This window comes from Drosophila willistoni, unplaced genomic scaffold (genome assembly GCF_018902025.1).
Source record: "Drosophila willistoni isolate 14030-0811.24 unplaced genomic scaffold, UCI_dwil_1.1 Seg526, whole genome shotgun sequence".
NCBI classification, from domain to species: Eukaryota; Metazoa; Arthropoda; class Insecta; order Diptera; family Drosophilidae; genus Drosophila; species Drosophila willistoni.
The window spans coordinates 152,129-406,710 of NW_025814453.1; the positions used below are offsets into that span (position 1 = coordinate 152,129).

The 254,582-nt window shown below is 39.9% G+C and overlaps 2 protein-coding genes across 3 annotated transcripts; one reads left to right on the plus strand and one right to left on the minus strand.

The window, feature by feature from the left end:
• Positions 1-55,932: 55,932 nt before the first annotated feature.
• Positions 55,933-57,745, minus strand: LOC124461524 (uncharacterized protein K02A2.6-like). Its single transcript, XM_047013023.1, has 2 exons — positions 57,427-57,745; positions 55,933-56,678 (listed from the first exon to the last, which is right to left on the minus strand). The coding sequence occupies exons 1-2, from the start codon at positions 57,743-57,745 to the stop codon at positions 55,933-55,935; spliced, it is 1,065 nt and encodes a 354-aa protein (XP_046868979.1).
• A 40,342-nt stretch (positions 57,746-98,087) lies between these two features.
• Positions 98,088-243,225, plus strand: LOC6646392 (lachesin). 2 transcript variants are annotated; one of them, XM_023178047.2, is made up of 4 exons: positions 98,088-98,200; positions 121,006-121,151; positions 171,911-172,121; positions 243,095-243,225. In XM_023178047.2, the coding sequence occupies exons 1-4, from the start codon at positions 98,134-98,136 to the stop codon at positions 243,208-243,210; spliced, it is 540 nt and encodes a 179-aa protein (XP_023033815.1). In that variant the 5' UTR covers positions 98,088-98,133; the 3' UTR covers positions 243,211-243,225. The 2 variants fall into 2 exon arrangements, with proteins under 2 accessions (XP_023033815.1, XP_023033816.1); XM_023178048.2 differs by lacking the exon at positions 243,095-243,225 and adding an exon at positions 172,227-172,346.
• The last annotated feature ends 11,357 nt before the right edge of the window (positions 243,226-254,582 follow it).

Consider the following 254,582-nt stretch of genomic DNA (forward strand, 5'->3'; position numbering starts at 1 on the left):
GAAAAGCTCATGCAAGAGAAGGGCCCAAAACTTGAGCTTGATTAGTGTGCGGAGAGTCTAGAATGGTCTGAGCTAGAGTGCAGTTGTGCGAATAAGAGGAGGGAGTGACGTAACACTCCGGTACCCTCATGGACATACATAAGTCCACGCCACTTTTTTTTCGAGTTCCAATTTTAAGTAAGGAACGAAAATAAAACGCCACTGCCAGCGCTGTTTTGCCTCCGTTAAAGGCAAGCGCGTAGCCATTGTGTTAGCCACCATAAGGCCAGTAGACCCCATCCATGGTTTCATGTCGGACTTTTGGGACTACGACCAAATAAATGTCGGCCCGGTCCATGAACTGACCATAGGATAAATTGTTGGAGAGCGATTTGGCCCTAAGTGCGCACACATATTGTGGTGTGGAGTGTACCCAGCCAGCCTAATTGAAGAATTCTGCTGAGAAGACGTTGCCGCAGATTCAAAACCCAGCATTGACGACCCCAAGAAAACAGCCGTTTTTCTTTTTCTTTAAGTATCTTACAAACATGTGTTCAAATTTATAAGTATAATATTTATAATGAAATTTCTATATAGCAGGTTCTGAAAATCATAACGTTGGTAACGAGAAGCAAGTTATATTTTTGTGCCCTTCTTAATAATTTTAACAGCCTCTAGTGCTCCACCCATCATCAGGCCTGCTGACTGGATTGGACTCTACAAACTGTAAGTACGGCATAGCCGCATAAAATCTATTGGCGAAATATAACCGCTTGCCGCGACCACAGAGTTAGATTTTTTATTTTTCAAAGTGAAATAAATGCTTAACGTAAAATTTAGTTTAGATCAAATTTATACTTATAAAACAACCCACATTTTTGTACGATTCCTCTCACCGAATTAGTTAGGAATTATCTATATTTGAAATTATTGTTAATGCTCCTATTATATAAGTGGGATACGAAATCCGATGTTATCTTTTTATCTTAAGGGCATATGCCAATTTTTTCTTTGAATTTGAATATATGTATGAAATGATGAATTGCTGAGTTAGTTTATTTGGGCACCTGACGTAAGAGATTTAACAGCCACAATATGGGTAATACTGAGTTTCCTTAGGTATTACAAGGTTGGGTGGGTAAAGAGAAGGCAATGACATCTAGGTCCTTCGAATAACACCCATCACCTCTGCATAAAAATCCCTATTTAGGTGTAGTCCTTTATTCCTTATCTCTGTCTTCATTTTACTTATGTTGCGCATGTTTTGGGAGAGCACAAGAACTACCCCATTTTCCCTGAGCTCAGCCGAGCCACTTGTTAGTAAGACAGAGAGTGCACTCCGACACCCGCGTGTTCGTTACATAAGAAATGGCGCCCACCGTGAGGCACGAAGAAGCAAGGATTTTTTTTTGCCCTACGTGTCCTTAATCCACTCCTTTACTTCCCACAACACCTTCTACCGTGCAATATGATGGTCAAATATATCACTTTGGAGATGCCAGCGTATGAGTATCAGATTATAGCTGGACCAAGTGAAATTGTTTACCCTTTCAATAATGTTTTCTTAATTTTGAACCAATCATTTTAAATAAATAGAACAGACAAAGTATGGAAAATTATGTAGCTTAGGAATATGTGTATGGATACAGTTCGGATACCTACCACGCCATAAAGTTTCATAGATCTCAAATAAAATTGTTGTATTGAGGTGAAATTGAGAACTGTTCTTGCTGGAATCGTTACTGGCAGGTCCCTCTTTCAACGAATTACATTCAAATACATCTTATGCAAATAAAGTGCAGAGTGGTGGGGGTATTAATGCTGTTAAACTTTTATTGAAGGAGAAGTCAAAAATTTGTAAGGAAATTATTTTGATTTTTTAAAATTTGAATCCATAATTCGTGTTTACGAAATAGAATCGTCAAATTATCTTTAGTTGTCTTGTATCTTTCGTGATTACGAAAATTGATACTTACCTTTAGTTTTCCAAAGTTTTTTTGTTTTAGTTTTAGTTTGTAAAGTATGGCCGTAAGACGAAATATAGACAACTTGGCTTCTGCTATGCCAAGTGAAAAAGCACTCGTATGCGTAATTTGCAATGATACCAGTGGACAGACAGAGATTGTAGAGACCCCATCGGCACACGTTTCATAAACATTGTCTCAAGATTTGTCTCGAGACCAATGAATCATGTCCAAATTGTAGGCAACCTTGTTTGAAAAGTCTATTAGTTAGCGATGATAGATTGACTACTAATGTTCAACCTCCACGAGCTTCTCTTGGAGCCGACAACTCTGCAGCCTCAGGAGCAATACCAATGAAGTAAGTAAGTCGTCTCGCCGACTTAGGTATACCATACACCAGTAAAGCAAATATTTCAACTTTGTTAAACAAATGCATTTTCACATGCTTCTTACAAGCATATCTTAGTATCTCGCTCACTCAATCATACGAGCACCCTAGCGCCCCCACCAGCCAACGGCCAACTCCGGCCTTATGGAAAAACGTTTATATGCATAACTCGACTGTTTTTTGTCCGATTTTGATCAAATTTGGTATTTTGCTAGAGATTAGTATTAAATTTAAGTGTGCCAAATTTGATTGCATAAGGTAAAAAAATACGGGAGATAATCAAGTTTTTCAAATTACGGGGGCGGAAAAGGGCGTGGCTAAATTTTATACGTACAAAATATGTGCATTTACCAAGCAAATACATACCAAATATGGTGTCTCTAGCTGGAATAGTTTTTGAGATAAACGCTTTTTTTAAATTGCGGGGGCGGAAAGGGGCGTGGCAAAAATTTTAAATAAACTTGATCACTCTACATACTACACGAGTCTACATACCAAATTTGGTGGCTCTAGCTCTTACAGTCTCCGAGATCTAGGTGTTCATACGGACAGACGGACGGACGGACAGGCGGACAGGAGGACAGGCGGACAGACGGACGGACAGACGGACATGGCTAGATCGACTCGGTTGTTGATCCTGATCAAGAATATATATACTTTGTGGGGTCGGAGATGCTTCCTTCTGCCTGTTACATACATTTTGGCGACTTTAATATACCATTTCACCCTATGGGTGTATGGTATAAAAACAGTTAAGTTTGCGAACATGCCGGTGTAGAAATGCCGTCAGGTCTATCACCGAGCCATAGCCCGCGCAGTTGAAGGTATTTCTACCGCCACTGATTAGCAGGGTTATGTCCAGTTGGGCGAACGCTTCCAGAACCGCTCTTCCCCTGGAGTTGGTATAAGTGCTGCCCCAATCCACTGCCCAGGCGTTGAAGTAAGGCAGGGTCTGTGCAACCGGGCGTCAGCTGCTAGCTCGTCGACGGTCCCGCAGAATTCATCAAAAGAAAGACTCGGGGGAAAGTAGCAACTGTATACAAATATCTTGCCTATGCAGCGACGTATGTAATGCCTCGCAGCCTCCATTTTCGTGGGGAGGGGGGACGTGAGTGCTGCAAACGATGATGGCGGCCTTGCTTGATCCGCTGCACACGCTGTTTCCGCTGGGTTTTATCCTATATGGTTCGCTAACAAGGGCCACATCGCTGTTCTGTTCCACTAGAGTCTGCAGCAGAAGGTCCTGGGCTGCCTCGCAGTGGTTTAGATTGCTGTAGGAATCTAATCATGCTGCTTCCGAGGAAGCAGCACATTTGGTCCGCTCTTGGAAGCCGATGGGCAACGCTGGCTGCCGGCTACATGCGCTCTATTGGTTATGCCTTGGGCCTCGCATAAGCAGTAATTATACCCATTTCTGCAATCCTTCGCTTTATGGTCCTTACCTCCACACCTTAAGCACCAATTTGTCCTGTCGACTGGGTCTGAGCATTCAGCGGCAACGGGACCAGAACCAAGACATCTGTAGAACCTGACAGTCGCCGAGTTCAGGCGAGTGCGGCACACAGAATACCCAATCTTGAGGTTGCCAGCCTTCAAGACGGCATCGGCCACATCTGCAGGGACACGAAGCGTAGCCTTTTGGTAACCGTCGAAGGCCGGACGCAGGCTTTTGATGTCCTCTTCCGTTACCTTCAGACCCAGCTGATTCGAAAGAGCCTGTATGATCTCCGCTCTAGTAGTTTTCCCGTCCAGATCCAGGACATCCACTCTCACCATATTCGTCAGGGCTCGGGCCTCCACCTGTCCGGCTAGAGCTAAATCAATGTCCTGCCTCAAATCGCCTACCTTTTTTGCACCAGCTGGGTTCAGTTCTAATAGCAGGTCCCCTTTTGCTGTGCGTCTAACAGTGCGAACGTTTTCGTTTCCCACTGCTATCAATTTCTCGTTCTGGCTACGTGTGACCAGTTTGAACATGTCGCTATAGGACAGATTTTCTCGTCCTTGCACCAAAATAGCAGGTGGGCGTTTCCTTGACAGAGACTGTTTAACTGTTCTCGCTGTCCTTGGCAGTACAGTCTGCCATGCCGGCTCTGACTGTGGCGCTATCGTCTCGTTTTCATGAGGCAAAAAAGTTGACGGCCGACGGTTCTCTACTGGCAAAGAAGTTTTCGGAGTGTTGGTCACTAATCTTTGGCGGGGCATTCTTGGCTGTTGTAACCTTCTCCTCTGGTGACGAAGGATTTGTGGCATTCCACTGCTGGTACCGGGTCGCTATTGTCGTTGCACAGAATGATGCTCAAAGCCTGCTGCAATTCCTTTAATCTGTCTACTTTATCTCTAAGCGCGTTCGTAATGGCTCTCTTGCCCCCCTCCTTTTCTGGCTTGATGCGTTCGGCTCTTTCTTCTAGAATTACTCCCATTTCTGCCACCTCGCTCTTGCCCCTAGGTTGTTGCAACTTAGATTTTTTTGAATGCACCGCACTGCCTGCTGGTGGACTCATAGAGCCTTCGCGCAGTCTCTTTGGCGTTTCGGTTGCACCAAACAACTCCTCCACACCTACCACTCGCCCATGGCCAAACACCGCCTCAATCTTCTGTTGACTAACTGGGCTGCCGTCCCAAACAGATTCCGACCAGGAAAACGACGCTGAAGCCGCGCCAATGATTGACGCCTCCCGCTTGATCCCGCCATCGAGCCAGCAGATCTCAAGCCCTCCATTGCTTGCAACCAGGTATTTCCCCCTGGGACTTTTTGGGAGTTATGCCGAAGGAGTTTAGCAGTGTATCCGCAGTGATCCGATTACGTGGAATCCTCTTGGTTACTGCGAAATCAATCAAGTCAGGAACTTTCTATAGATCTGTGGGCCAATAAGTAGGCCTATCCGGTGAGACGCAATCCATCTTATTGAGAGGGTTGACTATGTTGTTGTACAACTGCTTGCCTTTAGGATTTACCAGGCGAGATCCCCAGTGCGTATGTTTGGCGTTATAGTCCCCTGCTGCAATGAAGCGATCTCCGAGTGTGTTAAAGAAATCGGTAAATTCCTTTTCAGAGATTGAGAAGCGTGGTGGGCAGTACAGGGCAACCAATGTAGTGTTGCCGCAGCTGGTTTGGACGGTTATAGCAGTTTCTTGTAGGTGCTGTGTTTCAAATCTTTTGAGGAACGAGTGTTTTATACGGTTTTTGATTAGGATACCAGTCCCGCCATGAGCTTTTCCGTCTGGATGGTTTGTTGCGTAGAAGGTATATTTTGGTATTTGAAAATTATTTTTTGATGTTAAATGTGTTTCCGAACTCAGCAAAACGTCGATTTCACTTGAGTCTAGGAATAGTTGCAGTTCATTTTTGTGCTTAGAGATGCCGTTAGCATTCCAAAGACATAGACGTAGGGAAGCCATTATTTATTCTCGATAAGGTTCTGGATAAGCAGGTTTTGATTCCGCATCAGTTCGTGCATACAGTTTTGCATGAACGTCATAAAAGTGGTCATGTTTTGATTGAGTGAGATCAATAGGGCCTCTAAACCACTTGGAGTTTGCTGGCCAAGCTCTGGTGCGCTAGGTTGCGGATTCTGTAGATGGTGGTGTGACGGGGTCTCTTTCGCGGGCTCCGTCTGTCCAGTTCGGAGCACACTAGCGAAAGATACACTAGAACTGGTTGTAGCAGTCATGTTGGATGATCTAACAGCCTTCGCGAAGAATACCTCCGGTGTAGTTTTGGAGGCGTTGAAAGTGATTTTTGGTCCAGCTGGGGGTTTGCGCCCGTTTAGGTGTGATTTAAGATCCTTGAAGACTGGACATCCTCTGTAGTTGGATGTGTGGTTCCCTCCACAGTTGCTGCATAGTCGTTGTACGACGTTATTTCTGTCCTTGGTGCAAATGCCATCTTTATGATGTTCGCCGCAGCCAACACACACTGACCTAAGATTGCAATTGTTAGAGGTGTGGTTGTATTCCTGGCAGTTTTTACACTGCGGTGGTTGGCGTCTCTTATGGGGCTCCTCTACGGTGATTCTTATTTGCAATAGGAGCTGTAGGTTGTAGATTGGGTGCACTTCATTTGGCTTTAACCGCTTTGCATTTGGGTGGAGCTCGATTTTAAAGAGCGGCTGTGCGACTTTGTTCCTGTTGATGATGTTGACAATGGACTTGACCGCAAACCCTTTTTCGACCAATGCGTGTGCTCTTTCTTGAGTAGGGACCGATGGCTCAATCCCCTTTAACACAACCTGGAGACCTTTACTGATTTTTAGTTGGTAGGTATAGAAGTTGATGTTAGCATTACTGAGGTACTTTTCGATGATGCGGAAATTGTCCTCAGTTTGGGTTTGACATTTAATTTCTTTAATGTTACCCCTATTGAGTGGGGTTACAACAAAGTTATTTGCCCCTACTGTTTCTACTAGCTTCGAAATCAGAGCGCTGCAGTTGGCTCCACGGATGTATAAAAGGGGTGGTCTAGCCGAACTTTATATACAGGGCCGGCTTGATCGTCTTGCTGATCGGCAAGAATTTTAAAACGATTCCCGCTAAGGGGTGCTACTCGTTCATTTGGTTTGGTTATTTTCGGCGTATTGCCCTTTTTTTTCTTTTGCGGGCTTAGCTTCCGCTTAGTTATTTTAATATATCTATCCATTCGAGTTTGGACAGAGGTCGTTGGGTTTACTATTGTGGCTGACTCTGGGCGACTTGTCGTTGACGGCTTGAGGCAGGTCAATACTTCGGCAGACGTTGCAGAAGTTGCTGTCAACGAGCTGACGGTGCTAGTTGGTGCAATCGGTGACCGAGAGTCGACGCTCACGTTGTTGTTGTACAATTAGTTCTTATAGCTGTTGCTGGTGGGGATCGAGAGAGCTTGGGCCCGAATTGGTGGACATGGCTTTTGTAAAAATTACCCACTTTGTTGTTGCAACTTAGTATTTATTGCTATTAGAGCAATCTAGCAAGGACAAATGAGTAACGCGGCTGGAATGCAGCATGGACCTGGAAGCACACTGCCGTCTACCGGACACCCGACTTTAAGCCCTGGAGTTCACTCTATTGATTTAGGACACAAGAAAACTTTATTGTTATCGGAACAGATAGCGGCACGCCGTGTACTGAACAAAGACGTACCCGTGTTTTCCGGTAAGCCAGAAGAGTGGTTGTTGTTTATAAGCTACTACGAACAATCTACTGAAAGATGTGGAATTAGTAACGAAGAGAATCTTATTCGACTGCAAAAAGTGCTTAAAAGGAGCAGCTTGGGATGCCGTTCGAGGAAATCTAATGACGGCGCCGTATGCAATCGGTACGTTACGGATGCTATACGGAAGAACGGAGATTATTCACTCGAGCCTACAAAGGAAACTAAGAGAAATGAGAAATGAGCATAAAGCAGAGAAAGGAGTTCGTGCGTCAAATGAGGCTCTGCTATTATTCTTTTGATCAGCACGTGATAAGGAATTGCAAATGTAAAAAAAGTTATATGGTCGATGGGTGCAGGTATCTAGCAACCTTGGCATACTCGGTAGTACTGTTTGCTGTGCTTTGCCCCATTCTTGTGGGTTCAATTGTTTGTCTTCTTCGGTTATTTTTCCCTTCGGTTTTGTCCAGCGCTCCTTCACTTCCCCATCTTGGTGGTACGAATAGGGGAATCATCATAGTAGCCATGTTCATTTTATGGAACGCCTCGGCCTCCTTGTTCTCACCGTTCTCGCCTGTCTGTGCTGCGCTCGTTCCTGGTTTTGGTTTGAAAATTTTTGTGAACTTGTCTTCTAATCTGCTAATCTCTTCCTTCCATTCTGGGTCAGACTCGTTGTTGTCTACCCATTCGCCTAGCTGTTTTCTCATCTCCTCTACCGTGCCGTTCATGCTGACTCCGATTCTTTGGCCTGTCTGTAGCAGATCCTCCTTCTTCATGTGATAAATCCAACTTTTACCCATTTTAATCTCAGTATTCACCCTTTATTTCGTTTGAATTTCACCAGTATAGCACGTTGGGCGCCAGTTGTAACGATCCTTTTTCGTCCTTCAGAATAATTTCAATTTTTAGGGCGAGGTTCGGCACAACAAATTTTATTTTCGATTTTATTTTATTTTTTTTTTTTATTATTTATTTTATTATTTTATTTTTATTATCGATAATTATCTTTGTGCTGTGTATTTAAATTTTTCTATTTATTCTTATATATATTAATTTATTTTTTTTTTTTTGTTGCCTTGTGTTTCTTTTGGCTTTATAATGGCTTGTTGTCTACCTACTTGCAAGCATTCTGATCGGTTTGATGATCAGTATAGAGCAATATCTTGTTGGCTTTGCGATAATCTTATTCACTTAAAATGTGCTGGCCTCAATGGCCGGGACTACGACAAATTTTCTGGTTTGTCTGTGTCTAAGCCTGAGCTTGGCTTAATGCGCTGGACTTGCCCATCTTGTGCCAGCCAGCAGCTTGATTTTAGCCGTATGTATAGGGATATTCGTTCAAAGTTTCTTTCATTAAACAAACTGGCCAAACAGCTGTCTAACGAGTGTGACTCTAGCGTACATTCCACCTTCTGAGAAGTCGCCCAAGAAATGTACCCTTGAGTTGCCTCGCAAGCAGTCGCCAGCACTCTCTATTATATCGTCTCCCATTTTACTTTCGCCTACACCATCTTCTTGTTTCTCTTTATGCTCTTCTTTTTAGATTGAAGTACCCATTACAAGTCCTGGTGTACCTCATTCTATCCCTCACGGGAACTCTGATCAATCACAGGATCATGCTGGCTCTCAATCACTTGCGGATCCCAATGCTCCTCCGCCTCCACTAACTATAGTGCCTCATCGCAAACAATTATATATCTCTAGGCTTGCTCCTGATACTTCTGAGTCGTCTGTGGCAGCTTACATTAGTAATATATGCCCTGCTAAAGTTTTAATTCAAAAGTTTAAGTTTTCTAGGCCTCGCGAAATCTCCTCTTTTAAAATTACAGTACCCAATGAGTATTTCTCAGCTATGGTTGACACTAATTTCTGGCCAGAGGGCCTACTTGTACATGAGTTTGCGCCCAATAAGCGCTCCATTCCGTTGCCTGTCTACCTTCCTAATTTATCTTCTGCTTAAAAAAACTAATAACGTCTAGTCTTTGCATTCATTATCAAAATGTAAGAGGACTTCTTACCAAGCTCTCAAACCTGTTCTGCGATAGCCAAACCTTTTCGGCTGACATATTAGCTTTCTCTGAAACTTGGCTTAACTCCTCTGTTTTGGATAATGAAACTCTTTCTAATAACTTTATTTCTTATAGGCTTGATCGTGTTGGTCGTCGTGGCTGTGGAGTACTCATTGCTGTTCACTCGAATCTGTGTTCAAGTGATGTGCCGCTTGATCTGCCCTTAGGTGTTGAGTTTATTTGCGTCGAAATTACATGTTCCAACCTTAGCTTATATATTTCTTGTTCATATATTCCTCCAGCTTCTGATATAACGACCTATATGCACCATGCTGAAGCTTTGCAAACTATTTTTAATCGTCTTAAAGATCGCGATTTCTTTATAGTTTTAGGTGATTTCAACTTCCCTAATATTTCTTGGCTTGTTGATGATAATCTATGTTTCTTATTTCCTTCATCTCAACATGTTTTTCTTGATAGCCTACTTGAATGTCCGCTATATCAGTTGAATTCTTTCCTTAACTCTTCTAAAAGAATCATGGATCTTGTTTTTGTCTCTGATCCCACTGTTAGTGCTGTATCCCGAACACAGCCCCTAGTGAAACCTGAAGATCCCTATCACCCTACCATTGAAGTTACTATTTCTTACAATTCCGTTACTAATTCATTTAAAAACAACGCAAATTCTCGTCGCAGATGTTTTCGTAAAACAAATTTCAATCTCCTTAATAGCCTTATTTTCTCTTTTGATTGGTCATTTCTATTTGAGTGCTGCGATATAGATCGTGCAGTGAAGTTTTTCTACTCTTCTCTTAATTCTCTAATTGATAAATGCGTTCCTTATGTGAATGTCTCTACCGTCTCCAGCGCTCTCTAACTTCAGTAACATTAAATCGAGATATTTTAAAAGATTTAAAAAAACTGGTTCGCGACATGACTATGCAAATTACTGTATAGCCAAATCTCAATTTTGTCTTTTAAACACTCAATGCTACAATAATTATATCGTTCGCTGTTATTTGTATACTTTGGGCTTTGGTGGAATATTTATATATTATTTTACACTGATTTGTGTTGCTGTTTATACTGGCTGCGTAATTATTTATTTTACATTCAGATTTGTTGCTGCTTGTGGAGTCTATAAGGTTACTCGTAAGGCCTTATAACTCGATGAATTGCTCGTACTTGTAGATTTCTAGGCGCCGAATACTCTTAAGGTTACTCGTAAGGCCAAAAGAGATTTGTTGCTTCGCTTCTTGCTGATCAGGACTCGATGACTTGATACCTTGATCTTGACTCGACGACTTGATCATGTCCTGACTCGCTACTCGCCTTATATAGGCATCCTGGGCCTCTAGAATCACTTGGTGTGATACCGCTATACAGCCGGTGAATTTCCATCGGCCCGTCGCTTTCATCCACGCTGTTGCCATGTGTGGTAAAAGTCCCGTCCAAGTACTTCGCGCAACCGCATCCACTTTCTGGCCTGCTGTGCGTCCATTGAATTCTTGTCCTTGTTTCTCTGCTCTGCCCAAATAGCGCCTCTGTTGCTATGCGGCTTCCATCCTTTTCTCTCCAATTCTTGATTTCTCTGCTCTGGTCGCATGTCCTCTCTGGTTGCTAGGCGACGCTGCTTTTTCAAATGTCCTTCTCCATTTCGCTCGTTCTCTCAACTTTTGGGAATTGTTGCTCTTCTCCCAATGCATGGATATTTAATTTCATCTGAATAATATATTGATTTTCGTTTGTTTCGTTATAGTTAATTCAAGTCAAAATTAAATTCGTTCGTCTACGTCATCAATATATTATTCGCCTCATATACAGTGTTTCCCCAAGACTCAATTCAACCCTTCTTCGGCTTGCACATACCCCCCTTTGCCCATCATACTTAATCGACGATACTTGTTTGACTTGGTATGCACACAGCCCCCACTACCCCCCGTTCGACATGTATAGCCCTCACTTTGGCTTTTTCGTTTCTCTGCTTGTTGTCGGCCTCTCCCGAGATACTTTCCGCCGTCCAGCATTATAGAGCGCGCTCGCATAATCCACCGTTACCCGCGCTCAATCTCCACACGCAAAGTGTAGGTGTGATGTGCCTGTGTTGCTGGATTCCATATACACACGCATAATTTCATGCCCTACTGTGATTGGAGCACAGCAGCCCTCTCCCTTGCGTGTATGCTCTCCAGCCGTTTGGTTCTTTCGCTCTCTGCCTCCCACGCATCTTCCCGCTGTGACGAAATTCGCTGTTGGTCGTATGCGGTCCAATCGAACATGTTGTGTCGTATCGTAATGTTGCGTGTTTTAATCGCAGCAACATGTTGCGAAGAGTGATCTTTGGCAACATGTTGCCGGGCACCATGAATCATTGGTTTGACATATGTGTTGCTTCTTGTTAATTGTGTGGAACATTATTGTGGAATATTATGTTCCTCACACTTCCCCCCTTCTTCTGGAGCGATTTGCCCGCCCCCGTTCTTAGTGACTTTTTATTTTTTTTCGTTGGTTTTGGTTTTCATTGGACTCAGGTCGCATCTTTTTGTTGGCCTTTTGGCATCTTTTTTTTATGTTGGCGATTACTGAGTATCTTTTCTATGGTTTCTGGCGAATTAGGGCATCTTTTCTTCCTTGGTTTATGTTTATGGCCCGTTCCGCATCTTATTAATTTACTCGTTTAATTTACCCGTTTCCTTTTTTTTTTTTTATTTTGGTCTCGCCGAATCTGTTTGTTGTTTGAGCTGGCTAATGTGTGCTTGTCTGCTCTTTCCTGTGACTTCATGTCGTAGCTTGCATATGACTGGGGATGTGAATCCTAGTACCGTGTAAGGCCCTCCAAATTTGGGTGCTAGTCTTGCAGCAAATCCTTTTGCTGCGTTCGACAGATGATGCTCCTTTGCCCATACCGCAGATCCAATCGCCGGCCTCCATTCTCGCCGTCTCAAATTATAATGACGTGCCTGATCTTGCGCCGCAGTCTCCATGTTCCTTCTGATGAGTTCGAAAAGTTCTTTCATCTGGTTGGCTTTTTCCTCTGGTGTTGCTTGTTTTTTTCCTGTGCCTTTTGTGACGCTGTCACATATGGTTCCCGGCATTCTTGGTTCTCGGCCTTGCACCACATATGCTGGCGTGAATCCAGTTGCTTGCGATTGGCTTGTGTTTATTGCCAATGTAATTTCTGGCCAGCACTCGTCCCAATTCCGCTGGTTGTCTCCTGCATATTGGGCAATCATTGTCTTGACAGTTCTATTTACTCGTTAAGTCTGATTTTCCTGAGGCGTATATGGCGCTGTTAATTGGTGGCTGCTTCCCATCCTTCTAGCATCTTCTTGAAGATCCTGTTCGTGAATTGGACTCCATTATGCGTTATGACTACTTTTGGTGTCCCGAATCTTGACAAAGTCCTTTCTCTGAAGGCCTTCACCGAGTTCTCTGCAGTTGCCTTGCGCATGGGTATGATCTCTGTCCATTTCGAGAAACGGTCCATAATTACCAGCAGCATTGAATTTCCGTGTTTTGATCTGGGCAACGGCCCAACAAAGTCCACGCATATTGTTGTCCATGGCTCCTCAGGCACCTGTGTTAACAATTTTATTGCCGCTTGTTGTTGATTAGGTTTGAATTGTAAATTCTGATGTCTCTTTGCATTCCCAGCCAGTAGTATCTAGCGGCGGTCCTAGCAATTGTTCGCCGGTTGCCCGTATGACCGGCCGTCGCTGATGTGTCGTAGACTCTTTGGCACACACATTTTCCATGCCACCACTTCTATAACGTTTCCATATAATTGGCTATTCTCCACCACATAGTCTGTTTATTTCTGTGGCTGTTGCTTGATTTTTTTCATCATATCCTGAATCCATCCAAACTCTTTATTGGCTTGTCGTAGCCTAGCACCGTTGTCTGTTATGCGATTGCATATTTCCATTGGTTGCCTCGACAGGGCGTCCGCTACTATGTTCAGCTTGCCTTTCCGATACGATATTTCAAAGTCGTACTGTTGTAGTTCTAATGCCCATCTTGCTGTTCGACCTGTGGGACTGTCTATACTGTTTAACCATTTTAGTGTAATGTGATCAGTCAATACTTTGAAATGGTATCCTTCTAGGTATGGCCTCAGTTTTCGTACAGCCCATACTATCGCCAGACACTCTTTTTCAGTTGCAGAATAATTTTTCTCCGACGAATTTAGTTCTCTAGATAGATATGATAGGACCCTCTCGCCATCTTCAGTGTTCTGTAGGAGCATTGCTCCTAGTCCCATGTTGCTTGCGTCTGTCTGTAGCACAAACAGTTTCGTGAAGTCCGGGCAAGCTAACACTGGTCCATTTGTTAGTTTTTCTTTCACTGCGTCGAATACTGCCTGATGGTCTTCATTCCAGTGACACCTTGTTTTTTTCTTAAGTAGCGCGTTTAGTGGATGCGTTAGACTTGCAAGTCCTGGTACGAATCTTCTGTACCATGAAGCTACCCCTATATATTGTCGTAATTCCTTCACACATGTTGGCGGTTTTAGCTGGGCTATTGCTGCTACTTTGTCCTACGTGTTACTACGTGTCCTAGAAACTTTAATTCCTTTCTGAAGAACTGGCACTTCTCTGAGTTGATCCGGCGTTTGTCCCCACCCTTTTTTTTGTGGGTTCAATTGTTTGTCTTCTTTGGTTATTTTTCCCATCGGTTTTGTCCAGCGCTCCTTCACTTCCCCATCTTGGTGGTACGAATGGGGGAATCGTCAGAGTAGCCATGTTCATTTTATGGAACGCCTCGGCCTCCTTGTGCTCACCGTTCTCGCCTGTCTGTGCTGCGCTCGTTCCTGGTTTTGGTTTAAACATTTTTGTGAACTTGTCGTCTAATCTGCTTATCTCTTCCTTCCATTCTGGGTCAGACTCGTTGTTGTCTACCCATTCGCCTAGCTGTTTTCTCATCTTCTCTGCCGTGCCGTTCATGCTGACTCCGATTCTTTGGCCTGTCTGTAGCAGATCCTCCTTCTTCATGTGATAAATCCAACTTTTATCCATTTTAATCTCAGTATTAACCCTTTATTTCGTTTGAATTTCACCAGTATAGCTCGTTGGGCGCCAGTTTTAACGATCCTTTTCGTCCTTCAGAATAATTTCAATTTTTAGGGCGAGGTTCGGCACAACAAATTTTATTTTGTGCCCCGTGAAATTATGACACAATGATTTATATGTATAAATTATGTTGGTGTTTATTTGTATACTTTGGGTTTTTGGTGGAATATTTATATATTATTTTACACTGATTTGGGTTGCTGTTTATACTGGCTGCGTAATTATTTATTTTACATTCAGATTTGTTGCTGCTTGTGGAGTCTATAAGGTTACTCGTAAGGCCTTATAACTCGATGATTTGCTCGTACTTGTAGATTGCTAGGCGCCGAATACTCTTAAGGTTACTCGTAAGGCCAAAAGAGATTTGTTGCTTCGCTTCTTGCTGATCAGGACTCGATGACTTGATACCTTGATCTTGACTCGACGACTTGATCATGTCTTGACTCGCTGCTCGCCTTATATAGGCATCCTGGGCTTCTAGAATCACTTGGTGTGATACCTCTATACAGCCGGTGAATTTCCATCGGCCCGTCGCTTTCATCCACGCTGTTGCCATGTGTGGTAAAAGTCCCGTACAAGTCCTTGGCGCAGTCGCATCCACTTTCTGGCCTGCTGTGCGCCCATTGAATTCTTGTCCTTGTTCCTTTGCTCTGCCCATATAGCGCCTCTGTTGCTATGCGGCTTCCATCCTTTTCTCTCCAATTCTTGATTTCTCTGCTCTGGTCGCATGTCCTCTCTGGTTGCTAGCCGACGCTGCTTTTTCAAATGTCCTTCTCCATTTCGCTCGTTCTCTCAACTTTTGGGAATTGTTGCTCTTCTCCCAATGCATGGATATTTAATTTCATCTGAATAATATATTGATTTTCGTTTGTTTCGTTATAGTTAATTCAAGTCAAAATTAGCTAAATTCGTTCATCTACGTCATTAATATATTATCCGCCGTCCAGCATTATAGAGCGCGCTCGCATCATCCACCGTTACCCGCGCTCAATCTCCACACGCAAAGTGTAGGTGTGATGTGCCTGTGTTGCTCGATTCCATATACTCATGCATAATTTCACGCCCTACTGTGATTGGAGCACAGCAGACCTCTCCCTTGCGTGTATGCTCTCCAGCCGTTTGGTTCTTTCGCTCTCTGCCTCCCACGCATCTTCCCGCTGTGACGCAATTCGCCCTTGGTCGTATGCGGTCCAATCGAACATGTTGTGTCGTATCGTAATGTTGCGTGTTTTAATTGCAGCAACATGTTGCGAAGAGTGATCTTTGGCAACATGTTGCCGGGCACCATGAATCATTGGTTTTACATATGTGTTGCTTCTTGTTAATTACATGTTTGTTGTGTGGAACATTATTGTGGAATATTATGTTCCTCACACTTCCCCCCTTCTTCTGGAGCGATTTGCCCGCCCCCGTTCTTAGTGACTTTTTGTCTGCTCTTTCCTGTGACTTCATGTCGTAGCTTGCATATGACTGGGGATGTGAATCCCAGTACCGTGTAAGGCCCTCCAAATTTGGGTGCTAGTTTTGCAGCAAATCCTTTTGCTGCATTCGACAGATGATGCTCCTTTGCCCATACCGCAGATCCAATCGCCGGCCTCCATTCTCGCCGTCTCAAATTATAATGACGTGCCTGATCTTGCGCCGCAGTCTCCATGTTCCTTCTGATGAGTTCGAAAAGTTCTTTCATCTGGTTGGCTTTTACCTCTGGTGTTGCTTGTTTTTTTCCTGTGCCTTTTGTGACGCTGTCATATATGGCTCCCGGCATTCTTGGTTCTCGGCCTTGCACCACATATGCTGGCGTGAATCCAGTTGCTTGCGATTGGCTTGTGTTTATTGCCAATGTCTGGCCAGCACTCGTCCCAATTCCGCTGGTTGTCTCCTCCATATTAGGCAATCATTGTCTTGACAGTTCTATTTACTCGTTAAGTCTGATTTTCCTGAGGCGTATATGGCGCTGTTAATTGGTGGCTGCTTCCCTATCCTTCTAGCACTTTCTTGAAGATCCTGCTCTTGAATTGGACTCCATTATGCGTTATGACTACTTTTGGTGTCCCGAATCTTGACAAAATCCTTTCTCTGAAGGACTTCACCGAGTTCTCTGCAGGTGCCTTGCGCATGGGTATGATCTCTGTCCATTTCGAGAAACGGTCCATAATTACCAGCAGCATTGAATTTCCGTGTTTTGATCTGGGCAACGGCCCAACAAAGTCCGCGCATATTGTTGCCCATGGCTCCTCAGGCACCTGTGTTAACAATTTTATTGCCGCTTGTTGTTGATTAGGTTTGAATTGTAGACATGTCATGCATTTCCCGACGAAAATTGTGATGTCTCTTTGCATTCCCGGCCAGTAGTATCTAGCGGCGGTCCTAGCAATTGTTCGCCGGTTGCCCGTATGACCGGCCGCTGATGTGTGGTTTTCCTCCATTATTTGGTGTCGTAGACTCTTTGGCACACACATCCATGCCACCACTTCTATAACATTTCCATATAATTGGCTATTCTCCACCACATACTCTGTATATTTCTGTGGCTGTTGCTTGATTTTTTTCATCATATCCTGAGTCCATCCAAACTCCTTATTGGCTTGTCGTAGCCTAGCACCGTTGTGTATTATGCGATTGCATATTTGGTTGGCTGCCTCGACAGGGCGTCCGCTACTATGTTCAGCTTGCCTTTCCGATACGATATTTCAAAGTCGTACTGTTGTAGTTCTAATGCCCATCTTGCTATTCGACCTGTGGGACTGTCTATACTGTTTAACCATTTTAGTGCCATGTGATCGGTCACTACTTTGAAATGGTATCCTTCTAGGTATGGCCTCAGTTTTCGTACAGCCCATACTATCGCCAGACACTCTTTTTCAGTTGCAGAATAATTTTTCTCCGACGAATTTAGTTCTCTAGATAGATATGATAGGACCCTCTCGCCATCTTCTGTGTTGTGTAGGAGGATTGCTCCTAGTCCCATGTTGCTTGCGTCTGTCTGTAGCACAAACAGTTTCGTGAAGTCCGGGCAAGCTAACACTTGTCCATTTGTTAGTTTTTCTTTCACTGCGTCGAATACTGCCTGATGGTCTTCATTCCAGTGCCACCTTGTTTTTTTCTTAAGTAGCGCGTTTAGTGGATGCGTTAGACTTGCAAATCCTGGTACGAATCTTCTGTACCATGAAGCTACCCTTATATATTGTCGTAATTCCTTCACACATGTTGGCGGTTTTAGCTGGGCTATTGCTGCTACTTTGTCCTACGTGTTACTACGTGTCCTAGAAACTTTAATTCCTTTCTGAAGAACTGGCACTTCTCTGAGTTGATCCGGTGTATCCCCACTTTTGACGGTTTGTCCACACCCTTTTTTTTGTGGGTTCAATTGTTTGTCTTCTTTGGTTATTTTTCCCATCGGTTTTGTCCAGCGCTCCTTCACTTCCCCATCTTGGTGGTACGAATGGGGGAATCGTCAGAGTAGCCATATTTATTTTATGGAACGCCTCGGCCTCCTTGTGCACACCGTTCTCGCCTGTCTGTGCTGCGCTCGTTCCTGGCTTTGGTTTGAACATTTTTGTGAACTTGTCGTCTAATCTGCTTATCTCTTCCTTTCATTCTGGGTCAGACTCGTTGTTGTCTACCCATTCGCCTAGCTGTTTTCTCATCTTCTCTGCCGTGCCGTTCATGCTGACTCCGATTCTTTGGCCTGTCTGTAGCAGATCCTCCTTCTTCATGTGATAAATCCAACTTTTACCCATTTTAATCTCAGTATTCACCCTTTATTTCGTTTGAATTTTACCAGTATAGCACGTTGGGCGCCAGTTGTAACGATCCTTTTCGTCCTTCAGAATAATTTCAATTTTTAGGGCGAGGTTCGGCACAACAAATTTTATTTTGTGCCCCGTGAAACTATGACACAATGATTTATATGTATAAATTATGTTGGTGTTTATTTGTATACTTTGGGTTTTGGTGGAATATTTATATATTATTTTACACTGATTTGGGTTGCTGTTTATACTGGCTGCGTAATTATTTATTTTACATTCAGATTTGTTGCTGCTTGTGGAGTCTATAAGGTTACTCGTAAGGCCTTATAACTCGATGATTTGCTCGTACTTGTAGATTGCTAGGCGCCGAATACTCTTAAGGTTACTCGTAACCTTAAGAGAGTAAGGCCAAAAGAGATTTGTTGCTTCGCTTCTTGCTGATCAGGACTCGATGACTTGATACCTTGATCTTGACTCGACGACTTGATCATGTCTTGACTCGCTGCTCGCCTTATATAGGCATCCTGGGCCTCTAGAATCACTTGGTGTGATACCTCTATACAGCCGGTGAATTTCCATCGGCCCGTCGCTTTCATCCACGCTGTTGCCATGTGTGGTAAAAGTCCCGTACAAGTCCTTGGCGCAGTCGCATCCACTTTCTGGCCTGCTGTGCGCCCATTGAATTCTTGTCCTTGTTCCTTTGCTCTGCCCATATAGCGCATCTGTTGCTATGCGGCTTCCATCCTTTTCTCTCCAATTCTTGATTTCTCTGCTCTGGTCGCATGTCCTCTCTGGTTGCTAGGCGACGCTGCTTTTTCAAATGTCCTTCTCCATTTCGCTCGTTCTCTCAACTTTTGGGAATTGTTGCTCTTCTCCCAATGCATGGATATTTAATTTCATCTGAATAATATATTGATTTTCGTTTGTTTCGTTATAGTTAATTCAAGTCAAAATTAGCTAAATTCGTTCATCTACGTCGTCAATATATTATCCGCCGTCCAGCATTATAGAGCGCGCTCGCATCATCCACCGTTACCCGCGCTCAAACTCCACACGCAAAGTGTAGGTGTGATGTGCCTGTGTTGCTGGATTCCATATACTCATGCATAATTTCACGCCCTACTGTGATTGGAGCACAGCAGCCCTCTCCCTTGCGTGTATGCTCTCCAGCCGTTTGGTTCTTTCGCTCTCTGCCTCCCACGAATCTTCCCGCTGTAACGCAATTCGCTGTTGGTCGTATGTGGTCCAATCGAACATGTTGTGTCGTATCGTAATGTTGCGTGTTTTAATTGCAGCAACATGTTGCGAAGAGTGATATTTGGCAACATGTTGCCGGGCACCATGAATCATTGGTTTTACATATGTGTTGCTTCTTGTTAATTACATGTTTGTTGTGTGGAACATTATTGTGGAATATTATGTTCCTCACACTTCCTCCCTTCTTCTGGATCGATTTGCCCGCCTCCGTTCTTAGTGACTTTTTGTTTTTTCGTTGGTTTTGGTTTTCATTGGACTCAGGTCGCATCTTTTTGTTGGCCTTTTGGCATCTTTTTTTATGTTGGTTTCTGGTTTTTTATCTTTTCTATGGTTTCTGTCGGATTAGGGCATCTTTTCTTCCTTGATATATGTTTATGGCCCGTTCCGCATCTTATTACTTTACTCGTTTAATTTACCTGTTTCCTTTTTTTTTTTTTTATTTTGATCTCGCCGAATCTGGTTCCACCGCATCACATGTTGCTTGTTGTTCTGTGTCTATATCCTCTGTTTGTTGTTTGAGCTGGCTAATGTGTGCTTGTCTGCTCTTTCCTGTGACTTCATGTCGTAGCTTGCATATGACTGGGGATGTGAATCCCAGTACCGTGTAAGGCCCTCCAAATTTGGGTGCTAGTTTTGCAGCAAATCCTTTTGCTGCATTCGACAGATGATGCTCCTTTGCCCATACCGCAGATCCAATCGCCGGCCTCCATTCTCCATTCTCAAATTATAATGACGTGCCTGATCTTGCGCCGCAGTCTCCATGTTCCTTCTGATGAGTTCGAAAAGTTCTTTCATCTGGTTGGCTTTTTCCTCTGGTGTTGCTTGTTTTTTTCCTGTGCCTTTTGTGACGCTGTCATATATGGCTCCCGGCATTCTTGGTTCTCGGCCTTGCACCACATATGCTGGCGTGAGTCCAGTTGGCTTGTGTTTATTGCCAGCACTCGTCCCAATTCCGCTGGTTGTCTCCTGCATATTGGGCAATCATTGTCTTGACAGTTCTATTTACTCTTCTGGCCAGCACTCGTCCCAATTCCGCTGGTTGTCTCCTGCATATTGGGCAATCATTGTCTTGACAGTTCTATTTACTCGTTAAGTCTGATTTTCCTGAGGCGTATATGGCGCTGTTAATTGGTGGCTGCTTTTCCATCCTTCTAGCATCTTCTTGAAGATCCTGCTCTTGAATTGGACTCCATTATGCGTTATGACTACTTTTGGTGTCCCGAATCTTGACAAAATCCTTTCTCTGAAGGCCTTCACCGAGTTCTCTGCGGGTGCCTTGAGCATGGGTATGATCTCTGTCCATTTCGAGAAACGGTCCATAATTACCAGCAGCATTGAATTTCCGTGTTTTGATCTGGGCAACGGCCCAACAAAGTCCGCGCATATTGTTGCCCATGGCTCCTCAGGCACCTGTGTTAACAATTTTATTGCCGCTTGTTGTTGATTAGGTTTAAATTGTAGACATGTCATGCATTTCCCGACGAAAATTGTGATGTCTCTTTGCATTCCCGGCCAGTAGTATCTAGCGGCGGTCCTAGCAATTGTTCGCCGGTTGCCCGTATGACCGGCCGCTGATGTGTGGTTTTCCTCCATTATTTGGTGTCGTAGACTCTTTGGCACACACATTTTCCATGCCACCACTTCTATAACATTTCTATATAATTGGCTATTCTCCACCACATACTCTATATATTTCTGTGGCTGATGCTTGATTTTTTTCATCATATCCTGAATCCATCCAAACTCCTTATTGGCTTGTCGTAGCCTAGCACCGTTGTCTATTATGCGATTGCATATTTGGTTGGCTGCCTCGACAGGGCGTCCGCTACTATGTTCAGCTTGCCTTTCCAATACGATATTTCAAAGTCGTACTGTTGTAGTTCTAATGCCCATCTTGCTATTCGACCTGTGGGACTGTCTATACTGTTTAACCATTTTAGTGCCATCACTACTTTGATTGGTATCCTTCTAGGTATGGCCTCAGTTTTCGTACAGCCCATACTATCGCCAGACACTCTTTTTCAGTTGCAGAATAATTTTTCTCCGACGAATTTAGTTCTCTAGATAGATATGATAGGACCCTCTCGCCATCTTCTGTGTTCTGTAGGAGCATTGCTCCTAGTCCCATGTTGCTTGCGTCTGTCTGTAGCACAAACAGTTTCGTGAAGTCCGGGCAAGCTAACACTTGTCCATTTGTTAGTTTTTCTTTCACTGCGTCGAATACTGCCTGATGGTCTTCATTCCAGTGACACCTTGTTTTTTTCTTAAGTAGCGCGTTTAGTGGATGCGTTAGACTTGCAAATCCTGGTACGAATCTTCTGTACCATGAAGCTACCCCTATATATTGTCGTAATTCCTTCACACATGTTGGCGGTTTTAGCTGGGCTATTGCTGCTACTTTGTCCTACGTGTTACTACGTGTCCTAGAAACTTTAATTCCTTTCTGAAGAACTGGCACTTCTCTGAGTTGATCCGGTGTATCCCCACTTTTGACGGTTTGTCCCCACCCTTTTTTTTGTGGGTTCAATTGTTTGTCTTCTTTGGTTATTTTTCCCATCGGTTTTGTCCAGCGCTCCTTCACTTCCCCATCTTGGTGGTACGAATGGGGGAATCGTCAGAGTAGCCATGTTCATTTTATGGAACGCCTCGGCCTCCTTGTGCTCACCGTTCTCGCCTGTCTGTGCTGCGCTCGTTCCTGGTTTTGGTTTGAACATTTTTGTGAACTTGTCGTCTAATCTGCTTATCTCTTCCTTCCATTCTGGGTCAGACTCGTTGTTGTCTACCCATTCGCCTAGCTGTTTTCTCATCTTCTCTGCCGTGCCGTTCATGCTGACTCCGATTCTTTGGCCTGTCTGTAGCAGATCCTCCTTCTTCATGTGATAAATCCAACTTTTACCCATTTTAATCTCAGTATTCACCCTTTATTTCGTTTGAATTTCACCAGTATAGCACGTTGGGCGCCAGTTGTAACGATCCTTTTCGTCCTTCAGAATAATTTCAATTTTTAGGGCGAGGTTCGGCACAACAAATTTTATTTTGTGCCCCGTGAAATTATGACACAATGATTTATATGTATAAATTATGTTGGTGTTTATTTGTATACTTTGGGTTTTTGGTGGAATATTTATATATTATTTTACACTGATTTGGGTTGCTGTTTATACTGGCTGCGTAATTATTTATTTTACATTCAGATTTGTTGCTGCTTGTGGAGTCTATAAGGTTACTCGTAAGGCCTTATAACTCAATGATTTGCTCGTACTTGTAGATTGCTAGGCGCCGAATACTCTTAAGGTTACTCGTAAGGCCAAAAGAGATTTGTTGCTTCGCTTCTTGCTGATCAGGACTCGATGACTTGATACCTTGAACTTGACTCGACGACTTGATCATGTCTTGACTCGCTGCTCGCCTTATATAGGCATCCTGGGCCTCTAGAATCACTTGGTGTGATACCGCTATACAGCCGGTGAATTTCCATCGGCCCGTCGCTTTCATCCACGCTGTTGCCATGTGTGGTAAAAGTCCCGTACAAGTCCTTGGCGCAGTCGCATCCACTTTCTGGCCTGCTGTGCGCCCATTGAATTCTTGTCCTTGTTCCTTTGCTCTGCCCATATAGCGCCTCTGTTGCTATGCGGCTTCCATCCTTTTCTCTCCAATTCTTGATTTCTCTGCTCTGGTCGCATGTCCTCTCTGGTTGCTAGGCGACGCTGCTTTTTCAAATGTCCTTCTCCATTTCGCTCGTTCTCTCAACTTTTGGGAATTGTTGCTCTTCTCCCAATGCATGGATATTTAATTTCATCTGAATAATATATTGATTTTCGTTTGTTTCGTTATAGTTAATTCAAGTCAAAATTAGCTAAATTCGTTCATCTACGTCATCAATATATTATCCGCCGTCCAGCATTATAGAGCGCGCTCGCATCATCCACCGTTACCCGCGCTCAAACTCCACACGCAAAGTGTAGGTGTGATGTGCCTGTGTTGCTCGATTCCATATACTCATGCATAATTTCACGCCCTACTGTGATTGGAGCACAGCAGCCCTCTCCCTTGCGTGTATGCTCTCCAGCCGTTTGGTTCTTTCGCTCTCTGCCTCCCACGAATCTTCCCGCTGTAACGCAATTCGCTGTTGGTCGTATGCGGTCCAATCGAACATGTTGTGTCGTATCGTAATGTTGCGTGTTTTAATTGCAGCAACATGTTGCGAAGAGTGATCTTTGGCAACATGTTGCCGGGCACCATGAATCATTGGTTTTACATATGTGTTGCTTCTTGTTAATTACATGTTTGTTGTGTGGAATATTATGTTCCTCACACTTCCCCCTTCTTCTGGAGCAATTTGCCCGCCCCCGTTCTTAGTGACTTTTTGTTTTTTCGTTGGTTTTGGTTTTCATTGGACTCAGGTCGCATCTTTTTGTTGACCTTTTGGCATCTTTTTTTATGTTGGTTTCTGGTTTTTTATCTTTTCGATGGTTTCTGTCGGATTAGGGCATCTTGTCTTCCTTGATTTATGTTTATGGCCCGTTCCGCATCTTATTACTTTACTCGTTTAATTTACCTGTTTCCTTTTTTTTTTTTGAAGTGAAAACTTCTTTAGAATCGTTGGGAGTGATTTGAGACTCGATGAAACGAAAAAGCGACACTAAAAAGAGACACATATAGATCTTATAGTATTTAGCCTGCGAGAGAATGAGATGCAAATATATAAAATGCATTATGAATAAAAAGCATTATGAAAAACTTCGACCAAGCTGGGAGTCGAACCACGGCCGCCCGATCGCCAAGCGAGCACACTAACAACAGAGCCACGTCGAAACTTTGTAAATTGCCGTCGAGTTCTGTAGTTAGTGTGCTCGCTGCGAGAGAATGAAATGCAAATATATAAAAAGCATTACGAAAAACTTCGACCAAGCTGGGAGGCGAACCCCGTCCGCCCGATCGCCAAGCGAGCACACTAACAACAGAGCCACGTCGACACTTTGTAAATTGCCGTCGAGTTCTGTAGTTAGTGTGCTCGCTTGGCGATCGGGCGGCCGGGGTTCGACTCCCAGCTTGGTCGAAGTTTTTCATAATGCTTTTTATTCATAATGCTTTTTATATATTTATATATTTTTTTGTGATACATTTTTATTTACTTTTTATTTACTTTTTATACCCTTGCAGCGGGTATTGTAAAATTGGTCAGATGTTCGTAACGCACAGAAGGAGGCGTTTACGACCCCATAAAGTATATAAATTCTTGAACAGCATGAGAAGCTGAGTTGATATAGCCATGTCCTCAAAATGTTTTCTTCTAGACCTATATGATATAGTGGTCCGATCCTAAGGATTTTCATACTTTATCTTACCCGGGTAATAAAAAACACCAAAAAAAGATTTCATCCCGATAGCTCTTAAGACGGCTGAGTAAAACGCATACGCACAGACGGACGGACAGATGGACATGGCTATATCAACTCAGCTTCTCAGGTCGTAAACGCCTCCTTCTGTGCGTTACGAACATCTGACCAATTTTACAATACCCTCTGCAAGGGTATAAAAAGTAAATAAAAATGTATCACAAAATATATAATGAATGAATGCACAGCAACTAGAATCACTGTCTGTTCAGCTCTCTAAAGTGGGAGAAATATGTGCATGCGAAACCAGATTGAGCAATGGAAAAACAGTTTTAATTGTGGCAATTTATATTTCACCCAATCAATCAATAAATAGCATCACGGAATTCATTCTTGAAAATTTAATAAAGTATACACCAGAAGTATCGCGGATACTTAGAAAAGATTACGATAAAGTTCCACTGATTTTAAGTGGCGATTTTAACGTAAATTTTGCAGCGGTTCCTTTAATTGACTTTCTCAATACAACATTCAGTTTAAAAATGTGTAACAATCGCACTGAATCAACAACACGATCAAAAACAACAATTGACGCGGTATTTCAAAGATATGTTGACAACATCGAAACCAAAGCATTTGTATCATATTTTAGCTATCATAAGCCACTCGTACCATTTGTTGAAATTGAAAACATTGGGGATGAATAATAATAAAATAAAGAAAATAAAACATGACCTTTATAATAGCAATATTATAATGAACCTATAATTATCCCCCTCCTAATGCTGCTTTCGTCTCATTCTCTCTCAGTTTGTTTTACGGAAGGTTTCACTTCTATCGTGTCTAACCGTTAGACGCCCTTTTTTTTTTTTTTATTTTGGTCTCGCCGAATCTGGTTCCACCGCATCACATGTTGCTTGTTGTTCTGTGTCTATATCCTCTGTTTGTTGTTTGAGCTGGCTAATGTGTGCTTGTCTGCTCTTTCCTGTGACTTCATGCAGCCCAGCTTGCATATGACTGGGGATGTGAATCCCAGTACCGTGTAAGGCCCTCCAAATTGGGTGCTAGTTTTGCAGCAAATCCTTTTGCTGCATTCGACAGATGATGCTCCTTTGCCCATACCGCAGATCCAATCGCCGGCCTCCATTCTCGCCGTCTCAAATTATAATGACGTGCCTGATCTTGCGCCGCAGTCTCCATGTTCCTTCTGATGAGTTCGAAAAGTTCTTTCATCTGGTTGGCTTTTTCCTCTGGTGTTGCTTGTTTTTTTCCTGTGCCTTTTGTGACGCTGTCATATACGGCTCCCGGCATTCTTGGTTCTCGGCCTTGCACCACATATGCTGGCGTGAATCCAGTTGCTTGCGATTGGCTTGTGTTTATTGCCAATGTAATTTCTGGCCAGCACTCGTCCCAATTCCGCTGGTTGTCTCCTGCATATTGGGCAATCATTGTCTTGACAGTTCTATTTACTCGTTAAGTCTGATTTTCCTGAGGCGTATATGGCGCTGTTAATTGGTGGCTGCTCCCCATCCTTCTAGCATCTTCTTGAAGATCCTGCTCTTGAATTGGACTCCATTATGCGTTATGACTACTTTTGGTGTCCCGAATCTTGACAAAGTCCTTTCTCTGAAGGCCTTCACCGAGTTCTCTGCAGTTGCCTTGCGCATGGGTATGATCTCTGTCCATTTCGAGAAACGGTCCATAATTACCAGCAGCATTGAATTTCCGTGTTTTGATCTGGGCAACGGCCCAACAAAGTCCACGCATATTGTTGTCCATGGCTCCTCAGGCACCTGTGTTAACAATTTTATTGCCGCTTGTTGTTGATTAGGTTTGAATTGTAAATTCTGATGTCTCTTTGCATTCCCAGCCAGTAGTATCTAGCGGCGGTCCTAGCAATTGTTCGCCGGTTGCCCGTATGACCGGCCGTCGCTGATGTGTCGTAGACTCTTTGGCACACACATTTTCCATGCCACCACTTCTATAACGTTTCCATATAATTGGCTATTCTCCACCACATAGTCTGTTTATTTCTGTGGCTGTTGCTTGATTTTTTTCATCATATCCTGAATCCATCCAAACTCTTTATTGGCTTGTCGTAGCCTAGCACCGTTGTCTATTATGCGATTGCATATTTCCATTGGTTGCCTCGACAGGGCGTCCGCTACTATGTTCAGCTTGCCTTTCCGATACGATATTTCAAAGTCGTACTGTTGTAGTTCTAATGCCCATCTTGCTGTTCGACCTGTGGGACTGTCTATACTGTTAAACCATTTTAGTGTAATGTGATCAGTCAATACTTTGAAATGGTATCCTTCTAGGTATGGCCTCAGTTTTCGTACAGCCCATACTATCGCCAGACACTCTTTTTCAGTTGCAGAATAATTTTTCTCCGACGAATTTAGTTCTCTAGATAGATATGATAGGACCCTCTCGCCATCTTCTGTGTTCTGTAGGAGCATTGCTCCTAGTCCCATGTTGCTTGCGTCTGTCTGTAGCACAAACAGTTTCGTGAAGTCCGGGCAAGCTAACACTTGTCCATTTGTTAGTTTTTCTTTCACTGCGTCGAATACTGCCTGATGGTCTTCATTCCAGTGACACCTTGTTTTTTTCTTAAGTAGCGCGTTTAGTGGATGCGTTAGACTTGCAAATCCTGGTACGAATCTTCTGTACCATGAAGCTACCCCTATATATTGTCGTAATTCCTTCACACATGTTGGCGGTTTTAGCTGGGCTATTGCTGCTACTTTGTCCTACGTGTTACTACGTGTCCTAGAAACTTTAATTCCTTTCTGAAGAACTGGCACTTCTCTGAGTTGATCCGGTGTATCCCCACTTTTGACGGTTTGTCCCCACCCTTTTTTTTGTGGGTTCAATTGTTTGTCTTCTTTGGTTATTTTTCCCATCGGTTTTGTCCAGCGCTCCTTCACTTCCCCATCTTGGTGGTACGAATGGGGGAATCGTCAGAGTAGCCATGTTCATTTTATGGAACGCCTCGGCCTCCTTGTGCTCACCGTTCTCGCCTGTCTGTGCTGCGCTCGTTCCTGGTTTTGGTTTGAACATTTTTGTGAACTTGTCGTCTAATCTGCTTATCTCTTCCTTCCATTCTGGGTCAGACTCGTTGTTGTCTACCCATTCGCCTAGCTGTTTTCTCATCTTCTCTGCCGTGCCGTTCATGCTGACTCCGATTCTTTGGCCTGTCTGTAGCAGATCCTCCTTCTTCATGTGATAAATCCAACTTTTACCCATTTTAATCTCAGTATTCACCCTTTATTTCGTTTGAATTTCACCAGTATAGCACGTTGGGCGCCAGTTGTAACGATCCTTTTCGTCCTTCAGAATAATTTCAATTTTTAGGGCGAGGTTCGGCACAACAAATTTTATTTTGTGCCCCGTGAAATTATGACACAATGATTTATATGTATAAATTATGTTGGTGTTTATTTGTATACTTTGGGTTTTTGGTGGAATATTTATATATTATTTTACACTGATTTGGGTTGCTGTTTATACTGGCTGCGTAATTATTTATTTTACATTCAGATTTGTTGCTGCTTGTGGAGTCTATAAGGTTACTCGTAAGGCCTTATAACTCAATGATTTGCTCGTACTTGTAGATTGCTAGGCGCCGAATACTCTTAAGGTTACTCGTAAGGCCAAAAGAGATTTGTTGCTTCGCTTCTTGCTGATCAGGACTCGATGACTTGATACCTTGAACTTGACTCGACGACTTGATCATGTCTTGACTCGCTGCTCGCCTTATATAGGCATCCTGGGCCTCTAGAATCACTTGGTGTGATACCGCTATACAGCCGGTGAATTTCCATCGGCCCGTCGCTTTCATCCACGCTGTTGCCATGTGTGGTAAAAGTCCCGTACAAGTCCTTGGCGCAGTCGCATCCACTTTCTGGCCTGCTGTGCGCCCATTGAATTCTTGTCCTTGTTCCTTTGCTCTGCCCATATAGCGCCTCTGTTGCTATGCGGCTTCCATCCTTTTCTCTCCAATTCTTGATTTCTCTGCTCTGGTCGCATGTCCTCTCTGGTTGCTAGGCGACGCTGCTTTTTCAAATGTCCTTCTCCATTTCGCTCGTTCTCTCAACTTTTGGGAATTGTTGCTCTTCTCCCAATGCATGGATATTTAATTTCATCTGAATAATATATTGATTTTCGTTTGTTTCGTTATAGTTAATTCAAGTCAAAATTAGCTAAATTCGTTCATCTACGTCATCAATATATTATCCGCCGTCCAGCATTATAGAGCGCGCTCGCATCATCCACCGTTACCCGCGCTCAAACTCCACACGCAAAGTGTAGGTGTGATGTGCCTGTGTTGCTCGATTCCATATACTCATGCATAATTTCACGCCCTACTGTGATTGGAGCACAGCAGCCCTCTCCCTTGCGTGTATGCTCTCCAGCCGTTTGGTTCTTTCGCTCTCTGCCTCCCACGAATCTTCCCGCTGTAACGCAATTCGCTGTTGGTCGTATGCGGTCCAATCGAACATGTTGTGTCGTATCGTAATGTTGCGTGTTTTAATTGCAGCAACATGTTGCGAAGAGTGATCTTTGGCAACATGTTGCCGGGCACCATGAATCATTGGTTTTACATATGTGTTGCTTCTTGTTAATTACATGTTTGTTGTGTGGAATATTATGTTCCTCACACTTCCCCCTTCTTCTGGAGCAATTTGCCCGCCCCCGTTCTTAGTGACTTTTTGTTTTTTCGTTGGTTTTGGTTTTCATTGGACTCAGGTCGCATCTTTTTGTTGACCTTTTGGCATCTTTTTTTATGTTGGTTTCTGGTTTTTTATCTTTTCTATGGTTTCTGTCGGATTAGGGCATCTTTTCTTCCTTGATATATGTTTATGGCCCGTTCCGCATCTTATTACTTTACTCGTTTAATTTACCTGTTTCCTTTTTTTTTTTTTTATTTTGATCTCGCCGAATCTGGTTCCACCGCATCACATGTTGCTTGTTGTTCTGTGTCTATATCCTCTGTTTGTTGTTTGAGCTGGCTAATGTGTGCTTGTCTGCTCTTTCCTGTGACTTCATGTCGTAGCTTGCATATGACTGGGGATGTGAATCCCAGTACTGTGTAAGGCCCTCCAAATTTGGGTGCTAGTTTTGCAGCAAATCCTTTTGCTGCATTCGACAGATGATGCTCCTTTGCCCATACCGCAGATCCAATCGCCGGCCTCCATTCTCCATTCTCAAATTATAATGACGTGCCTGATCTTGCGCCGCAGTCTCCATGTTCCTTCTGATGAGTTCGAAAAGTTCTTTCATCTGGTTGGCTTTTTCCTCTGGTGTTGCTTGTTTTTTTCCTGTGCCTTTTGTGACGCTGTCATATATGGCTCCCGGCATTCTTGGTTCTCGGCCTTGCACCACATATGCTGGCGTGAGTCCAGTTGGCTTGTGTTTATTGCCAGCACTCGTCCCAATTCCGCTGGTTGTCTCCTGCATATTGGGCAATCATTGTCTTGACAGTTCTATTTACTCTTCTGGCCAGCACTCGTCCCAATTCCGCTGGTTGTCTCCTGCATATTGGGCAATCATTGTCTTGACAGTTCTATTTACTCGTTAAGTCTGATTTTCCTGAGGCGTATATGGCGCTGTTAATTGGTGGCTGCTTTTCCATCCTTCTAGCATCTTCTTGAAGATCCTGCTCTTGAATTGGACTCCATTATGCGTTATGACTACTTTTGGTGTCCCGAATCTTGACAAAATCCTTTCTCTGAAGGCCTTCACCGAGTTCTCTGCGGGTGCCTTGAGCATGGGTATGATCTCTGTCCATTTCGAGAAACGGTCCATAATTACCAGCAGCATTGAATTTCCGTGTTTTGATCTGGGCAACGGCCCAACAAAGTCCGCGCATATTGTTGCCCATGGCTCCTCAGGCACCTGTGTTAACAATTTTATTGCCGCTTGTTGTTGATTAGGTTTAAATTGTAGACATGTCATGCATTTCCCGACGAAAATTGTGATGTCTCTTTGCATTCCCGGCCAGTAGTATCTAGCGGCGGTCCTAGCAATTGTTCGCCGGTTGCCCGTATGACCGGCCGCTGATGTGTGGTTTTCCTCCATTATTTGGTGTCGTAGACTCTTTGGCACACACATTTTCCATGCCACCACTTCTATAACATTTCTATATAATTGGCTATTCTCCACCACATACTCTATATATTTCTGTGGCTGATGCTTGATTTTTTTCATCATATCCTGAATCCATCCAAACTCCTTATTGGCTTGTCGTAGCCTAGCACCGTTGTCTATTATGCGATTGCATATTTGGTTGGCTGCCTCGACAGGGCGTCCGCTACTATGTTCAGCTTGCCTTTCCGATACGATATTTCAAAGTCGTACTGTTGTAGTTCTAATGCCCATCTTGCTATTCGACCTGTGGGACTGTCTATACTGTTTAACCATTTTAGTGCCATGTGATCGGTCACTACTTTGAAATGGTATCCTTCTAGGTATGGCCTCAGTTTTCGTACAGCCCATACTATCGCCAGACACTCTTTTTCAGTTGCAGAATAATTTTTCTCCGACGAATTTAGTTCTCTAGATAGATATGATAGGACCCTCTCGCCATCTTCTGTGTTGTGTAGGAGGATTGCTCCTAGTCCCATGTTGCTTGCGTCTGTCTGTAGCACAAACAGTTTCGTGAAGTCCGGGCAAGCTAACACTTGTCCATTTGTTAGTTTTTCTTTCACTGCGTCGAATACTGCCTGATGGTCTTCATTCCAGTGCCACCTTGTTTTTTTCTTAAGTAGCGCGTTTAGTGGATGCGTTAGACTTGCAAATCCTGGTACGAATCTTCTGTACCATGAAGCTACCCCTATATATTGTCGTAATTCCTTCACACATGTTGGCGGTTTTAGCTGGGCTATTGCTGCTACTTTGTCCTACGTGTTACTACGTGTCCTAGAAACTTTAATTCCTTTCTGAAGAACTGGCACTTCTCTGAGTTGATCCGGTGTATCCCCACTTTTGACGGTTTGTCCCCACCCTTTTTTTTGTGGGTTCAATTGTTTGTCTTCTTTGGTTATTTTTCCCATCGGTTTTGTCCAGCGCTCCTTCACTTCCCCATCTTGGTGGTACAAATGGGGGAATCGTCAGAGTAGCCATGTTCATTTTATGGAACGCCTCGGCCTCCTTGTGCTCACCGTTTTCGCCTGTCTGTGCTGCGCTCGTTCCTGGTTTTGGTTTAAACATTTTTGTGAACTTGTCGTCTAATCTGCTTATCTCTTCCTTCCATTCTGGGTCAGACTCGTTGTTGTCTACCCATTCGCCTAGCTGTTTTCTCATCTTCTCTGCCGTGCCGTTCATGCTGACTCCGATTCTTTGGCCTGTCTGTAGCAGATCCTCCTTCTTCATGTGATAAATCCAACTTTTACCCATTTTAATCTCAGTATTCACCCTTTATTTCGTTTGAATTTCACCAGTATAGCACGTTGGGCGCCAGTTGTAACGATCCTTTTCGTCCTTCAGAATAATTTCAATTTTTAGGGCGACGTTCGGCACAACAAATTTTATTTTGTGCTCCGTGAAATTATGACACAATGATTTATATGTATAAATTATGTTGGTGTTTATTTGTATACTTTGGGTTTTGGTGGAATATTTATATATTATTTTACACTGATTTGGGTTGCTGTTTATACTGGCTGCGTAATTATTTATTTTACATTCAGATTTGTTGCTGCTTGTGGAGTCTATAAGGTTACTCGTAAGGCCTTATAACTCGATGATTTATTTATTTATTTATTTATTTATTTATTTATTTATTTATTTATTTACGTCAACTAACACAGCAGTCGACGAAAAAGCTTAAGCTAAAGACAGAAAGTAATTAATTGAAAAAGATAGCTTAGCTATATACACAACTAAACATCCCCGACCCGGTGGAGGTGTTTTATTTGCATAAGGTGCCAGCTATGCCCCGATTCACAGCCAATGTGGCCAGGGATGAGTTGCAGCCAATCCAAGTCCAGAATATTTTCATTGGTTTCGCTGTAGATGATTAAAAAGTATAGCGCGAAGAGAAGTGACAGAAAGATGAGGAGAGATAAGGTGAGAAAGGTTGTTAAAAGATTGGCAAAGAACACGAAGAGGTTCGTGAAGAGAGTAGTTAGTCAGACATCTACTAAGGTGAATAGGAAAAAAGTTTCTGGTCCGACGTGAGGGAACACAAAAATACAGCGTATCTAGTAAATTGGTAGAAATGACTTCGCCGTTGACTAGTTTATGGAGAAAGAGAATGCCAAAAACAAGCCTACGGTTATAAAGTGAAGGAAGATTAATAAGAAGAAGTCTATCAGAATAAGAAGGTAGGCGAAGACCCGGGTCCCAATTTAGACCGCGTAGCGCAAACTTTAGGAATTGCTTCTGTACCGATTCAATACTACGCTGGTGAACATCATATTGCGGGTTCCACACTGGCGAGCAATATTCTAGAGTAGGGCGAACTAACGAAGTGTATAAAACCTTTGTTACATAGGGATCATCAAATTCTTTGGCCCAACGTTTAATGAAGCCGAGAAGGCAGCTTGCTCTGTTGACAATTGAAGAAATATGAACATTAAATGAAAGTTTAGGGTCAAACATAACGCCTAAGTCTTTGAATGATGGAACACAATCTAACAGAACAGACTTAATAGAGTAATGAGCTAGGAGCGGAGACAAACGACTGAAAGTCATAAAAGAACACTTAGAGGCATTAAGGTGTAATTTATTAACGTGGCACCAATCACAGAACGCATCGAAATCTGATTGCAAGTACTGTTGGAAAGAAGGATCATTATAGGAATAACAAATCTTGACGTCATCCGCAAACATTAGCACGCGTGAATGCGCCAAGGCCAAAGGCAAATCATTTATAAACAATGTAAATAATAGTGGGCCCAGATGACTGCCTTGGGGTACACCTGACGTAACTCGAACAGTTTTAGATATCGAGGAACGAAAAGACACCTTTTGGGTTCTGCCAATAAGATACGACTTTAACCAACCCAATAATTTTGGTGAAAAACCCATGATGTTAAGTTTCGCGAGAAGCAAAGAATGATCAACCGTATCAAAAGCCTTACTGAAGTCAGTATAAATAACATCAGTTTGACACTTTTTACGGAAGCCATGGTGTACAGGGTAGTCAATTCTAAAAGGTTGGTAAGCGACGAACGACCTTTTATGAAACCATGCTGACAAGGAGAAATAGTGGATCTGGATAGATGTTGAAGAGAAGACGTAATAATTTTCTCAAACAGTTTAGGTATTGCCGAAAGTTTGGCAATGCCACGGTAGTTGGAAACATCCGATTTGCTACCCTTTTTAAAAAGCGGAATAATAAATGACTCCTTCCAAATATCAGGAAATCTACAAGTCTCACTCGATATAAAGAATAACCGAGCTAAAGGCTTAGATAGGGAAATAGAACACATTTTAAGGATGCAACTAGGTATATCATCAGGCCCGGGAACGAAGGAAGACTTCATAGATGACAAGCTAGAGAGAATACAGTCTTCAGTAATACTGGGAAAAAACATACAATTTAAATGTGGGATTGAAAAGGGATAGGGTGTGGGATCCGAAACAGTAGTAGAATATGTCGACTGAAAAAATTTAGCAAACAGATCTGCAATATCTAAATCATTATTAGCAGACTGGTCGTTAAGTCTGAAGGTGGAAGGTAGGACATTAGAGCGTCTTTTGGAATTGACAAAGTTGTAAAATCTTTTGGGGTTATTATAAAATTCAGCCTTACAGCGAACGAGATAATTGTTGTAGCATTGAGTATTTAAGAGACAAAATTGAGATTTGGCTATACAATAATTTGCATAGTCAAGTCGCGAACCAGTTTTTTTAAATCTTTTAAAATATCTCGATTTAATGTTACGAAGATTAGAGAGCCTACGTGTGAACCAGACTGGCGAGCTGGAGACGGTAGAGACATTCACATAAGGAACGCATTTATCAATTAGAGAATTAAGAGCAGAATAGAAAAACTTCACTGCACAATCTATATCGCAGCACTCAAATAGAAACGACCAATCAAAAGAGAAAATAAGGCTGTTAAGAAGATTGAAATTTGTTTTACGAAAACATCTACGACGAGAATTTGAGATGTTTTTAAATAAATTAGTAACGGAATTGTAAGAAATAGTAACTTCAATGGTAGGATGATAAGGATCTTCAGGTTTCACTAGTGGCTGTGTTTGCGATACAGCACTAACAGTGGGATCAGAGACAAAAACAAGATCAAGGATTCTTTTAGAACAGTTAAGGAAAGAATTCAACTGATATAGTGGACATTCAAGTAGGCTATCAAGAAAAACATGTTGAGATGAAGGAATTAAGAAAGATAGATTATCATTAACAAGCCAAGAAATATTAGGCAAGTTAAAATCACCTAAAACTATAAGAACATCCCGATCTTTAAGTCGACCAAAAATAGTTCGTAAAGCATCAGCATGGTGCACGTAGATCATGGTATCAGAAGCTGGAGGAATATAAGAACAAGAGATATATAGGCTAAAGTTAGAACATGTAACTTCGACGCAAATAAACTCAACACCTAAGGGGAGATCAATCGGCACCACACTTGAAGACAGATTAGAGTTTACAGCAATGAGTACTCCACCGCCACGACGACCAACACGATCAAGCCTATAAGAAATAAAATTATTAGAAAGAATTTCATTATCTAGAACAGAGGAGTTAAGCCAAGTTTCAGAGAAAGCTAATATGTCAGCTGAAAAGGTTTGGCTATCACAGAAAAGGTTCGACAGCTTGGTAAGAAGTCCTCTTACATTTTGATAATGAATGCAAAGACTAGACGTTATTAGTTTTTTGAAGCAGAAGATAAAGTAGGAAGGTGGACAGGCAACGGACGAGAGCGCTTATTGGGCGCAAACTCGTGTACAACTAGGCCCTCTGGCCAAAAATTAGGGTCAACCATAGCTGAGAAGTACTCATTTGGTACTGTAATTTTAAAAGAGGAGATTTCGCGAGGCCTAGAAAACTTAAACTTTTGAATTAAAACCTTAGCAGGGCAAATATTACCAATGTAAGCTGCCACAGACGACTCAGAAGTATCTGGAGCAAGCCTAGAAATAAATAATTGTTTGCGATGGGGCACTACAGTTAGTGGAGGAGGAGGAGCATTGGGATCCGCAAGTGATTGAGAGCCGGCATGATCCTGAGATTGATCAGAGTTCCCGTGAGGGATAGATTGAGGTACACCAGGGCTTGTAATGGGTACTTCAATCTGAAAAGAAGAGCATAAAGAGGGACAAGAAGATGGTGTAGGCGAAAGTAAAATCGGAGAAGAAGTAATAGAGAGAGCTGGCGACTGCTTACGAGGCAACTCAAGGGTACATATCTTGTGCAATTTCTCAGAAGGTGGAACAAATTTGAATTGCGACAATAATTGAACGCTAGAGTCACACTCGTTTGACAGCTGTTTGGCCAGTTTGTTTAAAGAAAGAAACCTTAAACGAAGATCCCTATACATACGGCTAAAATCAAGCTGCTGGCTGGCACAAGATGGGCAAGTCCATCGCATTAAGCCAAGCTCAGGCTTAGACACAGACAAACCAGAAAATTTGTCGTAGTCGCGGCCATTGAGGCCAGCACATTTTAAGTGAATAAGATTATCGCAGAGCCAACAAGATATTGCTCTATACTGATCATCAAAACGATCAGAATGTTTGCAATTAGGTAGACAACAAGCCATTGAAAAGCCGAAAGAAAGGCAAAAAATTATATATATATAAGAATATATAGAAAAATTAAATTCACAGCACAAAGATAATTATTGATAAATAATCAATAATTACAAATAAAACAAAGAGACAGCTAGAGTGCACAGCACAACAGAGAGTGCAAGAACAGTTATAAGCCGAGCTTTGAGAGGCGGCCTTACAAAAGTGATTACGCGGGAGAGAAGCTAAGCACAAGCACAAAGCAGAGAGAACAACAAAGCCACTAGCACTGATGGTATGATGGGGGCGATGAGGGGAGCAACTGCAGAAGCAATGACGAAAGAGAAAAAAAAAAAGAAAAAAAAATATGTAATTGCACCAAACACTAATCACGAAAAAGAAAAAACTGTTTAAACTGATTAATTTGGCGAATTATGGAAATAAACCACAAGGGAGTCAAGCGAACAACACCAGCGGAAGTGTAAACAAATTAAGCACAATTAAAAATTGAGAAAAAACAATAAATATTAATAAAAACTCAGGAGCTATGCAAAAACACGACCGTCACGTCAGAGAGCAGAAAGCTTTCGATGATTTGCTCGTACTTGTAGATTGCTAGGCGCCGAATACTCTTAAGGTTACTCGTAAGGCCAAAAGAGATTTGTTGCTTCGCTTCTTGCTGATCAGGACTCGATGACTTGATACCTTGATCTTGACTCGACGACTTGATCATGTCTTGACTCGCTGCTCGCCTTATATAGGCATCCTGGGCCTCTAGAATCACTTGGTGTGATACCTCTATACAGCCGGTGAATTTCCATCGGCCCGTCGCTTTCATCCACGCTGTTGCCATGTGTGGTAAAAGTCCCGTACAAGTCCTTGGCGCAGTCGCATCCACTTTCTGGCCTGCTGTGCGCCCATTGAATTCTTGTCCTTGTTCCTTTGCTCTGCCCATATAGCGCCTCTGTTGCTATGCGGCTTCCATCCTTTTCTCTCCAATTCTTGATTTCTCTGCTCTGGTCGCATGTCCTCTCTGGTTGCTAGCCGACGCTGCTTTTTCAAATGTCCTTCTCCATTTCGCTCGTTCTCTCAACTTTTGGGAATTGTTGCTCTTCTCCCAATGCATGGATATTTAATTTCATCTGAATAATATATTGATTTTCGTTTGTTTCGTTATAGTTAATTCAAGTCAAAATTAGCTAAATTCGTTCATCTACGTCATCAATATATTATCCGCCGTCCAGCATTATAGAGCGCGCTCGCATCATCCACCGTTACCCGCGATCAATCTCCACACGCAAAGTGTAGGTGTGATGTGCCTGTGTTGCTCGATTCCATATACTCATGCATAATTTCACGCCCTACTGTGATTGGAGCACAGCAGACCTCTCCCTTGCGTGTATGCTCTCCAGCCGTTTGGTTCTTTCGCTCTCTGCCTCCCACGCATCTTCCCGCTGTGACGCAATTCGCCCTTGGTCGTATGCGGTCCAATCGAACATGTTGTGTCGTATCGTAATGTTGCGTGTTTTAATTGCAGCAACATGTTGCGAAGAGTGATCTTTGGCAACATGTTGCCGGGCACCATGAATCATTGGTTTTACATATGTGCTGCTTCTTGTTAATTACATGTTTGTTGTGTGGAACATTATTGTGGAATATTATGTTCCTCACACTTCCCCCCTTCTTCTGGAGCGATTTGCCCGCCCCCGTTCTTAGTGACTTTTTGTCTGCTCTTTCCTGTGACTTCATGTCGTAGCTTGCATATGACTGGGGATGTGAATCCCAGTACCGTGTAAGGCCCTCCAAATTTGGGTGCTAGTTTTGCAGCAAATCCTTTTGCTGCATTCGACAGATGATGCTCCTTTGCCCATACCGCAGATCCAATCGCCGGCCTCCATTCTCGCCGTCTCAAATTATAATGACGTGCCTGATCTTGCGCCGCAGTCTCCATGTTCCTTCTGATGAGTTCGAAAAGTTCTTTCATCTGGTTGGCTTTTACCTCTGGTGTTGCTTGTTTTTTTCCTGTGCCTTTTGTGACGCTGTCATATATGGCTCCCGGCATTCTTGGTTCTCGGCCTTGCACCACATATGCTGGCGTGAGTCCAGTTGGCTTGTGTTTATTGCCAGCACTCGTCCCAATTCCGCTGGTTGTCTCCTGCATATTGGGCAATCATTGTCTTGACAGTTCTATTTACTCTTCTGGCCAGAACTCGTCCCAATTCCGCTGGTTGTCTCCTGCATATTGGGCAATCATTGTCTTGACAGTTCTATTTACTCGTTAAGTCTGATTTTCCTGAGGCGTATATGGCGCTGTTAATTGGTGGCTGCTTTCCCATCCTTCTAGCATCTTCTTGAAGATCCTGCTCTTGAATTGGACTCCATTATGCGTTATGACTACTTTTGGTGTCCCGAATCTTGACAAAATCCTTTCTCTGAAGGCCTTCACCGAGTTCTCTGCGGGTGCCTTGAGCATAGGTATGATCTCTGTCCATTTCGAGAAACGGTCCATAATTACCAGCAGCATTGAATTTCCGTGTTTTGATCTGGGCAACGGCCCAACAAAGTCCGCGCATATTGTTGCCCATGGCTCCTCAGGCACCTGTGTTAACAATTTTATTGCCGCTTGTTGTTGATTAGGTTTGAATTGTAGACATGTCATGCATTTCCCGACGAAAATTGTGATGTCTCTTTGCATTCCCGGCCAGTAGTATCTAGCGGCGGTCCTAGCAATTGTTCGCCGGTTGCCCGTATGACCGGCCGCTGATGTGTGGTTTTCCTCCATTATTTGGTGTCGTAGACTCTTTGGCACACACATTTTCCATGCCACCACTTCTATAACGTTTCTATATAATTGGCTATTCTCCACCACATACTCTGTATATTTCTGTGGCTGTTGCTTGATTTTTTTCATCATATCCTGAATCCATCCAAACTCCTTATTGGCTTGTCGTAGCCTAGCACCGTTGTCTATTATGCGATTGCATATTTGGTTGGCTGCCTCGACAGGGCGTCCGCTACTATGTTCAGCTTGCCTTTCCGATACGATATTTCAAAGTCGTACTGTTGTAGTTCTAATGCCCATCTTGCTATTCGACCTGTGGGACTGTCTATACTGTTTAACCATTTTAGTGCCATGTGATCGGTCACTACTTTGAAATGGTATCCTTCTAGGTATGGCCTCAGTTTTCGTACAGCCCATACTATCGCCAGACACTCTTTTTCAGTTGCAGAATAATTTTTCTCCGACGAATTTAGTTCTCTAGATAGATATGATAGGACCCTCTCGCCATCTTCTGTGTTGTGTAGGAGGATTGCTCCTAGTCCCATGTTGCTTGCGTCTGTCTGTAGCACAAACAGTTTCGTGAAGTCCGGGCAAGCTAACACTTGTCCATTTGTTAGTTTTTCTTTCACTGCGTCGAATACTGCCTGACGGTCTTCATTCCAGTGCCACCTTGTTTTTTTCTTAAGTAGCGCGTTTAATGGATGCGTTAGACTTGCAAATCCTGGTACGAATCTTCTGTACCATGAAGCTACCCTTATATATTGTCGTAATTCCTTCACACATGTTGGCGGTTTTAGCTGGGCTATTGCTGCTACTTTGTCCTAAGTGTTACTACGTGTCCTAGAAACTTTAATTCCTTTCTGAAGAACTGGCACTTCTCTGAGTTGATCCGGTGTATCCCCACTTTTGACGGTTTGTCCACACCCTTTTTTTTGTGGGTTCAATTGTTTGTCTTCTTTGGTTATTTTTCCCATCGGTTTTGTCCAGCGCTCCTTCACTTCCCCATCTTGGTGGTACGAATGGGGGAATCGTCAGAGTAGCCATATTTATTTTATGGAACGCCTCGGCCTCCTTGTGCACACCGTTCTCGCCTGTCTGTGCTGCGCTCGTTCCTGGTTTTGGTTTGAACATTTTTGTGAACTTGTCGTCTAATCTGCTTATCTCTTCCTTTCATTCTGGGTAAGACTCGTTGTTGTCTACCCATTCGCCTAGCTGTTTTCTCATCTTCTCTGCCGTGCCGTTCATGCTGACTCCGATTCTTTGGCCTGTCTGTAGCAGATCCTCCTTCTTCATGTGATAAATCCAACTTTTACCCATTTTAATCTCAGTATTCACCCTTTATTTCGTTTGAATTTCACCAGTATAGCACGTTGGGCGCCAGTTGTAACGATCCTTTTCGTCCTTCAGAATAATTTCAATTTTTAGGGCGAGGTTCGGCACAACAAATTTTATTTTGTGCCCCGTGAAACTATGACACAATGATTTATATGTATAAATTATGTTGGTGTTTATTTGTATACTTTGGGTTTTGGTGGAATATTTATATATTATTTTACACTGATTTGGGTTGCTGTTTATACTGGCTGCGTAATTATTTATTTTACATTCAGATTTGTTGCTGCTTGTGGAGTCTATAAGGTTACTCGTAAGGCCTTATAACTCGATGATTTGCTCGTACTTGTAGATTGCTAGGCGCCGAATACTCTTAAGGTTACTCGTAAGGCCAAAAGAGATTTGTTGCTTCGCTTCTTGCTGATCAGGACTCGATGACTTGATACCTTGATCTTGACTCGACGACTTGATCATGTCTTGACTCGCTGCTCGCCTTATATAGGCATCCTGGGCCTCTAGAATCACTTGGTGTGATACCTCTATACAGCCGGTGAATTTCCATCGGCCCGTCGCTTTCATCCACGCTGTTGCCATGTGTGGTAAAAGTCCCGTACAAGTCCTTGGCGCAGTCGCATCCACTTTCTGGCCTGCTGTGCGCCCATTGAATTCTTGTCCTTGTTCCTTTGCTCTGCCCATATAGCGCCTCTGTTGCTATGCGGCTTCCATCCTTTTCTCTCCAATTCTTGATTTCTCTGCTCTGGTCGCATGTCCTCTCTGGTTGCTAGGCGACGCTGCTTTTTCAAATGTCCTTCTCCATTTCGCTCGTTCTCTCAACTTTTGGGAATTGTTGCTCTTCTCCCAATGCATGGATATTTAATTTCATCTGAATAATATATTGATTTTCGTTTGTTTCGTTATAGTTAATTCAAGTCAAAATTAGCTAAATTCGTTCATCTACGTCATCAATATATTATCCGCCGTCCAGCATTATAGAGCGCGCTCGCATCATCCACCGTTACCCGCGCTCAAACTCCACACGCAAAGTGTAGGTGTGATGTGCCTGTGTTGCTGGATTCCATATACTCATGCATAATTTCACGCCCTACTGTGATTGGAGGACAGCAGCCCTCTCCCTTGCGTGTATGCTCTCCAGCCGTTTGGTTCTTTCGCTCTCTGCCTCCCACGAATCTTCCCGCTGTAACGCAATTCGCTGTTGGTCGTATGCGGTCCAATCGAACATGTTGTGTCGTATCGTAATGTTGCGTGTTTTAATTGCAGCAACATGTTGCGAATAGTGATCTTTGGCAACATGTTGCCGGGCACCATGAATCATTGGTTTTACATATGTGTTGCTTCTTGTTAATTACATGTTTGTTGTGTGGAATATTATGTTCCTCACACTTCCCCCTTCTTCTGGAGCAATTTGCCCGCCCCCGTTCTTAGTGACTTTTTGTTTTTTCGTTGGTTTTGGTTTTCATTGGACTCAGGTCGCATCTTTTTGTTGACCTTTTGGCATCTTTTTTATGTTGGTTTCTGGTTTTTTATCTTTTCGATGGTTTCTGTCGGATTAGGGCATCTTGTCTTCCTTGATTTATGTTTATGGCCCGTTCCGCATCTTATTACTTTACTCGTTTAATTTACCTGTTTCCTTTTTTTTTTTTGAAGTGAAAACTTCTTTAGAATCGTTGGGAGTGATTTGAGACTCGATGAAACGAAAAAGCGACACTAAAAAGAGACACATATAGATCTTATAGTATTTAGCCTGCGAGAGAATGAGATGCAAATATATAAAATGCATTATGAATAAAAAGCATTATGAAAAACTTCGACCAAGCTGGGAGTCGAACCACGGCCGCCCGATCGCCAAGCGAGCACACTAACAACAGAGCCACGTCGACACTTTGTAAATTGCCGTCGAGTTCTGTAGTTAGTGTGCTCGCTTGGCGATCGGGCGGCCGGGGTTCGACTCCCAGCTTGGTCGAAGTTTTTCATAATGCTTTTTATTCATAATGCTTTTTATATATTTATATATTTTTTTGTGATACATTTTTATTTACTTTTTATTTACTTTTTATACCCTTGCAGCGGGTATTGTAAAATTGGTCAGATGTTCGTAACGCACAGAAGGAGGCGTTTACGACCCCATAAAGTATATAAATTCTTGATCAGCATGAGAAGCTGAGTTGATATAGCCATGTCCGCAAAATGTTTTCTTCTAGACCTATATGATATAGTGGTCCGATCCTAAGGATTTTCATACTTTATCTTACCCGGGTAATAAAAAACCCCAAAAAAAGATTTCATCCCGATAGCTCTTAAGACGGCTGAGTAAAACGCATACGCACAGACGGACGGACAGATGGACATGGCTATATCAACTCAGCTTCTCAGGTCGTAAACGCCTCCTTCTGTGCGTTACGAACATCTGACCAATTTTACAATACCCTCTGCAAGGGTATAAAAAGTAAATAAAAATGTATCACAAAATATATAATGAATGAATGCACAGCAACTAGAATCACTGTCTGTTCAGCTCTCTAAAGTGGGAGAAATATGTGCATGCGAAACCAGATTGAGCAATGGAAAAACAGTTTTAATTGTGGCAATTTATATTTCACCCAATCAATCAATAAATAACATCACGGAATTCATTCATGAAAATTTAATAAAGTATACACCAGAAGTATCGCGGATACTTAGAAAAGATTACGATAAAGTTCCACTGATTTTAAGTGGCGATTTTAACGTAAATTTTGCAGCGGTTCCTTTAATTGACTTTCTCAATACAACATTCAGTTTAAAAATGTGTAACAATCGCACTGAATCAACAACACGATCAAAAACAACAATTGACGCGGTATTTCAAAGATATGTTGACAACATCGAAACCAAAGCATTTGTATCATATTTTAGCTATCATAAGCCACTCGTACCATTTGTTGAAATTGAAAACATTGGGGATGAATAATAATAAAATAAAGAAAATAAAACATGACCTTTATAATAGCAATATTATAATGAACCTATAATTATCCCCCTCCTAATGCTGCTTTCGTCTCATTCTCTCTCAGTTTGTTTTACGGAAGGTTTCACTTCTATCGTGTCTAACCGTTAGACGCCCTCTTTTTTTTTTTATTTTGGTCTCGCCGAATCTGGTTCCACCGCATCACATGTTGCTTGTTGTTCTGTGTCTATATCCTCTGTTTGTTGTTTGAGCTGGCTAATGTGTGCTTGTCTGCTCTTTCCTGTGACTTCATGCAGCCCAGCTTGCATATGACTGGGGATGTGAATCCCAGTACCGTGTAAGGCCCTCCAAATTGGGTGCTAGTTTTGCAGCAAATCCTTTTGCTGCATTCGACAGATGATGCTCCTTTGCCCATACCGCAGATCCAATCGCCGGCCTCCATTCTCGCCGTCTCAAATTATAATGACGTGCCTGATCTTGCGCCGCAGTCTCCATGTTCCTTCTGATGAGTTCGAAAAGTTCTTTCATCTGGTTGGCTTTTTCCTCTGGTGTTGCTTGTTTTTTTCCTGTGCCTTTTGTGACGCTGTCATATACGGCTCCCGGCATTCTTGGTTCTCGGCCTTGCACCACATATGCTGGCGTGAATCCAGTTGCTTGCGATTGGCTTGTGTTTATTGCCAATGTCTGGCCAGCACTCGTCCCAATTCCGCTGGTTGTCTCCTCCATATTGGGCAATCATTGTCTTGACAGCTGAGGCGTATATGGCGCTGTTAATTGGTGGCTGCTTCCCCATCCTTCTAGCATCTTCTTGAAGATCCTGCTCTTGAATTGGACTCCATTATGTGTTATGACTACTTTTGGTGTCCCGAATCTTGACAAAATCCTTTCTCTGAAGGCCTTCACCGAGTTCTCTGCAGGTGCCTTGCGCATGGGTATGATCTCTGTCCATTTCGAGAAACGGTCCATAATTACCAGCAGCATTGAATTTCCGTGTTTTGATCTGGGCAACGGCCCAACAAAGTCCGCGCATATTGTTGCCCATGGCTCCTCAGGCACCTGTGTTAACAATTTTATTGCCGCTTGTTGTTGATTAGGTTTGAATTGTAGACATGTCATGCATTTCCCGACGAAAATTCTGATGTCTCTTTGCATTCCCGGCCAGTAGTATCTAGCGGCGGTCCTAGCAATTGTTCGCCGGTTGCCCGTATGACCGGCCGCTGATGTGTGGTTTTCCTCCATTATTTGGTGTCGTAGACTCTTTGGCACACACATTTTCCATGCCACCACTTCTATAACGTTTCTATATAATTGGCTATTCTCCACCACATACTCTGTATATTTCTGTGGCTGTTGCTTGATTTTTTTCATCATATCCTGAATCCATCCAAACTCCTTATTGGCTTGTCGTAGCCTAGCACCGTTGTCTGTTATGCAATTGCATATTTCCATTGGTTGCCTCGACAGGGCGTCCGCTACTATGTTCAGCTTGCCTTTCCAATACGATATTTCAAAGTCGTACTGTTGTAGTTCTAATGCCCATCTTGCTATTCGACCTGTGGGACTGTCTATACTGTTTAACCATTTTAGTGCCATGTGATCGGTCACTTCTTTGAAATGGTATCCTTCTAGGTATGGCCTCAGTTTTCGTACAGCCCATACTATCGCCAGACACTCTTTTTCAGTTGCAGAATAATTTTTCTCCGACGAATTTAGTTCTCTAGATAGATATGATAGGACCCTCTCGCCATCTTCTGTGTTGTGTAGGAGGATTGCTCCTAGTCCCATGTTGCTTGCGTCTGTCTGTAGCACAAACAGTTTCGTGAAGTCCGGTCATGCTAACACTTGTCCATTTGTTAGTTTTTCTTTCACTGCGTCGAATACTTCCTGATGGTCTTCATTCCATGGTCACCTTGATTTTTTTCTTAAGTAGCGCGTTTAGTGGATGCGTTAGACTTGCAAATCCTGGTACGAATCTTCTGTACCATGAAGCTACCCCTATATATTGTCCTAATTCCTTCACACATGTTGGCGGTTTTAGCTGGGCTATTGCTGCTACTTTGTCCTACGTGTTACTACGTGTCCTAGAAACTTTAATTCCTTTCTGACGAACTGGCACTTCTCTGAGTTGATCCGGTGTATCCCCACTTTTGACGGTTTGTCCCCACCCTTTTTTTTGTGGGTTCAATTGTTTGTCTTCTTTGGTTATTTTTCCCATCGGTTTTGTCCAGCGCTCCTTCACTTCCCCATCTTGGTGGTACGAATGGGGGAATCGTCAGAGTAGCCATGTTCATTTTATGGAACGCCTCGGCCTCCTTGTGCTCACCGTTCTCGCCTGTCTGTGCTGCGCTCGTTCCTGGTTTTGGTTTGAACATTTTTGTGAACTTGTCGTCTAATCTCATCTTCTCTGCCGTGTCGTTCATGCTGACTCCGATTCTTTGGCCTGTCTGTAGCAGATCCTCCTTCTTCATGTGATAAATCCAACTTTTACCCATTTTAATCTCAGTATTCACCCTTTATTTCGTTTGAATTTCACCAGTATAGCACGTTGGGCGCCAGTTGTTGCAATTGTTCGCCGGTTGCCCGTATGACCGGCCGCTGATGTGTGGTTTTCCTCCATTATTTGGTGTCGTAGACTCTTTGGCACACACATTTTCCATGCCACCACTTCTATAACGTTTCTATATAATTGGCTATTTTCCACCACATACTCTGTATATTTCTGTGGCTGTTGCTTGATTTTTTTCATCATATCCTGAATCCATCCAAACTCCTTATTGGCTTGTCGTAGCCTAGCACCGTTGTCTATTATGCGATTGCATATTTGGTTGGCTGCCTCGACAGGGCGTCCTCTACTATGTTCAGCTTGCCTTTCCAATACGATATTTCAAAGTCGTACTGTTATAGTTCTAATGCCCATCTTGCTATTCGACCTGTGGGACTGTCTATACTGTTTAACCATTTTAGTGCCATGTGATCGGTCACTACTTTGAAATGGTATCCTTCTAGGTATGGCCTCAGTTTTCGTACAGCCCATACTATCGCCAGACACTCTTTTTCAGTTGCAGAATAATTTTTCTCCGACGAATTTAGTTCTCTAGATAGATATGATAGGACCCTCTCGCCATCTTCTGTGTTGTGTAGGAGGATTGCTCCTAGTCCCATGTTGCTTGCGTCTGTCTGTAGCACCAACAGTTTCGTGAAGTCCGGGCATGCTAACACTTGTCCATTTGTTAGTTTTTCTTTCACTGCGTCGAATACTTCCTGATGGTCTTCATTCCAGTGCCACCTTGTTTTTTTTTCTTAAGTAGCGCGTTTAGTGGATGCGTTAGACTTGCAAATCCTGGTACGAATCTTCTGTACCATGAAGCTACCCTTATATATTGTCGTAATTCCTTCACACATGTTGGCGGTTTTAGCTGGGCTATTGCTGCTACTTTGTCCTACGTATTACTACGTGTCCTAGAAACTTTAATTCCTTTCTGAAGAACTGGCACTTCTCTGAGTTGATCCGGTGTATCCCCACTTTTGACGGTTTGTCCGCACCCTTTTTTTTGTGGGTTCAATTGTTTGTCTTCTTCGGTTATTTTTCCCATCGGTTTTGTCCAGCGATCCTTCACTTCCCCATCTTGGTGGTACGAATGGGGGAATCGTCAGCGTAGCCATATTTATTTTATGGAACGTTGTTTATTTGTATACTTTGGGTTTTGGTGGAATATTTATATATTATTTTACACTGATTTGGGTTGCTGTTTATACTGGCTGCGTAATTATTTATTTTACATTCAGATTTGTTGCTGCTTGTGGAGTCTATAAGGTTACTCGTAAGGCCTTATAACTCGATGATTTGCTCGTACTTGTAGATTGCTAGGCGCCGAATACTCTTAAGGTTACTCGTAAGGCCAAAAGAGATTTGTTGCTTCGCTTCTTGCTGATCAAGACTCGATGACTTGATACCTTGATCTTGACTCGACGACTTGATCATGTCTTGACTCGCTGCTCGCCTTATATAGGCTTCCTGGGCCTCTAGAATCACTTGGTGTGATACCGCTATACAGCCGGTGAATTTCCATCGGCCCGTCGCTTTCATCCACGCTGTTGCCATGTGTGGTAAAAGTCCCGTCAAGTACTTGGCGCAACCGCATCCACTTTCTGGCCTGCTGTGCGTCCATTGAATTCTTGTCCTTGTTCCTTTGCTCTGCCCATAAAGCGCCTCTGTTGCTATGCGGCTTCCATCCTTTTCTCTCCAATTCTTGATTTCTCTGCTCTGGTCGCATGTCCTCTCTGGTTGCTAGGCGACGCTGCTTTTTCAAATGTCCTTCTCCATTTCGCTCGTTCTCTCAACTTTTGGGAATTGTTGCTCTTCTCCCAATGCATGGATATTTAATTTCATCTGAATAATATATTGATTTTCGTTTGTTTCGTTATAGTTAATTCAAGTCAAAATTAGCTAAATTCGTTCATCTACGTCATCAATATATTATCCGCCGTCCAGCATTATAGAGCGCGCTCGCATCATCCACCGTTACCCGCGCTCAAACTCCACACGCAAAGTGTAGGTGTGATGTGCCTGTGTTGCTGGATTCCATATACTCATGCATAATTTCACGCCCTACTGTGTTTGGAGGACAGCAGCCCTCTCCCTTGCGTGTATGCTCTCCAGCCGTTTGGTTCTTTCGCTCTCTGCCTCCCACGAATCTTCCCGCTGTAACGCAATTCGCTGTTGGTCGTATGCGGTCCAATCGAACATGTTGTGTCGTATCGTAATGTTGCGTGTTTTAATTGCAGCAACATGTTGCGAATAGTGATCTTTGGCAACATGTTGCCGGGCACCATGAATCATTGGTTTTACATATGTGTTGCTTCTTGTTAATTACATGTTTGTTGTGTGGAACATTATTGTGGAATATTATGTTCCTCACACTTCCCCCCTTCTTCTGGAGCGATTTGCCCGCCCCCGTTCTTAGTGACTTTTTGTTTTTTCGTTGGTTTTGGTTTTCATTGGACTCAGGTCGCATCTTTTTGTTGACCTTTTGGCATCTTTTTTTATGTTGGTTTCTGGTTTTTTATCTTTTCTATGGTTTCTGTCGGATTAGGGCATCTTTTCTTCCTTGATTTATGTTTATGGCCCGTTCCGGATCTTATTACTTTACTCGTTTAATTTACCTGTTTTTTTTTTTTTTTGAAGTGAAAACTTCTTTAGAATCGTTGGGAGTGATTTGAGACTCGATGAAACGAAAAAGCGACACTAAAAAGAGACACATATGGATCTTATAGTATTTAGCCTGCGAGAGAATGAGATGCAAATATATAAAATGCATTATGAATAAAAAGCATTATGAAAAACTTCGACCAAGCTGGGAGTCGAACCACGGCCGCCCGATCGCCAAGCGAGCACACTAACAACAGAGCCACGTCGACACTTTGTAAATTGCCGTCGAGTTCTGTAGTTAGTGTGCTCGCTTGGCGATCGGGCGGCCGGGGTTCGACTCCTTCTGTGCGTTACGAACATCTGACCAATTTTACAATACCCTCTGCAAGGGTATAAAAAGTAAATAAAAATGTATCACAAAATATATAATGAATGAATGCACAGCAACTAGAATCACTGTCTGTTCAGCTCTCTAAAGTGGGAGAAATATGTGCATGCGAAACCAGATTGAGCAATGGAAAAACAGTTTTAATTGTGGCAATTTATATTTCACCCAATCAATCAATAAATAACATCACGGAATTCATTCATGAAAATTTAATAAAGTATACACCAGAAGTATCGCGGATACTTAGAAAAGATTACGATAAAGTTCCACTGATTTTAAGTGGCGATTTTAACGTAAATTTTGCAGCGGTTCCTTTAATTGACTTTCTCAATACAACATTCAGTTTAAAAATGTGTAACAATCGCACTGAATCAACAACACGATCAAAAACAACAATTGACGCGGTATTTCAAAGATATGTTGACAACATCGAAACCAAAGCATTTGTATCATATTTTAGCTATCATAAGCCACTCGTACCATTTGTTGAAATTGAAAACATTGGGGATGAATAATAATAAAATAAAGAAAATAAAACATGACCTTTATAATAGCAATATATGATATGAATGAACCTATAATTATCCCCCTCCTAATGCTGCTTTCGTCTCATTCTCTCTCAGTTTGTTTTACGGAAGGTTTCACTTCTATCGTGTCTAACCGTTAGACGCCCTCTTTTTTTTTTATTTTGGTCTCGCCGAATCTGGTTCCACCGCATCACATGTTGCTTGTTCTGTGTCTATATCCTCTGTTTGTTGTTTGAGCTGGCTAATGTGTGCTTGTCTGCTCTTTCCTGTGACTTCATGCAGCCCAGCTTGCATATGACTGGGGATGTGAATCCCAGTACCGTGTAAGGCCCTCCAAATTGGGTGCTAGTTTTGCAGCAAATCCTTTTGCTGCATTCGACAGATGATGCTCCTTTGCCCATACCGCAGATCCAATCGCCGGCCTCCATTCTCGCCGTCTCAAATTATAATGACGTGCCTGATTTTGCGCCGCAGTCTCCATGTTCCTTCTGATGAGTTCGAAAAGTTCTTTCATCTGGTTGGCTTTTTCCCCTGGTGTTGCTTGTTTTTTTCCTGTGCCTTTTGTGACGCTGTCATATACGGCTCCCGGCATTCTTGGTTCTCGGCCTTGCACCACATATGCTGGCGTGAATCCAGTTGCTTGCGATTGGCTTGTGTTTATTGCCAATGTCTGGCCAGCACTCGTCCCAATTCCGCTGGTTGTCTCCTCCATATTGGGCAATCATTGTCTTGACAGCTGAGGCGTATATGGCGCTGTTAATTGGTGGCTGCTTCCCCATCCTTCTAGCATCTTCTTGAAGATCCTGCTCTTGAATTGGACTCCATTATGTGTTATGACTACTTTTGGTGTCCCGAATCTTGACAAAATCCTTTCTCTGAAGGCCTTCACCGAGTTCTCTGCAGGTGCCTTGCGCATGGGTATGATCTCTGTCCATTTCGAGAAACGGTCCATAATTACCAGCAGCATTGAATTTCCGTGTTTTGATCTGGGCAACGGCCCAACAAAGTCCGCGCATATTGTTGCCCATGGCTCCTCAGGCACCTGTGTTAACAATTTTATTGCCGCTTGTTGTTGATTAGGTTTGAATTGTAGACATGTCATGCATTTCCCGACGAAAATTCTGATGTCTCTTTGCATTCCCGGCCAGTAGTATCTAGCGGCGGTCCTAGCAATTGTTCGCCGGTTGCCCGTATGACCGGCCGCTGATGTGTGGTTTTCCTCCATTATTTGGTGTCGTAGACTCTTTGGCACACACATTTTCCATGCCACCACTTCTATAACGTTTCTATATAATTGGCTATTCTCCACCACATACTCTGTATTTTTCTGTGGCTGTTGCTTGATTTTTTTCATCATATGCTGAATCCATCCAAACTCCTTATTGGCTTGTCGTAGCCTAGCACCGTTGTCTGTTATGCAATTGCATATTTCCATTGGTTGCCTCGACAGGGCGTCCGCTACTATGTTCAGCTTGCCTTTCCAATACGATATTTCAAAGTCGTACTGTTGTAGTTCTAATGCCCATCTTGCTATTCGACCTGTGGGACTGTCTATACTGTTTAACCATTTTAGTGCCATGTGATCGGTCACTTCTTTGAAATGGTATCCTTCTAGGTATGGCCTCAGTTTTCGTACAGCCCATACTATCGCCAGACACTCTTTTTCAGTTGCAGAATAATTTTTCTCCGACGAATTTAGTTCTCTAGATAGATATGATAGGACCCTCTCGCCATCTTCTGTGTTGTGTAGGAGGATTGCTCCTAGTCCCATGTTGCTTGCGTCTGTCTGTAGCACAAACAGTTTCGTGAAGTCCGGTCATGCTAACACTTGTCCATTTGTTAGTTTTTCTTTCACTGCGTCGAATACTTCCTGATGGTCTTCATTCCATGGTCACCTTGATTTTTTTCTTAAGTAGCGCGTTTAGTGGATGCGTTAGACTTGCAAATCCTGGTACGAATCTTCTGTACCATGAAGCTACCCCTATATATTGTCCTAATTCCTTCACACATGTTGGCGGTTTTAGCTGGGCTATTGCTGCTACTTTGTCCTACGTGTTACTACGTGTCCTAGAAACTTTAATTCCTTTCTGACGAACTGGCACTTCTCTGAGTTGATCCGGTGTATCCCCACTTTTGACGGTTTGTCCCCACCCTTTTTTTTGTGGGTTCAATTGTTTGTCTTCTTTGGTTATTTTTCCCATCGGTTTTGTCCAGCGCTCCTTCACTTCCCCATCTTGGTGGTACGAATGGGGGAATCGTCAGAGTAGCCATGTTCATTTTATGGAACGCCTCGGCCTCCTTGTGCTCACCGTTCTCGCCTGTCTGTGCTGCGCTCGTTCCTGGTTTTGGTTTGAACATTTTTGTGAACTTGTCGTCTAATCTCATCTTCTCTGCCGTGTCGTTCATGCTGACTCCGATTCTTTGGCCTGTCTGTAGCAGATCCTCCTTCTTCATGTGATAAATCCAACTTTTACCCATTTTAATCTCAGTATTCACCCTTTATTTCGTTTGAATTTCACCAGTATAGCACGTTGGGCGCCAGTTGTTGCAATTGTTCGCCGGTTGCCCGTATGACCGGCCGCTGATGTGTGGTTTTCCTCCATTATTTGGTGTCGTAGACTCTTTGGCACACACATTTTCCATGCCACCACTTCTATAACGTTTCTATATAATTGGCTATTCTCCACCACATACTCTGTATATTTCAGTGGCTGTTGCTTGATTTTTTTCATCATATCCTGAATCCATCCAAACTCCTTATTGGCTTGTCGTAGCCTAGCACCGTTGTCTATTATGCGATTGCATATTTGGTTGGCTGCCTCGACAGGGCGTCCTCTACTATGTTCAGCTTGCCTTTCCAATACGATATTTCAAAGTCGTACTGTTGTAGTTCTAATGCCCATCTTGCTATTCGACCTGTGGGACTGTCTATACTGTTTAACCATTTTAGTGCCATGTGATCGGTCACTACTTTGAAATGGTATCCTTCTAGGTATGGCCTCAGTTTTCGTACAGCCCATACTATCGCCAGACACTCTTTTTCAGTTGCAGAATAATTTTTCTCCGACGAATTTAGTTCTCTAGATAGATATGATAGGACCCTCTCGCCATCTTCTGTGTTGTGTAGGAGGATTGCTCCTAGTCCCATGTTGCTTGCGTCTGTCTGTAGCACAAACAGTTTCGTGAAGTCTGGGCATGCTAACACTTGTCCATTTGTTAGTTTTTCTTTCACTGCGTCGAATACTTCCTGATGGTCTTCATTCCAGTGCCACCTTGTTTTTTTCTTAAGTAGCGCGTTTAGTGGATGCGTTAGACTTGCAAATCCTGGTACGAATCTTCTGTACCATGAAGCTACCCTTATATATTGTCGTAATTCCTTCACACATGTTGGCGGTTTTAGCTGGGCTATTGCTGCTACTTTGTCCTACGTATTACTACGTGTCCTAGAAACTTTAATTCCTTTCTGAAGAACTGGCACTTCTCTGAGTTGATCCGGTGTATCCCCACTTTTGACGGTTTGTCCGCACCCTTTTTTTTGTGGGTTCAATTGTTTGTCTTCTTCGGTTATTTTTCCCATCGGTTTTGTCCAGCGATCCTTCACTTCCCCATCTTGGTGGTACGAATGGGGGAATCGTCAGAGTAGCCATATTTATTTTATGGAACGCCTCGGCCTCCTTGTGCACACCGTTCTCGCCTGTCTGTGCTGCGCTCGTTCCTGGTTTTGGTTTGAACATTTTTGTGAACTTGTCGTCTAATCTACTTATCTCTTCCTTTTATTCTGGGTCAGACTCGTTGTTGTCTACCCATTCGCCTAGCTGTTTTCTCATCTTCTCTGCCGTGCCGTTCATGCTGACTCCGATTCTTTGGCCTGTCTGTAGCAGATCCTCCTTCTTCATGTGATAAATCCAACTTTTACCCATTTTAATCTCAGTATTCACCCTTTATTTCGTTTGAATTTCACCAGTATAGCACGTTGGGCGCCAGTTGTAACGATCCTTTTCGTCCTTCAGAATAATTTCAATTTGTAGGGCGAGGTTCGGCACAACAAATTTTATTTTGTGCCCCGTGAAATTATGACACAATGATTTATATGTATTAATTATGTTGGTGTTTATTTGTATACTTTGGGTTTTGGTGGAATATTTATATATTATTTTACACTGATTTGGGTTGCTGTTCATACTGGCTGCGTAATTATTTATTTTACATTCAGATTTGTTGCTGCTCGTGGAGTCTATAAGGTTACTCGTAAGGCCTTATAACTCGATGATTTGCTCGTACTTGTAGATTGCTAGGCGCCGAATACTCTTAAGGTTACTCGTAAGGCCAAAAGAGATTTGTTGCTTCGCTTCTTGCTGAACAGGACTCGATGACTTGATACCTTGATCTTGACTCGACGACTTGATCATGTCTTGACTCGCTGCTCGCCTTATATAGGCATCCTGGGCCTCTAGAATCACTTGGTGTGATACCTCTATACAGCCGGTGAATTTCCATCGGCTCGTCGCTTTCATCCACGCTGTTGCCATGTGTGGTAAAAGTCCCGTACAAGTCCTTGGCGCAGTCGCATCCACTTTCTGGCCTGCTGTGCGCCCATTGAATTCTTGTCCTTGTTCCTTTGCTCTGCCCATATAGCGCCTATGTTGCTATGCGGCTTCCATCCTTTTCTCTCAAATTCTTGATTTCTCTGCTCTGGTCGCATGTCCTCTCTGGTTGCTAGGCGACGCTGCTTTTTCAAATGTCCTTCTCCATTTCGCTCGTTCTCTCAACTTTTGGGAATTGTTGCTCTTCTCCCAATGCATGGATATTTAATTTCATCTGAATAATATATTGATTTTCGTTTGTTTCGTTATAATTAATTCAAGTCAAAATTAGCTAAATTCGTTCATCTACGTCATCAATATATTATCCGCCGTCCAGCATTATAGAGCGCGCTCGCATCATCCACCGTTACCCGCGCTCAAACTCCACACGCAAAGTGTAGGTGTGATGTGCCTGTGTTGCTGGATTCCATATACTCATGCATAATTTCACGCCCTACTGTGATTGGAGCACAGCAGCCCTCTCCCTTGCGTGTATGCTCTCCAGCCGTTTGGTTCTTTCGCTCTCTGCCTCCCACGAATCTTCCCGCTGTAACGCAATTCGCTGTTGGTCGTATGCGGTCCAATCGAACATGTTGTGTCGTATCGTAATGTTGCGTGTTTTAATTGCAGCAACATGTTGCGAAGAGTGATCTTTGGCAACATGTTGCCGGGCACCATGAATCATTGGTTTTACATATGTGTTGCTTCTTGTTTATTACATGTTTGTTGTGTGGAACATTATTGTGGAATATTATGTTCCTCACACTTCCCCCCTTCTTCTGGAGCGATTTGCCCGCCCCCGTTCTTAGTGACTTTTTGTTTTTTCGTTGGTTTTGGTTTTCATTGGACTCAGGTCGCATCTTTTTGTTGGCCTTTTGGCATCTTTTTTTATGTTGGTTTCTGGTTTTTTATCTTTTCTATGGTTTCTGTCGGATTAGGGCATCTTTTCTTCCTTGATTTATGTTTATGGCCCGTTCCTCATCTTATTACTTTACTCGTTTAATTTACCTGTTTCCTTTTTTTTTTTATTTTGGTCTCGCCGAATCTGGTTCCACCGCATCACATGTTACTTGTTGTTCTGTGTCTATATCCTCTGTTTGTTGTTTGAGCTGGCTAATGTGTGCTTGTCTGCTCTTTCCTGTGACTTCATGCAGCCCAGCTTGCATATGACTGGGGATGTGAATCCCAGTACCGTGTAAGGCCCTCCAAATTTGGGTGCTAGTTTTGCAGCAAATCCTTTTGCTGCATTCGACAGATGATGCTCCTTTGCCCATACCGCAGATCCAATCGCCGGCCTCCATTCTCGCCGTCTCAAATTATAATGACGTGCCTGATCTTGCGCCGCAGTCTCCATGTTCCTTCTGATGAGTTCGAAAAGTTCTTTCATCTGGTTGGCTTTTTCCTCTGGTGTTGCTTGTTTTTTTCCTGTGCCTTTTGTGACGCTGTCATATATGGCTCCCGGCATTCTTGGTTCTCGGCCTTGCACCACATATGCTGGCGTGAATCCAGTTGCTTGCGATTGGCTTGTGTTTGTTGCCAATGTCTGGCCAGCACTCGTCCCAATTCCGCTGGTTGTCTCCTCCATATTGGGCAATCATTGTCTTGACAGTTCTATTTACTCGTTAAGTCTGATTTTCCTGAGGCGTATATGGCGCTGTTAATTGGTGGCTGCTTCCCCATCCTTCTAGCACTTTCTTGAAGATCCTGCTCTTGAATTGGACTCCATTATGCGATATGACTACTTTTGGTGTCCCGAATCTTGACAAAATCCTTTTTCTGAAGGCCTTCACCGAGTTCTCTGCAGGTGCCTTGCGCATGGGTATGATCTCTGTCCATTTCGAGAAACGGTCCATAATTACCAGCAGCATTGAATTTCCGTGTTTTGATCTGGGCAACGGCCCAACAAAGTCCGCGCATATTGTTGCCCATGGCTCCTCAGGCACCTTTGTTAACAATTTTATTGCCGCTTGTTGTTGATTAGGTTTGAATTGTGGACATGTCATGCATTTCCCGACGAAAATTCTGATGTCTCTTTGCATTCCCGGCCAGTAGTAGGTCCTAGCAATTGTTCGCCGGTTGCCCGTATGACCGGCCGCTGATGTGTGGTTTTCCTTCATTATTTGGTGTCGTAGACTCTTTGGCACACACATTTTCCATGCCACCACTTCTATAACGTTTCTATATAATTGGCTATTCTCCACCACATACTCTGTATATTTCTGTGGCTGTTGCTTGATTTTTTTCATCATATCCTGAATCCATCCAAACTCCTTATTGGCTTGTCGTAGCCTAGCACCGTTGTCTGTTATGCGATTGCATATTTCCATTGGTTGCCTCGACAGGGCGTCCGCTACTATGTTCAGCTTGCCTTTCCAATACGATATTTCAAAGTCGTACTGTTGTAGTTCTAATGCTCATCTTGCTATTCGACCTGTGGGACTGTCTATACTGTTTAACCATTTTAGTGCCATGTGATCGGTCACTACTTTGAAATGGTATCCTTCTAGGTATGGCCTCAGTTTTCGTACAGCCCATACTAGCGCCAGACACTCTTTTTCAGTTGCAGAATAATTTTTCTCCGACGAATTTAGTTCTCTAGATAGATATGATAGGACCCTCTCGCCATCTTCTGTGTTGTGTAGGAGGATTGCTCCTAGTCCCATGTTGCTTGCGTCTGTCTGTAGCACAAACAGTTCCGTGAAGTCCGGTCATGCTAATACTTGTCCATTTGTTAGTTTTTCTTTCACTGCGTCGAATACTTCCTGATGGTCTTCATTCCATGGCCACCTTGTTTTTTTCTTAAGTAGCGCGTTTAGTGGATGCGTTAGACTTGCAAATCCTGGTACGAATCTTCTGTACCATGAAGCTACCCCTATATATTGTCGTAATTCCTTCACACATGTTGGCGGTTTTAGCTGGGCTATTGCTGCTACTTTGTCCTACGTGTTACTACGTGTCCTAGAAACTTTAATTCCTTTCTGAAGAACTGGCACTTCTCTGAGTTGATCCGGTGTATCCCCACTTTTGACGGTTTGTCCCCACCCTTTTTTTTGTGGGTTCAATTGTTTGTCTTCTTTGGTTATTTTTCCCATCGGTTTTGTCCAGCGCTCCTTCACTTCCCCATCTTGGTGGTACGAATGCGGGAATCGTCAGAGTAGCCATGTTCATTTTATGGAACGCCTCGGCCTCCTTGTGCTCACCGTTCTCGCCTGTCTGTGCTGCGCTCGTTCCTGGTTTTGGTTTGAACATTTTTGTGAACTTGTCGTCTAATCTGCTTATCTCTTCCTTCCATTCTGGGTCAGACTCGTTGTTGTCTACCCATTCGCCTAGCTGTTTTCTCATCTTCTCTGCCGTGCCGTTCATGCTGACTCCGATTCTTTGGCCTGTCTGTAGCAGATCCTCCTTCTTCATGTGATAAATCCAACTTTTACCCATTTTAATCTCAGTATTCACCCTTTATTTCGTTTGAATTTTACCAGTATAGCACGTTGGGCGCCAGTTGTAACGATCCTTTTCGTCCTTCAGAATAATTTCAATTTTTAGGGCGAGGTTCGGCACAACAAATTTTATTTTGTGCTCCGTGAAATTATGACACAATGATTTATATGTATAAATTATGTTGGTGTTTATTTGTATACTTTTTTTATTTTTTTTTTTCATTTTTTTGTCCAATTCAACTGCCGCCGTGTGCAGACGTGTTTTTTAATGCACTCCGCAAAAATTGATTGTAAAAAAAAAAAAAAAAGTCTGCGTTTGCAAAAAGTTGTGTAGGGCTCTCAGTCGCCTCAGAGACGCCTATTTACAATCATATGCTCTAATAGCAATCTAATAGCAATAAATACTAAGTTGCAACAACAAAGTGCGTAATTTTTACAAAAGCCATGTCCACCAATTCGGGCCCAAGCTCTCTCGATCCCCACCAACAACAGCTACAAGAACTAATTGTACAACAACAACGTGAGCGTCGACTCTCAGTCCAACGCAACAACGCGTACTTTTCGGTGGTGTCGCCGACCCCACCGAATGCTAACGTAAGCAATAACACCGAAAGTGCCAGTCACTCAGCAATTAACAGCAACTTACCGTGGAGAGAGCAGTGTGCTTCTCCATCAATATCGATAACTGGGTCACCGATTGCACCAACCAGCACCGTCAGCTCGTTGACAGCAACTACTGCAACGTCTGCCGAAGTATTGACCTGCCTCAAGCCGTCAACGACAAGTCGCCCAGAGTCAGCCACAATAGTAAACCCAACGACTTCTGTCCAAACTGGAATGGACAGATATATTAAAATAACTAAGCGGAAGCTAAGCCCGCAAAAGAAAAAAAGTGGCAATACGCCGAAAATAACCAAACCAAATGAACGAGTAGCACCCCTTAGCGGGAATCGTTTTAAAATTCTTGCCGATCAGCAAGACGATCAAGCCGGCGCTGTAGATAAAGTTAAATCGGCTAGACCACCCCCTTTATACATCCGTGGAGCCAACTGCAGCGCCCTGATTTCGAAGCTAGTAGAAACAGTAGGGGCAAATAACTTTGTTGTAACCCCTCTCAATAGGGGTAATATTAAAGAAATTAAATGTCAAGCCCAAACTGAGGACAATTTCCGCATCATCGAAAAGTACCTCCGTAATGCTAACATCAACTTCTATACCTACCAACTAAAAAGCAGTAAAGGGCTCCAGGTTGTGTTAAAGGGGATTGAGCCATCGGTCCCTACTCAAGAAATAGCAGACGCGTTGGTCGAAAAAGGGTTTGCGGTCAAGTCCGTTGTCAACATCATCAACAGGAACAAAGTCGCACAGCCGCTCTTTAAAATCGAGCTCCAACCAGATGCAAAGCGGTCGAAGCCAAATGAAGTGCACCCGATCTACAACCTACAGCTTCTATTGCACAGAAGAATCACCGTAGAGGAGCCCCATAAGAGACGCCAACCACCGCAGTGTAAAAACTGTGGAGGGAACCACACGGCCAACTACAGAGGATCCTGTCTTTAAGGATCTTAAATCACACCTTAACGGGCGGAAACCCCCAGCTGGACCAAAAATCATCTTCAACGCCTCCAAAACTACACCGGAGGTCTTCTTCGCCAAGGCTGCTAGATCATCCAACATGACTGCTACAACCAGTCCTAGTGTATCCTTCGCTAGTGTGCTCCGAACTGGACAGACGGAGCCCGCGAAAGAGACCCCGTCACTCCGCCATCTACAGAATCCGCAACCTAGCGCACCAGAGCTTGGCCAGCAAACTCCAAGTGGTCTAGAGGCCCTATTGATCTCACTCAATCAAAACATGACCACTTTTATGACGTTCATGCAAAACTGTATGCACGAACTGATGCGGAATCAAAACCTGCTTATCCAGAAGCTTATCGAGAATAAATAATGGCTTCCCTACGTCTATGTCTTTGGAATGCTAACGGCATCTCCAAGCACAAAAATGAACTGCAACTATTCCTAGACTCATGTGAAATCGACGTTTTGCTGATTTCGGAAACACATTTAACATCAAAAAATAATTTTCAAATACCAAAATATACCTTCTACGCAACAAACCATCCAGACGGAAAAGCTCATGGCGGGACCGGTATCCTAATCAAAAACCGTATAAAACACTCGTTCCTCAACAGATTTGAAACACAGCACCTACAAGCAACTGCTATAACCGTCCAAACCAGCTGCGGCAACACTACATTGGTCGCCCTTTACTGTCCACCACGCTTCTCAATCTCTGAAAAGGAATTTACCGATTTCTTTAACACACTCGGAGATCGCTTCATTGCAGCAGGGGACTATAACGCCAAACATACGCACTGGGGATCTCGCCTGGTAAATCCTAAAGGAAAGCAGTTGTACAACACAATAGTCAACCCTCTCAATAAGATGGATTGCGTCTCACCGGGTAGGCCTACTTATTGGCCCACAGATCCACAGAAAGTGCCCGACTTGATTGATTTCGCAGTAACCAAGAGGATTCCACGTAATCGGATCACTGCGGAAACACTGCTAGATTTAACTTCCGATCACTCTCCAGTGCTATTCACATTATTAACAAGACCTCAAGTACTTGATCGCCCATATAGGCTTACAAACAACAAAACAAATTGGCTTAAATTTAAAATGTACATGAGTGCCCACATTGACTGTTCGCCGAAACTGGATGCTGCAGAGGACATTGATATGTGCGTCTCTGCACTTGAGTCGATGATGGGAGCTGCAGCAAGAGTATCTACTCCACATGCCTCTTCTTACACCAAACCTGTTGACAGGCCTACGAACCGGCGGATAGAACAATTAGTAACGGAAAAACGACGTCTAAGAAGAGAATGGCAGATTACTCGATCACCAGCAGCAAAACTTCGCCTAAGGCAAGCTCATCGCAACCTCTCCAAGGCGTTAAGACAAGAGGAAAGCTGGGCTCAAAGGAAATACATAGAAAAGCTCAGTCCAACCAGCACTAAACATCCTCTGTGGAAAGCCCACCCAACTTTAAGCGCTCCTACAGAGACAATTTCACCGATAAGGAGTCCAACCGGTGGATGGGCCCGCAGTGACGAAGAGAGGGCATCCGTATTTGCCACACATCTTAAAATGGTTTTCCAGCCAAATCCAACATCAAACTCATCTGTACTTCCCCCTTCGAACACATTAACGGATAGTGAGTACTCGGAACTCCAATCGGACGAGATCACTGCAGTTATTAAAAACCACATAAAGCCGAAAAAAGCCCCTGGCCATGACCTAATCACACCGAAAATGATCCTAGAACTCCCTATCATTGCAATACAATATATCTGCAAACTGTTCAACGCTATAATAAAAATTGGCTACTTCCCAAGAACATGGAAAAAGTCCACTATCATCATGATTCCTAAAGTGGGAAAGGACAAAACCCAGCCATCATCCTATAGGCCAATTAGTTTGCTGCCATGTCTTTCGAAGCTTTTTGAAAAGGTCCTGCAGATCCGCCTAAACTCATTTCTGGCATCGGAGAACACAATCCCTTCACACCAGTTTGGCTTCCGCGAAAAACATGATACAATTGAACAAGTCAAGTCATAACATCCGAAATACGAACAGCATTCGAACTAAAAGAATACTGTGCGGCTGTCTTTCTCGACGTTGCCCAGGCTTTCGATAGAGTTTGGCTGGAGGGTCTGATGTTCAAAATCCGGCAAAAACTGCCACAGTACACACACAAACTCATGGAATCTTACCTTTACAATAGGAAATTCGCTGTAAGATGTAATGGCTCCGTCTCCGCTGATTTTGAAATCAAAGCTGGTGTACCGCAAGGCAGTGTACTCGGCCCATTGCTCTACCTGCTGTACACTGCAGACCTACCAACGAGTTTAGGACTTACAACGTCCACTTTTGCCGATGACATGGCAATCCTTAGCAGATCCAAATGCCCAATACAAGCCTCTGCAAAACTAGAGGAACACCTTAAGGTGGTAGAGGAATGGCTAGCAACCTGGCGTATCCGGGTCAACAAGCAGAAATGCAAACATGTTACATTTACGCTTAACAGAAGAAACTGCCCAGCTCTAATGCTAAACAACGTACCAGTTCCTCAAGCCGTGGATGTCACTTACCTTGGCATCCACCTAGACAGAAGACTAACTTGGCGCAAGCACATCGAAGCAAAAAAGTCACAGCTTAAACTGAAAGCGAGTAGCCTACATTGGATCATCAATGCTCGGTCCCCTCTACGTCTGGAGTATAAAGTCCTCCTATACAACTCCGTACTGAAACCCATCTGGACTTACGGAGCCGTACTATGGGGAAATGCAAGTACCAGCAATGTCGATATTATACAAAGAGCGCAGTCGAAGATTTTAAGATCAATCACGGGGGCACGAACTAATAATAGAACTCGTCTTAAAAGAAATGACAGACCAACCCTATAACAAGTGATTAGGGCCGCCTGCACTATCCCCAGGATTTATCTTAAGTACTAGTCTAAGAAAAATATCTCAAACTTGTTGTTAGGCTCTAATTTAAGAGTAGATTCAACAAATATATATTAAACGTTAAAAAAAAAAAAAAAAAAAAAAAAAAAAAAAATTGTATACTTTGGGTTTTGGTGGAATATTTATATATTATTTTACACTGATTTGGGTTGCTGTTTATACTGGCTGCGTAATTATTTATTTTACATTCAGATTTGTTGCTGCTTGTGGAGTCTATAAGGTTACTCGTAAGGCCTTATAACTCGATGATTTGCTCGTACTAGTAGATTGCTAGGCGCCGAATACTCTTAAGGTTACTCGTAAGGCCAAAAGAGATTTGGTGCTTCGCTTCTTGCTGATCAGGACTCGATGACTTGATACCTTGATCTTGACTCGACGACTTGATGATGTCCTGACTCGCTGCTCGCCTTATATAGGCATCTTGGGCCTCTAGAATCACTTGGTGTGATACCGCTATACAGCCGGTGAATTTCCATCGGCCCGTCGCTTTCATCCACGCTGTTGCCATGTGTGGTGAATGTCCCGAACAAGTCCTTGGCGCAACCGCATCCACTTTCTGGCCTGCTGTGCGCCCATTGAATTCTTGTCCTTGTTTCTCTACTCTGCCCAAATAGCGCCTCTGTTGCTATGCGGCTTCCATCCTTTTCTCTCCAATTCTTGATTTCTCTGCTCTGGTCGCATGTCCTCTCTGGTTGCTAGGCGACGCTGCTTTTTCAAATGTCCTTCTCCATTTCGCTCGTTCTCTCAACTTTTGGGAATTGTTGCTTTTCTCCCAATGCATGGATATTTAATTTCATCTGAATAATATATTGATTTTCGTTTGTTTCGTTATAGTTAATTCAAGTCAAAATTAGCTAAATTCGTTCATCTACGTCATCAATATATTATCCGCCGTCCAGCATTATAGAGCGCGCTCGCATCATCCACCGTTACCCGCGCTCAATCTCCACACGCAAAGTGTAGGTGTGATGTGCCTGTGTTGCTGGATTCCATATACTCATGCATAATTTCACGCTTTACTGTGATTGGAGCACAGCAGCCCTCTCCCTTGCGTGTATGCTCTCCAGCCGTTTGGTTCTTTCGCTCTCTGCCTCCCAACGCAATTCGCTGTTGGTCGTATGCGGTCCAATCGAACATGTTGTGTCGTATCGTAATGTTGCGTGTTTTAATTGCAGCAACATGCTGCGAAGAGTGATCTTTGGCAACATGTTGCCGGGCACCATGAATCATTGGTTTTACATATGTGTTGCTTCTTGTTAATTACATGTTTGTTGTGTGGAACATTATTGTGGAATATTATGTTCCTCACACTTCCCCCCTTCTTCTGGAGCGATTTGCCCGCCCCCGTTCTTAGTGACTTTTTGTTTTTTCGTTGGTTTTGGTTTTCATTGGACTCAGGTCGCATCTTTTTGTTGACCTTTTGGCATCTTTTTTTATGTTGGTTTCTGGTTTTTTATCTTTTCTATGGTTTCTGTCGGATTAGGGCATCTTTTCTTCCTTGATTTATGTTTATGGCCCGTTCCGGATCTTATTACTTTACTCGTTTAATTTACCTGTTTTTTTTTTTTTTTTGAAGTGAAAACTTCTTTAGAATCGTTGGGAGTGATTTGAGACTCGATGAAACGAAAAAGCGACACTAAAAAGAGACACATATAGATCTTATAGTATTTAGCCTGCGAGAGAATGAGATGCAAATATATAAAATGCATTATGAATAAAAAGCATTATGAAAAACTTCGACCAAGCTGGGAGTCGAACCACGGCCGCCCGATCGCCAAGCGAGCACACTAACAACAGAGCCACGTCGAAACTTTGTAAATTGCCGTCGAGTTCTGTAGTTAGTGTGCTCGCTGCGAGAGAATGAAATGCAAATATATAAAAAGCATTACGAAAAACTTCGACCAAGCTGGGAGGCGAACCCCGTCCGCCCGATCGCCAAGCGAGCACACTAACAACAGAGCCACGTCGACACTTTGTAAATTGCCGTCGAGTTCTGTAGTTAGTGTGCTCGCTTGGCGATCGGGCGGCCGGGGTTCGACTCCCAGCTTGGTCGAAGTTTTTCATAATGCTTTTTATTCATAATGCTTTTTATATATTTATATATTTTTTTGTGATACATTTTTATTTACTTTTTATTTACTTTTTATACCCTTGCAGCGGGTATTGCAAAATTGGTCAGATGTTCGTAACGCACAGAAGGAGGCGTTTACGACCCCATAAAGTATATAAATTCTTGATCAGCATGAGAAGCTGAGTTGATATAGTCATGTCCGCAAAATGTTTTCTTCTAGACCTATATGATATAGTGGTCCGATCCTAAGGATTTTCATACTTTATCTTACCCGGGTAATAAAAAACCCCAAAAAAGATTTCATCCCGATAGCTCTTAAGACGGCTGAGTAAAACGCATACGCGCAGACGGACGGACAGATGGACATGGCTATATCAACTCAGCTTCTCAGGTCGTAAACGCCTCCTTCTGTGCGTTACGAGCATCTGACCAATTTTACAATACCCTCTGCAAGGGTATAAAAAGTAAATAAAAATGTATCACAAAATATATAATGAATGAATGCACAGCAACTAGAATCACTGTCTGTTCAGCTCTCTAAAGTGGGAGAAATATGTGCATGCGAAACCAGATTGAGCAATGGAAAAACAGTTTTAATTGTGGCAATTTATATTTCACCCAATCAATCAATAAATAGCATCACGGAATTCATTCATGAAAATTTAATAAAGTATACACCAGAAGTATCGCGGATACTTAGAAAAGATTACGATAAAGTTCCAATGATTTTAAGTGGCGATTTTAACGTAAATTTTGCATTGGACACAGCGGTTCCTTTAATTGACTTTCTCAATACAACATTCAGTTTAAAAATGTGTAACAATCGCACTGAATCAACAACACGATCAAAAACAACAATTGACGCGGTATTTCAAAGATATGTTGACAACATCGAAACCAAAGCATTTGTATCATATTTTAGCTATCATAAGCCACTCGTATCATTTGTTAAAATTGAAAACATTGGGGATGAATAATAATAAAATAAAGAAAATAAATCATGACCTTTATAATAGCAATATTATAATGAACCTATAATTATCCCGCTCCTAATGCTGCTTTCGTCTCATTCTCTCTCAGTTTGTTTTACGGAAGGCTTCACTTCTATCGTGTCTAACCGTTAGACGCCCTCTTTTTTTTTTATTTTGGTCTCGCCGAATCTGGTTCCACCGCATCACATGTTGCTTGTAGTTCTGTGTCTATATCCTCTGTTTGTTGTTTGAGCTGGCTAATGTGTGCTTGTCTGCTCTTTCCTGTGACTTCATGTCGTAGCTTGCATATGACTGGGGATGTGAATCCCAGTACCGTGTAAGGCCCTCCAAATTTGGGTGCTAGTTTTGCAGCAAATCCTTTTGCTGCATTCGACAGATGATGCTCCTTTGCCCATACCGCAGATCCAATCGCCGGCCTCCATTCTCGCCGTCTCAAATTATAATGACGTGCCTGATCTTGCGCCGCAGTCTCCATGTTCCTTCTGATGAGTTCGAAAAGTTCTTTCATCTGGTTAGCTTTTTCCTCTGGTGTTGCTTGTTTTTTTCCTGTGCCTTTTGTGACGCTGTCATATATGGCTCCCGGCATTCTTGGTTCTCGGCCTTGCACCACATATGCTGGCGTGAATCCAGTTGCTTGCGATTGTCTTGTGTTTATTGCCAATGTCTGGCCAGCACTCGTCCCAATTCCGCTGGTTGTCTCCTGCATATTGGGCAATCATTGTCTTGACAGTTCTATTTACTCTTCTGGCCAGCACTCGTCCCAATTCCGCTGGTTGTCTCCTGCATATTGGGCAATAATTGTCTTGACAGTTCTATTTACTCGTTAAGTCTGATTTTCCTGAGGCGTATATGGCGCTGTTAATTGGTGGCTGCTTTCCCATCCTTCTAGCATCTTCTTGAAAATCCTGCTCTTGAATTGGACTCCATTATGCGTTATGACTACTTTTGGTGTCCCGAATCTTGACAAAATCCTTTCTCTGAAGGCCTTCACCGAGTTCTCTGCAGGTGCCTTGCGCATGGGTATGATCTCTGTCCATTTCGAGAAACGGTCCATAATTACCAGCAGCATTGAATTTCCGTGTTTTGATCTGGGCAACGGCCCAACAAAGTCCGCGCATATTGTTGCCCATGGCTTCTCAGGCACCTGTGTTAACAATTTTATTGCCGCTTGTTGTTGATTAGGTTTGAATTGTGGACATGTCATGCATTTCCCGACGAAAATTCTGATGTCTCTTTGCATTCCCGGCCAGTAGTAGGTCCTAGCAATTGTTCGCCGGTTATTTGGTGTTCCTCCATTATTTGGTGTCGTAGACTCTTTGGCACACACATTTTCCATGCCACCACTTCTATAACGTTTCTATATAATTGGCTATTCTCCACCACATACTCTGTATATTTCTGTGGCTGTTGCTTGATTTTTTTCATCATATCCTGAATCCATCCAAACTCCTTATTGGCTTGTCGTAGCCTAGCACCGTTGTCTGTTATGCGATTGCATATTTCCATTGGTTGCCTCGACAGGGCGTCCGCTACTATGTTCAGCTTGCCTTTCCAATACGATATTTCAAAGTCGTACTGTTGTAGTTCTAATGCCCATCTTGCTATTCGACCTGTGGGACTGTCTATACTGTTTAACCATTTTAGTGCCATGTGATCGGTCACTACTTTGAAATGGTATCCTTCTAGGTATGGCCTCAGTTTTCGTACAGCCCATACTATCGCCAGACACTCTTTTTCAGTTGCAGAATAATTTTTCTCCGACGAATTTAGTTCTCTAGATAGATATGATAGGACCCTCTCGCCATCTTCTGTGTTGTGAAGGAGGATTGCTCCTAGTCCCATGTTGCTTCTTTGCATGTTGCTTCGTTTGCGTCTGTCTGTAGCACAAACAGTTTCGTGAAGTCCGGGCATGCTAACACTTGTCCATTTGTTAGTTTTTCTTTCACTGCGTCGAATACTTCCTGATGGTCTTCATTCCATGGTCACCTTGTTTTTTTCTTAAGTAGCGCGTTTAGTGGATGCGTTAGACTTGCAAATCCTGGTACGAATCTTCTGTACCATGAAGCTACCCCTATATATTGTCGTAATTCCTTCACACATGTTGGCGGTTTTAGCTGGGCTATTGCTGCTACTTTGTCCTACGTGTTACTACGTGTCCTAGAAACTTTAATTCCTTTCTGAAGAACTGGCACTTCTCTGAGTTGATCCGGTGTATCCCCACTTTTGACGGTTTGTCCCCACCCTATTTTTTGTGGGTTCAATTGTTTGTCTTCTTTGGTTATTTTTTCCATCGGTTTTGTCCAGCGCTCCTTCACTTCCCCATCTTGGTGGTACGAATGGGGGAATCGTCAGAGTAGCCATGTTCATTTTATGGAACGCCTCGGCCTCCTTGTGCACACCGTTCTCGCCTGTCTGTGTTGCGCTCGTTCCTGGTTTTGTTTTGAACATTTTTGTGAACTTGTCGTCTAATCTGCTTATCTCTTCCTTTTATTCTGGGTCAGACTCGTTGTTGTCTACCCATTCGCCTAGCTGTTTTCTCATCTTCTCTGCCGTGCCGTTCATGCTGACTCCGATTCTTTGGCCTGTCTGTAGCAGATCCTCCTTCTTCATGTGATAAGTCCAACTTTTACCCATTTTAATCTCAGTATTCACCCTTTATTTCGTTTGAATTTCACCAGTATAGCACGTTGGGCGCCAGTTGTAACGATCCTTTTTCGTCCTTCAGAATAATTTCAATTTTTAGGGCGAGGTTCAGCACAACAAATTTTATTTTGTGCCCCGTGAAATTATGACACAATGATTTATATGTATAAATTATGTTGGTGTTTATTTGTATACTTTGGGTTTTGGTGGAATATTTATATATTATTTTACACTGATTTGGGTTGCTGTTTATACTGGCTGCGTAATTATTTATTTTACATTCAGATTTGTTGCTGCTTGTGGAGTCTATAAGGTTACTCGTAAGGCCTTATAACTCGATGATTTGCTCGTACTTGTAGATTGCTAGGCGCCGAATACTCTTAAGGTTACTCGTAAGGCCAAAAGAGATTTGTTGCTTCGCTTCTTGCTGATCAAGACTCGATGACTTGATACCTTGATCTTGACTCGACGACTTGATCATGTCTTGACTCGCTGCTCGCCTTATATAGGCTTCCTGGGCCTCTAGAATCACTTGGTGTGATACCGCTATACAGCCGGTGAATTTCCATCGGCCCGTCGCTTTCATCCACGCTGTTGCCATGTGTGGTAAAAGTCCCGTACAAGTACTTCGCGCAACCGCATCCACTTTCTGGCCTGCTGTGCGTCCATTGAATTCTTGTCCTTGTTTCTCTGCTCTGCCCAAATAGCGCCTCTGTTGCTATGCGGCTTCCATCCTTTTCTCTCCAATTCTTGATTTCTCTGCTCTGGTCGCATGTCCTCTCTGTTTGCTAGGCGACGCTGCTTTTTCAAATGTCCTTCTCCATTTCGCTCGTTCTCTCAACTTTTGGGAATTGTTGCTTTTCTCCCAATGCATGGATATTTAATTTCATCTGAATAATATATTGATTTTCGTTTGTTTCGTTATAGTTAATTCAAGTCAAAATTAGCTAAATTCGTTCATCTACGTCATCAATATATTATCCGCCGTCCAGCATTATAGAGCGCGCTCGCATCATCCACCGTTACCCGCGCTCAATCTCCACACGCAAAGTGTAGGTGTGATGTGCCTGTGTTGCTGGATTCCATATACTCATGCATAATTTCACGCTTTACTGTGATTGGAGCACAGCAGCCCTCTCCCTTGCGTGTATGCTCTCCAGCCGTTTGGTTCTTTCGCTCTCTGCCTCCCAACGCAATTCGCTGTTGGTCGTATGCGGTCCAATCGAACATGTTGTGTCGTATCGTAATGTTGCGTGTTTTAATTGCAGCAACATGCTGCGAAGAGTGATCTTTGGCAACATGTTGCCGGGCACCATGAATCATTGGTTTTACATATGTGTTGCTTCTTGTTAATTACATGTTTGTTGTGTGGAACATTATTGTGGAATATTATGTTCCTCACACTTCCCCCTTCTTCTGGAGCGATTTGCCCGCCCCCGTTCTTAGTGACTTTTTGTTTTTTCGTTGGTTTTGGTTTTCATTGGACTCAGGTCGCATCTTTTTGTTGACCTTTTGGCATCTTTTTTTATGTTGGTTTCTGGTTTTTTATCTTTTCTATGGTTTCTGTCGGATTAGGGCATCTTTTCTTCCTTGATTTATGTTTATGGCCCGTTCCGGATCTTATTACTTTACTCGTTTAATTTACCTGTTTTTTTTTTTTTTTTGAAGTGAAAACTTCTTTAGAATCGTTGGGAGTGATTTGAGACTCGATGAAACGAAAAAGCGACACTAAAAAGAGACACATATAGATCTTATAGTATTTAGCCTGCGAGAGAATGAGATGCAAATATATAAAATGCATTATGAATAAAAAGCATTATGAAAAACTTCGACCAAGCTGGGAGTCGAACCACGGCCGCCCGATCGCCAAGCGAGCACACTAACAACAGAGCCACGTCGAAACTTTGTAAATTGCCGTCGAGTTCTGTAGTTAGTGTGCTCGCTGCGAGAGAATGAAATGCAAATATATAAAAAGCATTACGAAAAACTTCGACCAAGCTGGGAGGCGAACCCCGTCCGCCCGATCGCCAAGCGAGCACACTAACAACAGAGCCACGTCGACACTTTGTAAATTGCCGTCGAGTTCTGTAGTTAGTGTGCTCGCTTGGCGATCGGGCGGCCGGGGTTCGACTCCCAGCTTGGTCGAAGTTTTTCATAATGCTTTTTATTCATAATGCTTTTTATATATTTATATATTTTTTTGTGATACATTTTTATTTACTTTTTATTTACTTTTTATACCCTTGCAGCGGGTATTGCAAAATTGGTCAGATGTTCGTAACGCACAGAAGGAGGCGTTTACGACCCCATAAAGTATATAAATTCTTGATCAGCATGAGAAGCTGAGTTGATATAGTCATGTCCGCAAAATGTTTTCTTCTAGACCTATATGATATAGTGGTCCGATCCTAAGGATTTTCATACTTTATCTTACCCGGGTAATAAAAAACCCCAAAAAAAGATTTCATCCCGATAGCTCTTAAGACGGCTGAGTAAAACGCATACGCGCAGACGGACGGACAGATGGACATGGCTATATCAACTCAGCTTCTCAGGTCGTAAACGCCTCCTTCTGTGCGTTACGAGCATCTGACCAATTTTACAATACCCTCTGCAAGGGTATAAAAAGTAAATAAAAATGTATCACAAAATATATAATGAATGAATGCACAGCAACTAGAATCACTGTCTGTTCAGCTCTCTAAAGTGGGAGAAATATGTGCATGCGAAACCAGATTGAGCAATGGAAAAACAGTTTTAATTGTGGCAATTTATATTTCACCCAATCAATCAATAAATAGCATCACGGAATTCATTCATGAAAATTTAATAAAGTATACACCAGAAGTATCGCGGATACTTAGAAAAGATTACGATAAAGTTCCAATGATTTTAAGTGGCGATTTTAACGTAAATTTTGCATTGGACACAGCGGTTCCTTTAATTGACTTTCTCAATACAACATTCAGTTTAAAAATGTGTAACAATCGCACTGAATCAACAACACGATCAAAAACAACAATTGACGCGGTATTTCAAAGATATGTTGACAACATCGAAACCAAAGCATTTGTATCATATTTTAGCTATCATAAGCCACTCGTATCATTTGTTAAAATTGAAAACATTGGGGATGAATAATAATAAAATAAAGAAAATAAATCATGACCTTTATAATAGCAATATTATAATGAACCTATAATTATCCCGCTCCTAATGCTGCTTTCGTCTCATTCTCTCTCAGTTTGTTTTACGGAAGGCTTCACTTCTATCGTGTCTAACCGTTAGACGCCCTCTTTTTTTTTTATTTTGGTCTCGCCGAATCTGGTTCCACCGCATCACATGTTGCTTGTAGTTCTGTGTCTATATCCTCTGTTTGTTGTTTGAGCTGGCTAATGTGTGCTTGTCTGCTCTTTCCTGTGACTTCATGTCGTAGCTTGCATATGACTGGGGATGTGAATCCCAGTACCGTGTAAGGCCCTCCAAATTTGGGTGCTAGTTTTGCAGCAAATCCTTTTGCTGCATTCGACAGATGATGCTCCTTTGCCCATACCGCAGATCCAATCGCCGGCCTCCATTCTCGCCGTCTCAAATTATAATGACGTGCCTGATCTTGCGCCGCAGTCTCCATGTTCCTTCTGATGAGTTCGAAAAGTTCTTTCATCTGGTTAGCTTTTTCCTCTGGTGTTGCTTGTTTTTTTCCTGTGCCTTTTGTGACGCTGTCATATATGGCTCCCGGCATTCTTGGTTCTCGGCCTTGCACCACATATGCTGGCGTGAATCCAGTTGCTTGCGATTGTCTTGTGTTTATTGCCAATGTCTGGCCAGCACTCGTCCCAATTCCGCTGGTTGTCTCCTGCATATTGGGCAATCATTGTCTTGACAGTTCTATTTACTCTTCTGGCCAGCACTCGTCCCAATTCCGCTGGTTGTCTCCTGCATATTGGGCAATAATTGTCTTGACAGTTCTATTTACTCGTTAAGTCTGATTTTCCTGAGGCGTATATGGCGCTGTTAATTGGTGGCTGCTTTCCCATCCTTCTAGCATCTTCTTGAAAATCCTGCTCTTGAATTGGACTCCATTATGCGTTATGACTACTTTTGGTGTCCCGAATCTTGACAAAATCCTTTCTCTGAAGGCCTTCACCGAGTTCTCTGCAGGTGCCTTGCGCATGGGTATGATCTCTGTCCATTTCGAGAAACGGTCCATAATTACCAGCAGCATTGAATTTCCGTGTTTTGATCTGGGCAACGGCCCAACAAAGTCCGCGCATATTGTTGCCCATGGCTTCTCAGGCACCTGTGTTAACAATTTTATTGCCGCTTGTTGTTGATTAGGTTTGAATTGTGGACATGTCATGCATTTCCCGACGAAAATTCTGATGTCTCTTTGCATTCCCGGCCAGTAGTAGGTCCTAGCAATTGTTCGCCGGTTATTTGGTGTTCCTCCATTATTTGGTGTCGTAGACTCTTTGGCACACACATTTTCCATGCCACCACTTCTATAACGTTTCTATATAATTGGCTATTCTCCACCACATACTCTGTATATTTCTGTGGCTGTTGCTTGATTTTTTTCATCATATCCTGAATCCATCCAAACTCCTTATTGGCTTGTCGTAGCCTAGCACCGTTGTCTGTTATGCGATTGCATATTTCCATTGGTTGCCTCGACAGGGCGTCCGCTACTATGTTCAGCTTGCCTTTCCAATACGATATTTCAAAGTCGTACTGTTGTAGTTCTAATGCCCATCTTGCTATTCGACCTGTGGGACTGTCTATACTGTTTAACCATTTTAGTGCCATGTGATCGGTCACTACTTTGAAATGGTATCCTTCTAGGTATGGCCTCAGTTTTCGTACAGCCCATACTATCGCCAGACACTCTTTTTCAGTTGCAGAATAATTTTTCTCCGACGAATTTAGTTCTCTAGATAGATATGATAGGACCCTCTCGCCATCTTCTGTGTTGTGAAGGAGGATTGCTCCTAGTCCCATGTTGCTTCTTTGCATGTTGCTTCGTTTGCGTCTGTCTGTAGCACAAACAGTTTCGTGAAGTCCGGGCATGCTAACACTTGTCCATTTGTTAGTTTTTCTTTCACTGCGTCGAATACTTCCTGATGGTCTTCATTCCATGGTCACCTTGTTTTTTTCTTAAGTAGCGCGTTTAGTGGATGCGTTAGACTTGCAAATCCTGGTACGAATCTTCTGTACCATGAAGCTACCCCTATATATTGTCGTAATTCCTTCACACATGTTGGCGGTTTTAGCTGGGCTATTGCTGCTACTTTGTCCTACGTGTTACTACGTGTCCTAGAAACTTTAATTCCTTTCTGAAGAACTGGCACTTCTCTGAGTTGATCCGGTGTATCCCCACTTTTGACGGTTTGTCCCCACCCTTTTTTTTGTGGGTTCAATTGTTTGTCTTCTTTGGTTATTTTTTCCATCGGTTTTGTCCAGCGCTCCTTCACTTCCCCATCTTGGTGGTACGAATGGGGGAATCGTCAGAGTAGCCATGTTCATTTTATGGAACGCCTCGGCCTCCTTGTGCACACCGTTCTCGCCTGTCTGTGTTGCGCTCGTTCCTGGTTTTGTTTTGAACATTTTTGTGAACTTGTCGTCTAATCTGCTTATCTCTTCGTTTTATTCTGGGTCAGACTCGTTGTTGTCTACCCATTCGCCTAGCTGTTTTCTCATCTTCTCTGCCGTGCCGTTCATGCTGACTCCGATTCTTTGGCCTGTCTGTAGCAGATCCTCCTTCTTCATGTGATAAGTCCAACTTTTACCCATTTTAATCTCAGTATTCACCCTTTATTTCGTTTGAATTTCACCAGTATAGCACGTTGGGCGCCAGTTGTAACGATCCTTTTTCGTCCTTCAGAATAATTTCAATTTTTAGGGCGAGGTTCAGCACAACAAATTTTATTTTGTGCCCCGTGAAATTATGACACAATGATTTATATGTATAAATTATGTTGGTGTTTATTTGTATACTTTGGGTTTTGGTGGAATATTTATATATTATTTTACACTGATTTGGGTTGCTGTTTATACTGGCTGCGTAATTATTTATTTTACATTCAGATTTGTTGCTGCTTGTGGAGTCTATAAGGTTACTCGTAAGGCCTTATAACTCGATGATTTGCTCGTACTTGTAGATTGCTAGGCGCCGAATACTCTTAAGGTTACTCGTAAGGCCAAAAGAGATTTGTTGCTTCGCTTCTTGCTGATCAAGACTCGATGACTTGATACCTTGATCTTGACTCGACGACTTGATCATGTCTTGACTCGCTGCTCGCCTTATATAGGCTTCCTGGGCCTCTAGAATCACTTGGTGTGATACCGCTATACAGCCGGTGAATTTCCATCGGCCCGTCGCTTTCATCCACGCTGTTGCCATGTGTGGTAAAAGTCCCGTACAAGTACTTCGCGCAACCGCATCCACTTTCTGGCCTGCTGTGCGTCCATTGAATTCTTGTCCTTGTTTCTCTGCTCTGCCCAAATAGCGCCTCTGTTGCTATGCGGCTTCCATCCTTTTCTCTCCAATTCTTGATTTCTCTGCTCTGGTCGCATGTCCTCTCTGTTTGCTAGGCGACGCTGCTTTTTCAAATGTCCTTCTCCATTTCGCTCGTTCTCTCAACTTTTGGGAATTGTTGCTTTTCTCCCAATGCATGGATATTTAATTTCATCTGAATAATATATTGATTTTCGTTTGTTTCGTTATAGTTAATTCAAGTCAAAATTAGCTAAATTCGTTCATCTACGTCATCAATATATTATCCGCCGTCCAGCATTATAGAGCGCGCTCGCATCATCCACCGTTACCCGCGCTCAATCTCCACACGCAAAGTGTAGGTGTGATGTGCCTGTGTTGCTGGATTCCATATACTCATGCATAATTTCACGCCCTACTGTGATTGGAGCACAGCAGCCCTCTCCCTTGCGTGTATGCTCTCCAGCCGTTTGGTTCTTTCGCTCTCTGCCTCCCACGAATCTTCCCGCTGTAACGCAATTCGCTTTGTTGGTCGTATGCGGTCCAATCGAACATGTTGTGTCGTATCCTAATGTTGCGTGTTTTAATTGCAGCAACATGTTGCGAAGAGTGATCTTTGGCAACATGTTGCCGGGCACCATGAATCATTGGTTTTACATATGTGTTGCTTCTTGTTAATTACATGTTTGTTGTGTGGAACATTATTGTGGAATATTATGTTCCTCACACTTCCCCCCTTCTTCTGGAGCGATTTGCCCGCCCCCGTTCTTAGTGACTTTTTGTTTTTTCGTTGGTTTTGGTTTTCATTGGACTCAGGTCGCATCTTTTTGTTGACCTTTTGGCATCTTTTTTTATGTTGGTATCTGGTTTTTTATCTTTTCTATGGTTTCTGTCGGATTAGGGCATCTTTTCTTCCTTGATTTATGTTTATGGCCCGTTCCGCATCTTATTACTTTACTCGTTTAATTTACCTGTTTCCTTTTTTTTTTTGAAGTGAAAACTTCTTTAGAATCGTTGGGAGTGATTTGAGACTCGATGAAACGAAAAAGCGACACTAAAAAGAGACACATATAGATCTTATAGTATTTAGCCTGCGAGAGAATGAGATGCAAATATATAAAATGCATTATGAATAAAAAGCATTATGAAAAACTTCGACCAAGCTGGGAGTCGAACCACGGCCGCCCGATCGCCAAGCGAGCACACTAACAACAGAGCCACGTCGACACTTTGTAAATTGCCGTCGAGTTCTGTAGTTAGTGTGCTCGCTTGGCGATCGGGCGGCCGGGGTTCGACTCCCAGCTTGGTCGAAGTTTTTCATAATGCTTTTTATTCATAATGCTTTTTATATATTTATATATTTTTTTGTGATACATTTTTATTTACTTTTTATTTACTTTTTATACCCTTGCAGCGGGTATTGCAAAATTGGTCAGATGTTCGTAACGCACAGAAGGAGGCGTTTACGACCCCATAAAGTATATAAATTCTTGATCAGCATGAGAAGCTGAGTTGATATAGCCATGTCCGCAAAATGTTTTCTTCTAGACCTATATGATATAGTGGTCCGATCCTAAGAATTTTCATATTTTATCTTACCCGGGTAATAAAAAACCCCAAAAAAAGATTTCATCCCGATAGCTCTTAAGACGGCTGAGTAAAACGCATACGCACAGACGGACGGACAGATGGACATGGCTATACCAACACAGCTTCTCAGGTCGTAAACGCCTCCTTCTGTGCGTTACGAGCATCTGACCAATTTTACAATACCCTCTGCAAGGGTATAAAAAGTAAATAAAAATGTATCACAAAATATATAATGAATGAATGCACAGCAACTAGAATCACTGTCTGTTCAGCTCTCTAAAGTGGGAGAAATATGTGCATGCGAAACCAGATTGAGCAATGGAAAAACAGTTTTAATTGTGGCAATTTATATTTCACCCAATCAATCAATAAATAGCATCACGGAATTCATTCATGAAAATTTAATAAAGTATACACCAGAAGTATCGCGGATACTAAGAAAAGATTACGATAAAGTTCCAATGATTTTAAGTGGCGATTTTAACGTAAATTTTGCATTGGACACAGCGGTTCCTTTAATTGACTTTCTCAATACAACATTCAGTTTAAAAATGTGTAACAATCGCACTGAATCAACAACACGATCAAAAACAACAATTGACGCGGTATTTCAAAGATATGTTGACAACATCGAAACCAAAGCATTTGTATCATATTTTAGCTATCATAAGCCACTCGTATCATTTGTTAAAATTGAAAACATTGGGGATGAATAATAGTAAAATAAAGAAAATAAATCATGACCTTTATAATAGCAATATTATAATGAACCTATAATTATCCCGCTCCTAATGCTGCTTTCGTCTCATTCTCTCTCAGTTTGTTTTACGGAAGGCTTCACTTCTATCGTGTCTAACCGTTAGACGCCCTCTTTTTTTTTTTATTTTGGTCTCGCCGAATCTGGTTCCACCGCATCACATGTTGCTTGTTGTTCTGTGTCTATATCCTCTGTTTGTTGTTTGAGCTGGCTAATGTGTGCTTGTCTGCTCTTTCCTGTGACTTCATGCAGCCCAGCTTGCATATGACTGGGGATGTGAATCCCAGTACCGTGTAAGGCCCTCCAAATTTGGGTGCTAGTTTTGCAGCAAATCCTTTTGCTGCATTCGACAGATGATGCTCCTTTGCCCATACCGCAGATCCAATCGCCGGCCTCCATTCTCGCCGTCTCAAATTATAATGACGTGCCTGATCTTGCGCCGCAGTCTCCATGTTCCTTCTGATAAGTTCGAAAAGTTCTTTCATCTGGTTGGCTTTTTCCTCTGGTGTTGATTGTTTATTTCCTGTGCCTTTTGTGACGCTGTCATATATGGCTCCCGGCATTCTTGGTTCTCGGCCTTGCACCACATATGCTGGCGTGAATCCAGTTGCTTGCGATTGGCTTGTGTTTATTGCCAGCACTCGTCCCAATTCCGCTGGATGTCTCCTGCATATTGGGCAATCATTGTCTTGACAGTTCTATTTACTCGTTAAGTCTGATTTTCCTGAGGCGTATATGGCGCTGTTAATTGGTGGCTGCTTTCCCATCCTTCTAGCATCTTCTTGAAAATCCTGCTCTTGAATTGGACTCCATTATGCGTTATGACTACTTTTGGTGTCCCGAATCTTGACAAAATCCTTTCTCTGAAGGCCTTCACCGAGTTCTCTGCAGGTGCCTTGCGCATGGGTATGATCTCTGTCCATTTCGAGAAACGGTCCATAATTACCAGCAGCATTGAATTTCCGTGTTTTGATCTGGGCAACGGCCCAACAAAGTCCGCGCATATTGTTGCCCATGGCTCCTCAGGCACCTGTGTTAACAATTTTATTGCCGCTTGTTGTTGATTAGGTTTGAATTGTAGACATGTCATGCATTTCCCGACGAAAATTGTGATGTCTCTTTGCATTCCCGGCCAGTAGTATCTAGCGGCGGTCCTAGCAATTGTTCGCCGGTTGCCCGTATGACCGGCCGCTGATGTGTGGTTTTCCTCCATTATTTGGTGTCGTAGACTCTTTGGCACACACATTTTCCATGCCACCACTTCTATAACGTTTCTATATAATTGGCTATTCTCCACCACATACTCTGTATATTTCTGTGGCTGTTGCTTGATTTTTTTCATCATATCCTGAATCCATCCAAACTCCTTATTGGCTTGTCGTAGCCTAGCACCGTTGTCTATTATGCGATTGCATATTTGGTTGGCTGCCTCGACAGGGCGTCCGCTACTATGTTCAGCTTGCCTTTCCAATACGATATTTCAAAGTCGTACTGTTGTAGTTCTAATGCCCATCTTGCTATTCGACCTGTGGGACTGTCTATACTGTTTAACCATTTTAGTGCCATGTGATCGGTCACTACTTTGAAATGGTATCCTTCTAGGTATGGCCTCAGTTTTCGTACAGCCCATACTATCGCCAGACACTCTTTTTCAGTTGCAGAATAATTTTTCTCCGACGAATTTAGTTCTCTAGACAGATATGATAGGACCCTCTCGCCTTCTTCTGTGTTGTGTAGGAGGATTGCTCCTAGTCCCATGTTGCTTGCGTCTGTCTGTAGCACAAACAGTTTCGTGAAGTCCGGGCATGCTAACACTTGTCCATTTGTTAGTTTTTCTTTCACTGCGTCGAATACTTCCTGATGGTCTTCATTCCAGTGCCACCTTGTTTTTTTCTTAAGTAGCGCGTTTAGTGGATGCGTTAGACTTGCAAATCCTGGTACGAATCTTCTGTACCATGAAGCTACCCCTATATATTGTCGTAATTCCTTCACACATGTTGGCGGTTTTAGCTGGGCTATTGCTGCTACTTTGTCCTACGTGTTACTACGTGTCCTAGAAACTTTAATTCCTTTCTGAAGAACTGGCACTTCTCTGAGTTGATCCGGTGTATCCCCACTTTTGACGGTTTGTCCCCACCCTTTTTTTGTGGGTTCAATTGTTTGTCTTCTTTGGTTATTTTTCCCATCGGTTTTGTCCAGCGCTCCTTCACTTCCCCATCTTGGTGGTACGAATGGGGGAATCGTCAGAGTAGCCATGTTCATTTTATGGAACGCCTCGGCCTCCTTGTGCACACCGTTCTCGCCTGTCTGTGCTGCGCTCGTTCCTGGTTTTGGTTTGAACATTTTTGTGAACTTGTCGTCTAATCTGCTTATCTCTTCCTTTTATTCTGGGTCAGACTCGTTGTTGTCTACCCATTCGCCTAGCTGTTTTCTCATCTTCTCTGCCGTGCCGTTCATGCTGACTCCGATTCTTTGGCCTGTCTGTAGCAGATCCTCCTTCTTCATGTGATAAGTCCAACTTTTACCCATTTTAATCTCAGTATTCACCCTTTATTTCGTTTGAATTTCACCAGTATAGCACGTTGGGCGCCAGTTGTAACGATCCTTTTTCGTCCTTCAGAATAATTTCAATTTTTAGGGCGAGGTTCAGCACAACAAATTTTATTTTGTGCCCCGTGAAATTATGACACAATGATTTATATGTATAAATTATGTTGGTGTTTATTTGTATACTTTGGGTTTTGGTGGAATATTTATATATTATTTTACACTGATTTGGGTTGCTGTTTATACTGGCTGCGTAATTATTTATTTTACATTCAGATTTGTTGCTGCTTGTGGAGTCTATAAGGTTACTCGTAAGGCCTTATAACTCGATGTTTTGCTCGTACTTGTAGATTGCTAGGCGCCGAATACTCTTAAGGTTTTTGATTGTTGATTCGATTTGTTGCTTCGCTTCTTGCTGATCAGGACTCGATGACTTGATACCTTGATCTTGACTCGACGACTTGATGATGTCCTGACTCGCTGCTCGCCTTATATAGGCATCTTGGGCCTCTAGAATCACTTGGTGTGATACCGCTATACAGCCGGTGAATTTCCATCGGCCCGTCGCTTTCATCCACGCTGTTGCCATGTGTGGTGAAAGTCCCGAACAAGTCCTTGGCGCAACCGCATCCACTTTGAATTCTTGTCCTTGTTTCTCTGCTCTGCCCAAATAGCGCCTCTGTTGCTATGCGGCTTCCATCCTTTTCTCTCCAATTCTTGATTTCTCTGCTCTGGTCGCATATCCTCTCTGGTTGCTAGGCGACGCTGCTTTTTCAAATGTCCTTCTCCATTTCGCTCGTTCTCTCAACTTTTGGGAATTGTTGCTCTTCTCCCAATGCATAGATATTTACTTTCATCTGAATAATATATTGATTTTCGTTTGTTTCATTATAGTTAATTCAAGTCAAAATTAGCTAAATTCTTCGTCTACGTCATCAATATATTTTTCGCCTCATATACAGGGTTTCCCCAAGACTCAATTGAACCCTTCTTCGGCTTGCACATACCCCCCTTTGCCCATCATACTTAATCGACGATATTTGTTTGACTTGGTATGCACACAGCCCCCACTACCCCCCGTTCGACATGTATAGCCCTCACTTTGGCTTTTTCGTTTCTCTGCTTGTTGTCGGCCTCTCCCGAGATACTTTCCGCCGTCCAGCATTATAGAGCGCGCTCGCATCATCCACCGTTACCCGCGCTCAATCTCCACACACAAAGTGTAGGTGTGATGTGCCTGTGTTGCTGGATTCCATATACTCATGCATAATTTCATGCCCTACTGTGATTGGAGCACAGCAGCCCTCTCCCTTGCGTGTATGATCTCCAGCCGTTTGGTTCTTTCGCTCTCTGCCTCCCACGCATCTTCCCGCTGTGACAAAATTCGCTGTTGGTCGTATGAGGTCCAATCGAACGTGTTGTGTCGTATCGTAATGTTGCGTGTTTTAATTGCAGCAACATGTTGCGAAGAGTGATCTTTGGCAAAATGTTGCCGGGCACCATGAATCATTGGTTTTACATATGTGTTGCTTCTTGTTAATTACATGTTTGTTGTGTGGAACATTATTGTGGAATATTATGTTCCTCACAAGGGATACAGCCGGAGATTAACAGAAAGTGAGCTAAATAAGGGTAAAAGTTCATGGTTTCTTCCTATATTTATAGTCACTAACCCAAACAAGAACAAGACGAGGCTGGTCTGGGATGCAGCTGCGAAAGTCAAAGGCACGTCATTGAACGACGTCTTGCTAAAAGGCCCGAACATACTGGCATCTCTAGTTGGCGTGCTAATACGTTTACGGGAGCGATCAGTAGCAGTGGCTGGCAACGCAGAGCGGTTCAGAAAAGAATCTCCAAGAGCTGTCGCGGCCATTTGTAGAAACACGTTTGTTGACGACTGGCTCGAGACGAGATGACAGAGTTGGCAATGGAGGTGCAGAGAATTCACTTGGAGGGTGTATTCAACATGATGCGCTGGACCTCGAATTCTGCGAGCGTAGTGAGAGCGCTTAAGAACCAGGAAGAAGACGTGCCTTGGGAGATGGGATTCCTTAAAAACGCAAGATAAGGTTTTAGGCATGTGGTGGCAGATCAACTTACGTATGTAGTCAAGCCAGATTTGCTAGAAAGAGCACCGAAAGACTATACGACCAAAAGAACTGTGTTAAGTGTGGTTATGACAATGGTTGACCCACTTGGATTGGGTTGAGTCTCATCAGGAAAAGGACCAAGAAGACTGGAAAATTTGGGTGAAGCTGTTACCCAAAATCAACGAAGTGAGGATTTTAAGGTGCATGCCGAAGGTTTGTTGTGCAAGACGAGATACAACTTAACACGTTTGTGGACGACCAATGGTTGGAATAGTCCACTGTTCCCTGGGAGCGTCTAAGACACGAGTGGCCCCTTTGAAGCCAGTCTCAATACCACGGATGGAACTGATGGCTGCTGTTTTAGGTTTACGGCTGACGAAATTCATCGAACCAGAACTCTCATTAGCAGTATCTCAGCGTATTTTCTGGACGGATTTAAAGGACGTTTTATGCTGGATTAGATCAGATTAGCAAATACAATCAATTTGTGGCATTGCGTGTTGGAGAAATTCTGGAAGACTCTGACGTACTATCTTTGCGGTGGGTACCCACCCAGCATAACGTTGCAGACGATGGCACGAAATGTACAAAGTATCAAAGGACGAATCGACAGAATTGAAGGCGTAGATATGGACACTAAACGACCCATTATACTACCGCAAAAGCATAGAGTAACGTTTCTGATTGTGAAGTACTATCACAGGAAGAATTACCATTTGCACAATGAAATTGTCGTTAACGAGGTACAACAGCGGTACTGGATAACCGGCTTACGCGCTTTAGTGAGAAAAGTCGCGAACGCCTGTGTAGCGTGCCGTATACGAGTGGCCCGACCAGTGCCACCAAAGATGGGCGATTTACCAAAGGAGAGGTTATCGCCGCACACACAACCATTCACCTTTACTGGAGTGGACTGCTTCGGCCCATTTGAAGTCTTAGTGTGCCGCAGGCACGAGAAGAGATGGGGCGTGTTATTCAAATGACTTACGACCCGAGGGGTACACCTAGAAATCACTGTCAACCGACTCATTTCTCTGCGTATTGAAGGCGTTTGTAGCCAGAAGAGGGGTGCCGCGTAGCACACTATCAGACAATGGTAGAAATTTTAGAGGAGCCAGCCGCGTATTGAAGGAGCACATAGAACCGATATCAATTTCAGCTGTGGAGCAACAGTACCCAACGTTGGAGTTCAAGTTTAACCCTCCAGGTTCACCGCACATGGGCGGCGTTTGGGAACCACTGGTACGTTCAACTAAATCTATACTTTCAGAAATACTGCCAAAGGCCGGCCTCAAGGAAGAGGTGCTAAGAGGAGCGTTTGCTGACGTAGAGCAAATTTTGAATTCAAGGCCTCTGACCTCTGACCGAATCGGAAGCATTAACGCCGAACCATTTTCTAAAAGGCAGTTCTAGTGGCCTACGTGAGAGCGGTTCACTGGAACAGTCTGGTCCGCAACTCGCAAAAGGGTATCGTGTTGCCAGCCAAATTGCCGACCGTTTCTGGAAGTGGTGGCTAAGAGAATATCTACCTACAATCACAAGGCGCACGAAATGGTTCCAACCACAGCTCAAGCCGGTAGCAGTAGGTGACGTGGTGATAATTGTAGACGATGCCGCTAAACGTAATACTTGGCCAAAGGGAAGAGTGATCGACGTTCATCGTGGAAAAGACGGACAGGTGACGCGACCAGCAGTGAAGCTGGCCGTACTGAATTTGGAGAGTAATCCACCGCAGGAAGACGCTGGTCAATTACGGGGTGGGGAATGTTGGGGAATTAATTGCCGCCCCGCGCATTCTCTCTTATTCGAAGAAGAACTGTTAGAATTTACTTTGTCTTTGCTTGCACTGGTGACAAAGCGGCGGCCCGCTATGACGGCGCGCTAGTCACAGAAAATTAGGCCAGCAGGAAAGACGTGAAAAGGAGAGAAAACACAAATGTAAGATAAAATAAAAACATGTGCGAAATTTGAATTAACATTGAAATAAAGATTTCAGCCAACCGATCTAACCGATCGATTTGCCCCAGAAATTGTGCAACAAATATAGCGCAATACAACACAAAACCGGCGTTTAATTGTTTGGTTAGAGGGCTCGGGATATATGTTTGTCTCGCGAACTTTTTTGGAGCTGGCCCACGTCACAACCTGAACATTTTCTACAAAGCCAATACCATTCCTATGATCTTCCGGTTAGCAGTAGGTGAAAATTTCTGCATTCCGGTGTAAAGTCACTCTGAAAGTTGTCTACGGTTAATGGTTTAATTCTCTATGAAAACTCTAATACTGTAGAACCTTTAGGAGACGCATGAAATCGAATAGCCCAACTTTGTACTAATTAAGCGGCTTTCACAGGATTTATGTAATCGTGAGATGTTGAATCCGATCTTCCGATTGGAACGCGATGCTGATCGTGGTTGCTACATTGTCCAACTGAATTATTTAAATTCAAGCTTCCCAATCTTTGATCAATTAAATATTCCATCCTTTCAAAAATTGCATCCACATTTATCTCAGCTGGTCGATTTGAAGTTGATTGTTCTGATCATGAATATACTTTATGGGGTCGGAAAAGCCTCCTTATGCCTGCTATATACATTTTGGCGACTTTAATATACCATTTCAGCCTTTGGATGTATGGTATATTTAATATATTTGATAGCGAAGAATAAATGAAAAGAATAAGAGATAAATAAAAAGAATAGAGAAGAAAAAAAAGGGACTTTTTGATTTTTACACAATTACTCAATTCAAAGAAATGAATTAGAAGGATAGAGAAAAAGGTTATATTAGTATCCCACGATTAGGGAAGCTATCAGGATGTTATTATAGCTTCGCATCTAATCAATGATTTTCCTGTCGCAAGATTCTGGAAAATCCCAATACAATTTTAGCACACCGCTCACATTTCGCCACAAGGAAGATCACACAACTTTTACTCAAACATTATTATTTTTTTTTTTTTTGTTAAGTATATTTAAAATCTATCCAAATTTGATTAAATTCAATGAAAACATGGCGTGGGTCTTTAATCGTCATCTGCTGAGACCGTGGAAACTAGCCCTACCACTAAGGATCAGGCCTGAAAGACAAATCAAAAGGGTGCAATCTGGAGATCTGCTGCCAGCCGGTTGGGGTGATTGGTGAAGTCTGCCGAGGTGGCGAACTCCGAGCCTCAGGACCTTCTTTCGGACTGACGGGACTCAAACATTATAAATGATATTTATTCATGAGGTTTACTGAATACCAAAATACTTCAATAAATCGGAAGCATAATCCGAGTTGTATTTACTAAAGTGATGATTCTTATAGAAAACGGTAATCAAATTAAATAATTGGATCATGGGGCATCCAAAGTCCGAATTGGGGTTAATATTGTTTTGTTTTGGTGAATCTTAATTTTAAGTGTATATATATAAACCTATACATAGGTATTCAAAATAAAAATGCCCGGCAACATGTTGCCAAACATCACGCTTCCCAACATGCTGCAATTAATACACGCAACATGTCGTTACAATACAACAAGTTCGATCGGACCACATACGAACAAACCAGCAATTTCGTCACAGCGGGAAGATGCGTGGGAGGCAGAGAACGAAAGAACCAACGGCTGGATAGCATACGCACAAGAGAGAGGGCTGCGGTGCTCCAATCACAAGACGGCATGGACCGATTAAGAGAGGGTATGCATGGACAGTTGAGAATTCAGCAATACAGGCGCAGCACACCGACACTATGCGTGTGCCAATTGAGAGCGGGTACCGGTGGATGGAGCGCGCTCTATGAGGCTGAACAAGCAGAGAGACAAAGAAGAGCCAAAGTGAGGGCGAAGCATGTCCAACGGGGGGTAGTGGGGGGGCTGTGTGCATATCAAGTAAAGCCAATATCGTCGATCAAGTTCGATGGGCAAAGGGGGGTATGTGCAAGCCGAAGAAATGGCGGAATTAAGTATTGGGGAAGCCCTGTCTACGAGGCGAATACCGTATTGATGACGTAGACAAATGATTTTAGTTAATGTTGAAATGAATTAACTAAAACCAAATAAAATAAACGGCCATATAGAAAAGCAAACATGCCCAAAACTGAGAGAACGAGCCCACAAGGTGAAGGACATCGGAGAAAACAGCGTCGCCTAGCAACGAGAGGGGACATGCGACCAGAGCAGAGAAATAAACTAGAAAAGGATGGAAGCCCGCATAGCAACAGAGGCGCTATTTGGGCAGAGCGGAGGAACAAGGACAGGAATTTAATGGGCGCACAGCAGGCCAGAAAGTGGATGCGGCTGCGCAAAGGACTTGTACGGGACTTTCACCACGCATATCAACAGCGTGGATGAAAGCGATGGGCCGATAGAAATTCACCGGCTGTATAGCGGTATCACACCAAGTGATTCTGGAGGCCCATGAGGCCTATATAAGGCGAGCAGCAATTCAGGACATTTATCAAGTCGTCGAGTCAAGATCAAGCAATCAAGTCATCGAGTCCTGATCAGCAAGCGAAGCAAAAAATCTCTTTTGGCCTTACGAGTAACCTTAAGAATATTTGGCGCGTAGCAATCTACAAGTGCGAGCAAGTCATCGAGTTATAAGGCCTTACGAGTAACCTTATAGACTCATTAAACAACAACAAAATCTAAATATAATTACAACAAGTACACAGCCAATACAAACATCAACCCGAATCAGTGTAAAATCATATCTAAACATTTAACCAAAAGTCTAAAGCAGTTATATACATGAATTATTGTGTCGTGATTTATATAAACATTTAACCAAAAACCCAAAACATACAAGTAAACTCCAACATACATTTATATATACATAAATTATTGTGTCGTGATTTCACTGGGGCACAAATTAAAATTTGTTGTGCCGAACCTCGCCACAAAGATTAAAATTATCCTCAAGGACGAAAAAGGATCGTTACAACTGGCGCCCAACGTGATATACTGGTGAAAATTAAAACGCTATAAAAATAAAAAGTGTATACTAAAATCAAAAATGGGTAGAAATTGGATCTATCACATGAAGAAAGGAGGATCTGCTACAGACAGGCCAAAGAATCGGAGTCAGCATGAACGGCACGGTAGAGGAGATGGTGAGAGCAAGGAGGCCGAGGCGTTCCATAAAATAAACATGGCTACTCTGACGATTCCCCCATTCGTACCACCATAATGGGGAAGTGAAGGAGCGCTGGACAAAACCGATGGGAAAAATAACCAAAAAGAGACACAATTGAACCCACAAAAATGGCGCAAAACACTTGCTCGCAGGACTAGCGAGTATGCCAAGGTGGCTAAACAAGTAAGAGAGTGGACGTTTAAGTTCGATGGCAACTCAAAACCGCTAGAATTTCTGGAACAAATAGAGCGGTCAGCGGACATGTACGGCATAGAACTGGATATGATACCAAGGGCGATGCCAGAATTGCTAAAAAACAGAGCTCTAAAATGGTATGTGGCGAACAATAAACAATGGCCGTCATGGAAAGAATTTGCAGAATGCTTCAAGAGATATTTTTTGCCAAAGGGATTTTTTACCAAACTGGCCGATCAGGTCAAGGCACGCAAACAAGGTAACAATGAATGCTTTAAGGACTACGTGGTAGAAATGCAGACAATGATGAGGCCTCTAAAAATCCCACAATTTGAGAAACTAGAAGTAATTCTGGAAAATTGCACACCAGACTTGAGAATATTTGTTCGGCCACACAACATCACAAATCTGGAGGCGCTGATGCAACTAGCGGAGGAACATGAAATGCTGGAGCAGGAAAGAGCCGAATTTCACCACAGAAATAACTCACCTAGAGATCACAGCAGACAAGTAAATCACAGGGGGATAAACAACTACGGACCCCAAGAAACACAATGCAGAAGATTTCAGGATACCAGTACGCAAAACCAGAATCGAGCACATAACAACATACGAGAAGGAAGAGTCATGAATCCGAACCAGGCATGCCGCAGGTGCGGTGAGGCAGGACACTGTGCCGGCGAATGCAACCCTAACCAGCTAATTTTCTGCTGGCAATGCGGAAAAATCGGAACAAGAACGAAAGAATGGTGTTGGAGATCGGGAAACGGGCGTCGGTTGCAGCCTATGAGGTCAGAGCAGGAACCAGGACAACCAGCACCTCAAAATTGATAGGACAGCTAATAGAGGAGGAGGACCAACTGTCAGCAATGATAGAAGTAGCAGGAATAAAAATCAAGGCGACAATAGACTCTGGAGCCACAAGCAACTTCATGAGCCGACAGATGGCGGAAACTCTAAAAAACAAAGGAGACCGAGAGACCACTAACAAGCAAGTATACATGGCAGACGGGAAGGTCAGAAATATCAACGAGCAGTGGACAGGATACGTTCGATTCGGAAACAAAGAAATGAACATAACATTTCTCATCATGCCAGACGGAATAGATGCCTTAATCTTAGGATGGAATTTCTTAAGGGTGATAAACACCGAAATAGCATGCGGAGGCCACAGAAAAAAAATTCCAAATCAATTGCGTGAGGCAAGGTTCATAAGCAACTTGGATCTAAAAGACGGGTAATGGCAGATACTACTAATGACAGCATTTACAGTCCCAGGGAAAGGACTATTCCAATGGAAGTTAATACCATTCGGTCTACACTCAGCGTCAGCAACGTTTCAACGAGCACTAGACCAAGTGATTGGCCCAGAGATGATGCCGAACGCAATTGCATACCAAGACGACATAGTAATCGTGAGCAAAACACGGTGAATCTTAGTTTTAAGTGTATATATATAAACCTATACATAGGTATTCAAAATAAAAATGCCCGGCAACATGTTGCCAAACATCACGCTTCCCAACATGCTGCAATTAATACACGCAACATGTCGTTACAATACAACAAGTTCGATCGGACCACATACGAACAAACCAGCAATTTCGTCACAGCGGGAAGATGCGTGGGAGGCAGAGAACGAAAGAATCAACGGCTGGATAGCATACGCACAAGAGAGAGGGCTGCGGTGCTCCAATCACAAGACGGCATGGACCGATTAAGAGAGGGTATGCATGGACAGTTGAGAATTCAGCAATACAGGCGCAGCACACCGACACTATGCGTGTGCCAATTGAGAGCGGGTACCGGTGGATGGAGCGCGCTCTATGAGGCTGAACAAGCAGAGAGACAAAGAAGAGCCAAAGTGAGGGCGAAGCATGTCCAACGGGGGGTAGTGGGGGGGCTGTGTGCATATCAAGTAAAGCCAATATCGTCGATCAAGTTCGATGGGCAAAGGGGGGTATGTGCAAGCCGAAGAAATGGCGGAATTGGGTATTGGGGAAGCCCTGTCTACGAGGCGAATACCGTATTGATGACGTAGACAAATGATTTTAGTTAATGTTGAAATGAATTAACTAAAACCAAATAAAATAAACGGCCATATAGAAAAGCAAACATGCCCAAAACTGAGAGAACGAGCCCACAAGGTGAAGGACATCGGAGAAAACAGCGTCGCCTAGCAACGAGAGGGGACATGCGACCAGAGCAGAGAAATAAACTAGAAAAGGATGGAAGCCCGCATAGCAACAGAGGCGCTATTTGGGCAGAGCGGAGGAACAAGGACAGGAATTTAATGGGCGCACAGCAGGCCAGAAAGTGGATGCGGCTGCGCAAAGGACTTGTACGGGACTTTCACCACGCGTATCAACAGCGTGGATGAAAGCGATGGGCCGATAGAAATTCACCGGCTGTATAGCGGTATCACACCAAGTGATTCTGGAGGCCCATGAGGCCTATATAAGGCGAGCAGCAATTCAGGACATTTATCAAGTCGTCGAGTCAAGATCAAGCAATCAAGTCATCGAGTCCTGATCAGCAAGCGAAGCAAAAAATCTCTTTTGGCCTTACGAGTAACCTTAAGAATATTTGGCGCGTAGCAATCTACAAGTGCGAGCAAGTCATCGAGTTATAAGGCCTTACGAGTAACCTTATAGACTCATTAAACAACAACAAAATCTAAATATAATTACAACAAGTACACAGCCAATACAAACATCAACCCGAATCAGTGTAAAATCATATCTAAACATTTAACCAAAAGTCTAAAGCAGTTATATACATGAATTATTGTGTCGTGATTTATATAAACATTTAACCAAAAACCCAAAACATACAAGTAAACTCCAACATACATTTATATATACATAAATTATTGTGTCGTGATTTCACTGGGGCACAAATTAAAATTTGTTGTGCCGAACCTCGCCACAAAGATTAAAATTATCCTGAAGGACGAAAAAGGATCGTTACAACTGGCGCCCAACGTGATATACTGGTGAAAATTAAAACGCTATAAAAATAAAAAGTGTATACTAAAATCAAAAATGGGTAGAAATTGGATCTATCACATGAAGAAAGGAGGATCTGCTACAGACAGGCCAAAGAATCGGAGTCAGCATGAACGGCACGGTAGAGGAGATGAGAAAACAACTAGTCGAATGGGTAAACAACAACGAGTCTGATCCAGAATGGAAAGAAGAGATAAGCCGATTAGAAGACAAGTACACAAAAATGTCCAAGCAAAAACCAGGAACAAGCGCAGCACAGACAGGCGAGAATGGTGAGAGCAAGGAGGCCGAGGCGTTCCATAAAATAAACATGGCTACTCTGACGATTCCCCCATTCGTACCACCATAATGGGGAAGTGAAGGAGCGCTGGACAAAACCGATGGGAAAAATAACCAAAAAGAGACACAATTGAACCCACAAAAATGGCGCAAAACACTTGCTCGCAGGACTAGCGAGTATGCCAAGGTGGCTAAACAAGTAAGAGAGTGGACGTTTAAGTTCGATGGCAACTCAAAACCGCTAGAATTTCTGGAACAAATAGAGCGGTCAGCGGACATGTACGGCATAGAACTGGATATGATACCAAGGGCGATGCCAGAATTGCTAAAAAACAGAGCTCTAAAATGGTATGTGGCGAACAATAAACAATGGCCGTCATGGAAAGAATTTGCAGAATGCTTCAAGAGATATTTTTTGCCAAAGGGATTTTTTACCAAACTGGCCGATCAGGTCAAGGCACGCAAACAAGGTAACAATGAATGCTTTAAGGACTACGTGGTAGAAATGCAGACAATGATGAGGCCTCTAAAAATCCCACAATTTGAGAAACTAGAAGTAATTCTGGAAAATTGCACACCAGACTTGAGAATATTTGTTCGGCCACACAACATCACAAATCTGGAGGCGCTGATGCAACTAGCGGAGGAACATGAAATGCTGGAGCAGGAAAGAGCCGAATTTCACCACAGAAATAACTCACCTAGAGATCACAGCAGAGAAGTAAATCACAGGGGGATAAACAACTACGGACCCCAAGAAACACAATGCAGAAGATTTCAGGATACCAGTACGCAAAACCAGAATCGAGCACATAACAACATACGAGAAGGAAGAGTCATGAATCCGAACCAGGCATGCCGGAGGTGCGGTGAGGCAGGACACTGGGCCGGCGAATGCAACCCTAGCCAGCTAATTTTCTGCTGGCAATGCGGAAAAATCGGAACAAGAACGAAAGAATGGTGTTGGAGATCGGGAAACGGGCGTCGGTTGCAGCCTATGAGGTCAGAGCAGGAACCAGGACAACCAGCACCTCAAAATTGATAGGACAGCTAATAGAGGAGGAGGACCAACTGTCAGCAATGATAGAAGTAGCAGGAATAAAAATCAAGGCGACAATAGACTCTGGAGCCACAAGCAACTTCATGAGCCGACAGATGGCGGAAACTCTAAAAAACAAAGGAGACCGAGAGACCACTAACAAGCAAGTATACATGGCAGACGGGAAGGTCAGAAATATCAACGAGCAGTGGACAGGATACGTTCGATTCGGAAACAAAGAAATGAACATAACATTTCTCATCATGCCAGACGGAATAGATGCCTTAATCTTAGGATGGAATTTCTTAAGGCTGATAAACACCGAAATAGCATGCGGAGGCCACAGAAAAAAAATTCCAAATCAATTGCGTGAGGCAAAGTTCATAAGCAACTTGAATCTAAAAGACGGGTAATGGCAGATACTACTAATGACAGCATTTACAGTCCCAGGGAAAGGACTATTCCAATGGAAGTTAATACCATTCGGTCTACACTCAGCGTCAGCAACGTTTCAACGAGCACTAGACCAAGTGATTGGCCCAGAGATGATGCCGAACGCAATTGCATACCAAGACGACATAGTAATCGTGAGCAAAACAATAGAAGATTACAAACAACACCTGCAAGAAGTATTCAGAAGACTAAAAGAGGCAAACCTAAGAATCAACTCAGAGAAGTGCCAGTTCTTCCGAAAGGAATTAAAGTTTCTGGGGCACGTAGTGACAGAAAATGGTATAGCCACGGACCCGGACAAAGTAGCAGCAATAGCCCAGCTAAAACCGCCAACATGCGTGAAAGAACTACGCCAATATCTAGGTGTAGCTTCATGGTACAGAAGATTCGTACCAGGATTTGCAACTCTAACGCACCCACTGAACGCACTACTGAAGAAAAAAACAAGGTGGCACTGGAATGAAGACCATCAGGAAGCATTCAACGCAGTAAAAGAAAAGCCAACGAATGGACCAGTGTTAGCATGCCCGGACTTCACGAAACTGTTTGTTCTACAGACAGACGCAAGCAACATGGGACTAGGAGCAATCCTCATACAGAACACCGAAGAAGGCGAGAGGGTCCTATCATATCTGTCTAGAGAACTAAATTCGTCGGAAGTAAAATTATTCGGCAACCGAAAAAGAGTGTCTGGCGATAGTATGGGCCATACGAAAACTGAGACCATACCTGGAAGGATATCATTTCAACCGATCACATGGCACTAAAATGGCTGAACAGCATAGATAGTCCCACAGGCAGAATAGCAAGATGGGCATTGGAACTACAGCAGTACGACTTTGAAATATCATATCGGAAAGGCAAGCTGAACATAGTACCAGACGCCCTGTCGAGGCAACCAATGGAGAGATGCAATCGCATAACAGACAACGGCGCTAGACTACGACAAGCCAATAAGGAGTGTAAATGGATTCAGGATATGATGGAAAAAATCAAGCAACAGCCACAGAAATATCCAGACTATGTGATGGAAAACAGCCAACTATACAGAAACATACCACACAGAGCAGGACAAGAGAAAGTGGTGACCTGGAAAATGTGTGTGCCAAAAAATCTACGACAACAAATAATGGAAGAAAACCACACGTCAGCGACGGCCGGGCATACAGCCAGTCGGCGAACAATTGCTAGGACCGCCGCAAGATACTACTGGCCGGGAATGCAAAGAGACATCAGAATTTTCGTCGGGAAATGCGTGACATGTCTACAATTCAAACCTAATCAACAACAAGCGGCAGGAAAATTGCTAACGCAAGTACCGGAGGAACCATGGGCAACAATATGCGCGGACTTCGTTGGGCCATTGCCCAGATCAAAACACGGAAATTCGATGCTGCTGGTGATTATAGACCGTTTCTCGAAATGGACAGAAATCATACCCATGCGCAAGGCAGCTGCGGAGAACTTAGTAAAGGCAACAATATGCGCGGACTTTGTTGGGCCATTGCCCAGATCAAAACACGGAAATTCGATGCTGCTGGTGATTATAGACCGTTTCTCGAAATGGACAGAAATCATACCCATGCGCAAGGCAGCTGCGGAGAACTTAGTAAAGGCCTTCAGAGAAAGGATTTTATCAAGATTCGGGACACCAAAAATAGTGATAACGGATAATGGAGTCCAATTCACGAGCAGGATCTTCAAGAAAATGCTAGAAGGATGGGGAAGCAACACAATGCAGAAGATGTCAGGATACCAGTACGCAAAACCAGAATCGAGCACATAACAACATACGAGAAGGAAGAGTCATGAATCCGAACCAGGCATGCCGGAGGTGCGGTGAGGCAGGACACTGGGGGGGGCGAATGCAACCCTAACCAGCTAATTTTCTGCTGGAAATGCGGAAAAATCGGAACAAAAACGAAAGAATGCTGTTGGAGATCGGGAAACTGGCGTCGGTTCCAGCCTATGAGGTCAGAGCAGGAACCAGGACAACCAGCACCTCAAAATTGATAGGACACCAAATAGAGGAGGAGGACCAACTGTCAGCAATGACAGAAGTAGCAGGAATAAAAATCAAGGCGACAATAGACTCTGGAGCCACATGCAAACAAAATGAACATAACATTTCTCATCATGCCAGACGGAATAGATGCCTTAATCTTAGGATGGAATTTCTTAAGGCTGATGAACACCGAAATAGCATGCGGAGGCCACAGGAAAAAAATTCCAACGGTAAAGAGGATGCAGGACAGGATAATCGAACGGATATCAATCATGGTGACACAGAAGGAAGAGCAAGCAGAAATACACACGTTTCTAGAACATGAACTGATAGAGTTGCTCACAACGCAGTAAAAGAAAAGCCAACGAATGGACCAGTGTTAGCATGCCCGGACTTCACGAAACTGTTTGTTCTACAGACAGACGCAAGCAACATGGGACTAGGAGCAATCCTCATACAGAACACCGAAGAAGGCGAGAGGGTCCTATCATATCTGTCTAGAGAACTAAATTCGTCGGAAAAAAATTATTCGGCAACCGAAAAAGAGTGTCTGGCGATAGTATGGGCCGTACGAAAACTGAGACCATACCTGGAAGGATATCATTTCAACCGATCACATGGCACTAAAATGGCTGAACAGCATAGATAGTCCCACAGGCAGAATAGCAAGATGGGCATTGGAACTACAGCAGTACGACTTTGAAATATCATATCGGAAAGGCAAGCTGAACATAGTACCAGACGCCCTGTCGAGGCAACCAATGGAGAGATGCAATCGCATAACAGACAACGGCGCTAGACTACGACAAGCCAATAAGGAGTGTAAATGGATTCAGGATATGATGGAAAAAATCAAGCAACAGCCACAGAAATATCCAGACTATGTGATGGAAAACAGCCAACTATACAGAAACATACCACACAGAGCAGGACAAGAGAAAGTGGTGGCCTGGAAAATGTGTGTGCCAAAAAATCTATGACAACAAATAATGGAAGAAAACCACACGTCAGCGACGGCCGGGCATACGGCCAGTCGGCGAACAATTGCTAGGACCGCCGCAAGATACTACTGGCCGGGAATGCAAAGAGACATCAGAATTTTCGTCGGGAAATGCGTGACATGTCTACAATTCAAACCTAATCAACAACAAGCGGAAGGAAAATTGCTAACGCAAGTACCGGAGGAACCATGGGCAACAATATGCGCGGACTTCGTTGGGCCATTGCCCAGATCAAAATACGGAAATTCGATGCTGCTGGTGATTATAGACCGTTTCTCGAAATGGACAGAAATCATACCCATGCGCAAGGCAGCTGCGGAGAACTTAGTAAAGGCAACAATATGCGCGGACTTTGTTGGGCCATTGCCCAGATCAAAACACGGAAATTCGATGCTGCTGGTGATTATAGACCGTTTCTCGAAATGGACAGAAATCATACCCATGCGCAAGGCAGCTGCGGAGAACTTAGTAAAGGCCTTCAGAGAAAGGATTTTATCAAGATTCGGGACACCAAAAATAGTGATAACGGATAATGGAGTCCAATTCACGAGCAGGATCTTCAAGAAAATGCTAGAAGGATGGGGAAGCAGCCACCAATTAACAGCACCATATACGCCTCAGGAAAACCCAACCGAACGAGTAAATAGAACTGTCAAAACAATGATTGCCCAATATGCAGGAGACAACCAACGGAATTGGGACGAGTGCTGGCCAGAAATTACATTGGCGATAAACACAAGCCAATCTCAAGCAACTGGATTCACGCCAGCATATGTGGTGCAAGGCCGAGAACCTAGAATGCCGGGAGCCATATATGACAGCGTCACAAATGGCACAGGAAAAGAGCATGCAACAACAGAGGAAAAAGCTAACCAGATCAAAGAACTTTTCGAACTCATCAGAAGGAACATAAATAAATCAGGCACAAGATCAGGCACGTCATTATAACTTGAGACGGCGCGAATGGAGACCGGCGATTGGATCTACGGTATGGGCAAAGGAGCATCACCTGTCAAACGCAGCAGAAGGATTTGCTGCAAAATTAGCACCCAAATTTGGAGGGCCATACACGGTTCAAGGGTTCATATCCCCATATGCAAGCTACGACATGAAGTCACAGGAAAAATAAGACAAGCACACATTAGCCAGCTAAAACAACAAACAGAGGATTTAAATACAGAACAGCAGGCAACAGGTGTCCAGCAACGAGAAACATATCCAAGCAACAATGTACCAAACACCAAGCAACATGTACCCAACAACGAGAACGGAGCCAAGCAACAATGGTGCAAACAACACGCAACATAGAATGCCGACCAAACACAATATCGTAAACAACGATATTCAATCAACATATCGTTTTTGTTAAAGGAAACAAATTGACAACATGATAGTGGTAGTGAGTTGACCACCAAGACTCTCTCTCTGCCGAACACAAAGAGCAATACATGGAAGCAAGCGGGGAAATCAGAAATCAGAGCCAGGATAACGGTACTGGGAAAGTGCACCAAAAATACGAGGTTCCCATGGGCTTAAACAGCGCCGGAGTACACTTCCCGTAAATACAAAAATCCTAATAAATATTAAAATAAGCAAAATGAACCAGCTGGACGTCTAGCCAGGGCGGAAGCTCCTCAGGAAAGAGTGTGACCAAAGCATGTGAATCTTAAATTTAAAAAAAAACTAACGGCAGAAACTGGGCATTACAAAACCATCTATGAAACAATGTGCCCAGGAGGGCAACAGGTAAATTCAAATCTCCTAGAACAATTAGGAAGTCTTTGTCGGAGGGATATGAGGAAACAAGTTGAATGGCTTCCAAATGGGGAATGTATAATGCCAAGCCGAACTATGGTAGAATATACGTACAAGTAATATAGGCAGAGAAAGAATTTAATGAAATTTTAACACAAACAAATTCAATCAATTGGAAGACTTGGCAATTTCGGACGAATACGACGAATCAACAATGATCAAAACACCGCCACCGCCAACGCCATATTACAGATAGTTCGATCAAATTATAATAAGGTGTACCGGACAAAAATCTCTATGACATATCTGGCCAATAAGATTTTAGGAAACACTTATTTTATAAACAAAATGTTCCGAGTATAAGAAAAACGGACTGTTTTAACACAAAGTTTGGGGCTTGAACTTTGCCCTGGATGTAGGCTATGACTACTTCAGAAGTAGAATAAGGATCAAGAATCGCAACAATGTTTTGCTTCTTAGGTGGAACTACAATTAGGAACCAGGGCCATATTTATAGAGGCATATACAAACCAAAGTAAAAACTAACTGCAATATGCAAAAATAAGAGAAAGAAAGATAGAGAATATTGTTAATATTAAAACACAAACAACAACATTTTTCGGCATTTGATCGTTTTGCAATCTGCGTGCATCCCGATTTCAACACGAAGTGCACTTGAGAGCGTAAAAACAGAATTTGCCTGTTGCAGCATTTCGACGCGAGCGTGTCTATGTCGCTTTGCTGGAAAGATGCACATGAAAAAAATAATTATGGGATTGTTTTCCCTATTTATTTTCTTCGGGTTCACTCGTTTAAGCGATTGAGGCTAATATTGTTCACTTTTTATTTTGCGAAGTGTAAAGCACACACATACATTGATAATTTTCGTTGCCTCTACCCTTAGTGTAGACTTTCGGCAGAGCGACGCAGATTGCGAAATTGAGCTCTTCTCTATTGTCGTTCCCTCTTTCCTCTTTTGAACCCTAATGGGTCAATACTCAAATTCTTAGTCTAATTTAACATTTACGTTTTTACATTTACGTATGTAAATATGTATTTCATGTTCATTTTGTCATCCACATAGGAAGAAATTCAATAAGATGCGAATTTATGGGGATATTAACATTCTCTTCAATCCCAGGACATTTTCTCTTAAGCTTTATATCTACAAATGTAAATGCTACAAATGTGTGTGTATAAATACACATACATACATAAGCAGATGAACATGTATGTATGTATACCTAATTGTAGAACTACGAATTTCGAGAAGTCAAATGCGATTGCGTGAGTTACGTGAAGGAAATATGTACATATGTATGTATTTATATACGTATGGGTGTACATACATATGTATATTTGTTGTCAACTTCAATTTAGTCTTCGTTGGGCACTTCGAAGAAGAAGTCTTTTTACTGCTAAAAAATTGTATCGGTATCTGTGCAATGGTGTGCATATCCTTTACTCCAAAAAATCTTTGGAATAAACAAAACGTTTCAGGCCATTGTTTAAAATTTTGTGTTGTTATGTAGATACATACATATGTAGATATTATGATTCAAACTAATTTACATACATACATGCATATGTTCTTATGAATGTAGAAATGTATGCTTGTTTATGAATTTACAAGCAAGAGATTTGCAAAAATATCTATGTACATATGTATGTATGTACAAACATACATGTACATATGTAAGTAAAAACATATTTTGTAATAATTTTGGGCGTGTCGCAACAAGAAAAAGTAAATATGCATAAAGAGAGAGATTAAACAAAAACATTTTACAAGACCAAAATTGGAATAATAATAATGGAACTGAAAAAATGGAATTTACATGTACCTTGGTTTTTACTGTTGCTCAGCTCAACACATTCAGGTATGTATGTACACGCATACAGACTAATGTATATACATACATATGTATAAATATATATGTACATACATATTTTAAGAAATTTCGAATGATATGCAAAACTGGTATTCCAAATATATTTATGACGCAAGGTGTACACCTACATATGTACATACATTGACATTCATTAATTTTAAAAATAATAAGGAAAATAAGTCACATTTGTACATACATACATACATACAATTCGGCCATACATAAATTCATCCATATACACATACATACATATGTATGTACATACATACAATCATACATATGTATGCAGCTGAAATACCATAATGAGTATAAATTTTTATACCAACCTTGCTTGTGCAAAAAATTGTTTGACTTACTGTACTCGTTTTTAATTTTAATTGTTTTTGTAATACATACATATGTAGGTACATACATATGAACATACTATGTGTTATTTATGTATTATTGTATAAAAGGTAGCTTTTTCTGTTGTCGTCTTCAGTATTTTGATTGCAAGTTAGAAGGTCAGCGTCTGCGGACTATTGGATCAGAATACATCACGCAATGTAAATCCGTTAATTATTATTTATGGAAATATTTAGTAACGTCATTCGATTCTAACGAATCACTTGACAAAACAAAAAAAACAGTTTATGCAAATACATATGTACATATATGTATGTATGTACATTAAATTATAAAACAACTTTTAAATTCCCTGACTGAATGAATGCGATGTTAAAAATATTGCCCAAGTTTTTTTAAGGCAAGCGAAGAGACAGAAAGATAAGACATTTTCTGTGGTGAATAAAAAAGAAGCTTCCGGTCCGACCTTAAAAGTCAATAATATCTATTAAATCAGATAGGATAACTTCAGATAGGAAAATGAATACAAGCAATTTTCACGCCCAGGTATAAAGGAAGACATAATATTAAGTATACAACTTCTAATTATTGAAGGCTAAACACACAATTAAATTGTGAGATAATAAAAACTGCTTTTACGACAACTTGCTTGTTCAGTTGTGTCGCCGATTCCACAAAATTCCATCAAATGCTTCGCAATTTGAACACAACCCGGATGTGCAACGGTACGATTAGTCATTCAAAAATTAATGAAAAACGTGATTGAAAATACAAGGTGGCGCAAAAGAAGTCATCCGGGCCAAAATAAGTTACCCGATGTTGCTTGGCTCTAATTTTTTTTTATAAAAAACTTTGATTCTGTTTTTAAATTATGTTTATTTAAACACTGACAAACTTATTGGCCAAATAAACATAAGTTTTTTTTATTTAGAAAAAAATGAGAACCAAACCACATCGGATGACTTCTTTTGGCCCGGATGACTTCTTTTGCGCCACCTTGTATATATATACCACAGATACCTATTATACCTACAGATGTGCCAATTCCATTTAAACGTATTTCTATTAGATTGGTATTTGCAATGTCTATCAACAAATCCCAAGGCCAAACGATATTTATTTGTGGCTTAGATTTAACAATAACATATTTTTCACACGTAAGATTACACGAGGTATGCTCTCGAGTACGTAACCCATCCAGTTTATTTATACAAAAAATATTGTTCACGATATTGCATTAAGAGATTGATAAGCTAACTCTCCTCAAACACTAACAATAAACTTATTCGTATGATTTACATATGTATATGTTATTGACTCAAGAAAATTAAACAGTATTGATTTTGAGATCAGTATACAAATCAGGACCTATAGTGTAGCTAATAATACTGGGGTTAGTACGTTAATGGCGTGATTGACGCAGATTACCTTGAATTTAGATCTGATCTTTGTCCATCTTTCGCTCTAAGGATAATAATCTGGAGTAAGCATTAGCTTTTAAGTAGTTGTATATTATAGTTATTCTAAAAAAAACCAGATTCAAATCTATCTTGTTTTCTTTTAAGCACTAAGACCGAAGTCCCAAGCCCATTCGCCAACAGTTCAACGTAGAGTGCGCAAGTCATTTCTCTAACAATATTATTATCTGGGTTACGGTTTGCATCGAACAGCACTGTCAGCTCGTTGCCAATCACAACTACCAAGACAGCAACAAAAACTACCATGTCGACAGCAACTTCAGAAACGTTTGAAGACGTGTTGACCTGCCTCAACACCAACAAGCATTGCTTACTACGATTAAAACCCCATCGCAATCTGTCCAAATTGAGAGCGACAGTTACATTAAAATAAACAACCGGAAAACATGCCCACAAAAGAGAAAAAGAACCAATACGTCTAGAATACCTATGCCAAATGCAAGCGCCTCTCGCTTAAACAGGAATCGGTTTAAAATTCCTGCCGAGCAGAAGACGAAATGGTGCCATCGCAGAAAAGGCTAAACCGGCTAAACCACCGCCACTATAGATCCGTGGATAGACATTGTTTGGTATGCTAACGGCATCTCCAAGCCCATGCTGCCGTGTTGATTTAGCAGCTTAGAAGAAAATACTCGTTTCACAACAGATTTGAAATGCAGTTCCTGCAATATCTAAACTAGTTGTACAGTACTGCCCACCATGATTCCCCATTTGCGAAAAGGAATTCACCGAATCCTACAACACACTGACAAAGCGTAAGGGCAAACAGTTGTAAAACACATTACTCGACTCACTCAATAAGACCGATTGAGTACTGATTACATACTGGCTTGAAGACCCACGCAAAGTGCCTGACTTAATTGATTCTACAGTAACCAATAGAATTCTGCGATGGATTCTCAAACACTGTGGCAAAACTGATGTAATTAACATCCAACCACTCACCAGTACCATTTATGGTACTAAACAACCACCACACTTACACACAACCTAATGGCATTCTTACAAACCGGCACGTAGAACAACTACTAACGGGACAAAGACGTCTCAAAATAGAAAGTCAGAGTACTTGTATATCAAACCAACCGCAACCTCTCTTAGGCGTTATGACAAAAATAAACAGTGCTCATACATCGAAAAGCTCATGCCGATTAGCGCCAAACATCCTTTGTGTCGAATCGAACATGGGTTTGTTTACCACTGTTATTGTGTTTACATATGTACTTGCCGTTAACTATCCCTTCAGAATCTAAAATACACATTTGTGTATTTTACTTCTTGACCGATGCGCATATAAAACAATTTGAAAGTCCATAGACATGTTCTATTAACTTATGGTTTAAAATTAATTTTCAAAGTCCGGACCCCACCTAATACTTTAAATCTTGGAATCGACATTGGGTTAAGAGGAGATACTCGCGATTTCGATAAATCAGTACGGACTCCACATGGTCTTGATAATCAAATCCAAAGCAATCTTTTTAGTCTGCGAGGATAGTTTTCATTTGGCAGATCTGCTGCCAGCCGGTTGGGGTGATTGGTGAGTCTGCCGAGGTGGCGAACTTTGAATCTCAGTACCTCTTTTTGGACGGAGAAGATTCGTAAGTCCCTGTGTAGAACAGACTAATGGACATACAAGGGGGCACCGACCAATCTACGTAGCAGCTAGTTTTGGAACTTTGTAGTATTTCCACGTTGAAGTGACACGCTGTACACAACTGAATGCCGTATGTCCATATGGGCTTTATCGCTGAGCTTCGATTTGCGATAAGCCAGTGAATCTGTCTTGTTTTTAGGTTCAGTTGCATCGACTTGCAGTGAGCCCCCCAATTAGGTCTTCGGTTAAGCGTCTGCTCTCTGACGTGACGGTCGTGTTTTTGCATAGCTCCTGAGTTTTATTAATATTTATTGTTTTCTCTCAATTTTAATTTGTGCTTAGTTTGTTTATGCTTTCGTTGGTGTTGGTTGATTGACACCCTTGAGTTTTATTTCCATAATTCGCCAAATTAAACAGTTTTTTCTTTTTCGTGATTAGTGTCTGGTGCATTTCATTTTTTATTATTCTCTCTCGTCATTGCTTCTGCAGTTGCTCCCCTCATCGCCCCCATCATACGATTAGTGCTAGTGGTTTTGTTGTTCTCTCTGTTTTGTGCTTGTGCTCAGCTTCTCTCCCGCGTAATCACTTTTGTAAGGCCGCCTCTCAAAGCTCGGCTTATAACTGTTCTTGTACTCTCTCTTGTGCTGTGCACTCTAGCTTGATTTTTCATCGATAATTATCTTTGTGATAATAATTTTTTGTCTTGTGTTTCTTTTGGCTTTGCAATGGGTTGTTGTCTACCTGCTTGCATCCATTCTGATCGTATTGATGATCAGTATAGAGCAATATCTTGTTGGCTCTGCGATAATTTTATTCACTTAAAATGTGCTGGCCTCAACGGCCGCGACTACCACAAATTTTCTGGTTTGTCTGTGCTTCGTTTAAAGTTTCTTTCTTTAAACAAACTGGCCAAACGAGTGTGACTCTAGCGTTCATTGATTGTCGCAATTCGATTTTGTTCCACCTTCTGAAAAGTTGCCCAAGAAATTAACCCTTGAGTTGCCTCATAAGCAGTCGCCTGCACTCTCTATTACATATTCTCCCATTTTACTTTCACTTACTTTTATGGTTGACCCTAATTTTTGGCCAGAGGGCCTACTTGTACATGAGTTTGCGCCCAATAAGCGCTCCATTCCGTTGCCTGTCTACCTTCCTAATTTATCTTCTGCTTCAAAAAACTAATAACGTCTAGTCTTTGCATTCATTATCAAAATGTAAGAGGACTTCTTACCAAGCTGTCGAAACTGTTCTGTGATAGCCAAACCGTTTCGGCTGGCATATTAGCTTTTTCTGAAAGTTGGTTAACTCCTCTCTTTTGGATAATGAAATTCTTTCTAATAACTTTATTTCTTATAGGCTTGATCGTGTTGGTCGTCGTGGCGGTGGAGTGCTCATTGCTGTCAACTCGAATCTGTGTTCAAGTGTTGTGCCGATTGATCTGCCCTTAGGTGTTGAGTTTATTTACGTTGAAGTTAGATGTTCCAACTTTAGCTTATATATCTCTTGTTCACATATTGCTCCAGCTTCTGATATCATGACCTACATGCACCATGCTGATGCTTTGCAAACTATTTTAGTCGTCTTAAACATCGTGATTTCTTTATAGTTTTAGTTGACTTTAACTTGCCTAATATTTCTTGGCTGGTTGATGACAATCTATCTTTTTTTTCTTTTTTTTCAACATGTTTTTTTTTATAGCCTACTTAAATGTCCGCTATCTCAGTTGAATTCTTTACTTAACTCTTCTAAAAGAATCCTCGATCTTGTTTTTGCTTCGGATCCTACTTCAAACACAGCCCGTTGTGAAGCCTGAAGCATTGAAGTTATTATTTCTTACAATTCCGTTACTAATTCATTTAACAACATCTCAGTTTCATCGTGGATGTTTTTGTAAAACAAATTTTAATCTTTTTAACAGCTTTATTTTCTCTTTTGTGAGAGAACTTGTAGCTTTCCTGATATTTGAAAGGAGTCTTTTATTATTCCGCTTTTTAAAAAGGGTAGCAAATCGGATATTTCGATCATTCTATGTTGCTCGCGAAACTTAACCTTATTGGTTTTTCCCCGAAACTATTGGCTTGGTTAAAGTCGTATCTTATTGGCAGAACCCAAAAGGTGTCTTTTCGTTCCTCGATATCTAAAACTGTTCAAGTTACGTCAGGTGTACCCCAAGGCAGTTATCTGGGCCCACTGTTATTTACTTTGTTTATAAATGATTTGCCTTTCGCCTTGGCTCATTCACGCGTGTTCATGTTTGCGGATGACGACAAGATTTGTTATTCCTATAATGATCACTCTTTCCAACAGTACTTGCAATCAGATCTCGATGCCTTCTGTGATTGGTGCCACGTTAATAAATTACACCTTAATGCCTCTAAGTGCTCTTTTATGACTTTCAGTCGTTTGTCTCCGTTCCTAGCTCATTACTCTATTAAGTCTGTTCTGTTAGATTGTGTAACATCATTCAAAGACTTAGGCGTTATGTTTGATCCAAAACTCTCATTTAATGTTCATATTGCTTCTATTGGCTTGGCTTCATTAAACGTTGGGCCAAAGAATTTGATGATCCCTATGTAACAAACGTTTTATACACTTTGTTAGTTCGCCCTACTCTCGAATATTGCTCGTCAGTGTGGAACCCGCAATATGATGTTCACCAGCGTAGTATTGAATCGGTACAGAAGCAATTCCTTAAGTTTGCGTTACGCGGTCTTAATTGGGACCCGAGTCTTCGCCTACCTTCTTATTCTGACAGACTTCTTATTAATCTTCCTTCACTTTACAACCCTAGGCTCGTATTTGGCATTCTCTTTCTCCATAAACTAGTCAACGGTGAAGTCATTTCTACTAAATTACTAGATACGCTATATTTTTGTGTTCCCTGACGTCGGACCAGAAACCATTTTCCTATTCACCTTAGTAGATGTCTGACTTACTACTCTCTTCACGAACCTTTTCGTGTTCTTTGCCAATCTTTTAACAACCTTTCTCACCTAATTTTTCCTCATCTTTCTGTCACTTCTCTTCGCGCTATACTTTTTAATTTGGACTTGGATTGGCTGCAACTCATCCCTGACCACATTGGCTGTGAATCGGGGCATAGCTGGCACCTTATGCAAATAAAACACCTCCACCGGGTCGTGGATGTTTAGTTGTGTATATAGCTAAGCTACCTTTTTCAATTAATTACTATCTGTCTTTAGCTTTAGATTTTTGTTGACGTAAATAAATAAATAAAAAAATAAGAGTTAAGCCGACATAGTTCACCTTGTCTGCTTTGGGAGGCTTAACCATATCGAGCTGCCTATGGACGATTTCTAAAGCAGGCGTTTAACAGAGTTTGGCATGAGACACTCCTCTTGAAGTTCATGTCCTATGCTACCGGCCCCTCTATTCCTTATGTTCAAATCATATCTAGCAGATAAAACATTCTACATTAGATGTGACTTCGCTGTGTCCAGCATTGAAAAGGTCATGGCAGTTGTCCCTAGTGCAGCGTCCTCGGAATTAATGGAAGTGAATATTTTAAACAAAAACACTAATGGGTCATAGATTGACATGATCATCTTATAAAAGTCTCGTTTTGTCGGGCGTCTTTTTAATAATAATAATAAATGGTATGTTGAGCAATTCTTGGGACGCATTCCGCTCCACAAATTGAACTAACTAAAATACGTTGCCCATGGCGGTCTTGCTCACAAATTTGTATCTATAAGAACATTTCATATTATCTAACGCAAAAATCACCATGGTTTACGCGGGGCCTGTCAAAAGGTATTAAGTCACGGGTCTATCATCGGATCTTTCTCGTTACTTGGTTGCTAAATCGAATTTTATTGTTTCTAATTCGGAATGCTATAATAATTACTTACATTATTGCATTTTGGAATGCTCCGAAAATTCCAAGGAGTTCTATAGTTTCGATAACTCAAATCAAAATTCTATCTCCCTTTCATCGCTTGCAGTTTTTAATAATGTTTCAGCCTCTTCTGATCAATCTATTCCAAACGTATTAGCTAACTTCTTCTAGACTACGTACATATCCACTAAGTACAACTCTAGTCAGATATAGGTATCCATATCCTATAACGAAATCCAATTGCATTCTTAATTCTATTATAGCGAAAAGTTTTGTAGCCAAGGTGTTTCCGCTTGTGTCCTGAGGTACTGTGGGGAGTCTGTTACACTGTCCGAGTTGCCAACTATATGAAAGGATTCGTTTATTATCACAAATGGTGCAATAAATCTGACGTCACTAATTGCAGAGGAATTTCTGTTCAGTTTGAAAGTACTTCGTAAACTATCATCGTTGTCAATGAGAGTGCAACACAATACGAAAACATAGAGAAACACGAAAATGTAAAGTGTGTTGGTCGAATCGACAAACGTTAGTGTTCTAGGAATAAAAAAAATTAGATTGTTTCAAAAGCTACAGTATTTGAATGTTAGTTAAGAGCTTAGCTTGTGGCGTAGATTGTGGGAATAAAATTATTCCGACACTACACAAATCTGTCAAAATTTCGAGTAGATTATCATGTGCGACATCTTCTGTGGAATTTTCCATCATAACATCAATGCTCCCGAGGAGGACGGACGTGTTTTTTCTTAGCTTCCGCGTTTTTATGTTTGTGTTAACATTTTTAACAACTTTAATTACTGTTTATGTTTCGTTTTTTCTTCTCTTCCTCTCCCTCCTTAATATCATATTTCTTCCTTGTAAATCCCAAGCAACGCGCATTTGTTGTTGTCTTGCAATTTCTTTGAGTTCTTGTTGCAGTGTTGATGTTATTGTGATTTCTAGCTCCAGCGCTCGCGCTTTTTAATATTACGTTTTTTTTTCGTTTTCGTTTCGCTCGTCGCCGTTAATTGCGCTCATATTGCACTTCTGTTTTGTACATACAAAAATATATATAAATATCTCTCTATTTCTTTTAACGCTTGTGCACCCTCAATATCTCTCTTTCTTATTATTTCTGGACCTCTGAGTGAGTTATATATTTTATTACCAAAAAAAATTCTTATACGCTTCTAATTATATTCCTTACCTTACCTCATAATGACTGTCTTCTGTTAAAAAATGTTTGCAGCCCGCCCCACCCCTGAATAGATTTATTTATTGTTGGCTGTGTGGATGAATATTGCCGATAGGGATCCCTCCACCACTGTGCCACCTAAAGAACACAATTTTGTGTCGAGACTTCTCGCCGATGCTGCATCTGATGATATCATGGCCTACATTCGGGCTAAACTAAATGTCTCCAATATATCGGTAGAAAAATTTTAATTTTCATATTCGAGAGAAATTTTATCTCTGAAAATCAGTGTTCGAATTGATTTCTTTGACAGTATCTCCAGTTCTAGATCCAATTCCGATTTGTCTGGGCAAGAAAATACAACCATGGATATTGTCTGGACGTTGTCTCGTACAATGCGAAGTATGTGGCCCATACGACACCAGGACATAGCGTGTTTCGCGCGAGCCCAAGGAAAGAGCTGTCCACCTCCCGCCCGACCGACCGTGGAGTGCAGCCGTATATCGGACAGCACGATCGCGCGGACAAATACAAATAAAACGGACAAACAATTCAAAATATGATTAATTACAGCTAATAACTAGCTAAGTGTGAGGTTTTCATAAGAGAAAGAGGCTTCTGATCTGTTTACGGGATACAGAAGATTGTAATCAGAACATAGCACTCGAAAAGTTTCATGCAAAGAATAGTTTGAAATACAGTGTTTTAAGGATAGAGGAATACAATTTTCCAGTAGGCTTACGGGGTACGGGTAACTTATATAAAAGCAGAGTATGATTAACAGAGTCAAAGGCATTGCTGAAGTCAGTATAAATGACGTCAGTTTGCACGGCAGTCTTGAACCCTTTGATTGAGTGAGATGTAAATTCTAATAGTAATTAGTAGTTGTGGATCTACGTTTTTTTATTGGGATGACGAAATAATAGAGCTACAAAAATGCTGCAATTGAGATGTTATTATTTTCTCAAATGCTATGGGTATGACACACAATTTAGAAATACCCTAATAGTTGGAGGATTCGGACTTTTTCCCCTTTTCATGAAGAGAAATAATATATGATCTATCCCGTCTATCCAGATAGACGGGAAGGCGGAAGATGTGACGGACAGTTTGAACAACTTAAGTATTGGCTTACATAGGGCCTATGCACATACCCTTAATACGCAGCCTTGTATTCCGTCAGGGCCATGTGCATATACTGGTTTGACGGAACTGAGCACGCTTAGAACCGAACTTTCATCAAACACAGGGTCTAAAATGCAGTTAGACGATTGCTAGTGATGAGGATAAGGATGATATGCTTGATAAATCGAAGAGGAATAAGTTGTTTTGAAAAAATCAGCAAACATATCGGCAATTGCCTGATCAGTGTCAGCTTTATTGTTTTCGAAAGACAAGTAAGACGGGTGCACTGATGTCTTACGCTTTACAGTGACAAAGTTATAAAATTGCTTAGGATCCCGAGAAAACCTATGTTTATAGCATTTTTTATTTTTTATAGCATTGTGAATTTAGCACCATAAAATTTGATCGAGAGACTACATAAAGGGAAAAATCCGATGCTTCACCGGATTTTTAAAATCTTTTATAGCATCTTGATTTTACGTTCTTCAAGTTGCATAACTCACGTGAGAACCATGGAGGTCTATCAGACCATCCTTGAGTCACACGCGGGACACAAACATCAAAGAACCACTGAAGAGTTTTATAGAAGACAGAAATGACAGAGTCCATATCCGTGCAAGTATACAGATATGACCAATCGTTTTTTAACAAGAGTTTTTTAAGTTTAGTAAAGTTTGTCTTGCGAAAACATCGGGTTGGAGGCATCGAGTTATTATGTCGAGACATAACACCAAAAGGAAGGTCAATGGTTACATCCAGAGTTGGATGAAAGTTGTCTTCGGGGATAACTAAGGGATCAGTCCTGGAAACATCGCAGTTGGAAGAATCCAACACAAATACCAGATCTAGTGATCTGTTACGACTATGCCGGACAGGATTTATTTGAGTTAGGGACAACTCAAGCAGACCATATATGAAACAATGTGACAAGGAGGGCAACAGTAATAAAGAATCAAATGAGAGGGTCCAGGCAATCTCAGGTAAATTAAAATCTCCCAGAACAACGAGCAAGTCTTTGTCAGAGAGATATGAAGAAATAAGTTGAATAGCTTCCAAATGGTGAGTGTATACTGCCAAGTCAGACTGTGGTGGAATATACGAACAAGTAATATAGGCAGAAAAAGAATTAAACGAAATTCTAATTCAAACAAATTCAATCTCCTGATTGGAGGACTGGACAATTTCAGACGAGAACGCCGAGTCAACAGCAATCAAAACGCCAACACCATTACGGATAGTCCGATCATGTCTGTATATTAAATATTTTGAGGGGAAAATTGAAGCATCGAAACAAGGTGACAAGGAGGGCAACAGTAATAAAGAATCAAATGAGAGGGTCCAGGCAATCTCAGGTAAATTAAAATCTCCCAGATCAACGAGCAAGTCTTTGTCAGAGAGATATGAGGAAATAAGTTGAATAGCTTCCCAATGGTGAGTGTTTACTGCCAAGTCGGACTGTGGTGGAATATACGAACAAGTAATATAGGCAGAAAAAGAATTAAACGAAATTTTAACACAAACAAATTCAATCTCCTGATTGGAGGACTGGACAATTTCAGACGAGAACGCCGAGTCAACAGCAATCAAAACGCCACCACCATTACGGATAGTCCGATCATGTCTATATATTAAATATTTTGAGTAAAAAATTGAAGCATCCACAATATCAGGTTTCAGGCAAGTTTCAGTAAAGGCAAGAATATGAAAGTCAAAAGTTAATCTATCTATATAGAGTCTAGAAAGTTTAGATGGTTCAGAGTTAGGGACGAAATTAGTTGTTTGACTCGCCAACAGGTTCCGACGAGCCGGAAGGAACGTTATTCACTGAGGCAGGTAGCAGGCTAATTGGAGGCCGATTCTTCTTTTATATTGTATACTCTTTTACGATAAGGTGTTCGGGTTAAAAATCTTTATGACATATTTGGACAAAATGATCTGGGGAGACACTTATTTTAAAGGACGAAGTGTCCCGAGTATATGCCGGTTCGGAAACTACAACAGATATCGTGTTAGTAGGTAGGATACTGTCTCCGGGAGAAATGGGAAGAAACTCCACACCTGCCAAAACTGGACTCCTAAACGATATTAGCTGCTAAACATTTGGTGACATAGGGTCATTGTCGGAAGCCGGAACTTGTAGAGATCGTTGTGCCGACGGACGCGCCCTGAAACCTGGCCCTCTTTCGCGTCGGAGATTCAATCATAAGTTTAGGTTCAATTCAGACCTCCATCGCCAAAAGCTCCTCTTGAAGTTTATGAACACCAGCTGACAGGGGTTTAAATGCATCCCCAGTCCGTTTCATAAAACTTCGCATCTCGAGCTCCAAGCCACGACACGAACCACAGCCCCATTTAAGGCCGCCACCCTGTGCAATACTATCACGCACCTTGACTGTATAACCAGCACACTTAAAGTGCATTACATTATCACACAGCCAACAGTAAAGAAATTCTTCACTGGTCTTGCTGGGATTATTGCAATTATATTTGCAACAGACAGACATTATTTAAATAAATTGATTTATCAAAAACAAATTTTAAATCAATATGTATGTAAATAAAAAGGGAAAAATGTGAATACATGTTAAGCGAGACGTATACAAACCAAAGCAAAAGCTAACTGCAATATGCAAATAAAAAGAGACAACAAAAAAAAGAGGGCGTCTAACGGCTAGACACGGTAGAAGTGAAACCTTCCGTAAAACAAACTGAGAGAGAATGAGACGAAAGCAGCATTAGGAGCGGGATAATTATAGGTTCAATATAATATTGCTATAAAGGTCATATTTTTTATTTTCTTCATTTTATTATTTTCTTCATTTTATTATTATTATTCATCCTCAATGTTTTCAATTTCAACAAATGATACGAGTGGCTTATGATAGCTAAAATATGATACAAATGCTTTGGTTTCGATGTTGTCAACATATCTTTGAAATACCGCGTCAATTGTTGTTTTTGATCGTGTTGTTGATTCAGTGCGATTGTTACACATTTTTAAACTGAATGTTGTATTGAGAAAGTCAATTAAAGGAACCGCTGTGTCCAATGCAAAATTTACGTTAAAATCGCCACTTAAAATCATTGGAACTTTATCGTAATCTTTTCTAAGTATCCGCGATACTTCTGGTGTATACTTTATTAAATTTTCATGAATGAATTCCGTGATGCTATTTATTGATTGATTCGGTGAAATATAAATTGCCACAATTAAAACTGTTTTTCCATTGCTCAATCTGGTTTCGCATGCACATATTTCTCCCACTTTAGAGAGCTGAACAGACAGTGATTCTAGTTGCTGTGCATTCATTCATTATATATTTTGTGATACATTTTTATTTACTTTTTACTTTTTATACCCTTGCAGAGGGTATTGTAAAATTGGTCAGAAGTTCGTAACGCACAGAAGGAGGCGTTTACGACCTGAGAAGCTGAGTTGATATAGCCATGTCCATCTGTCCGTCCGTCTGTGCGTATGCGTTTTACTCAGCCGTCTTAAGAGCTATCGGGATGAAATCTTTTTTTGGGGTTTTTTATTACCCGGGTAAGATAAAGTATGAAAATCTTTAGGATCGGACCACTATATCATATAGGTCTAGAAGAAAACATTTTGCGGACATGGCTATATCAACTCAGCTTCTCATGCTGATCAAGAATTTATATACTTTATGGGGTCGTAAACGCCTCCTTCTGTGCGTTACGAACATCTGACCAATTTTACAATACCCTCTGCAAGGGTATAAAAAGTAAATAAAAAGTAAATAAAAATGTATCACAAAAAAATATATAAATATATAAAAAGCATTATGAAAAAAACTTCGACCAAGCTAACAACAGAGCCACGTCGACACTTTCTAAATTGCCTTCGAGTTCTGTAGTTAAGCACGCATCTCATTTTCGCATTGTCGTTATGTCTCTTTTTAGAGACACGCGAGCACACTAAGTACACAACTCGACGACAATTTACAAAGTGTCGACGTGGCTCTGTTGTTAGTGTGCTCGCTTGGCGATCGGGCGGCCGGGGTTCGACTCCCAGCTTGGTCGAAGTTTTTCATAATGCTTTTTATTTATTTATAATGCTTTTTATATATTTGCATCTCATTCTCTCGCAGGCTAAATACTATAAGATCTATATGTGTCTCTGTTTAGTGGTCGGTTTTTCGTTTCATCGAGTCTGAAATCACTCCCAACGATTCTAAAGAAGTTTTCAGTTCAAAAAGAGATTTTTGGTATTAAAACACACAACATTAAGAACTTGTCGCAAGCTCGAAGTTAAGGGCCGCGAGCGCTATCTAAAGAGCACCAACCAACACCACACAAACAAAATCAAAATGTGAACTGTAAACTGAGAGCGCGGGTGGGAGCAAAAAATAGAAACAAATTAAAAACGGCGCAACAACAAAATAATAAGTGCGTTTGTTAATGTTTTGTTAATAATGAAAATGTAAATTTAACTTTTAACTTCGCGATTATTATAGCGATGATAAAAGTTGGGTTAGATAATTTAATGTAAGAAAGAATGAAAAAATTAGTTGAGCGAGAGCGCAAAACAAAAAACATGACCGACTTCGACGAGTGACAATATGTTACCCGATTTTACTCGATATCGATTACATATCGATACTCGAGAACTCGATAACAATTTTTTGGTAGTATGACACTGCAATTCGATAATAATCTTACTTCACTAACAATATGGAATATAATTCATACTTCCTACATGCTAACAATAATAATGCATTTCGTTCAGAAACATGCACAAAAGTGCAACTTGCGAATTACTAACTCTTTTATAGGCTTTTTACTGACAATGTGGTTGATTTTTTAACATTTTTTTTTTTGTATAAGTATCTGAATTGTGAGCCAGCCACATACTCTAACAACAATTTTTTCTACGTCTCTGGCTCTCTGTGCAAGACACAGTTGAGATTAATTTTTTTTCTCTTCTGAAAAAAAAAAATAAATTAAAATCCATGAATCCATAAATATTTTAAATAATATTCCTTTGCATATTCATTCATTCATTCGTTCATTTATTCACTAATATTGATATATACATTTAATGTGTGGGAGTAATATTCTAAGGGTTACGAGTTCAGGCTGCATTGGCATTTTCTACTTAAATATGTAACAATTTACTAGACATTTATGCTAAACGATAATACATATATTTTGGGATAAGTTGGGGAAAAATTTTATTAAAACTCCTTGAAAATCCATTTAGATAAAACTAAATGCCAACATTTATTATCATACATATAAATATGACCACACTTGATAGGTATTTTGAAAAAATAATAAAGCATAAAGCAAATAAGACATAGTCCTGGACTTCATTGAGGGTTTTAAGAGCGAGCAAAGCCACTCACCTCAACGCTTAATTAGCTTGGTGCACATAAGGTTAGCATACCTTGATATAAAAGGAGAAAATTTCCCAATTCAAGGAATCATTAGGGTACAAATCAGTTTTATCCTCACAGTACCATATGTATGCTGGTACGCAAACGCAGCAGGTATACTTTGTTTCTACCTAATGGATGAAACACAGGAATAGAAAAAATGTTTTTTTTATTTATTCAAAACAGGTCAAAACGACCAAAGAAAATTTTTTTTAGCAAGATGGGTTCTTAAGAATCTAAAATAGATAACCCAACGACTAATGTCGTAAATAGCGTAAAAATTATAGATCATAGATAAAACTTAGAAGACATAGGAATACTATTGTAAGCTGCAGTCCTCGGTAGATGTGTTGTCTAAGTGGCCCAGTCATTTAGTCAACTGAACAAGGACGATCCGGGTTCGAATCCCAGGCTAGTGTATGGATGTAGTTTTCGTCTAAGCCGAAGGCCTTAGATGCCAGTGCTTGTAAAATATAGTTAGGTTGATAGTTTATAACTATATCCTATACTTTAATAATAATAATAATACTATTGTAAATTATATTAATTCTAGTAGCCATAAAGCTGGCTTTGAAATTGTATGCACTGCATAACAAAATAATTAAAAAGATATTAAAGTACCAAATCAGTTAATGGCTGATGAAGGCATACCAGAAATAGATGAAAAAGAAGAACCATCAGTGAGATCAGATCAATCTAACATAATCTTTAAGAAACCAGCCAATCTCAAGTGGTCCAAAGAAAATACCAAAATGACTCAATACCGTGACATAAATGAACTGACAACAAAGTTTGTAGACTGTTGCACATCGGAAATAGGACAGACAAACTCAGTCCTGCACTAACGTCAGCAACAATACAACAGATATGGACAAAATAATTACCGTGGCAGAGGTAATTACCAAAATAACGGATATACAAATAACAATAATACAAGTGGATAGGTAACCAAGGTGATTCCAACCGAGGTAATTCTAGTAATAGAAATGGTAATGTACGAATTACCCAAAGTAAGATTTTGTTTGCTCTGAAGGATGACAACAAAAATTTGAGTATCTAAAACAAGCTTTAATAAAACCCACACTGCTACAGTATTCAGATTTTAGCAAAGAATTTTGCATAATAACAGATGCTAGCAAATATGCATGTGGAGCAGCATTGACTCAAACTTATGGTGATAAGCAGTTACCAGTATCATACGTTTCTCGCTCATTCACTATGGGTGAAAGTAATAATAGCACTACTGAACACGAACTAGCTGCGATACACTGGGCTATTACACTCTTCCGCCCATATACATATGGCAAACACTTTGGAGTCAAATTTTGTTGCAGATGCATTATCCCGCATTACGATACATGATCTAAGCAACACAAACGTACATGTCCTGAAAGTCACATCACAAAAAAGTTATAGAAAGAATTGAGATTGGAGATCTGTACACCAATGGAAATCTCGACATATGTTAGTTTTTTCAAAGGCTTGAAAAACAAGCCTGTATACTTGAGATCAAACAACTCAAATTGGCACCGAGTGAAAAGATCTTTGAAACCTTTTCAATAGAATCTTTAAAAGAAATAGGCAATAAAATTTTGAAATCATTAAGAGTAGCGCTACTCCGACCGGTGACCATTGTAGAAAAAGATAAAGATAAAGAAGCAATATTGTCTACATATCATGATGATGCTATACAGGGTGGCCATACAAATTGGTACTTTGGCCAAAGTAAAAAGACCATATTATTAGAAAAACATGACACGTCATGTAAAACACTGCATTAATAAATGTGAAAAATGCCTAAAGTCAAAAACAACGAACACCCTTAATCATTACTGAAACCCCCATACATGCTTTTGACAGAATAATAGTGGATACTATTGATCCACTACCAAAATCTGAAAATGGTAATGTTTACGCAGTCACTTTAATAAGTGACGTGATGAAATATGTAGTAGCCATACCAGTTCCAAACAAAAGCGAACCACAATTGCAAAAGCTATATTTGTATCCTTCATTCTGAAGTACGGTCCAATGAAGACGTTCATTACGGACATGCCAACAGAATACAAAAATTCAATAATAAATGACTTGTGCAAATATTTAACAATAGACAACATTACGTCTACTGCACACCACCACCAGACCTTGGGTACCGTTGAAAGAAGTCATAGGACATTCAATGAGTACATTCGATCATATATATCAGTAGATAAAACTGATTGGGACATATGGTTACAATATTTTGTGTACTGTTCTAATTAGACAGCTGCATGACTTCATTCACTTAATAAGTAAAATAGAGTATACTCGGATAGAATTGAATAGAGTGAGTGACAGACGCACAATGAGTGAGTGTGTATGAGTATTAGTATATTTTGGTACTCATAAAAAGCAAATTGAATGACACTGAGTACTGACTGAGTACTGAGTAAAACGGAGTGACAAATTTGACACATCTAAAAACATTCGAGTTATTCAAGTATCAGGGTAAATATTTTGTTTATTTATTTTCTTTGCATCGTTGAAACACAGCAGTCGCAAAAATGGAAGGAGGAAAAACTATCCAAAGTGAGAAAGTATGTAATTTAAAGCGTATTTTGTTGTTTTTGTTTTCGTTTGTTTTGTTATTGCTGTAGTCAAATATTGCATATATCTTTCTGCTTAGCTTGTGACCTGTCCATAAATGTTTTTTGTGTAATTTCTTTCAAATTTAATTTAGTTCAATTCAATGATATTGTCATTATTCAAGCTCTAAAGTCCGCATTGTATACTCAAATTTTATCAACAATTGAACCAAATTTATCAAAATATCACAAAATAGCCCTATTTCTATTTCCACCCACAAACAAATCTTTACAATTTTCTCCGCATGAAAAGGAAACCGTAATTGACGAGTGCAAACTAATTATGGAACGTTTTTTAAAAAACAGTGGGTCTAACACTTTACAAATACCAATAGCAAATGACGAATTTGATGATTTTGTAGAGGTTCAACAAGTTGACCCGAATAATAACCAAATTGACCAAGAAATAAAAGGGTACTCCAATATAAATGTACCGTACAGCACAAGTACAGATTCTGTACGCACAACGAAAAAACAACAAAAATGCTGTGTCGGCACCTGTCATTCGGATACATTCGAAACATACTCACTTATACTATCTGTTTTAACATTGTGCGGCCGAGTATAAAGCAAGCCTATCCACTCACTCATACTTATTCCGTTTCGCTCTCATATTCACTCAACTCAATTTGAGAGAAGTATATCCGAATGTCACTTTTATGACATTCATGCAGATGTCTAGTTCTAACACAACTCCATCAGTAACACATAAATACTGTATCTATTAATTTGTATTTGGTAAACAAAACAATTTACCAATTCATTTTAATAAATAGAATATAACCTTTATATAACGTAGATGATTATGCTAAGGAAGTTCAGTTAAGATTAGAACTACTATATAAAAGAGCTAGAACAAAGTTACAAGAACATAAGGAAAGGTGTGAACGCTGACCAAACACTTCGATGCAAGCGCCCCAAATTATATGTATGTATGTAGGAAATGAAGTGTCAGGCTAGTGAGCGAGACAGAGCGACACGCAGCGGCCGTACCTATCTGGTCGACTCACTCATTGGCAAATAAAAAGAAGCGTTGATTCAAAAAGCACTCGAAATTGTACTCTCGACTCGATCACATTGCGCACCCAAATTTATCACTAAGGCCATTATAAAAATAATAAATATATGTTTTCTTAACACAAAGAAACATTGTTAATAAATAAGACTAAATAAGGAAATCCCATCCTTAAATAATATCGAAATAAATAATAAGGGAAATTTGTGTGTGTGTAAAGTTCGCAAGTGAACAGAAAATTGTTAAAATTACATGCATTAACGTGTAATACGTATACAAAATCAAGGTTGTTGGCGAACGAATTTCACAACAAGCAACCAATACAAGTTCAAAAAGTAGTGGAAATTGGTGTGACTGTACGAGAGCCTATGACTGGATGGCGAGACGGTGAGAGGAAAAGAGAGAGCAGACAGCGGTCTCGAAATTGATGATTTTTAGTGTTTACTGTGGAAGCAGACAGCAGACACGAAGTTGATGATAACCAGTGTTTACTGTGGAAGCAGACAGACCGAGAGAGCAGACAGCAGACACGAAGTTGATGATAACTAGAGTTCACTGTGGAAGCGGAAAACCAAAAAGCCGAGTAAGTTGCGACAGCAGAGTGAGTGGCAACAAAGAGCGAACCGAACATCTACAAGAAGACTGAGTGAGTTGCTACAACGAGAGTTGCTACATAGAGCAAGACGACTATAGTTGGGTGAGCTGTTTAATTATTGTCTTGAGTGTAAGTTAATTGGCTTGCACGACAAAACCAGTCCGGCAGAAATATTGACGAAGTGGATGCGAACTGCAGAGAGCACATTTCTAAGCATAGTCCGAACTAATCCCGAACACAGATGGGCAAAGGTCATGGTGCACACTAAAAGATGTGAAGGGAATGTGCGCTTTAACCGTACAGTGGAGTCAGTTACAGCTTTTTGTGTATGCAAAACACGTGTTAAAAGGAGCTGCATTGTCGTTTATACGTAGTAGGAGACATATTTGTAGTTGGGAGTCCCTGAAGGTTGTTTTGAAAAACGACTCCAGACTAAAGGTTTCATCAGCAGAAGTTCACAGAAGACTAGGCAATCGACAAATAAAGAGAGGTGAAAATTTGTACGAATTCTTGTATTTGTTAATGGAAATTCCAAAGCCGATCGATTTGGATAATGAAAGTTTAATCGAGTATTTCGTAGAAGGTATACCAGATATGAGAGCAAATAAAGCATTATTGTATCAGGCCAGAACAGTGGATGCGTTGAAAATTCAAATAGAGACATATTTAAAATCCTATGATCCTAGGAAGTCGTCAAAGAAACCAACATTCTTTTCACAAGCAAAGCAGAGATCATAGAGAGAAAAATTCGATAACAAAAGGAGAACGCAAATGTTTTAAGTGTGGTGATCCTTCGCACATGATGAGAGACTGTAAGAAGAAACGTTTACTTTTTATACCCTTGTGATAATTGTATATTAATTTTGATCAGAAGTGTGCAACGCATAGAAGGAAGTATTTCCGACCATATAAAGTATATATATTCTTGATCAGCATGACGAGACGAGTTCAAATAGCCATGTCCGTCCGTCGTCCGTCCCGGATCAACGCAAACTCCTCCTAGACCGTTGGAGCTACAGAGTTGAAATTTTGCATGTAGGCTTGTGTACTGCAGGGGTTATATATCTCGGATTCAGCGTCTGGATAAACGCAAACTCCTCCTAGACCGTTGGAGCTCCAGAGTTGAAATTTTGCATGTAGGCTTGTATATACTGCAGGGGTTGTATATCTCGGTATATGCCGGATCGGACCACTATATCATATAGCTCCCATACAAACCGCAAAGTCACAAACAGTGACTTTTCTCAACAACTTCGTTATTTTCTGATTTATTTTCGTAAAATTTAACATTGGTGAGTTTTTTACACTAATAAACAACTGTGCCAATTTTGATCAAGATCGGGTGATTATATCACATATCTCCCAAAGGAATGATCTTTCGAAAACAGTGACTTTTGTCAATTACTTCGTTACTTTTAACGCGATTGCTTTCAAATTAAACATTTGTTAGTTTAATACATCTGTTAATGACTGTGTCAAATTTGATAAGGATCGGGTAACTATATCATATAGCTCCCATAGGAACGATAGGATGACTTTTGTAAATAACTTCGTTATTTCCTATGCTAAGATTGCAGGCCATTCTTTCGCAAACTTTAGCCTTTTTAGCAGTGTTTGCGTTTGCTGCTACATAGCAGCAATTACAATAAAAATATTGCTCTGCTCCTGCTACTGCTCTGATTTTGAAGGGCTACGTAGCATAGCAGAGAGCACAAACGGAAAACGATTGCTCTTCTGCTCTGCTCCGTAGCATACATCGTCGGAGCACAGAGCAATAGCGAGAGCAAAAAATTTTCGATACGCTATTTGTAGTTGTAGCAATAGCACAAGCATTAAAAGCGAGATGAGAGCGGAGCAAACAAAATAAATTTTTGTGCTACTGCTACGGAGCATTTCCTTTTCTGTTGCTCTCGCTCTAGCAATTTCGTAGTTGCTCTCGTAGCAACTTCGTAGTCGCTCTCATAGTAGATCTGTACTAGAGGTGGGCATGGGCCGAAATGTTACATCCAACCCAACCCAGCCCATGGGCTAAAAATTTCATCCGCACCCGAAAGCTAAACAAAATTTGGACATTAAGGCCAAGTTTTTCCGAATATGCTTCGCCTGTTGTACTTGTAACAAAAAAGAATGGGAAAAAGCGTCTGTGCTGCGATTACAAAAAGTTAAATGAGAAAGAGGTCCAAGATAATTTTCCTGATTGAATAGTCACGGTCGATACGACGTTGAGAAAATTGGCGGTGGTGAAGGACCTTGTAAGACCTCAACAGTGGCTGAGTTCATGAAGCCTTGGCTAGGATCATTCGGGTCGAATGACTTGTCAGGACAGCCGATTGTAGGAAATGAAGTGTCAGGCGGGCATAATCATGGCAATCGGGCATAAATAATAAGGGAAATTATAATCCCACATGTATGTACTAACACTCTCCCTCTCTTTTGTAGCTGTCGCGGAAGCGGAAGCATAAGAATATATGTATATGTAAACAAAGGTTAAGCAAAAGAATAATTATTGAATAAAAATCAATCTTAAAACTGCAATCAAATGACACTGACATGTTCGTCTCTTCATTATTTTAATTAAACTAGAACCCGGTCATTACAAGACTCTCTTTCTGGAAGCAGACCTAAATGCTTTTCAGGGGTGGTTTAGGGCTAGCTTGCTATTGCAAAACTGTTCTAAGTGCAAAATAATGTATTTTTATGAGAGGTTGGTGAGATTGACTCTTCCGAGCTGTTGAGCCAAATTAATATTTCTGTTCCATTTAGAAGGACCTGCAATTACACATCGCTTATACTTCCTACCTGCACAACTAACTTTGCTCTGCATAAACCTTTTCGTATACTACGTAGCGACTTCAACAGACTTTGCCACATTATCGGTTCGGAAACATCGCTTTAGGTAATTAATTGTAGTCATCTTTATTTTATTTTAATATTTTTTATTTCTTTAGTTTAGGTCGGAGTGGGTAGAGGTTCATTCATTCAGAGTTTCATTAGTAACAGGCCGGGCCTGGTGTCATATGGGCGACTTGTTCGTACTGAGCGTTGTTTGACTACGTCTATATATCTTGACAGATTGCAAACATGGCACTATAGCAGTCGAAGAGAAAAAGGTTTTATATTAAAACTCTAACTCGCAGAAAAACAGACTTCAAGGTTAGATCTGTAGCTCCAACATTTGATCCAGACGGACGGACAGATATGGCTGTATGAATTCGTCTCGTCGTGCTGATCAAGATAATACTTATACACTTTATATAGTCGAAGATGCTTCTCTCTATGTGTTGCACATTTTTGGCCAAATTTTATATACCCTTTTTTCAATTAATATATCCTATTCAAATATAATTATTACACAATACTGGCAGTCATTACGTAATACTGTGATCATTTTATAGACTGCTCACACTTACTTCTTAACTTTCTCTTTTGTGTGAAATTTTGATCGATGTGCATGTGGTCCAGGTGTTGCAGAGGAAAATAATCAAAAATTAAACTTAAACTATAAAAAACTTTTATTCAATACTAGAATCATAAATTCAATAGTAAAAATATTAAAGATATTTTAATTTTTTCTTATTTCAGACGTCGGAAAAAAAACATCATTCCAAAATCATTTTGGAAGTCCTTTGCAAAATCAGTTCAATACCAAAAACAACACACGAGTTATTGCCCAAAAAGGTGGGCTTGCTATATTACCCTGTGTCGTTAAAATTAATTCGCCAGCAACGGTAAGAATACTTTATGAAACTTGAGTATCTTATATACATATGTGCATATAATAATAACCTATGAAAAAAAATTATTTCATTAAACAAGTGCAAATGAATAATTTTAGTACATTTTTGCGTATATCATTCGAAAGAAAATGTAATTTATAATTTTTTGTTACTTTGGTTCTATCTATCTGTCTGAAATAATGCTGCGTCGAAATCAGAAAACCGAACTTCCTCAGTCTAAGAGCTATTGTGATTAACCTCTACATATAAACTGTGAATAAGTTTGTAGTGTTGAAAACACAATATACTAGTGCCATGAAAACAATCGTTTAAATAGTTTTAAGTATTTTAAATTTAATTATTTTAAATGAAATTCACAAGATTTAACTAGATTAGCTAAACAGCTTTACAATTTGTCAAGTCTTATTTTCCTGTAACGCTCTTATTAACGCGGATAATTGCACTCGGACCTTTTAGAGCTGCTTAGTGATTAGACCTTAAAAAAGTTCATCTGCTTCAGCAGATTCCGGCTAAAGGTAATTTTCAATGATTGGTTCGGATTTGAACTACGTTATAAATGAGCTTGGGACAACCAAATTTTCTTGTTGGCACTTTCCTTAGAATTCCAGGTCCACGCCTTTGTAGTACTGGCTCTTCTTGAAAAACCTCTTCCTGACTACGTTTCTCTTGGTAGTCCTCTTTTTGACCCTTCAGGCTTTGACTCCCTGTTCTTAGGATATTTCGCCGCCTTGTGCACACATTTCCACAGTTACAACATTTGTATTTGAAACTAGATGCCTGGGACCGACTAGGTCAAATCTCTTATTTATTATCAGTGCCCCTTTGTTTCTATTTCACGTTTCTTTTTTACCTATAATGCTTAAGGTGTCCTGCGACTCAATTGCTATTTGAAATGTTTCATTCTCTTCTTAAATGCTAACAATAGCAAGATTGAAATCAGATAAATTATGTCCATTATTTCAGTTTCATTTATTTTGTCTGCAATGTCAAAAAACTTGTCGACGTGATCTTTCATGTCGTCGCCGGTGTTCAATATCAGCAAAACCAAAGACTTCAGTCTTACCATCTTCTTGCACCAATTTCTCAGCATTTTCTTTGTTTCATTCTTCATCAAGATAGATTTCACTCGATTTTTCCAAGTATCAAACTTTTTTCCCTAATGAATCTATAAGGACACTTGCGATACTTATTTTTCAGTTTTTTCTTTATGCCGAAAAACTACACAAGCACCGTAAAAAAAACAGCAGTTTTGTGCCACACAGGCGAGACACAAAAAGGAAAATTCCTTCTAGAATTTATTTCACTTATTGGCGCAGTGGAAGTGTTGCTGGGCCCATAACCTATTGAGATTTATCTAGTTTACAGAGGTATATAGATATATTTGCGATGAATAGGTTATTACATAGAACATAGAAGGATGGTCTGGCAGAGACAATGCTATTTGGGGAGGTGAACTTATACCAATGTATACCTATCCTTATTAGACATCTGCACGAGTACATCCACATAATACTAAAATGTAGTGCACTCGAAAAGAATAAAAGTGACTGAGTGAGAGGCTCATAGTGAAAAAATTATTCGTTATCCACAATCGTTTCCATTATCCCCGACGGAACTATGTACCTGCACAGTTACATTCACATAATACTAAAATGTAGTACACTCGAATAGAATAAAAGTGAGTGAGTGAAAGAAACTACCTTTTAGTATTGCTTCATCAGAGGGAAACTCCACCTACGTCGGGGTTCGAACTTGAGAACAACCGAATTGTAGAGGTATATACATGAACGTAGTGTGAGGTAGTGTGTGTATGAGTATTGTATGGTTTCGGTACTAATACAAAGATAATTGAGTGAGAATGAATACTGCTTAAAAAAAAAAGAGTAATTAGGCAAAAGTGGAAGCATTAGGATAAATCAAGTATCCGTCGTCACATTTTGTGAATTTCTTTTCTTTCTATTGCCAAAACGGTGTAGTCGCAAAAATGAAAGGAGAAAAAAAAATATCCCAAACGACAATGTACATAAGTGATTCCAAGAGTATTGATGAACAATAAACCACTGTGTTTAATATCTCATAAGAACTTAACTTTATTTTTCCTTCAATGTTACTGAACTGTGTCTGCCACTGCCAGAACACGTCTTGATCGTTCGTTTGCTTGCTTGTTACTAAATTTTCAATTCTTACGCAACTACGTAGGTCATATAGGTTTATAAAGAGTGACAGAGCATACCAGATTGGCGCCAGTATATTCTAGAAAACTTAAGAGAAAATACAAAAACAAAAGAATTGTGAGATGTGCAAGATCATTCATGAGTCTTTTCCTTGCTTGCGTATAGCAATGTAAGTTAAATGACAATTGGTTCCTCAACATACCGCCCCCCCCCCTGAAACTCCGTTTCTGAACCCGGTAGGGCTGCAATCTTTGTGATAGGGCGAGTGACTTCTCCTGATTTGGTGAGAACCTGAACCGCTCTGACGAGGCCATCATCTCCTGTGAACACTTGAGTTACCCGTCCTAAGAGCCATGCCGATGGAGGCGCGTTAGAGTCCTTGATCAGTACAAGATTACCGATCGCAATGTTTGGTAACTTGGTGGTCCATTTCGGGCGCTGTTGTAGCGATGTCAAGTATTCTTGATGCCAACGTTTCCAAAATCCTTGAAGCATTGCTTGAACATGCTGCCAGTAGCTCAATCGATTAGTCGGAATCTGCAAATAGCTGTCTTCAGGAACTGATGTATATGTTCTGCCAATTAAGAAATGTGCCGGTGACAGGTAGGCAATTTCAGTATCCGATGCTGTGCACAATGGTCGCGAATTAACGACAGATTCTATTTGCGAGAGCGGTGTTTGCATCTGCTCAAAGGTGAGGACGTTCGTGGAGGACCGAGCGTACTGCCGACTCCCACTTACCATCCCAGTGTGGTGAATATGGAGGAATAAAATTCCATTTGATGCCTTGATCCGCAAGGGCTTTCGAAACGACGTCATTGTGCTCGCGTGAAGCGAGAAGCTGTACCATTTCGTCTAGTGCACGTTTTGCGCCAACAAAGTTACGCCCGTTATCGCTATACATTTGGGAGCATTTCCCACGACGAGCCATAAAACGTTTTAATGCCGCCAAGAATGTGTCGGTGCTGAGATCAGTGGCCAGCTCCAGATGAAGAGCTGAAGTAACCATACATACAAACAGGCAAATGTAGCCCTTTTCCTTCCTGGGGTTTCGTCCCTTGTAAACCTTCAACAAGATAGGTCCAGCATAATCGCATCCAGTATGCTTAAATGGAAAGGCTTGTCGCACTCGAACAGCCGGTAAATTGGCCATAAACTGATTTGCTGTGTGATGGCGCTCTCTAAAACAGTTTAAACACTCATGTATGATACGTCGAATAAGATTTCGTGCGCCAATGATCCAATATTTCTGGCGAATTATTACAAACATTGCTGAAACTCCTGGATGAAGATTGACTTTATGCTCATGTTTCAGCAGCAATTCCACAAGGCGATGTTGTTTCGGCAAAACTACTGGATGCTTGGCATCTGCAGGCAATTGCGACCTTTCCAAACGTCCACCCACACGTATAATTCCATCTTCGTCAACGGAGGGAGATAGTTTGCTTAAAATTGATCGTCGCTCCAAAGATTGCTTCCTCAAAGGCAGCTGTCTATCGTCATTGAATTGATTTTGTGCCTGTCGTAGGCAAAACTTCCTTGCTCTGGTAACTTCATCGAACTTTAGAGGTCCTGAATATTTAGACTTGCTTGATTTGATTCGATGAACGAAGCGGAATACATATGCGACCACTCAAACCAGTCTGATCCAAGATGATGTCCTTCCGAGTAGTACCTCAAATGGGGAATCCTCAATATCCTTGGAAATGGTTGTCAAGATTTTGGTTTTGAACTCAAGTTCTGCTGCTGCCTTGAGAATTGAGCAGCAAGTTGTTGGTCTATTCATTGTCTCTGAGTATAGTGTACAGTCGTGCAGCCAAGATGGTCCCTTCCACCATAGATCAAAGTTAATTAAATCACTCGCTAGCATGCCTCGTGATGCACAATCCGCAGGATTCTCTTTAGTGCTGACATGTCTCTAAGCGCTACGTGGTATGGTCTCTAGTATTTCTGCCGTTCGGTTGGCAACAAATGTTTTAGGTTTACAGGGTTGATGCGAAAGCCATGACAAAACGATTGTAGAATCGGTCCATGCGTGTATCTTAACATCCTTCTGGCGCAGACCAGACCTTACTGCTTGAAATAAACGAGCTAATAGTAGAGCTCCGCAAAGTTCCAATCGTGGCAACGACTTCTGTTTTAATGGTGACACTCTTGTTTTAGCTGCAATGAGTGCCACTCTGATGCTTCCATCTAGGTGTGTCACACGTTTTTAAATGACAGCAGAGTAAGCCTTTAACGAAGCATCTGAAAATCCATGCAGTTCGATGTCATCGGGTTGATTGTCTACAAATCGAGGTATCTTCAGGTTCCTTAACGTGAAAATGTCCTTTCTGAATGTTTGCCATAAGTGCGCTTGCTTCGTTGGCAGTTCCGAGTCCCAATCCAGATTAAGCAGCCATAATTCTTGGAGCAGAATTTTAAACTTGATCACCACTGGCGCCAAAATGCCGAGTGGGTCAAAGATGCGTGCCGTGTCAGACAGCACTTGTCGCTTCGTACAAGTCATATGTTCCGATAATGAAACCTTATATGTTAGGACGTCTTCTCCAGGAAGCCAATGCAGCCCAAGCACCTTTGCTGCCATCTTTGAGAAATCGATTTCATTTCCCTCGTTGCTGGCAATTCGTTTACTATTCGAGACCCATTTGCTTAGCTCCAATTGTGCCCGGGACATAAGGAGTATCAGCTCTTCCTTAATGTCGAGCAGTTCTTGTTCGTTCATGGCTCCTGTCAGTACGTCATCGACGTAGAAATCATCCAAAAGTATCCTAGCCGCCCTTGGAAACTCGTATTCGTGATCAGTTGCCAGTTGTTCCAGCACTCTAACTGCCAGAAACGGTGCACATGCTGTGCCATAGGTGACTGTGGTCAACTTGTAATGCTTCAATGGTACCTCAGGGTTTTCTCTCCAAAGGATTCGTTGAAAATTCTGATGTTCAGGGGCCACTAAAATCTGTCTGAACATTTTGACGATGTCCGCAGAAAATACGAATCTGTGCATTCGAAAACGCAGACAAACGTTGAAGAGGTTGCGTTGTATACATGGGCCAATGTGAAGTGCGTCGTTAAGAGATCGTCCATCCCGATCTTGAAATGATCCATCGAACACCACCCGCAGCTTGGCGCCTATGACTGGATGGTGTGGCAAATAGAATGACTTCTTACATACGTTTGTGTCTTCGTCTGCAGCTACTTCCTTCATGTGACCCAGCTGGATATACTCTCTCATAAATTGAGTATATTTTAACTTCAAGCTGGCATCCTTCATTAGACGACGATCGACTGCGAGAAAGCGCGATCTCGCTCCTTGAAATGTATCCGCAAATTGTGGGTTTTGTTCCTTGAAGGGCAAATCGACTATGTATCTTCCATTCGAGTTGCGGCTATGGGTGCACCGGAAGTGCGTTTCGACCTTTTCATCCTCTTCGTTTACAGTTGTATGTGATTGAACTTCCTCTTGTTCCCAAAATCTTTGCAGTAGTCCATCTATATTAGCCGTAGTCAGCAATGACGTAGATGATGTTTGCAATCTTGAAGTGTATACCGATGTGATTACCCATCCAAATATTGTGTTAACTGCAATAGGGTGCCCTTGACCATCGCATAACTTCTCTCCGGTGAGAACTAACCAAATGCAATCATTGCCCAGCAAAATGTCGATTGAAGCGTTAGTTCTGAAGTCACGGTCAGCCATTTGGTATCCATTAAATACCGACAGTGATGAAGCATCAATGTTTTTACGTGCCAATGGTGAGGTGATCTTTCCCAAAATGTGAGCTTTAATATCGATGCAATGACTCGACACACGAGACATCATCTGGAGAGAGCAGAAACCTCTGGTTATTCCTGCCTTGACGTCTGAGATGCCCGATGTGGCAACTCGAAATGGCGAACGTGCAAGCCCCAACGTCTGTACGCACCGTTCCGAAATGAATGACAAGTCTGAGGCGCTATCCAATAAAATACGGCACTTCAGCAAGGCTCCTTGAGCCTATTCTAGTCAAAAATATATTATATGTACTGCAATTAATAACTTGTTTTTTCATACTTTGTTAAAAGTCTCTGTTTTTGTGTTCTATTTATAAATGTTGTGTAATTTTTTCAGCTTTAATTTAGTTTAATTAATTGAAAAAAAGGCTTTCACGATTGATGTAAAATCAGAAACAATGCAAGAGGGCTTTGTTGTTGTTACTGAACGAGTTATTCAGAACTGCCGTCCATTTAAAATTATAGCAGATTTGAAAGAAGAAATTTACATTATTTTAAGTTATTGTTTTTGCCATTTATGGTCCAATGTTGACGTAAGAATATTGTTACCACATCCAACAACAATTTGGCCCATAAAAGAGGAAATTGTTAAAAATAAAGCTTTTGGATGTGTCATCTTTAGCAACATATGGACAGATAACTTTTTGAAAGCATCATATTTGTCCTACCCTGTGCATTATGTTAAACAAGGAGTACTCGTTGATCGGCTCATGGCGATGAAGTCATGAAGAAAATGTCTTGTTCAGGTACTTTAACTTAATGTACAAGTATATAATTTTGATTGCAATAACTAATTGCAAACATTCGGGCAAAAAAAGAAGAAATCTTAAAACGCTTTCAATACAAGCTCTCAGTGGACAATTCCATAATCAACACTGATCGTGGATCAAATATGAAAAAAGCCTTTCTAGATGTGGAAAAAATCCATCGCGTTAATCATCTCTGTTGAGAAAGGTATTAATGCCGCACCTGAAATGGTTATATTATTTATTATCTTCATAAACTGACATTTGCGGCTTTCTTCCAGGAGACGTATGTCCACCTTTCCCATCAAAATCAACGGTGAAGTCACTTTAACTAATCTACAATATACTCTACATTTTTGTATTCCCTCACGTCAGACCTGAAGATATTTTTCCTGTTCACCTTAGTATATGTCGCATTAACTACTCTATACATTAACCTTTTCGAGTTCTTTGCCAATCTTTTAGGAACCTTTCTCACCTTATCTCACCTTACCTTTCTGTCACTTCACTTCGCTCTATACTTTTCAATAATCTGCAACGAAACCCATGAATATATTTTGGATATTGCATTGCTTGCAACTCTTAACTTTCTTAACATTGGCTGTGAATCAGGGCATAGCTGGCACCTTGTGCAAATAAAACACCTCCTCCGGGTCGGGGATGTTTATTTGCGTATAAAGCTAAGCTTAAGCTTTTTCGTCGACTGCTGTGTTAGTTGACTTAATTAAATAAATAAAATAGATGAACTGGCGAACACCGTGCTTGCGTCATTTAATACCCCACGGAATTTCAGTGCAATAGTTTACAGACTAGATTTCACATACGCTAACAAAAGATCAGAGTATCTTATTGAGCAAGAATTGTCCACCCTTTGGCAGGCAAACATGACGCACATGCAGTGTTAAGACGAAGTTAAAAAAAAACTGACTTTACTTACAACACGCTTGTGTCTTGTGATGGACCATTGGCCGCTTCACTTTACGAAAAGTATAGGCGAGACGTGCTAACATTACAGACCATAGAATCTTCCTTTAGCTTTAGCTCAGGAGGTCGACCAAAATCACGAAAGATTTCAGTTTGCAGACAGCTATCCACTGGTTAAAGAACACAGAATTCAAAAAATCTACAAAACCAGAATGCAAGTTTTTTTCAGTAGTGCCACCAGTAAAAAAAAATTTGCATTATAATAAACGACAGGCTCCTGTATACAGAACTCTAATAGCGCGAGCCCGGGTGCGACCAATAGTCGCAGACTCCACACTACGTTTCAAACAACAACCACATGAATCGAGCACACAGCTACAAGTCAAAAAGCGCAGTAAATGATTTATCTGTGAAAGATCACGAGCAAACTAGCTCGAAATATAGCCAGGAAGGAGAAAAGCTCGTAGAAGATTTTAAACTGTATATGCAGGTAGAGGACCAAATACACTTTTTAGACGCGATCTCTTGCTACCGTACTGCAGTGCACAGTGCACCACTGCAGTGGTGGCCCCAACAAACCACAAATAAACCAAAAGAAAGATAAAATTATCGCTAAAATATCAAAGAAGCTAACATCGGCTATGCCGAAGTTTATATACCCTTGCAGTCCTTGGTAATAATAATTTTACATGTTCAAAATTTGTTTTCGGCAACTTAATTCATCAATATACAAACAAAACTATTTTCCTCTTTTATTCTTTATACTACAATTTGTTCTTCTTCTTCCCTCATTCCCAAAGCAAAGCAACGCACGCATACACATACAGTTCATGTAGCGTTTCGTCTGTGTGTGTATGCATGTACTCTGTTGATGACGAAAGACGTAGTAGACAGCAAGCAGCGCTGCCGGCAGAGCTGGGAGCAGAGCCGATTATTATATTGACTTATATTGTTATATTTATCCGATCACATTCAAATTTTGGGATCTGGAGTTTTATATCCAATATAATCACATATGTAAATTTCATAGCATACTCCAATTTTTATGAAAATGTTTCTTCTAGTTCTTCTAGACCTATATGTAGTAGTAGTAGTGGTCCGATCCTGATGGTTTTCATACTTTATTTTTCCCGGGTAATAAAAAACCCCGAAAACAAATTTCAGCCCGATAGCTTTTAAGACGGCTGAGTAAAACACATACGCACAGACGGACGGACGGACGGACGGACGGACGGACAGACGGACATGGCTATATCAACTCAGATTCTCATGCTGATCAAGAATATATATACTTTATGGGGTCGGAAACGTCTCCTTCTGTGCGTTACAAACATCTGACCAATTTTATAATACCATCTGCAAGGGTATAAAAAGTGTCTACATTAGTTCATCACACATCAAACTTTTTAATCAGCTGTTTTTGCTGTGCTCTCTAAGAATAACGGATAAAAACTTTACTTCTCACTGCAGCGTGAGCATCTTGAAAGTGATACTGGAAACAAAAATTATAACAATTTAAAATATCAAAGAAGCTAACTTCGACTATGCTTATTATATACACTTGCAGTCCTTGGCTATAATATTTTTACTTGTTCCAAACTCATTTTCTGTAACTCAATTCATCACTGCACAGACAGAACATTCCAAATATCATTTTCATTTCACGCTGTGATTGGCACGCATACACACACAGTAGCGTTATAGCGTTGCGTCTGTGTGTGTATGGGTGTGCTCAGCTGCTCTGTGGATTTTAAGCAATCACGTAGTAGATTGGCTGACCAATTTTATATTACATTCCGCAAGGGTAGTAAAAAGCGTAATGATTTGAATATTGAATAATAGCGGGTCTAATTAAATCGGTTTGTAACTTTAGGCTACTCTTCGGCTAGGTGAATATAGCCATACATCGTTGACGGGTCAGAATTCCTGAGGGTGTGACCGTAGGTCGTAGAGGATTTTGTTAGTCTGGACGGCCGTTAGCAGTTGGCAGTTGTAAGGCAGCCTAAGTTTTCTTCCAAAAGTTATCATTGAGGGCGAATAACTGGAGCTCTCGTCAATCGCTGACCTGTAACTCCACCCAATCATGCTGGCTGGTAGATACAAACTTCGCCAAGTAATCTAGCAACGTGCGATTAAAGCATCATGCCGTCTGATTGTGGATGCAGCGGCGGGGTACTTGTCTTTTCAAGAGTCATCACCCGCATTCAGGCTTCGAAGACCCCTGCCTCAAAATTGTGTCCTTGATCATAGCCTAGGACTAATGGAACGCCAAATCGACGTTAGACTTTTTGTACCAATACTCGAGGTACAGTTTCAGCTATCTGGTCCGGAATGGCTGCACATTCATTGCACAAAAGGCGTAGTTGGTCCTAGATTGGCAATCGTTAGACGATCAAAAGGGGAGCCCATTAGGCTTGGTTGTAGGCGACAAACGGTTCTTCGAGGTGGTCTTTTTCGTGCGTTGCGGATGGTGCAGCGTCATCTACCAATGAGCGGGGCATAAGGGCTACCGGTATGTTCTCTGAGTTTTTTATGTTAATCACCCCTATTTCATGAACAGCTTATCGGTCGCAGAGATGCCACAAGGCTCTTATTTCCAGGCTCAGGCCCCACAATGTAGTATTAGGCGGTCGTTCGGCCTTGTTCATCCAATCGAACACCTTAGCGAGGGCCTCGTCGGCCTCTTGCTCCTTACGAAGGTCGGGTAATAGGACTTTGGTAAACAGCACGGCAACTCCATTTTTTCTTTCGACTCTCTAGCATGTGGGACAGTCGCTTCATGGTCAGCGAGAGATGCCGTCAGAGTTACCATGTTGTGTACCACTTCGATAATGAATCTTAAGTGCATCTTATCAAAGCCGATCACGACTTTGTGTTCTAGCCAAAGTCAGTACTCAGCAGTGTACGCGTCGAGTCGTTTACCAGGACAAATCGATGAATCAGGGTCTTGCGCAGCACATGCAACTCTACCATAGGTTCTTGTGTGGAGGTGAGCGTTGACGACGCTTTACTATACATGGTTACCTGGTATGGTGAGGTTCGTATTGGCTGCTGAACATCTCGCCAACTCAATACCGAGACTGCCGCGCCGGTATCCACCAATATTGACAGTCGTTTACCAGGACAAATCGATGAATCAGGGGCTTGCGTGTAAATGTAAAGTGTCTTAAGCATTTCGTACGGGCGAATACGTAGCTTGGATAGGTTTCCAGTTACATGACGGCCATTTAAAATAGCAGCAGTTTTCCGGTTTACTTCTGTAGGACATTTAGCGCATATATTTGTTGGGACGGCAACCATAGTTACATGTGTGTTCAAGCTGGGCTTGCACTCGCATGGCTATGTCTAATGCCTCTTGTAGCTAACTCGGCCGACTGGAGATTACTACTCCCTGTAGCGGAGTTTCGCGCATACCGCCAATAAATTGTTGCACCAGAATCTGGTCATACATAGGCCCCAGAATAGCGCTAAAAGCGAGTACGTGAGTGTAGGTTGCGTAAGCAAGGTGCAATAAAATGTTGAAGAGCGGCCGCGCAGATTTTACACCAGTGCCAAATATTTCTCAACCTCTGCCTACTGATAGTAATTCGCCTCCATGTCTACCAGTCGCTGAAATTCGCCCCAAGATCTACTTCCATCGAAAAACGGCAACAAACTTGTGTTAAATTGTGGGACAAAAGGCGATCGCGTCCGTAGGTGGTGGAAGCGTCCCATAGCAGCGCGTCCTGCTTTCGTTGGGGTGACCCGTTCCAAACGGTGTGTTCCGGCGGCGAAACAGACCCGACACCGCTGTAGGCTGTGCACTTATAAAGGAGCGTTGCAAGGCCTCGCACATTCGGTCTATCTTTTTTTCACAGCCTCCACTAATTGTGCTATAGCAATAATGGAATCGCTGCTGTCTTCAGCCTTTCAGCTGTTCCGAGCCTGTGTCATTTTCTTAAGCATTTTTCACGTAACTCCACAGCTGACACGAATGTAACGTGTCTTGCCTTTATGCGACCAAATAGCGCCACCCGGGTCTGAGCGGTTGGTTTACGGTCTGCCGTCCGATCCTCAGGCGGCATTCAAATCGGCAGAATCACCAAAAAAAAAACCGAGTTTTATTCAATTCTCGTCTTTTTTTGCTGCTTCTTTCTTTTTTTCTTCTCTTCTCAGTTTGTATGTATTTATATTTTAAATATAAATATTTTAAATATATTATATATTTATATTATTATTCATTTTTTGTATAGTAGCTTCATACGAATGCGAATTTAGCCGTATTCATATACATATATAATAAGTGGCGATCCGAGACAGGTGAAAGTTCAATCAAGATTAAAGAATTTACAAATTTTTGAAAAAATAGAAAAATAGAAAAAAGAAAATGATGGCTATAGAGTGGCAACTGAATATTTTGATCAATTGGAAAGACGCGTTACTTAATACTGCAAGAGAATTGCCGCATTTTGGCGTGACTGCAAACAAAATAAAACATTTGTTTTAAAAAAGTATTTGCATTGGCTCTCAAAAAACGTAGTGTTTTCATTTAAGTCCAATGTACATACCTAAAAAATATAATATTGTGAGTGTTCAAGCCGGACAAAGAAAAGACGGATGTCTTGGATAAGTCTGCTGCTCAATATTTACGCGCTGATGCTGCTCGAGAAACAATTTCCCCTGCAAGCGCTAATGAAGTTATTTCGCTTATCTTGGAAGCGAATTTAGCACTGCATCAATATTTGCTCATAAGAGAGTTTGTCAATAGTAAACTTTCTAGAGAGCTTTTTCTAGCTATGATAATATTTAGAAAGAGAAAACGAAATGTTATCCGGAAAATAGTACTATTAGTGAATCAAGGAATTTTTAAGTTTATTGAACCTTACAGAAAAGCGCATTATAGAGTTGTAGTTGCCGATCCTGTTTGTAACCTTAAACTCATAGGAAGTTCATAAAATTTTGATTTATTGACCATCCATTATTAAATATGGTGTGGTATTGATTGTTGAGTTGTCTGAGGAAGCTGCTGAATCGAGAAAAACCGACATACAAAAATTTCTCAAATAGCAACAAATAAAGCCTTAATCGTTTACTACTTTCATCCGATCCTTTCATAACATTCAATGAAAGTTACTACCTAAATACAAGTCAATTTTTAATAAATATGTTAACTCTCCCTAGAATAAGTAAAAGAGGGGGTCTAACTTTAAGATAGGGATGACTGTGAACGATTTTTTTTTTATTCCTTTTTTTTTGCACATTAAAACATTTTTTATATTTTTATTTTCACTATAAGCATTTTTGGCCGCTCGCTCCATACGAGCCCAACCACTATGCGTACGTATAGAGCACGAGAGCAGGAATACAAGAATTGTCTTAAATTCTATGTCAAATCACTTCATGGTCATAAAATCAAAGGGTGTTTTAGAAATCATTAATACAACGACGACTGTCAGATTTTGGAGCAATAGTTGATTTTAGGGAAAAGAAATTAATAATTAACGGAGAAGCAGAAAATATGAATTTCCTAGAATGTACCACAGTGAACTTTACAACTACAGCGCCTCTTCCCTACAAATCTAATATCAGCGCTACCATCCAAACTTTAAACAAAACCTATTTAATCAAATTATATCCCTATCCAATGGGTGTAGCAGGAACACACACGGCACACAGCTCTAGTCTAGGCATTGTTTTGGTCTTGAGGGGAGCTACAATGAAGTATATCTATGAATTTATATTTTTGATTAATGTTCTGTGTGGATGAATCGTGGAATTTTCATTTTCTTGCCATTCACTTTAGTTTTTTTTATTTCATTCAACGCTGTCTTTAAATTCATTGGAGTTGATTTGTCCCATTCAAATCCTTTAAGCAATAGGTCTTGCATTAAGATTTTTACTCTAATAATACATCAACGCTCTCGAGGAAGATGGACGTGTTTTTTTTAAGCTCCCGCGTTTTAACTGATTTTATAATTTTTTTTTATTTTGTGTTATCGGCATCGCGATCGAAAATTATAATTATAATATTAAATCTAACTTGCACCATATCACTCGTTTGCGTTTTTGTGTGTTTGTGTTAATAATTTTTAACAACCTTAATTCTGTTAAAACCTTTGTTGGTTTTTTTCTTTTCTTTCTCTCTTTCCCACCTTTTTTTTCTTTCTTGTAAATCACAAGCAACGCTCATTTGTTGTTGTGTTGAAATTTCTGTGAGTTCTTGTTGCAGTGTTTTTGTTTTTGTGATTTCTAGCTCCCGCGCTCGCGCTCTTTAACTTTTTTTTTTTTTCTCTCGTTTTCGTTTCACTTGTCGCCGTTATTTGCGCTCATACTGCAGTCTGTTGTGTGTCTGTAATTTAGACTCTATAGTGCTCTCTTTATCTTTTAACCCTTGTACACCCTCAATATCTCGCTTTCTTATTATTTCTGGACCTCAGAGTGAGTTATATATTTTAATACCAATACATATCTCATTTTTATTTGTTTGGTTACTAATTCATCCAATTAACTCATAATGCCTGTCTGTTCGGTTAAAAATTGCTTGCAGCCCGCCCCACCCCTAAATAGTTTTATTTACTGTTGGTTGTGTAAAACTACAGTACATGTTAAGTGCGCCGGCTTTACATGCAGGGTAAAAGATCTTTTAGATCAAAACCAGAGGGCCGGGGCTAACTTCGACCGCGTCAAAGTTTGTATACCCTTGCAACTTTTTTGGTAACTCTTTCCTTACCTAAAGCCATCAAAGTGGAAAAACGTTTAAGCCAAAAAGGCTAATGTTGACGAAAGAACGGCCTACAATCTTAGCATAGGAAATAACGAAGATATTGATCAAAGTCACTGTTTTCCACCGATCGTTCCTATGGGAGCTATATGATATAGTAACCCGATATTTATCAAATTCGGCACAGTCATTAACAGATACACTAAACTAACAAATATTTAATTTGAAAGCAATCGCGTTAAAAGTAACGAAGTTATTGAAGAATTTCACTGTTTACGACCGATCGTTCCTATGGGAGCTATATGATATAGTCAGCCGATCTTGATCAAATTTGGCACAATCGTTTATATGTATAATAAACTCACCAATATTAAATTTCACGACAATAGCTCAGAAAATAACGAAGTTATTGAGAAAAGTCACTGTTCGTGACTTTGCGGTTTGTATGGGAGCTATATGATATAGTGGACCGATCCGGCTGAATCCGAGATATACAACGCCTGCAGTATATACAAGCCTACATGCAAAACTTCAGCTCTGTAGCTCCAACGGTCTAGGAGGAGTTTGCGTTGATCCAGACGGACGGACAGACGGTCAGACGGACAGACGGACGGACGGACGGACATGGCTATATGAACTCGTCTCGTCATGCTGATCAAGAATATATATACTTTATATGGTCGGAGATGCTTCCTTCTATGCGTTGCACACTTCTGACCAAAATTAATATACCCTTTTTGCAAGGGTATAAAAAGGGTCTCAAATGGGGATGTGAGTCTTGCCGTATTGTGGAAGATGAAATGGAACTTTTCATGCGGCAAACAAAGGATAACCTGATAAGTCTGTCCGCCAGTTTTCTTAAACTCTCGCAAGAGTTTAAAGCTGTCGAGTCTCAGTTTAGTAGTTTAACGCTACTGACTGAGTCTCGAAAGCGTAAGAAGGCAGGAGAACAGACTTCTGATTTGTCCTTGTGTTTGCCGGTCTCCACATCTATATCGGTTCCGACCCCTTCTCAACCAATGCAAACTCCAATTCAGCAGACGATGTCTGTAGTGTCCGTTTTGTCTGGGCAAGAATCTACACCCATGGATTTTGCCGATAGGGATTCTAGTGATAGTAGTGCCGGAATGCCACTTGTTGCAACTGATGCTACAATTAATGCGGTAGCTGATGCAATAGCTGCAATGCCGAAACCATTGGTGGGAGTGCCACCTAAAAAACACATTTTTGTTTCGAGACTTCTCCCTGATGCTACATCGGATGATGTCATGGCCCACATTCGGGCTAAGCTGAATGTCTCCAATATATCAATAGAAAAGTTCAAATTTTCATATTCTAGAGAAATTTCATCTTTTAAAATCAGTGTTCCAATTGAGTTCTTTGACTGTATCTGCAGTTCTAGCTTCTGGCCGAAAAGCTTAATTGTGAAGGAGTTTACATCCAGAAAAAAGAAGACACGGGGCCAAACAAGGATTCCTTCACCATCTATTCCTCTTTCTTCCTCATCTATTCCCACTCCTTCCTTATCTATTCCTTCTTCTACTCTATCACAAAACTAACAACTTCCTTCTCTGTCGGCTATCAGAATGTCAGAGGCCTTAATACCAAACTTACTAAACTCTTTGTAGATAGTCTGTCTTTTGATTTTGACCTAATTGTCTTTACTGAGACTTGGTTAAAACCTGACGTTTTTGACGCCACAGTTCTACCCTCTAATTTCAATATTTTTAGACGTGATCGTACTGATCGTACGGGTGGTGGAGTTCTTATTGCTGTAGATTCCGCCCTATCATCGGGTCTGATAACAATACCTGTCTCAAGTACTATCGAATTTATATGCGTTAAGGTATCTTTTACTCGTTTTTCCATTTTTGTTACCTGTTGTTACCGCCATTAAATTTATAGTTGAACTACTTTCTGACAGAGACTTATTAATTGTCCTAGGGGACTTTAACCTGCCCACTATGACTTGGTCAACGGTTAATGGTAGCAAAACGTTGCTGCGCTCTGGGTGTCATAATTTTATTGATGGTCTGCTTGAGCTTTCGTTGGCCCAGCTGAATTCGATTTCTTATACGTCTGGCAGATTTCTGGATCTGATTTTTACTTCTGATCCTAGCTTTTGTGAAGTATCTAAAACTAGTCCAATGGTGTTACCAGAGGATAGCTATCATCCAACTTTAGAGTTATCTATTGAGTTTCCCAGCCGCGAGCCCATCTCCGAGTGTGATCCTACGGTAAGCACCCGATGTTTTCGGAAGACTGACTTTGTCGCACTAAACAATGCCTTTCTTAATACCGATTGGACTAATTTATACACTTGTACGGATATGAATTCCGCCATTTCTTTATTTTATACCATATTATATAATGACTGTGTACCCCTAGTGTCTCCTGTGGTGACGCATAAATCACCATGGTTTACGCAGGGGCTGTCAAAAATGAAGAATCTTAAGTCTAGGTATTACAAAAAGTATAAAATCACGGGTCTATCATCGGATCTTTCTCGTTACTTGGTTGCTAAATCGAATTTTATTGTTTCATATTCTAAATGCTATAATTACAACGTTGCAAGTTACAATACTCCGAAAATCCTAAAGAGTTCTATAGTTTCGTTAACTCAAAGCGAAATTCTATCTCCGTTCCATCGTTTGCAATTTTTAATAATGTTTTGGCCTCTTCTGATCAATCTATTTCTAATTTATTTGCTAACTTCTTCTCGACTACGTACATATCCACTAAGTACAAATCTAGTCAGATATATCCATATCCTATAACGAAATCCAACTGTATTCTTAATCCTATTATACCGCAAAGTTCGGTAGCTAAGGAACTAATGACGATTAAGCCGGTATACTCACCGGGGCCAGAAGGTATTCCCGCTTGTGTCCTGAGGTTTTGTGCGGAGTCATTGTGTTCGCCTTTACTTAAGCTTTTTGAGTTGTCCGTTACACTGTCCGAGTTTCCAACTATATGGAAGGATTCGTTTATTTTACCTCTTCACAAATGTGGCAATAAATCCGACGTCACTAATTACAGAGGAATTTCTAAATTGTCAGCGATACCTAAACTGTTTGAGAAAATTATGACGTCTCAAATACAGCATTTATGTAAATCTATTTTTTCGCCATACCAGCATGGATTTGTCAAGAATAGGTCTACCACAACTAACCTTTTACAGTTTACATCTTTTGTAATCCAAGGTTTTAAGAAACAAAAGCAAACTGATGTTATATATACGGATTTCAGTAAGGCTTTCGATTCGGTAAACCATGCCTTACTATTACATAAGCTGAATTTAGTTGGCTTTCCGGATGCTCTGCTTGCTTGGATTTCACAATATCTAAGCAATAGGAGGCAGAGGGTTCTTTTTAGGTCCTCTCTTTCTAAGATCATTTGTGTTGAATCGGGAGTCCCACAGGGCAGTCACCTTGGCCCATTATTATTTACCATTTTTATTAATGATCTCCCCACCGTTCTTTTAAATTCCAGAGTTCTTATGTATGCCGATGATGTAAAAATCGCTAATCGCATCGTAGACTCTCTCTCATGTCATACCTTGCAAGCTGACCTGAATACTTTTCAGGGTTGGTGTAGGACTAACTTGTTGTCTCTAAACTGTTCTAAGTGCAAAGTTATGTCTTTTTATAGAGGTTCTCCCCAATTAACGAGTTACTTTTTAAATAATTTCCCGTTAGAAAAAATTAATAATACTTCCTTGGTTGTAAAAGATTTGGGGATCTTAATCGACCACAAACTTAGTTTTAATCAGCATATATCGACTACAGTTAGTAGGGCTAAGAGTGTTCTTGGCTTTATAAAGCGCTGGTCGAAGGAGTTCAAAGATTTACATACTACCAAAATACTTTAAACTTCTTTAGTCCGACCCATACTGGAGTATGGATCTTGTGTTTGGTCTCCTCAATATGAGTTTAATCAAAACAAATTAGAATCTGTACAAAAACAGTTTTTACTCTTTGCACTTCGTGATTTGCGCTGGGATCCAACTGTACAACTTCCATCTTATTGTAGTCGACTTCAGTTAATTAACCTTCCTTCTTTAACTAATCGTAGAACAATGCTTGGTGTAACTTTTCTTTACAAACTTTTGAATGGTGAGATTGACTCTTCCGAGCTGTTGAGCCAAATTAACATTTCTGTTCCATCTAGAAGGACCCGCAATTTCACACCGCTTATACTTCCCACTTGCACAACTAACTATTCTCTGCATGAACCTTTTCGTATACTATGTAGTGACTACAACAGACTTTGGCACGTTATCGGTTCCGAAACATCGCTTCCGGGTATAAAAACTGCGATCTTGTCCTTCCTCTCTCGTAATTAGTTGTAATCATCTTTATTTAAACCTATCCTGTTTTCTTTTTATATGTAACCTATTATCTCATTACATTTAATATTTTCTATTTATTTAGTTTAATTTATATTTATATATGTAATACGCCTATGCCCTTAGGTCGGAGTGGGTAGAGTTTGTAACATTAACTTTACTTAGGGTCATTCGTAACAGGCCCGGGCCTGGTGTCATATGGGCCACTTGTTCGTACTGAGCGTTGTACGACTACGTCTATAATAATTAAGGGACCTTAAACGGATCAAATAGCGAGTGTTATCGAGAGAATGTTCCGTTTTGTCGCTCGGAGTCTTCCCAAGGTAACCAAAAGACCTCAAGTGCCTTGGTTGAATCTAAATCTCAAAGTGTTATCGGCGTTGCTATGCTAAGGGAAGCGGAGACTTTAGAGCTGTCTTAAACCCGCTTGGTCAACTCAAAACAATGCCTGTGATTTTTAGAAGATCCTCAATGCGACCAGCACCAATCAACATTTCATTAACATAAATAGTTAACCTTATAACTTTAGCAGTTTTTAGATGTGACATTTCAATCATCTCTTCCAGCTTTGTCAAACACCGTTTTACCAGAAGCGGAGCTGGCGATTGTGTTTAACCAGAACACTTTCAAAGAATCATCTGGGTTTTTTCTCCACAATACGAGCTGGAAGTCTCGATCTGTTTCATGTACCATAACTTGACGATACATTTTCTTGACGTCAGCAAGAGCAAAGAGTACAGCTCCTCTTGAATGGTGGGACTCGCCATCATGAAGTCATTGAACGATACTTGAGACGAAGCTTTGCATGATGCATCGAATACAACACGAAGTTTCGTCGACGTGCTTTGAAGTCTTAAGACGACCTGATGTGGAATGAATTAGTGTGGATGATTGGGAATTTTTTTTGTCAGTTTCTGACACAAAGTGATTTTAGTTCTGATTTTCTCGGCTTCTAAGTAGCTTAATTAAATAATTTTTTGTGTAATTTTGTTATTATTGTTTTCAGACGATGTACCGTAAAAATTAACTTCTTAGTTAATTCCGTTTACACAGGTGCGATTGAACAATGAACTCATGTTTTGAATGGGCATACATATATTTAAGACGGTTTAGCTAAAATCTGAAATATTACAGATTGAAGAAGTTTTTGATCTAACAAAATTATACACGACACTTTTTTGCTTTGCACTTAGCGACCCTTCCGAAGATAGTAAATACAAAACGGGGCTTAATTTGCGAAACCAAATTATCTGGACACTTATCTTCAACTTGCCACAAAACACGAAAATGTGCTACGATTATGCCTAGTTGAAACAGATCTTTAATCAGACTTAACAACGTCTACCGAATGCTTTGCTCATTCTTCTGCCGACATATGTTGATGACGCCGGGATTGTCGCATAATCAATCTGGTTTTCCCACTTGCGCTTGGTTTGTGAATCCACCTTGTTCATAACTAAGTAAATTAAAACTGCATTTAAGGTCACTTTCGTCTTCAATTGACAAAAGAGAGTCATAAATGGCAGAGACAGTGTTAACTAGACTCCTCAGCGCTGCAGCTGATGGATGTATCATCTTAGGAAGGCTGAACAGCGCGAAAAAAACAAAAATGGGGCAGTCGTTATTATAAACTTTTTTAGAGCTTAAGATCGCCTTATCGTAATTGTCCTCGGTGACTTGGAAATCAATAGAGGACAATCGGAAATCGTAGAGACACGAAATCAAACAATTAAATTGTTTCTATTTTAAGAATTGACATGTTATTATGAACAAGGGTTTCGAACAACGGAATAAAATTTAAGTACTTCCCAATAATCTGTGGTAGTTGGTTTCTGGTATCGGACGAATTAGCTAATTCTGATTTAAGTTGTGCTTTCGCCGAAATGCACAGAGCTCTTCGAGCTCTGACCTGTACTCATCTTCGGAGTCAAATGTCTCCCCTCGAGTTTGATATCTCAGCGCAATCTCGAAATTAGTATTCAACATTTCTAATCTACATTCCAACTCTACGGCTTGAAACGAAATACTTCTATCTTTTAATTGATCACTGACGCGTTTGATACATTTACCTACTCTGTGGGGATAGTCCCAGTTGGAGGAGCCATTCTTGGAAGATGAATAATTTAATAAAGTCAGACTAATTTTAATTTTATTGACTTGTTCAGCTGAATCGAACCTAACGAACTGCTGTTTTTATACCCTTGCAAAAAGGGTATATTAATTTTGGTCAGAAGTGTGCAACGCATAGAAGGAAGCATTTCCTTGTTCAGCTAAATCGAACCTAACGAACTGCTGTTTTTATACCCTTGCAAAAAGGGTATATTAATTTTGGTCAGAAGTGTGCAACGCATAGAAGGAAGCATCTCCGACCATATAAAGTATATATATTCTTGATCAGCATGACGAGACGAGTTCATATAGCCATGTCCGTCCGTCCGTCCGTCCGTCCGTCTGTCCGTCTGACCGTCTGTCCGTCCGTCTGGATCAACGCAAACTCCTCCTAGACCGTTGGAGCTACAGAGCTGAAATTTTGCATGTACAAACGGCAAAGTCACGAACAGTGACTTTTCTCAATAACTTTATTTTCTTAGCTATTGTCGTGAAATTTAATATTGGTGAGTCTATTACACATATAAACGACTATGCCAAATTTGATCAAGATCGGGTGGCTATATCATATAGCTCTCAAAGGAACGATCGGTGGAAAACAGTGACTTTGATCAATATCTTTCCTATGCTAAGATTGTAGGTTGTTCTTTCGCAAACTTTAGCCTTTGTAGAAAAAAAGTCTTTCCATTTTGATGGCTATAGGTAAGGAAAGAGTTTCCAACGAAGTTAGCCCCGGACCTCTGGTTATTTATATGTTTATACCCTTGCAGAGGGTATTATACAATTGGTCAGATGTTTGTAATGCACAGAAGCAGACATTACCGACCACATATTGTGTATATATTCTTGATCAGCACGAGAAACTGAGTGGATATAGCCATGTCCGTTCGTCCGTAGGTGCGTATGCGTTTTACTCAGCCATCTTAAGAGCTATTGTGATGAAACTTAATATTTGAGCTACTTATAACCCGGGAAAGATAAAGTAAGAAAATTGTTAGGACCACTATATAATATACTTATAGAAGAATAATAGGTGAAGAAAAAACAAATATTTTCATAGGAATACTCCAATTTAGTTTTTTATAAAAAACATCAGATCCCGAAACTTTAATCAGATCGAATAAATAGATCACAAGTTACAGGCAATATATGTAGATCGGTTCTGCTCAAACGCTGCCGGCAGCGATGCCAGTAGCTAACTACGTGATTGCTCGAATCATCAGATCACACGGAAACACACACAGACGTAGCGCTACATAAACTATATGTGTATACGTGCCAATCGCAGCAAGCATGTAAGAGGGGGTAGGGAAGAAGAAGAAGAAGAAATGGAAATGATATTTTGTCTGTGCATTGATGAATTGAGTTGCAGAAAAAGAGTTGTACACGTAAAATACTATGATAAAAAACCTTCTTTGATATTTTTTATTTTATTTATTTTTTGTTTTGTTTTATAATTATTTGTTTATTAGGTGTTGCTTTATTGATGTTGAGATTTGTTGCAACTTTCAAATTTTCTACATCAATTATTTGTTTCAATACAGTAGTTTACTCAAATTTTAAGATCTAAAGCATTATTTTTAATTGATTTAAATAAGAGTATATATTTTTCAGCGAACATAACCGCGAAAATATATAGATTATTTATGATCAACGGTACAAAGAATTTATATACCCTACCAAGTTTGCTGAAATCTAGGATAGCAAACAAGAACAACACAACTACGAACGGAAGATTAAAATCTCTGTTTGAATGTATGTATGTACATATGTGTGTATTTGCAATGCGGACAAACTAAACGGCAAGCATGTACCAGATTGCGAGCGAGGGGGATTGGGGTGACAATACCGAATTTTTTGGGCTTGGCAACAAGAAAGAAATTTTAATTTGTTTTCTTTTTTTTTTGGCTGCAAACACCGACGAATAATTTTTATGGTAATATCTTAACTAAAAAATTGGAATCTCACTATTCGAAAATTATCTGCTTAACAATGCAAAGGTAAAAGTAGACCACAAATTAGGTAAAGCGGTTCATTTGTTAGTAATTATTTATACAAAATATGCGCAGGCATTTGTTATTGTAAAGGTCTACTATGTATGTATATACATTGACAGCCTTTGCTCAAGATGGTGAGCACAATTACCAAAGACAATATATCGTTTTGAGCTCCTTCAATTTTTAGCACTTTTTTTGTGCTTGGCAACAAGAAATGAAATTTAGATTACTTGCTACCAAACACCGACGAATAATTTTTATGGTAGTAGCTTGTAATATCTGTGCTAGAAATTAAAAGCCTGTGTTCAAGATGGTCAGCACAATTACCAAAAAGAATTTCTCGTATTGGGCTCTTTCAATTTTTAGCACTTTACCTAATACTTGATCTCCGGTTTGGTATCATCTTTCCTAATCTTCTTGTTCGACATCTACTCTTTCGTCGAATTAAACCAAAGGCGAATTCTTTCCCTTTTTTAAATTAAAGGATTTTTATAAGTAAAACTTCAATAAGGAAATCTGCATTCAAATTTTGCTGATTAAGGTAATAGAAAAAAAGGTGTGCTAATCTAAATTCAATAAAGTTAAATTTTAAGGGTTGTGCCTATTATTTTCATCGTGAGTGTATGTATGTATTTAAATTAGCGGACGTTGACGATACTATGCGCAGTACGTTCAAGTGGCTCCTACGACACCAGGACAAAGCCTGTTACGCTCGAGCCCAAGCAGAAAGTTGCCCACCTCCCACCCGTCCGACCGAGGGGTGCAGCCGTATAACGCACGGCACGAATCGCGCGGACAAATACACAATAGAAAAAACAGACAAAGAAATAATACTATAGCAATCTATTAACTAAAAGGGATAGGATAGATGTTTTAAGCATATTATCTTTGTGCTGTGAATTTAATTTTTCTATATATTCTTATATATATATAATTTTTTTGCCTTTCTTTCGGCTTTTCAATGGCTTGTTGTCTACCTAATTGCAAACATTCTGATCGTTTTGATGATCAGTATAGAGCAATATCTTGTTGGCTCTGCGATAATCTTATTCACTTAAAATGTGCTGGCCTCAATGGCCGCGACTACGACAAATTTTCTGGTTTGTCTGTGTCTAAGCCTGAGCTTGGCTTTATGCGCTGGACTTGCTCATCTTGTGCCAGCCAGCAGCTTGATTTTAGCCGTATGTATAGGGATCTTCGTTTAAGGTTTCTTTCTTTAAACAAACTGGCCAAACAGCTGTCAAACGAGTGTGACTCTAGCGTTCAATTATTGTCGCAATTCAAATTTGTTCCACCTTCTGAGAAATTGCACAAGAAATGTACCCTTGAGTTGCCTCGTAAGCAGTCGCCAGCTCTCTCTATTACTTCCTCTCCGATTTTACTTTCGCCTACACCATCTTCTTGTCCCTCTTTATGCTCTTCTTTTCAGATTGAAGTACCCATTACAAGCCCTGGTGTACCTCAATCTATCCCTCATGAAAACTCTGATCAATCACAGGATCATGCCGGCTCTCAATCACTTGCGGATCCCAATGCTCCTCCGCCTCCACTAACTGTAGTGCCTCATCGCAAACAATTATTTATTTCTAGGCTTGCTCCAGATACTTCTGAGTCGTCTGTGGCAGCTTACATTGGTAATATTTGCCCTGCTAAGGTTTTAATTCAAAAGTTTAAGTTTTCTAGGCCTCGCGAAATCTCCTCTTTTAAAATTACAGTACCAAATGAGTTCTTCTCAGCTATGGTTGACCCTAATTTTTGGCCAGAGGGCCTAGTTGTACACGAGTTTGCGCCCAATGGGCGCTCTCGTCCGTTGCCTGTCCACCTTCCTACTTTATCTTCTGCTTCAAAAAACTAATAACGTCTAGTCTTTGCATTCATTATCAAAATGTAAGAGGTCTTCTTACCAAGCTGTCGAACCTTTTCTGTGATAGCCAAACCTTTTCAGCTGACATATTAGCTTTCTCTGAAACTTGGCTTAACTCCTCTGTTCTAGATAATGAAATTCTTTCTAATAATTTTATTTCTTATAGGCTTGATCGTGTTGGTCGTCGTGGCGGTGGAGTACTCATTGCTGTAAACTCGAATCTGTCTTCAAGTGTGGTGCCGATTGATCTCCCCTTAGGTGTTGAGTTTACTTGCGTCGAAGTTACATGTTCTAACTTTAGCCTATATATCTCTTGTTCTTATATTCCTCCAGCTTCTGATATCATGATCTACGTGCACCATGCTGATGCTTTACGAACTATTTTTGGTCGTCTTAAAGATCGGGATGTTCTTATAGTTTTAGGTGATTTTAACTTGCCTAATATTTCTTGGCTTGTTGATGATAATCTATCTTTCTTAATTCCTTCATCTCAACATGTTTTTCTTGATAGCCTACTTGAATGTCCACTATATCAGTTAATTCTTTCCTTAACTGTTCTAAAAGAATCCTTGATCTTGTTTTTGTCTCTGATCCCACTGTTAGTGCTGTATCGCAAACACAGCCACTAGTGAAACCTGAAGATCATTATAATCCTACCTTGAAGTTAATAACCCCAAAAGATTTTACAACTTTGTCAATTCCAAAAGACGCTCTAATGTCCTACCTTCCACCTTCAGACTTAACGACCAGTCTGCTAATATTGATTTAGATATTGCAGATCTGTTTGCTAAATTTTTTCAGTCAACATATTCTACTACTGTTTCGGATCCCACACCCTATCCCTTTTCAATCTCACATTTAAATTGTATGTTTTTTCCCAGGCCTTTCCCGGGCCTGATGATATACCTAGTTGCATCCTTAAAATGTGTTCTATTTCCCTATCTAAGCCTTTAGCTCGGTTATTCTTTATATCGAGTGAGACTTGTAGATTTCCTGATATTTGGAAGGAGTCATTTATTATTCCGCTTTTTAAAAAGGGTAGCAAATCGGATGTTTCCAACTACCGTGGCATTGCCAAACTTTCGGCAATACCTAAACTGTTTGAGAAAATTATTACGTCTTCTCTTCAACATCTATCCAGATCCACTATATCTCCTTGTCAGCATGGATTCATGAAAGGTCGTTCGTCGCTTACCCACCTTTTAGAATTGACTACGCTTGTACACCATGGCTTCCGTAAGAAGTGTCAAACTGATGTTATTTATACTGACTTCAGTAAGGCTTTTGATACGGTTGATCATTCTTTGCTTCTCGCGAAACTTAACATCATGGGTTTTTCACCAAAATTATTGGGTTGGTTAAAGTCGTATCTTATTGGCAGAACCCAAAAGGTGTCTTTTCGTTCCTCGATATCTAAAACTGTTCGAGTTACGTCAGGTGTACTCCAAGGCAGTCATCTGGGCCCACTATTATTTACATTGTTTATAAATGATTTGCCTTTGGCCTTGGCGCATTCACGCGTGCTCATGTTTGCGGATGACGTCAAGATTTGTTATTCCTATAATGATCCTTCTTTCCAACAGTACTTGCAATCAGATCTCGATGCGTTCTGTGATTGGTGCCACGTTAATAAATTACACCTTAATGCCTCTAAGTGTTCTTTTATGACTTTCAGTCGTTTGTCTCCGCTCCTAGCTCATTACTCTATTAAGTCTGTTCTGTTAGATTGTGTTCCATCATTCAAAGACTTAGGCGTTATGTTTGACCCTAAACTTTCATTTAATGTTCATATTTCTTCGATTGTCAACAGAGCAAGCAGCCTTCTCGGCTTCATTAAACGTTGGGCCAAAGAATTTGATGATCCCTATGTAACAAAGGTTTTATACACTTCGTTAGTTCGCCCTACTCTAGAATATTGCTCGCCAGTGTGGAACCCGCAATATGATGTTCACCAGCGTAGTATTGAATCGGTACAGAAGCAATTCCTTAAGTTTGCGCTACGCGGTCTAAATTGGGACCCGGGTCTTCGCCTACATTCTTATTCTGACAGACTTCTTCTTATTAATCTTCCTTCACTTTATAACCGTAGGCTTGTTTTTGGCATTCTCTTTCTCCATAAACTAGTCAACGGCGAAGTCAACTCTACCAATTTACTAGATACGCTGTATTTTTGTGTTCCCTCACGTCGGACCAGAAACTTTTTTCCTATTCACCTTAGTAGATGTCTGACTAACTACTCTCTTCACGAACCTCTTCGTGTTCTTTGCCAATCTTTTAACAACCTTTCTCACCTTATCTCTCCTCATCTTTCTGTCACTTCTCTTCGCGCTTTACTTTTTAATCATCTACAGCGAAACCAATGAAAATATTCTGGACTTGGATTGGCTGCAACTCATCCCTGGCCACATTGGCTGTGAATAGCTGGCACCTTGTGCAAATAAAACACCTCCACCGGGCCGGGGATGTTTAGTTGTGTATAAAGCTAAGCTACCTTCTTCATTTAATTACTATCTGTCTTTAGCTTAAGCTTTTTCGTCGACTGCTGTGTTAGTTGACGTAAATAAATAAATAAATAAATAAATAAATAATAGAAAACTCTGAGCCGATTACAGGGAATAGAAGGTTGTAATCAGAGCAGAGGACCCTAAAAGGTTCATGCATAGCATAGTTAGAAGAACAACGACTAAGGGATAAAGGTATCAAAGGATGTCTACTCCGTCTACATGGTACCGACAGATTCACCTGAGCTAATAACTCAGGCGAGTCGATATCACCAATTAGGAGCTTGTGCATAAAAATGACACCAAGCATAATTCTACGGTTAGTTAGGGACGAAAGGCTAATCAAGAGAAGTCTACTAGAATACGAAGGCAAATTGACATTCCGATCCCAGCTTAAGCCACGAAGAGCAGATAGCAAGAACTGCTTTTGAACGGATTCTAGTCTAATCTGGTGCGACTCATATTGAGGTGACCAAGATCCATACTCTAAAATAGGACGGACAAACGAAGTAAAAAGAACTTTAGTTGTATAGGGGTCATCAAATTCTTTTGACCATCTTTCAATGAAACACAGGACACTCATGGGCTTTGCGACCGTGGTGGAAATATGGGTGTTAAAATTTAACTTAGGGTCCATAAGTACGCCCAAATCATTCATATTATTTAGACGTTCTAAAGGACTATTGTTTAGAAAATAAGTGACCAGTTGAGGAGAGTTAGGAAAAAATGTCATTACCTTACATTTGGTAGTGTTAAGATTTAGTAGATTAAACTGGCACCAGGATTGAAAGTTTTTAAGATCAGCTTGTAGCCGACTAAATTAATCTGTATCTTTATAACTAAGACAAAGCTTGACATCGTCAGCATACATAAGCACACGCGAATGAACAATGACTGATGGAAGATCGTTAATGAATAGTGTGAAGAGCAGAGGGCCAAGATGACTACCTTGAGGTACACCAGAAGTCACAGAAATGGAAACGGAAAAAGAAGACTTAAAAAGTACCTTCTGTGTTCTATTTGTTAAATATTCTCGAACCCAAGAAAGGAAAAGGGGTGGAAACCCAATGTCGCTCAGCTTAGAAAGTAATAGGGTATGATTAGCGGAATCAAAGGTTTTGCTGAAGTCAGTGTATATATCATCAGTTTGTTTACCATTTTTGAACCCCTTGATAATTATTGATGTAAATTCTAAAAGGTTAGTGGTTGTAGATCTACGTTTCACAAAACCAGGTTGGGATGGCGAAATAATAGAGATGCAAAAATGTTGCAATTGAGAAGTTATAACTTCTCAAAAGCTTTCGGAATAGCGGACAATTTTGAGATACCCCTATAGTTAGAGGCTTTGGACTTTTTGCCATTTTTATGCAGAGGAATAATATACGACTCCTTCCAAATAGATGGAAAAGAGGAAGATTCTACAGACAATAGAAACAATTTTAAAATGGGTTTACATAATGCGTTTGCACAGAACCTGAGTACACATCCAGGAATACCGTCTGGCCCCGGAGAATAAACAGGTTTAACTAATTTAAGTTCGCTAAGAATAGAACTTTCATCAATCACTGGATTGAAAATGCAATTAGCCTTTTTTAAATGATAAGGATACGGACTTGCTCGATATTCCGTTGAGGAATAAGTTGTTTTGAAAAAACTCGCAAACATATCGGCAATTGCCTGATCAGTGCTCGCTTTTTTATTTTGAAAAGACAAAAAAGATGGGTGCACAGAGGTCTTACGTTTAGAATTAACAAAATTATAAAATTGTTTAGGGTCAGAAGAAAACTGAAGCTTACACCGCTGAAAATAATTCTTATAGCATTGTGTATTAAGCATCATGAATTTTGAACGAGCGACTGTATACAGAGCATAATCTGATGAACGACGTGTTTTTTGAAACTTCTTATAATATCGTGTCTTCACATTTTTCAAATTGGACAGCTCACGAGAGAACCAGGGAGGTTTGTTAAGCCGCTCCAGCCTACCAAGAGGCACATAAATATCAAAGAGTGAATTCAGAGCATCATAGAAAAAACGAACGGCTGAGTTCATATCTCTTCAATTGTACAGACTGATCGGTAGTAGCAATGTTTTCATTAAGGCTGGCAAAGTCAGTCTTACGAAAGCACCTAGTTAGAGGTAACTCATTTGAACCAAGTAATGGTGAAAGCAAGGGCAGATCAATTTTTAAATTTAATGTAGGACGAAATTTGTCTTCTGGAAATGGTTCCAAATGGTTCGATCCTAGAAACCTCACAATAAGAAGAATCCAATACAAAAATAAGATCTAACGATTTTCCATTAGAATTTAAAGATAAGCCTAGAAGGCCATCAATAAAGTCATGTGACAAAGAGGGCAGCAACGTGGTAGATTCATCTGTTAGTGACCATGCTAAAGCGGGTAAATTAAAATCACCTATAACTATGAGCATGTCTTGACTGGAAACTAAAGAGGAGATAAACTGAATTGGCTCTAAATGATTTAAATATACCACCATGTCTGACAATGGTCGAGGTCGAGGAACAAGTAATGAAAGCATTAAAAGATTTAAAATTTACTTAAACACCGACAAAATCAATCTCCTGGGTACTAGAAAATTGAATCATTTCAGATGGTAAAGTAACATCAACAGCTATCCGAAATCCGGTCACGTCTGAATATAGAAAAGTTTGTGGAAAAAACCGATGCATCAGCAATATCAGGTTTTAGCCACGTCTCTGTGAAAGCTAGAATGTTATGCTCAAAAGAAAGACTATCTACATAGAGATTAGAAAGTATAGATGTCAGTCCTCTAACGTTCTGGTAACCCAGGTTAAGGGACGAAGCTAGTTTTTTGACACATTAGCAGATGCTGATGTGGCAGAAATAGTATTAGTTGTTGTTATTGGCAAGCGAATCGGTTGCCGATTTTTCTTTTTTTTTTACAGTATATTCCTTAACTATTATATGTTTCGGCCAAAAATCTTCTCGACATATAGTGTCGAAGATATTGGCAGAAACACTAATTTTAAAGGACGAAAATTCGCGAGATTAAGAAAATTTAAACTTCTCCACAGCAATATTCGAAACGTTAACTTTCTTCCGAATATAGGCTAATACATCATCAGATGTGACAACAGGGTCTAGCCTAGAAACAAATATATGTTTCCTTGGTGGTATGCCAACGAGAGGCCGCGGTCCTGAAGCGTCAGCCGCAGCAGTAACGTTGGACAAGTCACCCACTGCAGCAGTAAACTTGTTTACTGGGCCCTCGATACTTTTAGAACTATCGGCAATTTCCATTGGAATGGGTAATTGCCCAGACACATCGGACACTACAATAGGCATCGTTTTTAAGAGATCATTCCCAGGTGATACCGGTAATTCCTTACTAATAGCATTCACAACCGGGCTCTTAAACGATATCAATTGCTGTACATTAGGAGTGGACGGTGCATGAGACCGGTCGGGGACGATAAGAGACGCTGGTCCTTTTACGTTTCGGAGACTCATTCATAAGCGACAAACTTCTCCACCGCAGAAAACTCCGCTTGGAGTTTATTAAAACCTGCCCTTAAAGTGTCAAAACTATCTCTAGTCCGCCTCATGAAAGAGCGCATCTCATTCTCGACCTCCCGGCAAGCATCACATCCATATTTTAAGCCACCACCTTTAGCAATAGACTCCTTGATTCTGCCTGTGTAACCTGCACACTTAACGTGAATCGCATTGTCACACAACCAACAAAAAATATACTCATGGGAGTCAACCGCATTAGTGGTAACTATGCAATTATTTTTTGAGCAGACAACCATTCTAGACAACCTGACCAGTTCTGACACAAGGGTTAATGTGCAGAGTAAGCCTTCACAACTAAAGAATAAAAAGAGATGAAAACACAAAAACAAAAACACGTATCACAGAGTCGCGGTTAGGCAAAAGATGAGAGCGCAAATCAATAAAATCAAGGAAAGAGCGGGAGAGCGCGTCGAATTGAACACATGCAACAACAATTTGTACGCAAGAGCGCGAGAGTTAGTTAAAACGGTAAAGACACCAAAGCAAAAGAGATAAACAAAACAACAACACCGCTAATGCAAGTATTGTTGTAAGTTTTGATTTTATTTAAATTTAAACAAAAGCGACAGCAAGAATTCGCAAAATGAAAATAAAATTCGGATGTTGAAATTATTATTAATTAAACCGATAATGAATTTAAAAGTTATGGAAAAGTATTTAATCGCGAGAAAAAAATAAAAGTTGATAAGCGCAAAAAAAAACACGTCCGTCCTCTGCAACGAGTGAAAGTATGAGATGTACATATATTTTAAAGGGGAAAAAAACTAAAATATGGAAAGCACGAAATAAACATAAGATATTAAAGAAAAAAAATTTTATATGGAGCAGATTACGTTTATGTATTAAAAATTTTTAGAAAATTAATTTAGGAAAAGCAAGCTATCAACCGTTTTCGATACAAGTGTATTCCGCTTTTCGGGAATAATGTTGCCAGCCATAGAAAAAGATCGCTCAGCCGCTGCGCTACTAGCTGGGATGAAGTGAATTCGGAACGCCAACTTAGATAAACCAGGATACTTTTTATACGTCTATTGTTGTCCAATGCTTCCACCACATTTGTTCCTCCCACACCGAATGCATTAAAAAGGCATCTTAATTTTTGTAATACATTTGCACTTGTAGACTTGTCCGTCCACATGCCAATTGTTGGTGATGCACCATCATCGTTCACAGTATCTACTCTTTCATCCTTAATTTTATTTTTTTTTTTTAAGAACATGACGTAATACTGTTATGGGATTCGGTAGTAAGTCCTCGAAATCCACATTTTTGCCATACTTTTGATGCGGATGCCCCAAGGATATTGCCACGGATAGTAATAAGACAATGCTTGGGCGAAAACTATAAGCCGATTTTTATGAAAAACTTGACCAGTTTTAAAACAGAACAGCAAGTGCGGCAAAAACGAAATTTGGCAATATCGTATTATTTCCGACAATATTGCGCAAATCGCACTGCGTCCTTTTCTTTTGGTAGACAGAGTAAAGTTTCCATTTTCGATTTGGTCTGTTATGAACTTCGAATTCATTTTTTCCAAGAACTTACATTTTTTGTTTTGGCGATGATAAAAATTCGATAAATAATTCATCCAAAAGTGTGATTGTGAGCAAACAGACGATAAATCCTTCGAACAAAACATAAATTTTCGGTCAACCCCATTTGCCTAAGCAAAAGATTCGTTGCGCTTAATCAAGTTGTAGGAAAGTATGCGGTCATACAGAATGAACTACTAGCAATACTTTTGTGAGCGTTCGATTCAAACCGATACAGCACAATCACTCAATACATAGGACTGCATCGAATAAAATCAAACTCAATGATTGAGTGCACCGTAAAATTTATTACTTATTGCAGTTCTCTGATATATATGTATATATAGAGGGGTGTCACGGAAATCTCTAGGGTTTTGACGCAGTTTGTTTTTGTTTGTTTTTATTATGTTTCTTCGTCACTCCTTTTTAGTTTTAGCGATTGCTAAAAATATCAGCTGCCACGAGAAACGATAGTTGCTATTTCGAGTGGCGATGAGTCAAATAGGGTTGTATGTAATAAGAAAAGAAAATACCAGTTTTTAAACTTAACATTTGTGTGGTTTTTTGGCACGCGCATTATGTTAGTCTCTAATTGTACGGACGTGTTACTATTCTTTTTGTTCTGCCTGCGTTATTCGGGTTGTGAGTCCCCTCCCCTCTCAAAAAAAAAAAACAAAAATTTTAAAATAATTAGCGAGCGCTGTTTTTGAATTTATGCAATTAAAGCAGAGATGCCACATTCGTCTGTGATGAGTGAGAGTGCGTGGGAGAAGGGAAATCAAAGGATGAATGCATGCTCTTAACAAAACGGGGCATGGACTTTGCATAAATAGCAAAGAGCCCAAGCCCAAAGAGATGTGACAACAAGAGAGGCTTATACGTCTACTTGATATCCATGTGACCAAAGAGCGTGGGCGGCTATGGACCGGTGCCGAAACAATAGCAATTTAGCATTATCAACGGTTCGACCATATCGAGCTGTCATAGTATCGATGGCGCAGTCGCAGATGCAGTGCAAGGCCGCTAAGACAGTCGATGCGGCTGCCCCAAGGATATTACCACGGATAGTAATAAGAGAATGCTTGGGTGAAAACTATAAGCCGATTAAAAAAAAAACCATCTGTATAGCAGTATTGCGTCAAGCAATTCTTGAGGCCAGGACGCCTATATAAAGGCAGCAGCGAGCAAGGAAAGCTCATTAGATTACACAAGTGATCAAAAGGCAAGTCAAGCAACAAAGCTCAAGAAAATTTCTTGAGGCCTAAGGACTAACCTTAGAAATTTTCCAAACAGATAAAGTCCTTGGAACAGGATGAGTGAACAGTGTGTCCAGTTATCGCACCAAAAGAGTAGCAGCGCCGCTCAGGATCAAATCCTTAATATTACTATTATTTTTATTAAATGTTCTTCTGCTCGTGGCGGTCGTGATTCTCATAGCTTATCGCCCCGATTATTTCATCAGTGCTAGTGTTTTTATTTTTTTTTTTTGTTCTCTTTTCTTTTCTCTCCTATGCGCAGCCTCTCTCCCGCTTAATAAGTTTTGTAACGCCGATTCTTAAAGCTTGGCGCTGTTCTTGCACTTTTTCTTGTGCTGTGCGCTATACCTGTATCTTTGTTTTATTTGTAATTATTGGTATTGTTTCGATAACTATCTAGTGCAATATATTTTTATATATTTTGGCTTTGTGTTTCTTTTTGTTTTTCATTGGCTTCTTGTCTACCTACTTGCAAGAATGCTGATCGTTTTTATGATCAGTATAGATCAATAACTAGTTGGCAATGCGATAATCGGACTAACTTAAAATATGCTGGCCTTAACAACCGTCCCTATGACTGACTAATTTTCTGGTTTGTCTGTGTCTAAGCCTGAGCTTGACTTAATGCGCTGGACTTGCCCATATTGTGCCAGATATACAGCCGTATTTTAGCCGTATGTACAGTGATGTTCGTTTGAAGTTTCTAGAGTACATTTATTGTCGCAATTCAAGAAGAAGTTACCAGCCCTCTCTATTACATATTTTCCCATTTTACTTTCGCTTACTGATTAACTACAGCTAATGACTAGCTAAATGTGCTAAAATAGAGGTTACCACAAGAGAAATAGAGGCTTCTGATCTGATTACGGGTTACAGAAGATTGTAATCAGAACATAGCACTCGAAAAGTTTCAAGTCAACGGGGTACAGAACAGAAAGGTTTAACTGGTTCAATAGCTCGGGAGAGCTTATTTCACCTATTAAAAGTTTGTGAATAACGATAGCACCAAGTATTACTCCACGATTAATTAAAGTAGGACTAAATCATTGACAATATCTAACCGCTCTAAGGCAGTGTCGTTAAAATAATAAGTTGCTAAGAATGGAGTGCATCTATGAAAAGTTATAATTTTATATTTAGAGCCGTTGAGGTTAAATATGTTGGTTTCTCTGATTTAAAACTTAACATCATTCGCGTACATAAGCACACGAGAGTGTGTCACTACCAATGGAAGATCATTTATATAAAGAGTGAATAGCAATGGACCCAAATGACTACGCTGAGGTACTCCAGAGGTCACTTGGATGGTCTTAGAAAATGAAGACTTAAAGAGGTCTTTTTGTGTATGCTTGGAAAGATATTGAAAAATCCAATCAAGCTAAATGCTGGGGATGCCAAGTGCGTTCAACTTACATAAAAGCAGAGTATGATTAACAGAGTCAAAGGCATTGCTGAAGTCAGTATAAATGACGTCAGTTTGGACGGCAGTCTTGAATCCTTTGATCGAGCGAGATGTTAATTCTAATAGATTAGTACTTGTCAATCTACGTCTTTAGAACCCATGTTAGGATGACGAAATAGGCTTCGGACTTTTCCCCTTTTTATGAAGAGGAATAATTTATGATTCCTTCCAGATAGACGGGAAGGCGGAAGATGTGGCGGACAGTGTAAACTACTTAAGTATTGGATTACATAGGGCCTTTGCACAAAACCTTAATACGCAGACTGGTTTTCCATCTGGGCCAGGTGCATATGCTGGTTTGACGAAACTGAGCCCGCTAAAAACCGAACTTTCATCAAACACAGGGTCTAAAATGCAGTTAGACGATTGCGAGTGATGAGGATAAGGAGGATTTACTTAATAAATCGAAGAGGAATATGTTGTTTTGAAAAAGTCAGCAAACATATCGGCAATTGCATGATCATTGTCAGCTTTATTGTTTTCAAAGGACAAGTAAGACGGGTGCTCTGATGATGAAATTGACAACGTTATAAAATTGATTAGGATTGCGAGATACCTATGTTTACATCGCTGAAGAATTCAGCACCATAAAATTTGATCGAGCAACTACATAAAGGGAAAAATCCGCTGATTTACCGGATTTTTAAAATCTTTTATAGCTTCTTTATTTTACGTTGTTCAACTTACATAACTCACGTAAGATCCAAGGAGGTCTATCAGACCATTCTTGGGTCACAAGCGGGAAACAAACATCGAAGAACGACTCAAGGGTTTTGTAGAAGACATAAATGGTAGAGTCCATAGCCGTGTATGACCAATTGTTAGTTAACAAAAGCTTTTTAAGTTTATTAAAGTTTGTCTTGCGAAAACATCGGGTTGGAGCCATCGAGTCATTATATCGAGACATAACCCCAAAAGGAATGTCAATGGTTGGTCAAAAGTTGGATGAAAGTTGTCTTCAGGGATAACTAAGGGATCAGTCCTGGAAACATCGCAGTTTGTAAAATCAACTACCACATATACGAAATACGACTATTCCAGACAGGATTTATTTGAGTTAGGGACAACTCAAGCAGACCATCTATGAAACAATGTGACGAGGAGGGCAACAGTCCATGCAATCTCAGGTAAATCAGGTAAAAATCTCCCAGAAAAACGATCAAGTCTTTGTCAAAGAGATATGAGCTATAATAAGTTGAATAGCTTCCAAATGGTGGATGTAAACTGCCAAGTCGAACTGTGGTGGAATATACGAACCAGCAATATAGGCAGAAAAAGAATTTAAAGAAATTTTAACACAAGCTAATTCAATCTCTTGATTGGAAGACTGGACAATTTAAGATGAGAATGCTGTATGTGTATTAAATATTTTGAGGAGAAAGTTGAAGCATAGGCAATATCAGGCTTCAGCCAAGTTTCAGTAAAGGCAAGAATATGAAAGTCAAAAGTTAAATTGTCTTAATAGTGTCTAGAGAGTTTAAACTTTAGTCCCAGTACGTTCTGATAGCCCAGAGTTAGGGACGAAATTAGTTTTTTGACTCGCCAACAGGTGCCGACGAACCGGAAGGAACGTTATTTACAGAGTCAGGTAGCAGGCTAATCGGAGGCCGATTCTTCTTTTTTATTGTATACTCTATTACAAAAACGTGTTCCGGCCAAAAAACTTCATGACATATTTAGACAAAAAGATCTGGGGAGACACTTATTTTGCAGGACGAAATGTCCCGAGTATATGAAAAACGGAACTTTTACACCGCAATGTAAGGGGCTTGAACTTTGTCCTGGATGTAGGCTGTGACTTTTTCAGAAGTAGTTTTGGGATCAAGCCTGGTGGACAAGGGAACAAGGGAACTTGAAGTGCCAGGCACAGCAGTAGCTGCTGCAGTAGCAGCTGAAGCAGCCAACACTTTACTAGCTCCTCTTGTAACTACTTTATTGGCAATATTACTGGAAACGGATGTTTGCCGGGACGGTTCGGTTCATATACCACGTTAGTAGGTGGGATACTGTCTCCAGGGGAAATGGAAATGCCGAACGCCTAAACGATATTACCTGCCGAACATTTGTTGACATAGGGTCATTGACGAAACCCGGAACTGGAGGAAATCGATGTGCCGACGGACTGAGGAACGCTCCTGAAACTTGGCCCGTTTTCGCGTCGAAGATTCAATCAAAAATTAAGAACTTCTGAATTGAACCTCCATCGCCAAAAGCTCCTCTTGAAGCTTATGAACGTCAGCTGACAGGCTTTTAAATGCATCCCCAGTGCGTTTCATAAAACTTCTCATCTCGAGCTCCAAGCCACGACACGAATCACAGCCCCATTTAAGGCCACCCTGTGCAATACTATCCCGCACCTTGACTGTATAACCAGCACACTTAAAGTGCTTTACATTATCACATAGCCAACAGTAAAGAAATTTTTCACTGGTCTTGCTGGGATTATTGCAATTATATTTGCAACAGACAGACAATATTCAAATAATTGATTTATCAAAAACAAATTATAAATCAACAGTAAATAAAAAGGGAAAAGGGTAAATATATGTTAAGAGAGGCGTATACAAACCAAAGCAAAAACTAACTGCAATAAGCAAATGAAAAAGAGATAACAAAAGAATAGAGCGCACCAACTTCACACAAACAAAAACAAAATGTGAACTGTAAATTGAGAGCGCTTGGGGGAGCGAAAAATGGAAACAAATCGGAAACAGCCCGAAAACAAAATAATAAGTGTGTTTGTTAATGTTTTTTTAATAATAAAAATGTAAATTTAATTTTAAACTTCGCGATCAAAATAGCGATAATAAAAATTGACTTAGATAATTTAATTTGATATAAATTAAGTACACGAAAGAACGAAAAAAAAGTAGTTGAGATGAGTGAGCGATGAGTGACAATATGTATTTATGCCCTATTAAGTTTCTAATTAAAAGGATTAAGTTTTCCAAGCCTCACGAAATATCCTCTTTTATATTAAATGTACCATATGACTATTGCTCAGCTTTGGTATACCTTAATTGTTGGACTTGAGTTGGCGCTACCTGTACACCTTCCTATTTTATCTTTTTCGTTGTCTGCGTCAAAAAACTAATAATGTCTAGCCATTGTCTTCATTATCAAAATGTAAGAGGACTTCGTACCAAGCTCTCGCAATTGTTCTGTGATAGCCAAACCTTTTCGGCTGACATATCAGCTTTTTCTGAAACTTGGCTTAACTCCTCTGTTTTGGATAATGAAATTCTTTCTAATAACTTTATTTCTTATAGGCTAGGCATCTCAACATGTTTTTCTTGATAGCCTACTTGAATGTCCGCTATATCAGTTGAATTCTTAAAATAACTTATCTAAAAGAATCCATGACTTCTTTTTGTCTCGGGTCGCACTGTTATTTCTGTATCACAAACACACCCCCTAGTGAAACCTGAAGATCCCTATCACCCTACCATTGAATTTATTATTTCTTACAATTCCGTTACTAATTCATTTAATAACATCTCAATTTCTCGTCGTAGAAGATTTTGTAAAACAAATTTCAATCTTCTTAACAACTTTATTTCCTCCTTTGATTAGTCATTTCTATTTGAGTGCTGTGATATAGATTGTACAGCGATTTTTTTTTAGCTCAGCTCTTAATTCTCTAATGGAGAAATGCGTTTCTAATGTGAAAAGATTTTACAACCTTATTTTCCATCTTCAGACTTAATGACCAGACAGCTAATAATGATTCAAAACTTGAATATCTGCTTGCTAAATTCTTTCAATCGACATATTCCACTACTGTTTCATCTTACACATCATATCCCTTCTCAATCCCACATTTAAATTGTTTGTTTTTCCTAGTATAACTGAAGATTGTATCATCTCTAGCTTATGATCTATGACGTCTACCTTCGTACCCGGGCCTGATAATATTCCTAGTTGCATCCTTAAAGTGTATTTAATTTTCCTATCTAAGCCTTTATCTCGGTTATTCTTTATACCGAATAAGACTTGTAGGTTTCCTGATGTTTGCAAGGAGTCTTTTATTATTCTTTATAAAAAGGGCAACAAATCGGATATTTCTAAATACCGTGGCATTGCCAAACTTTCCGCAATACTAAAGCTCTTTGGGAAAATTATTACATCTTTCCTTCTTCTTCAACACCTATCCAGACCCACTATTTCTCCTTGTCAGCATGGCTTCATGAAAGGTCGTTCGTCGCTTACCAACCTTTTAGAATTGACTACTAGTGTAAACCATGGCTTCCGCAAAAAGTGTCAAACTGATGTTATTTATACCGACTTTAGTAATGCTTTCGATACGGTTTATCATTCGTTGCTTCTTACGGAGCTAACCGTTTGGACTTTTCCCCGAAACAATGGCTCATTCACACGTGCTCAAATTTGCATGAAAAGTGGGAAAAGGCTATACCACATGAAAAAGAAGGATCTGCCGCAGACGTGGCAGAGGATTGGCGACGAAATGACTGGCGCACGAAAAGAGGCAGCTAGGTAAGTGGATAGACTGGATAGACCCGGAATCGAAGGACTACATTAACAAAATGGCGGTGTGATTTACAAAGATCGTCAAATCAAAATCAGAAGCAAGGCACTACAGAAAATATAATACAACTGTACTTTTGTCTCAAAGAACTAACCTAGCGTATGTCTAGAACTACAATCAGCCACACACGTTGTGGATGAACACTTGTAATTTTGAACTAACCCAAAATATTACAAAGACAGGATTTCAAGTCGTCGACTCTGTGCCTAAAGTATTAATAATTGGGTTTGAGTTTAACTGGAATAGGGTATTCTAAGAACAACGGTCATCCGCTAGAGCCTGAAATCCCCTAGATAACCTCCGTAAATAAAATCAGTTCATATTTTGAATACAACAAATGAAGATCAGGTTTTTTTGTTTGTGGTAATTTATTAAATGATAACTGGCAATACCTCCGTTTGCCCCACAAAGATGAACAGCAACGAAGCCAAAAAAGAGGCAACTGAACTATTACGAAGAAAATTAAAGTCTAAGAAACCAACGGTGGATTAGCCCAGGCCGAATAAACAAAGCAACATGGAAAGACACTTGAACACAGGCTTACACGGGAAGTTGCGAGAAATATCAGCACAATGTACAGGATAGGTGAGATTCGGCAACAAGGAAGTAAACATGCCAGATGGAATGGATGTGATGATACTAGGATGGAATTTTCCAAGGACATCCAACGTGGGGATATATCGCATAACGATGAAGGACGATATTCCAATATTGAAGAGGTTTTACCCGAGAAACCCGAAAAGGCAAGGGTAAATCAATTCAAAAGTCGACGATCTTTTAATAGCGGACGTTCACGATGCTATTCGCAGTACGTTCAAGTGGCCCCTATGACACCAGGACAAAGCCTGTTACGCTCGAGCCCAAGCAGAAAGTTGCCCACCTTCCACCCGACCGACTGAGGGGTGCAGCCGTATAACGCACGGCACGAATCGCGTAGACAAATACACAATAGAAAAACCTGACAAATACCATAGCTTTCTATTAACTAAAAGGGATAGGATAGATGTTTTAAGCATATTAAAAGAAAACTCTGAGTCGATTACAGGGAATAAAAAGTTGTAATCAGAGCAGAGGACCCTAAAAGGTTCATGCATAGCATAGTTAGAAGAACAACGACTAAGGATTAAAGTTATAGTAGGATGTTTACTCCGTCTACATGGTACCGACAGATTAACCTGAGCCAATAACTCAGGCGAGTCAATATCACCATTTAGGAAGTAAGTTTAACCAAAAAAAGTCTACTAGAATACGAAGGCAAATTGACATTGCGATCCCAGATTAAGCCACGAAGAGCAAATTGCAAGAACTGCTTTTGAACAAAGTCTTGTCTGGTACGACTCATATTGAGGTGAACAAATGCAAGATCCATACTCTAAGATAGGACGGATAAGCGAAGTAAAAAGAACTTTAGTTGTATGGGGGTTGTCAAATTCTTTTAATGAAACCAGAACACTCCTGGCCTTTGCGACTGTGGTGGAAATATGGGTGTTAAAATTTAGCTTATGGTCCATAAGTACGCCCAGATCATTCATATTATTTAGACGTTCTAAAGGACTATTGTTTAGAAAATAAGTGACCAGTTGAGGAGAGTTACGAAAAAAAGTCATTACCTTACATTTGGTAGTGTTAAGATTTAGTAGATTAAACTGGCACCAGGATTGAAGGTTTTTAAGATCAGCTTGTAGCCGACTAAATGAATCTGTATCTTTATAACTAAGACAAAGCTTGACATCGTCAGCATACATAAGCACACGCGAATGAACAATGACTGATGGAAGATCGTTAATGAATAGTGTGAAGAGCAGAGGGCCAAGATGACTACCTTGAGGTACACCAGAAGTCACAGGAATGGAAACGTAAAAAGAAGACTTAAAAAGTACCTTCTGTTTTCTATTTGTTAAATATTCTCGAACCCAAAAAAGGAAAAGGGGTGGAAACCCAATGTCGCTCAGCTTAGAAAGTAATAGGGTATGATTAACAGAATCAAAGGCTTTGCTGAAGTCATTGTATATGACATCAGTTTGGTTAGCATTAAATCCCTTGATAATTATAGAGGTAAATTCTAAATGGTTACGTTTCACAAAACCATGATGGAATGGCGAAATAATAGAGCTGAAAAAAATGTTGCAATTGAGAAGTTATAATTTTCGCAAACCAGTTTAGTTTGGTTCTTCGTGGAGTAAAGACGTGTCAATAGTCGTCACTACCAGTGCCATTACAAAAACAATTAACTTTCAAATATCGGAAGCAAAGAAACAAGTGCACAAGAAAGCCCAAAATAATTTCTTTTTTTTCCCAAAAAACAAAAACAAAATACACACTCCCTTCCGTTAGACGCGGAGCACAGCGGGCGCCAGCCCGAAAACATCAGCTACGATGCGACCTCCCGATCTGTCACAGTGGGACAAACGCACAATTCTCGAAATTTATTGTAATCTGCAGAAGCGAAAACAGCAACTTTGAAAAAGTCTCACCTTTCGTCATAAAGAAAGTAATAGACAACGCTTGTAACGGAGAAGTAGAATCATGCAATAGGCGTTGAGACTGTTGAAGCTAACGATGTTTCATGACTTCCCAGTGGGCGCAAGCGAACACAAGTCACTGAACTCCACAAGAGGTGTCATTTACTGCAACAACCTTCGCAATGTCGAAGACAACGAAATTCTAAGTGAGTTAAGTCCACAGAAAGTTACCAAAGTAGACAAGATTAGGAAAATGGTAAACGGAGAATTAAAAAAGACTGGACTTGTCATCTTAACCTTTGCCACGACGTTTCTCCCTGAAACGTTGATGATTGGTTATGAAAGAGTAAAAGTTAGACCCTACATCCCATTACCACTTAAATGCAAGAAATGCTTCAGACTTGGTCACACAACAAAAAACTGCAACAAGGAAAATCAACACTGCCACAACTGCTCCTCGGACCTGCACCCTGAAAATGTACAATGTGATAAACCGATAGACCACAAAACTGCCTCAAGAATATACCACACTCGTCACACACATCAACCCACGCCGTACTCAAAAATCATACCAACCCAGCAGACTCCCAATCCTGAAACAAAAGAAAAAACCAATAATAGCAACAACAACACAACAGCTCTCGTCAACCAGAGCAAAAGCCAACCTCGCCAACTCAAAAACTACAGCGACGTCATGATAGAAGACTCTGTCCCAAAACCTGGACCACACCAACACATTCTGGAGAAAGACGATAACGAAATGGAGATAGACTCGATCTCAACACCGAGCTCTAGCCAGATGAAGAAGTCCATACCAGAATCGGACCGGAAACTCAGAAGTCAGACCAAAGCAAGTGGTCTCGCGAAAACTCTGAAAGCAAAAACTGATAAGTCCACAGCCAATCCTAAAAACCTAACCAACCAAAAAGTTATTTAGTAAGCTCTCTTCTTTTTCTTTTCACTGTTATGTTATCTATTATTCAATGGAACAGTAATGGTTATTTCAACAACTACATACAACTCCAATTAATTATTAAATCTGTCAGTACAAAAATATTATGTTTGCAAGAAACCCATCTACACTCCCACCTCAACATCCCTACTCCTCTCAATTATACTCAGCAAGCAACTTTCATGGTGGTGTTGCTTTTCTAATCCAAAACTCCATTCAATTCGACTCCCTCTCTACAAACAATGATTTTGATGCAATTACAGTCATGCTACATTCTAAAATGAAAATTCGTTTAATTAACACATACTTTCCACCAGACAAAAGATTCAATTCACATATTTTAGTAAATATGTTTGGTTGTACCCACAACAATACGATTATAAATGGAGACTTTACCAGCTGGCACCAAAGCTGGGGATCCCCAAGAAATAATCTTAGAGGTATAACTATCTTCAAATTCATTAATCGATCAAACCTCATCACTGTAAACGACGGGTCTCCAACCCACTACTCAACATGGGTCATTCTTTGACCCATATAGACCTCACTTTTGCCACTCCAAACCTAATGACACACATTAAATGGAAAACAGATTGTGACCTCCATGGAAGCGATCACTTTCCCATACACATTACCCTTTTTGACGAAGTAAAAATTGAAGAGCAAACTAGATCACCTAAATTTAAATTAGACCTCGCCAATTGGTCAGAATTTACAGCCCTGACAGAAAAGTACCAATCAGAGGGAACAGTCAGCAACGAACCCAACAGGGAAGCAGCTAACATAATCAAAATCATTAGACAGAGCGCAAACATAGCCATCCCTCAATCCAACCCTAATTTCAATCATAAATACACTGTCCCGTGGTGGAGTAAGAAGCTACAAGATCTCAAAAGTGCAAAGAATAGAGCATGGAACCAACTAAGAAGAAGCATTGAAAACGTAATACAGTTCAGGAAAGCTAAGGCAATTTTTAGAAAGGATTTTAAAGAGGCTAAGCGTATCTCGCTGCAGAAATTCACAGCTGAAATTAACCCTAGTTCTACTCCCTCCAGAATTTGGAACAATATTAACTTATTTTGTGGTCGAAAAACTTCGCGTGAAATACACTGCCTAACATCCCCATCCGACCCATCAGAAAGTATAACCAATAAAACCGATATCGCTCAGGCATTTGCCTCCCAATGGTCAGAAGCATCTGCCGATCACAAATTCAGCACGTCTTTTTGTGTACACAAAGACATATCAAAATCATTTCAACCCAACCTCAAAGCATCCACAGAAGCCCAAATGTTGGAATGTGACATAAGACGTATGGAATTCACCGCAGCCTTAAACAGTCTGAAGGGGAAGACTCCAGGTCTTGACCGAATCTCGAATGTTAAAAAACCTCTCTCCAGGCGTCTCTCATCACCTTATTAATCTGTACAACAACATCATAAACAAGTACATCCCACAAAACTTCAACAATAGCCTCGTAATCCCCATCCATAAGCCCAACACCCCCAAAATATAAATCAACTCTTATAGACCTATTTCACTAAACTCTTGTATCTCAAGAGTCCTTGACAAGATCATTTCAAATCGACTTTGGTGGCTTGCTACAAATAGCAAGCTGCTAGATAGTCGACAACTTGGTTTACGAAAGGGTATATCGGTATCTGAATGTCTAGCTATGCTAGAAAAGGGCTATGATAAGATAGGAGTGCACGCGGTAATTGATGAACTTACCAGATGGAGAACAGGCCCAAAAATCTTAAACTACGTAAGAAACTTCCTGACAAACCGCCGAATCAAGGTGCAAATTAATAACCACTCATCAGAGTTCAAGCCCCTCTACAACGGCGTACCGCAGGGTTCTCCCCTGTCAGTGATCCTATTTCTAATAGCCTACAACAGACTATGTCGTACCAACTCTGTCCACAAATGCTTTGATTTTTTCTCTTATGCCGACGGCTTTACAATAATTAAAAAAAATTAAAAGAACTCAAATGTACTAAACATTAATCCTTTAATCACTGATATCTTAAACTGGTGCAAGTATTCGGGAGCGAAACTCTCAGTACATAAATGCAAAGATATGCATGTCTGCCGTAAAACCAGATGCAATTTCCAATTATCCTCCCAGACCTACAGACTTACGCCAAGCAAAAGTATAAGAATCCTAGGATTAACAATCTCTGAGAAATACAAGTGGAAAGAGCATATAGACATGCTAACAGTGCAAATAGCACAGAGATTGAACATAATAAAGTGGCTCTCTAATCAAAATTATAATTGCGACACTAGATCTCTTATCAATACTATCAACGCGTTGATAATGTCAAAGATAGATTATTGCCTACATTTCTATGGAAATTGCCCCTCAGCTTCCAAGAATAAGCTAAAATCTTTGTACCATTCCGCACTAAGAAAAGCATTTGGAGCATTCAACCCCGAACAACAATCTGCTGTATGAAGCAGAGATATTGCCTTTTGAATCGAGATTCGAACTATCAATAGCAAAAATGTACAAATCTTTGATGCTTGTATCGAACACTCCTTTACAGGAAATTGTAAACAGGATTAAGAAAGCGAAGAAAACTCCCAGAATCCCATCATCCTTGCATAAAGCAATAAACTTCTGCATTGAAAATTGTTTAATGTTTACGCCACCAAGACCAAGAAAACAAAAAAATCCCCCATGGCTCTTTATTAAGAAAACCCTTAACCTTTCTTTACACTACACAACCAAGTCATCAACTCCGTCCATAATATACCAAAAGAAGATTCTCAGCCTTAAAGAAGATCTGAGGGATTACAAGTTCATGTACACAGACGGGTGAAAATCCAACCTAGGAGTGTCCTATAGCATAACAACAGAGACCGAGATTATTACCACTCCACTCCTCGAACTACACGGCAGAAGCAGCAGCGATTTTAGCTGCCTGCACTTACGCCCAAAGCTTGAACCACCCGAGTGCAATATGCTCGGACTCTCTGACAGCCATCCAAGCAGTAGGTCAAACAAATAATCAAAACCCGTATATAACAACGACCCGCGATATTCTGTCACACCAATACCCAAAAATAATCCTAGTATGGGTCCCAGGCCACACAGGTATTCACTGAAACGAAACAGCGGACTTGGCCACCAAACAAGCTCACCAATTCCCAAATATAATAGAGTCCAATATGAATTACAAAGATGGAATAAACTACATTAAGAGTACTTTCAAAGGATACAGTAGGGATGTATGGCTAAAAACATCAGACCATTACAGGACAGTCAACCTAAGTCAAACCACAGCGAAGGACTCACAAATAAAAATAGAAAACCCCATCACTCGGGTCGACTTCGTCAAATTCCAAAGACTCCGGTTTGGACTCACCCATGAGTTTCTATTTAAGAAAGAACTTCCACCACAGTGTACTGAATGCAACAGACACAACACAGTCCTCCACATAATCATAGAATGTACCCAATACAATCCAATAAGAAAGAAATACCTTTCCTCTAATCCTCTCGACTCCCTTAAAAACTCCAACGTCCTTTCCATTAAACAATTCCTCCAAGAAGCAAACCTATACCATCTCATATAATCATCTGGTTCAGAGTTACCAAAATATCAACTTTCAACAATACAAATTAGACTTTGTACATATGCACATATACATACATACATATAGTATCCTGTAAATACATTTCTAACTAATTAGCATAATTTTAGCTTAAGGCCTAGTAGCTATTGCTAGATTTAAGAATTGTCCGTAATTTGCAATCACGGTTTCAATTCACATAATAAATAAATAAATAAATAAATAAATTTTCACAAAACCTTTTGGGATAGCGGGCAATTTTGAGATACCCCTATAGTTAGAGGCTTTTGCCATTTTTAAGCACTCCTTCCAAATAGATGGAAAAAAGGAGGATTCGACAGACAATATGAACAATTTTAAAATGGGTTTATATAATACGTTAGTACAAAACCTGAGTACAAATCCAGGTAGACTATCAGGCCCCGGAGAATAAACAGGTTTAACTAGTTTAAGTTCGTTAAGAAGAGAACTTTTATCAATCACTGAATTAAAAATACAATTAGGCTTTCTTAAATGATAAGGATACGGACTCGATATTCCGTTGAGGAATAAGTTGTTTAAAAAAAATTTGCAAACATATCGGTAATTGCCTGATCAGTGCTAGTTTTTTATTTTAAAAAGACAAAAACGACACTGAGGTGTTACGTTTAGAACTAACAAAATTATAAAATTGTTTAGGATCAGAAGAAAACTGAAGCAACATGAATTTTGAGCGACTGTATACAGAGCGTAATCTTATGAACGACGTGTTTTTTTAAACTTCTTATAATATCGAGGGTTCACATTTTTCAAATTGGATAACTCTGAAGAGAACCATAGAGGTTTGTTAAGTCGCTCCTGCCTACCAATAGGCACGCAAATATCAAAAAGTGAATTCAGAGTAAAAGAAGCGAACAGCTGAGTTCATATCTTTTCAATTGTGCAGATAAGACCAATTGGTAGAAGTAATGTTTTCATTAAGGCTGGCAAAGTCAGTCTTACGAAAGCACCTAGTTAGAGGTAACTCATTTGAACCAAGTAATGGTGAAAGTTTGTCTTCGGAATGAACAAACGGTTCAATCCTAGAAACATCACAATAAGAAGAATCCAATAAAAAAATAAGATCTAATGATTTAAAGTTAGAATTTAAGACAGGATTGACTTGGGATAAAGATAGAAGGCCATCAATAACGTCATGTGACATAGAAGGCAGCAACATGGTAGATTCATCTGTTGGTGACCATGCTGAAGCAGGTAAATGGGACCGGAGCTGAGAAAGTTAAGGTCGTTTGTGCCCCCAGGCGGGACCAGTGGATAGAGTCGGTCCGTCTACCCCTACTCCCCGTAGGGAGAGCCGGTGGATCCGCAACAGCAACCTGAAGACCAATCGCAACGATATCAGAAACATGAATGGCAACAACAACAGCAACAACAGCAGAGACAACAGAAATCTCAAGAGCAACAGAAACAATGATAGCAACAGTCCCTTCAGCAGCTGCAACAGCAGTCGCATCAGCAGTAGTCTCAGTCCATGAGACAGGCATACCAGAATAAGGCACATGCTCAGGGCAAGCCACAGTGCACGTGAGTATGGCCCCTGCCTGATTATAGACCTGAGAGACTGAACGTACCGGAGGCAGTGGCCTAGATGGTGGCATAGGGTGGCCAACGGAGAGTCATAGTGGTGTGGGCGGGCAAACTGCCAATATGCCGTAAGCAGCGCATCTGCTACGGCTCTATGAAAAGGTTTACCTGTGAGCACGATGCTGAACTTAAGGGTCATCTGGAAAAAAACAGAGGGACGCTTTGTATACCCTTGCAAGTTTTTTGTTACTCTTGTCTTACCTATAGGCGTCAAAGTGGAAAAAATGTTATCTAAAAAGCCGAATGGTTTCGAAATAACAGCAGGCAATCTAAGCAAAGGAAGTAACAAAGTTATTGATTGTTTCTATGCGAGCTATATGATATAGTTCTCCGATCGTGATAAAATTTGGTACAGTCATTAATATACAGTGGCGGCAAATTATTTGAGTACATTTTTTTTTGACCTTAAATTCTGATTTCATTCGATTGTTACTTAATGTTGGTGAAAAGTTTTGATATGTTAATTTATAACGTTCAATTGGTTATTCTATTGAGATGATGTTCTGTAAATTTCGTGGGCATATCTCTAATGGTTTTTTTTTAAATGAGTTTTGATAACAAGCCCCCAAATTCGGACCCGGCAAAAAAAAAAAGACACATTTTCAAAATTGGTAAATTTGATCGTACACCTTTGGACTCAAAGAAAAAAAAAAGAGAGGGAAATAGTTGGGCTGTTAAAAACACAGAAACAGAAAAAAACACCTTTTTTGCAAGGCAACGAAGTCTATCTATTTTTAATCCGATTTTGATAAGCAATATCTCATTCGACAGGACATTTAATTGACTATCTTTCATAGTTCAAGTGTAGTTATACTTTAGTGTGTGTTAGTGGCGAAAAGTGACGTCAAGCAGAGAGACCAAAAAATTCCATACAAAATTGAATTTTTCAAATGGCTCCAAAATGGACCCTGGGGGAAAATTGAAAATTTGTGGTATGCAGTTTATCTTAGTTTTACTAGATCTAAAACTTTTTCTTTGAGTCCAAAGGTGTACGATCAAATTTACAAATTTTGAAAATGTGTCTTTTTTTTTTTGCCGGGTCCGAATTTGGGGGCTTGTTATCAAAACTCATTTAAAAAAAAACCATTAGAGATATGCCCACGAAATTTACAGAACATCATCTCAATAGAATAACCAATTGAACGTTATAAATTAACATATCAAAACTTTTCACCAACATTAAGTAACAATCGAATGAAATCAGAATTTAAGGTCAAAAAAAAATGTACTCAAATAATTTGCCGCCATTGTATATACAAAACTAACAAATATTCATTTTTATGATATACAACCTTTGCAGTCTACACAAAAAATTTTATAGCTCTTACAGTCTATGAGGAGTTCGCGTTGATCCAGACGGACGGATTTGGTTATATGAACTCGTCTCATCATGTTGATCAAGAATATATATACTTTATATGGTCGGAGATGCTACCTTATATGCGTTGCACGCTTCTGACCAAAAGTAGTATACCCTTTTTGCAAGGGTATAAAAAAAATAATGAAGTAAGTCGTCTCGCCGACTTAGGTATACCATACACCAGTAAAGCAAATATTTCAACTTTATTAAACAAATGCATTTTCACATGCTTCTTACAAGCATATCTTAGTATCTCGCTTACTAAATCATACGAGCACCCTAGCGCCCCCACCAGCCAACGGCCAACTCCGGTCTTATGGAAAAACGTTTATATGCATAACTCGACTGTTTTTTGTCCGATTTTGATCAAATTTGGCATTTTGCTAGATATTAGTATTAAATTTAAGTGTGCCAATTTGATTGCAAAAGGTAAAAAAATACGGGAGATAATCAAGTTTTTCAAATTACGGGGGCGGAAAAGGGCGTGGCAAAATTTTTATACATACAAAATGTGTGCATTTACTAAGCGAATATACATACCAAATATGGTGTCTCTAGCTGGAATAGTTTTTGAGATAAACGCTTTTTTTAAATTGCGGGGGCGGAAAGGAGCGTGGCAAAAATTTGAAATTTGATCACTCTACATACTACACGAGTCTACATACCAAATTTGGTGGCTCTAGCTCTTACAGTCTCCGAGATCTAGGTGTTCATACGGACAGACGGACGGACGGACGGACAGACGGACAGACGGACAGACGGACATGGCTAGATCGACTCGGTTGTTGATCCTGATCAAGAATGTATATACTTTGTGGGGTCGGAGATGCTTCCTTCTACCTGTTACATACATTTTGGCGACTTTAATATACCATTTCACCCTATGGGTGTATGGTATAATGAAGTAAGTAAGTCGTCTCGCCGACTTAGGTATACCATACACCAGTAAAACAAATATTTCAAATTTATAATAACAAATGCATTTACGTATTTTTAAAAAATTCTGTTCACACGCTTTTTACAGGCATATCTTAGTATCTCGCTCAGTCAAGCATACGAGCACCCTAGCGCCCCCACCAGCCAACGGCCAACTCCGGCCATATGGAAAAATGTTTATATGCATGGCTCCACTGATGCTGATCAAGAATATATATACTTTATGGGGTCGGAAAAGCTTCCTTTTGCCTGTTACATATATTTTGGCGACTTTAATATACCATTTCACCCTATGGGTGTATGGTATAAATACTGTAAAACTAACACATACACCTCTTATTCGTTACAGGTTTCTTGGATACGCAGGAAAGATTTTCAGTTACTTACTTTGGGTTTGTCAACACACAGTAGCGATAAACGCTTTTTAGTTGAACATACGAGGCATATGGGCCATTGGTCGCTAAGGATTAAGGCCGTCAGAGAGGAAGACCGTGGATTTTATGAATGCCAATTGTCAATTTATCCAACTCAATCTATTTTTATAGAACTAAAAATTGTTGGTAAGTATCTATCAAAAACATCAAATTTCTAAAATCCTGGTATTCCCGTAGCAAACAGCCAAATTCATATTTCCCAATTTTCTTGTTTGTAAAAATTCCTTTTAGTGGACAGAAACACGCCATAAACTTATTTAATTACACTTTGGGACAAATTGTGGGTTTAATTTTTACATCAAACCTGATGAAGCGCAGTGACAGAGTGAAAAATAACTTTTAAATGTAAAATTTTAACTCTTTAATGCGATTAAAATTATTATTATTAAAGAGGCCTACTACAAGATTCATATGACAAGTACTATTACTTTAAACCAAACAAAACATGCATCCACACTCTGTGGAAAACACTTAAGATTAAATCAACGGCGCACTATCAAGTATCCAACGCTGAGCATGAAATATAAATAATTTTCAACCCCCCAAAAACGTGGGTCATTAGAATAAGTACTTTTAGGAACAATTGTCGCCTCCTAGAGTCTAAGAGTTCATTTATATACACAACACTTTTGTAAATAAAATCAGTTCATGTTTTGAGTTCAACGAATCAAGATTGGGTTATTTTCCTTCTCCTTGGAATCCCTATTCCGTTTGGTCCTTCGAGCCATATGGATCATTTTGGTCCTTCGATAAAAAGCAACTCTGCAGTTTTCCCCCACCAGTGGTAAGAGACTCAGAGAGTGAATCGGCTCTTTAAAGTCTGAATTCTTACGCAAGTGTAACTGCTAAGATTAGCTATAGGTAGCAAAATAAAATAGCTCTTGTTTTTGCCCACCAGTGCACACTGGGCTGAATTGCCAAATAAGTGGCATAAAGTCGAATAACGCAGATATCGAGCTGAAATTTGGTATCTTTGATAAGAATAGCACTCTAAATATTGAAACAAAGTTTGAAGTTCAGTTGACCACGCCTACCCCAATAGCCCATATAAGGCAACAGTGCGTATACGTGATCACAAAGTAAAGTGTGGAAAACTACATATAAAGTACAACAATTTTTATATTTTTTATGTATTAGTGATAGTAATATAATTTTATATATATATTGTTATTATTTATTTCCGTCAATTGGCCAAATATCCAGTTTGCAACAACGGCAGAGTTGCGGCCGCTGTCCATTCAAACGTCCAGCAGCGTTGAATGACAGAACTCAACATGATCTACAAGTTCAAAATACCGCCAGAGCCGCAAAAAGCCGCAAACAAGATTATTACTAACTTTTTATACACACTCTCTACTTTGTTTTCACATACATTACATATCCCAGAAACACACAGAAGGTAAGTTTTTACTCCACAGAAGACGTTTGTTTAATTTTCTATCTTTTTGGACAATACAAAAAAGTACACATATATAAAATATAATAAATTTGAACACCAAATTGTTTTGTTTTATCCATTCTACATACCTTGGCCTCCAAAATCCATTTTTTACAGTATCTTATTTTTCTTTTCTGTAAATTTGCCAAGCGCTCAAAGTGAATAAACATTTCCCGCCAATATTGTCGCAGGCATCAGCTGACTAATCACCTGACTTTGAAGCTTGATAAGAATGACAGGGTTGCATGTTTGGTAAAAGCGATCATCGATTTTTCCTATTTAGGGACTCTAGTTTGAATATACATAATTATAATTATTATTTGCTTCCACAAAATTTTCGACTTTATGCCACTTATTTGGCAATTCAGCCCAGTGTGCAGTGGTAAGAGACAGAGTATAATGTAAAAGCAAAATATTGCTTAATAAATAAAAAGTACGTGCGTCCGATTATAAAGGCAGTTTGGCTAGTGTAGCAACTGTGGTATTTTCGGCGGCGGGAGTGTTTTTGTGTTTGGCGTATTCTAATCCCTAATATCGAAAAAAAGTTAACTAGTGTATATATAAACTACCAGCATCAGCAGAGCAACAAGATAGTTGCAAAAAAAGAGACTGCTGGAGAACGTACACTGCCAATACAAAGAAATTGGGTGCGATGACAGGCACCGATACCGCCTGAGCCCATAGGCCCTGGACAACAGCAGCAAAGCAACGACACAATTAAAAAAAAAAAAAAGTATATAAAGCGAAAACGAAGGGATAAATATTAAGTAGAATTAAAAAAAAAAGATAATGATAACCAAAATTGATTATAGAAATCAAAAAAAATTATAATAATATTTTTTGAGCAATTTGCCCGTTGAAGGGTCAACAACAAAAAAATATATACAAAAAAAAGTTCATATAAAAATGAAGTAAGTAAGTCGACTCGCCGACTTGGGTATACCTCATACCTCAGGTGAAACAAATATTTAAAATTTCGAAAACCAAAATTTTATTAAATTTTTAAAATTTCGGCGTGGCAAAATTTTTAAATAGTCAATATCTGCGAATCTATTAAGCTAGCTTACATACCAAATTTATGTAAATTCCGGGGGCGGAAGGGGGCGTGGCAAAAAGTTGGCACAATTATTTTCTGCGCGGTAACTAAACGAGTATATAAACCAACTTTAATGTCTCTATCTGTTCTACTTTTTAAGAAAGGGGGCGTGTTCAAAATTCCAATTAACTCTATACATTTACATACCACACGAGTCTACATACCAAATTTGGTGGCGCTAGCTCTTATAGTCTCCGAGATCTGCGTGTTCATACAGACGGACGGACGGACAGACGGACATGGCAAGATCGACTCGGTTGTTGATCGTGATCAAGAATATATATACTTTATGGGGTCGGAGAAGCTTCCTTCTGTTTGTTACATACATTTTGGCGACTTTAATATACCATTTCACCCTATGGGTGTATGGTATAAAAACTAAGTGTACTTTCTGAAAAAAAAGGTCCGGTACGGTTTGATTTTTGGTATTGCACAGCGTTATAAGTTTCACGTTTTAATAACTAAAATTCACAAATTCTTATACTATAATTAGCTAAGACAGATTGGTGGAGTGTGCTTATCTCGTGTTGAAACTATTAGCTAGACGTATAGTTCGTGCTGCGACTGTCGATTTTAGTTCTAATGTGCAAATCAGTTGTCGAGTAATGCCACGGTACATAATTTAAAGTCTTTTTAAGTGACACTTTGCCACGTCCCACACAGGAGCACCATAAAAAATAATTGCTTGGAAAATCGACCTAATTAGGAAAAGTTTGTTTTCTATGTTTAATCTCGAATTCCTAATAATAAATGGATAGAGTGTACGGATTGTGATGTTTATTTTTTTGATAGTTGCGTCAATATGGTTTTTGAATTCATGTTTTTTATTTAAGGTTATGCCCAGGTACTTAACACCTGTGTTCCATTTAACATCTACATTACCTAATTTAATTACAGCGCTGGGGACATAAATATCCTTTCTCTTTTGCGTAAAGAAAATTGCTAAAATTGCTGAACTACCTATATTATTTTCGGGGGAAACTTAAAGGAGTACATCTTGCGAATTAGCCCATCATGCCAGACTGAGTCATGGAATTTAGCGGACGCAGTACGTTCAAGTGGCCCCTACGACACCAGGACAAAGCCTGTTACGCGCGAGCCCAAGCAGATAACTGCCCACCTTATACCCGACGGACCGAGGAGTGCAGCCCGGCTGGTATTGAGTTGACCAAATGCAAGTTCCATACTCTAAAATAGGACGGACAAGCGAAGTAAAAAGAACTTTATTTGTATAGGGGTCATAGGCGGTCAAAGACAGCCTTTATATCCAAAAGAACTTGAACATGTGAGCTTGAATATTTTTCCTTCACCACTTCTTAATAAGCGGGTGCAAAGTACAGTGTTCCCTACGAAAGAATATTGAAGAATACATTGGAAGAATATTGTTTGATTCTACAAAATGGTGTATTTTCTCCTTAATAATCTTTTAAAACAGACGAAAGTAAACTTATAGGTCGATAAGAACTTGGTTACTCCGCTGGCTTGTTTGGCTTACTCACTGCGATAACTTTAGCGTGTTTCCAGTTTACGGGGAAGTAACTTTGCTTTAAGCAGATATTAATTATAGATGCCTTGCGTTGGCAGTGCCTTGAGGCAGAGAACTTTCAACTTGGAAAGGACTTTTTCTTACTGCGGCATTAGGTATATAGAAGTTTTTATTTTGGATTATTAACGTACCTTCTAGAACTTTTAGTGTGAGGTTTTACAGCAGCTTCTTTTGCAGAGTCGCTTAAATTAGCAAAGAGGCTATGATTAAATTTAAAAGTTTCCGCAAAATACAAATTGGGGACTAATGTTGGAATTTCCCTTCTTTTCTTCCTAATAACATTTGTAAGTTTCCAAAATGGATAAGAAACTTTGTCGAGGGAAGAAAATACGATGTTCCCAGACTTGTTTAAAAAACCAGAAATCGCACTGGCCAGAAAATTAAACCATTTAAAAAATGTACGATCGTCTGGGCGCCTATTTTTTTTTTTTTTTTTTTTTGATATTAAGTTACTTCTGAACAGAAGATTTCTTTGGCCTCCCTGTGTATAACAGGTTAACGCCACAGCGTATTCGTGATGATGAGTTTCGTATTTTGGTTTTTGTTATAAATAAATTAGCTATTTAATTTAATTTATTTATGTGTGGATTAGATTGTTAGAGTTCTATGTTGGCAGCCTTAGTAAATTGTGTTATCGATTTGTAGTTGGCGATAGGCTCTTGCGCGAGTAATTGATATATATCGTTATACTTTGTTAGTGTTGGGAAGTTCATTCGGGTGTTTGTGTATTTTGAACAATTTAAAATAATATGTGAGATATCTTCTGTAATGTTACAGGTGTCGCATAAGTTGTTGTCAACGACTTTCATTTTAAATAGAGTGTTTTTGTCAAATGCGTGACCGCTTAGTATTCTGTTTAGTTGTTTTATCTCCAGTCTATGGAATTGGTTTTTTCCCTGGAACCATGGTTGTGATGACACATAAGGATATAGAAGGCAGTATCCTTTGTTTCGATCTATACAAAATTCATTGTACGCTCTTTCCCATTCTAGTTTTATTTTGTTGTATATATGAATGATAGCATCGTTGATTGTCCAGCTTATGTGCGTGAACACTCCATCGTGTCTGGCATTTTTGGCTGCGGTATCAGCTAAATCGTTTTCTTTTATGTTTGAGTGACTAGGTATGTGGTGTATTTCGACTGAGATGATATTATAACTATTTTCTATATTTTTAAGGATTCTTTGAGCAATGCAATTATTGTTCTTTGGGTTTCTAATTGTTTGGATTGCTCCAAGACTGTCTGTTAGGAACGCTACTTTGAAGAGGTGATTCGAATCAGCAAACTCCACTGCTTTTTCCAAAGCTGGGAGTTCCGCAGTCAATGATGACAGTTTTTTATTGCTGTAATAGCTTTTTGTGATGTTGAAGCCCATGTGAAAAAAAGCACTTCCAGTAAAATCTTCAGAAACTGAACCATCTGCGTAAATCAGGTCAAAATTTTTTGAATTTAAGTTCTTAATTTTTTCTTTATACAGGGAGAGTATCATTGTTTCATTTGCATGTCTTATGTTTTTAAAGGCACCTTTGGAAAAATTGGCATCTATGAAGATTTTTCGTGTGCGTATAGGAGTTGGCTCTATGGGTGTAATGTTGTCCAGAACATCTTTAAATTCAGCATACACTTTGGCATAACTTGTTTTATTAGCATGAAAGACACTGGACAGAAGCGACGCTGCTGGCAGGCCATAAGCGAAGACCCTGATCAGTTCTTTTGCTGTGGTAAATTTAATTCTATACTCTGGTGGAAGTTCGGCCGCTAGGTGGTATATTATATAAGTTGCAGTTGATCTAATAAGCCCCAATGCCTTCCTTAAATGTAAGTTAGCATGAGTATTTATGATGCCCATTACTGTCTTAGTTGTATTTGCAAATGAAGAGCTTGCATATTCATACCTGTTCCTTGTAAAGGCCTTATAGAAAAGAATTGCATTTTTGGGATGGGTGCCAAAACGACAGCCATTAATCATATGAAGAAACATATTTGTTTTGTTTGACTTAGCAATTGTTTTCTTTATGTGTTGGGTCATGGAATTATTGGTGCTAATCAGTCTTCCTAAGTAGTTAATTTTATCTACGTCCCTTATAGCTACGTTATTGCATATTATTTGTAGGGGTTTACGTCTTAAATTAAAATGTAAAGCAGCAGATTTGTTCGGGTTGAATGACAGGTTGATTTTATTACACATTTTACTAAATTCTGTAACTTGTCTTTCTAATATGTTTTTAGCGTCTGAAAAGTTTTTATGGTAACATACCAGGAAAAAGTCATCAGCATATTGAAATAGTATGCTGTTAATTTGGTTGCTTATCTTGTGCAGCTCAGCTGTGTATAAATTGAAAAGTATTGGACTAAGGCAGCTACCCTGACTTACTCCTTTTCTTATTTTTATTTCTGTTCTTCCCATAGTCAAAACTCTTTCTTTAAGGTAGTTGTAAATGAATTGTATGTGTCTGTGATCGAAACCTAAATCTATTAGCTTGTTGCCTAGAATGGGAATATTAACAGAGTCGAAGGCTTTGCTTAGATCTAATACAGATGCACAAACGTGCATGCCCCTAGCTTTCAGATTTGCTATATTGTTTAAAACGTCATTGATGCAGTTCGATGTGGAGTGGTGTTTACGGAAGCCGTAAGATCTCGGGGGCAATATATTGTTGTTGCTTATATGGTTTTCCATCCTTGTTTTTACCAAACCTTCTAAGCATTTGAAAACTACGCTTAGTAGGCAAATAGGTCTATTGTTTGTTATTATAGCTGAGTCTAGATTCTTTTTAGGGACAGGTACTACTTTTATTTTTCTCCAACTAGCTGGTATGTCACCGTTGTCTAGAGTCTCATTTAGCAGGGATACCAAAATTTGAATTTCTGAGGGTGGTAAGGCTAGAAGCATTCTATATGAGATATTGTCTGGACCTTTTGCTGAGTCCGGGTTGCGGGAATTTAAAAAGTCAAGTAAATCGTTGTCAGTAAAGTTTGAGTTGCTAGCGGGTAGTAGCCAGGTGTTAGGTGGTTTCATTCTAATGCAGTCTGAAGTGTCAGGTACCGTCGCCATTTGTTTAAGAAATTTTTCATGATCCTCATCAGTTTTTTCGTTTTTTGTCGGTTTAAGTTTTTTATATTGTTTAAGGGCTGTAATTTTTTGCCACATTTCTTTTGCTGAATTAGTTTTTGAAATTTCGTCCATTAGCTTGTCTATATTGTTTTTTCTAACTTTATGTAAGTAGTTGTTCAATGTTCTATTGCTTTTTAAATAAATTAAAGCGTCCGTGTGAAGTTTTGTTTTATAATATTTCTGTCTGCACGCGTTTCTAAGTCTAAAAAGTCTGTCACAATGTTCATCCCAATATTTTTTTGGTTTGTATCTATTTTTTGGGTCTATTGAAATTGTATTCTGTCTAGTTATATTTTGTGAAGTTGATGTCAGGTTGTCCAGTGAAGAAATGTGAATTTTTGAGAAGGCTTGAAGTATTTTCTTGTGATTTATCCTTTTTTGATTCTGTACTTCGTATGTTTCGTCTAGTTCTAGTATAACTGGTAAATGGTTGCTGTTTGATATTTTTGCGTTTGTCACTGTCCACTTTGGGTTGAGGTTGTAGTTGTTAATTAATGTGATGTCTAAGGTAGAAAAGTACGATGCGTTGTGTGAATATGTGGGGTTGACATTGTTAAGACAATAAAAGTTGTTGTTTATTAGTAATTGTTCTAGGATGTTTCCTCTGTTGTTTTGAATCGTGTTTCCCCATATTTGTGATTTGGCGTTAAGATCTCCTCCTATGATTGTTAAACCATTAGTCTGGTTTGCCCTCGTTAGAATTTCTTTGCATCCTTTCTCAAAAAGATCATCACTTAAACTTTGCGCTGCATAGACGCTAAATAAATTGATGTTATGTTTCAGGTTCATAGTGGACACTGAAATCACTTCTACTTCACTAATGCAATTTAATTGTGTGAATTTTATATATTTTTTTAGGTATATGCCTACTCCGCCATATCCATCTGCTCTGGGGTGGCAAATAAAGTTGTAATTCGCTAAACTACAATTAGCATTATTTGTGACCCAGATTTCAGATATAATTGCTATATCAATGTCGTTGTTTATTAAAAATATTTCTAGTAGATGTTTATTATTGTTATGCGTTAGGCTCTGTATATTGTACTGTAGAATCTTCATATGTCTATTATAATAAGATGTTGAGTGTAAGGTACTAAGTAAGGGTCTGGGCGTCTATATCTCTGCCAATTACGACGATGAAGATTTCTACATTTTAATAGCTTTGTGATGCTTTTTGGAGAAAATTAAATTTTTCTTATGAATGCTTACGTTCCTCGTATTTATGATTGCAGTATTTAATTTGGTTATCAAAAGGTCAATGTCGCTGGGTAGCCGAATGGAATGTGGATCGATTTCTGGAATACCTGAATCTAGTACGCTTCGGTACTTGGCCCAGTAAGCGTGTTTTGTATCATAAATAAAGGCAACAGTATTTGTTCGAGTTAAAACATTTCCGATCTCTGTTTGCACTAGCAAATGGTCAGAACCTAGATTATTTAGAACCACTGTATTAGGTAGCAAAAAAAAAAAAATTATTCGTTATCCACAATCGTTTCCTTTATCCCCGACGGAACTACTTTTTAGTATTGCTTCATCAGGGGGAAACTCGATGAAAGAAAGACGTCCAGTGTTGAAGGACGCCCAGAGGATGTTGCAGGTATATGTGTATGGTCTGCTGGGTAACTCATAACCAAGTTATGTGCATCCAACTTATCCTTAAGTATGTTGCCCCAAGAGTATGCCCTATGACACCCCAAAATTGATGTTGACAATTGAAATCTCCTCCTAGGATGAATGATTCGTTTAAACAAGTTAGTTTATGAATATCGCTTTTAAAATTATGTTTCGTACTGGGTCATGAGTGGCCGCTTGAAAAGTAGCAGGAAAATGTTTTAATTTCCTCGTTCGGGGCTGATTATACCCTTGCAAAAAGGGTATATTAATTTTGGTCAGAAGTGTGCAACGCACAGAAGGAAGCATCTCCGACCATATAAAGTATATATATTCTTGATCAGCATGACGAGACGAGTTCATATAGCCATGTCCGTCCGTCCGTCCGTCCGTCCGTCTGTCCGTCCGTCTGGATCAACGCAAACTCCTCCTAGACCGTTAGAGCTACAGAGTTGAAATTTTGCATGAAGGCTTGTATATACTGCAGGCGTTGTATATCTCGGATTCAGCCGGATCGGACCACTATATCATATAGCTCCCATACAAATGGCAAAGTCACGAACAGTGACTTTTCTCAATATCTTCGTTATTTTCTGAGCTATTGTCGATTTTATTACACATTTTACTAAATTCTGTAACTTGTCTTTCTAATATGTTTTTAGCGTCTGAAAAGTTTTTATGGTAACATACCAGGAAAAAGTCATCAGCATATTGAAATAGTATGCTGTTAATTTGGTTGCTTATCTTGTGCAGCTCAGCTGTGTATAAATTGAAAAGTATTGGACTAAGGCAGCTACCGTGACTTACTCCTTTTCTTATTTTTATTTCTGTTCTTCCCATAGTCAAAACTCTTTCTTTAAGGTAGTTGTAAATGAATTGTATGTGTCTGTGATCGAAACCTAAATCTATTAGCTTGTTGCCTAGAATGGGAATATTAACAGAGTCGAAGGCTTTGCTTAGATCTAATACAGATGCACAAACGTGCATGCCCCTAGCTTTCAGATTTGCTATATTGTTTAAAACGTCATTGATGCAGTTCGATGTGGAGTGGTGTTTACGGAAGCCGTAAGATCTCGGGGGCAATATATTGTTGTTGTTTATATGGTTTTCCATCCTTGTTTTTACCAAACCTTCTAAGCATTTGAAAACTACGCTTAGTAGGCAAATAGGTCTATTGTTTGTTATTATAGCTGAGTCTAGATTCTTTTTAGGGACAGGTACTACTTTTATTTTTCTCCAACTAGCTGGTATGTCACCGTTGTCTAGAGTCTCATTTAGCAGGGATACCAAAATTTGAATTTCTGAGGGTGGTAAGGCTAGAAGCATTCTATATGAGATATTGTCTGGACCTTTTGCTGAGTCCGGGTTGCGGGAATTTAAAAAGTCAAGTAAATCGTTGTCAGTAAAGTTTGAGTTGCTAGCGGGTAGTAGCCAGGTGTTAGGTGGTTTCATTCTAATGCAGTCTGAAGTGTCAGGTACCGTCGCCATTTGTTTAAGAAATTTTTCATGATCCTCATCAGTTTTTTCGTTTTTTGTCGGTTTAAGTTTTTTATATTGTTTAAGGGCTGTAATTTTTTGCCACATTTCTTTTGCTGAATTAGTTTTTGAAATTTCGTCCATTAGCTTGTCTATATTGTTTTTTCTAACTTTATGTAAGTAGTTGTTCAATGTTCTATTGCTTTTTAAATAAATTAAAGCGTCCGTGTGAAGTTTTGTTTTATAATATTTCTGTCTGCACGCGTTTCTAAGTCTAAAAAGTCTGTCACAATGTTCATCCCAATATTTTTTTGGTTTGTATCTATTTTTTGGGTCTATTGAAATTGTATTCTGTCTAGTTATATTTTGTGAAGTTGATGTCAGGTTGTCCAGTGAAGAAATGTGAATTTTTGAGAAGGCTTGAAGTATTTTCTTGTGATTTATCCTTTTTTGATTCTGTACTTCGTATGTTTCGACTAGTTCTAGTATAACTGGTAAATGGTTGCTGTTTGATATTTTTGCGTTTGTCACTGTCCACTTTGGGTTGAGGTTGTAGTTGTTAATTAATGTGATGTCTAAGGTAGAAAAGTACGATGCGTTGTGTGAATATGTGGGGTTGCCATTGTTAAGACAATAAAAGTTGTTGTTTATTAGTAATTGTTCTAGGATGTTTCCTCTGTTGTTTTGAATCGTGTTTCCCCATATTTGTGATTTGGCGTTAAGATCTCCTCCTATGATTGTTAAACCATTAGTCTGGTTTGCCCTCGTTAGAATTTCTTTGCATCCTTTCTCAAAAAGATCATCACTTAAACTTTGCGCTGCATAGACGCTAAATAAATTGATGTTATGTTTCAGGTTCATAGTGGACACTGAAATCACTTCTACTTCACTAATGCAATTTAATTGTGTGAATTTTATATATTTTTTTAGGTATATGCCTACTCCGCCATATCCATCTGCTCTGGGGTGGCAAATAAAGTTGTAATTCGCTAAACTACAATTAGCATTATTTGTGACCCAGATTTCAGATATAATTGCTATATCAATGTCGTTGTTTATTAAAAATATTTCTAGTAGATGTTTATTATTGTTATGCGTTAGGCTCTGTATATTGTACTGTAGAATCTTCATATGTCTATTATAATAAGATGTTGAGTGTAAGGTACTAAGTAAGGGTCTGGGCGTCTATATCTCTGCCAATTACGACGATGAAGATTTCTACATTTTAATAGCTTTGTGATGCTTTTTGGAGAAAATTAAATTTTTCTTATGAATGCTTACGTTCCTCGTATTTATGATTGCAGTATTTAATTTGGTTATCAAAAGGTCAATGTCGCTGGGTAGCCGAATGGAATGTGGATCGATTTCTGGAATACCTGAATCTAGTACGCTTTGGTACTTGGCCCAGTAAGCGTGTTTTGTATCATAAATAAAGGCAACAGTATTTGTTCGAGTTAAAACATTTCCGATCTCTGTTTGCACTAGCAAATGGTCAGAACCTAGATTATTTAGAACCACTGTATTAGGTAGCAAAAAAAAAAAAAATTATTCGTTATCCACAATCGTTTCCTTTATCCCCGACGGAACTACTTTTTAGTATTGCTTCATCAGGGGGAAACTCGATGAAAGAAAGACGTCCAGTGTTGAAGGACGCCCAGAGGATGTTGCAGGTATATGTGTATGGTCTGCTGGGTAACTCATAACCAAGTTATGTGCATCCAACTTATCCTTAAGTATGTTGCCCCAAGAGTATGCCCTATGACACCCCAAAATTGATGTTGACAATTGAAATCTCCTCCTAGGATGAATGATTCGTTTAAACAAGTTAGTTTATGAATATCGCTTTTAAAATTATGTTTCGTACTGGGTCATGAGTGGCCGCTTGAAAAGTAGCAGGAAAATGTTTTAATTTCCTCGTTCGGGGCTGATTATACCCTTGCAAAAAGGGTATATTAATTTTGGTCAGAAGTGTGCAACGCACAGAAGGAAGCATCTCCGACCATATAAAGTATATATATTCTTGATCAGCATGACGAGACGAGTTCATATAGCCATGTCCGTCCGTCCGTCCGTCCGTCCGTCCGTCTGTCCGTCTGTCCGTCCGTCTGGATCAACGCAAACTCCTCCTAGACCGTTAGAGCTACAGAGTTGAAATTTTGCATGAAGGCTTGTATATACTGCAGGCGTTGTATATCTCGGATTCAGCCGGATCGGACCACTATATCATATAGCTCCCATACAAATGGCAAAGTCACGAACAGTGACTTTTCTCAATATCTTCGTTATTTTCTGAGCTATTGTCGTGAAATTTAATATTGGTGAGTTAATTACACATATAAACGACTATGCCAAATTTGATCAAGATCGGGTGACTATATCATATAGCTCCCATAGGAACGATCGGTCGAAAACAGTGACTTTTGTCAATAACTTCGTTATTTTTAAAGTGATTGCTTTCAAATTAAATATTAGTTAGTTTTATATATCTATTAATGTCTGTGCCAAATTTGATAAAGATCGGGTAACTATATCATATAGCTGTCATAGGAACGATCGGTGGAAAACAGTGACTTTGATCAATATCGTCGTTATTTGCTATGCTAAGATTGTAGGCCGTTCTTTCGGAAACAGTTTTTTTAGATAAAACGTTTTTCCACTTTAATGGCTATAGGTAAGGAAAGAGTTACCAAAAAAATTGCAAGGGTATACAAACTTTGACGCGGTCGAAGTTAGCCCCGGCCCTCTGGTTTTATATTAATTCCAACAGTTTCTATTGCTTTTGTGCTGGGAATGGATAGCACAGTATGACGGATATATTTCTTTATGTATAAAGCTACCCCTCCTTCTATATAGCATATTCGGTCGTTCCCAGAACAATGATAGCCAGAAATTTTGGCTTAGTACCATTACTATTTAAGCATGTTTCGGAAACTAGACATATATCTGTGTTTTCATTAGGGAGAAACTGCATTAATTCAGTTTTCTTTTGACTCAAGCCTTTTGCAGTCCAAGCTACTATTAATAATTTGTCAGTCATATTTATACAAACTTAAGTGCTAACGTGGTAATAACCAATACAATTTCTAAGCTTAGTTATTAATTCTATTTTAATATTTTTTATTTCTTCAACTGTGGATACATACTTCATTCAGATACATACTGTCTCATGGCAGGGTAATACTGGGCGTTCGCTTTATGGGATCCAAGGCAGTTTGCACATTTAGGTGGCGACGTCATATGGCATTCAGAAGTTTAGTATTCAGTGGCATTCAGTATATCTTAACGCCCCACTGGCTGGAACCGTGACCGAACATTTGGCAGTTGTAGCACTGCGTGACGAGTGAGCATTTATCTTTAGATTTTTGCAGCAAGCACACGCGTTTTAACTTGCAACATTCATTTATAACTTTGTATCATTAAATCAATAAACATTCCAATTAGACATTTCAAACTGGCGACGAGGATGGGATGCTAATTATCATCCGAAATAAACTTGGAATTATTGACGCAAAACATCAAAAATTGTCACGCACAAAAGCATACATATATATGTTTACATATACATGCTGTGGTGAAATTTTGCAGACGTTTACACGCACATTTGCATGGCAGAGTCGCTTGCTGGTGAATTTGGAGAGATTGGATTGGCCGGCGTTTTTGAGGAAAAGAAGGAAGTAATTGAATCTACGAGTGCTAAGTATACTTAACGGAACCTAATTATGACGACAGTTGGAAGTTTGGAACCGTTTGATTTGGAACAGCCAATGATGGCAAAGACGAGGGTCGAAAAAAGCATCTTTCCTCACATTGGTCGGAGCACCAGTCTACGATCTTTTGACATCATTGGCGTTTTTAAACCAGGTCAGTACATTACCGTTAGACCAAATTTAGAAGATTCTAACTGATCATCTTTGTCCACGTCCATCGGAAATCGCTGCATTTTATCATTTTCATAAACGTGATCAACATCCGGATGAGACCGTCGGAAACTATCTGGTAGCGCTGCGGGCATTGGCAGTGGGTTGCAATTTTGGAGCAGCGTTAGACAAAATGCTGCGGGATCGTTTTGTATGCGGCATGAGGGATGAAAGCTTACAGAGAAGTTTTCTTGCAGACACTGAATTGACAGTGCAGAAAGTTTTGGAGAGAGCAACTACTAGTGAAGCTGCAGCAGCGAGTGCAAAGGCTATCAGACAGCCTAATGAGGCTATCCACAGCATCAAATCACAGCGCCCTCAACAACCACATAAAGGAAAAGGACAACAATGTGCGGGTTGTGCCGGTCCACACGGGCGGCAGCAACGACCTTATCGTGATGCAATATGTCACGGCTGTGGCCGGAAGGGCCGTCTTAAGCATTTCTGCCGGAATAATGAATCGTCGAACGATGTTCATCCAGTAAAGGGCAAAAATTTACGCGGAAAATCGGTAAACCTCATATCTAATCTGGTGAGCCTGAAGAAACGTATCACGGTACTGATTAATGGTAAATCGTGTACTTTTGAAGTGGATTCTAGATCTGACGTAACTATGATGACGTTGCGCACTTATATTGATAATCTACCAGTCATCGTCACTAAAAGCGGTTGTAGCGACCTTCTGGGTTTCAACTGGTTCGGCCCACTAGGCATCAGTATCAAGGGCATACATTCAGTGGGCAGTGACGTACAGATCGCAAGCATTCTGGATAAGTTCGAACACTTATTCTCAACAGAACTTGGGTGTTACACTGGTCCGCCAGTCACATTAAACATTGATGCAACAGTGCCACCAGTGCAAGTACCTCCACGCCGAATTCCATATGCTATAAAGGGACTAGTCGAGGAGGAGCTGGATCGCCTATGCAAGCAAGGGATTCTTAAACCTGTGGAGTATTCAGATTGGGCCACTCCTATTATACCAGTTATCAAGAAGGACGGTTGGATTCGCATTTGTGGCGACTATAAATCAACTTTAAACAAAGCGGTTAAGCCGCACTGCGATCAAATACCGGCGATCAACACGTTGCTGGCATCTATCGAAGGTGGATCGATTTTCGCCAAAATTAATTTGGCTGAAGCTTATCAGCAGTTACTAGTCGACGAAAACTCGTCTTTGTTGCAAACAATCAGTACACATAAGGGTGCATTCAAAGTTACTCGATTGCAATTCGGCATTTCATCTGCACCAGGCATTTTTCAAAGCTTTATTGAGAATGTGGTACAGAATATTTCCGGAGTCTTACCATATTTTGATGACATTGTAATAATGGGAAAAACGGAAACTGAATTGGCAACTAGATAACAGGAACTGTTTATACGTTTTGATAAAGCCGGACTGCGACTACGCAAGGACAAATGCCAATTCAGAGTACCATTCGTTGAGTTTTTAGAGTTCAAAATTGACTCAACTGGTATCCGACCATGTGCCGATAAAGTCTCGGCAATCAAAGACGCACCAGCACCTAAGGATAACAAGCAGTTGCAGGCTTTCTTGGGACTACTAAATTTTTATCACTCATTTTTGCCACATAAAGCAACAGTGGCAGAACCCTTACATCGTCTTTTGGATAAAAATGCATTTTGGAGGTGGGACAAACAGTGTGAGAAGTCTTTTTCTACACTTAAGGAACTCATTGAGTCAGATGACGTACTAGTGCATTACGATGGTTCATTGCCACTAGTTCTAGCTTGTGATGCGTCACCATATGGACTCGGTGCAGTCTTAAGTCACAAAATGCCAAATGGGGTGGAGAAACCCATCGCTTTTTACTCCCGTACCTTATCCAAAGCTGAGCGAAATTATGCTCAGATTGATCGAGAAGCTATTGCCTTGGTAGCAGGAGTAAAGAAGATCCACAACTATGTCTACGGTCGTACCTTCACACTAATCACCGATCATCGACCTCTGTTGGGTATTTTTACCACATCGAAAGCAATCCCAAACATTATTTCAATCGATCTTTGTTCCTGTCAGTATATACTTTCGAGCTAGTACACCGCTCCGGATTAAAAATGGGCAATGCGGATTTTCTAAGTCGTTGTCCACTGTCAGCAACATCGGACCCTGTTAGCATCGACGATGTGCTTATGATCGAATTGGCAGCAACGCCAATCGTAAGTGCTGAGGCGATTGCCGCTCAAACATCGAAGGACCCCTTATTGGCGAAAGTATCAAACTGGGTGGTAAGGGGATGGCCTGACATGAAATCGGAGCAATCAGATAATGCATATCCATACTATTGCCGTCGGGAACAGCTCTCTACAAATAAAGGAGTTTTGATTTGGGGAAATCGCGCCGTAGTTCCACCAAAATCCAGAGCAACAAATTTAGCTGCTCTACATGCCGCTCATCCAGGCATTGTAAAAATGAAGGCGCTAGCGCGTAGCTATGTTTGGTGGCCAAACTTTGACGCAGAGATTGAGCTCATTGTTAAGAAATGTATTACAAGCCAGCAGAATCGTAACGATTATTCAGAGGCACCGGTGCATCATTGCCAGTCAGCCAAGCGGCCGTGGTCCCGTCTACACATCGACTTTGCAGGACCTTTTCAGGGAAAAACCTTTCTTCTGGTCGTGGATTCTTTCTCAAAATAGCTAGAGGTTGCAGTTGTTAGCTCCACGTCTACAGCGGCTACAATCAAAGTTCTCAGGCAACTGTTCGCTACGCATGGGTTACCAGATCAGTTGGTGTCAGACAATGGCACAGCATTTACCTCCGAGGAGTTCAAGGCATTCCTACACAACAATCTAATTCGACACATTAGATCAGCACCGTTGCACCCAGCAACAAATGGCCAAGCAGAGCGAATGGTGCAGACCACCAAAAACTACCTTAAAAAAACTATCTCCGAACAATAATATGGATCGAAGCCTTGCTCGAATCCGAAGAAGCTTTAAAAAAGTTTTTGGCTTTCTCCGCTGGTACTATCACACACTGACGCCTAACTCTTTCAGTATTTTCAGGGCTGCCGTTGCTAGTATTTTCGGGTCAACAGTTAATATTTAAATGTATGATGACGGCGGTAATATTTGGCCACCGGTTCCTCGGCAGATTATCGTCCACGACAATAACGACATCTCCGATATCGACTGGCGGACGCTTAGTAAACCATTTGCTGCGTCGAGTTAATGTTGGTGTTTATTCATTTACCCATCTTTTTCAGAAGCGATCATTAAACAATTGCGTTCTATGCCATCGTAACCTTAAGTCGGCGGCATTTCCTGTTATTGGTTTGTAGCCAGCCTTTGATCCCAGAAGCAAGTGGTTGGGGATATGTGCTTCATCGTCACCTGTATTTAAAGAAACAAACGTTAGAGGCCTAGAGTTAATTATAAATTCGGCTTCCATTAGGGCACTCCAAAGCGTTTCTTCATTAAAGTTGCTAGAGGACGGTTTTCATAAATCGGACCAAACGCTCTCACGCTCCTCCCATGTGGGTTGCGTCTGGTGAGTTAAAACTCCATTTTATAGCTTCGTAGTGAACGGCGATTTGATCGATGTCAATCTTTACAAGTTTCTCCTTCACTAGTTTTTCCGTAGGTTTGAAATTGGTTCCATTGTCGGAAAATATTTCTCTCGGTGTGCCACGTAGTGCCATAAAGTTTTTTGGGCACATTATACATGAGCTCACATCGAGTTTGTAGGCGACCTCCAAATGAACCGCCCTTAGTGTCAGGCACGTAAAAAGGACTCCCCAGCGATTTTCTTTGCGTCTTCCAACGTTGATTAATATGGGGCCGAAATAGTCCACATCCGTACATGTGAATGGTCGTTCAAAATAAGCTAGTCTGGCGATTGGTATAGGTGCCATTTGTGGCACTTGAGGCTTCGCTGTGGAAATTTTACAATCGTGGCATGCATTTCGAACGATTTTATATAGGACTCTTAGGCGTGGTATATAATATACGCTTCCAATAAGGTTATTGGTACAGACGGGATATATATGGTGCGATTTTTCGTGATAATCCTCTGCGATTAAAAAACCAATTCTGCTGCGTCTTGGGATTACGATTGTGTTACCGTCCGAAGCTATGCTGTCTGACCTGTTCTTCACACGGATGATGTTTTCTGAGTCCAGGTAAACTTTTAAAGCAATTAATAAGCTTGACTTGCCTACTACTGATTTATCTTTAAGCGAATTGATTTCATTTAAATACGTCGCTAATTGGGCCTACCTGCTTAAAAGAGATTTTGCCGTGTATATTTTCGGGGCTAAGAGTTTGTGGTAGAGTCTTTCACGAACACTTAGCACGTAACCTTTGGGCTTACAGCATTACATTGGCTACTGCTTTATATTGACGCATTCAGCCAGAAAAGTATTCCACTGCAAAATCGAAATGGGTGAGCTTAACTATGATGAATACATACAGACGTTCTCAGTTATTCCACTTTGATCTGGCCACTTGTCGTCAGACAGCCCTAGAAAATTGGGTCCTTTTGATACTTTAAAGAATTTTGCGGCTAAATCTGCAACGTTTTCCTTTGTGCTAACCCAGCGCCATTGGTTTGGGCTGGTTTTGTCGATAACCTCGCCCACTCTATACATAACGAATGGTTGGAGTCTTCTTGGGTCCATGGTTAACCAGTTAAGGACCGTTTTAGAATCGGACCAATATGTGCGGGAATCGCTTCATAGGCATCGAGTGCTCAGTATACGCTTCGTTAGACCTACTCCCATGACGGCTTCCAAAAGTTGCATGTGGAGTATAGATACAAGTTTGAGTGGAGCTACTTTACATTTGGCTGCTACCAACACTGTACTGATGTTTTAACATTGTTTAATGCGAAGATAGGTTACTGCAGCGTAGGCATGTTCGCTTGCATCTACGAAAGTGTGAAGGTCTACCTGGATTTCGTTTTAACAGCAGAGTGACGTGAAAATTCTAAATTACTGGCGTGTAGTAGGACACCTTTCCATTGGCGCCACAATTCGAGAAGTTGTTCGTGTAAATCGTCGTCCCATCCTATTCCTGTGCGCCAGACCTTTTGAAGCAGTATTTCAAGGGCTATGGTGTAGCACGATAATAGACCGAGGGGATCACATATATACATCAGTACTTGTAGAACCTCACGTTTCGTTGGCGCTATTTCATAGGTTAGGACGTCTCATTTTAGTCTCGAAAATCTAAAGATAAACTTAAAGAATAAGCTTTTGCTCTCTGACGTGACGGTTGTGTATTTGCGTAGCTCCTGAGTTTTTATTAATTTTTTGTTTTTTCTCAATTTTTAATTGTGCTTAGTTTGTTTACGCGTTCGCTGGTGTTGTTAGCTTGACACCCTTGTATTTTATTTCCATAACTCGCCAAATTAAAAAGTTTTTTCTTTTTCGTGATTAGTGTTTGATGCATTTAATTTTTAATTTTTCTCTCTCGTCATTGCTTCTGCAGTTGCTCCCCTCATCGCCCCCATCATACCATCAGTGCTAGTGGTTTTGTTGTTTTATCTGTTTTGTGCTTGTGCTCAGCTTGTCTCCCGCGTAATCACTTCTGTAAGGCCGCCTCTCAAAGCTAGGCTTATAACTGTTCTTGCACTCTCGCTTGTGCTGTGCACTCTAGCTGTCTCTTTGTTTTATTTGTAATTATTGATTTTTTATCGATAATTATCTTTGTACTGTATATTTAAATTTTTCTATATATTCTATATATAATATATAATCTATATATAATCTTCTATATATAAATTTATTTTTTTTTTTTGCCTTGTGTTTCTTTTGGCTTTTCAATGGCTTGTTGTCTACCTACTTGCAAGCATTCTGATCGTTTTGATGATCAGTATAGAGCAATATCTTGTTGGCTTTGCGAGGCTTTCTTACCAAGCTCTCGAACCTGTTCTGTGATAGCCAAACCTTTTCGGCTGACCTATATTAGCTTTCTCTGAAACTTGGCTTAACTCCTCTGTTTTGGATAATGAAATTCTTTCTAATAACTTTATTTCTTATAGGCTTGATCGTGTTGGTCGTCATGGCGGTGGAGTACTCATTGCTGTTAACTCGAATCTGTGTTCAAGTGTTGTGCCGATTGATCTGCCCTTATGTGTTGAGTTTATTTGCGTCGAAGTTACATGTTCCACCTTTAGCTTATATATTTCTTGTTCATATATTCCTCCAGCTTCTGATATCATGACCTACATGCACCATGTCTTAAAGATCGTGATTTCCTTATAGATTTAGGTGATTTCAACTTGCCTAATATTTCTTGGCTTGTTGATGATAATCTATCTTTCTTAATTCCTTCATCTAAACATGTTTTTCTTGATAGCCTACTTGAATGTCCGCTATATCAGTTGAATTCTTTCCTTAACTCTTCTAAAAGAATCCTTGAACTTGTTTTTGTCTCTGATCCCACTGTTAGTGCTGTATCCCGAACACAGCCCCTAGTGAAACCTAAAGATCCCTATCACCCTACCATTGAAGTAACTATTTCTTACAATTCCGTTACTAATTCATTTAATAACATCGCCAATTCTCGTCGTAGATGTTTCCGTAAAACAAATTTCAATCTTCTTAATAGCCTTATTTTCTCTTTTGATTGGTCATTTCTATTTGAGTGCTGCGATATAGATTGTGCAGTGAAGTTTTTCTACTATGCTCTTAATTCTCTAATTGATAAATGCGTTCCTTATGTGAATGTCTCTACCGTCTCCAGCGCGCCAGTCTGGTTCACACGTAGGCTCTCTAATCTCTGTAACATTAAGTCGAGATATTTTAAAAAATTTAAAAAAAAATTCGCGACTTGACTATGCAAATTATTGTATAGCCAAATCTCAATTTTGTCTTTTAAACACTCAATGCTACAATATCTATATCGTTCGCTGTAAGGTTGAATTTTATAAGAACCCCAAAAGATTTTACAACTTTGTTAATTCCAAAGACGCTCTAACGTACTACCTTCACCTTCAGACTTAATGACCAGATTGCTAATAATGATTCAGATATTGCAGATCTGTTTGCTAAATTCTTTTAGTCGACTTATTCTACTACTGTTTCGGATCCCACACCCTATCCCTTTTCAATCCCACATTTAAATTGTATGTTTTTTCCTAGTATTACTTAAGACTGTATTATCTCTAGCTTGTCATCTATGACGTCTTCCTTCGTTCCCGGTCCTGATAATATACCTAGTTGCATCCTTAAAACGTGTTCGAATTCACTATTTAAGCCTTTATCTCGGTTATTCTTTATATCGAGTGAGACTTGTACCTTTCCCGATATTTGGAAGGAGTCTTTTATTATTCCGCTTTTTAAAAAGGGTAGCAAATCGGATGTTTCTAACTTCCGTGGCATTGCCAAACTTTCGGCAATACCTAAGCTGTTTAAGAAAATTATTATGTATTCCCTTCAACACCTATCCAGATCCACTATTTCTCCTTGTCAGCATGATTCATGAAAGGTCGTTCGTCGCTTACTAACCTTTTAGAATTGAGAACCCTTGTACACCATGGCTTCCGTAAAAAGTGTCAAACTGATGTTATTTATACTGACTTTAGTAAGGCTTTCGATACGGTTGATCATTCTATGCTTCTCGCGAAACTTAACATAATGGGGTTTTCCCCGAAACTATTGGCTTGGTTAAAGTCGTATCTTATTGGCAGAACCCAAAAGGTGTCTTTTCGTTCCTCGATATCTAAAACTGTTCGAGTTACGTTAGGTGTACCCCAAGGCAGTCATCTGGGCATACTGTTACATTGTTTATAAATGATTTGCCTTTGGTCTTGGCTCATTCACGCGTGCTCATGTTTGCGGATGACGTTAAGATTTGTTATTCCTATAATGATCCTTCTTTCCAACAGTACTTGCAATCAGATCTCGATGCGTTTTGTGATTGGTGCCACGTTAATAAATTACACCTTAATGCCTCTAAGTGTTCTTTTATGACTTTCAGTCGTTTCTCTCCGTTCCTAGCTCATTACTCTGTTAAGTCTGTTCTGTTAGATTTTGTGCCATCGTTCAAAGACTTGGGCGTGATGTTTGACCCAAAACTTTCATTTAATGTTCATATTTCTTCTATTGTCAATAGAGCATGCAGCCTTCTTGGCTTCATTAAACGTTGGTCCAAAGAATTTGATGATCCCTATGTAACAAAGGTTTTATATTCGCCCTACTCTAGAATATTGCTCGCCAGTGTGGAATCCGCAATATTATGTTCACCAGCGTAGTATTGAATCGGTACAGAAGCAATTCCTTAAGTTTGCGTTACGCGGTCTTAATTGGGACCCGAGTCTTCGCCTACCTTCTTATTCTGACAGACTTCCACTTATTAATCTTCCTTCACTTTACAACCGTAAGCTCGTTTTTGGCATTCTCTTTCTCCATAAACTAGTCAACGGCGAAGTCATTTCTACTAATTTACTAGATACGCTATATTTTTTTTGTTTTCCCTCACGTCGGACCAGAAACTTTTTTCCTATTCACCTTAGTAGATGTCTGACTAACTACTCTCTTCATGAACCTTTTCGTCGTCTTTGCCAATCTTTTAACAACCTTTCTCACCTAATTTTTCCTCATCTTTCTGTCACTTCTCTTCGCGCTATACTTTTTAATCATCTACAGAGAAAAAAAATAATAATATTTTGTCTTTCCAGAGTAGGCCGACTTCGTATCGACCACTGATCTTTTTGCAAATATCTTTGTGTATGCCTTTGGCCCTTTTGTCGTTTTCCTACTGCGATTCTTTAAATACGATTGGTTCCATTGTGAAACTTTCCTTTATGGCTGTATCTATTTCACTCCAATTGCACAACGATGCATTGTTACGTGTTTGCTTGAGTTTGTTGATCCTTGAACACCATCCCAATATGCACTATGAAGAAATGGGTTCATTTCGTCTTCCCTCGCGTATTCTGCCGGGTATTTCTAGTTTCCAATTGTTGCTGCCGATTAAAATTAGTGAACTACCGTTTTGGTGCGACTTTAGCGGCAACCCACGCAAATAAGGATATTGCTTGCATAATTCTTTAACATTGATGTTTTCTTTTGGCAATTACAATTTCTTTACTGAGTGGACGTTGTAGAGCAATAGCTTTTTGTCAGTTCCCGCTTCCGAGATTTGTAGGTGGGTCTTAACGGAGCCCTCTTCGTTTGTGGTTTCTTCACCGGTCCATTGCAGGCAAATTGGCTCTGTCGTTGAAGATATCTTCAGCTTATCCAAAATGCTCTCATCGTTGAGAGTGACAGATGAGCCCTCATCCAAAAATGCGAACGTGTTAAGGGTTACATATAGTTTAATGGGTACAACGCGGAAAAATTGTCCTTCCACTACTTTGTCTTTGTGATGAGCAGTAACAACTTCGGTTCTGCCTGTGCCTTTATAAAGAAGCGGGTGATGTTTTAAGGTGCAATTGTCAATTTCGCAGTCACGATTAGAAAAACATTTACGGCGTTGAGCTTTGAGGCACCTGTAGCATACCTTTGCTTCGTTTATTATTCGTTGTCTATTGTCAACGGACTGTCGCTTGAAAGTTTGTCATAGAGCAACTTGGTGATCTGTGGAAGCACACATGACGCATTGTAACTGCGGCTTACAGTTTTGTTGCCATCCATTCTCTTGATTATTTGATCCTTCCTGTGGTTGTTGATGTTTTTTTTTTTTATATACCCTTGCAAAAAGGGTATATTAATTTTGGTCAAAAGTGCGCAACGCATAGAAGGAGGCATTTCCGACCATATAAAGTATATATATTCTTGATCAGCACGACGAGTTCATATAGTCATGTCCGTCCGTCCGTCTGGATCAACGCAAACTTCTCCTAGACCGTAAGAGCTACAGAGCTGATTTTTTGCATGTAGGCTTGTATATACTACAGGGGTTGTATATCTCGGATTCAGCCGGATCGGGCCACTATATCATATAGCTCCCATACAAACGGCAAAGTCACGAACAGTGAGTTTTCTCAATAACTTCGTTTTTTTCTGAGGTATTGTCGTGCAATCAAATATTGGTGAGTTTATTATACCTGTAAGCAACTGTGCCAAGTTCGATCAAGATCAGGTCTCTATATCATATAGCTCCCATAGGAACAACCGCTCGAAAACAGTGTCTTTTGTCAATAACTTCGTTACTTTTAACGCGTAATGCTTTCAAATTAAACATTTTGAAGTTCAATATATCTGTCAATGGCTGTGCCGAATTTGATAAAGATCGGGTAACTATGTCATATAGCTCCCATAGGAACGATCAGCCGAAAACAGTGACTTTTGGAAATAACTACTTTTAACGCGTTTGAAAACCCCGCTATGCTGCTCTCGTAGATGCTTATAAAGATTGGCCAGTTCTCTGGATTTTCATTAAAGATAGGTAGATCTGCAGGTAAAACTTGCCTTGCGGTTAGCTGACAAGCAGTAGGTCCATTTAATTGGAAACACGTTACCTGCGTTCCTTGCTGCTGTGCAAGCAAGTTGTATTTTTGCTCGATGTATCTTTTTTCACCTTCCTCCTTTCCTCCAGCATTGCCAGCATCAAATAATTTGAGCTTGTCGATTTAGTTTGCTCGACTAAAATTTACTTGCCGACTTAAGACGTATTTGCGTCATGGGATTCGGGGCATTGTTGTTCGGTGGCTTTGTTGGCATTTGGTATATTGGTCGATCCTGTTGATGGGTCACAACCAGTGCTTATTGATGCAACGTTGTCCAGCGCTTGTTAGCAGCTGTTACAAATTTATTCAGCCTTTGCTATTCAGCCATTGACTCCAGCACATTGAAAGTGGTACCGTTTTCTGGCAATTGTCGTATTGAAGCAAATGCTGGGTACTACTGTTTAAGCGACTCTTGTTACAGGCACTACAAATGTCTTGATCTCTATTCATGATGCTTTGCATTTGTTTTAGTCTATTGGTATCCGATTAAATTGTGCTTTAAATTTATAAACTCCAATTTATGCAAGTACACGAGATGCAGCCAATACCAGAGTCGGCGAAATCCAGCAGCCCAAACAGGCCAGCTATGGTCACCAACGTGCATACGCCGGAGGGCAAGCACACCCAGCGATCCAGAGAGTCTGGATCAACATATTTCCGTGTTATTCCAATTTAAATCATCAATAAAACGAAAGTCAACACTTTTGCATTTCTAGATGAGGGATCGGCACTAACGCTCATCGACAACAAGGTCTTTAAGCAACTCGGCTTAAAAGGCGTTCTGTACAGTCTATCGACATAAGGGCTCTCGCCAAAAAATTTCCCCACCTAGCGGGACTACCGGTACACCAACGCACGCCCAAGCATCCTAATCGGCACAAATAACTGGAACCTCGCCGTACCCCTTAAAATCAAAGAGGGGACATGGCACCAACCAATAGCGTAAAAGACACGACTGGGATGGGCACTACAAAGCTCCACGCCATCAAGGGCCACTAGAACTAATGTCAGCGTTCACATGTGTGGATGCAGAGACGCAGACGCCAAGCTGCATGAGATCATCAAACAAGCGTTCTCATTAGACGCTACCACAGCAAAACCGCTATCATCACCAGAAGAAACTCAAGCTCTAACCAGACTTGAATCTACTACCGCCTTGAAGAATGGCATGTACGAGGTCGGTCTAATGTGGAAAGACCCTGAAGTTTTATTACCTGATAGCTACGCAGACGCACTAAAACTGCTTAAATGCCTACAAAAGCAATTTTCCCGACAACCACAGTTGAAGGAGCAAATCACCAAGCAAATCGAAAACCTCTTCGAAAAGGGCTATGCTCGCATGCTGACGCCGGAGGAAATAGCTGCACCAAACAGACGGACATGGTATCTACCAACCTTCATAACTAAAAATCCAAATAAACCAGAGAAGGTCCGGCTTGTATGAGATGCAGCCGCCCAATCCGGCGGCAAGGCCCTGAATGACTACATCTGGAGTGGTCCAGATCTCCTAAACTCCCTGTTTGACCTTTTACTCTCATTCCGAGTGGAAAGAGTGGCGATCTGTGGCGATATCTCCGAGATGTTCCACCAGATCTGAGTGAGACCAGCAGACACCCATGCGCAAAGTTTTCTGTGGAACTCAAAGGAGGTCCTACGAATAATTAAGAGCGATTCGCTACTCCGCAACAGAAAAGGTACTCGGCTTATATTGGATGCCGAACTCCGACGTATTCACATTCATCTGCAAGTTCGCCAGGCTGAAGCGCAACGTTTTAGACAGCGACAAAACACCAACCAAATGCGAGCTCTTGCAAGTACTTATGTCAATGTACGACCCACTCGGCTTCATCTCAAGCTTTACAATAGAGCTGAAAATCCTACTGCAAGAAGTCTGGAGAAGCGGCATTGGCTGGGATACTGGTTTGCCCGACGGATTGTTACCCAAATGAATACGATGGAAACGGATCCCTACAACAATCGCAACATCCCGAGATGTTATTTCAGCAACAGCGATCAAATCCATGATGTCCAGTTACACACGTTCGTTGACGCCAGCGAATCGGCATACGCAGCAGGGGGAAAGAACCTACCTCAGCTTCGTGGCCTCCAAGGCGAAAGTGGCACCGTTGAGTCCACTATCTATACCAAGAATGGAACTGCGGGCCGCAGTTATCGGAGCAAAGCTGAGTAATCGAATCCAACGCAATCCAAGTTTGTCAATTAATTCGAGTTGTTATTGGTCCAAGTCAAAGACTGTTCTCAAATGGCTTCGTATGGATCCACGAAAATTTCAGCAATTCGTCATGCACCGCTTGGGCGAAATACTGGAATTCACAAACGTTAGCCAATGGAACTGGGTTCCAACCAACCTTAAACCTGCAGATCTTGCTACTAAAACAAACAACGCCAATAAATATAAAACTTGGCTACACGGTCCAGACTATTTGCTGCAGGATCAACACGAGTGGCCAAAATGCGATGATTTGGGGCCACCAAACAATGCTGAAGTCAGGCATAACGTACTCTTCATCGACAATTCGCCTATGGAGCTAAAACTTAATATTTTTCGGCCTGGCGCAGGCTATATCGAGCTTTAGCGCGCTTTATTCTCTATATTGAGAAACTGAAAGCGAAACAAAAGAAGGCATCGCCACCTACAGAGGTGTCTTACGAGATGATTCAGCAGGCACGCACACTCCTACTGCGGCATGCGCAGTCATCTGAATTCAACCCAGAAATTCGCAACTTAACGAGAGGTAAACCTTTAAAAACAAATTCTAAACTCATATGTTTGAATATCTTTCTAGATGAAAACCAGCTCCTACGTACCCGAGGGCGAGCAGAAAACCTAAACGGCCAAAACCAAATACTGCTCCGATATGGGCACCACATTACTCGGCTCATAGTGAACTGGTATCATCAGGAAATGCACCACAAATCCCATGAGACGTGTATTAACAGGATTCGAGGCATGTTTTACATACCACTCCTACGAGTCTTATACAAAGGCATGCGAAAGGCTTGCCAACGCTGTAAAAATAAGAGCGCCATGCCTGTTCCACCGCAAATGGCTCCCTTGCCCATCGCCAGGCTGGCTGCTTACCAACGTCCCTTCACTTACGTCGGTATTGACTATTTCGGGCCCTTCTTGGTTGCTGTAGGACGGAGAAGCGAAAAAAGATGGGGCGTTATTTTCACCTGCCTAACCATACGGGCAGTGCATATAGAACTGGCTTGCTCTCTGGACACTGCATCGTGCATAATGTGCATCCGAAACTTCATCAATCGGCGCGGGACCCCGAGAGAAATGTTGCCGCCGAAATTCGCTAACTGCCCAGCAGACCCGACGCAGCCACTAATGGGTTAACCCATATCACTCATTCTCTTTCATTTTCATACTTATACTTAAGCGCCAGCCTACGTGCTGGGAAATTAACCGTTGCATCTTGCGACTTAAGCTTACATGTTAGGTTCTATGCTTGTTACTAAGAGGCGGTCAGAACAGTTTGCTTACAACCGCGAGTAAGGGCGATTAATTTATAGCGGCTCTCAAACGGCTCAACTACCGACGACTCGCATACGGCACACACACCATACACTAAGTGGGTACCATTAGCATAAGAAATACACGTGGAAGAAATAAATGAAGTTACGTGAAAAGTGGAGTGTTTTCTCGTGGGCCCGCTAAAACATCGAACCTTAGCGCCAAACTCAACAGTCACACTGATAAAATCATGGTCAACTTAATTACAGGGTTGAGTTTCAGCTTTGAGTACAGTTAACTGATACCCACGCTGACACCCAATGAAAAGACGCCACGTCGCAACATTTGGGAAAAGAATTAAAAAGCTCTGTGCGCAAATTCTTTTGCCTAAGACGCGTGTTTAATTAAATTTAAATTAAAAAATTTAAGTTAAATTTTATTCTATTCTGGTCTGCCGAAGCGATAAGTTGTATAATATATAGTGATTTTTTTTAAGGAAGTTCAAGTCGTAATACCACATTGTGGTGGAAAAAAAAAATTGGCTACCATGCTATCTAGACGATATCTATGGAAATTCTGGAGATAGTGGTACAGTGTTAAGTGTTGAAAGAGGTAAAAAATTTTATTTTTATATTTGAGTGAGGTTATAATTCCCTGACCCGGTTAACTAGATCCCTGTTTTCACAGTCCCAGTCGCAACGAGAAACCGAATATCCATTACTAGTGCTGGGAAAGCCTAGGCCTCGGGATTTAGTAGCTGCAGTTGCAAGAACTGATGGGACGACCGCCACATGGTTAACATACTGTGACCTAAAGCTCTGAAGGTTGGCAATGAATTCCGAAAAAGTCGAAGATCTACATACACCGTCTAAAGAGATATCTGCCTAGACAAATGAGAAATTAGTCGTTGGTCCTATGGGCACGTAAATACGCTACCTCGCACATGTCGCTCATAGGCCAAACAAGAATATAAAAAAAATAACAGCCAAGTCGTTTAAAGAGAGTGTTAAATGGAGTCAGCCTTTTTCACAATCTATAAAATTTTGTACATTTGTCACTTGATTTGAATCAATCTTAAACCACCATTCCTTAAGCAAAGAACATGTATAGGACAATTTAAATTTGAAGCGATATGCGTAAGGTAACCAATGGAGTATATTCGTTGTCTTCTCTCTTTAGGTCTTTAGCACCTTAGCAATAGTAATAATAGTAACATCGACTTCAATTTTCGATAGTTGTTTTAGTTTCCTTAACGCACATTAAATGTATTAACGATAGTAAGTGTGACAAGGGGAGAAAGAACCCAGACCAATCCGACGATATAGTATAGTTGTTTTAGTTTCTTTAACGCACATTAAAAGTATAAACGATGGTAAGTGTGAAAAGAAGAGAAAGAACCCAGACCAATCCGACGATATACTTATTAGTTGTTGAAAAGAAGAATCGCTTCCGATTAGCCTGTTACCTGCCTCTGCAAAAAACATTCCTTCTGGCTCGTCGGCACCTGTTGAGTCAAAAAACTAATTTCGTCCCTAACTCTGGCCTATCAGACCGTAAGGTGACTAAAGTCTAAACTCTCTAGACTCTATGTAGATAGTTTAGATTTTTAATTTTATATTCTTGCCTTTACTGAAACTTGGCTGAAGCTTTATATTGCCGATGCTTCAATTTTCTTCTCCAAATATTTAATATATACACATGATCGGACTATCCGTAATGGTGGTGTTGTTTTGAACGCTGTTGATTGGGCGTTCTCGTCTAAAATTGTCCAGTCTTCCAATCAGGAGATTGAATTTGTTTGTTTTAAAATTTCTTTCAATTCTTTTTCTGTCTATATTACTAGTTCGTATATTCCACCAAAGTCCGACTTGGCAGTAAAAATTCACCATTTGTTTCCTCATATCTCTCTCACAAAGACTTGATTGTTGTTCTTGGTGATTTAAATTTACCTGAGATTGCCTGAACCCTTTTATATGATTCTTTATATTGTTGCCAATGTGACGAGGAACCTTGTTTTATAGATGGTCTGCTTGCGTTGTCCCTAACTCAAATAAATCCTGTCCGGAATATTCGTGACAGATCACTTGATTTGGTATTTGTGTTGGATGTATCCATTGACTTTCAATTTGGGGTTATGTCTCGATATAATAACTCGAAGCCCGATGTTTTCGCAAGACAAACTTTACTAAACTTAAAAAGCTTTTGTTAAATAATGAGTGGTCATATATGTATACTTGCAAGGATATGGACTCTGCCATTTCTGTCTTCTCTAAAACTTTTGAGTCATTCTTTGATGTTTGTGTCCCGCGTGTGGCCCAAGGATGGTCTGATAGACCTTCTTGGCTCTCACGTGAGTTATGTAACTTGAAGAACGTAAAATCAAGATGTTATAAAAAATTTTGAAAATCCGGCAAAGCATCTGATTTTTCCCTTTATGTAGTTGCTCGATCAAATTTTATGGTGCTGAATTCACATTGCTATAAGGATTATATTCAGCGATGTAAACTTAGGTTTTTTCGCGATCCTAAGCAATTTTATAAATTTGTCAACGTTAAACGTAAGACATCAGTGTACCCGTCGTACTTGTGTTTCGAAAACAATAAAGCTGACAATGATCAGGCAATTGCCGATAAGTTTGCTGCTTTTTTCAAAACAACTTATTCTTCTTCGATTTATCAAGCAAATCCTCCTTATCCTCATCACTTGCAATCGTCTAACTGCAATTTTAGACCCTGTGTTTGATGAAAGTTCGGTTCTTAGCGGGCTCAGTTTCGTCAAACCAGCATATGCACCTGGCCCTGAAGGGATACCAGTGTGCTTATTAAGGTTTTGTGCAGAGGCCCTATGTAATCCAATACTTAAGTTGTTTACACTGTCCGTCACATCTTCCGGAAGGAATCATAAATTATTCCTCTTCATAAAAAGGGGAAAAGTCCGAAGCCTCCAATTATAGGGGTACTTCTAAATTGTCTGCCATACCCAAAGCATTTGAGAAAATAATAACATCTCAATTGCAGCATTTTTGTAGCTCAAATTTTTAATCATCATACTCTGCTTTTATATAAGTTTAACACACTTGGCATCCCCAGGCTTTGCTTGATTGGATTCTTCAATATCTTTCTAAGCGTACACAAAAGGTCCTCTTTAAGCCTTCATTTTCTAAGACAATCCAAGTGACCACTGGAGTACCTCAGCGTAGTCATTTGGGTCCATTGCTGTTCACTCTTTTTATAAATGATCTTCCATTGTTAGTGACACACTCTCGTGTGCTTATGTACGCGGATGATTTGAAGTTTTAAATCAGGTTTAAAGACATATCGCCTTTTTGCCTACTTCACGACACTGCCTTAGAGCGGTTAGATATTATCATTACAATAAATTAACTTTTAATCCTCATATTTCTGCCACTGTTAGTAATGCTATGAATGTTCTTGGGTTTGTGAAGCGATGGTCAAAAGAGTTTGACGATTCGTACACAACCAAAATTCTGCATACTTTATTAATCCGTCCTATCTTCTTTGCATGAACCTTTTCGAGTCCTATGTTCTGATTAAAGTTTTCTGTATCCCGTAATCAGATCAGAAGCACAATTAGCTAGCACAATTAGCTCGTAAGTAGCTGTTGTTAATTATATTTTGTCTACTTGGGCTCGCGCGAAACAGGCCTGTCCTGGTGTCGTATGGACCACTTGTACGTACTTCGCATTGTACGCGTCAACGTCTAGACAATATTATTGCCACGGCTAGGTAGTGCTCCAAACTAGTTGAACAATGTTGTATACTATGTGTGCTGCTATCCGCCGCGCAGTATATGTTTGTTGTTTTCCATCGATGTCTGGTAGGGACGTTATGACATCAAAAGTCTCCATACATTTTATACCCGAAATGATTTCTACTTCTAAGTGTGTTTTTACTATTGCGGCCTGTATTTGTAGACTCCCTTTCTCCCTATTTATTAATTAATTTATTTATTTACGTCAACTAACATAGCAGTCGACGAAAAAGCTTAAGCTAAAGACAGATAGTAATTAATTGAAAAATATAGCTTAGCTATATACACAACTAAACATCCCCGACCTGGTGGAGGTGTTTTATTTGCATAAGATGCCAGCTATGCCCCGAGTCACAGCCAATGTGGTCAGGGATGAGTTGCAGCCAATCCAAGTCCAGAATATTATTATTGGCTTCGCTGTAGATGATTAAAAAGTATAGCGCAAAGAGAAGTGACAGAAAGATGAGGAGAAATTAGGTGAGAAAGGTTGTTAAAAGATTGGCAAAGAACACGAAGAGGTTCGTGAAGAGAGTAGTTAGTTAGACATCTACTAAGATGAATAGGAAAAAAGTTTTTGGTCCGACGTGAGGGAACACAAAAATATAGCGTATCTAGTAAATCAGTAGAAATGACTTCGCCGTTGACTAGTTTATGTAGAAAGAGAATGCCAAAAACGAGCCTACGGTTGTAAAGTGAAGGAAGATTAATAAGAAGAAGTCTGCTAGAATAAGAAGGTAGGCGAAGATTCGGGTCCCAATTAGGGCGAACCAACGAAGTGTATAAAACCTTTGTTACATAGGGATCATTAAATTCTTTGGCCCAACGTTTAATGAAGCCAAGAAGACTGCATGCTCTATTGACAATTGAAGAAATATGAACATTAAATGAAAGTTTTGGGTCAAACATAACGCCTAAGTCTTTGAACGATGGTGCACAATCTAACAGAACAGACTTAATAGAGTAATGATCTAGGAACGGAGACAAACGACTGAAAGTCATAAAAGAACTCTTAGAGGCATTAAGGTGTAATTTATTAACGTGGCACCAATCACAAAACGCATCGAGATCTGATTGCAAGTACTGTTGGAAAGAAGGATCATTATAGGAATAACAAATCTTGACGTCATCCGCAAACATGAGTACTAACTGTAGTGCCTTTTCGCAAACATCTCTAGGCTTGCTCCAGATAATTCTGAGACGTGTGTGGCGGCTTACATTGGTAATATATCTCCTGCTGAGGTTTGATTTAAAAAATTTAAATTTTCTAGGCCTCGCAAAATATCCTCTTTTAAAATTACAGTACCAAATGAGTATTTCTCAGCTATGGTTGACACTAATTTCTGGCCAGAGGGCCTAGTTGTACACGAGTTTGCGCCCAATAAGCGCTCCCGTCCGTTGCCTGTCCACCTTCCTAATTTATCTTCTGCTTCAAAAAACTAATAACGTCTAGTCTTTGCATTCATTATCAAAATGTAAGAGGACTTCTTACAAAGCTCTTGAACCTGTTCTGTGATAGCCAAACCTGGCTGACATTAGCTTTCTCTGAAACTTGGCTTAACTCCTCTGTTTTGGATAATGAAATTCTTTCTAATAATTTTTTTTCTTATAGGCTAGGCATCTCAACATGTTTTTCTTGATAGCCTACTTGAATGTCCGCTATATCAGTTGAATTCTTTCGTCAACAAGCTTTCTGCTCTCTGACGTGACGGTCGTGTTTTTGCATAGCTCCTGAGTTTTTATTAATACATATTTATTGTTTTTTCTCAATTTTTAATTGTGCTTAATTTGTTTAGACTTCCGCTGGGGTACTTCGCTTGACTCCCTTGTGTTTTATTTCCATAATTCGCCAAATTAATCAGTTTAAACAGTTTTTTCTTTTTCGTGATTAGTGTTTGGTGCATTTACATATTTTTTTTTTCTTCTTTTTTTTTTCTCTTTCGTCATTGCTTCTGCAGTTGCTCCCCTCATCGCCCCCATCATACCATCAGTGCTAGTGGCTTTGTTGTTCTCTCTGCTTTGTGCTTGTGCTTAGCTTCTCTCCCGCGTAATCACTTTTGTAAGGCCGCCTCTCAAAGCTCGGCTTATAACTGTTCTTGTACTCTCTGTTGTGCTGTGCACTCTAGCTGTCTCTTTGTTTTATTTGTAATTATTGATTATTTATCAATAATTATCTTTGTGCTGTGAATTTAATTTTTCCATCTTGTGCCAGCCAGCAGCTTGATTTTAGCCGTATGTATAGGGATCTTCGTTTAAGGTTTCTTTCTTTAAACAAACTGGCCAAACAGCTGTCAAACGAGTGTGACTCTAGCGTTCAATTATTGTCGCAATTCAAATTTGTTCCACCTTCTGAGAAATTGCACAAGAAATGTACCCTTGAGTTGCCTTGTAAGCAGTCGCCAGCTCTCTCTATTACTTCCTCTCCGATTTTACTTTCGCCTACACCATCTTCTTGTCCCTCTTTATGCTCTTCTTTTCAGATTGAAGTACCCATTACAAGCCCTGGTGTACCTCAATCTATCCCTCACGGGAACTCTTATCAATCACAGGATCATGCCGGCTCTCAATCACTTGCGGATCCCAATGCTCCTCCGCCTCCACTAACTGTAGTGCCTCATCGCAAACAATTATTTATTTCTAGGCTTGCTCCAGATACTTCTGAGTCGTCTGTGGCAGCTTACATTGGTAATATTTGCCCTGCTAAGGTTTTAATTCAAAAGTTTAAGTTTTCTAGGCCTCGCGAAATCTCCTCTTTTAAATTTACAGTACCAAATGAGTACTTCTCAGCTATGGTTGACCCTAATTTTTGGCCAGAGGGCCTAGTTGTACACGAGTTTGCGCCCAATAAGCGCTCTCGTCCGTTGCCTGTCCACCTTCCTACTTTATCTTCTGCTTCAAAAATAATAGCGTAATAACTAATAACGTCTAGTCTTTGCAATCATTATCAAAATGTAAGAGGACTTCTTACCAAGCTCTCGAACCCGTTCTGTGATAGCCAAACCTTTTCGGCTGACATATTAGCTTTCTCTGAAACTTGGCTTAACTTCTCTGTTTTGGATAATGAAATTCTTTCTAATAACTTTATTTCTTATAGGCTTGATCGTGTTGGTTGTCTTGGCGGTGGAGTACTCATTGCTGTTAACTCGAATCTGTGTTCAAGTGTGGTGCCGATTGATCTGCCCTGTTGTTGATAATCTATCTTTCTTAATTCCTTCATCTCAACATGTTTTTCTTGATAGCCTACTTGAATGTCCGCTATATCAGTTGAATTCTTTCCTTAACTCTTCTAAAAGAATCCTTGATCTTGTTTTTGTCTCTGATCCCACTGTTAGTGCTGTATCCCGAACACAGCCCCTAGTGAAACCTGAAGATCCCTATCACCCTACCATTGAAGTTACTATTTCTTACAATTCCGGTACTAATTCATTTAATAACATCGCTGAATAGGGATTCCCGGAGAGAAGGAAAATAACCCAATCTTCATTCGTTGAATTCAAAATATGAACTGATTTTATTTACAAAAGTGTTGTGTATATAAATGAACTCTTAGACTCTAGGCGACAATTGTTCTTAAAAATACTTATTGTAATGACCCATGTTTTCGGGGGTTGAGAATTGTTTATATTTCATGCTCAGCGTTGGCCACTTGATACCGCGCCGCTGTTTTAATCTTAAGTGTTTTCCACAGAGTGTGGATGAATGTTTTCATTGGTTTTAAGCAATAATTGTCATATGAATCTTTATGACTTATTTTTGTGTTATGGTTTTGTTTCGTTTTGTATATTTCTTGGTGCATCTGATTTGGTGAAGCCATTTCAGATGAACACGATGTTTAATCTTAAACATTCTGCAAAGGGCCGCCAAATGCGACGATTTGGATTCTTTTGTTTTTATTAAGTTGTCTTAAACAAATTATTATTATTAATATTATCATTAGTAAGATAATTGTTGTTAGAGAAGCATAAAAGCTACATGTTGGACTGACTTCCTATTATTTCCTATTCTGCCGTATGGTTTACTAAATTGGCTTCTACTGGATTTTATATTATATTTGGCAAATTACTAATATCGCCCAATGCTTTATAATTTCTGTTTCGGGATATCTACCCACTCCTGAAGTGTATTACTGTGTTGACTTCTAGCCTTTTTATATGGTGTAAACTTGAAAGACCTACTACTTCTACCTTTCGGTTTAAGCCAATGTGGCTTTTGCTCCACTGGTATGTTATTTCGGTAATACCTGAAATTTGAGCGGTTATTCTGTTCAAATGTTGTCCCTTTAGTTTGCAATACCTGCCCTTTTTCTAATACAGACTCAGACAATTTTTTAACTGACTCTATTTTGACATTATTATTTAAATTATCATTATTTAATTCAACCATTGCCATCTGAAAATTCTTATTTTGTACTGGCTCCGGGATATATAAATTTCTTCCCCAGTTTTTACTTTACCTCCAATGTGAGGTCCTGCCTGGGGCCATAAATTTATTTTCTGAGTTTTGTTGTTGAGTTTGTTTGGCATTCTAATTTTTTTATTTTGATATTTACCTTTCTTGTTCTCCCAATTTTGTTTAAAACCTGTGACATCTATTGTTGTTGCCACTACAGATTTATTCTGATTTGATTCGGTGCATCCCGAGACGATCCAACCAAATTGAGTATTTTGACCTAGCAGGCCATCAATCTTTGTAGTTCCTCCTTTTAAGATTTGGGTATATACGCTTACCCTCATTATTAAATCAACCTTACCCGGTTTATTAAAGGTAGGATCAGCTAGCACGTAAGTTTGCCATTTTGACATATCCACGTTTGCTATTTTTAATGGAAGAGCTTCCATTAACTTTGGCAACACAATTGCCTCTACCTTAAGATGTCTTTTCCAGGGATTTCGGATTTTTTGGCTTTTATTGAGGACACGCCACTTATTTCTGTATTTTGTTTAATTTTAGGTAATTTTAATATTTGAGCGGCATGTTTGGACAAAATGGTGCTCTGTGAACCACAATCAATAAGGGCTCTTAGAGTCTTATATCCCCCATTTGCATTTTTTACTTGTATTACAGCTGTGGCCAACAGTGTTGGTTGTGCCGTTACACAAGTATTAATACTCTCCTGTTTTTCTTCAAAATGGAGTAAGGTATGGTGTCCCTTACTGCACAATGAACAGACCATTTCATTAGTGCACACTTTATTGCTTGAATGGTTCAAGCATCTTGTGCACAGGTGTACTTTTTTGGCTGTTTCATACCTTTCCGTAGGTGTCAACCCTTTAAACTTATAGCACTTATACGCTTTATGCCCGGCAATTTTGCAAATCGGACATTTATCTTCGAATTCCGCATAATTTAAAACAGTTTGTAGCGGTTTCTTTTCTTCTTTGCTCATGGCACTTAACGAGCAATATCTTTGCTCCAAGTATTCCATGACATCAGATAGTTTTTGAATTTCCATGGTTTTTCTAATCTGACTCTCGAATAATTGCAGAGCCTCTCTGTCGAATTTCCTTAGCAGCAGTTGAGCGAATATCACATCAAATTCATCGGACAAATTTGCTTTTATTTTAACTAAGTGTATTGACTCATTAATTATGTCAATCACTCCCTTTACACTTTTTGCGGATTCATTGTTGATCATCGGTAAATCAACGATCCGACTTAATTGTTCGGAAAATACCCTCCGATTGTTTTCATACCGCTTGGTTAACAGTTCCCAAGCGGCATTATAATTGTCAGCTGAACCTGACAATAAATGAGCTACCATGCTCCTCGCTTCGCCCTTTAATGCGGATTTTAAATAATTGAATTTAAGAGTAAGATTTAGATCCTCTCTATTCTCAATTAATTCTGTAACTAACTCTACAAACAGGTCCCATTCTCTTAGCTCTCCAGAGAATGTGGGTACCTGAATCTTTGGCAACACCGGTAGTTCCCCTCTCACGGTAACATTCTCAACTTTCAAATTTTTCTGATCGTTCATTTTCATTTCTAACACTGATACTGAATTCTGGACATCGAATTCTAAATCATCCATAGCATTTTTAAATTTTCAATCTTTTGTCAAACCCCGGTACGCATGTACTTTCTCCCATAAATAATTGATCTTATTAACATGTATTATGCATATCTCTGTTGAATTATCTGAAGTGCGTAATTCTTTGGTTACTTTATCCAAATATTCCTGGAGCTGTCGGGCTCTATCCATAAATATCTCCTGGTTAACATTGGCGTTTTCAATACCGCGCGCCTCTACTTTGCTATCATCCAACTTTTCGAACATCGAAACATCTGTCTCACTGTTTTCCGAATCACCAGTGCCCTGCTTGATTCTCCTACTTGATTCTCCTTTGGCTATTAATCTGGCTGCCATATTTAAACCTTCCTCATACTTTCCATCTGTGAAATAGTAGTGTTGGGTTATTCCACTCTCTAGCATTTGGCTATGGTTACTAATCCATAGCTTCTTTATCTCACTTAGTTCGTTAAGAATCTTGCTAGTAAACTTACTAGCATCTAACTCTTCTAGCTTCTTCAATTTTTTATGCAACTCGTGTTGCTTCGCTAACAATTTTTCAGTTTTTGTGGGGAACATTTTTGTCTTATTCAAATATTAGGATACCGGTATAAGTATATAAGTATAAGTATATATAATAATATAATATTAATAATATAATATAATATAAACTATTTTAATTTATATCTTATCTGATGATCCTGTTGTAGACACCGTTCGCCACTGTTGTCCGCCAAGTAGAGTTGTCTGCCGTTGCTTGTCTGCCGCTGGGTAGCGATAGTTTGCTCGCTTTTTTGTTTTATATTACGTCTTGATCAGCTGCTGTTGTCCAGGGCCTATGGGCTCAGGCGGTACCGGTGCCGGTCATCGCACCAGACTTTCTTCTATTGGCAATGTATGTTCTCCAGCGGCCTCTCCTTTGCAACTATCTTGTTGCTCTGCTGCTGTTGGTAGTTGCCAACTTGCAACTACATATAGTGTATATATACACTAGTTAACTTTTTTTTTGATATTAGGGCTTCAAATACGCCACACACCAACTTTATATTTTTATATTGCTTTTTTTTCTTTCACTTTCGATCTCTGGGCTTTGAATTAGCCACACACCAACTTTATATTTTTATATTGCTTTTTTCACCGCCGCCGAAATTATTGCAGCTGCTCGACTAGCCAAATTGCCCTTATATACTCGGTCGCACGCACTTTTTATTTATTAAGCAATATTTTGCTTTTATATTATACTCTGTCTCTTACCACTGGTGGGGGAAAACAAGAGTTTTTTATTTTGCTACCTTTAGCTGATCTTATCATAAGAATTTAGACTTTAAGGAGCTGATTCATTCTCTGAGTCTCTTACCACTGGTGGGGGAAAACTACAGAGTTCCTTTTTCTCGAAGGACCAAAATGATTAGGGATTCCCGGAGAGAAGGAAAATAACCCAATCTTCATTCGTTGAATTCAAAATATGAACTGATTTTATTTACAAAAGTGTTGTGTATATAAATGAACTCTTAGACTCTAGGCGACAATTGTTCTTAAAAATACTTATTATAATGACCCGTGTTTTCGGGGGTTGAGAATTGTTTATATTTTATGCTCAGCGTTGGCCACTTGATACCGCGCCGCTGTTTTAATCTTAAGTGTTTTCCACAGAGTGTGGATGAATGTTTTCAGTGGTAAGCAATAATTGTCATATGAATCTTTATGACTTATTTTTGTGTTATGTTTTTGTTTCGTTTTGTATATTTCTTGGTGCATCTGATTTGGTGAAGCCATTTCAGATGAACACGATGTTTAATCTTAAACATCGCAAATTCTCGTCGTAGATGTTTTCGTAAAACAAATTTCAATCTTCTTAATAGCCTTATTTTCTCTTTTGATTGGTCATTTCTATTTGAGTGCTGCGATATAGATCGTGCAGTAAAGTTTTTCTACTCCAGCGCGCCAGTCTGGTTCACACGTAGGCTCTCTAATCTCCGTAACATTAAATCGAGATATTTTAAAAGATTTAAAAAAACTGGTTTGCGACTTGACTATGCAAATTACTGTATAGCCAAATCTCAATTTTGTCTTTTAAACACTCAATGCTACAATAATAATATCGTTCGCTGTAAGGTTGAATTTTATAAGAACCCCAAAAGATTTTACAACTTTGTTAATTCCAAAAGACGCTCTAATGTACTACCCTCCACCTTCAGACTTAATGACCAGACTGCTAATAATGATTCAGATATTGCAGATCTGTTTGCTAAATTCTTTCAGTCGACTTCTTCTATTACTGTTTCGGAACCCACACCCTATCCGTTTTCAATCCCACATTTAAATTGTATGTTTTTTCCTAGTATTACTGAAGATTATCTCTAGCTTGTCATCTATGACGTCTTCCTTCGTTCCCGGTCCTGATAATATACCTAGTTGCATCCTTAAATGTGTTCGAATTCACTATCTAAGCTTTTATCTCGGTTATTCTTTATATCGAGTGAGACTTGTACCTTTCCCGATATTTGGTATTATTCCGCTTTTTAAAAAGGGTAGCAAATCGGATGTTTCTAACTACCGTGGCATTGCCAAACTTTCGGCAACACCTGAGCTGTTTGAGAAAATTATTATGTCTTCCCTTCAACACCTATCCAAATCCACTATTTCTCCTTGTCAGTATGGATTCATGAAAGGTCGTTCGTCGCTTTCTAACCTTTTAGAATTGACTACCCTTGTACACCATGGCTTCCGTAAAAAGTGTCAAACTGATGTTATTTATACTGACTTTAGTAAGGCTTTCGATACGGTTGATCATTCTATGCTTCTCGCGAAACTTAACATAATGGGTTTTTCCCCAAAACTGTTGGCTTGGTTAAAGTCGTATCTTATTGGCAGAACCCAAAAGGTGTCTTTTCGTTCCTCGATATCTAAAACTGTTCGAGTTACGTCAGGTGTACCCCAAGGCAGTCATCTGGGCCCATTGTTATTTACCCTGTTTATTAATGATTTGCCCTTGATCTCATTCACGCGTGCTCATGTTTGCGGATGACGTCAAGATTTGTTATTCCTATAATGATCCTTCTTTCCAATAGTACTTGCAATCAGATCTCGATGCGTTCTGTGATTGGTGCCACGTTAATAAATTACACCTTAATGCCTCTAACTGTTCTTTTATGACTTTCAGTCGTTTGTCTCCGTTCCTAGCTCATTACTCTGTTAAGTCTGTTCTGTTAGATTGTGTGCCATCGTTCAAAGACTTGGGCGTTATGTTTGACCCAAAACTTTCATTTAATGTTCATATTTCTTCTATTGTCAATAGAGCATGCAGCCTTCTTGGCTTCATTAAACGTTGGGCCAAAGAATTTTATGATCCCTATGTAACAAAGGGTTTATATACTTCGTTAGTTCGCCCTACTCTAGAATATTGCTCGCCAGTGTGGAATCCGCAATATTATGTTCACCAGCGTAGTATTGAATCGGTACAGAAGCAATTCCTTAAGTTTGCGTTACGCGGTCTTAATTGGGACCCGAGTCTTCGCCTACCTTCTTATTCTAGCAGACTTCTTCTTATTAATCTTCCTTCACTTTACAACCGTAGGCTCGTTTTTGGCATTCTCTTTCTCCATAAACTAGTCAACGGCGAAGTCAACTCTACTAATTTACTAGATACGCTATATATTTGTGTTCCCTCACGTCGGACCAGAAACTTTTTTCCTCTTCACCTTAGTAGATGTCTGACTAACTACTCTCTTCACGAACCTTTTCGTGTTCTTAGCCAATCTTTTAACAACCTTTCTCACCTAATTTCTCCTCATCTTTCTGTCACTTCTCTTTGCGCTATACTTTTTAATCATCTACAGCGAAGCCAATAATAATATTCTGGACTTGGATTGGCTGCAACTCATCTCTGACCACATTGGCTAGACTCGGGGCATAGCTGGCACCTTATGCAAATAAAACACCTCCACCAGGTCGGGGATGTTTAGTTGTGTATATAGCTAAGCTACCTTTTTCAATTAATTACTATCTGTCTTTAGCTTAAGCTTTTTCGTCGACTACTGTGTTAGTTGACGTAAATAAATAAATAAATAAATAAAATTTCGCTGAGTATTCTCGTCACATAACAGGATTACGTAAGGAAAATGTAAAATTTGAATGAACAAGTGATTGTCAAAACGCGTTTGAACGTCTAAAATCAGCACTAATATATCACACTTTATTACAGTATCCAGATTTTAGCAAAGAGTTTTAAATAATCACAGATGCAAGTAAATACGCATGTGGAGCAGTCCTAACGCACAATAAAAATGGACTACAGCTCCCAGTTGCAGGACTTACAAAACATACAAGCCGATAACAAAATTCTGAAAGTCACTACCAATCAAAGTAAACAGTCAAATTCCTGCGCAGGAAAAGAAAAAGAAAATAATATAGAAGCGAAAAGATCTTTGAAACTATTTCAATAGAATCTTTCAAAAATATGGGCAAAAAAATTTAAAAATTTTTAAGAGTAGCGCTACTCAAGCCGGTGACCCTATTATCAAATAATGATTAAGAAAAAAAAGCAATACTGTTTACGTTCCACGACGACCCTAATACTGGAATATCAATTACAATAGCCAAGATAAAAAGGCATTACTCTTGGAAGAATATGACACAAGATATATCCCAATCCCATATATATCCCATTAACTATAACTGAAACGCCACAACTGGCTTTCGACAGGGTAATTGTGGAATTGGTCCACTTCCCAAGTCAGAACATGGAAATGAATACGCAGTAACTTTAATCTGCGATCTAAAAAAATACCTTGTAATAATACCAATTAAAGACAAAAGTGCAAAAACAGTAGCAAAAGCTGTATTTGAAGATTTTATTCTGCGGTACGGTCCAATAAAGACATTCATTACGGACATGGGATCAGAATATAGAAATTCAATAATTGAAGATTTATGCAAAACTTTACAAATTAAAAACATAACATTAACTGCACATCATCACCAGACTGTAGGTACTGTGGAGCGAAGCCACCGAACACTTAATGATTTCTTACGTTCATACATTTCAGTTGACAAAACTAACTGCGATGTATGGATACGATACTTCGCATATTGCTTCAATACAACACCCTTTATCGCACATGATTATTGTCCATATGAGTTGGTATTTGGTAAAACTTCAAATTTACCTAATAGCTTACCTTTAATAGTATAGACAGGATAAACCCACTTTATAATATAGAAGATTATGCTAAGGAATCCAAATTTAGGTTAGAATAGGCCAATAAAAAAGCCAGAATTATGTTAGAACAACATAAAGCTAAAAATAAGGAGTTATATGATAGAAAAATAAAAAATATCAAATCAGAAATAGAAAATTAAGTTTTATTAAGAAATGATCCAGGCCATAAGTTAGAACCTAAGTATTTGGGCCTATATACAATAGAAGCAAAATATACAAAATTTTTATGAAAAAAAAAAAATTTAATTTTTCATGACACTATACATATACATATGTATATTTAAAAAATATCAAAGAAACTAACTTCGGCTATGCCGATTTTACTTTTTGAAATTTCTTTCCCTGCAACTCAATTCATAAATACACAAACAAAACATTATTTTTCTTTTTACTACAATTTTTTCTTCTTCTTCCATCATTCCCTAAGCAAAGCACGGCACGCATACACATACAGTTCATGTAGCGTTGCGTCTGTGTGTGTATGCGTGTGCTCTGTTGATTTAATGATGACGTAGTTGGCAGAGCTTGAGCCGATTTATATTGACTGTAACTTGTGTTCTATTTATCCGATCAGATTTAAATTGGGATCTGAGTTCTTATATCCAATACTATCATATTAGTAAATGTCATGGGGATACTCCAATTTTTATGAAAATGTTTCTTCCAGAGCTATATGATATAGTGGTCCGATCCTGACAATTTTGCATACTTTATTTTTCGCGGGTAATAAAAAGCTTCCAACAAAAATTTCATCCCGATAGCTCTTAAGATGGCTGAGTAAAACGCATACGCACAGACGGACGGACAGGCGGACAGACGGACATGGCCATATCGACTCAGCTTCTCATGCTGATCAAGAACATATATACTTTATTGGGTCGGAAACGTCTCCTTCTGTGCGTTACAAACATCTGATCAATTTTTTAATACCCTCTGCAAGGGTATAAAAAATAATAGAAATTAACATGTATATCATCAAACAAGCAAACGATCAAGCAATCAAAATTCTTTTAATAATAAATAAGTTTTATAATAAAACTAGAAAATAATAATAAATAAATAAAAATAATAATAATTCTAATAAAACTAGAAAATAACTATTCGAGTAGAGGTTTATTAGAGACTAAACTTATGCATAAGAATATTCGCTGCAGCGCAGGCAGCGAGAAAAAGAATGTAAAGCAGAAATGAAAGAATGTCCGTTACAATTCACAGATCGGATCATTCGAAAATAATAATCAGAAAGAGATAGACATACTGCGGTGGTTATATAAATTAAACACTTCCTTCACTCATGGGTTAAAAAAATGAATTTTTATTTATAAAGTCACTTTTATTACAATACAGTATGTTTTAATTATAACTGAAAGATGCTGACTTTGGTGAGCGAATTCGGCGGAGTTTAAGCGAAGTTACCGGTTGGTTTGTACTTAGGCTCAAGACTGATTTGCTATGGTTCAATTATGTTGGATGAAGGCTTGGGTAATCGACGTCGTCGCAGGCGGCGGCGTTGGCTGAGTCCAATAGTCCACTTTAAGTGCGTGGGACCATTCTTTGTTTACACAAGTGTTCAGGACCATTCTTTGTTTATTGCCGAAATTTGTGGCGTGATTCTGCGTATGCACCGAACCCAACACCATTCTTCTAGGGCCTGGGAAAATGGGGTGCAGGCTTATTGTTTATCCTAGCGATCGGACTGTTACTTGAGATTGGCGATCATGCGACAAATGGGCATGTGACGATTGAGTGGGGTTGACCAATGGGTATTGCATGTGATGATGAAATAGGGTCGGCCAATGGGCATGCGGTTAATGGGCATGTGTTGACGGACTTGGGTTTATGGCTTCTATGTTATGGTATGAGTTGTGATAGAAGTGCTTAACTCCTCCCCCTTTAAGTGCGGACGTCCTCGGTTGGCCCGATTGAGACTTCCATTGGTGGACCATGGTTGCCTGTTCCGTGGCTGCAGTATTTTTTGATGATGCAATATGTTATCATTGCAGCTGCTAGAAGGGTTAGAATAATCCAGTTTGATGAAGACATAATCAAGTTGTTTCTTTGGATACGCTCCAGATTATTAGTATTATTGATGTGTAACTCCTTGATCATTTCCAGCGATAGCTTTTCACCTCTCTGCTGCTTATTTGATAGTAATTGTAACAGCGGCGGTTGAACTTCGACTTCGAAGCGTGTCTTCACAATATACCAGGAGTCTTCTATAATGACTGTCGCGTTTTCCGCTTGGATTATGAAGGTGCCTTCTAGGGTGATGTTTTCTCTATTGATGCTGATGTCCCCTTGGAATTGGTTCAGCAGCAAGGTACCGGGCATTATTTCCGAATGAGATTTTACGTGCTGGTTGTTGATGACCTTACATTGGGGATTCCTTCTTTGCAAGTAGGCTCCTATACATTTACTGTTTTCTAAATTAGTCAGATCTTCCAGTTTACAAATTGTCTTACCATTACGAATTTTACAATTACTCTTATTGGTTAACCCGAAGTATTTCTTGTTACATTTCATGATGTTTTCATAGTCTATTTCTTCTATAAATTTTTGATATTTAATTGGTATTGCTAGGATTTGTTTACAAATTTCATTGATTACTCTGGGAAGGCTAACAATATAAAGGAGTGATTTACCATCTGAGGCTACACTGACCTCAGCAAACTCTATTAATTCTTCAATGTTTATAAATGTTAAACTTTCTTCTTTAATTGTTTCGATGAAATCTATTTCGGTAGAGGATAATATTAGTGAATTTACTGTATTGGCCTTAGCCCAATCGATTGCATAGATAATATTTGTTATTTCTTCTCTTAGAAGACTCAATTTAAATTTGGTTATTTCAATTTCTTTTAACTTATGGTTAGATTCGGCTTTACCTCTAATTAATATGGTATTAGTTATTTTAATTAAATCGTTTATCTTATTTTCTATTAGATTATTAATTACGACCTGCCAATTATTGTTTACCAATTGTTCATTGATCTTATTTACTACAATCATATGATCTTCGTGATCAGGTGTGCCCGCTAACCATTTCCACGCCGTGCCAAGTATATCAAGCGATCTTTTGTTTCTAAACTGCATCGGCTGAAGCCTCCTCAGTTCATTCTGTATCCGCGTTACCTCATAGGCCAAAAAAGGCTGATACGGACTTTGATTTTAACACTCCTCAACGCGAAGTCTATCTTATACAAACAGATTATTTTAATCCCAACATTTCTGTAAACTTTACATGTTTGACCTTACATAAGTTCTTTGTTAATATATCTGAGGTCAAACTATCTGTGGGAATGTATTTGATATCTATTACATTATCTTTATACATTTCCCTTACAAAATGATATTTTATTTCAATATGCTTGCTACGTGAATGAAATTTAGCATCTTTAGCAAGACATTGTGAGCTCTGGTTGTCGCTATAAATTAGCAGCTTCGCCATCGGCCCGAATCCCATCTCGTTGATCAGCTTTCTGATGTACAGTGAAACCTCGATATAACGAACTTCGTTATAACGAAAAACCCAATATAACGAATTTTTTGTTAAGTCCCTTGAAAGGACTAAGGTTTTACATTTCAGTACCTATAGCGAATCAATAGATATAACGAATAATTTTGCGATCCCCCTCAGATTCGTTATATCGAGGTTTCACTGTATATCGCTTCTTTGGCTTCTGTAGAAAGTGCTACGTACTCGGCCTCCGTGCTACTGAGGGCAACCAGATTTTGCTTCTTTGATTCCCATGACACCGCCGCTCCAGCAATAAGGAATGACCAACCGGTGAACGACTTCCGATCGTTGCAATCGCCAGCCCAGTCCGCATCAACAAAACAGTGTATAGGAACACCAGTTTTGCTATAATGAAGTCTCACATCTGAGGTACCTCTTAGATATACCCTCTTGGCTGCAACTTCATGTTCCTTGTGCGGATCTGCATTTCTCTGTGCCAATTTAGCCACAGAGTGTATTATATCTGGCCGTGTAGTCAACGCCAAATACAATAAGGAACCAATGAGTGATTGATAGCGTGTCTTGTCCACCTGACCGCAATCATCGCTATCGCACTTCTTCTGGAACCCAACCACTAGAGGAGTCGCGTTCGGCTTGCAGTCCTGCATACCATATTCATGCAAGAAGCCTTCGATGTACTGCTTGTGGCCTATGGAGACATTGCCAGTCTTGCCATCTCGCTCGATTTCCATCCCCAAAAAATGATGGAGTTCACCGCCGTCGACCACATCAAATTCGTTTGATATGAACTGCTTTATGTAGGCCATGTCGTCTTTTCGTCCACATATACAACAATAATAGATAAATACCCATTGACTTTGCTCGTGTATATACACGGTTCGCTTGCACACGGAACGAAACCAATCTTCAAAAGAACGCTATCCAGCTTTTGGTTCCACTCACGCCCTCTCTGTTTCAAGCCGTAGAACGATTTATGTAGCTTGAGTACACGCTTGGGATGATTAGCATCGACAAAACCTTCAGGTTGTCGCATATAAACGTCATCTTGTAGCTCACTATTGAGGTATGCTGCAGAGACATCCATCTGGTGCAAGTGCATCTCGTGCTCCACCGCCAACGCAATCACCAGTCTGATTGAGGAATAACGTGCAGCCGGGGAAAAGATTTCCTTGTAGTTAATTCCATATTGTTGACCACACCCTTTTGCGACTAATCTTGCCTTGGAGCGCTGAACTTTTCCACTCTCATCTCGTTTGCTGGTAAAAACCCATTTACAACCGATAACTTTTTTGTTTGCAGGAAGATCAACCAAACTCCATGTCTTAATATTTTCTAGGTTGTCATACTCCTTCTCCATTGGTGATTTCCAGTTTTCCGACTGCTCTGACTTAAATGCCTCATTTATACAGGTAGGAACAATAACGTCTTTCGCATCTAGTACATTCAGCGTATTGTACTCTCTTCGGGGACGACCAGCACGCCCAGTGCGAACAATCTTTGGTCTCCCTGATCCTCTTCGGGTATATGGTTGCTCCTCCTCAGCATTTTCTTCGTCACCACTTTGCTCATCAGCAATTGGAATTTGCCGCTCCACAGAATTTTCTTGGATTTCATCATTATGCTCGCAATCAAGTTTTTCACTTGGCTGAAAGATTACCACATCTGACTCACATGATGATTCTCGACCATGCTCCAACTCTTTCATGAACTTGTGCTCCAAAAACACGACATCTCGGGATACTACTACGGTCCTTTTGACAGGGTTGTAAAGACGATAAGTCTTGGCAGTCTCGGTGTAACCTACCAAAATATGCTGCTTCCCTTTCGCTGAAAACTTGTTCTTATTAGTTTTATCTAATACAATAGCTTTCATACCAAATACTTAAAGATGAGATACGCTCGGCTTTTTCCCATACCAAACCTCGTATGGAGTATTGTCAGGCAAAGTTGCAGTTTCTGATCTGTTCCGTAAATATGCAGCCGTCATTATCGCCCCGCCACAAAAAGATTCGCCAACTCCAGCATGCACTATCATGCTTCGCGCCATCTCCACTAAGGTTCTATTGGCGCGCTCCGCCACACCATTTTGTTGTGGAGTGTGGGGAACAGTGAGTTGCCTTTTTATTCCATGACTCGATAAGAACTGTTCAAATACATCGCTCAGGTACTCACGACCGTTGTCGCTTCGTATGGCTTTTATACGCTTACCCGTCTGATTTTCTGATAGCATTTTGAAATCTTTGAGTTTCTGCAAAATATCGCTCTTATTCTTTAACATGTACACCGATAGATAACGTGATTTATCGTCTATGAAAGTTGCAAAATAGCGCGCACCACCTTGTGACGCTGTACGCATGGGTCCACAAATGTCTGTATGAATCAAGCCCAACAATTCCTTTGAGCGACTTTCCGAAAACTTCGGAAACTTCTTAACGCAAATTTTTCTTTTTGCACACGTTTCACATACAAGGTCATTTGTACTACACACTCTAGCATTGAGACCATAGACCATTTCCTGCTTAATCATTTTATTCAAACTATCGAAATTTAAATGTCCAAATCGATCATGCCATTTCACCAGCTGATTTACATTTGCTTCGGCAGCAAAGCCTGTTTTGTTTTACTTTTAAACAAAAACAAACCGTTGTGTTTCTCTGCGATCATTAAATCACGATTGTTACTGTCTTTAACAAAAACTTTGTTTTTGACAAAAATTACACTTAAGCCATTTTCTGTTGCCTTTGATACCGAAATAAAATTACATTGTAAGTCCTTTACATATAGCACATCAACTAATTCGATCGTGATATTTTTGCATTTTAGTTCCACTGTACCGCAACCTTCGGCTTCTATATAACTGTCGCCTGCTAACTTGATTTTCTCTTTGATTTGTCCGCACACAAATGAGCTGTAGCCCCGCTGTCTACACACCACGCATTTTTCGACAAACCAATTCGTGTTCCAGAAGTAGAAGTAGAGAGCACCGAAAAAGACTTTTTACTGTTCTTTTCGCTCGCGTTGTCTTTTCTCTCTTTCGAACCACACTTCGACGCGTAATGCCCTCGACGACAGCACAACCAACATTCAATGTTTTTTGGTTCTCCCATTGCTTTGTTTTTGAAGTGAAAACTTCTTTAGAATCGTTGGGAGTAATTTGAGACTCGATGAAACGAAAAAGCGACATCAAAAAGAGACACATATAGGATCTTATAGTATTTAGCCTGCGAGAGAATAAGATGCAAATATATAAAAAGCATGATGAATAAAAAGCATTATGAAAAACTTCGACCAAGCTGGGGGTCGAACCCCGGCCGCCCGATCGCCAAGCGAGCACACTAACAACAGAGCCACGTCGACACTTTGTAAATTGCCGTCGAGTGCGTCTCTCTCCCTCTTCAAGCAATTTAATTCTTAGAGCGCTTAGTGATGGCAACGAGTCTCGCGTTTCTATGGCAACTACAAAATTTTCGAAATCATCACTTAAACTTGCCAACAAAATTATAACGAGCATTTCATCAGGCACTTGTTACTGAATTTCATTTAACTTTTCTGCGACATTAGAAAAATTATTCAAATGCTCTCGAATACTGTCTGTAGCCAACATTTTAGTATACAACAATTGTTTAAAAAACTGTATTTTTCTAGTCGGACCGGAGGGCATGTGAATCGCGGATAACTTTGCCCATGCTTCGCTCGCGGTTTAAAATGTTTTATACCGTTGCGACGGACTTACGCACAACAATATACTTGCGAGGGCTTTCTCGTATTTACTGTCAAACAACTCCTTTTGTTCAGCCGTATCAGACGCTTCTTTTTTCAACCGACCACATGTCACCGACCACAAATCAGAATGAATCAACAGACTTTTCATCTGTACTGACCATACACTATAATTTTCATCATCTAGTTTTTCGATTGAAAATTGTGTACTCATCTTGAACAAATTAGTTAATCACAAACTTTAATTAACAAAACGAATCTCTTACAAGTCTTTCCGACCAACCCGCACAGTTTTACTTTCTGCTGCCTGGGCCCATAACCTATTCGAGTAGAGGTTTATTAGAGACTAAACTACTTATGCATAAGAATATTCGCTGCAGCGCAGGCAGCGAGAAAAAGAATGTAAAGCAGAAATGAAAGAATGTCCGTTACAATTCACAGATCGGATCATTCGAGAATAATAAGAAAGAGATAGACATACTGCGGTGGTTATATACATATTTTAACAATAACTTCAAAGAATTAAGTTATTTCTCTAAAGGAGGGGGATGTAGCATGTTCTATAATATCAAGTGATCACTGTACTCAGTGAAATAAATTAATAATATTATAAACATATTGTATCACTTTGTTACAATATTTATGTATACAACATCCGAGTGCCATGCCCCCATAGCATGGTGCTGGACATAGCTGAGTTGGCGAATCTAACAAGCGCGACCACTTTGTCCACAATATGCAATATGAAACATCCTCACTTTTGCACTGCGGCGGCAAACATATATATGTAAATATATATGTACATACATACTCTTATGCAAGCATGCATACTTATATACATTCATACATTTATACCTAAACAGGTACGCGGTCTTACCTTTACTTGACCATTGTTAGCGAATTAAGAATTATTCAATAAAGACAATTAAAAGTCAATACGACAAGTAAAACGGCTCCCTTTATTTTGGATTGAGCGGGTATAACTCTACAACTAAGTATCTATAACATTCGGCACAGTCTGAAAATTTATCCTATTCTTGAACCGGATCATATGCTTGTTTAAATTCAAGATCAATCTTTGACATAGAAATTCATCAGCTTCAGACCCAAGAGATAACAATGATCCGCGGAGAGCTGAAACGGTATCCAAAATTGTGCGGAGGGTCACTGCATCTGACCCTTTTTATGCAAGCTTGAAATATGTTCTACGAAAATAAAAACTCTCTTCTTATATCGCTCATTGAGGCGGTCTAGATAATTTTCGTCTGATACTTGAAATGGCGAGACTACACTTACAGCTTGGCCAGATAGACAATAGACAGCTGCATGACTTCATTCACTTAATAAGTAAAATAGACTATACTCGGATAGAATTGAATAGAGTGAGTGACAGACGCACAATGAGTGAGTGTGTATGAGTATTAGTATATTTTGGTACTCATACAAAGCAAATTGAATGACACTGAGTACTGACTGAGTACTGAGTAAAGCAGAGTGACAAATTTGACACATCTAAAAACATTCGAGTTATTCAAGTATCAGGGTTAATATTTTGTTTATTTATTTTCTTTGCATCGTTGAAACACAGCAGTCGCAAAAATGGAAGGAGGAAAAACTATCAAAAGTGAGAAAGTATGTAATTTAAAGCGTCTGCCTTTTTCATGCTAGCAATGTTAAATAAACTTGAAATATGTTCTACGAAAATAAGAACTTTCTTGTTATATCGCTCGTTGAGGCGATCTAGGGCCTTGGGATAATTTTCGTCTGATACTTGAAATGGCGAGACTACGCTTAGAGCTTGGCCAGATAGACAACTTATTAGATGAGTTGTCTTCATGTACCATATTTGTAAATGAAGTAATAAATTTTTTGAATTCCCCATATTTGCCGTTGAATTTAGGTAATTTGAGGTATGGCCGATTATGATGTCCCCCATGATAAGTCGATGAATTAAAGAAATTAAGTTCTTCTGGTTTTTCCTTTTTACTTGCGCCGATGCGCCGTAATATGATTGCCTTTGTTTCGATAAAAAGATTTTCTATCTCTGCCCGATTCGCGTCTGCTGGATCTAGCTTCTCAATATTGGTTGGAACTTGTAATGCCTGTTTAAAATACGACTCAACAATTTGAGACTGACAATCTAATATAATAGGGTCATTTTCAAGATCGATTCTAGCTCTTAAACTTTGAATATTAGATTGCAGTTGATTCCGTTGTTGTCTGAGAGGTAGAAGCTGCGTTTCATTTGGTGGAGACATTTTGGGCCCTTAACGAAAGAAATGTAGCAAGTTAGAAATGAATTAAACGTGAGCTAAACGAGTTCTAGTTTTAATAAAAACACTCAAATGCATTAAGTTTCACTCAAGAACTTAATAAGTGAGCTTTACTATGTAGATCGTTTCTCGATATTAAAGTTTGATTACCTACTCCGATCTACTTAAAACTAAGCACGTGTTAAAGCTTACGAGAGTTTTGCATGTGAGTGTAAAGCATGAAAAAGTTTTACGATCGCTAATGAAATACAAAATTGAGTCAAAACTTGAGGGGAAATTGATTATTTAAATTTAAACACTCAAGTTGACATACATAGGTGACGAAAGGTCAATGATGAAGAAGTTCAATGACGACTTTCCAAGATGATTATGTAATGATGAATGCAATCACATTAACGAGCAAACGAAACAATTTCGCTCCCTGCCTTAATAAAATACCAGAAAACGAAATTGTCAACGAATTGAAATCGCAAAATGTCCAGTCTGTATTTAAATTTACGACAACACTAGATGGTATTGCTAAACCTACAGGAGTAGTGTTAATTACTTTCGATCTATATAATCTCCCTAGCAAATTGCAACCTACCTCAGCTACATATTCAGCAGGCACTTCTGCCTTCTCATCTCAAAAAATATCACCGGTATCAAAATTACCTGGCGCAAAAACAACAACAACAAATTCTACAGACATCTCTCCCCCTTTATCTTCTAACGAAATGTCAAACCAATTTCGTGGCGGTGGAGTACTCATTGCTGATAACTCGAATCTGTGTTCAAGTGTTGTGCTGATTGATCTGCCCTAAGGTGTTGAGATTATTTGCGTCGAAGTTACATGTTCCAACTTTAGCTTATATATTTCTTGTTCATATATTCCTCCAGCTTCTGATATAATGACCTATATGAACCATGCTGATGCTTTGCAAACTATTTTTAATCGTCTTAAAGATAGCGATTTCCTTATAGTTTTAGGTGATTTCAACTTCCCTAATATTTCTTGGCTTGTTGATGATAATCTATCTTTCTTAAATCCTTCATCTCAACATGTTTTTCTTGATAGCCTACTTGAATGTCCGCTATATCAGTTGAATTCTTTCCTTAACTCTTCTAAAAGAATCCTTGATCTTGTTTTTGTCTCTGATCCCACTGTTAGTGCTGTATCCCGAACACAGCCCCTAGAGAAACCTGAAGATCCCTATCACCCTACCATTGAAGTTACTATTTCTTACAATTCCGTTACTAATTCATTTAATAACATCGAAAAATTCTCGTCGTAGATGTTTTCGTAAAACAAATTTCAATCTTCTTAATAGCCTTATTATCTCTTTTGATTGGTCATTTCTATTTGTGTGCTGCGATATAGATCGTGCAGTGAAGTTTTTCTACTCTGCTCTTAATTCTCTAATTGCTAAATGCGTTCCTTATGTGAATGTCTCTACCGTCTCCAGCGCGCCAGTCTGGTTCACACGTAGGCTCTCTAATCTCCGTAACATTAAATCGAGATATTTTAAAAAATTTAATAAAACTGGTTCGCGACTTGACTATGCAAATTACTGTATAGCGAAATCTCAATTTTGGCTTTTAAACACTGTTTCTAACTACCCTGGTATTGCCAAACTTTCGGCAATACCAAAGCTGTTTGAGAAAATTATTACGTCTTCCCTTCAACACCTATCCAGATCCACTATTTCTCCTTGTCAGCATGGCCTAATGAAAGGTTGTTCGTCGCTTACCAACCTTTTAGAATTGACTACCCTTGTACACCCTTGTACACCTTGGCTTAGCTTAAGCTTTTTCGTCGACTGCTGTGTTAGTTGACGTAAATAAATAAATAAATAAAAAATAAATAAATAAAAATCTTCATTAAAAAGTACAGCTGACCCCTTCTGGTCACACTCTCTAACAAATAAATATAAACTAAACGACTCACTAAGTCCAGACGACTCCAGTGAGCTTTTTCAAGCTTTCTCCTCATTTCATCCAATTTTTTTAAACATACAATATCTGGTCTTATTGCACCTTTTTAACAATTAAGAATATTTAATGGAATATTAACGGAATAATTAATAACTACAATGAACTATTGCAACTTATAAGGGAACATGATCCAGATATTTTATGTTTACAAGAAACGTGTTCACCGTATAATTATAGAAACTTCATCTGTCCTGAGCCCTATGTGGGCTATTTCTCCAAGCACTCCCACAATCTAACCGCCAAACAAGGCATAGGCACACTGATCAAGCGACATATCCCCCACGAATGCACTTTTCCTTCCAGTAATCTACTCTTCTCATCCCTTTTATTAATAATCACGTCACAATCATTAATATCTATTCCCCCCTGCCAAAGCTTTTCAAGTAATGAGATTTTAAACATAATCAACCCTGTTTCAAGCCCACTTCTATTACTTGGTGATTTTAACTCTTGGAGCCCTTTGTGGGGATCCCAACAGGTCAACTCTTGTGGGAAAAAAATTGAAAGTGTCCTTTCATTATCCAACTTGCTTCTGCTAAATGATGGCTCTCCTACTCATTTCTCCTCACACGCTTCTTTCACTCACGTAGATCTTTCTCTTGCATCAGCCCATATGCTACACAAATGTGAATGGTCCATAGCAGATAACCTGCACGGCAGCGACCATTACCCTATTTTTGTATCGGTTTCCTTGAATTTTCGGACTGACAAAACTCTACCCCTACCTAAATACAAAACGGACTCCGCCAACTGGGCTTGCTTTCAAGCTTACTGCTGCGAAATCGCAAAAAACTGGGTGCCCCGCTCGCTAAACCATCAGGTTGCATACCTAACTAAAGAAGTTAGAGCAGCGGCTAATTGTAGTATTCCCCAAACTAAGAGAGTTCTTCACAGAACCATAGTTCCATGATGGACTAAAGAGTTACAAGAACTACGTAGTAATAAACAACAGCTCTGGCATAATTTTAGAAGAAATATGTCCCAAAACAACTTAATAGCATATAAAAAAGCTAACGCTATTTTTAAAAAAAGCTTACTTGTATCTAAACGCAGCACTCTTCAATCCTTTACTTCAAAAATCTGACCATCATCTTACCCAAAAAAGCTGTGGGCTGATGTACGAAGCCTATCTGGCTCCCCACCCACTCAAATAAAATGCTTGAACTCTAATAATAATATAATAACATCCCCATTTGATATGTCAGAATTATTCGGTAAACACTGGTCTAATTATTTAGCGACGACAACTTTTCCTCCGAATACGTACAAGAAAAAAATGTGTTTAAAAACAAAATCTATTGTCCGGAATTATTATAATTATCCAGCTCTGCAAAGCTGCTTGAATCCCCATTCTCCGTAATAGAACTCGAAGCTTCACTTTAATCTGCTAGAGGTAAAACTCCTGGAGCGGACAGGATTTCCTATCCCATGCTTAAAAACTTGCCCCTATCAATTAAAAATATATTACTTCATATTCACAATAATTCCGATTCCCAAACCAAACCAGCCTGCTAACGAAGTCAAGAGTTTTCGTCCAATATCGTTGCTTTCCTGCACAGGAAAGACAGTTGAAAAAATAGTTGCCACTCGTCTGATGTGGTTCATCAACGTTTTTTCGTCCAATATCGTTGCTTTCCTGCACAGGAAAGACAGTTGAAAAAATAGTTGCCACTCGTCTGATGTGGTTCATCACCCGCAACAAACTTAATCTCACCGAACCAAGTAGCTTTCAAGCGACAGCAGAGCACTTCTGATGCTTTGCTGCGAATCCAACACTTCGTGTCAAACGCCCTTTCCGCCAAAAATCACGTCTCTATCTTAGCAACAGATTTTTAAAGGGCATTCGATTGCGTGGGATTGCATGCAGTCTTAAGCCAGCTGGAGTTGTGGGGAGTTGGTCAAAAGCTTTACTCGCTTGTAAAGGCCTTTATGAGTCACCGCACTTTCAGGACGAGAGTTAATAATATCACTTCTGACTCCCACACCCTTGCCAATGGTATTCCACAAGGCTCCCCACTGTCGGTCGTTCTATTCATAATAGCTTTTGACAAAATTCAAACTTCAAATATGTCGCAAACATTAATTTAACTTGCCAACTTTACAATTTAATAACTTTTATATAACGAGTGCTAACAAGTTAAAAATATTAGGCATCACCTTCGACTCTAGGTACACTTTTAAAGAACACTGCATTACTTTAAGAAAACAACTCGAATCCAAATATAATTTTATTAAGTTTCTCAGCTCGAAGTTCTAATTCATACATACGTCCACGCTAATACGCATAACAGAAGCCTTAATTCTTTCCAAAATCGACTACGGTCTCCCTATTTATGTGTGGTGTGCCAAATCGCACCTAACCAGGATCCAAGTAACACGCATCAGTCTGCAGGGCCATCAACGCTTTCCACACATCGCCTACAAGATGTATCCTCGCAGAAGCTGGGTTACCGAGCATCGTCGAAAGGACCGTGACTACAACCATGCAACTTGTGGCTAAACTGTACAGCACACCCAACCGTTTACTCTTTAAAGACTTCGTCTCCGTTTTTAAGCAAAGGAAACACTACAAATATGTATCTACATTTCGCCGGTGTGCCTTGTATAGTCAACAGCTCGATTTACCTCCTCCGAAACTTGCTAATGTGGTAGAGACCTGTCCGCCGTGGGTTAAGGCCCCTTGCATAAACACTACGCTTCACAATACCACAAAAAATTTAACTAGCAGGGAAGACTATCTTCAACGCTTCCAGAGGCATTCGCTATACTTAGCGCTTGTCATTACACTAAAAACGCGGCAAGTTCATCATCTGCACCGACAGTCCTTCCTCCATCTCTGCTAGCCATATAGGAATTAGAGGAAACGAAAACGCTGACCGAGCCACACGTGCTATGGACGTTTCACCATCCTTTCTGTTTACACCGACCAGTGCACTGTGGACGGAAAGCCGGTTTTTTTGGCATAAAGTCCAATTTTGAAGATAGAGAGTTAAAACTTGGTACAGTTGATACTAACATCATACATAGTAAGCCTTTAATTTGAAACGGATCCGACCGCACCCACTCAGGCCGCCCATATAAGTAATCTTGCTAATGAGCTATTTTTCAATTTTAATTATGTGCTTCTCTTAGTATACTACGAAATTTATTTTAAAAAATTTATTTAACAAAAAACATAAACAAAAAATAAAATATCCAATACAGAACAATATTATTTAAATATATTCATTATTAGAAATCTGAGGCATCCATATATTTGACTATGATTTGAGTCTGACTCCTCATCGCTTGCATCATATTTTGAACCGTCAATGGTTTCACTACAATTAAATGAGGGTTTTTCTAAGAGGTTAATAACTGCTGGATGTAATTTTTCTGTTTTGTTGTGCTGCGATCTTTTGTTCAAAAATATGCTCGACAGCAGAGGATCAGATGTATCGATTGCTCTGTTAAAAACATCCATCAAATTGTTTTTTTGACTATTCTGGCGAGCATGGGAGAGCCTATCGCGCTTATAATATTAAATATATTTATTTCGCGCTTCTGACGCATTTTCACCCAGGCATCCTACTGGCAGAATAGAGGCTTCCATTATTTGAAATACATGTAGTAAAATTTTATGTACTGTAGGAGATATTGGAAACCATGGATACTTATTAATATATAACGAAAACGTTTTTTCGCAAGTCTTTGAATTTTTGTAATGTAATTGTAATTAATTGGTAATTCACTGGAAATTGCTATCAGAATAGTGTGGAGTCTATCTATTATATCAAACTCAATTTTCAAAACTAAGGCCAATAATATTGAATTTGAAAATGCTGTTCTCGCAGTATTACCGTCGGTCGTATTGCCATATCCATTTTGTTTTGGCTGATCTACAAGTTGCCCCATCTCTGAACGAAGTCTCTTTTGAATAAACTTTTTTTTCCTTGACATTTCTAATTTGTTCTTGTCGTCTCGTATTTGTCATGTTTAAAACCCATTTTTAAACATCTTTGAATTTTTGTAATGTAATTGTAATTAATTGGTAATTCACTGGAAATTGCTATCAGAATAGTGTGGAGTCTATCTATTATATCAAACTCAATTTTTAAAACTAAGGCCAATAATATTGAATTTGAAAATGCTGTTCTCGCAGTATTACCGTCGGTCGTATTGCCATATCCATTTTGTTTTGGCTGATCTACAAGTTGCCCCATCTCTGAACGAAGTCTCTTTTGAATAATCTTTTTTTCCTTGACATTTCTAATTTGTTCTTGTCGTCTCGTTTTTGTCATGTTTAAAACCCATTCTATAGGATAATTTTAACACAAACTCGAAGCCCCTATCCATGTATGGAGTGGACTTATTCCAAATTGCAGACCTCCAGGTTTCGGCTTATACTTTAATGAGAATGGATTGGACACTAATTTCTATATTTAAAATTGTGAACACAAAATCGGACAACTTCTGGATTTGTGAGTCCAAGTTAAATTTTTCTGTGAGAATGTGGTCTTTGATTTCCTTAGTGAACTCCATTTTCAAAGGTCTGCAAAATCTGATTGACTGAGGTGAACGATTTATCCATAAAATTTCTTTGCAATTTCTTGTCAACTTAAGGGGTATGATGGTAGTCACGAATAGTGAATGGTCCTTACAAATGGGTTCTTCGAATCGTTGCTTGTATGCACTCTGACCTGTTGATCCTTTGAATCCATAACTACAAATTAACTTGGCGCTATTGATGCTTTTGTACCGCTCAATAAGTGTATTGCATATTTAGAATTCGGTTGACAGTGTGATCTAATAAATTTTGCAAAGTAACTTCAGCTTTGGTTTCCGTCACTGATATTTCTTTGGGCCTACATTGCAATTTTGTATTCTGCACGATATCGTAAGAAGGATATATATCACAAAAGTGGTTCTTTCCAATTTCTCTTATGCTATTGTACTGCTTTTTAGTAAACGAATTTTCTCGTAAAAATGCTAGAGCCTCCTGTGGTGTAAGAGGAATTGGATCTGACATGAGAATCTTCTTCTTTATAATGCTGGGGTTGCTGTCGTCCATACACTCTTTTAACACATATGAAGTGTCTTTTTCATTGGACTTCTTTGGTGAAAGTGCTGCGGCGTGCACTAAAAGGCTTGTAGAATTATATGCAGCTTCCTCATAGTCCACATTTGGTCGGCCCCTTTTTTTTGGAATGTAGGTGGTTTGTAGGGATTCCTATTGACTGAAGATGTTATTAATAGCATATCGCAATGTTTTTTTTTAAGTTTGCCACACTTTTATGACATTTCGGCCAGTTTTTTCGAATGAAGTCGTGAATAGTAGCAGCTTTTTTATTTATCGAATCTTTTTGTTGATCGTCTATATTTTTGCTGCCGATAATCAACAATCCAATCATAAATTGATTATTTTTTGTTTTTGTTGTTGCGCCATATATCAAGCAACTGTGCATTGCTGAATTCAAAAGTGGCTGCAATATGTGTTATGTGCAAAGAGGTATGCAAGAAGACGCAAATAAGATTATTACCTCGAACAAGTATGTACTTTTATTTATGACTTCACATATTTACTTTTTGCCCGGGAGTGCCCCCATATTAGTTCTACTCCATAATTCATGTGGACTCGGGTCTAGTTTCCAAGAAAAACATATACTACAACATAAGACACATGTACAACATTGAACACATACTACACAATTCTAAAATGGAATTTATATTAAGCATACCTGGCTCTGTATTTTCCATAGGTAGTTATGTTATTAATGTTTACTTTCTCTAAAATAAGTCACCTCAAACTTGAGCAAATTTGTAAAGCTTGCAAATGTAAACAAAGATCTGAGCACATGCTTGTCTTTGGGGCCCTGGTTCTCATGCAGGGCTGCAACAACTAATCTATAGTTCATCGATATATTGTGCTTAGAGTGTCTAGTTTCTAAATAAATAACAAAAGGCACCATATCGTTCCATGATTTTTTAGACTTTATGCCAAAAAATCGGGTTTTCCGTCCACAGTGCAGTGGCACAGATATTAAACACCTCATCAAACAACATGTCATAAAGGATAGGCAATCAACATGGACTGAATTTAGCCTCCGCTATACGACATTTAACCCATCAGGCAGCAGAATTGCCCTTCCTGCTAGTTTACCCAGAAACCTGTGAAGCGCATTTATTCGCCTTCGCATCGGACACACCCAGTCTACCCATCAGCACCTTCTAACAGGTGAACCTAAATTACCTTGCCCCTTCTACGGACAAGACAATATGGTGGATCACCTCCTGGACTCTTGCCAACCACTGGAAAGAATTAGGGCTTCCATATCTCCATCAATCTCTATATCACTTCCAATCTCCCATCTACTAAAAACCCCCTTACCGGACAATATAACCGCAGTGTATAATTTTATAAAAAAATGTAATATATCGATTTAGAATATCTAGAGTCGAAGGCCTTGTTTTTGTTTAGGTCTAGTATTTAATACTTTATCTAAAATTGTATATAAATAATAGGCCTGTTCTAACCTAAATTTGGATTCCTTAGCATAATATTCTAACTGATCTCGTTTTTTTTTTTTGTATTTGACCTGTAGTAAGTGTGCAGTTACAATTATGTTTTCTGCAAACATGCAGGTGCTTGCACTTTGTGCTAGAGAGCAAAGCGCCTGAGTAATCGCCCCAGTTAGTTATAGTGTTAGGAATGGGGTAATATTAACATATTAACATACGGAGAGCGGTGATCCTTGGGAGATGCCGTTGGGCATGGGATAGACAAATAAGAAGGTTGTGTGTATGCGCACTGTAATTTTTCTCCTGGTTATGTAGAAAATGAAGTGTCAGGCGGGCATAATCATGGCAATCGGGCAGTATCTAGTGAGCGAGACAGAACGACACGTAGCGGCCGTACCTATCTGGTCGACTCACTCATGGGCAAATAAAGAGAAGCGTTGATTCATAAAGCACTCGCAATCGTACTCTCGCCTCGATCACATCGCGCACCCAAATTATCGTAAGGCCATTTAAATAATATAAAATATATGTATTCTTAACACAAAGAAACATTGTTAATAATATAAGACTAAATAAGGAAATCACATCCTTTAATAATATTGAAATAAATAAACCGAAATAAAGTAAATTCCTACAAACTGGGGGCTCAACCGAGATTTCTGGCCCAAGACAATAAGTGAAATTTGTGTGTGTGTGAAGTTCGCAAGTGAACAGAAAATTGTTAAAATTGCATGCATTAACTTGTAATACATATACAAACTCAAGGTTGTTGGCAAACGAATTTCACAAGAAGCAACCACTACCAGTTCAAAACATAGTAAAAGTTGGTGTGACTGTACGAGAGGCGACGAGTAGACGGTGAGCGGTCGGACGACGCAAGTAGAGCGTCACTAAGAATTTTGGCGCCGTTTAGGCAAAAAGTCGGCGACTGAAGTTGAGAGCGGCACGAGAACGGTGGTGACTCGAGAGGAAAAGAGAGAGCAGACAGCAGACACGAAGTTGATGATAACCAGTGTTTACTGTGGAAGCAGACAGCGGACACGAAGTTGATGATAACCAGTGTTCACTGTGGAAGCAGACAGACGGAGAGAGCAGACAGAGAGCACAAAGTTGATGATAACTGGTGTTCACTGTGGAAGCGGAAAACCAAAAGAGAGCGGACAACACAAACCGTTACAAGAAGCAGACGACGACGACAAGTCCAAACGAGAAGGCAGCAGACGCGAAGTTGAAATAATTGGTGTGGAAGCAGACAAGGGTGGATGTATTCTGCAATCGCGTCTACTCGCTCATTACGATCTAATAGAAACTGAGAATGACGGGCAGGAGGCAGATTTCGCCGCGGCTAGAACAATTCGAGAAGTCCCGAACACAGATGGGCAAAGTTCATGGTTCACACTAAAAGATGTGGAAGGAAGCGTTTCCGAGTTTTACGGTTTAGGTTCGATTGATGTTGTACAATGGACTAGGGAGCTAGAAGAATGCGCTTTAACAGTACAGTGGAGTCAGTTACAGCTCTTTGTGTATGCAAAACAATTGTTAAAGGGAGCTGCATTGTCGTTTATACGTAGTAAGAGAGATATTTGTAGTTGGGAGTCCCTGAAAGTAGCTTTGAAAAACGAATTCAGAGTAAAGGTTTCATCAGCCGAAGTTCATAGAAGACTAAGCAATCGACAGTTGAAGAGAGGTGAGAATTTGTATGAGTTTTTATATTCGTTAATGGAAATCGCAAAGCCGATCGATTTGGATGACGAAAGTTTAATTGAGTATTTCGTAGAAGGTATACCAGACATGAGAGCAAATAAGGCATTATTGTATCAAGCCAGAACAGTGGATGCGTTAAATTTTAAATAGAGACGTACTTCAAATCCTATGATCCTAGGAAGTCGTCAAAGAAAACAACATTGGAGTCATCTTTTCACAAGCAAGGTAGAGATAATAGAGAGAAAAGTTCGATAACAAAAGGTAATCGCAAATGTTTTAAGTGTGGTGATCCTTCACACATGATGAGAGACTGTAACAAGAAAACGTTTACTTGTTTTAAATGTGGCAAAACAGGCCATCGCTCATTTGAATGTAAGGGAAAAGATACCACCAAAGTTGAAAGCACCAATGTTGTAGATGATAAATTAGTAAAAGCATCAGGTAAATTTACTGATTCGGGTTTGGAGTTGAAAGAAGTAACTTATAAGTCGATTAAGTTCAACGGTCTAATTGATACAGGAGCAAATTTGAGTCTCATACGTAAAAGCGTGTTTGTCGAACTTGGAATTAAATCATTAACAGGATATTCGAAGAGCCTTACAGGTATTGGTGGAAGTCATGTGATGACCTTTGGTAGTTTTAGCATAAGTGTCAAGATAGATGGCATTGAGATGGAAGTCGAGTTTCATATCGTTCCTGATGAAGACATGGCATATGAGGCAATTTTGGGTAGAACCATATTAGATCACGTCGATTTGGTTGTTACAAAGAAAGGAACAAAGTTTGTGAGCATCAAGACAAAAGAACCTCTGTGTAACGCGAATAAATCTTGTGCTGAGTTGTTTAAGGAATTTGAAAGTATGTGTATGTACAGTGCAGAACAGAATAAAGTGGAAATCAAGAGTGAAGTCAAGAAGTTGATTAAAAGTTACAAACCTATTAGAAATACAAACACTCCTATCGAAATGAAGATTGTACTAACAGATGAGTTGCCAGTTTATCAGCATCCAAGGCGTCTAGCAGAGTCTGATCAGAAAATTGTTGATAGTACAGTACAAGAATGGTTGGAGAAGAAGATAATAAGGCCAAGATTTTTTGCGAATATGCTTCGCCTGTTGTACTTGTAACAAAGAAGAATGGGAAAAAGCGTTTGTGCTGCGATTACAGAAAGCTAAATGAGAAAGTGGTCCGAGATAATTTTCCTATGCCACAGATGGATACCGTATTAGAAAAACTTCAAAGTTCGTTAGTTTATACTACTCTAGATCTAACAAACGGGTTTTTCCATGTTCCTGTTGAGGAAAAATCTCAGAAGTACACAGCATTCGTAACTCAGAATGGTCAGTATGAATTCCTATATGTACCATTCGGAATATCCAACTCTCCAGCAGTTTTTACAAGATTTATAATGGCAGTAATGAGAGAATCAGTGAAGAATGGAGATGCAGTGGTGTATATGGACGATATAATTATACCAAGTGTTAACGTGAATGATGGTCTAATTAAACTTAAAAGAGTGTTAGAGATAACTGCGGAAAATGGGTTGAGAATAAACTGTGAAAAATGTCAGATACTGCAGAGTAAAGTAAATTATTTGGGCTATATAGTCGAAAATGGAAGTATTAAGCCAAGTAAGGAGAAGACTGATGCTGTTTCAAGATTCCCGATCCCACATGACAAGAAGTCAGTTCAACGATTTTTGGGATTAACATCGTATTTCCGTAGATTTATCGAAGGATACGCAGTAACAGCTAAGCCCTTGACTGACATTTTGCGAAAAGACAACAAGCCTGTTGTTTGAGTTTAAAGAATTGCAAATGGTAGCGTTTGAGCAATTGAAGTTAGCATTGATCAAAGGTCCCGTTTTAAAGTTATACAATCCTAAGCTAGAGACTGAGATTCAAACTGATGCCTCGAAACACGGTTTCGGAGCTGCGCTTTTACAGAAAGATTCAGAAGATGGTTTATTTCATCCGGTACAATATATGAGTCAGAAAACTAAACCTTGCGAAGAGAAGTATGATTCGTATGAACTTGAGGTTTTAGCAGTTATTGGAGCATTAATAAAGTGGCGTGTATATGTGCTAGGATTGAGATTTAAGATTGTAATGCGTTCACGATGACAATGAAAAAGAAAGAGGTTCCGTTACGTGTAGCACGTTGGGCAATGTACCTACAAGATTTCGACTATCAGATCGAACATCGTTCAGGTTCAAAGATGCGGCATGTGGATGCTTTGAGCCGTTTATCTTGTTTTCTGCTAACCGACACCATAACCCATAGATTGAGGGAAGCACAGTTGTCAGATGATTGGACAAAATTGATCAGGAGTTTAGTTCAGGAGAAGGGATATGAAGATTTTTACATTGAAAATGAAATATTGTTAAAAGACCCCAATCAAGAACTTATTGTCGTTCCCTCGCAGATGGAAAAAGAAATAATACAGATTGCACACAAACAAGGACATTTTGGAGCTAGAAAGACTCAGGATATCGTTGAAAAATCGTATTATATTCCAAAATTAAAAGAAAAGGTAGCCCGTGTTGTTGAGTGTTGCGTGGAATGTCTTATTGTTAATGCCAAAACCGGTAAAAAGGAAGGATATTTGATGCCAATAAGCAAAGGAGATCAGCTATTGATGACATATCACATTGATCACGTTGGCCCGATGGAGGTCACGACAAAGCGTTGTAATCATATACTTGTTATTGTTGATGGGTTTTTTAAGTTTGTATGGTTGTACTAGTGGACTAGTGGAACAGGAGTCGATGAAGTACTTAGTTGTCTTGAAAAGCAGGCGATAATTTTTGGTAACCCGGTGAGAATAATTTCTGACAGGGGAGCAGCTTTCACATCCAATGCGTTTAAGGAGTATTGTATCAGACAGGATATACAGCATTTACTGATAGCAACAGGTGTACCCCGCGGCAACGGCCAAGTAGAAAGGATGCATAAGATAATAGTTCCAATGATTTCAAAGTTAAGCCAAGAGAATGAGGGAAACTGGTACAAGTATGTTGGTCGTGTGCAACAACTTGTTAATAATACTGCTACAAGAAGTACAAGAGTTACACCTTTTAAGATTTTGACAGGAATAGAGATGCGTAGTCCTGATGATCCCGAAATAAGAAAGCTGATAACCGATTCGTTAATAGAAGAATTAGACTGTGGTCGTGATGAGATTAGAGCGGAGGCTCGAAAGAATATTAATGATATACAGCAGGAAATGAAAAGGACGTTTGACAAAAACAGGAAATGGGAAAGAAAGTACAATTTAAACGAGTTAGTGGCGATTAAACGCCAAATTAAAAAAATTAATTACGGAGTTGGTGTGAGGCGTATTCGAAGCCCTAATATCGAAAAAAGTGAACTAGTGTATATATACACTATATGTAGTTGCAAGTCGGCAACTACCAACAGCAGCAGGGCAACAAGATAGTTGCAAAGGAGAGGCCGATTAAACGTACGCAGTATGGGACAGGTCTAAAGTTGAGAGGTAAATACTTAGGACCGTATAAAGTCACGAAGGTGAATAGGCACGGTCGATACGACGTTGAGAAAGTTGGCGATGGTGAAGGACCTTGTAAGACCTCAACAGTGGCGGAGTTTATGAAGCCTTGGCTAGGATCATTCGGGTCGAATGACTTGTCAGGACAGCCGATTGTAGGAAATGAAGTGTCAGGCGGGCATAATCATGACAATCGGGCAGTAGCTAGTAAGCGAGACAGAACGACACGTAGCGGCCGTACCTATCTGGTCGACTCACTCATGAGCAAATAAAGAGAAGCGTTGATTCATAAAGCACTCGCAATCGTACTCTCGTCTCGATCACATCGCGCACCCAAATTATCGTAAGGCCATTTAAATAATATAAAATATATGTATTCTTAACACAAAGAAACATTGTTAATACTAAATAAGGAAATCACATCCTTTAATAATATTGAAATAAATAAACCGGGATAAAGTAAATTCCTACAGTTATAATATAGTTTAGTATTTTTTTTCTCAGTTTTCCATAATGTCAGTTGGTCTAGGAAGCATATCCGACTCATAACAGCCAAGGTGATCTAGCCATGAACACACAGATCTGGGAGAATATATGAATCAGTTCATATTTTGAATTCAACGAATGAAGATTGGGTTATTTTCCTTCGCCCGGAATCCCTATTCATTTTGGTCCTTCGAGTAAATGGAGCTCTGTAGTTTTCCTCCACCAGTGGTAAGAGACTCAGAGAATGAATCAGCTCCTTCAAGTCTGGATTCTTATGCAAGTGTAAATGCTAAGATCAGCTAAAGGTAGCAAAATAAAAAAAACTCTTGTTTTCCCCCACCAGTGGTAAGAGATAGAGTATAATATAAAAGCAAAATATTGCTTAATAAATAAAAAAGTGCGTGCGACAGTCGAGCAACTGCAGTAATTTCGCCGGCGGTAACAAAAAAAAATTAATTACGGAGTTGGTGTGAGGCGTATTCGAAGCCCTAATATCGAAAAAAGTGAACTAGTGTATATATACACTATATGTAGTTGCAAGTCGGCAACTACCAACAGCAGCAGGGCAACAAGATAGTTGCAAAGGAGAGGCCGCTAAGAACATACATTATCAATAGAAGGAAGTCTGGTGCGATGACCGGCACCGGTACCGCCTGAGCCCATAGGCCCTGGACAACAGCAGCTGAGCAACGACACAATAAAAAAAAAAAAAGAGGACGGACTGCCCTGGACCATTGGACTCACCATATTGCGAGTACATCTGTGCTAAGAGTAAGAGTATTGTGCGACTGAAAGAGCGAAAAGTGCGAAGAAACGCAAGGGGGCCGCAGACATGCGCAAGTCTTAACCTGCCTTATTTTATAATTTTAAATATAAGTCTCTATAAGCAAGTTGATGCACGAAAGTGCAACGTGCGAATTACTAACTTCTTGATAGGCTTTTACAAACAATGTATTTGGAGATTTAAGAAGAAACTTCTTTTATTGATAAATGAATTGTATATCTGAATTGTGAGCCAACCACATACTCTGACAATATTTTTTTCCACGTCTCTGGCTCACTATGCAAGACACAGTTAAGATAATCTTCTCTCTCTCAAAAAAAAGGCTGAGATAAATATATGAAAATTTATTTTTTTTTTAAATCAATTTGTACATACACCATATAAAATGTCCCTACCAAAACAGAAAAATTGTTAGCGAAGCAACACGAGTTGCATAAAAAGTAGAAGAAGATAGAAGAGGTAGATGCTAGTAAGTTTACTAGCAAGATTCTTAACGAACTAAGTGAGATACAAAAGCTATGGATTAGTAACCATAGCCAAATGATAAAGAGTGGAGTCACCCAGCACTACTATTTCACAGATGGAAAGTATGAGGAAGGTTTAAATATTGCAGCCAGATTATTAGCCAAAGGAAAGTCAAGCAGGCAGGGCACTGGTGATTCGGAAAACAGTGAAGCAGATGTATCGATGTTCGAAAAGTTGGATGATAGCAAAGTAGAGGCGCGTGGTAATGAAAACGCCAATGTTAACCAGGAGATATTTATGGATAGAGCCCGACAGCTCCAGGAATTTTTGGATAGAGTAACCAATTCAACAGAGACATGCATAATACATGTTAATAAGATCAATTATTTATGGGAAAAAGTACATGCGTACCGGGGTTTGACAAAAGATTGAAAATTTAAAAATGCTATGGATGATTTAGAATTCGATGTCCAGAATTCAGTATCAGTGTTAGAAATGAAAATGAACGATCAGAAAAATTTAAAAGTTGAGAATGTTACCGTGAGAGGGGAACTACCGGTGTTGCCAAAGATTCAGGTACCCACATTCTCTGGAGAGCTAAGAGAATGGGACCTGTTTGTAGAGTTAGTTACAGAATTAATTGAGAATAGAGAGGATCTAAATCTTACTCTTAAATTCAATTATTTAAAATCCGCATTAAAGGGCGAAGCGAGGAGCATGGTAGCTCATTTATTGTCAGGTTCAGCTGACAATTATAATGCCGCTTGGGAACTGTTAACCAAGCGGTATGAAAACAATCGGAGGGTATTTTCCGAACAATTAAGTCGGATCGTTGATTTACCGATGATCAACAATGAATCCGCAAAAAGTGTAAAGGGAGTGATTGACATAATTAATGAGTCAATACACTTAGTTAAAATAAAAGCAAATTTGTCCGATGAATTTGATGTGATATTCGCTCAACTGCTGCTAAGGAAATTCGACAGAGAGGCTCTGCAATTATTCGAGAGTCAGATTAGAAAAACCAGGGAAATTCAAAAGCTATCTGATGTCATGGAATACTTGGAACAAAGATATTGCTCGTTAAATGCCATGAGCAAAGAAGAAAAGAAACCGCCACAAACTGTTTTAAATTATGCGGAATTCGAAGATAAATGTCCGATTTACATAATTGCCGGGGATAAAGCACATCGGTGCTATAAGTTTCTAGGTTTAACACCTATTGAAAGGTATAAAACAGCCAAAAAAGTACAGCTTTGCACAAGATGCTTGAACCATTCAAGCAATAAAGTGTGAAATAATGAAATGGTCTGTTCATTGTGCAGTGAGGGACTGGTGTCCCCTTACTTACCTTACCTTACTCCATTTTGAAGAAAAACAAGAGAGTATTAATACTTGTGTAACGGCACAACCAACACTGTTGGCCACAGCTGTAATACAAGTAAAAAATGCAAATGGGGGATATAAGACTCTAAGAGCCTTTATTAATTGTGGTTCACAGGGCACCAATTTGTCTGAAGAGGCCGCTCAAATATTACAATTACCTAAAATTAAACAAAAGGTAAAAATAGATGTAAAAACGCGAAATCCCTGGAAAAGACATATTAAGGTAGAGGCAAGTTTTAAACACCGTTGGGAGAAACAAGAACAACAAGAAAGGTAAATATCAAAATAAAAAAATTACAATGCCAAACAAACTCAACAACAAAACTCAGATAATAAATTTATGGCCCCCGGCAGGACCTCACATTGGAGGTAAAGTAAAAACTGGGAAAGAAAAATTATATATCCCAGAGCCAGTACAAAATAACAATATTCAGATGGCAATGGTTCAATTAAATAATGATAATTTAAAAAATAATGTCAAAAAGGATTCCGTTAAAAAATTGTCCGAGTCTGTATTAGAAAAAGAACAGTTATTGCAAAATAAAGGGGCAATATTAAAACAGAATAACCGCTTATTAGAAAACAATTGGTATTAAACTCCACTTGTTTAATAACTTGTTGTTTCAAATATAAAAGAAAGCGTTTTGTATTATAGTTGCCGAAGTGCAACCGAAATATATCGGAAATAGAGAAACAAAAATACTTTTTTAATTTTTCTTAAAAGCCATCCAGTCGGATAACTTTTCAAATTGACCTCGAGCCTATTTCAAATTATTCTCACATTGACTTTTTTTTTAATATTGTCAACTGTAATAAAAAGTAATGCATAATTAATAGAAACATAATTTGGGTAGAAAAACTGTTTTGCTTTAATGCTTGTATATCACCTATGTAGATTATTAAACTACGAGCTGATGTTCCTTAAAGTATGTATTAGCATTACTTTTTTATAAGCATTGTTAATGCTAATGTTGTTTTTATCATTAGCATAATTGATTTTTATTGGCATAAAACCAATAATTTTCTTGAGCATTGAAAAAATCATTGCAAAAAACTTCATTAGCGCCATTTTTTCAATGCATGAAAAAATCATCGCAAAAAACTTCATTAGCGCCATTTTTTCAATGCTAATGATTTCAGTATATAAAGCATGGCCAAGTAGTGGCTTTTTGGCTCTTTACCGGCAGAGGCTGGCTAGTGAAAAAATGTTACAAGATTTTGTGTGTCTCGAGTTTAATGACATAATACGACCTTTTTCGGGTCGAGCGAGCGATCGTCGGTCGAGCACTCAACAAAAACAACCCTTATTGTCTTACCCGGTCCTCACTCGCTCTGCCAAAAAGTTGCAAGCTCGAGAATGCAACCTTTTTTCCCTCGACCGAGCCAATTTCGAATATAACCGTCCCTTTACCAAGAAACGGACGACGATCGCAAGCTCGACCCGAAAAAGGTCGTTTTAGACGGGTCATAAAACTCGACTCGTAAAAGTGACTATTTTCCCTTAACAGCCTCTGCCGGTAAACAGCCACGGAAGCCAAATAAACCTCTACGTGGTCATCCTTGATGTAAGGCATAAGAAACGACTCTGATTACGAGCATATCAATTGGTAGTTCTAGCAAATTTGAATCTGTTTTTATTTTGAACTATAAATTTTTTAGCTTTAAAATACGTTTTATTAAAAAAATATCTTTTATTATACCAATTGTTATTTTATGTGAACAGAAGCCGCAGCTGAAATCTCTAGTGCACCGGAACTTCATATTGATGAAGCGTCTACTTTAAGGCTAGAATGTAAACTGAAGCGTGCGACGGAAAACCCTTCATTCGTATTTTGGTAAGACTTTAAATCTCAATAGCAATTTCAATAAGTCAACAGTCGCTATTGTTTTTGGGGGTTTCGAAGATTCTATGATTTAAATAAATTTAAAATTTATTTTTTAGTTAATCAACTTTCCTAAGCCATCAGCCTAAATTAAAATCTTAAAACTCTAACATATTTTTGTAATTTTTGTTAATGTCGAAATTATTTATAAAAACACTAATGAGTGTGTTGAACTATTTTGAAATTAATGGGGCATATATATTTCATCCTACACAATGTTTGTTTTAAGACCTCAAAGCACGTTTTCGAAATTTCGTGCTGTACTCGCAAATATGCAAATATTTGCCTCAAGCGGTTTTAAATGACATTTTTTTGAAGTGAAAACTTCTTTAGAATCGTTGGGAGTGATTTGAGACTCGATGAAACGAAAAAGCGACACTAAAAAGAGACACATATAGATCTTATAGTATTTAGCCTGCGAGAGAATGAGATGCAAATATATAAAAAGCATTATGAAAAACTTCGACCAAGCTGGGAGTCGAACCCCGGCCGCCCGATCGCCAAGCGAGCACACTAACAACAGAGCCACGTCGACACTTTGTAAATTGCCGTCGAGTTCTGTAGTTAGTGTGCTCGCTTGGCGATCGGGCGGCCGGGGTTCGACTCCCAGCTTGGTCGAAGTTTTTCATAATGCTTTTTATTCATAATGCTTTTTATATATTTATATATTTTTTTGTGATACATTTTTATTTACTTTTTATTTACTTTTTATACCCTTGCAGAGGGTATTGTAAAATTGGTCAGATGTTCGTAACGCACAGAAGAAGGCGTTTACGACCCCATAAAGTATATAAATTCTTGATCAGCATGAGAAGCTGAGTTGATATAGCCATGTCCGCAAAATGTTTTCTTCTAGACCTATATGATATAGTGGTCCGATCCTAAGGATTTTCATACTTTATCTTACCCGGGTAATAAAAAACCCCAAAAAAAGATATCATCCCGATAGCTCTTAAGACGGCTGAGTAAAACGCATACGGACGGACAGATGGACATGGCTATATCAACTCAGCTTCGCAGGTCGTAAACGCCTCCTTCTGTGCGTTACGAACATCTGACCAATTTTACAATACCCTCTGCAAGGGTATAAAAAGTAAATAAAAATGTATCACAAAATATATAATGAATGAATGCACAGCAACTAGAATCACTGTCTGTTCAGCTCTCTAAAGTGGGAGAAATATGTGCATGCGAAACCAGATTGAGCAATGGAAAAACAGTTTTAATTGTGGCAATTTATATTTCACCCAATCAATCAATAAATAGCATCACGGAATTCATTCATGAAAATTTAATAAAGTATACACCAGAAGTATCGCGGATACTTAGAAAAGATTACGATAAAGTTCCAATGATTTTAAGTGGCGATTTTAACGTAAATTTTGCATTGGACACAGCGGTTCCTTTAATTGACTTTCTCAATACAACATTCAGTTTAAAAATGTGTAACAATCGCACTGAATCAACAACACGATCAAAAACAACAATTGACGCGGTATTTCAAAGATATGTTGACAACATCGAAACCAAAGCATTTGTATCATATTTTAGCTATCATAAGCCACTCGTATCATTTGTTGAAATTAAAAACATTGAGGATGAATAATAATAAAATGAAGAAAATAAAACATGACCTTTATAGCAATATTATAATGAACCTATAATTATCCCGCTTCTAATGCTGCTTTCGTCTCATTCTCTCTCAGTTTGTTTTACGGAAGGTTTCACTTCTATCGTGTCTAACCGTTAGACGCCCTCTTTTTTTTTTTTTTTTTCTTACCCATAGCCATCAAAGTGGAAAAACGTTTTATCTAAAAAGGCCAATGTTTGCGAAAGAACGGCCTACAATCTGAGCATAGGAAATAACGAAGTTATTAATCAAAGTCACTGTTTTCGACCGATCGTTCCTATGGTAGCTATATAATATGGTCACCCGATTTTATCAAATTCGTCACAGTCATTAACAGATGTATTAAACTAACAAATGTTTAATTTGAAAGCATCCGCTTCAAAAGTAACGAAGTTATTGACAAAAGTCACTGCTTAAATTTGGCACAGTAGTTTACAAGTGTAATAAACTCATCAATATAAAATTTTACGACAATAGTTCAGAAAATAATGAAGTTATTGAGACAAGTCACTGTTTGTGACTTTGCCGTTTGTATGGGAGCTATATGATATAGTGGTCCGACGGACATGGCTATTTGAACTCGTCTCGTCGTGCTGATCAAGAATATACATATATACTTTATATGGTCGGAGATGCGTTGCACACTTCTGACCAAAATGAATATACCCATTTTGCAAGGGTATAAATATATAGAAAAATTCATAGCACTAAGATAATTGTCGATGAAAAAATCAATAAATACAAATAAAACAAAGAGATAGCTAGAGTGCAGAGCACAAGAAAGACAGTGGGTTAAACATAACGCCTAACTCTTTGAATCATGGTACACAATCTAACAGAACAGACTTGATAGAGTAATGTGCTTAGAACGCAATCAAACGACTTGATATTCAGTGATATTCAAAAGAGCACTTTGAGGCATCAAGGTGTAATTTATTAACGTAGCACCAATCACAGAATGCATCGAGATCTGATTGCAAGTACACGTCATCCGCAAACATGAGCACGCGTGAATGAGGTCAAGGGCAAATCATTAATAAACAGGGTAAATAACAATGGACCCAGATGACTGCCTTGGGGTACACCTGACGTAACTCGAACAGTTTTAGATATCGAGGAACGAAAAGACACCTTTTGGGTTCTGCCAATAAGATACGACTTTAACCAAGCCAATAGTTTCGGGGAAAACCCCATGATGTTAAGCTTCGCGAGAAGCATAGAATGATCAACCGTATCGAAAGCCTGACTAAAGTCAGTATACATAACATCAGTTTGACACTTTTTACGAAAGCCATCGTGTACAAGGGTACTCAATTCTAAAAGGTTGGTAAGCGACGAACGACCTTTCTTGAAGCCATGCTGACAAGGAGAAATAGTGGATCTGGATAGGTGTTGAAGGGAAGACTGATCATTTTTTCAAACAGCTTAGGTATTGCGGAAAGTTTAACAATGCCACGGTAGTTAGAAATATCCAATTTGTTGCCCTTTTTAAAATGCGGAATAATAAAAGACTTTTTCCAAACATCAGTAAAGCTACAGGAGTCAATAAATATAGTAAATAACCGAAAAAAAGGCTTGGATAGTGAAATCGGACACATTTTAAGGATGCAACTAGGTATATTATCAGGCCCGGGTACGAAGGAAGACTTCAAAGATGATAATCTAGAGATAATACAGTCTTCAGTAATACTAAGAAAAAACATATGTTTAAATGCGGGATTGAGAAATGGTAGGATGTGGGATTCGAAGCAGTAGTAGAATAAGTCGACTGAAAGAATTTAGCAAACAGGTCTGCAATATCTGAATCATTATTAGCTGACTGGTTAATAAGTAGGTAGTAAATTAGAACGTCGCACACTTGGGCCTCTGCTCGGATAGCGTTGCAAAAATACGTGTTTTCATGATCGCGTTTGGCAAAAATTATATATGCAATCGATAGGAAATACTTCAGAGATTATGAATCCGAAAAATTTTTGAAATCGGTTGAGATTCATGGGTGCTAGAGGCGCCCAAAGTTGAGACATTTTTAATGAAAAGGAAAAAATGATAATTTTAAAAAAAAAATCGCAACTTTAAAACTGAATATTGGGCGATTTCAACAATCGATCTTGGATTTTTATATGAAAAGTAAGGTTTTATATGAAAAGTATGTTCTTTATTAATAGCATGTATCATAAATTTTAATAATTACTTAAATAGTTATTGAACTAGAAGCGTAAAAAATGTACTAAATATTGGCATTTTTTGAACTTTGATGGAATAAAACTAGCAAGATTCAACGAGTATCAATTACCAATACTAAATACACTAGGTAGGTGAAATATTTTCCTATCAGATGTATATAGTCCCAATATGCGGAGACCTGCGACAGCGCTGCGTAAGCCATAAAACTAAGGCGACCTCTTCTAAAAAATGCGGTGCAGGTATAAGGAAGAAGAAGAGCGCATGCGTATTGGCCTGTAGCTTCTTTGTATTTAAATGATAACATTGCGTAATGCTGTTTTGCAAATACTACCTGTTTACAAATATGCCTTTCTACAATGATAAATTGCTAATTACCTGCTTTGGAAAAAATGACAAGACAGATAAATGTTATTTAAGTTGATGAAAAGTTTGTCCTATTTGTGGGTTGGTCGTTTTTATTTCCGTTTACCTAATTGGATGTAAATATTAAGTTGCTTACCTAATTAATACAAAAAAGGTTATACCGATTTTTCGTTCTACCTAGTTAATTAAAAATATATAACATAAAGAGCTACTTATTCCTCTCGTTTGCGACAGTTTATTTTTAACTTCATAAGAGATTTTTTGAAAATGATGAAGTGACATCTTTTATAACAGGTGTTAGTCAAGAGATCATTAAAAGGTTGGCTGTTATCTTGAATGTTATAAATTGCAAGGAAATGGTAAATGGTGAAAAATTTGCCGAATATACTTCAAAGACTGCTCATCTTTTGACTGAATTGTATCCCCAAAAAAAACTTACCCCAACGATATATAGGATTTTGGCTCACGGAAAGGATTTAATAGAATATCAGTGTTTACCACTTAGAGAGCTATCCGAAGAAGCACAGGAATGTAAAAACAAGGACTACAAAAGGTTCAGATACACTAATACATCAAAAACTTCTCGTGTTAGACAAAATGAAGACCTTTTTAACATGCTAGCAGCCTCTTCGGACCCACTTTGACCCAAATTCCATTTGAGATTGAAAAAAACCGAGTTTCGATCCATTTTTAAAGGAAAAACATGCTTGGAAATATTTTCTGACTTTGACCTTGAATATTACAGCACCACGAACACCCAGCACTTTTGACAAACATTCATTTTGAAGCTTAAGGTATTCTTTATCATATGCTTTTTAAATTTTTGAAATCGCTTAATTGGTTTAGACGCTATGATTTTTGCAATGCTAAATGCCAAAAGGCCCCACTGTGCGTCGTTTAGAATTAACAAAGTTGTAAAATCTTTTGAGGTTCTTGTAGGATTCAACCCAACAGCTCACGATATAATTATTGTAGCATTGAGTATTTTAGAAATAAAATTGATACACAATAATTTACATAGTCGAGTCGCGAACCAGTTTTTTTAACATTTTATTAATTAGAGAATTAAGAGTAGAGTAGAAAAACTTCACTGCACAATCTATATCGCAGCACTCAAATAGAAATGACCAACCAAAAGAGAAAATAAGGCTATTAAGAAGATTGAAATTTGTTTTACGAAAACATTTACGACGAGAATTTGAGATGCTATTAAATGAATTAGTAACGGAATTGTAAGAAATAGTAACTTCAATGGTAGGGTGATAAGGATCTTCAGGTTTCACTAGGGGCTGTGTTCAACTGATAAAGCGGACATTCAAGTAGGCTATCAAGAAAAACATGTTGAGATGCCTAGCCTATAAGAAATAAAGTTATTAGAAGAATTTCATTATCCAAAACAGAGGAGTTAAGCCAAGTTTCAGAGAAAGCTAATATGTCAGCCGAAAAGGTTTGTCTATCACAGAACAGGTTCGAGAGCTTTGTAAAAAGTCCTCTTACATTTTGATAATGAATGCAAAGAATAGACGTTATTAGTTTTTTGAAGCAGAAGATAAATTAGGAAGGTGGACAGGCAACGGACGGGAGCGCTTATTGGGCGCAAACTCGTGTACAACTAGGCCCTCTGGCCAGAAATTAGTGCCAACCATAGCTGAGAAATACTCATTTGGTACTGTAAATTTAAAAGAGGAGATTTCGCGAGGCCTAGAAAACTTAAACCTTTGAATTAAAACTTTAGCAGGGCATATATTACCAATGTAAGCTGCCACCGACGACTAAGAAGTATCAGGAGCAAGCCTAGAGATAAATAATTGTTTATGATGAGGCACTACAGTTAGCGGAGGCGGAGGAGCATTGGGATCCGCAAGTGATTGAGAGCCAGCATGATCCTGTGATTGATCAGAGTTCCCGTGAGGGATAGATTGAGGTACACCAGGGCTTGTAATGGGTACTTCAATCTGAAAGGAAGAGCATAAGGAGGGATAAGAAGATGGTGTAGGCAAAAGTAAAATGGGAGACGATGTAATAGAGAGTGATGGCGACTGCTTACGTGGCAACTCAAAGGTTCATTTCTTGCGCAACTTCTCAGAAGGTGGAGCAAACTTGAATTGCGACAATAAATGTACGCTAGAGTCACACTCGTTAGACAGCTGTTTGGCCAGTTTGTTTAATGAAAGAAACTTTGAACGAAGATCCCTATACATACGGCTAAAATCAAGCTGCTGGCTGGCGCAATATGAGCAAGTCCAGCACATTAAGCCAAGTTCAGGCTTAGACACAGACGCACCAGAAAATTTGTCGTAGTCATTGAGGCCAGCACATTTTAAGTGAATAAGATTATCGCAGAGCCAACAAGATATTGCTCTATACTGATCATCAAAACGATCAATATGCTTGCAAGTAGGTAGACAACAAGCCATTGAAAAGCCAAAAGAAACACAAGGCAAAAAAAAAAAAATATATATATATAAGAATATATTTGAATATTGATTTGTCAGAGGAAATTTATATGAAGCAGCCTACTCGATTTGTTAGCAAAGCCTATGCAGAAAGAGTTTTGAAATTGAAGAAATTGCTTAATGGTTTGAAGCAGAGTGGTAGAGAATAGAATAACAGACTAGATAAAGTGCTAAGAAAGCTAAATTTCAGACCATGCACTAGTGAGCCATGCGTTTATGTACGTAATGAGAGATGTGGGCCCGATATTATTGCAGTATACGTCGATGACCTGCTGGTGGCCAGTTCCAGCAAAGATAGTAGATTGCTGTGAATTCAATCAATTCTTAGGCATAGATGTCGAGAGAGTCCATTACTCTCTCTGGTTCACTGGTAAAATTGCTATTGGACATCAAGAGTACATTGAAGAAATGTTACGCACCTAGGGAATGTCTGATTTGAAGGCGATGTCTACGTCTCTGAAAGATATTCAGGATATCAAGTAAAATATGAAGACATCTCCTGCATACCTACTGATGAGAAAAAATATCAGTCGCTTGTGGGGTCATTGATTTATAAAGAATATGAAGTGGCGGTAAAACGAGTGCTGTGCTACTCAAAGGACACAGCTGGCATAAAGCTTTATTTTGAGGTGACTGGGACCCAAATCATCGGTTAAGTGGACGCTGATTGGGCAAACGACACCATAGACTGATAGTCATACTGGATACCGTCTTTATGTATGCCTGCAGCGCAATATCATGGGAGTCTAAAAAACAAGGTCTGATGGCTTTAAGTAGTACTCAAGCGCAGTAAATTGAGTTATTTACGGCGGCAAGAGAAGCGGTGTACTTGAAGACGTTCTTGAACCATATAGGTTTTAACGATATTCAAACTGTTCTATTGTAATGCTAAACTTAAAACCCAACTCTGCATAATAGAAGCAAACACATTGATATAAAGTATCATATCAGAGAGCTATTTAACAAAAAAGAAATAGATGTTCAGTATATTTCTAGTAACGATATGATCTCTGGTGTATTGACTAAGAATACCCAAAATTGTAAACATAGTATGTAATGTATCATTGAAATGAATTGACATTAGTACTTAAGCATACCAATAATTTGTTGCGAAGGAGTGTTGATAGTTTGGGAATATTAACGTATCTATGAATTTGACAACAATATGTACTTGGAGTCTGGCAACAGTAATATTCTGTTTCAGTTAGTTTTTCTTCTTTTTCTTTTTAAATTTATATATATATTCTACTGCGAAACTTTGTTCTTGAATTTTTGGAGTGGGTCATCTCTCATTTGTTTACAATTCTAATAGTTGGTTTATATGGCAGCTATATAATTTAGTTATCCGATTTTTATCGAATTTGGCAGAGTCATTAAGAGGTATATGTATAAAAATTGCGTCAATAGTAACGAAGTTATTGATAAAAGTCCATGTTTTTGATCGATCGTCTCTATGGGAGCTATATGATACAGTCATTCTCATGTTTTCATTTTTTTTTTCATCGTTAGAGTGCTAGTTCCAGCTTTCAAGCTGTACAAATGGTAACTGATAAGATTGTCTTTTCGTTCCAAATTGCTTGCCAGTATTGTTTTCATTATTAGGTTAATCACAACATGCTGAAACAGAAATTGAATCAACAAATGCATCAATTGACTGCCTCCAACTCACAATTCACAAAAACTTAAAGGCTACCCTAGAAATCTAATAACATCTCAGCAGACGATAGAAACAATAATACAATCGTTCTTAGACAGTTGCACATCGGAAACAGGACAGACAAACTCAGTCCTGCACTACCGTCAGCAACAATACAACAGAAATGAACAAAATAATTACCGTGGCAGAGGTAATGAACAAAATAATGGATATAGAAATAACAATAATACAAGTGGATATCGTGCAACCTCACGATACAATAACCAAGGAAGGAATAATTTCAACCAAGGTAATTCTAACCGAGGTAATTCCAGTAATGAAAATGGTAATGTACGAATTACCCAAAGTAATTCCGCAAACCAATAAGTCCCTGCAGATATTCAGGTGAAACTGTAAATGTATACACATTCAGCCTAAGCCTTAGTATTTTTATCAAAATCAAAAATAAAAATTCAGGCAACATGCTCTCTTTCTTGTTAGATACTGGTGCAGACATATCAATAATAAAAGAAAAAACAGATACTTTTAAACATATAGATACTTTAAACACAATCGAAATATCAGGAATCGGCGAAGGTTCAATTATATCCAAAGGTCTAACCCTTGTAGAACTCCAGCAAAATAAATTCATAATTCCACACAACTTCCACATAGTAAATGAAAATTTTCCGATACCATTCGATGGAATTTTTCGGACTAGATTTCTTCAAAACTTTTAATTGCCAACTAGCTTTTAGTGAACCAAACGATTCACCAATATCAAGACCAAATAATTTAGATTTTCTAATAAACATTCCAATATTACACACCTGTGACATTAATGCCACAATACTCCCAGCAAAATCTGAAGTAATCCGACAAATAAATATTCCAATCGAAAATACAAATATCGTCTTCTTAAATCATGAATTTTAAATACAACCAGAGTTTAAATTTTAAATTTGAATAAAATCAAGTATGATTCTTTATGAAATAGTACAGAAAACTAATGACCAAAGAAGTCAATACCAAAAACCGAACCAATTACAACCAATAATTTTTACAAACAACAACTTAGATTGAATGATAAACAGCCAGTATACATAATAAATGAAGTATGTCGTCGCCGACTTCGGTATGCCATCCACCAGGTGTACAAATATTTTAAATTTCGAACAACAAATGTTTTGTTATTTAATTCGCTCTCACTGTCACAAAACAAAAGAGCACTGTAGCGCCGCCACTAGCCTACGGCCAATTTCGCCCTTATGGACCGCCTAGTAAAACTCGTTTATACGTAGGTATATCTTCCATGTTTCTAGTCCGATTTTAATAAAGTTTGGTAGGTTGGTATCTACCCTTTTAACTTAATATATATTAAAAGGGCTAATTAGTGTGCTTGATTGAGACAGGCAATCAGTTTTTTCTAGATTATGGAGGCGAAAGTGGGCGCGGCAAAAATGTTTATTATTATTAACTGCACGCATACCAAACAAATCTTCATACCAAATTTAGTGGTTCGAGACTTGTTAGTTTTCGAGAAAATGTGTTTTATTTAATTTGCGGGGGCGGAAGTAGGCTTGGAAAAATTAAAAAAAACACCAAATCTGCGCGTGTACTAAGTCAGTACTCATTCCATATTTAGTATTTATAGCTAGTATAGTCTTGAGAAAATCAGTTTGATGTAATTTGCAGGGAGGCAAGGGGCGTGGCAAAAATTTGAAATAAACTTGAACACCATAGGTATTACAGGAAACTAAGTACAAATTATGGTGATAAGCACTTACCAATAGCATACGCTTCCCGTTTATTCACTAAAGGTGAATGTAATAAAAGCACTACTTTACAAGAACTAGCTGCGATATACTGAATAATCGAATCCAAATTATTTGAGCGCGCCGCTGGTTCTTCTCTTAGTTTCCTTTGTAGGCTCGAGTGAATAATCTCCGGTCTTCGTATAGCATCCGTAACGTACGATTGCATACGGCAGCGTCTCGGTACACATTAGCTTTCCTCGAACGGCATCCCAAGCCGCTCCTTTTAAGCACTTTTGGAGCCGAATAAGATTCTCTTCGTTACTAATTCCACATCTTTTCAGTAGATTGTTCGTAGTAGCTTATAAACAACAACCACTCTTCGGGCTTACCGGAAAACACGGGTAAGTCTTTGTTCAGTACTTGGCGGGCTGCTATCTGTTCCGATGACAATAAAGTTTTTTTGTGTCCCAAATCCGTAGAGTGTACTCCAGGGCTTAACGTCCAGTGTCCGGTAGCCGGCAGTTGGTTTCCAGGTCCATGCTGCATTCCACCCGCATTACTCATTTGTCCTTGGGTCTACAATCCGTTATGAAGATTAGCTGTATTGGCCAGAAACGGTAGACTCACTCCTTGTCGATAGTCGATTGCGCCAACGCAGGTACGGACCACGGGAGCTGGATCAATTTTTCTGGGACGTTTAATTGCCGTACCGTTTCCTGCGTGACTCTCGAACATTTCATTAAGAATCGTTTGTTGCACTGACAAACCGTCGCCTCTGGATGGCGTTGACATCGTTGGTGTATCAGTTTCTCTGTCACTTGAGACCGCTCCATTCTCAGTCGCCTCAGCGCCGTCTTCCTGACTGTCAGCTCTAAGTTGAACTGGTTCTCTATCAATATTGCTCATTGCATATGTTGCGTAACAATGAGGTTATGTTTGCCTGTTTGCACGTCGTTCACTATCTCCCTCTCTTTTTCTCTCTCAGCGAGCCGGCATGTAGTCGTCTGCCGCGGTCGCTCTCAAGAAGGAAGCTTCTGGAAGATTCCACGTTCACTATCTCCCTCTCTTTTCCTCTCTAAGCGAGCCGGCAGGATGTAGAAAATGTTCAGGTTGTGACGTGGGACAGCTCCAAAAAAGTTCGCTAGTCAAACATATACCCCGAGCCCTCTAACCAAACAATTAAACGCCGGTTTTGTGTTGTATTGCGCTATAATCAGTTGCACAATTTGTGGGCATATCGATCGGTTAGATCGGTTGGCTGAAATCTTTATTTCAATGTTAATTCAAATTTCTCACATGTTT

Excerpts from the sequence above, each read along its gene's own strand:
- LOC124461524 (XM_047013023.1), bottom strand. The coding sequence starts at position 57,745 with ATGGGTAAAAGTTGGATTTATCACATGAAGAAGGAGGATCTGCTACAG. Across the intron at positions 56,679-57,426 it reads CGTACCACCAAGATGGGGAA|GCAAGCTGAACATAGTAGCG; the intron begins GTGAAGGAGCGC and ends CGTATTGGAAAG.
- LOC6646392 (XM_023178047.2), top strand. The coding sequence starts at position 98,134 with ATGGAACTGAAAAAATGGAATTTACATGTACCTTGGTTTTTACTGTTG. Across the intron at positions 121,152-171,910 it reads AAATTAATTCGCCAGCAACG|GTTTCTTGGATACGCAGGAA; the intron begins GTAAGAATACTT and ends TATTCGTTACAG. Across the intron at positions 172,122-243,094 it reads TATAGAACTAAAAATTGTTG|AAGCCGCAGCTGAAATCTCT; the intron begins GTAAGTATCTAT and ends TTATGTGAACAG.